Source organism: Mustela nivalis (genome assembly GCF_964662115.1).
Source record: "Mustela nivalis genome assembly, chromosome: 13".
NCBI classification, from domain to species: Eukaryota; Metazoa; Chordata; class Mammalia; order Carnivora; family Mustelidae; genus Mustela; species Mustela nivalis.
Genome location: NC_139032.1, coordinates 86688335 through 86915440, shown reverse-complemented (window position 1 = coordinate 86915440; position 227106 = coordinate 86688335). Strand labels below are relative to the sequence as shown.

General features: G+C 52.0%; 10 protein-coding genes and 3 long non-coding RNA genes across 32 annotated transcripts; 5 read left to right on the top strand and 8 right to left on the bottom strand.

Annotated features, from left to right (window-relative positions):
* Positions 1-3170: 3170 nt before the first annotated feature.
* On the bottom strand, positions 3171-29360 carry MIGA2 (mitoguardin 2). 2 transcript variants are annotated; one of them, XM_082695213.1, is made up of 16 exons: positions 29268-29360; positions 26562-26788; positions 25411-25621; positions 23760-23872; positions 22571-22688; positions 22228-22364; positions 15659-15776; positions 14013-14113; positions 13319-13434; positions 12350-12422; positions 12116-12202; positions 7333-7431; positions 6881-7015; positions 6161-6214; positions 5301-5417; positions 3171-5027 (listed from the first exon to the last, which is right to left on the bottom strand). In XM_082695213.1, exons 2-16 carry the CDS (start codon positions 26655-26657, stop codon positions 4821-4823), a joined length of 1782 nt encoding a protein of 593 aa, XP_082551339.1. In that variant the 5' UTR covers positions 26658-26788; positions 29268-29360; the 3' UTR covers positions 3171-4820. The 2 variants fall into 2 exon arrangements, with proteins under 2 accessions (XP_082551339.1, XP_082551338.1); XM_082695212.1 differs by having other exon boundaries at positions 26562-26742; positions 29268-29341.
* A 4108-nt stretch (positions 29361-33468) lies between these two features.
* Positions 33469-49610, top strand: SH3GLB2 (SH3 domain containing GRB2 like, endophilin B2). 5 transcript variants are annotated; one of them, XM_082695886.1, is made up of 12 exons: positions 33487-33672; positions 38403-38544; positions 39364-39492; positions 42847-42980; positions 43233-43325; positions 45372-45434; positions 46964-46987; positions 47455-47544; positions 47891-47991; positions 48253-48267; positions 48378-48618; positions 48919-49610. In XM_082695886.1, exons 1-12 carry the CDS (start codon positions 33610-33612, stop codon positions 49024-49026), a joined length of 1203 nt encoding a protein of 400 aa, XP_082552012.1. In that variant the 5' UTR covers positions 33487-33609; the 3' UTR covers positions 49027-49610. The 5 variants fall into 5 exon arrangements, with proteins under 5 accessions (XP_082552013.1, XP_082552012.1, XP_082552016.1 ...); XM_082695890.1 differs by lacking the exon at positions 48253-48267 and adding an exon at positions 46410-46559 and having other exon boundaries at positions 33494-33672; XM_082695887.1 differs by lacking the exon at positions 48253-48267 and having other exon boundaries at positions 33469-33672.
* A 719-nt stretch (positions 49611-50329) lies between these two features.
* On the bottom strand, positions 50330-99913 carry NUP188 (nucleoporin 188). 2 transcript variants are annotated; one of them, XM_082695870.1, is made up of 44 exons: positions 99821-99913; positions 91679-91733; positions 89943-90016; positions 87342-87426; positions 86461-86541; positions 85703-85747; positions 84854-84946; positions 84582-84701; positions 78119-78330; positions 76647-76761; positions 75818-76018; positions 74828-74917; positions 71796-71861; positions 70741-70860; positions 70133-70259; positions 69262-69414; positions 68954-69080; positions 68655-68742; positions 68481-68557; positions 67790-67904; positions 66587-66707; positions 66391-66457; positions 65163-65291; positions 64699-64838; positions 63751-63857; positions 61541-61747; positions 61277-61446; positions 60038-60107; positions 59571-59638; positions 58947-59142; positions 56962-57039; positions 56769-56854; positions 56402-56547; positions 55600-55781; positions 54318-54518; positions 54029-54121; positions 53438-53596; positions 53101-53238; positions 52239-52313; positions 51926-52159; positions 51680-51811; positions 51331-51404; positions 51066-51195; positions 50330-50930 (listed from the first exon to the last, which is right to left on the bottom strand). In XM_082695870.1, exons 1-44 carry the CDS (start codon positions 99850-99852, stop codon positions 50754-50756), a joined length of 5256 nt encoding a protein of 1751 aa, XP_082551996.1. In that variant the 5' UTR covers positions 99853-99913; the 3' UTR covers positions 50330-50753. The 2 variants fall into 2 exon arrangements, with proteins under 2 accessions (XP_082551996.1, XP_082551997.1); XM_082695871.1 differs by lacking the exon at positions 99821-99913 and adding an exon at positions 99621-99712.
* A 346-nt stretch (positions 99914-100259) lies between these two features.
* Positions 100260-102037, top strand: DOLK (dolichol kinase). Its single transcript, XM_082695875.1, has one exon. The coding sequence runs from the start codon at positions 100268-100270 to the stop codon at positions 101882-101884; it is 1617 nt and encodes a 538-aa protein (XP_082552001.1). The 5' UTR covers positions 100260-100267; the 3' UTR covers positions 101885-102037.
* Positions 102038-104778: 2741 nt separating this feature from the next.
* PHYHD1 (phytanoyl-CoA dioxygenase domain containing 1) lies at positions 104779-118264 on the bottom strand. Of its 2 annotated transcripts, XM_082695897.1 has the most exons (11): positions 118115-118264; positions 113432-113590; positions 110727-110808; positions 110537-110584; positions 109028-109083; positions 108879-108941; positions 108016-108037; positions 106443-106571; positions 106228-106344; positions 105293-105419; positions 104779-105203 (listed from the first exon to the last, which is right to left on the bottom strand). In XM_082695897.1, the coding sequence occupies exons 1-11, from the start codon at positions 118145-118147 to the stop codon at positions 105158-105160; spliced, it is 882 nt and encodes a 293-aa protein (XP_082552023.1). In that variant the 5' UTR covers positions 118148-118264; the 3' UTR covers positions 104779-105157. The 2 variants fall into 2 exon arrangements, with proteins under 2 accessions (XP_082552023.1, XP_082552024.1); XM_082695898.1 differs by lacking the exons at positions 108016-108037; positions 109028-109083 and having other exon boundaries at positions 118115-118260.
* Positions 118265-121034: 2770 nt separating this feature from the next.
* On the bottom strand, positions 121035-148797 carry LRRC8A (leucine rich repeat containing 8 VRAC subunit A). 3 transcript variants are annotated; one of them, XM_082695872.1, is made up of 4 exons: positions 148685-148797; positions 145382-145488; positions 128019-130183; positions 121035-122965 (listed from the first exon to the last, which is right to left on the bottom strand). In XM_082695872.1, exons 3-4 carry the CDS (start codon positions 130173-130175, stop codon positions 122690-122692), a joined length of 2433 nt encoding a protein of 810 aa, XP_082551998.1. In that variant the 5' UTR covers positions 130176-130183; positions 145382-145488; positions 148685-148797; the 3' UTR covers positions 121035-122689. The 3 variants fall into 3 exon arrangements, with proteins under 3 accessions (XP_082551998.1, XP_082551999.1, XP_082552000.1); XM_082695873.1 differs by lacking the exon at positions 148685-148797 and adding an exon at positions 146811-148406; XM_082695874.1 differs by lacking the exon at positions 145382-145488 and having other exon boundaries at positions 148685-148795.
* Positions 131351-143995, top strand: LOC309846627. The gene is made up of 4 exons (XR_014302016.1): positions 131351-131938; positions 138500-138754; positions 139046-139171; positions 139281-143995. It is a non-coding gene; the product is annotated as an uncharacterized lncRNA (long non-coding RNA).
* Positions 148798-148877: 80 nt separating the features above from the next.
* KYAT1 (kynurenine aminotransferase 1) lies at positions 148878-185654 on the top strand. 10 transcript variants are annotated; one of them, XM_082695879.1, is made up of 16 exons: positions 148951-149037; positions 160563-160702; positions 172271-172422; positions 172891-173104; positions 175323-175381; positions 178396-178543; positions 180905-181054; positions 181125-181211; positions 181424-181552; positions 183248-183368; positions 183685-183761; positions 183901-183990; positions 184100-184286; positions 184377-184456; positions 184967-185053; positions 185158-185654. In XM_082695879.1, the coding sequence occupies exons 4-16, from the start codon at positions 173009-173011 to the stop codon at positions 185221-185223; spliced, it is 1377 nt and encodes a 458-aa protein (XP_082552005.1). In that variant the 5' UTR covers positions 148951-149037; positions 160563-160702; positions 172271-172422; positions 172891-173008; the 3' UTR covers positions 185224-185654. The 10 variants fall into 10 exon arrangements, with proteins under 10 accessions (XP_082552002.1, XP_082552009.1, XP_082552006.1 ...); XM_082695880.1 differs by lacking the exon at positions 172271-172422 and having other exon boundaries at positions 148896-149037; XM_082695881.1 differs by lacking the exon at positions 160563-160702 and having other exon boundaries at positions 148954-149037.
* On the bottom strand, positions 150629-151290 carry LOC309846626. Its single transcript, XR_014302015.1, has 2 exons — positions 150911-151290; positions 150629-150814 (listed from the first exon to the last, which is right to left on the bottom strand). It is a non-coding gene; the product is annotated as an uncharacterized lncRNA (long non-coding RNA).
* LOC309846628 lies at positions 170355-172255 on the bottom strand. Its single transcript, XR_014302017.1, has 2 exons — positions 171853-172255; positions 170355-171646 (listed from the first exon to the last, which is right to left on the bottom strand). It is a non-coding gene; the product is annotated as an uncharacterized lncRNA (long non-coding RNA).
* A 4282-nt stretch (positions 185655-189936) lies between the features above and the next one.
* Positions 189937-197939, top strand: LOC309846622 (putative methyltransferase C9orf114). The gene is made up of 12 exons (XM_082695891.1): positions 189937-190017; positions 190573-190618; positions 190866-190991; positions 192592-192751; positions 192980-193069; positions 193189-193238; positions 193448-193578; positions 195063-195135; positions 195240-195338; positions 195863-195965; positions 196148-196295; positions 197163-197939. The coding sequence occupies exons 1-12, from the start codon at positions 189982-189984 to the stop codon at positions 197229-197231; spliced, it is 1131 nt and encodes a 376-aa protein (XP_082552017.1). The 5' UTR covers positions 189937-189981; the 3' UTR covers positions 197232-197939.
* Positions 197325-200642, bottom strand: ENDOG (endonuclease G). The gene is made up of 3 exons (XM_082695896.1): positions 199897-200642; positions 198841-198950; positions 197325-197665 (listed from the first exon to the last, which is right to left on the bottom strand). The coding sequence occupies exons 1-3, from the start codon at positions 200407-200409 to the stop codon at positions 197383-197385; spliced, it is 906 nt and encodes a 301-aa protein (XP_082552022.1). The 5' UTR covers positions 200410-200642; the 3' UTR covers positions 197325-197382.
* A 1040-nt stretch (positions 200643-201682) lies between these two features.
* Positions 201683-218402, bottom strand: TBC1D13 (TBC1 domain family member 13). 2 transcript variants are annotated; one of them, XM_082695861.1, is made up of 12 exons: positions 218251-218402; positions 217212-217285; positions 215659-215699; positions 215003-215064; positions 214766-214865; positions 213862-213944; positions 211508-211667; positions 207168-207378; positions 206442-206605; positions 205334-205494; positions 205126-205183; positions 201683-204274 (listed from the first exon to the last, which is right to left on the bottom strand). In XM_082695861.1, exons 1-12 carry the CDS (start codon positions 218271-218273, stop codon positions 204209-204211), a joined length of 1203 nt encoding a protein of 400 aa, XP_082551987.1. In that variant the 5' UTR covers positions 218274-218402; the 3' UTR covers positions 201683-204208. The 2 variants fall into 2 exon arrangements, with proteins under 2 accessions (XP_082551987.1, XP_082551988.1); XM_082695862.1 differs by lacking the exon at positions 215659-215699 and having other exon boundaries at positions 218251-218382.
* Positions 218403-227106: the final 8704 nt, after the last annotated feature.

Here is a 227106-nt window from a genome sequence, read left to right as displayed (position 1 = left end):
CCCACGCTGTCCTCCACGTGGCCTCCCAAGCAGAGGAGACCTGGTCTCCTTCACGGCAGCAGCTACTTTCCAAGAGGGCGAGCCCCAGAGCTCTTGCGCTCAAACCTCTGCCTCCATCACGTTGCTCTTGTCCCACTGGCCAAAGTAGGTCATGCAGCCGAGCCCATAGCTGATGTAGGCAAGGCCCATACAAGGACACGGATTCCTAAAGTCATGGTTGGTGGGGACCATGATTCTTAGTCTGCTGTCCACCACAGAAACGGACCAGCATTCCCCTCGGCCTTCCCAGCTCTGGTCTCTGGGATCCTCAGCTTTCTGGCACATCTTACACTGGGAAGGGAGTGCCCAAGACTGATTGGGGCAGGGGGTGTCAAAAAGACCTGGGAGCCAGTTCAAAGGTACTCCTGGTGGTCAATTTTGTGACCATTTGAGCATCTCCAGAATGACTGCAAGTGACTGTAAGTTGCCAAATACGTCGAAACTCATGAATCCATACGGGTGTGCAAAAAAGAAGGGGGAAAACTCACTGCGGAATGCTGCTGAGTAACCGAAAAATAGAATACTAAGACGTGCGGTAAAATGGATGGATCTCAAAAATGTGGTTCTATATAAAGAAGCCAGGCACAAAAGACCACACACTTGATTCCGTTTACAGAAATGCCCAGGAAAGGCAAGTGGAGAGAGAACATGAACGGGTAGGGTCCCGGAGGCCAGGGATTTCCTGCAAATGGGCACAAAGGGTCCTTTTGGGGGTGATGGGACTATTCTAAAATTATACTCTGATTACAGTTGCCCACCTCTGTAAATTTACTTTAAAAAATAATTAAATTTGGGACATCTGGGTGGCTCAGTTGGTTGAGCATCTGACTCTTATCTCAGCTCAGGTCTCGATCTCAGGTCATGAGTTCGAGCCCCACTTGGACTCCATGTGGGGGTGGAGCCTACTTAAAAAAATTCTTTTTAAATATATATAAATTTTTTTAAAAGATTTTATTTATTTGACAGAGATCACAAGTAGGCAGAGAGCTGGGGGGGGGGGGGGAGCAGGCTCCCTGCCAGAGAGCCTGATCCAGGGCTCAATCCCAGAACCCTGGGATCATGACCTGAGCCGAAGGCAGAGGCCTCAACCCACTGAGCCACCCAGGTGCCCCTGAAATATATATATATATATATATTTTTTTTTTTTTAGATTTTATTTGACAGACAGAGATCACAAGTAGGCAGAGGCAGGCAGAGAGAGAGGGGGAAGCAGGCTTCCCGCTGAGCAGAGAGCCAGATGCGGTGCTCAATCCCAGGACCCTGAGATCATGACCCAAGCCGAAGGCAGAGGCTTAACCCACTGAGCCACCCAGGTGCCCCTAATATATAAATTTTTAAAAAATGTTTTATTTATTTCACAGAGTGAAACACAGTGAAAGAAAGAACACAAGCAGGGAGAGTAGGAGAGGGAGAAGCAGGCTTCCTGCAGAGCAGGGAGCCTGATATCGGCCTGGATCCTGGGATCATGACCTGAGCCGAAGATAGACACCCAACGACTGAGCCACCCAGGTGCCCCTAAATATATACAAAAAATTTAAAAAATAAAAAATAATTAAAGCAAGTGCACTTCATAGCATATAAATTTTACCTTAATAAAACCATTGAATGCAAACTTATTTGCCAGCATTGGAGGTAAGGATCAGGTCCTCACTCAAGTCATCAACAGGAACAGTAAAAGAAAGCATCTGTCCTCTTCTTCAGGTGGAACTGAAGGCCACCTCCAGTCCATCAGGAAAAGCTCTTTTTCAGAACCCTAGCAGATAATAGTTACCAATAATATTTTCCTAGGCATGATTATGGCGTTATGGTTATGCCAGAAAGCTACCTTATTTAAGATTTGTCGGTTCAAGTGTTTAGGGGTAAAGTCCATGTCCCACACTTGGAAATGTTTTATTTTTATTTTTTTAAGTTTTTATTTATTTGACAGAGAGATCACAAGTAGGCAGAGAGGCAGGTGGAGAGGGGGAAGCAGGCTCCCCGTTGAGCAGAGAGCCCAGCGCAGAGCTTGATCCCAGGACCCTGAGATCATGACCTGAGCCAAAGGCAGCAACTTAACCCACTGAGCCACCCAGGTGCCCTGAAATGTTTTAGAGAAGTATTTACACGATGTAAATATGACAAAATGTAAATGAATGATTCAAGGTGTTGGTTTGATGGGCGTCCTTTCTAGGATTTTCCTTTTAACTTTGCTGTACATTTAAAATTTTCTAAGTGAAGGGTTTTTTTTGAGTGCCTTTCCTATAAACCTCCCGAGGTCTGACTGTGAAAACACTCGATCTAGCCAGCTTGGATGTGGTCCATTCTTACCCGTTCCAGCCTTTGGCCCCCGCTCTACAGTGACTGAACCTGGGACTGCCCCCCACGCCCCCACAGCTGGGCCAACACCTGTATCTTCTAGATATGGACTCTGGGGCCCAGAGAGAAGAGACCTTACCCAGATGCTGCCTGAACTGGATCCACACCCAGGCTGCCCCCATCTGTGCCCTTAAGCACTGTGCTGACACTCCCCCACTTGGCCCCCCAAACCTGGGGGCCCTCCCTGCCTTGGGACCCATTGACCCTGCCAGGCAGCCACGTGGCCCCAAGGGGGCTCGCAGCCCCCACCAAGCTTCCCTCCACCTTTGCCCTCTTGGAAACTCCACCCCCTGCACCCCAAAGAGCAAGTCCCCAGTGGAGGCCCAGGAAGCATGGCCACACATGCACCCATCAGCATGGCCACATGGAAGGGCATTGTTTTTAAACTTTTTTGTTGTTGTTGTTAAGATCCCCCATTTTAAGAGACACAGAGAGGGCGCCTGGGTGGCTCAGTGGGTTAAGCCGCTACCTTCAGCTCGGGTCATGATCTCGGGGTCCTGGGATCGAGTCCCGCATCGGGCTCTCTGCTCAGCGGGGAGCCTGCTTCCTCCTCTCTCTCTCTCTGCCTGTCTCTCTGCCTACTTGTAATCTCTCTCTGTCAAATAAATAAATAAATCTTTTAAAAAAAATAAATAAATAAACAGAGAGAAAACCAGCTTTAAAAAAAAAAAAAGAGACACAGAGAGAGAGAAAAGCAGACTCCCCACTGAGCAGAGAGCCCGACGCGGGACTTGATCCCAGGCCAAACTCACTGAGCCACCCAGGCGCCCCGGAACGCCACTGTTTAAATCATTTATTTGGAAGTCGATGCACACACACTCTACCATACAAAAGTTGGAAGCTGCAACAAATCCAGTGCCCAAGGCAGTGCATGGACGCGTAAACAAAGACAAAACCAAGATGCCGCTCTGAGTGATTCGGGAGCAAATCAGAGAGGCCGGGGACCCAGCCCAAGATGACACTCATAGCGCAGGGTAAGTGCAAATGAATGGAATGCAGGGCTGGAGGGGAGGAGGGCCACCCCGGGCCTCCCCACCCAGGAGGCTGCTCCTTCCTGGGCACCAACCTTGGAGAGTGGGAGCCCTGGCTCGACATAGGATCCCCCAGCCTGGGGAGCAGGAGGAGTGTGCAGAGGAGTGGGCTCAGAGCTGATGGGCTGGGCCCACACGACCCCTCTGTTTCTCCTCTCTCTCCCTGCCAGGACCCCTCTGCCATTCAGGGGCTAGGGGCCCTGGTCTGGGGAACCAGCCTCCGGAGTACAGAGATCAGGGAGGCCTCTGTGTCTCCGGGAGGCTTCTCGGCCTGATAGGGGCAGACCTCAAAATAAAGTGTTAAGGCAATAAATAAAACATCCCACCTCCGGTGAAAACACTGTGAGATAAGTCTGCAGGGCTGACAGCACCCCGCAGATGTGGGGACAATGTGGGGACAACATGGGGATGGCTGTTAAGACCAGCCACTGCCCAGCTAGAGCATTTTATGTGTCGAGCCGAAGGCAAAGCGCCTGGCTTAATGAGGGCCGGGGATTCGGTCCTGCCCTGTGTGTCCTCTGACCTTCTTGACATGGTCCCTGGGCCCCCGCCACCAACGGCAGCACAGGCGACAGGCCTGAGATAAGCCCTGGTTGGAGCCTCCGGCTCGCCCTAGCACCACCCAGGGGTTCCAGGCTCACCGAGGCAGGAGGGTGGGGCACGAGAACCAGCCCCCCCTTCCCCTGTCCGTCTTTGGTGGTGGCAAAGGGGAAAGAGAGATAACTCTTTGGCAGGACAAGGGCATGTCAGAGGACAGCATTCTGGTTTCGTGCTTAGGTTTGCCAAGGGCCCAGTCCCTGCCCAGACTTGAGCACAAGGAAAGTCGACCCGCCCTGTCCCACCCTCAGACGGTCTAGGCATGCCACCCCCCGAGGGGTGCCCCTGGCACTCTGTGGCCCCGCCCTCCCTTTCTGAAGCTGTCAACACTCTGGGTGGTGGCCGGCGGGACCGGGCAGCGTCTCGCCCAGGTTCCTTCTGTCTAGGACAGTGTGGCCTTTGCCGCAGAGCCCCGGCGCCCCATCTTCCACAGCCTCCTTCATCAGCAGCCCTGGGGTCAGGTCCCTCTCTCCCACCACCTTCCTCTCCCTCGGGCCCCACAGATCACTGGTCCCGCAGCCGCTTCCCCCAGGGATGGCTGAGGGCAGTCGGGTGGGCTCCCAGGGGCTCCAAACCCTCTCCAAGGCAGTTGGTGGGGATTCCCAAATGAGGACGAGGGACAAGGTCAGGGGCAATCGCCCTTGGCCCCCAAGGCCCAGGCTCTGCCGCTGCTGATGGCCGTGGATCTCCAGGCCCTTCCATGCCAACCCGGAGAAGAGGAAACAGCCTTCTCTCTGCGCCCGCCCTCACCGGCGAGGCCCTGGCGCCCCACCCCCAACTGCAGGCCTGCCCCCACCGCTACTGCAGCTCCCCCAGGGGCCCGTTCTCTCGCGGCAGGGCCCCGTTGAGGCCCACGCTGCTGGCCACGGGCGCCCCCAAGTAGCCCAGCAGGATTTCGCTGCGGCGCCGGGACAGCTGCAGGATGTCCTCCGCCAGCGCCGGCACAGACGTGTAGCGCACGTTGTCCAGGTCGAACATGTCCCGCAGGTACTGCACGATCTGGTGCTGGGGGGCCGGGCCGGCGTCAGCTGGGGCTTTGGGCCGCGCTCCCCCACACAGATGCCCTCCAGACCGCCCCAGGCCCCTCCCTGGCTACCGGAGCGCCAGCCCGTCCACAGGCTCCGCAGCCCACCCCGTGCTTGCTGCAAACCCACGTGGGTCAGGCTCTCCCCAGGCACCCCCGCGCTGCCGACAACGCAGGCAGACCCACATGGGCCGGGCTCCCGCCAGGCACTCCCATGCACCCAACAGCCCAGGTGGGCCACGCCCCCTGTTTACCTTGAAGAAAGCACAGACTTCTGCGAGCTGGGGCTTGGGTCCAAGGAAGCCGAAGGCTAGGACGGGGCTAACGTGCTCCGATACGGAGTAGAAATGAGAGATGAAGCCATCGGGCACCTGGAAAAGGTGGCGACACTCAGAGCTGAGACGCCGGCAGGGGGCGGCAGCTGGGCCCAGGGGGCCTGGCACAGAGCTGGCTCAGTTGTGGGCTCGCTGGGTGACCCCAGGCAAGGGATAGGGCTTTCACCTCTGCAGAACGGGGGTAACCTCGAGGCTGCTGGGAGGACTGCATGAGGAGGGGGCGGGGTGGGCTCCGCACAGGAAGTGCCCAGTGAACATGGCAGTGGCGGCTGGTGCCAGCCGAGCCTGGCTGGCAGAGGGGAGCCATGGATCGCAGCCCAGATAGAGCAGCCAGTCGCCGCCCCGGGGAGCAGATAACAGCAGCCTGGGGGTGGGGGAGGGAGGCTGCTCTGCCTGCTCCCGGGGCGCCCTGCCCCCACCAGATGCCTCGACCAAGCCAGGCGCCTCCCCTCCCTCAAGGATGCCCTTTCCCCGTGAGTCCTCCCACAGTTCCTGCTGGCCCGTGCTGTGCGGGGTCCTGGGGAGGAGAGGAAGCACAACTCTGTGCATCTCTGCGGTCCTCCTGGTCAAGGGACAGAGAACGGCCACAGGGGGCCAGTGCTGTGGCAGAGGTACAAGAGGTACAGCAGGGCCTGGGGGCTTAGCAAGATCTCCCTGCACCAGCCCCACTCCTCTGCCCAGCCCGCCCCACGCCACCCTGCCGCTAGAACAAGGGCTAGTGCACGCCCATTGGTCATCTGAGGTGGGGGCCATGCCCGGGGCCCGAGGGGGTCACTCACCATCAGCAGTCTCCTCTTGGCTTTCAAGACTGACCAGCAAGCAGTGGCCAGAGCCTAAACCAAAGATGGGACCCCAGCCAGGTTTCAGAAGGCCAGGCCATGCCTGCAGCCCCGCGCTATGTGCCCCGAGCTCCCATCACCCCAAGCAGGAAGACAGGGCTCGGCGCCTCAGCTCTGCTGCCTCCCTCCCCTCAGTCCGGAATCCTGATGCCAACCCTCGTGGCTGCAGGCCTCTGCACTCGCCACGGAACTTCCCCAGACCTCAGTTTCCTTCTCTGTAAAACGGCCACGACCCAGCACACCCACCTCACTCAGAGGTTGTGCGGACCCGCAAACTGCATAAAGACCAGCCCCAGGTCACGCCTGCCCCACGGGGCCCACACTCAACTTCTCCCGCTGTTCCTTTTTCTTTCCTGTGTCTTAACTCAGTAAGATGCATGGACACGGGGTAGAATTAACGGAGACCCCGATGCAGAAGGAAAACACCCACCCAGCGGGTTCTGAACGGGGTCCCCTGGGAAGCTGATCCAAAGCAGATACCTGGTCTGCCGAGGTTCGGGAGCTGCACATCATGCGGGGAAGGGGAAGCTGCCCAGAGGGGTGACTGCTGCCTGACGGGTGGGGGGCCCAGGCTTGGTGCTCAAAGCAGGAAGAGAACGGAGTCTGGGCCAAGGCATGGGGGATGGGAGTGCATGCTGGACGCGGAGGGCAGCCACCCACCGTCTCCTTGAAGCTGTCTGACAGCCACCGGTTCCTCAGGACAGCGAGCACCGAGGATGGGGGGTTCTCCAGGTCCTCGAAGGCGTCCATGAGGATGAAGTCCAGCACAATATCAAAGAAGCTCATACACACCACCTGTGAGAGGGCAGGGATGCTCTGAAGGCAGCAGGCCCACTGTCCGGATGGGAAGACCGAGTCCAGAGAGGCGCGGGTGCGTGGGGGCCTGGGTGGGAACACACGGGTGAGTGGGCACCTCTCCAGGCCACAGTGGGGCACAGCTGGCAGAGCCTGGGCCCGTGGCAGGGCAGGACCCGAGGGCCAGCAGCAGTGATGGGCCCATCTCAGGCCTCGGAATTAAGGTGAAGCTCCGCACAGGCACTCCCCCCCCCCCCGCCAAGGATCTCAGGTACGAGGGACCCCGCGGCCCCGGGGCTCAGCATAAACCGACTCACCCCCCGGCCCTCCAGTTCCAGCCGCGTGGTAGCCCAGGTCTCGGGCCGTAGGGCATAGCCCATCATCTCCTCGTAACTCTCCAGGAAGCCTTTGGGGCTCTGTGGGGAGAAGCAGAGCCTGCTGTGGTCATGAGAGAGGTTCCATGGCTCACCTGGACGAGATCCACAGGAACAGGCAGAACAGGCCCGTGGAGGGACGAGCCAAGGCGAGGCTGAGGTCGATGCTGGAGCGGCGGCCATCAAGAAAATCGGGCAAGAAGTGTCCTCTGACCACCGCAATGTGCCTCTCAGAGACCAGGACACGTCTGGGAGAGATTCAACAACAGCACACCCCACGACATCTCACACCAACTCACAACCGGGCACCAAACGCTGCCCGGGAGATGCAAACACTCGACAGCGTGAGCTCACTTTGCAAAGATGCATGAGGACAGGAAGCTGAGTCAAGCAGCCAAAGATGAAAATCTTCGTGCCCCAGGGTGTCCCTGATGAAGCGGGAGAAGCTACGGCCCACACTCCTGGGCCTGCTCTGGGGGAGTCAGTGAGCTCACGCACGTAACACCATCAGCCCAGCGCCTGGACCTAAGTGATGAACAGCGTCTAAGACCTGCTGCTGCTGTTGGCTCACGGGATACATCCCGCACGCTCTGGGGCTGGGAGGTGGAGCTGGGGCGTGTGACATGACGTGCACACGCAAGGATGTGCACACACAGGGGTGTGCACAGATGGACCTGGGAAGCTGGGGTGGGCCACGGTCTATCTTCACACGGACCAACATATCTAACTCGTGGTACTAAGAGGGACGGTCCACCAGCACACCCACTCTACAGAAAGGCATGCTGAGGCTTTGGGACATCAGTGATGTGGCCGAGAGCCAGGCAGGATGGAGCTGACACAGAAGAGCACAGGCGGGTTGATGCCGCTCACGCAGAACCCTGGGTAGAGGAGCCACGAGACAGGTGTTCACCAAAATGGAAATGTGGTGGAGTAGGGGACGAATTTTCTTTTTGCTTTTATGTGTCTGTTGGGTTTTGCTAAAATGAATATTTTTGTAATCATTAAAAAAAACAAACCCTATTTTCATTAAGTTTTGAAGAGAATTTGCTAGAATGACCCCAGACCATGCCTTAATCCCTGAGCCTCAGTTGCTTCACCTGTAAAGGGGGACGATGAAGATGAGGGCTTGTGGCCAAGCACGTCTGACACGCTCTCCCCACGTCCCCAGGACATGCTCACGAACACGTTAGTGAGGAGGCTCGGAGAGGGCGCAGGTCTGGCCCATGGACACGCAGCAACGACAGGGGCTGATCTAGCAAGAGCCTAGGTGCTGCCCGCCGAACGGGCACCCTCCCGGGGGGGTGGGGAGTGGGATGGGGTGAGGGTTCACCTGCCTCCACCTGCCTGCAAGGGTCTGACAGGGCATCCGTGCCCGCCGGGGTCCCAGGGCTTAGTGCAGGCCCCGCCCTCGAGAGCTGCCCCCCAGCTCTTCATGAAACCTACATCCCACACTGGGATGAGCAAGGACAGCCGCACCTCCAGGCCCCTTGGGGAGGGCCACGGAGAACGGACACCTGCTAAGCGCCTGGTACCCACTCGGCCCTCACCTGCCCTTCCTTCACATGTGCATTCCTTCCCTGTGTTGGGAGGCCACAGAGAACAGGCCAAGGGCTAGGCTGAGGTCAGGCTAATCTGGGTTCAAAGGCCAACTCTGCCCTTCCCTGGCTAAGGGCCCCGGGCAAGCCCCTGGCCCTCTCCTTATCCACCGAGTGTTTCCTTATCCACCGAGCAGAGACTGTGGTCAGGACCAAATCAGCGACCAGAGGTAAAAGACACATGATAAAGTGCTGGGCTCACTGCGGGGTAAACAGCAGCTTTTGGAAGAATAATCAGGAACACTTAGGGAGCACCTGCCCCGAGCCAGGCCCTGGGCCGGGCACACACCTGTGCTGGGGCAGCTGTGGTCCTGGCCCTCGGGGAGCTTGGCAAGTAGTGAGAGAGGGCAACCTGCCAACAGGATGACGGGTCATGGGGCGGCGCTGGCAAGGTCAGCCCGAGGACTCTTGGCAAAGCCCTCCTGGGGAGACAGATGGTTAGCAGGGACTTAAAAGATGGGGAACCCAGGGGAAGGGGAAGGAATGGGGACCAGGGAGCTTCTAGACGCTGGTACTTCCTAGCTTTGGGGCTGGGTACGCAGGGGTTCACCTTTTCACTCATTAAATCCTATAAATACATTTCATATTCCCATGTGTAGACTTACAATAAAGCAGCGGACGACAACAGCACTGGGCGGCAGTGTTCGGGGCACAGAGGGAGCAGCATAGGCGAAGGCCCAGATTGGGGAGAAAGTCTGGTAGAAGTGTACACTAAGAGCCTGAGGCCTTCGGGGCACCCAGGTGGCTTGGTCAGGTAAGCATCTGACTTTGGCTTAGGGTCCTGGGATCAAGCCCCAGAGTGGGCTCCCTGATCAGTGGGGAATCTGCCTGTCCCTCTGCGCCCCCCATTTGCTCTCCCTCTCTCAAATAAATAAAATCTTTAAACATAAATAAATAGAGTGCCTGGGTGGCTCAGTAGGTTAAGCCTCTGCCTTCAGCTTAGGCCATGATCTCAGGGTCCTGGGATCGAGCCCCCATACTGGGCTCTCTGCTCAGTGGGGAGCCTGCTTCCTCCTCTCTCTCTGCCTGCCTCTCTACTTGTGATCTCTCTCTCTGTGTCAAATAAATAAATAAAGTCTTTTTTAAAAAATAAAATAAGGGGCACCTGGGTGGCTCAGTGGGTTAAAGCCTCTGCCTTCGGTTCAGGTCATGTTCCCAGGGTCTTAGGATCGAGCCCCACATCGGGCTCTCTGCTCAGTAGGGAGCCTGCTTCCTCCTCTCTCTCTCTGCCTCTCTGCCTATTTATGATCTCTGTCTGTCAAATAAATAAATAAAATCTTTTTAAAAAATAAATAAATTAAATTAAAATAAATCAATAATGCCTGAGCCCTTTGTCTGGACAGGGCAAAGGGTGTGTGGCAGCCGGCCACGAAACAAAGTTTGGTCTTTCCCTCAACGGCGGTGGGAACAAGAGAACATTTTCAGGCAGTTGGGTGCTGCGGTCAGAGGCGTGTTTTATTTTTTATTTATTTGTTTTTAGAAGTTTATTTATTTAAGTCATCTCTGCCTCTGACGTGGGGCTTGAACTCATGATCCCGGGATCAAGAGTCTCAGGTTCCTCCGACTGAGGCGGCCGGGTGCCCCCAGAGGTGCATGTTAGAACCACTAGCTGGACGGGTGAGGTGAAAAGGACTCAGGGGAGGGGTGTTCTCAGGGGCTTCGCTCCAACAAGTGGCCTATAAACGTGAAAACTCACACAGCCTTATTAATAATCAAGGAAACATGAAAGGATGCATAACATAGATTAAAAGGGTTACTAATGTCCAATTACCGACGCCTTACATTTGATGTCACATAAGGACACACGATTATGCTGCTGGCTGGCAGGGCATTTCCAAGAGCGGACTGGCAAAACCCAGATGTGCCTGAGACATGGTACTGCCACAACTGGGCTCTGCCCCACAGAAAACCACAGGTCCCTAAAGAGGTCTCTAACAGACGGATCGTAATAGCAGTGCGACAGTGGAAAATCACAACCCAAACGGCCCTTGACCGCAGGACCAGTTGAACCACAGCGAGCCGGCCCGAGGGAGCACTACACAATCAGTAAGAGTGACTGCATCCGCCAACACAAGCCGACATTCAAGATATACTCTTACCCAACAAAACACAGCTGCAGAACAGTCTGTAGGGAACTTAGGAAATTCAATAACCACGTTCAAGGTTAGTCCGTGAACCCGGGGAGGAGAAACACAGCCGACTGGGGTGGTAGCTCCCCCTGGCAGGTTCAGGGAGACCTAAGGTTTGCATTTTGGAAGTCACTGAACTATAAAACTGAGTGACCATATCATCAGAAGTGAGAGCAACACAGAACCGTATTTTTCAGAATCAGCACAGGAAACCCCTCCTAAGCCTTTCCCAGCACCCCCTGAGCTTTCAGGATGAAGTCAAAGCTCCTCAGCTTGCTTTCAGATTGGGCTTTTTTTTTTTTTTTTTTTAAGATTAATTTCTTCAGGGGCACCTGGGTGGCTCAGCGGGTTAAAGCCTCTGCCTTCCGCTCAGGTCATGATCCCAGAAACCTGGGATTGAGCCCTGCATCGGGCTCTCTGCTCAGCGGTAAGCCTGTTTCGTCCTCTCTCTCTGCCTGCCTCTCTGCTTACTTGTGGTCTCTGTGTGTCAAATAAATAAACAAAATCTTAAAAAAAAAAAAAAAAAAAAGATTTATTTATTCATCTGAGAGAGAGACAGAAGGCATGAATGCGAGTGGGGTGGTGCAGGGCTGGAAAAGGACGCCCAGTCAACGGTTCAATCCCATGACCCGGAGATCATGACCTGAGCCAAAATCAACAGACAGACGCTTAACTGCCTGAGCCACCCAGGCGTCCTGGGCTTTTTTTTTTTTTTTTAAACAGAACCAAATAGGGGCACCTGGGTGGCTCAGTGGATTAAGCCTCTGCCTTTGGCTCAGGTCATGATCTCAGGGTCCTGGGATCGAGCCCCACATCGGGCTCTCTGGTCAGCAGGGAGCCTGCTTCCCCCCACCTCTCTCTGCCTACTCTCTCTGTCAAATAAATAAATAAAATCTTAAAAAAAATTTTTTAAAAAATAAAATAAATAAACAGAACCAAATAAAAGTTACAAAAGTTAAAATTAAAAAAGCCAAGGTAGGAAGAAAACCTGAAGAAAGCTACCTTCTCGGCTTTGGTCATCAGGCCCGTCACCATCTGCCGGCCAACCTCCCCGAAGAAAAGTTGGTTGCTCTTGTCTTCTAGAAGACCCTGAGGAATGAGGAAGGGAGGGGAGCGAGCTGGCGGCGAAGTCCGTATAATGGGCTGGGCCCATGACCCATCTGCACAGGGGAGGCAGGTGTGCCCGACGGCCCCCCAGCCCCGGCTCTGTCCTCTCCAGGTGCCCCCGACACCCACCTCGAAGGCTTGCCGCACACAATGCAGCTTGGCCAGAAAGTCCTGGTCACTGTAGCAGCCTAGCAGCTCAGTCCTGAGGAGCAGCACAGTCAGTCACGCTGGGATTGGGGGGAGCCCTGAGTGGTCCTACCTCAGCCGTGCAGTACAACCGTGGGCGAGTGCCTGCCTTCCTCTAGGTTCCTCAAAGTGCCCCCCAAACCGAAGGGAAGAGGCTGACTGGACACCCTCTGAGGGTGTCTTGTCCTCAGTGGCACTGAGCAGAGCTGGCAGGTCTGGGCCCTGGGAGCTGGGCTGTCCTCGGGCTCCTTCAGGCCCCAGCCAGCCAAGGACGCAGAGGACTGCTCCCAGCTCTCACCCCTCCGGGGGCGCCTGCAGGTCCCCCGGGCTGGCTCCTCTCATCCACACTGGGGAACCAGGACTCTCAACCTTATTTTCAGTCAATGAGCTTTAAACACACATATTTAAATCCGGAGTCATGGCCAAAAGCCGAGTTCTCCGAGTTTCACATCAAACAGCAAAATTAACTTAAGATAGATCAAAACCTAAAAATGCCACAGATGTGGACGCTGAGGCCGAGGGTGGTGAGGCAACTCGTCCAGGGCCACATGTTCTGAAGAGCCAGAACTTGGAAGGAATCAGGTGTGTCCCCGGGGCCCGGCTTCAGGGCCGTGGCAGAGACAGATTACTTCAGGGCACGGCTTTGGAAGAAAGCCCACTGCATTTCTGTGGTTAGATCCCTGTGATAACTTAGAATAAGTAGAAACAACTATTATTTCACTAATTAATTATATTAATTTGCGGTTGTTAGTTGTAGGCCTTTCTGTCTTAGAACTCCAGGCCTTTCTAGACCCTCCCTGGCTGGGCCACGAGCCGCCGCTGGGGCACTGCTGGCCTCTCTGGCCTCTGGCCGCAGGGGGACAGGGCCCGCCCCACCAGCCCCTGCTCCCCGCCTCCTCCCCACGCACTCGCCTGAGGGTCCGGCACGGCACCCTGCCCTCCTTCACCAGCTGTAGGGCCTCTTCGTAAGCCGCAGCCGGCCTGGACAGTGGGATCAGGTCATCTCCCGCCTGCAGGGACTCAAAGAGCTGGGGGAGGGCGCACAGGAAGAGGAAGGTGGGGTCACGGCCTGTGGAGTGTGGGGGCCTGCCCAGGGGACACCCTAGTGGTCAGCCTCTCAGACAGGCTGCTGGAGGGAACACTGACCCAACAGGCAGGAGGCCTCGATCTGAGCCCAGCTCTGACTCTCAGCGTCCCCACCTCCGCCAGGGGCCTGAGCCAAAGGGACCATCGACTGGACAGGTGCTCACATCTCACGCCAGGCAGGTGGCTGGGCCTGACACACGTGGCCATGGCAGGAGACTAATGCCAAGCCGTGGGCCACGCAGTGTAAGACGGGAGAGGTCGGCATGCGCCGGAGCCACGGGGTGGGGGAGACCCCGGCCCTCCCCCACAGGACCCAGGACCCCGGCTTCTCACGCCTCCCTGTCTCCAGCCAGTGCGTGGGGTCCCTGGGGAGCGGCACTTGGAAACTGCCAAATTTTGCTCCTGTCAGAGGAAATGCCTTCACTTTCCCACGACCCAGTGCTCATGGTGACGGTCCCACGGGGCCGGCTTCACTCTCCCCCCGCCCTCCCTCTCTGCCCCTTGACCCCGCCCCCCTCACCTCAGTAGCGGAGAAGAAGGAATCCTCAGAGGTCAGGCTGTCCTCATCATCCGCCCGTAGATGCAAGGAGCCCTCGGTCAGGGGCAGCATGAGGGTCCTCTCTGGCAAGAGCAGGAAGAGAAGGGCTGAGCTGAGACTCCGAAATCACTGGGTTTTTGGGAACGCAGCGCGCAAGGTGACCGACGCCTGATGATGGGCTGGCTGGGGCCGCCGATCGCACAGCTGCCGTGTACTGAACACATATGCGAGAAGATTCTGGGCTCAGTGCCTCAACAGAAGGGCTTCTTTCGATGTTCCAGTATTGCTGGAGGTGGGCACAGTCAGGTGTGGAACTGGGCTGCTGAGGGGGACTGCCCACGGCCATAGAGCCGCACCCCAAGGCCCGAGGGCTCCTGAACTCTGCTCAGACAGGCTCCGCCATACTGTGTGGCCCTGAGCGACCGGACTCCCCTCTCAAACTTAACCACTGATGACAGAGAGCTCAAGGAACGCATCGGTCGTGGACTCGGTGTTTCTAGCCTCCTCTGCTCAGGGGCTGCGGGGTTCTGGGCCTTCAGGGCATTTAGGAAAGTTCTGTTGAACAGATAACCAGAGGCCATGGCCTTAAGGGCCCCACCAGCCCCCTCTGCCGCAAGGGGAGGCCGGAGGATGCAGGGTTCCTCTCTGGGGCAAGCCACTGGGGATAGGCCGTGGGAGGATGTGTCACGGTAACAGGCCCTCGCCAGGCCTGTGTCACCACTGGCTGAACTGGAGAGCTGGACACAGGAGTCTGATGCTCTCCCTCAGAGCTGACAGCACCCAGAGAAGGGTCCTGGGGTCCACTCACTGCATGGGGTCTGGCACCCCGTGGGCACCAGCACACTGGTTGTCCAGCCAAACAGCTTCATTCTCTCTCCCTGATGTCACATGCCTTGACCTCAGTCGGGGGTTGGGGGACCAGCAGTAAGACCTGTTTTCAACTAACCTCCAGATGAGCCATCCCTTCTGCCCGCCTGGGGCCCACAGAAGAGGGCTCGAATCAAAGGCCTGGAACCCTTCAGGGGAGATGTTGAAACACATGCCTGAAGGCCTGCTCCCGAAGGGATGGGCCAAGGCACAGTGGCCGGAGACTCTGGGCCCCACCAAGCCCTGCTGCTGCCTACCACATATAGAAGAACACTCTGGAGCACCTGGTTGGCTTTGCTGGTACAGCATGTGACTCTCAATCTAGGGTTGGGGGTGTAGAGATGACTTAAAAATAAAATCTTAAGGGTGCCTGGGTGGCTCAGTAGGTTAAGCGGCCACCTTGGGCTCAGGTCATGATCTCAGGGTCCTGGGATGGAGTCCCACATTGGGCCCTCCGCTCAGCTGGGAGTTGGGTTTCTCCCTATCACTCTCCCTCTGTGCTTGCTCTCTCTCTCTCTCAAATAAAGGAATAAAATCTTTAAAAAAAAAAAATAAATAAAATCTTAAAACAAAGAAATAAACAAAACAAAGCTTCTGTCCCTTAAGGCCTGTTCCCCATCTACGTATAAGGCACCGATCGAATGAGGTCCAAAGGCTCTGAGGATTCGGAGAGAGCCACACCCCAGTTCCCTTGCCACCTGCTACCTCAACCCTGTCTCTCAAGCCCTGTCCCACCCCAGCCTACAAGCAGGCCAGCTCACCAAGGTCCAGCAGCACGCTGTCGGCCGGGAAGGTGGACCCAAACTCCTCCTGCAGGTGGTAAGCCCGGTGTAGCAGGGACTCCAGCTTCTCTGCAAACTCCCTTCGCTGGGACTCTGGCTGCAATTAAGACAATGAACATCAGCCCGAGCCCTCCACACTCCCCAGGCAAACGGTCTCCCCTCACCAATGACAGGGGCGGGAAAGGGGAACAGGATCTGGGACCCAGCAGCAGGAGCAGACGTCTGGAGTGGAGCTGCCCAATGTAGGAGCCACTAGCCACGTATGGCGAAGGAGCCCTGGGAATGTGGCCCTGGGAATGTGGCCTTCTTCTATACATGTCCCCTAAGTCTAAACACACACCGATCGCAAATACTTAGTACCAAGAAACCACAAACAAAAATACTCTAAAACATCTCGGGGTGTGTGGGTGGCACACTCAGTGAAGCGTCTGACTCTTGGTTTTGGCTCAGGCCACGATCTCGGGGCCATGGGATCGAACCCCCACATCAGGCTCTGTGCTCAGCAGGAGTCTGCTTGAGCTCGGCTCTCTCCCTCTGTCACTCCCCATTGCAAGCGTGCGCACGTGCAAACACACTCTATTTCAAGTAAATATTTAAAAAGAAATAAAATAAGGGGTGCCTGGGTATCTCAGTCAGGTAAGCATCTGCCTTCAGCTCAGGTCATGATCCCGTGGTCCTGGGATCAAGTTGTATGTTGGGCTCCCTGCTCATCAGAGAGCCTGCTTCTTCCTCTGCTCCCTGTTCATGCTCTCTCTATCTCTCTCTAATAATAAATAAATAAAATATTTCAATGAAGCTCCACGTTGATCACATGTTGATATGGTAATATTCTCCATATTACTAGATTACATAAAATGCATTATTAAGGGACGCCTAAGTGGCTCAGTCAGTTGAGCGTCTGACTCTTGATCTGAGCTCAGGAGTCAGCAGTTCAAGGCCCACATTGAGCTCCACGAGCTCCACACTGGGCATGGAGCCTACTTAAAATAAATAAACAAATAATAAAATGTATTATTAAAATTGATTTTACCAGTTTCTTTTTTGCTTGTTAGTGTGGTCTCTAAGAAATTTTAAATGAGCTATGTGACTTCCTACTGAACAATGCTGACCTAGGCTCTGACCCCAGCACCACCAGCTCCAAATGGTATGACCGCAAGTAAATTACTTCCTCATTCTAAGCCTCTGTTTCCTTACCTATCAATGAGATGAGAGTACCTACTTCCAGGATTTTGGGGGAAACAGGAAGGAGAGCAGGTATGCAAAGCTCTTCATGCAAGCCTGGCCTGTGGTGATGACCGGTGTTGATTATTGTAATCATCATTATGATATAATATATAACATATATAACACATAAACTATAATACATAATCTATAACATGTAATGTACATATATAACATAGCATGTACGGATGATAATAAGATCATTATCATAAAAGGACGGTCAGGATCCCAGAAAGAGCTGGGTTCAAATTCCACTCTTAATACAAATTGTGCGTGCTTGGGAAAGTGTTGCGCTGAAGACACAACAGCCTCCTCCTGCCCTTGGCTTCTAGGTTGGTATGTGCAAAGGAGGAGGCACCGCACCTTTGATCCCCGCAGCTTCTCGGCCAAGAGGCCAGGCATAGGTAGGCCCAACTCCATTCTCTACCAAGGCTGCCAGAGCCTGCACCTGTATGTAACCAGACCCCAGGGAGGAGCCGAAGGCCAGCTGGGGCCTGCGGCCTCTGGGGACAGAGCTGGACGGGCTCAGAGAGTACGCAATGCTGGAAATGGCTCCTACACACAAGAGCTCTTCTAGGATCAGGCACCTGCTATTCAGCCTTGCAGCACCCTTGAGGGCAGGCATGGCCGTGACCCCGATTCACAGAGAAAACGCAAGGATGTTAAGTGGCCCAGCTCACTCAGCTAGCCCCCCAGTAAGGCTCATGGAATGCTGGGACCCCGTCCGCTTTGCTCAATTCCCCGCCAGCGCAGCCGGCACAGCCCCATAGCTTTGGCGAAGGTCTGTGTACTCTTTCTCAGTCAAGTGGCCTCGGGTTAGGGACCAGTTTCTTGGATGTCACACCCAAAGTGCAAAGACAGAAGAGAAAAGATACACTGAACTCATTGAAATTAAAAACCTCTGTGCTTCAGGGGTGCTTCGCTGGCTCAGTCGGAGACACGAGCGAAAGATGAAGAAAACAACTTCTGTGCTTCAAAGGATGCCATCAAGCAAGTGAAAAGACAATCTGCAGAATGGGAGAAAGTATCTGCAGAGCCTCTCTCTGGTAAGGGACTTATATCTAGGAGATACAAAGAACCCTTACAATTTAAGAATAAAAAGACATAACTACTTGTCTGTGGATAGACACTTGGGCTGCTTCCATATATTGGCTATTGTAAATGCAAGTATCCATCCAGAGATGAATGGATAAAGAAGTGACATATATATATATGTACATACACACATATATACACACACATATATATGTATATATATATATATATCACATATATGTGTATATATACCATAAAAAAGAATATTATTATTCTTTTTTATTCAGCCATTAAAAAAGAATGAAATCTCCATTTGCAGCAACATGGATGGATCTACAGAGTTTAAAGTCCAAGTGAAATAAGCCAGAGAGACTAAACCCCATAGGATTTCACTCATTTGTGGAATTTAAGAAACAAAACAAATGAACAAACTGAAAAAAAGACAAAAAACCCCATCAGACTCTTAAATATAGAAACCAAACTGGTGGGTGCCAGATGGGGGAGCTGACTGGGGGGGATGGGTGAGACAGATAAAGGGATGAAGACGGCCCTCACCGTGATAAGCACCGAGTAATATATAAAATGGCTAGATCGGGGGCGCCTGGATGGCTCAGTGGGTTAAAGCCTCTGCCTTTGGCTCAGGTCGTGATCTCAGGATCCTGGGATCGAGCCCTGCATCAGGCTCTCTGCTCAGTGGAGAACCTGCTTCCCCCTTTCTCTGCCTGCCTCTCTGCCTACTTGTGATCTCTCTGTAACTAAATAAATAAAATCTTTAAAAAAAAATTGCTACAGGGCGCCTGGGTGGCTCAGTGGGTTAAGCCGCTGCCTTCGGCTCAGGTCATGATCTCGGGGTCCTGGGATCGAGTCCCGCGTCGGGCTCTCTGCTCAGCAGGGAGCCTGCTTCCCTCTCTCTCTCTCTGCCTGCCTCTCTGCCTACTTGTGATCTCTGTCTGTCAAATAAATAAATAAAATATTTTAAAAAAAAAAATTGCTACATCATTAAAAAAAAGATAAATAACCAAATTAAAAACTGTAAGGATCTGTACAGACATTTCTCCCAAGATGACATACAAATGGTGAACAAGCCCATGAAATGAAGCTCCAGTTAGCCCAGGGAAATGCAAATCAAAACCACGGCGACATAACCATTTCGCACCCACTAGGATGGCTAGAACCGAAAAGACAGATGAACACAAGTGCTGGCGAGGATGTGGAGAAACCAGAAGCTTCCTACACGGCTGGTGGGAGTGTAAAGCAGCGCAGCTGCCGTGGCAAATGGTCCGGTTCCTCCAAGTGTCCAACAGAGCGTTACTGGAGGACCCGGCACTTCTGCTCCTACTGGGAACTCCTAAGGGAGTTCAAAGCAATGCGTCCACGCACACACACTTGCACACACAATGGTCACAGCAGCATCACTCAGAAGAGCCACAAAGTATAAACAACCCAAATGGCCATCAGTGGACGAACAGCTAAATGAAACGTGGTCCGGCCACACCATTGAGTATTACTCAGCAATACAGAGAAATTAGGTGGTAATTCAAGTTACAAGAATGAACCTTGATGAGTGCTGTGAAGTGTGTAAACCTGATGATTCACAGACCTGTACTGCTGGGGCTAACAATACATTATATGTTTATTAAAAAATTTAAAAAAGGGCTCCTGGGTGGCTCAGTGGGTTAAGCCGCTGCCTTCGGCTCAGGTCATGATCTCAGGGTCCTGGGATCAAGGCCCGCATCGGGCTCTCTGCTCAGCGGGGAGCCTGCTTCCCTCTCTCTCTCTCTGCCTGCCTCTTTGTCTACTTGTGATCTCTGTCAAATAAATAAAATCTTTAAAAAAAAAAAATTTTTTTTTAAAATAAAAGAAGAAGAATGAACCTTGAAAACATAATGCCCCAGGAAAGGGGCCAGGCATAAAAGGCCACTAGTTGGGGTGCCTGGGTGGCTCAGTTAGTTAAGCGACTGCCTTTGGCTCAGGTCATGATCCTGGAGTCGTGGGATCGAGCCCCGCATCAGGCTCTCTGCTCAGCAAGGAGTCTGCTTCTCCTGCTGACCTCTCTCCTCTCATGCTTTCCTTCACAAATAAATACATAAAATCTTTAAAAAAAAAAAAAAAAGGCCACTAGTTATGAGTCTATTTATAGAAATGCCCAGACCAGGCCAATCTGTAGGGATGAAAAGTAGACGAAGGGTTTCCCGGGGCTGGGGCTGTGTTTGACCGAGAGCGTCTGATGAAGCGTAAGGGACTCCATGGGAACACAAGATGAGAATGTTCTAAAATTAATTGTGGTGATGAACACCCAACTCTGAATATATACTAGAAGCCAATTAATTGCACAATTCAGAATTGAGCTGAAATGAATTTTATGGTATACGAGTAATACTCCAATAAACCTGCTAAAAAATATCTTTAGGATAGAGAAACGCCCGGAAGGATACCAGGCGGTTGTGTCTGGATGAAGGGTTAGAGGCATTGATAACACCAAGAACAGAGATCAGTTATTGAGCATCTACTTTGCGCCAGGATCCTAGGGCTGGCAGTGGTGTCCCGCCAAGGGCTCCCCTCACCCAGTGCCCAGGGAGGCCGAGGGCCTTTGCCCGCATCACACAACACGAGCCACCTGATCAAAGACGGAAGACTGGGCCTTTGCCTCCCCTGCTCTTTTCTAGTTCTGTGGTTCTCACTCTGAGTTCTCACTCTTTTTTATTGCTTTCATGACACGAACAATGAAAGTTCTAGAATTTTCAGATGTAGTATTAGCAATCAATACTGTTTTGGAAACAGAGCTGCCTCTCTTCCTTCCCACGACCTGAAACCCTCCTTCAGGAACTACTATCTGCCCATAGACAGGGGAGACCTGATGCAGCTGTGCCCTTGGGCACCAAAGGCTCTGTCACCCTCCAGGGCATTTCTCCAATGTCTGTCCTGTAGCTACAATGTCCTCTGTCCTGTAGCTACTTCTCCTGCTGGGGAGACCGGCTCTGAGCTGATGTTCCCAGCTGGGGTACAGGGCACCGCACCCTCAACTTCCTACCCGCTGCGCCAGGCATGTCCTCACCCTGGTGCTGCAAGCTGTTTCCAGGCTCCCCTGCCAGCTGGCCCCTGGCCCACAAAGGCACAGGTGGAGAAAGAATGGGATGGAAACTCGGAGACCAACACCCCCTCCCAGTCCCGCCTCCCACCCTACCACTGCCCCACCCTGCCTCAGCGGCGGGACACCTGCCGGCCGGCCGGTCAGCCCCTAGCCTGGTTCTAGGTTCTGCGGCTCCTAAAGGCTGGCCACACTCCTCACCTGTGCAACCAATTCTCTGGGTTAACCTCCCATTGTAACACCTGAAGTTCACCTTGCAGACTCTCCAGATACCGTCAGAGAGCCCCGACTTTACCCTCACTCCAGCAGAGCACAGGAGCTCATAGGGCTTTTTTTTTTTTTTTAAATACATAAAAGCGTAAAGACTAAAAGAGACAGTCCACAATCCTATCACCTGTACAAACCCTGCCATTACGCCTAGCTCGAAATTAGGAACGCCACAAAGTAAAATACAGTAAAAGCCTTTTTCCACCTTTCCCTTTCAGCCCGATGTTCCGCACAGATCACTGTCAACAGTTTCCCGTGTTATCTGTCCAGAGGAAAGTAGAAATGCACAAACACCCCAGGTACCCCCAGGCACACATATGCAGGGATCTCTGTCCTGAACACGTACACACGTGGGTCCCCCACACACATTCCACGTCTTGCTTTTTTTCACTTAATGACATACTGTGGCGACAGCAGCCTATCAGCCCAGGCAGATTTCCCGCATACTGGACTCCGGACCCCTGTGGATGGACATATAGACGGTTTCTAGTTTTTTCTGGTTTCTCACTGTTAGAAGATAATGTTTCAGTAAACGTCCATCCAGCACACACATTTTTTATGTTAGCTTTTTCGCTTTATTTCTCTTTCCTGATACTGAAATAAATACTGACAGTGTCCCCAAAAATGTCTAAAGAAAGGACGGGACAAAGGCTGTGTGATCCGCTCCGCTGAACGAAGGCCATTTCCCACCAGTCCTTCGTAAAAGGCACCTTTTCCTCACACAGTTGGGACCGGAGTGTGAGGAGCCTCCGGATGACTGAGTACCAAGCGCCATGCATGTGCTAAGCCCCTTGGGTGGACTGACATCCCGGTGGAAGGGGAAGTCACAGCCCAGCAGAAGGCGGGATGCTACGCTGCCTCCCAGAGGCTGGAGGTCTCTCTGCCCCACCTCCAACCTCCTCCGTGGCTGGGAAAGACGCAGGAGAGGACCACCTACCTCAGAGAGCACCTCCGAAGCAGTCTCGGGGTTCCGCAGGCTCTCCCCTGGTGTGGGGGTGCTGCCGCTGTCCCCTCTCTGCCCCACGCTCAGCGCCTGCTCCCACTTCTGTAGAGCTTCCTCGAACAGCTCCATGCCTGAGCACGGGCGGGAAGACAAGGGAGAGAGTCTGAGAGTCGGCCCTCGGCGGACCCCACGGAATGAGGGTTTTGGGGTCAGGAGTGGGGTTGCAAACCAGCACCTGGGAAGATGTCCTGAGCCCCGCCTGGGCTCCTGGGAGGAGGCCGTTTGTCCCCCAACTCTGCCCCAGGGGAGGCCCCACGGCTGACCTCCTGGCCCGTACCTTGCATGTACAGACTCTCTGCGTTGCCGTCACTGGTGGTCACGGACTCTTCCATCCCTCTGGTGTCCCATGGTCCTGAGCACGCAGCTGTGGGGCTGGACGAGTTCACGGCTACTGTCTGGGCACCAAGCAGCACAAGGATCCAAGGGCAAGGGGTTAAGGCCCTCCCAGGTCCTTTGCAGGACCCAAGCCCCTCCCATGGCCTGGTCCTATGTCACACACCCTCTCTGAAGACCATCCTTGAAGCGAGCCCACAGCACATGGCCAAGCCCTCAGCAGGGCCCAGTCCCCAAAACTCAAAGTACTGGACAGCACTTCACAGAAGCTACAGAAGAGGGAGGAAAGAGGCCGGTGGCCAGCCCAGGAAGCAGCAGCCTCCTACAGAAGCCGCCCTGGGCCTGTTCCCTGCTCTGGCACTCTGCAGCTAGGTGGGGCCAGGAAGGCTGAGGGAGCTCCCACCACCACACGGCGGGGCAGGGCCCACTTCTCGCCCTGCTGGGATGTGGGCTCCTCTGGGCCACGAGCCCTCTCTTGCCCACCCCTGGGTTCCCGGTGCAGACCTGGGCTCAGGGATCACTGCACGAACAGGTCACTAGATGAGCGAATGAGCCCAAAGCCACTCCCCAGGAGAAAATAAGCTTCTCTTTGTCTCATTTATCTCTACCTTCAGCACAGTCCCTGGCACCAGGCAGTCACCTGCTCCGTGTCTGATGAACGAATGAATGAACTTTCATAGACAAGTATCTTCCCCGCAAGAGGCCACCCACCTCTCTTCTGCCCATCCCCCTCTCTCACCGAAGCCTGGCCCTCGGTGTGATCAGTGACAGTCTCGGAAAGCCCGTGTGGATGGATGAGAGACCAGAGGAAATCTCTCCTGTCTTCCTTCCGGTCTGTGAGCTCCCTGAGGGCAGAGACTCGAGCCTCCTCAGAACCAGGGCCTAAGCCCTGAGCCCGCTGGTGTCCTCCCTCCTCTATTTTTTTTTTTTTAAGATTTTATTTATTTATTTGACAGACAGAGATCATAAGTAGACAGAGAGGCAGAAAGAGAGAGAGGAGGAAGCAGGCTCCCTGCCGAGCAGAGAGCCCGATATGGGGCTCGATCCCAGGACCCTGGGATCATGACCTGAGCCGAAGACAGAGGCTTTAACCCACTGAGCTACCCAGGCGCCCTCCTCCCTCCGCTATTTACCGAAGCCAGGCTGTGGGAGGAGCCCGAGTGCTTGCTGGGCTCGAGAGAGGAGATGCCACTCAGCGTGTCGTTGCTCTTGCTGCTGGGACTCTGGATCCTCCGGCTGGAATAGCCTGTGAGGAACGGGAGGGCCAGGGGACGTGGCCGTGAGTTCAGCCTCTGCACAGGCTGTTCCCACCTCCAGACAACCCTCCCCCTCCTCATCTGGGAGCTTGTTCTACCTCCCCTTCGAAGGCAGGGGGATGGCAGAGCGCCCAGGGGCATGCGCCTGGCAGAGTGAGACGCCTCTGCCTGTCGGGCCTGCTCACTTCCCCATCCCTGTCCTCTGGCACAGGGCCTGGCCCAGAGGGCCCCGGACCTGCCAGATAAGCCGGAGAAGGAGGGCTGGCGACTTCTCTGCCTACTTCTCACTCCGTCTCCCCGTGTTGCTGACTGACTGATTTGGCATTCTCCTCCTTCCAGAAAGAATCTGAGACGGCGACTTCTTGAAACATACATCAAACTTTTCTTTTGAAGTGAGACAAGTAGGGAAGGGGCAAGAGGGTAGCCCCAGAGGTGATGGCGGTAGGACGGGGAAAGCAAGCGAGGGGCCGGCGCGGGGGCGACTCCAGGTGTCCCCCCGGGGGCCGTGGACACAGAAACCCAGCTACAGCTGCACTTGTCAGGTCCTGTTCTAGACTAGTCTTAAAACTTCTTTTTCCAGATGTAAAGAGAAAACTTTCCTTTTGGGACGATAATTCACAATGAAAATTCATTTTTGGGTAAGGGGATTTCTTCCTTCCTCCTCTTCGTTTTTTGCTTTTTGGTTTGTTTTTTTTTTTAAGGAGGCTCCATGCCCAGGGTGGGGCTTGAACTCATGACGCTGAGATCAAGAGTCGCAAATTCTACTGACTGAGCCAAGCAGGCACCCCAAGGGGGATTTTTCCTTCCTAAACCAGGTTTCTCCCCAGATGGGAGCCTGTGAGAACTTCCTGCCTGGGCAAGAGAGCCACGGGACGTTCAGGCCTGGCAAACACGGGGTTGCTGGGTTACAAAATGAAACGGGGTCTATTAGGGTTTTGAAAGCCGCACCAGCAGACTCAAAATGGCTTAGAGGCTACCAGGGCCGGGGGCTAGGGGGGGGAGGGAGGAGGGGCTGACTACACGGGACACAGGGACTGAGAGCATGGTCGTACGGTTTTCGATGTGGTGTAAATACAGGTCTCTGGGTGGCCCACGAAATTGTATCAGGAACTGTATGCTCAAAAGGCTGAACTGAACTTAAAAGAAAAAGGGTGCAGGGGGTGGGGGATGGGGAGAATACCATCTGGCTCAGGAACCACGTGGTCCTTCTTGCTCCTGAGCCAGGGCACTTCCCTCCCTGGGCAGAGAAGCTGCGCCTCACCAGCCCCCTCTGGACACAGCTGCTCCCAAGGGGTCTGCGGATACCAAGAATTTCCACCTCTAAGAGGACACACGCATCGGGCTGCATCACCCACCGGGACCCTGACTTGGTGAAGACTCAGGGAAAGGTCTACTGCCAACCCTGCCTCCCGGAGGAGGGGAACTTGGCTTGGAGACAGGACATCACTAGCCTAAGATCCGACCGTGACCGGGGGCCCAGCTGGGACCTGACTCCAGGTCAGGCCCTCCCTAGGTGCCTCACACCCACCTTTCTTCACCGATGGGACCTTCCTAGCCATAAGGATGGGCAGGGGCACCGTGCCCAGATGTGCACCTCCCATCTCGGGGCCGACCTGCTTCTTCCTCCGCCGTCGCCTCTTTAGCTGGTGGGCGGCCAGGGCCAGGGCCACTGTGCCCAAGGCTGTGGCAAAGAGGACCTTCCGTAGGCCTGGTGTCAACCGCAGCTGGGAGAAGGCAGACTGCAGGAAAAGAGGGAGGTGGCTGGGCTGCATCTCCCCAGAAGAGCTCTGAGGTGGGCAGAGCTGTGCTGGGGAGCACATGAGAGACACAGGAAGCCTCAGGGACTCAGGGAACATTTGCTGACCAGAAATGATCGAGAGGCAGCCACCCCCTGCCCCCACCCAAGGAGGCACCTGGCCAGCACCTCTGAAATGTGGACCACGTAGACGTAAAGAGGGGGATTGGGGACAGCAAAGCGACAATGCCGAAGAGATCACATCTGGGCTCTAATAGGTGTCCTTAACTCCCTCAGTCGTGACTCCAACAGCTGCAATGACCGAGCACCTACTACACCAGGCACAGGACTAGGATTCTACCTGCGCTGCCTGGCTGAATGCATGTCTGTCTGTCCTTTTTCAGGTGAGACTGTGAGGCTCACACAGGTTAAGACATGCACTCGAGACGACAGGGAGTCTGAAATCAAGCCTAAGTCTCCTGACCCCATTTCATAACAACTCCTTGATGTCGATAATATTCACTCCACCTAACTGCCCCCTCTGTACAATTCCCTACTCCTCATTCTCTGCCTGCTGAGCTGGGAGCCCTTCAAGGGGCGGCGGTGAGGCGGGGGAGCCTACATTGCATACAGCAAAGCTTTACGAAGTGTCAAAAGACCTGGTCAGCCACAAACATCTGAGGTTGGCAGGGAGCGCATTATTAAACCCTTTTTAGGCTGAAAAACTGAGGCCAAGAGTTCAGATAGCCCAGAGTGAAGACCAGGCTTGGGGCCCCAGACTCCTAACCTTGTCCTTCCTGCTTTGCTCAAAGAGGAGACCCCAGAAGCCTGGAGCTATAATGAGGGATAGGCTTTCCCAAATACTAGGGACCCTGGGATGAGTGGCTCAGTATTTCAGAGGCCAGAGGGATAACAGGAGGCCCACAACCCACCCCAATCTTTACCTGCCCAAAGGTCGTGTATAAGAACACAGGGATCTCAGCCACTGTCATGGCCAGCGCCTGGATCATGGACATGCCCTCAGTCCTCCGGAACGCCATGGCAGGACCAGCACCCTCGGGTCTCAGAGCGTCCAAGAAAAATGTCTTCAACTGGCAGCTGGCTGGGTCCCAGGCACCGTCCACGCTTCGAAAAGACAGGAACACACATACCAGAGTGTCCTTGCAAAGAGCTGAGAGACGGATGACCAAGTTAGACACAAGGATATGCTCATATGAGCATATGGGCATGCGAAATGCCCATAAAAGCGCCCCGGGGGATGAAGTGGGAGCACAGCCTACCTTTGGCACGCCAGCCCTGGATTCAGGCAGGAAGGCAGCCAAATGCCCCACGTACCCTCTGCCCACCCAGAGCCCTAGGAACAGGAGACAGCATCTCTGGCACATTGGCCCGATAACAGACCCAAGGCCTGGGTGATGCAGAGGTCACTCTCAGACTTGGGGCTCTACAGCACACTTGCACCATCTTCTTAAACCCATGTTCCACTAGCTACACAAAAACCCCAGGCCACGAAAGGGCCAGGCCCGTCCATCTCCCATAAAGCCAAGAATGCTTTTCTTTCCCGTGGACTGTATCATGAAAGCAGTGGGGTGCTCGCCCAGATAACGAAAACCATGACAGCCTGTGGGTCTGTTCTGCTCTGGGTTCTTTAGATACGTTATTTCGTATCATTACAATTCTGTGAAGGAGATGGTATCTGGCCCCGCACCCCATCTCTGCCAGTTTCCAAAGAGAAAAGTGAGACTCAGCGGGGTTAAGCCAGGAAGAGTCCACAGTCACACAGCTAGTATGAGGCAACCAAGGTCTTGTACCAAGGTCTCCTGGACTTTAGACTCTGTGCTCAATACAGCCCTTTAGCAAAATCTAACTTGCACCAGGAAGTGACAAGCCCCAGCAGAACTACAAACTACAAAAGCAACTTTCCCCTTGGCCTTCAAGGCCCCCCAGGGTACCCCACCTCCCCATTCCAAGGTCAGCGAATAAGTGATTTGAGCACTTGTTGCCAGTCCCCAACATCCTGCACAGCACTCCCCAACTGCCACCACAAAGACCAAGGATGCCTTCAAGGTCTCCTGGGACCTCAAGCGGAAGGAATACACAGGCCAGGACAGACCCTATCAACCTGGGACGGCGGCCAAAATCACTGGAGCAGCACAAGAAACAGCTTATCCCCAGTGAGTGGGAAGGATGGACGAGCCTACCAGTGTAGCTCCAGCACTGGGCTGCGTGCATGAGGGGGGCAAGCGGGAAGAGCAAGTCTAAGGCCAAGGAAACGATCATGCTGTCAAGATAGGAGACACCCTGCCAGGAGGCTGTGAATTAAGCTGTGACCTCCAGTGGTCAGGGCCCGGGTTCGTATCATAAGCCAGCCCTCTCATCCCCCCAGCCTGGCCCAAGCCTCAGAACGCCCGAGGATCAGCAGCCAGTATTTCCCCAGCACCTATCCTATAGGCCAGGCTTCGAAACAGGCTCTGGCTGGGAGTTTAGTCCACTGCTTATGATGGGGAAACTGAGGCCATGAGAGCTAAGCGACCTGACTGAACTCGATAACTGACCAAGCTGGGATGGAACCTCAGCTGCAAGGGATCCTGGAGCTACGGTGTTTCCCCTGAGGCACCTGCTACAGCTGCCACGGCTCCCTCCTGGGCACGTGTGGCTGGGAGGCCTGGTTACTTGCCTGCAGGAGCGTCAAGAGCAGCCTCTGCTGCTCCAGATGAGAGGAAGACTGGCAAGTCCAAGGTGACAACACTGGCCCCCAAGCCTGCTTCACTCCAGGGTTGGATCCAGACTCAGCTCAACTGTGCCCCCTTCTTTCCCACTGACGCAACCTGGGGAGAAGCCTCCTCTTCTCCATGATACCGCCTGCAGCAACATCTCCCATCCTGTGCACACACTTCCAGCACCATTTCCAGCTGGGAAAGTCACCCTATAACCTTGGGCAAGAACCCCCCTCATTGCACCCCCGCTGTGGCACTTACAACACCCTCAGCCTGGATGCCCACACTTTCCACAGGGGCACCTCCTCCCTTGCCCTGGGCAATCCTATTAATGACTCTGGCCTGAGCAGCCCATCTTTCCTCCCTGACCCCAGCAATGCCCCTGGCCCAGGCACTCCTATGAAGCACCCTCTGCCCCGTCTCTGTTCATTCTACTTTCCAAGTCTGACCAAGCTCCCTCTGGGCGCTCACTCCCTTACTGAACCTCAGCAATATCCCCTTATTCAAAATCTGCTCATCCCATCTCGGACAGCTCCCTGCGCAGCCCCAATTCAAGCCCCCTTTTCTCTTGTCCGACCCCTGGAATATCCTTGAGGGTCGTCCAGGTGCCCACTGGAGCCACCCACGACCGGCACACCTGCCCCCTCCATCTCGAGTACTTTGCTAGCCTAGGTTCAGGTACCCGCGACCCTGCAACGTTCCAGGCCCCGGGCATCTCCGCACTGACCTGGCACCTTCCGTTCCACCTCTCGCGCCGCCCACGGCCCCGGTACCTGTTTATTCCAACCCGGGCCCCTTCTAGTCCCTCTGAGCCCGGACATCTGCGCTCCCACCCAGTTCGTTGCTCAGACCTGGCACCCACCCGCCGCAAGCCTCAGTCCCGGGCCCTGCCGCATCGCCCGCCGCACAGGCTCAACCCGAGGAGCCACTCACCCAGGATCCCATCGCTGCGGAAGGGCAGCGTCTCCTTCCCCGGCACCCGCGCAACCAACCTCCGGGCCACCGCGGGGGGCGTGGCCTCATGCAGGGCCAACCCTCCTCTGCCCAATGAATGTCGCCGAAGCGTTCCTCACAGCTCCGGCCTCTGGCCAATGGGCGGTGTCACGTGACCATCCTGGCCCCACCTTCCTTGGCCCTTGCTCCGCCCCCTAAGTGCGGTTGAGGCGCGGAAGTGCTCTCTTCTCCCCTACCATTGGCCATCGGGATTCGATTGACTGCGTTGGCTGAGTGGGGCGGGGCCATCCTTAAAGAGACTGAGGCGGAGCTATCAGGTCTCTGAGGGTCTTTCTGGAAGGGACCTGTGATGGGTCTGAGTCTTATTTGGCTTCTCTGCTCCTCCCGGTCCCCACGCAAATTCTGCCCGCCCTTCCAGGGCCCATGCCCTGCCTCTGACTTCCCACATCTTCTTCTTCTTCCTTTTTGAAAAAGTTTTTATTTAGTTGACAGAAAGCGAGAGCAGGAACTCACGCCGGGGGAGTGGGAGAGGGAAGGCAGGCTTCCCGCCAAGCAGGGAACCCGGTGTGGGGCTGGATCTGAGCCGAAGCAGACGCTTAATGACTGAGCCACCCAGGCTCCCCACACAGCATCTTCTTAAACCAAACTTGGCACTCCACTTTCTTTTGGAGCTGTTTGCAAACCTCCCCTATCAGACATTGTCCCGCTGAGAGTTGAAGTCAAGTGATTACGTTCCGACGGCCCAAAGGTGCCTCGAAGGAAACACTGGGTTTGGACTAGGACTGACCTGAGTTGGAATCAAGTTCCTCCACTTACTTAAGCTCGCTGGAGTTCCCAGGGTTTGCCGAGCCCCTGTAAGTGGGCGTGACTTGCCCAAGTCACAAGGCTTTGGTGAGGCTTGCAGAAAACAGTGTGGCAAGTCCTTTCATAACGGCGAACAGCTGTTTCTGGTTGGTTGGTTTTTGGTTTTCAAGATTTTATTTCTTTACTTGAGAAAGAAGCAGAAGGGGGTGCAGAGGAAGAGGGAGAAGCAGACTCCCTGCTTAGCAAGAAGTCAGACACTAGGGCATGCTCCATCCTGGGACTCCGGGATCATGACTGGAGCTGAAGGTAGATGCTTAACTGATTGAGCCACCCAGGCGCCACTGCAAAGAGCTGTTTTTAAATATAATTATCAGCAAGGTCACATTTCTTCATTCATTGCACAACTAATATATCTGTGTGCCAGCCTTTCACAGGTGCACAGTGGTGGGGGCAAGATAGGTGGTGGCCCCAGGGAGCTCAGAGGAAGCAGATACCTAATTACAATGTTGTGTGATAGTTGCTCTGTTGCGAGAAACTCAGGAATGTGGGGAGACTAAGGAGGGGGAGATGAGAGACTCCTGAAAGAAAGGGAAGGCCAGATGCAAACCCAAAGGATGAACAAGGACTAGCTGGGTAAAAGGGAGAGGACAGAGCATTCCAGGAGCAGCATGGACTGTGACCCCAAGGCAAGAGAGAACCTGGTACCCAATGAGCCAAGGAAGAGGGAGCCAGAACAGAGAAGAGTGGTTTCCACAGTCGGACTGCCTGGATTCTGGGTTCAGTCTGCCACTCTCACTCTGTGCTCTGTAACCTTGTGCAAATCAGTTAACTTCTTGGACACCCCGGTGTCTCAGTCGGTTAAGCATCTGCCTTCAGTTCAGATCATGATCCCGGGGTCCTGGGATGGAGTCCTGCATCAGGCTCCCTGCTTGGCAGAAAGTCTGCTTCTCCCTGCACCTCTCCCCGCTGCTTGTGCTCTTGCTCTCTCTCTCAAACAAATAAAATCTTGAAAGAAAAAAAAATCACTTAACTTCTTCTTCTTTTTTTTTTTTTTAAGATTTATTTATTTGACAGAGAGAAATCACAAGTAGACAGAGAGGCAGCCAGAGAGAGAGAGAGAGGGAAGCAAGCTCCCTGCTGAGCAGAGAGCTCGATGCGGGACCCGATCCCAGGACCCTGAGATCATGACCTGAGCCGCAGGCAGCGGCTTAATCCACTGAGCCACCCAGGAGCCCCCACTTAACTTCTTTAAACCACACCTTCAGGGCACCTGGGTGGCTCAGTGGGTTAAGCCTCTGCCTTCAGTTCAGGTCATTATCTCAGGATCCTGGGATCAAGCCCCACATCGGGATCTCTGCTCAGCAGGGAGCCTGCTTCCCCCACCCCCCCAATCTCTGCCTGCCTCTCTGCCTACTTTTGATCTCTCTCTGTCCAATAAATAAATAAAATCTTTTTTAAAAAAAAAGAAAGAACAACTAAAAAAAAGGATGGATTTTAAAACAACAACAAAACAAAACACACATTCTTCACCCCTAAAATGAGGAGGAGGATGGTTTCAGAGCTGTTATGACCATTCTAGATGATTATTCACTTAAAAGTGCTCAGTGCTGGACCTGGCATAGTCTCAGGACATTTGGGCCATTGGTAGTAAGAAAACGGCAATAGGCAATTGTAAACTGAGATAAGTAGATGAAGTGTAGGTTCATTGGGACAGGTGTAAGTAATAATTACTGTCTACTGTCTCTCTCTCCTACTTATTTATTTATCTTACTTTTTTAGTAGGCTCTATGCCCAACACAGGGCTTGAACTCACAACCCTTAGAGGAAGCACTGCATGAGCTACCAACTGAGCCAACTGGGCACCCCGCTCTCTCTCCCCTTTATCCTCCTGTGTTTTTCTTCTCAGGAGTCATCACTTGACATGTTGCATATTTGTTTGCCAAAGAGGGGCGGGGCCTTGTTGTGTTATTGTTCTCTATCCCTGGAGCCTAGAACAATGCCTGGGTCACAAAGACTTTCTCCTTGACCAAACCTGAATCAGGCTCCTCTGAGCACTCTGCTCAACTAGATTGACCCTGAACTTCCATCTGTGACTTGTAGAGTCCAGTTTTAGCAAGAATCCTGCCCTTTCCCCCCACCCCCACTGGTGTCTGATCACCCTCCATATTTAAACAAATTCCTCATTTTCTACCCTCATATCTTGTCCTGCCTTCAGGGAGAATCCCGTTAGCCTTGATGTTTCCACTTAGTCATTTTCCATCCACGGACCCCAACCTGATCTTTAGCTCTAAATCTCCACTTGCCCTTGTTGTATTCGAGTCCCATTTCCCTCCCAGTGGTCCCTCTTGAATAAAGTCTTCCTTACCATCTTTAACAAGTACTGTGAATGCTTTTTAAAATATGAGTCGCCTGGGTGGCTCAATGGGTTAAAGCTTGTGCCTTCGGCTCAGGTCATGATCCCAGTGTCCTGGGATCCAGTCCCACATCGGGCTCTCTGCTCAGTGGGGAGCTTGCTTCCTCCTCTCTCTCTGTGTGCCTCTCTACCTACTTGTGATCTCTGTCTGTCAAATAAATAAATAAAATATATTTTTTTAAAAAAGCTGTGCATGCTGTCGGCTGCTGGCACACTTTAAAAAATATTTATTTATTTATTTATTTATTTATTTATTTAGGGAAAGAGAGAGAACGAGCAGGCGGAGGGTAGAGGGAGAGGAAGAGGGAGAGAAGCAGACTCCCGTTGACCTGAACTGAAATCAAGAGTCAGACATTTAACCGACGGAGCCACCCGGGCGCCCCTGAATCTTTTCTTTTTTCAAACAGTGTTCAATATGAGTTATTGGATGAGTGAACATATAAGGATAATTGATATATGCCTGTTGAAGATGATAGGGCTGGATGCTGACTCAATGAATGATATAGACCACCATAGATGGACATTGATAAATAAATGAATGATCAGTATAGATCAATAAAAGCACGTGGTGGTGGTGGTGGTGGTGGTGGTGGTGGTGGTCTGCCCAGAGAGACCCAGGGCAAAAGAGGCAGACAAATAGGAAGACAGAAGGCCTAGTAGATGAGTGGGGTGCAAATGGTCTAAGGTACACGAAGAGGCACAAATGGGCAAGGGGCTGTGGGACAAGGAATGGAGAGAGGCCCCGAGGTGGCAGACGGAGGCCTCAGGGCAAAGTAGCGGGTCTTCGCAAGACCCTGCAACCTCTGGTCCCCCGGGGTCTCTAAGACTCCTCCCCGGCCGCCCCGCCCCGCCCCGCCCCGCCCGCTTTGGCTAGCTCCTCCCACGTGCCCCTCCCTGCACGCTCTGGCTGGCTCCTCCCCCGATGCCCGCGCCCCGCCCTGCGCGCTCGGGTGAGCTCGGCGGCGGCGGCGGCTGCGGGCTGGCGAGCGGGCACGCAGAGGGAGGGCGCACCGGCAGCAGGTGGGCGGGGTACGGGCCGGCGGCGGCGGGCCGGGGGCTGCCAGGCTGCGCTCGGGCTGAGCGCTGCCGGCCGTGCGTCGCGCCATGGACTTCAACATGAAGAAGCTGGCGTCGGACGCGGGCATCTTTTTCACCCGGGCGGTGCAGGTGAGGCCGTGCGCCCTGGGCCTCGCGGCCTGGATGTGGGGCGGGCCGGGAGCACCCCTGCGGGAGAGCCGGGGGGGTGGCGCAGGAGAAGCCCCTGGAGGCTGCCGCGCCCTCCCGGCTGCGGGACACCCTGGCCCTCACATCCCCTACGGCGGCGCTGCCCAGAAGAAAGAGCCCGGGGCGGCCGGCCACTCTGGCCGCACACTCAGCATAACCCGGGCCCGGGGACTGAGCCGGGCCGCGGCCCCGTTACCTGGGGGGAAGTATCGGGGCCCACGGTTTCTGCAGGCTGGGTTACCCCGCTGCCGTAGCTCCCGCCCCAGGAGGGAGAGAGCACTGGGAGGCCCCAGCCTCCCCGCCCTTGCCCAGCAGTGACTCTGGCAGTCGTCCGGAGGCCTGAGCCCCAGGCCCAAGGACCATGCACCTGCCACGACCCCTTCTCTGAGCCTCAGTCTCTGCACCCGTGCAATGGGCTGGTGGTACTGATTCCGTCAGGTCCCCTGTACACGCTTGGATAGTCAGTCCGGAAGCCAGGAGGGCTGGGATTATTTCCTTTCTGCTCCACGGGAGGCCTGTTTCCTCTTATTTCTCCAAGCCTGGAGGATGGGGAAAGGGCTGAGTTCTGGCTGGGTGCCCTCCTTGGACAGCTGTCCAGGCTGATGGTGCCGGAATCGGAACAAGTCCTATCCACATTCTGGGCCCGGGAGAGAAACTGAGGCATCTTAATGTAACGGTGAAGACCTGGAGGCAGCTATGGGCATGGATGCTCCCTGTTGTGACCTTGAGGAAGGGGCTTCATCGCTTGGCCTCAGTTGTTCAATCTGAAAAATGGGATTAGCAATCCCTCCCTCCCAGGAAGCTTGTGAGGAGAGCTGGGTACTCTGCATGTATATGCTCCATAAAGATAAAGCTGTGGGGCGTCTGGGTGGCTCAGTCAGTAAAGCATCTGCCTTCGGCTCAGGCCGTGATCCCAGGGTGCTGGGATCGGGCCCCATGTTGGAGTCCCTGCTTAGCAGGGAGGCTGCTTCCCCCTCTCCTTCTGCCCCCCCCCCACTCATGCTTTTTTTCTCTCTCTCTCTCAAATAAAAAAAAAAAAATCTTAAAAAAAATAAAGGCACGAATACTAGTAGTGTTAACGTAGTTAGTATGGCATGTGACCTTGGGCAAGTCACTTTTCCCTCTCCTGTCAATCGGGTGTGACACCCGGTCTGCCTCCAGAGGTGGCTGCAGACTTGGGGCTTGGCCTGTCGCAGTGCTCTGGGAGCCAGTCCTATTGTTTGTCCTTGCTGTTGTCTGGAGAAGCCCAGCCCCAGACAGTCTCTGGGAAACCCATGTGCTCATGTTTACTAGAAAGCACCATGTCCCGTGTCCCGTTGAGGATTAGTGCCCCAGTGAGTACTTGCTGCCTGGTATTTCAAGCCCCGCAAGGTGATCCCAGCCCTAGTGGGTTTCCTAGGACCCTGGAGCCCCTTGGCTGTCCTCAGTTCATCTGGAAGATGGGAACCCTCCCAGTGTCGGTATGGCAACCGCTCTATCTCCCACATCTGGGAGAACCTGATCTGCCAGTTTCCTGCTATTGTGGGGTGCTGGCACCTGACCTAGCCAGGGCCTGCAGAGCCTGGGGTGTGCGGAAGCTTGAGCTCTTGTGGCCTCCCTTCTCTTGGTCGGGGCAGGCCCAGTGGGTCACCCGTACTGGAGTGGGAGCCAGCGCCCAGGCTCCAGACTCTGGGGTGGGGGAGGGAGCTGGGAGCTTTATAAATAGAGGCTTTCTCTGGCTCTGCACGCCCACCCCCTGCTGCTGCCATTGTGCAGGGAGCAGCCTTGGACTCTGCAGACATCAGCCCCTGAAGCATGGGTCCCTTCCTCTTGGTAGTGATGGGGCAGGGTGACAGGCCAGAGGAGAGAAGTCTTGAAATATCACCTGCGTAGGACCCTTGGGACCTGCTGAGGCCAGGCTGCCTGGAGATAGGCGTCAGTAGGGATGGGAGGGAGTTCTTCATTCTCAGTGTGTGGGCAGCTTCTCTGCCTAGGGGCCACCATGCCAGGCCCCAGGACATACTGGGTAAGCCGTCAGCCCCTCTGCATACCAGGGACACCTTTTAGAGCCTTGCCCCATCGCCATCCAGTAGGGAGCCTGGTGATGGGGATCCCTTTTGCATGGGTGATTCTGGGATTCTAGGTCCCTGAACGGTGCCTTGAAAGTGAGGGTGAGTTTGTGAAGTTGGTCCAGGGGCTGGGAAATGCCCAGCTAAGGGCACCGAGGTAGGAAAACCTAGGGCATATTGAGTATGATGCCAGCGTAGGTGCGAGTGGGCCGTGGAAGCCACAGTACCAAGGCTGTTAGTAGTAACTGCCGTAATAGTAAGAGTAGTGGCAGAACTAGTAGTAGTAAAGGCCGTGAGGAGGCAGTAGCTCTGTCATCGTCTGAGCCGGGCAGGCAGCACTGGACATGGGATGGAGGTCCGGAAAGCCCCGTAGGATACTGAACTTGGGTGGACCTGGGGTGTGAGGGATGGCTGCCCCGAGGCTCCGTTAACCTTGCACATTCGGGGCGCCTGGGTGGCTCAGTGGGTTAAGCCGCTGCCTTCGCTCAGGTCATGATCTCAGGGTCCTGGGATCGAGTCCCGCATCGGGCGCTCTGCTCAGCAGGAAGCCTGCTTCCTCCTCTCTCTCTCTCTGCCTGCCTCTCTGCCTACTTGTGATTTCTCTCTGTCAAATAAATAAATATAATCTTTAAAAAAAAAAAAAAACCTTGCACATTCGGGTGACATAACCACCTAAAGTAGGGTGCCTGGTCCTGCTGGGGTACGGGGGTTCCTAGGTAGCTCGGAGGAGGAACATGAAGAAGCCCTTCTGTCCGTGCTCATGATGAGAGCAGCTAAGGCTGGTTAGGTCGGTGCTGTGTGTTTCCAAATCTTCTGTGAGATAGGTCCTGTTATCCCCCTTTGCCAGGGCAGAGGAGCCCCTGGCGAAGACCAGAGAGGTGGCTTTGCCTCTCTAAGCCTTGATTTCCTTATCTGGAAAATGGAGCTAAGGCTACCCCTAAGGGGCTGGGAGAGGTGAGGCCTGCTCGGGGGCCTGGCTCTGGGAGGCCCCAGTCTAGGGAATGTGAGAAGGCCCAGGAGTAGGGAGAGGCGGGAGGAAGCGGGGAGCAGCTGCTTCCCAGGTCGGGAGCCACAGGCTGTTAGCCTGGCCCACCCGGGTCAGGCCTACAGTGAGAAACCCAAGCCCTGTTGCATAATGGATGGCTGCCCAGTGACGCTGCCCAGTGACTCTCCGTGGCTGCCGCCCCCTCCCTGCAGCTGGGCTGGAGCTGTTGTTGGCCTCTGGATGATTGATCGACGCCAAGCCATCTGGGAAGGGCCTCCAGACTCCCAGCCCAGAGTGACCCTGACTTGAGCACAGTCTGCCCCTTGCTTAGCCTCAGTGGCATCATCTGTGACATGGGAAACTTGACTCAACTGTCCTGGAGGCTCTCGGAGACGTCAATGGGTCACTGGTGTCAAATGCTTATAGCCCAGGGTTGGAGCACCCCGCGGTCAGCAGTGCTGCTGCGTTATTACTGATCTTTCTCCTGCAGGTCTATGCCCTTTTGCTATTTGACTACGACCTTGAACAGGCTCTTTCTACCAGAGCCTTCTGGATCAGAGGGGCCAGGACTTGGGCCAGTATCAGGTTGTTCTCGCGTGGCCTGCACAACCTCTGCCGGCTCTGACTGCTTGGACATCCCGGTTCTTGCCTGGCCTTGGGGCGGGGCTGCCAAGCTTTCTAGGCCTTGTGCGTGCCCAGCAGTTGGCTCTGAGGGGCTAGTGGTGTTCCCTGTCCACTGCACCAGGCGACCAGAGGCCAGCCATGTGGCTGTCCCATGCCCACACACTCCCTTTCCTTCCCGCTGCCTCGCCATCAGCTCTTTGCAGCAGTGGCACCGACTCCCTGCCAGACTTGGGCCTTCATGTCTTACCCAGACCTTTCTTTTTTTAATTATTTTATTATTTTATTTTAAGTAGACTCCACACTCCACGTGGGGCTCAAACTCATGACCCTGAGCCCCCTCAGGCGCCCTTTACCCACATCTTTCTCATTTCATCCTATTTCAGCTATGAGGGAGCTGGTATTTTTTATTATTCTCATTTTTCAGCTCAGGAAACTGACGCCAGGGAGGCAAAGCCACTTGCCCAAGGTCCCACTGCTCATCAGTGCAGACCTGAGACTCAAATCAGGTCCCTCTGACTCTGAGAGCTGGGTTCTTCCCACTCACTCCCCTGGCACCCCCTCCCCACTGGCTCCCAGTCCCCCAAGGAGCCTGTAATCACCCCAGACTTTGCTCTGTGCTCTGCACCTGTGTTACCAGGTGCTCAGGGAATAAAAGTCAAGCTAGGAGGACCCTTAGAACTAGGCCCTCAATGACTCCTTATCCCCCTAAGTAATAAGCTAGATTTTTGTACAAATGTGCATTTTTGGGGGGGTCTCTAGCTTTCTGGGTTTCCAAAAGAAGCCGTGATCCCCAACCTTTGGTCCAGTGTAATTTTACAGAGAGGCAAATTGAAGCACAGAGCAGGGTTATAACTTGGTCAGGGTCACAGAGCAGGTTAGGGGCAAAGCCAGTTCCTTGACCTTGGGCTTGGTTCTCGTTGGGTGAGTGGGGAGGAGGTATAGAAGCGTGGGGCAGGGGCAGTCTTTGCTTCCCCGCTGCCAAGCCCTCCCCATCCCTCAACGCTACCCCCCCACAGTTCACAGAGGAGAAATTCGGCCAGGCTGAGAGGACTGAGCTGGATGCACACTTTGAAAACCTTCTTGCCCGGGCAGACAGCACCAAGAACTGGACGGAGAAAATCCTACGGCAGACGGAGGTGCTGCTGCAACCCAACCCCAGTGAGTGGGCGCCGGTCCTGGGCGAGGGGCTAGAGGCCACTGGCAGGAGGCCTGGGCCGCAGGTGCGACTGGGTGGCACACGGGATTTGGATCAGGTTACTGAGGCTTCTGAGGCCTGCTTAGGGCGAGGCGAGCAGTTAAAGAGCCCAGCAGAGAGTGATGGGCTCCAGGATGCGCTCTCTGGGGCAGCAGGAGGTTTAAGAGTTTTGCAAAGGAGTTGGAGAAATGCTTGAGACTAAAACACGCTTGGGAAGAGGCAGGGAAAGCATGAGCTCAGTCTGTTGAGAGGCTGGCGGGGCCTAGAGATGGAGAAGGGCTTGCCCCGAGTCACACTGCAGCGAGCGTGAGCAGGGAGCACACAGAAGCCTCGGGCAGGAGAACCTGGGGGGTGGGGCGGGCTGTCTTGGGGTCGTGAAGCTATCTGCCTCCAAGTCTCCTGTATAAGTGGGTGTCCCTGGAGCTTTCTGGAGCCAGCGCCGGACGACTGTCCATGTGTGTATTAGGTTCTGTAAATCCATATCAGATGGAGGGAGAAGTGAGTGAGCCTTTACTTTGGGCCCGTCACCCCCAGCCGTGTGACCTGGGTAGGCATTTCATGTCTCCGAGCTGTGGCTTCCTCCTCTCTGGAGTGAGGGGTCCTCTGGGGTTGAGTGCTGGTTTCACTAGGTTGAAATGGGCTCCAAAGAGAGAGTAATCTGCCTGTTACCAGGCCAGGCACCCCCATGGGGGGCCCTGGTCTGGGTCTGCTTCTGTCCCCATGGCTGCCATCCTTGGGTTGTACTGAAGAGCCCCGTGGCTTTGGCTGCTGTCTCCCTGCAGGTGCCCGCGTGGAGGAGTTCCTGTATGAGAAGCTGGACAGGAAGGTGCCCTCGCGGGTCACCAACGGGGAGCTGCTGGCTCAGTACATGGCGGAGGCGGCCAGTGAGCTGGGGCCCACGACTCCCTATGGTGAGCCAAGCCCCCAGCCAGGGTCCGGGGTCACAGTCTCTTGCTCTCGAATTTTCCTCCATCTCTCTCTTCCTTCCTTTCTTGCTTTGTGTTTGTGAAGTACACAAATATCTCCTTGTCAACATTCATGAAATGGATGAATGAAAGTGCAGAAAATGAAAAAAAATTGAAATAAATGAAAATAAACAAGTGAGGGGCGCCTGGGTGGCTCAGTGGGTTAAAGCCTCTGCCTTCAGCTCAGGTCATGATCCCAGGGTCCTGGGATCCAGCCCCGCATCGGGCTCTCTGCTCAGCGGGGAGCCTGCTTCCCTTCCTCTCTCTCTCTCTGCCTGCCTCTCTGCCTACCTGTGATCTCTGTCTGTCAAATAAATAAATAAAATCTTCAATAAATAAATAAATAAACAAATAAACAAGTGAAAAAAATTCATTTGCCTTGCAAACACCTCAGTCAGTGCAGATGAAAACAGAGTGAGAAACGGAAGTCTCTCTTACCCAGTTCCGGTTTCTGTGCCTTTCTTAATGGGATCGTACTGTGCGTACCCTTCTGCGACCTGATTTTTCATCTGGGTATTGTGTTAGCTACCTTCTCCCGGTGGCACATACTTTTTTTTTTTTTTAAATTTTTAATGTTTTACAGAGATATAATTTACATGCCATAAAATGCACCTGTCTTAAGTATATAATTCCGTGCTTTTTCGTAAATTTACAGAGTTGTGCAAACATCCCCCCCAAGCCTATTTAAAGAACATATCTGTCCCCTGCACAAAAGGCCATGTCTGCTTAGAGTCAGTCCCTAGTCCAGTCCCCCCGCTGCTAACTACTCATGCACATTCGTGTGCCTATAAATGTGCTTTTTCTGAACCTCTCATATAAATGGAATCACATGTTGTGTTGGGTGGTTTTTAAGATTTTGTTTATTTGAGAGCGAGAGAGAGCACATATGCATTCATGAGGAGCAGAGGGAGAGGGAGGGGGAGTGTGTCCCACGCAGGCTCTGCATGGAGCCGGATGTGGGGCTCGATCCTGTGACCCCAGATCATGACCCAAGCTGAAAGCAAGAGTTGATTGCCTGAATGACTGAGCAGCCCAGGCCCCCCACGGTGTGCTGTGTTTTGCATCCGGCTCCTTTGAGCGTAGCATCTCTGACGTTTATTTGTGCCATAATGTGTTTTAGGATTTCATTCCTTGTTATTGCAGGATAGTAAGTGTCCCGTTGTATGGCTAGACATTTGGGTTGTGTCCTTCCGAGCGTTTGCACAAAGAACTTTGTGAGGGCATGTGTTTTCCCTTCTCCAGGATATGCACCTAGGAATGGACTTGCTAGGTCACACGGTAAACTTAAGTTTAGCTTTTTAGGAAATTACCAAACTGTCTCCCGAAGTGGCTGTGGGATTTTGTATTTCCACCAGCAGGATGGTGGTTAATTTCCGTATATTTGGATTTTCCAAGTTTCCTTCTATTGTTGATTTCTAATTGATTTTGCTGTGATCAGAGAGCATTTTCTGTATGATTTTAACCTTTTACGTTTATGAAGATTTGCTTATAGCCTAGTATATGGTCTGTCCTGGAGAGTGTTGTTCACTGGAGATCATATGCTGTGTTGCTGTGGAGTGGGGTAGAGACAACAGGCCAAATTGGGTGACAGGGTTGTTCTAGTCTCTGTGGGCTTGCAGATTTTGTCTGGTCCTTTGCATTACCGAGAAGTACTGAAGTCTCCCACTATTTCTGTTTCTGGCTTCAGATCGTCAGTGTTTACTTCATATGTTTTCGGAGCTCTGTTGTGAGGTCTGTGTATTTACTATTGTTATATCTTCCTGACGAATTGACTTATATCATTCTAAAATGCTGTTGTCTCTGGTCATGTTCACAGTAAAGTCCATTTTATCCGACAGCAATTCACGCACTCCTGTTCTTTTAGGAGGACAGTTCACATGGTATACCTTTCTCTGTTCTATTTTCAACCTATTTATGTCTTTAAATCCAAAGTCTTTTGTAGACAGTACATACTTGGATTTTTTTTTTTAAGATTTTACTTATTTATTTGACGGAGAGAGGGAACACAAGCCACGGAGAGGGAGGGGGAGAAGCAGGATTCTTACCGAGCAGGGAGCCCGATGCAGGGCTGGATCCCAGGACCCTGGGATCATGAACTGAGCCGAAGGCAGACGCTTAACCGACTGAGCCACCCAGGCGCCCCTGTATTTGGATTTTTTCTTAAAAATCCACTCTATCTTCACTCTTTGATTGGAATGTTTAATCCATTTGTATTTAACATAATTATTGATGTAGTTGGATGTACATATGCTATTTTATTACATTTTCAATAAACGAGATTACCGTCTTGTTTCCAGATCTCCTGTTAAATTTCTGGCAGAGCTCTTCCAACCAGTATTCCTTATTCAAGTCAGCTGTGACGTTGGTCTTCCTCAATTATTTGCCGTTGAGATCACTGCTGTTTCCAGCAGGGTCCCCTGGATTATTCTGTGCTCCCACCCAAATCAAGTCAGCCCCAATACCACTGCCTTCCCCTGCGGCCCATCCCCCACCCCTATCCGCTGCCCACCTGCGGACTTGCCCCGCCCAGGCAGAGCTACAACAACCGCAGAGCCGCAGAGCCGAAGAGCTGACCATGACCATGCCAGCCGCCCTCGACACCCCCACCCCCACCCCGCCGCCTGCCCCGCCCCAGGCTGGGAAGCCACGGGTTCCCATCTTGTTCCTACCAAGGTCCAGTAGTTCTTGAGTAAATATTCTCAGTTTCTTTGCATTTGGTCAATTTCCAGAGTCCAGAAACATTTGCTTTTTCTTTTTCTTTTTCTTTTTTTTTTTTTTAAGATTTTATTTATTTATTTGACAGAGAGAAATCACAAGTAGATGGAGAGGCAGGCAGAGAGAGAGAGAGGGAAGCAGGTTCCCTGCTGAGCAGAGAGCCCGATGCGGGACTCGATCCCAGGACCCCGAGATCATGACCTGAGTCGAAAGCAGCGGCTTAACCCACTGAGCCACCCAGGCTCCCCCAGAAACATTTGCTTTTGACAGCGATACCCATTTTTACTGTTGCTTTTTGGGAACAAGATTGGTTGAGGTGCCTTCTGTGTTCTGGAAGTCTCCCCCCCCACCGCCCCCCTCATCTTTGTCACACCGTGTCCTAGTCCGCGTTTGGGACGTCCCGCTATTTACGTCAGTCTCCTGTCGACAGACACGCAGGTCGCCCCACAGGCTTCCAGGCCAGCCGCTCCGCACTGAGCCCGCAGTGCTCGCGCCTCCACGGCCTGCCTCTCCCTGGGCGCTCCCTTAGGGTCCGAGCAGCCCGAGCCCGAGCCTCTTCCTCACCCTTAAACTCCATTTAATCAGGGAAGACACTCATCAAGGTGGCAGAAGCTGAAAAGCGCCTGGGAGCCGCCGAGAGGGATTTCATCCACACGGCCTCCATCAACTTCCTCACGCCTCTGCGCAACTTCCTGGAAGGGGACTGGAAGACCATTTCGGTGAGAGGACTGGGGCCCCCGCTTCCTGGTCACTGCTGTCCTCCTCCGCGGGGCCGCCGAGACAGGCTCTCCTCCCATCCCGGGAGCCCGGCACTCCCAGGGCTCCCCAGATGTGGCTCTTGTGGACCGAATGACACAGTGGGTGACCTCTCCCTGTCGGGGCCTCGGTTTCCCTGTATGGCCCTGACGGCCCGCTGGGCCAGTCCTGCCGCAGCCCAGGCTCTCACTCTGCCCCGCTCCCCCTCCCCGCAGAAGGAGAGGCGTCTCCTGCAAAACCGGCGTCTGGACTTGGATGCCTGCAAAGCGCGGCTGAAGAAGGCCAAGGCTGCAGAGGCCAAAGCCACGGTAGGTGTCCCTGCTGGTGTCCCGCCCCACCACCCCCAGCTCTGTTCGGAGCCAAGGGAGGGTGAAGGGACCTGACGCTTGGCATGACCTTTCTTCCCTTTCCCTGCCTGGAGAGGCTTGGCTGGGGGGCGCTGGTCCTGGCTGACCCCTTCAGGTCATGCCTCGCTGCCCCTCCCCCGCGGGAACCCTGGCCACCCAGAGCTCTGGGTCCCAGGGCAGACATTGATGGAGTGGCCTGACCAGCAGTGCCCCGACCCAGGCTCAGGGCACGCCACAGCCTCCCCAGACAGACAACCGACTGGAGTTTTTCGCATGGCCCTGCCCTGTCCTTCCTGAATGCTCGGCTCTGTCCCCCGGCTCTGCCCGGGCATGGCTCCCCCTTACTAACTACCCCACCCGCTGCTCCAGCGCTGGTCCCAGGGTGCCCTGATGGTGGGAACCCTGGAGCTGGACCGTGCACCTGCTTAGGGACGTGACCGAGGGCCCTTTCAGGTAATCCCGTGGCCCTGGGTCAGGACTTCCCTCTACTCTCAGCCCACTGAGGCCCGCTCGGCCTGGCCAGGCCAGCCGATGGAGTGTGGCACAGTTTGCCCAGGGCTTAGGCCAGGGTGGGGAGAGCAGGCCTGAGGGGGAGCACGCTCTCAGCATGTCAGGCTGCTTGGCAGTGTGGGGGCCTAGAGGCCACCTCACACCCAGGAACCAGGTCGAGGGCAGGCCGGGGGTACCGTCCCCTGTGTCTTCCCAGACTCGCAGCTGACCCAAATGCTCCTTGCGTCCCTCTCCCACAGTGTGGCCACTGGGGACCATGGAGTCTTGGCCTGTGCCACCTCTGGTGAGAGCCAAGGGCAGGGTCTCAGCACACCCGGGTGTGTGGGGTCCAGATCGGAGGCAGGGGCTCAGCCACTGGAGTCTTGCTGTGGTTGGGTGAGATGACCCAAGGCTACAGGGCTGACCTCTTGAAGTCAGCTGGACAGGATAGTCCCCTTGGAGTACCTCGGCCAGAACCGGCTTCTCCTCCACCAGGCAGGCCAGGGGAGCCTTTCCTTAGTCACCAGAGCGGCACGACCTCCTCTCCAGTTGTCTGGCCCAGACAGCCTCAAGCCCTTGAATTAGGCCCCGCGCCCTCTGCAGAGAGGCCCAGGGCAACCCAGGCGCAGCAAGCGCCCCAGAGGACCGCAGCCCGGCGGGTCACCCCTGCCCTCCCGCGTAGACCCAGGCACACGGGCAGAGCAGGACTCCTTCCGGACGGCAGGGTCGTCTGCCCACCTGCCTGCCACCCACCTCGGGGGGCCTGCTCCCGCCTGCGCTGTGGACTCACTAACCTCTTTGTTTTTGTTCCTTTCCGTTCTGCTTTGGGTAACTTGGCTCAGTGTGAGGGAGATGTGAGTATACCTTTCCTGCGTGCTGTGCTGCTTCTGGTTTGCCCGGCCCAGCCTCGGGCCCAGGGGCCTGGCCGGCCCAGGGGACGTCCTGGGCGTTTTGCAAGCAGCTGGTCTCCCCACCAGAGCCTCTGCCGTGCATAGCCTCTGGTTTAGAGAGACGCCAGGCACTGGAGCCTGTGAGTCAGCTTTTTGCAAACGTGGAAAGCCTGTCACCCTGTCCATCCATGCGTCCATCCGTCCACCTTGTTGTGGGGGAGGGGCCTGGTCCTGTGTGGAGATTCTGGGATGGAGAAAGCTGGGGTTGGGGGTGATTGGTCTGGAGAGCTGTGGCTCTAACCGGAATATCTGAGCCAGGCTCGGGTCTGGGGAGGAGGGGGGCCAGGCCCAGTCTGCGACTCACCTGAAGGCTCCCTGGCATCTGCTTTCCTGGGCTCCCAGCGTGACCACCCACCTGGTCTTTGTCTGACTCTCCATGTCCCCAAGCCCACCTTGTGTCCAGGAGGTTGGAGTGGGGAAAAGGGTCCATGTGGTATGTGTCTACAGCCTCCTGTCCCTTGGGCCGGGGCTCCTGGCCTCCCCCGACAACCCCACCCCGTGGGAGATGCTGGGGCAGCGCCTGGCCCGGGATGACCCCCCTCCCCTCCGTGACCTCTGTTCCCGCCAGACGGTGCCTGACTTTCAGGAGACTAGACCGCGTAATTACATTCTCTCGGCCAGCGCCTCCGCGGTAAGCGCCCCACCCCGGCCGCCCGGCCTCTCTCTGCCCTGGCACCAGGGGACTGCGTGGCACCAGGAACACAGGGCGCATCCCCCGAGCCAGGAAGGCACCAGCCCTGCTCCTGGCCGCCTGCCTGTGCCCTGCACGTGATCACGGGCCTCCCTCCTCTCTGGGCCACGCTGGAGCTTGGGGCCAGGTCAGCCGCCCCAGACAGCGTGGGGACAGCGCAGGCCCCATCTTCTGGGACCCAAAGGTCTGCCCCCCATCCCCCATCAAGGGCACTGCCCCCCAGTCCACGTGGGGCTTGAGGACCCCACAGCTGGACGAGGGGGGCACTCTTCATCCAGCCACCTCTCTGGCACACCTGCCCAGCATCCTGGCAGCGAGGAGGGGCCCCGAGCCCGAGCAGGGAGGGTGGGGACCGGTGGGCTGGGGGCAGGCGTGTCCGGGGGCCCAGGGCAGCCATGGGGGCTGAAGACTCCGAGTGCCGTGGGTTCTTTTCTCCTGTGTTGTTCCTGGGTATTCACCGTTCAGTGTGGGACACGGGCCAGTCACACCTGCCCCATCGTACCCGCCCCCACCACGGCTGTGCCTTCTCTGCCTTCTTCTCTGACCTTCCGTTTCCATCCGGGGGTGGCACGCACTTGCTCGGGCCGTCAGGCTCTCCGCCCCGTCATAGCATGTTGCCGTGTGCGTGTGTGTCTGTGCCCTCAGGCGGCGGCCGGGCCCTCGTCCCTCGGGGCGGCAACGCCGGAGCACTCCAGCAGCCCCTCTCTCTGCGTGTCCTCCGGCCATGCGCGCAGAGGTCACTCCCCACGTTTTGGTTTTCTAAATGGCACCGTGGTGGGACATCTCGGGACACAGGGCTGGCCCCGCTCCGCTTTCAGTCCCTCAGGTCGCCATCTTAGGACAGACTTCCCGCGCTGGGCAGGAGAAATGGGTCTCCTAAGTCGTGGCGGGGGGAGGGGGGTCTTTCTTCTTTAGACTCTGGATGACACTTCCTGCCCCCCTTCTTGGGCCGAGTGGAAGGAGGAATATCCCGGAGGGTGGAGACCGCCCTGTTTTTTTCTTTTGCCATTGAACCCCAGTGTGACTCGGGCACGAGGCTGCCTTTCTCTGCCGAAGGACAGAAAGGTTCAGTGACTGGCCTAGGGTCACACGGCCCTGCGTCCCAGCCCACCAGCCTTAGCTAATTGTCAGGGTGGGATGGGGGACACTGGGTCTCCTATCAGGGCCCGGGGGCTTCTGCTGTAGGAGAAACCCAAGCAGGACTTCCCAGCTGGCTGTCCCCTACCTCCCCTGCATGCGGCATGTTGGGCTGGATGTGGTGGATAGCGACGCTGCTCACACCAGGCGCGCCCCAGCCTCAGCTCCTGGTTGGGTTCGGGGGAGTGAGGAAGGGTATGGGGGGGCGCGGGGGGGTCTTGGGGAGCTGGGGCAGGGCGCGGGCTCTGGGGTTCAGCAGTCCTCACCCCACTCCCCCACTGACCGGTGCCCCCTCCCTCCCCTGCTGCCCGGTCCTGTTGTGGTCTCCGAAGCTCTGGAACGATGAGGTGGACAAGGTGAGTCTGGACTCGGGAGGCTGGCCGCGGGTGGGGGGCCGCGGGTGGGGTAGGGTAGGGGTCAGATTGGTTTCCGGTTCTGGGCTCTGCCGCTGTCGGGGGTATTACTTGCTCTCTCTGGGCACATTGCCCCCACAATTCCTCTGAGCACACAGGGGAATGGCGCTGTCAGATGGCTAGGGACAGTGTCACAGCAAGGTTGTGTCAGGGCACCCAGGGGTCGGTCCGTCTTTGGCTGCTTGCAATGGACTGGGTCCAGAGGGGTGCCAGCAAGGGGGCAGGGCTCCAGGCCTGAAGTCAGGGGTGAGAAGTGCACTCCTGCCACCAAGATCTCTGTCCGCGTCCCCAGGGGGATGTGTCCTCTGCACCCAGAGTAGGAGAGGAGGCTGCTCCAGGGCGGACCACAGATGGGAGGGAAGGTGGGGCCACTGTTGCTGTCAGCCACCGTCCCACTCTGCCTTTCCCAGGCCGAGCAGGAGCTCCGAGTGGCCCAGACGGAGTTTGACCGGCAGGCGGAAGTGACCCGACTCCTGCTGGAGGGGATCAGCAGCACTCACGTGAGTCCCGCCCTGTGCTGCCCCAACGTCGTCCACCATCTTCCTGGCCCCGCCCCGGGCCCCCCACTGAACTCCTCCACAAGGAGGCAGACCATGAACTTGGATCTCAGAAGCAGGTGGCGAGGGGCAGTGCTTGAGCCCAGGGTCCTCAGGGTGGAACTTCAGCTTTGGTCCAAGTGCCAAAGGCTGGGCAGCCCTCCCTGCCCTCCAGGGAGCCGGTGGCTTGGGGCCAAGGACGGAGTGCTAAAGGCCGGGGTCTGCGGTCAGGCAGGAGACAGGGAGCGTCTGGTCGGCCAGGCCGCCTCCCAAGCCAGCACCGCTCTCCCCGCACCGCCCCCCTCCGCAGGTGAATCATCTTCGCTGCCTCCATGAGTTTGTGGAGTCCCAGACAACTTACTACGCACAGTGCTACCGCCACATGCTGGACTTACAGAAGCAGCTGGGCAGGTGCCCGCCGGGGTCCCCCGGCTCCCAGGCCCCCCAAGCAGCCCATCCCCTTCTCCCCCTGGGGCAAAGACCTTCTCCCCAGGCTCAGCAAGCCCCCAGACTCGCAGGGCGGGTTAGAGGGCCCCTGACCAAGCCCTCTGTCGGGGCATCACAGGCCTGTGTGGGTGACAGGGAGGTGGCTGGCCTGGGCGGGAGGATGGCAGGGACAGGGAGGTGCGGCTCACGATTCCCCTCGCCTTGCTTTTCCCTTCATGCTGCCAGCTCCCAGGGAGCCATGTAAGTAGCTGGGGTCCCCTTGCCTCTGTGGCAGTGGGCCCAGGTGTTTGGCGGAACACGTGGGACTCCCACGGGGACACAGCTCCCAGCTGAGATGTCACCCTCTCCAGATTCCCAGGCACCTTTGTGGGCACCACGGAGCCCGCCTCCCCGCCCCTCAGCAGCACCTCGCCCACCACCGCTGCAGCCACTATGCCCGTGGGCCCCTCTGTGGCTGGCCTGGCCCCTCCAGGAGAGGCCGCTCTCCGCCTAGAGGAGGTGACCCCCCCCGCCAGCGGGACCCGGAAGGCCCGGGTCCTCTACGACTACGAGGCGGCCGACAGCAGCGAGCTGGCCCTGCTGGCTGATGAGGTGGGTCTGGTGCCGCGAGGTTGGTGGCCAAGGCCGGGCTCAGGAGCGCCAGGGAACGGGAATGGGGACCCCCCCCCCACTGCCTTCAAGTATCTGAGGGACCCTGGGGGGCGGCAGGGGCTGGGGGTGAGTGGAGGCAGCTGCAGCCCTGAGGAAGCGGTCTCTACCCGGAGCGGGTGAGGAGGCAGACGCCCGCCTCTGGAGGTGCAGATGCCCGGGTCTCATGGGGCCCTGACAGCCCTGTCCCCATGCTGTCCTGCCCCGGCTGGGCTGTGACCACCCCTCTGCCCTCCTCTTCAGCTCATCACCGTCTACAGCCTGCCCGGCATGGACCCAGACTGGCTCATCGGCGAGCGAGGCAACAAGAAGGGCAAGGTCCCGGTCACCTACTTGGAACTGCTCAGCTAAGCCGGCCCCCTCCAGGCCCCTGCCCACCCTGGCCTGGGCGGGAGAGGACAGGAGGCAGCCCTGCCACTTGTCTGCTGGTGACTCAGCTGCTCAGGGTGGGGAGACTGGCCCCATTCTGTCCGTGGTCAGCCGGTGGTCCAGCTGTGAGGGGGGCCCCTCCCCCAGCCCTGCTTCTGGAGCCCCCCACCCCGCCTGCAATCCCCCGAGCACCCCGGTTCCCCAGCCCTCCTGGCTCCGCCTAAGGAGGATGGAGGGACTGGCCGCAGTGCTGCCCTAGGCACCCTGACCCCGCGGGAAGCCTGGGGTGTGCCCTTGGCCAGAGAGCACCTGCCTTTTGGTTGCCAAAAGCAACAAGATGGGGGGGACAGGCAGGTGTGCAGCAGGGCTGGGGCCCAGGTGGCAGAGGGGCGCCGGGCGGAGTGGCGTCTCCCAGGTGCTGCCCGCCCCTCCCGCGCGGACCGCTCACGCCGAGTTCTGTGGCTCAGCCTGCACTTCTCCACACTCACTTTTTAACGGATCTTTTTACTCTGCCTGTCTGCTTGCTCTCTAGCCAGTGACAAATAATAAACTGTCCTTCACATGCATGTCGCCTCGGCTCCTGTCGGGCTGTGGGCCCCCCGGGGCTGGCCCTGAGGGTGGGCAAGGGAAACCTCCGAAGGGCAGCTTCCTGCTCCCTCCTTCCCGGGCCGCCCTTCCTCCCGCAGGATGCGCGTGGCTCGGGGGGCGGCCCTGTTCCTGCACATGAGGCTGCGGAAACCTTTTGTGCCTAAGAGAAACTTGCCTAGATGCGGGCCGAGCGGAGCGGACAGTACCGTGCGTGAGGGTTTCAGCTGCCGACCTGTGGCCGGTCTGCGTGTGCTCAGGCCGTCCTCACAGATGAGGGAAGAGAACAGAGTCACCTCCTCGAGCTTCCATAACGGGCAAGTGGCCGCGCAGGGACTCTAGCCCAGGTCAGTCTGGTTCTAGAAACTTCAGGTGAAGGCCCCTCACCAGGCCCTGCTCTCTGGTGAGGAGGTCCTGCTCCCAAGGAGGGGCGGGAGGGAGGCCCGGGCGCGGAGCTGTACACAGGACTGGGACTTCAGGAGAGGCCACAGCCATGAGCAGCTGGGCCGGCAAATGCAGTGTGGTAGGGGCGAGGGGACGAGAGCTGCGCGAGCCAGGGAGGGGAGAGCTCGTGCCCACCTGCGCAGCAAATACTCTGCTTTCCCCAAACCTCCGCTCCACTCCTGGGCACCTGGCCGAGAAGGACGTGCTTAGCGCCGAGAGCTTGATGCTCACCCCCAGGTCCTGAAGACACCACCCATTTATCTATAAAGTCTTTTAATATTTGTATAAATAGACCACAGTATTACCAAAAACTGCAAGAACAGAGCATGGAAAACATCTTCAGACCCGGGCACACAGCCTCTCCCGGCCACACGGGACGCCGGCTCCCGGCCTCCGCTGGGCGGGGCGCGGTGCAGTGGGAATGCCGGAGGGAAGGAGCATACCCCTGCGACATTTTGGACTTGAGGGCGCAAGTGCAGCCGACTCGTGGCTCCCACCTGGCTGTGGACCTCTTGATCTATTATAAAAATAATGCCAGTGGGTGGGCGGCTGGAGTCGGGGCTGCGGGCAGGAGAAAGGTGCTGCTCTCAGTCCCACGCGGGCCGTCGGTCCGGCCGGCAGCACCCCTGCTGCCCGGGGCGCCACGCAGGCTGGCGGGGGGGGGGGGGCAGGCCGCTGCCCTATCTTTGCACGTGCCGCACAAAGGCCTGCACTAGCTGGATCAGAGGCTCCTGGCTCTCCGGGCTGGCCTTGGAGAGAGAGGTGGACTTGCCCTGAGGTGAGGGGAGAACGCCTGCAGCAGGGGAGCTGGGCGCCCCCCGGCGGAAGTAGCGGGAGAGGCTGGAGAGCAGCGTGCTCTACGAGAGAAAGGTACTAGGTGAGGCCCAGAGCCCTGGGCCCTTGGCCGGCCTTGGGAGGTGGGGGGCCGGGTGGGACCCCACAGGCTCGTCCCCATCAGCCGCCCCCTGCTCGTCCGAGCCCGCTGTCCGTACCAACTCCGAGCTGAGCTCCTGCTTCATCCGCTGTTTGTCCCGGGGATGCACAGCTGGGTCCCTAAGGTAGCGCACGGCCTGGGAGATGAGCAGGTAGAAGCAGTTCTCCATGGTGAACATCAGCAGGGACCTGCGGAGAGGGCGGGGCGGCTCTGGTGCGGGGAGCCAAGCTGGCCGGCAGGAGGCACAGCACCGAGCCAACAGGAAGGCTGACCCACGGGGGCCCTGACCCCAGCTCGAATTCTAGAAGGAGGGCTTTTCTTACTTCAGCGTCCTGGTCCCTTCCGCCTGGGTGCTGAGCCCCACAGCCTGGGTGAGGGGCTCCTTTTTCTTGTCCAGCTGGAGGAAGAGAAATGGGGTAAAAAAATAAGAAGGTAACAGTAACAGGTGGGACTCCCTGTGAGCCTCCTACCCGAGGCCGTGCACGGAGCAGCTGCCCGCTACCTCACTCGGGCCTCACGATAGCCCTCCTGGGGAGGCTCTCGCACACTCAGTCGGGAAGAGGAACAGGCTCGGGAGGGCTGAGAACGTGCTCGAGGCCACAGTTAGGCGGCGGGAGACCAGGAGGAAGACGGGAATGTTGAGGGGCCTGAGTGTGACAGCCCCCAGCTTACCTCTCCAAGCATGTTGAGGGCCACATTCACCGTAGCCAGAAGGGTCCCGAAGGAGGGGGCCACTTCAGAGTCAAAGGTGGGAGTGGTAAAGCTCAGGGCAAAGAGGAAGTTGTATTCAGCAAGGTCCAGGGACTGCAAAGCAAGACAGGAGTGATGTGGAGCTCCGCGAGGGCCCCAGGGCATAGGGGAGCCTCAGTAGCTCACCGCGGGCACTCGGGGCGGCCCGGCACTTGGGCAGGCCAGTACCTGATCCAGCAGGATCTGGCAGACATCTGGGGTGAAGTGGCGCAAGGCCGCCAGGGTCCTGCTAAGGATCTTGAGGAGCCCGTACTGGACTGTGTGTAAGGCTCGCTGCTCCGATGCCTCTGTGTCCGCCGCAGGCTGCTTGGAGGAGGAGCAGGAGGGGGGCGTGGGAGCAGCAGCAGGCAGTCGCTGAACTCGGGGGGCAACAGCCGAGGGAATGCCATCCCCATTTTTGTTCTGAGGGAGACAAGAAATGGAGGTGGAGTCCCGAGACACCGGGCCGCGGCCCCGCAGGCAGCCAGGTTACCCTGCTCACCTGTAAGCAGTGCTGCAGCATCTTGCGGCTGTGCAGGAGGGACGTGCAGGCCTGGCACAGGTAGCCCAGGCTCACCTGCAGGGGATGCAGGGCCAAGGCGGGGCTTGGGGGGCGCTCAGCAGCAGCCCAACCGAGCGGGACCCCCAGAGCTCCCCCCAAGCCCCGAGTCCTCCATCCCTGAGCTCCCACGGGGCTCACCTCCCATGTTCTCGGGCTGCAGATGTTAGCGCCGCTAAGGACGCCTGCCTACGAACTAGGGCAAGAGGGGCCGGGGAGGTTTCCCTGGGACCTAGCTCAAGGCCTAGCACATACGACGGGTCCTAAGTAAAGAAGGGAGATGGGGAGGGGCTCCCGGGTGCCTGTCCGTAGGACACGTGGCTCTTGACCTTGGGGTTGTAAGCTCGAGCCCCACGTTGGGTATGGATATTGCTTAAACTCTTTTTAAAAAAGAAAGACGATAGGGATCATTTTCCCATTTTACAGACGAAAATGGCTCAGAGACCCTGAAGTGACCTAACCAAGGTCAGAAAAATGAGACACCTATCTCTATCTGACTCTGGGACCCATTCTTTCCCTACCTCCCTTACCTCCGACCCTGCTGGCCCATCCCTAAGGGATATGAACCAACATCTCCAGCTGAGCCCAAGTTCTTAAGCTACAAGGCTGTCCTTTACTACGGACAGAAAGCGTCCACCTCAGAGAAAGCTACATAAGGAAAGCAAAGCCTGTATTCGCTGGGCAAAAGGCCCACGTTCCAGGAACAGGCCTGCAGTTCACCAGAAGGGCGCCAGAAGGGCCCACCCCAACCACACACAAACACGTCCCCAGACTCCGACCCGAGGAACCCTGTCCAGGGCCCCACCTGGACATCCCGCAGCAGCTGAGGCAGGTGGAAGTGCCATTCCTTCATGAAGTTGGAGAGCTGCAGAATGAAGCCCACTGTGTGGTCGGCCTCCTCCAAGCAGGCCAGACTCTGCACGGTCCTCACTGCGCTGAGGCACTGGGAGGGAAGACCGGAGGACGGGCTCAATCAGGGACCTGACCCACCTGCTCTTCCCTTCAGGACCGCTCCTGAGCCCACAAACGCAGAGGCGATGGCACAATGGGTACCTTGGCTTAGAAGTTTCTGGATGGTCCAGAATGGCCCAGACCCCCCATTACCCTCAGCCCCCACCCGTATGACGTCGGCAGCCCCTCACCTGTAAGGTCCGCTCCTGGTGAACCCCCACGAAGTCCAGGGCCTCGGTCAGGAAGTTGTAGCGCAGAGTTTTGAGAAGCCGCTCCATCAAAGACATGGAGAGGCGGTAGACCCCCGGCCAAGAGGGGGCATCCACGGACTTCCGAGAGGTGCTCGGGGTCTAAGACACAAAGAGCAGACAAGACCAGGACACACACCGATGTATCCAGCTGAGGAGCGCAGCATGGCCTCCTCACAACACAGCAGTGAAGGCAGCCAGGCTGCTTGGAGGAAAAAAATCCGGAACGGCCACGGCCACGGCCTGGTGGCCAGCAGGGCCTGAGGGGTCCCAGGCCCATTGTTACATGGCCAGAGCACTCGGCGGAGATTTAAAAATCCTGGGTTCTAGACTCAGGTCAGCCACTAACTACCTATGTGAGCTTCTCATGCTAGGAAATGGGGCGGGGACGGGGAGGAGGCCACACCATTGGGTATCACATGAGCCTCTGAAGAGCGGTTTCCTGGGTGAGTAGGAGATCAAAGACAGGGAGGCTTTTCCGCTGCAGCCACAGTCCGGCGGCAGCCCTGGCCCCCGGCGGGTCCCGGCACTCACCTGCACCGTCCCATTTGAGCTAAGTTGGTACACGCTCAGTAAGGGCAGACAAATGCTCTGGGTGATGCCAGCTCCAGCCACTGCTGTGGCTCCCTGAGAGGGAAAGGATAGGAATGAGCTGGGACTTCCCCAGCCCCATCACTCCTGGGACCTGTCCCCTGCAGCCACCCTGCCCAGCGGCAGCTGGCACTCTCGGGCAGACCAGAGCTTCTGGGACCATCACAAGCAGGGTTGGAAGCCGCGCAGCACAAGCGAGAGGCTCCCCTCTGCCCGCGGGCTTGCGTCCTACCTGCTGAGTGCGAGCCAGCGTGAGGAGCAGGTGCAGCGAGGCCTCGGTGAAATGCAGGTTCTGCTTCATGCGCAGGCTCACCTCCAGAGTGGTCAAGAGGGTGGGCAGGATGGGGAGCCTGCGGGTCACCTGGAGCCACGAGTCACCATCCTCGTCCACCTCACACAGCTCCTTGGCCAGGTGCAGGCCCAGGACACACACCTGCCAGCGCCCAGGGGCAGAGATGGGCAAGAGTGAAAAACGCAGCGCAGGGGGAGGAGGAGGACAGGCGGCCCTCACACACGACTCCAAGTGAGCCCGACTCGAACGACCCAAGGTCTCTCCTGACCCTCTCAGGGCACAATGACTCCATCCTTGCTAATAAGCCACCTGCCAGCGACAGTTCTTGACTCTTCTGTCCAATTACCAAACTTGCTGATTCTCACCTGCTCGCTACACCCACCTCTGCCCCTCTCGCCACACTACTGCACCCACCGCCCAGGTGGTCTTCCTCCACCCTCCCAGGCCCTCCCAAGTGGAGTTTTCACACGAGTGGGTCTTTAAGCTTATTTTTCACCATAACGACCCAGTAATAAATACTTTCTACACCTCTCCCTGTATACACATGCTGGTGTATTTTCCTTCCCTTCCAACCTGCAAAGCACACTGAACTTTCTTTACGCGTTATCCTACTTCATTAAAAAAATACTAATTGTAACCAAATGAGCTCAGTTTGAGACCCACTACAGTGAATCAGGACGCGGTTTAGAAAATGTTCAATAGCGCATCCAGCGTGACCCTCCCAAAGCCCAGCTCTTCCTCGCTTAACTCAAGTCCTTTCCTCATTCACTTGGAATCCAGATTAAAGATGCTGCTAAAGCCGCTGACCATCCCGCCCCCCACACTCCAGCTTCACCCCAGCCTCTCCTCCGGGCACCAGGAGACTCAGACCATGGCTCACCAGCCCTGTTCTCGCTCCCAAATCCTCCCTGCTCCCGTGCCTGCCTGGCTCTACCAACGCTTTAAGTCATGGCTGAAAGGGTGGTTTCTTGCTGAGTCCCTAGGTTAGGTGAGAACCCCAAGGTGTGGGTTCTCCTGGCATTTCTTCCGTGCGGATTTGCCACGATTGAATCCCCATGTCTCCAAGTCGGATCTGCTTTGTCAATGTCCTCCACCAGGCTGCAAACTCCAAGGGCAGTGACTACATGTCTCGTTCACTAACCGCCCCAGGGCCTGGCACCAAGCAGGCAGTTTGCTGGATGTGCGAGGGCAGGACACACTACTCCCCAGGGCGCTCCCTCACCCCGTCACGCTGGTCCTTGTGCCGCGGCCGCGAGCAGTCATCAGTCTCCATGCTGTCCTTGTCCTCTGTGGCACCGCCTGATGCCAGACTATGGCGGGTCTGGTCAAAGAGCGCAATCACCTCTTCTTGGAGGGTCTCACAGACGTTTAGCACCAGCTGGGAGTACTGGGGGACGTCACTCACTGCAGAGCACAGGCAGGGAGGGACACGGTCATGCTCACGTCAACTCTCAGGGAACACCAAACGTTCCCTCCCCAGATGGGCAGAGAGAAGGTACAGTGCTGAGAGGAGGGAATCTGCCAGGGCTGGGGGGATAAGAAGGGAGAGGAAGAATTTTTTTATTTTTTAAAGACAAGCAGGCTCCCCGCCGAGCAGAGTGCCTGACGCAGGGCTCGATCTCAGGACCCCAAGATCATGAACCGAGCTGAAGGCAGAGGCCTAACCCACTGGGCCACCCAGACACCCCAAGAATTTTTTTTTCTATAGATTTCGTTTATTTCGAGAGAGAGAGTGCACAAGCAGGGGGAGCAGCAGAGGGAGAGGAGAAGCAGACTCCCCGCTGAGCAGGGAGCCTGATGCAGGACTCGATTCCAGGACCCCAGGAGCATAACTCGAGCGAAAGGCAAACACTTAACTGACTGAGCCACCCAGGGATCCCCCCCAAAATTTTCTTGACATGTGTTCTAAGACTGTCAGCTCAAACCACACAGCAGAAACGTCTGGCTCAAAACCGGACGAAGCCCCACCAGGCCAGCTGCCAGTGGGGTGGGAAGCCCGCTGTCCCCACTCCGCTGCCCCTCACCTCTCATCTCCTTCATCTGCAACACTGTGATGAACGCGGAGAACACCTTGGCCTTGGTCTTCTCCATGAGCTGTTGGTCTGCCTGTAGCACTCCTTCTAGAATCTCCGTCAAGGGCCCAAGGATTTCATCCACAGACCCTAACTCTCTAGAAACAGTAAGGGGCGGAGAGGGTAGGACAACACACCCCACATGAGACCACAAAATGCCCCCGCTTCATCTCAGGAGGCACACCGGGCCCCCTGCCTTGCCCCCATCTGCTTGCTAGGTCAGTCCCATTCCCGGTGATGGGAAGCGAGCCCGTTCCACACCCATGTTCTCCCCCTCGGGAAAGTGAAGGCTCAGTGGAGAGGAGCGGGCAGGGCTCACCTCTTCCACTGCCGGAGGAGGATGAGCAGCAGGGTGCACAGCATGGAGCCCAGGCGGAGGCAGTTCACGGAGGCCGGGACCAGGAGCTGGGGGCGGGGAAAGGGGGCGGACAGCAGATGCGTCAGAAGTTGGGCTTCCTGCAAGCTGACACCTTTTCCCTGGAAGAAATGTGGAATCTCCCAGACACACTTACTAAGGCTTTGGTCCCATCGAGCACGTCAAGAAAGAGCTGGCGGCGTACCGCCGAGTCTGTCAGGTGCATGACCTCCGCCTACAAAGGAACAGGAGAAACAGGGCACTGGGGAAAATATTCCAGACTCTAGGAGCCAGGAAACGTAGGGTCTTCCATCAGGCAATTAGTCACTGTTAAGTGACAGTCTTCCTAATTAATTGTCTCCCTGCTGTCAACCCTGAGATGTGGTCAAAACCGGGTCAGCTTCGCCTCCTCCTCCTCCTGACAATGTCTTCTGCTCAGACCCTTCAAAGGCTCCCTTCCCAGTGCTCTGGAAATACAAGAGGCCAAGAGGCCCCTGGGAATCTGGTCCAGAGGATTCTGGTAGCACTGCCGCTTGTGCTTGCCCCCTTTCAGCCCCCCTGACCCCCTCCTGCCATTTGAACACAGCACACCAGGCTCTTTTCCGCTCAGGCCCCTTGCACATGTGGTACCATCTGCCGAGACGACTACTCCCCACGTGCTCTCTGCCCGGAGAGCGCCTTTGTACATTCAGGCCTCGGACTGGACATGGCCTCCTTGGAGAGGGACTCTCTCACGGCTCCTTTCCTGCTCCAGTGCTCACAACCCTAGCATCCTGATGATCTGCTTCTTCGTGTCACAACCTCAACACAGATTTCTTTGGGAATTAGTTTACAATTTGCCTCCCTCGTGGGCCACTCTCCCCTAGATCAAAAACCTTATCTGCCTTCTTCACTGCTGTATCCCCGGATGCCTGACACATGGTGACCATTCCATTTATATCTGTTAAATGAGTAAGGGGATGGTCCATATCCCAGACTCAATCAGACTGTTCTCCTAAGAAGAAAGAGGGTGGGAGGATTTTTGGAGCTACAGTTCAGGACCTGTTGCCTATCCTGTCCTGCCTGGGAACACAGGTAAGAAAACTGTCACAACTTCTGGTGGTAATGATGATCACTGGACTTATTGTGGGAATCCTTTCATGGTGTATAAAAATACTGAATCATTCTGATGTCCGCTTGAACCTAACAGAATATTATTTGTCACTTACGCTTCAATTAAAAAAAAAAAAAAAAAAGAGCTGCTGTCCAGCTAGGGCCTTAAGGCAGGTGACATACAGGCTCCCCACGTGGGACTCGAGCATTCCCCAAAGACCACCTTGCCCTCTGCTGTGTCTGCAATCTCTGGGGCTGCAACCACAGTGACACAGCAATGTCCCCAGGTCATGGGCAGTCTGGCACAGGGAACAAGTCACTCAGGGAAGATGTATGGTTAAGAGTATGCTTGGAACAAGGGACATGCATCAAGCCCAAATTATTCATGAAGTCAAGATATCTATCTGGATTCCCCAGAGAAGAACAGTTCAACACTAAGTCCCCACTGCACAACACGACCAGGTGAAACCACATACACGCGCGCGCGCGTGCGCGCGCACAAAGAAAAAACACAGACTCTTCTCAAAAGCTAGCTCTCTCTCTCTAAAAACCAACTCTCAGACATAGAACATAGACAATGTCTCTGTTCTTTTTCTGAGACCAAGAAATGCAGTTTCTAGAAGCAATGAAAACAAACTGCTCCCTAGAGAGGGTGCTGCGGCAGCTGTCCCAGCTGCCTGCTGACCAGTCCACGAATATTTACCCAGCTCAGGGCACACACCCGAACAGGTGACGCGACACGTGCAGGAGAAGCAGATGCAGGAAGGGAGCCCCTGAGACCCATCCAGGGCCTCAATGGCAGCTCCCGGAGGCTTTTATGAGTGTTGCAAGAGATTTTAAAACACTTCTCTTTCTCTTCCAGGTCCCTAGTTGTCTCCAACACCCTGAAGAGCCCACAGAAGGCCCGGTCTGCGGGCCCACAACTGTTAGGTTTCAGCTCTCAGGGAAGATCCCTGGTTCATCCTCCATCCCCGGGGGCTGTCTCTGTCAGGCATCCTGGCACACGGTTGCTAGGATACCCAGGCGAAAACCACTCCGAGAGGCTCTTACGTGGCTGGTGGCAATGATGAGCAGCATTCTCCAGGCGGAGACCAGCATCTGATACTCCACCAGGGAGGTGCAGCCGCTGCCCTCCGTGTCAGCTGTGTGAGCCGCTAGTGACTTGACGTATCCCGACCAGTAGGCAAAGCGCTTCTCGCTGGAAAATTTCTTAAGCGTATCTTTTAATGACTGATCTAATGAGCCCCTAGGTGTCAAGAAAAAACAAAGCCTACAGTTAGGCGTTGAAAGCGGACGGAAATGTGACGGGCACAGACCCTTGTCGAGGCAGAGAAAGCAACCTCACTTGGGCTTAAAGGCAGACGGCTCCGGTCACCTCCACTGTGTGGGGCTCCTACTTCGTGCTCAACATAATGGGTTAGGTTGAGGCCTTTTCCAGGATTCCTCCTCCATAAAATCCCAGGCACATGGAGTTTGCTTCACAATAACTCTCTCTGACAATCATAAATGCCATCAATAGACTGGCCAGGGACACAACTCAGCGGCCCTCCACCAATGGCTCCAAACCAGCTCTCTCCTCTGCCTTGGCTCAAAAAGCCATGCCCCCTTGGCAGGCCACTGCGCAACCCCTCACCCAAACCTTAAATTAAAATCTTGAAAGGGGAAAGGACTCACTTAACTACATAGTATATCTCCAGGCAAATTATCTTCATGATGAGGGCACAGGTTTCCAGGACACTGGGCTGTGGAGTGAAGACCAGATTAGACACCAATCATGAGGAGAACCTCTGCCCTGGTGTCCCCTTCAATGGAACAGAACAGGGACCTGACACTTGGGAAACAAGGAAGCCCAATCTCTATCAGATATGAACGGCACCCACGATGGCAGGTCTGCAGGGTCTCCAAGCAAGTGGAGAAGACCACGGACGGAGCCATCACCGCAGGGCCGGGCATGCCACGTTCCTTCCCAGCAGATGGCAAAGGGAGAGGAAGCAAGCACGTCTCTGAGAAAGAAGCCTCCAGTGAAGACAACACTCCCGTTGCTTACTGAGGGGATGTATCGTTTCCTAGCCCGCGGTCTCGCCGCCCAGCCTGCCCTCCCGCGGACTCTCCACCCTGTCCCACCCTTCACCCTGGCTTACCTCAGAGGTTTCTGAGGGAGGAGAAAGCGTTCCAAACAGCGGACTGGTTAAATTCTCCCAAAACTTGGGTCTGAAAAGAAAACACATTTGGAAATCTTACTTTCTCTGACGCAAGCCTTCCTGAAGTTCTGTCCCCCGCCCCAGCTGGTTCCTTGTCCATCCTGTACCCTGTACCCGTCTCAGTCCTAACATGTGTTTCATGGGTCAGCTGCTCCTACATAAATGAAACAGGTTCCAAAGATAAAAATTATGTTTTCCTGTTAAAAACACAATTGTGGGGCGCCTGGGTGGCTCAGTGGGTTAAGCCACTGCCTTCGGCTCAGGTCATGATCTCAGGGTCCTGGGATTGAGTCCCGCATCGGGCTCTCTGCTCGGCAGGGAGCCTGCTTCCTTCTCTCTCTCTCTGCCTGCCTCTCAGTGTACTTGTAATTTCTCTCTGTCAAATAAATAAATACAATCTTAAAAAAATAAAAAAATAAAATAAAAACACAATTGTATGCATATTCTAGAGTTGACCAATAAAAATTCTCATGGGGCACTGGGTGGCTCAGTCATTAAGCATCTGCCTTCAGCTCAGGTCATGATCCAAGCGTCCTGGGATCGAGCCCCGCATCAGGCTTCCTGCTCAGCGGGAAGCCTGCTTCTCCCTCTCCCACTCCCCTGCTTGTGTTCCCTCTCTTGCTGTCTCTCTCTCTATGAAATAAATAAATAAAACCTTTCAAATAAATAAATACATACATAAAAGTAAATAAAAACTCTCGTGATTTGTGCCACCATACATTTTCCTCAGTCCCACAAAGAGTGGGGAGGGAATAAGGACATGGGACTCCTGCGGTCAGCCTTCTGAACGTCCCTTCCCTTTCTGCAAATAGGGTCCTGGAGAACAGGGGTTTCATTCAGTTCAAGGGCCCAAGGAAGCCACTCTCATCTGCAGCTACTGGTACCAAGAACAAGGGATTGTGACGGGGTTAGCAAAAGGGAAGAACATACAAGGCAGGAAAAGGAAGGTGCCCTAAGACAACCCCATCTCTGCCTTCGGGTGAACAGGACACCTGCTGGCAGCGGCAACAGCAGAGAACGGCGCCGAGTCAGGCTCCCGCACACCAAACCAGGCTCTGAGCACAGACTATGCGTCTGCCAAGTGAGCTGTCACAACAAACCTCAAAAGTATAAACCACTGTTATTCCCATTTTGCAGACATAAGCCTTGGAAGGCAATCCCCCCCAGAGTCAGACTCACTTGGTTCTGAGGACCAGCATGGCACTGTCCCGCCGGTCCTGCCACAGGGCGTGCAGGAAGGCAATGGCTGCCCGATGCAGTAGGGGCGGACACCAGTAGCGGTCCTGCTGCTGGGAATCAATCAGATCCAGCACCGCGTGGAGGCAGCTCCACGTGCCAAGGCTGAATTCCTGCAAGAGGGCCAAGCCACAGTTCAGCCCCTCAGCCGCCACCCAGCAGCGCACCCACCCCCTCCCCCAGCTTCCTCCCAGGCACCCGGCTCACCTTGGAGCCGTCACTGCCATCCTTCACCTCCAGGTTCAGAAATAGTTCAATGAGGCCTGGCTGAGTCTCTACCGCAACCGTGAGGAACTCCAGAATCATGACTTTGATGCGCATGTCCTCAATCTTGCTCTGCAGCCGGGTCAGGAAGGCATCTCGAATGGCAGCTGCATCGTTGCCCAGGCAGGCGTATACGGACATCGGGGCCACCTGGCGGACACCAAACACACAAACGTAGGGCTCTACATTCAGAAAAACCTCCACGGGCTCCTGCAAAACGTACTGGAGAACTTGTAGAAAATGTGTGGAAAGGGAAACACCCAGATGTATAGCTCTAGGTTAGAAGGGACGTTGCGTCAAACTACAGTACAAAAGGCCCACCAATTGGGACGCCTGGGTGGCTCAGTTGGTTAAGCGGCTGCCTTTGGCTCGGGTCATGATCCCAGCGTCCTGGGATCGAGTCCCACATCAGGTTCCTTGCTCGGCGGGGAGCCTGCTTCTCCCTCTGCCTCTGCTACCACTCTGCCTGCCTGTGCTCGCGCGCATGCGCTCTCTCTCTCTGGCAAATAAATTAAAAAAAAAAAAAAAAATCTTAAAAAAAAAAAAGGCCCACCAATTCATGGAAGAAAAAGTAATCAACATAAAAATATGCATGACCTCTCTCATGGTTAAAAATATGCAAGGTATAAAAATGAGATGTTACCAATTTGCCTATTCAATTAGCAAAGATTGAAAAAACTCATGGGGCCATTGTGGCAGGGATACAGGACTTAGCATTAGTACAAACTGTTGGAGCACCAGGCTGGCTCAGCAGGTAGAGTGTGAGACTCCTGATCTTGGTGCGGTGGGTTCAAGCCCCATGATGGGTGTGGAGATAAGGTTTAAAAAAAAAAAAAAAAAAAAAAAAAAAGGCATAAACTGTTACCATCCTTTTTGGAGGATAATTCAGAAATACCTAAAAAAGTTAAAATGTTCACTAATACCTAATTTTAAGGAACTGAAAACAGAAGTTAATGGAACTCTAGGGATAAAAGTCCTGCAGCACTGCCTGTAATAGTGAAAGACAAAAAAATAGCCCCAATCAGTTAGGGTGCATCCATGCTGGGGCACGCCACGCAAGCATCAGAGACAATGAAGCAGCCTAAATGTGCCCACACGGAAAGACTGCAAGATCTGGTGTTCCGTGAAGAAAGCTAGGCATACAACAGCATGAATGGGGCCCTTCTACTTTTGTAAAGAATAAAAGAACACACCAAACGTCCTTTAAACACAGATAAAAAGAACTGTGCCAGGGTGGCTCAGTCCGTTGAGCAACTTGACTCTTGGTTTCGGCTCAGGTCAGGGTTATGAGACTGAACCCCGCATTGGGGTCCCCACTTGGGCATGAAACCTGCTTAAGATTCTCTCTCTGCCTCTTCTCCCTCTCTCTCTTTTTTTTTAAAGATTTTATTTATTTATTCGACAGAGAGAGATCACAAGTAGGCAGAGAGGCAGGCAGAAAGAGAGGAAGGGAAGCAGACTCCCCGCTGAGCAGAGAGCCCGATGCGGGACTCAGTCCGAGGACCCTGAGATCATGACCCGAGCCGAAGGCAGCGGCCCAACCCACCGAGCCACCCAGGCGCCCCCCTCTCTCTCCTCTCTTAAGGGAAAAAAAGAAATCAGACCAATGAATACCAATCTGCTCCTAGGGATTCGTGGAACAAAGGGATCAAGTGCACCTTAATTTTCTATGTCACGTTTATAGGTTAAGGTTTCATTATTTTAAAATAAGTCTGTCTTTTGTAATCAGGAAAAAAATACCATCATAAAACAACATTTACGTGTGGTGTGTATGGCAACACAATATGTGTGCTGTGTGTATGACGCGTCACTTTAAAAGTCAGAGAAGTCTTGGGGCGCCTGGGTGGCTCAGTCAGTTGAGTGCCCAGCTCTTGATTTCGGCTCAGGTCATGATCTCAGGGGCATGGGATCGAGCCTCTCATCGGGCTCCATGCTGGGCATGGAGTCTTTGAAATTTTCCCTCTCCCTCTGCACATCAGGTTCCCCACCCCCAGCTCATGCACACGTGGGTGACCTCACTGTCTCAAATAGATAAACAAAATCTTTCAAAGTCAGAAAAGTCCAAGTTAGGTGTTTCCCTTGAAAGAAGGCAGGAGCCGTCTCAAACACCAAGTGAGCTTTCTGGGGCTTTAGCTGATTGAGTGGGAACCTACTGTGGCCAGACGTTTCAGCAGCTGGATGGCCAGACGTGGTAAAGCAGGATCGTGTTTGTGGTAGATGTACTTGGCAAGAACAGCAATGAGGTTGTTCCCATGGGCACCTGAAGCAGCACAGGAAATAGGTTAGACAGCAAGTGTGCCGAGTCAAGCCCCTAAGAGAGGCTGTTGGTCACAAAGGCTCACACACAAGGGAGGTTACTGGCCTCAAGTCCTGGGAAGGCCAGAGAAAATCCAGGGGACCATCCGTTCTTTTTTTTTAGTAGCCAAGGGCATACCCAAGATTTGGAGGTAAACACCCCAATCCAATTCATTAAGAACAGAAAGAGAGACATTTTGAAAAAAAAACAGGTAGTCTCTTACCAGGTTAGAAAAATATATCACACTGAAAAACTACACTGAAATGCACATATTACCAAATCCCAAAATGATACAAGTAGAATACATCTTAGACAGTACCTAACCACCTACTTAAAAATGAGGAAACACAGTCCCAGAGGGATTAAATGAATAGTGTAAGGCCAAAGAGTCAAACTGTCAATATTTACCAGGTACGACCAACCTCTCTCCATGACTGACAAGGAGCAATCTTACCTCCACTATAATCTTATAAAGTAGGCACTACTATTATCCTAATTTTATTGACGAGAAAGCTGAGGCAGAGCTGCTTAATAATAAGCCAAGGTAACACGGCTGATTAGAGCCAAAATCTGAAGTCAGGCGGCCTGACTGTGAACACGGGTCCTTAACTATTATTCTGTCATCAACAGGAGGCAGAAGCAAAGGACGTTCCCACCCTCTTGTTTCTAAGTCCATGATGGGAGCTGGTGATCATTCCCAAATTCTCTCCAGGAGTTAGTGAGAAAATACTGCTGGTCTCCAACAACACAGCCTGAAGTATGCCCTTGTGGGCAGAAGCCCTGCTGGTCAAAGAGCGATACATACCATGCTGTGTGAGAGCCTGCTCCAGGGGGGACACCACATTAGAAGGCGGTTTCAGCCGAATAACATTGTTGGTGACGGAGAATGCCAGTTTCACTGTCTTGATCAGCAGCTGGCCCTGCCCCTGGCCCTCTGCCCCATCGCTAGGGTGCCAAATGGAAACCAAAGTTGATTCAGACAACATGACTTCATTCACAACATATGTGCTCTCATGAATTAAATTCCAACAATAATCCCAGAGGTCAACAGCTTCTGTTAGAGGCCCCAGTCCAAGCTAGGAGCGAGGAGGAGCAATCAGCTCCCTTCGCTGTGTGCCAGTCTACACAGCAGCCACCAGGGTACATAAAGTCTACGTCCTAGGGGAAACAAGACTGTCTTAAAAAGCTACCACACATTAGCTTACACTGGAATTCTTAGAACACGCAGGCTCAGTAAAGACAAACGGGGAAGGGGGCTGGGAGCCCTACCTGCGGGGCTGAGCAGCCATCACCATGTCGATGGTGTCCACCCCGACGCCCATGATATTGATGACCGTCTGCCCAGCTTCAGTGTAGGCCAGGCTGCAAATGCAGAGAGACTGCAGGCTGGGGCTGTGACTGCAAGACAGACACGTTCCAAGTTACCAGGGAGCCACCAAGTTTATGACTGGAAGGGAAGAGCACTCTCCAAACCGAACCAAGGGGACATCAGTAATACAAAGCAGCTCTCTGCCAGATGAACACACTCTGATCACTCTGCTTAAACAGACTTGCTCTTAGGGCCGCCTGGGTGGCTCAGTGGGTTAAAGCCTCTGCCTTAGGCTCAGGTCGTGATCCCAGGATCCTGGGATCAAGCCCTGCATCGGGCTCTCTGCTCAGCGGGGACCCTGCTTCCTCCTCTCTCTCTGCCTGCCTCTCTGCCAATTGTGATCTCTGTCTGTCAAATAAATAAATAAAATCTTAAAAAAAAAAAAAAGTTTGCCTTCAGCTCGGGTCATAATCTCAGGCTCCTGGAATCGAGCTCCATGTAGGGCTCCCTGCTCAGTGGGGAGTCTGCTTTTCCCTATTCCTCTGCCCTCACCACCCCCCAACTTGTACACGAACATGAGTGCTTCTCTCTCTTGAATAAAAGTCCTAAAAAAAAAAAAAAAAGATTTGATCTTAGAAACTACCCTGCAAAGCTATCTTACTGTCTTATCAATTAATGGACAGATTTACTGAAATGAGTAATTATTAATCCACAGAAGAGACTGCACGGAGCCACTCAAACGAGACAGGTCTGTATGAAGTGGCATGGAAATGAAATTCCAGAGCAGTCAGTATAAGCAGAGGAAATCACGTAGCAGAAAACATACTAACTTCGTAGTAATCTCCCAGAGGTAGGTTCAGGAAGGGCACTTTCTACTTCACAATGAACACGTGTTACTTTTGTAAGGATCATAAAAAACAATTTGTGTGTGTGTGTGTGTGCATGCCCACGTGCGCAGTCTCACTGGGGACAAGCTCGTTTCCCCTTCACTTCTCTTCTCGACTCACAGGTAGAAAGGATGCCCTCCAGTGGAAAGCAAATCAGAACCTCAAGAGTACTGAGCTCTGGGCTCAAGCAAGGGGAGTTCTCTGGAAGAACAAGGGGGCTCCGCACAGAAGGCCCTGTCTTCCCATGAGGAGTGGTGGCATCTGGGCACAGCCAGCTCAAGCAGTCACCTCCCCCTTATACCTGCCATGTAAGTCGGCCTCATGGCACAAGTTCAGGATCGCATGAATCAGCTCCAGGATTAGGCAACCTAGACTCCAGAAAAGACACAGGAATGCTGTGGCATTCTGTGCTGACCCGCACCCCGAGAAAGGGGAAGACAAGATCTCCAGGGAGCCTGGAGTTGCTTGGTCTTCCCTGGACACACCGCCTTCCTTACCGATCTGTTCTCTCACACCATGGGAGTTGTACCGCCACTTGTGATAGCCGGGAAGCATCTCCTTCAGCACAAACATGACGCAGGGCACCAGCCCTTGGCTCTGGGTACTGCCCAGCTGCCCCTACAAGAAACCATACTGTGAGGACTTCTGCTATTTAAGGAAGGGTTTTAGCTATCAGAAATTGAATTCGAAACCCACAGGTCCACAAGAAATCTTGGCAAACCCTGGCAAACATTAGTATTCAACAGGGTCCAAGCTGTGGGTTTCTCTGACACAGAGAAAAAGACTAACAAAACGATGTCACCATGTCCCAAAAGGCAGCTATGTGAAGGGGATGGAGGAAGGTTAAATTGGTGTAGGGGAGAGGTACCATAAACATGAAGGACATGGGACCGTCAGGGACAAGGAATGCCGGTTTCATGGTCACGATGCCAGCCACATCCTTTGCCCCTAGAATACCAGAAAGGAGCTCTACTACTCACAGTTCTTTGTCCAATGTTACTCGGTAACAACAGCTTCCTCACCTGTAAATGGGGATTCTTCACTTCTGCATAAACAGATCTTCATCCCTATCTCTACAAAGGGCTATTTCTACCTTTGTAAGCACCTGTTCACTGACCCTCACAGGCAGGAAGTAGGCTGAGTGCTTCTCACATGCGGCCCTCTCCACAACTCTGTGGAGTAGAGACCGTTCAACGACTCCTATTTCACAGAGGTTGTAAAAAGTTCTTTACCCGCCCGAGGCTGATGGAGCAGGCAAAAAGTCAACCTGAAATGTAAACCTAATTCCATCAGACTGCAACATCTATTTTTTAAACTGAGCTGGGATCCATTAATGGATTGCGGAACCAGCTTATGAGAAAATATCCAAATGCCTTTTGCATCGTCAGAGTAGTGCTGAATTGTGACCCTCTGCCTCGGGGGTCCACACACGCGTACGTGTATACGGAGTCGTGACAGAAAACGTACGTACCACCCCGGGCTCCAGTGAAAACAGCTTGACAGTCACCCCATCATATCACCTGCCTCCGAGGGTTACATTACATAAATTAACTCAGGAAAAGTGCCCATCACAGAATGGGTACAGAGTCAATACATAGAAACTGTTAATGCCGTAACTTCAGGACAACTGATGGGCCTGAAGACCTGAGGACCACAGCAGGAGAGACTTTCTCGGATGATTCCAACTGACTCACTCTTACCTTGACAAGAGTGGTGATCAAGCGCAGAAAGGCAATTGTGACCGCGTACTCGCCCTGGGGCTGCTCGCTGTTCATCAGGAGGTTTCCATACCCTCCGGCATTCATCCCCTCCGCACTGAGAGAGAACAGAGGCAGGGGAATCAGGGTGGGGCAATCTCAGGGTTTCCAGAAACTAATCACAGAGCACTCTTGTTATTACATAGATGGCTTGGGCCTCCAACAGGAAATCTCCGCAAAAGAATTCATCAAATCTCAGCTACTTCCTACCCAGAGTGAACATTAAGAAGGTGTTTTAGTGATATACAACCTCAAGAAATCAAGTAAACATCCAAAAAACATCCTTTTGTCTTATAAGTTAAGAGCAGGCAAGGAGAGAATGCTCAGATAGGAAAATGGAGCCTGTGTATTAATAACTGCCCAGCAGGTGAGCTCCAGCAGCCACGAAACAAGGAAAGGTACAGAGTGACTACGGCCTAAGAAAGGGAAGCCAAGTCTCCGGATCTAGTCACTTCCAGATTCTTCAGGTGGGAGAGTTAACTCCCACACACCTAGGGGGGTTGCCACTGGATGAGAAATATATCCAGAAACTTCCAGCGAAGTTTCTTGAAAAGGAACGAAGCTAGCCTGGACCTGAAACGTGTATGGCGCTCCCAGGGAGTACACGCTGCCCAATGAAGAAGACCTGGCTCACCTAATCATCTGACTCATGCTGGAGACCTGGTGCGCCACGAATGGTAAAAAGCCTGTGTGACGAAGATCAGTCCACACCTGACAAGGGAAAAGAAGAGCCCAATGTCCACGTGTCTTCAGGTAGCCACCAGGTGCACCCTTTTTTTGGCTCTTAGGAAGCCTTGGCATCTCTCACCTTTGCTGGGTTCCGGGCAGCCAAAACAGTCAAGCAATTGACACAAGAAGCAATGACATCCACTGGCGGGGAGATCACTGTCGTTAGCCTGGAGAACAGCGTACTCTACTCGGTAAAGTGAATAACACAACTTGTTCCTCCACAAACATTTTCCATTTCTCTCTGCCCAAGTCCCTCCTCTCAGCAAAGACAGAAACACAGAAAGGCCCTCAGATGGGGACAGTATCACACCAGGGCTTCCCACAGAGGAACAAGTATGGATGCTAACCCAGCAGGTGTGCGACCAGATAGAGGCTTACCGCTGCAGCAGCATGTAGATGCGGGACGTGATGGGCAACAGACAGTCTGCTATGGACAGATCCGTGCTGATGACCTTATGCACCAGATCGATGATGGGTCTGACCCGCTGGCAGTGCTGGATTACATCTGTGGGGAAAGAAAGCAAACAATTCCTTCAAGAACATGGAATAGTCTCTGAGACCCAGAAAAACACTACACTCATCCCAGTCCGGATGGTTTTCAATTTTATCTTGAGAGTCTCTGTCCTCCGAATCTAAGCACAGCCATGTTCCGTCCCCACAGTCCTGTCTCCCTCAGCGGACCTGACCTGCAGTGGAAACGACGTGCAGCAGCATTTCGATCTCGCACGTGAAGAGGGTCCAGCTGCTGTAGGAGTACTCCCAGCGTACCAGGTAAGCCCTGTCGTCCAGCACTACTTGGCCCACGGTGCCCTGAGGTATGCGAAGGTTGGTCTGGCCCCCTGTGGGAGAGAGGAAAGGAAATGAGTCTAATATCTGGGGATACGATAGGAAAAAGTGCCTCCTACACCAGACACCAGTATTTAGTCACACAGAGATGTACACACTCTCTTGCTAGTAGCTAACACTGATGGACCAGTTTAAAAACAATTTAAAATTGTTTTTAAATACGCCCTTTTACCCAACAACCCCACTGTGGGGACGCTATGTACTAAAAATAAAGGCACCAGTGTGTGAGGGACACGTACCCAAGGCAGCACTGTGTGTAGTGGCAGAAACCTGACATGGCCTACATGTCCTTTAGAATGAAAAAGATACAAGACTCTGGAATATCCAGAATAATTCTGTAGTTACTAAAAAGAATGGGTCAGATCTGTATATAAGGAAAGCAGCTTGCAGAATGAGTCTAGAAGAGCATACACAGTATGTAAAAGGACACACCAACTCTCAGCACCTACTACCCAACAGCTAAGTCCCAAGAGGCAAACTCAGTGAGGTATAGACTGGTGCCGTGTCTCTCATTACAACGAACATGCATTATTTTTGAAATAAAACAATCCAATGACGTAAAAAAGGGATAAATGCACTCAGTTATCAACAAGCATAGTGAGAGAAGAACTGCTTTAAAGGCAGCTTGCATGAAAAAGTTGAAGCAGCAAAGACGAAGCCTCAAGAGAGGCCAAGGAAAAGAGCTACTGAACCAAGGTCTCTCCATCTTACCAAGAGGATAAAGGAGTTTGGACGTTTGCCTCCGCCAGAGAGTTCCATCTTCGTGGGAGATCACATCATGGGGCTTGTGCTTATAAAGTTCATTGTAGAAAGACATCTTATCCAAGAAACTATACACCTGCCAACATGCAGAAAAAAACACACCTACACGTTTACCTGGGGGACATGCAAGGGGTCCCATGTCCACGTCTCTGCCCTTTAGCCAGACCATGCACGTGGGGACTCCCTAATTCTTGAACCCGCCTCCGCACTCCTTGCCAGCCCTCACCATCCTCTAACGCTGAGCTCAAGGAGCCCTCACTCACAGACAGCTGACTCTCCTGAATGGTGGGTCTTCACTACTCAAATGACGCTGACTGTGTGGCTTTATTAGTTACTCCCTTTTTATGTTTACTGTTAGTCTCTGCCAATGAGATAGTAAGGAACTTTATATTTTGTCCTCTCCCACAGCATCTACAATAGGTACTTTAAATTTAATAGACTTGAGACACTACCTCTGGCAGTGTTCATTCAACTTCAGACTAATTCTTGCTGTGGCAGTGGCACCCACAAACATACCTCCCACACTCTGAATTCAGGCATCTAACCGAACCGCCTACCTTTTTGGCAGTGGACTTCCCTGATACGAGGGCTCGTAGCAATTGCAGAAGTGGGGAGAGGAGATGGGGGAACATCCCACAGACACTGTCCAGAATGATCCCAAGCCCGGAGGTTGGCTCCTATCGTAGAAGGAGAGAAGTCACTGACCACATAATCCACGAATTATAGATCTCTGAACTGCCCAGCAATCATAAGAAAGCCTAAAACCAATCATTTCCTTTAGGCAGACATCACTCCTTTCTAATAATTTAAGACTTCCATATTTCCACTGAAAATGGCTATCAGGACCTGAAAAGAGAACATCACTGCCTCGGGTGACCTCTTCTGGCCATCCTCCCTATAGGAAGACAATAGCATTCACCTCCGCATGACGTGTTTCCAATAAAGTGAAAAGCACCAAACACATACCAGCATTTGGCTACCACACAAAAGCAACAGATCTTCAATCTATACATTGTTTCACGCCACCTTCTCCCAGGAACAGCTTGAGGCCGGATAGCAACTCAGGAAGAAGATAAGACATACAGGCCACAGTACAAAGGAGAATAGATTTACTCATCAGCTGGACCCTGGGGATTCAGGCTGCTGTCAATGCTAACCCTGAGGACTGGTGAGAAACTGTTCTCTCTAAAGCCAAATTCCTATCTAACCAGTTACAATACTCTGACTACTCAGAGTCACAATCTCCCAATACCATGTTCAAGAGTCACAGTAACAATGATGCTTCAGCCTGTCAATGTGAACAAAGACTCGGTGGGTCGGCTAGCGAATATGCTAGTTAATAATACAGGCTACGGATTCAGTCAGCTGAAACTGCTTCCTGATCCTGTTTGTCTAGCTGTGTGACCTTGGGCAAGTCACTCCACATCTCTGAGCATCACCTTTCCTCATATGCGAAATGGTGATGACAATAATTGTATTTACTTCATACATTTTTCTAAAGATTAATGTGAAAAGACATAAATGCTTAATATCAGACCTATCACAAAGTAAGTGCTTGATAAATTCTTTCACTACAAGAGTATCTTAGCATAATTCCCTCTGACACACTTACTGTTCCCCAGAATAGTTCTGGAAGAGAAGGGTCTGCCAGGACTTCACATGCTGTATCAATTACATCCTGTTGGGGGAGGGGGAAGAAAATAGCTTATTTTCCCTCTTTGAACCACTATTTTTTTTTTTTTTTACTGCATTCTATTCAAATAAAAATATCAACAATACTTTCACATACTATGTCAGAAAGAACCGTAGGTTTTAAAAGTAAGATTATAGGGGCGCTTGGTGGCTCAGTGGGTTAAGCCTCTGCCTTCAGCTCAGGTCATGATCTCAGGGTCCTGGGATCAAGCCCCACATCGGGCTCTCTGCTCAGCAGGGAGCCTGCTTCCTCCTCTCTCTCTGCCTGCCTCTCTGCCTACTTGTGATCTCTGTCAAATAAATAAATAAAATCTTAAAAAAAAAAAAAGTAAAATTATACTCTGTCTAGGGTGTATGTTGTATCTGTTATATGCAGTTTGGCAAATTAACCTCTCTGAACTTCAAAATCTTTACCTATAAAATGGTGATAATGTTATCGCTTCATAGTACTGTTGTAAGGACTAAATGAGGTAACAAATGGAGAGGTGGACTATAAATTTTAAGATGCCATGTAAATGTGAGGTATTATCAGGCTCGGCTAAACTGCTCTCCTAGAGGACAAGAATAATGCCTTTTTAAGTTTTTTAATCCTCAGCACCTAGTACGGTGCTTGGCATACGCTGGGAATGATTTTTTTTTAAACAACCCAACTACAAGGACTCTAGCAGCCCAGATATTTTAATACCGTCCCTCCAGATATATGATGAGGTCCAAATATGACCACTAGAATTTTGGCAAAGGATGCAAAGCTTACTCTGTGCCCCTAGAGCTTTGGGAATTGAGTTTTCTGGTTAACACCAATTTCTTTAATAATGGTAAGAAATTTTAATTTTTATCAACTTCACCAATTTCTCCAATTTCCAAAACAAGTCATTAAAAATGAATATAACGACTCAGTTATAAAGAACTCCTCAAACAGCACTTTCTGCTGCAAAGAACCAGGGTTCCTTGGAGAAACAGCATATCCCAGGTCTGGGGCCAGAATCCTGTAAGATAACCCCATGACGGTGGGTCATACCAGAAACAACGGAGCTATCAAAGCACAGAAGCTTTGTTTCAGACACATCCAGAAGCTCATCAAAAAGTTCTTACTGGGGGCGCCTGGGTGGCTCAGTGGGTTAAGCTGCTGCCTTCGGCTCAGGTCATGATCTCAGGGTCCTGGGATCGAGTCCCGCATCGGGCTCTCTGCTCGGCAGGGAGCCTGCTTCCTCCTCTCTCTCTCTCTGCTTGCCTCTCTACCTACTTGTGATCTCTATCTGTCAAATAAATAAATAAAATCTTTAAAAAAAAAAAAGTTCTTACTGGCCAAAGGTGGGGGAGTCTGAACATAAGAATAGTAACTGCAGTGGATTAAAACACAGCTAATGGGGCACCTGGGTGGCTCAGTGGGTGAAAGCCTCTGCTTTCGGCTCAGGTCATGATCCTGGGGTCCTGGGATCGAGCCCAGCATTGGGCTCTCTGCTCGGTGGGGAGCCTGCTTCCCTTTCTATCTCTGCCTGCCTCTCTGCCTACTTGTGATTTATGTGTGTCAAATAAATAAAATCTTAAAAAAAAAAAAAAAAACCCATAGCTAACATGTTTATTTATACCCAGGAGTTCACAATGACATGTAAAAATTTAAAGACCTTACTGGAGTGTTAACCACCTCTGCAGGACGGTAGGGAAAACTAGTAAATATAGGAAAACAAGCATGTATAGTATTCTATACCAGAGTATCAGATACCTAATAGCTAATGAGAGCAAAAAGATTTTTTTTAAGTATAACTGACATACGTTACATTGATGGTAGGTGTACAACATAATCTAATATTTGTATATACCATGAAACAAACTTCTATAGCAACGTTCGAACCAACAAACAAAAAAGGAAACAGAATAGTGTCATTCTGTGACTCCCAAGGAACTAATGGATCTAGACAACCATCATCTAGACAATGATACAGCTTATGTCCACCGCAGTGCAAAGCGTGGGTGCAGATCAAAACTCGACAGAGTTATCGACCAATAATGTACGGACCCTATCATTATTAAAACAAGCTTATAACAAACTTACAACACTTATTAGATAATTAGAAATTTAAATCCTGACTTGTTATTTGAAGATAGTATTTGTTTAGATGTGCTAATGGTTGTAAAGTTTTATTAGCTCCTCTTCTGGTTCATCGAATATTCATAGATGACACTAAATGATGTCAGGGGTTTGCTTCAAAATAGTCACAATAGTCATAGGACAGAAAGAGCACCAACATTTGCTCTCAGTTGATAATCTGGAAGCTGGTGATAGGACCATTTAAGAGCTTGTTACATAATTTTGTCTTCTTTGATATAAGTTTGAAATGTTTCACATTTTTAAAATATTACAGAAGGATATTTATTACACCCACTGATGTTTGGGACAGTGCTCTATCCAAAATGAGATTAAAAAACAGTATATAGGGGCACCTGGGTGGCTCAGTGGGTTAAACTGCTGCCTTCGGCTCAGGTCATGACCTCAGGGTCCTGGGATCGAGTCCCACATCTGGGCTTTCTACTCGGCAGGGGGCCTGCTTCCCTTCCTCTCTCTCTGCCTGCCTCTCTGCCTACTTGTAATTTCTGTCAAATAAATAAATAAAATCTTAAAAAAAAAAAAAAACAAAAACAGTATATACATTGTGATTCTGTTTTAGAGAAGAATCATTGTATTTTTAATATATATATATGGAAGGGAACACAAAAATATTAAGAGCTTGGCCTGTGTGGTGCAATTACACTTTTTTCTTTTTATCAGCACTTTCTGATTTTTTTGTCATTAATATGTATTTTGTATAATACAATAAATGAAAAGAAACAGCAATAAACAAATTAATACCTGGGGTATGTGGGTGTGTGTGATAACGGGTCCAAAGGGATATCTTAGGGATATGACTGCAAAGCCAGGCAGTGTAGACAGTCTCACCAAAGCCAGATACTGACCTGCTGATTGCCCAGTGTGTGCAGCTCCAGCGAGGTCAGAACGAAAGAAAGGAGTCCGTAGACACACATGCCTGCGGTGCTGGTGGTACACTGTATGGGCAAAGGAGTCAGTAACTAATTTGAAAAACAAAACTCTGTCCCCAGATTTAGCATAATCCTACACATTAATACAGTCTCTGTAGACAAATGGGAAGGGAATCCAAGGCTTTGTAATTTTTCTAATTTAGTCCCAAGATCAGGAAGATAAGGGATTTCTCCCTTGAGAAAGCAGGAACCAAAAATATCACCATATCCCCAAGAATAAAATCAAAAGGGCACCATTTTCAAAATGACTAGTTTTCATGGGGAAGAAAAGCAGAACCAGTCCAGAGAAAGGATCAAGAGTCTCTATGTGCTGACACAAACGACGCAGCTGTCTGCATGGTCACCATGATAAATGACCCAGTGGCAGCCAGCAGGGCCTGCTGGCGGAGGTTTCCTGCTCGCATGTCAAAACAAACTCAGTCAACAGTGCCTCTGAAATTAAACCCCAACACGAGACTCAAGAGAATGGCTAATTTATCCCTCTATGGCTGAATAAGTAAGCTCCCAAAAAAGATTTTTCCAGTCAGGGTGGTCAAAGCTGTCCTCCAGATTACTGTGGTGGCACAGTACAGGCCAAGGGTTCAGACTGCACCTCCCACTGCCTGGCAGTATTATTCCGCCAGTAATTCGAGGGCAAATTACATCTCCCTAAGTCTCAATCTCCTAATATGTAAAATAGGATAACAATTCCTAGCGCAAAGTGCTGTAAGGACGAAGCACAAGAATGCGCAGAAAGCGCTGATAACAGTGTCTACTCATACTACATGAGCTACAAAGTCAGAAACAACTGTCATCATCATGCACGTCACTATTACAATTCTCATGACTACTCTCAGGATTCATTCACGGGCTTCTGCCCCGCTCTCCGGCTCTCTCACGCTCCAACACCAACAGCCCGAGCCTCACGTCATTGCCCCCGCCGGCCAGTGAGCGGAGCAGTCGGGTCAGGTACTGAAATACGTTCAGCTGGATGGCTGTGCCACCTATCTTCCGGACAACACTGCTTGTCTCTTCTGGATGCAGGGTGTGGCGGAGGAGAGCCCAGGCCAAGAGCACTGGGGCGTGATGTGGAATGTCCCCAAAAGTCAACATCAAACGGTCCATATCCTGATTAAAAACAAAAAACAAAAAACCACCAAACTAAAAAACAAAACCTGTGTCACTGAAAAGAAAGGGTGAGAGCAAATGTCCTCCATTTGCCCACAGTAGCCCCTTGTCCCACTCTGATAAGTCTACTCTTCCCCAACCCCCATCACACCTCACTAATAAACTCCTCCATTACTCTTCCCTTTCCCCACAATTTTTTTCTTCTAATTTTAAGTAATCTTAATAAATACATGTTCAAATGGAATTTCCTTTAGAAAATTTCCCAATCCTTCTTGAACTTTCTCTGCTCTTTCCCCACTGTCTCTCTAACCACCATGCCATCTGAATATGTTTCCCCTTTGCTCTTCTTGCACAAGGTCCGTAAACAAAGACAATCCCCAGCGGTCCGTCCTTGGGCCTCTTCTGTCCTGGTGCCAACTCTCTGAGTGACTCTATTCATTCTCACAGACTCGACTACGACCAATGTGCAGAAAACTGAAATCTGAGATTTCTTCCAATTAACTTAACACTGTAGAATCTTAAATTCCACCACAAGAAAAATTTTACGTGGCAGTCTAGCTGAGTGGTGAAACACATACTCCTAACTATAAATTGTTTAAAAAGAGAAAGGAAGCCATTCCAAGTTTACCTGACAAATAAGCCCATCCTGGGCAAACTGGTGCAGTTCCCTTCTGTCATCTAAAGCACACTTATGCAAGGATTCAATATCCATGCCTTCCACCAGGATAAGGGCACTGAAGTAGCTGGGAAGAAAAATGGTATCATGGTGTCACATGTGCAACTCTGAACCTTGTGGAGAACAAGATGAAATGGAAGACACTTCAATATCAAAAAATTACTAATGGTTTTTTCTGCATTTTTTTCATACTAAGTCTTCTAAACCCTGTATGTATTTTATACTTCCAACACACCTCAAGTCATCCAGCCACATTTAAACTGCCTGACTGTACTTGACAGGGGCTCGCGCAGGCCAGAGCATAGATCCGGTGTGGAAAGCTTCCATGGCCACCAATGAGACATGACCCAGATAAACCATCTCACCACTCTAGTGGGTATCTTTGTTCACAGAGGAAATAGCCCTCACAACGTGGATCTATTTGAACCACTGTAACATCATCCTTTTTGTTAAATGCAGCTGAATCTTCTCCTCAGACACAGATGCAAATAGGCAGTTCACTCCAGAGGATATACCAAGAGCAGGTACGAAAATGCTCACCATCACAGATAACCAGGGAAAGGCAAATCAGGGCAGCAAAAGGGAAAAAAATGAGGGGATGATAGATAAGAACACGGGTTTGCAAGACTGTAGGGAAACTGGTTCTGTCCTCCTACAATCAGTGAAGTGTACGTTGGTACAGCCTCTGTGAGGACAACTTGGCAATATTTTAGAACACAAACACATACACCATTCACCCCAAAAAAGCCACTTCCAGTTCCTTCACAGTCATACTCACCCAGATGTACAGAAAGGCTTGTAGAGAATGTTCTTACAGCATTGTTTGAAATATCCAAACAAGCTAACTGCCTACCATTAGTGAAATTGTTAAATAAACATCCAACCCATGTACTAATGCAGCAGCTAAAGAACATCCTGAGGTAAAAAGAGTTCCAGGACATCTAGTTACGTGAAAAGTTAAGTTGTAAAAAAGTACACCATTTACATCAAAAAACAAAAACACACAAACAATGTATTTTTGTATATATGGGGGAAAAAAAAAAAATGGATCTACCCACTGCCATAAAATTCAAAGTCCACAGATGATGACCTCAAAAAGGGCAGGGGACACACTCACCGTATCACCGTCTTAGCATTTGCAAAGGCTTACCATAGATGCTCACCAAATTTTTTGTTGAATGGATGAACCTCTTAGATGAAGACAGTCAAATACCAGAATGCAATACTTATTTTGAGAAAACATGGCCCTCTAATCCCAGTCTTTACTCCCTGTAAGACCTGGAACATGGTAGTGCATCAATCTGTTTCCCTACCAGCAAGTGAAAAGTACATCTAGACCATCCTTTCACCCATTAACAGGATCTATTAATACCAACGTTCTAAACCTTGTACAAGTTTTGTAGCCTCAATTCATTCAGACTTACCCAATCCGATCTACGAAAGGATCCATGGTCTCATCCACCAGGTGCCTGTTGGTCTGCCTACTACCAAATCCTTGTTCTTTAAACAACTTGGTTAATGCCAACAGGTCACTAGGTGCCATCTCAAAGTAGGCATAATAAAGGAAAATAATTTCTAGCAGCATGGACTGTTCCCGAAGGCACTGAACAAACCAGCGAGACACCTGGCGCTCAGTCTGCACAACCAATGGAGAAAAAAATGGGAGAAATAAAGTCAGATTTAAAAGCCTATCTAAAATTTTTAAGTTATTTTTTATTAGATAATATATGTATAAGGAGAGAGTAAAAAAAGTCTCCCTCTTTGCCATATATTAAGGAATCTGTTAAATGCTTAAAGCAAAAGGGTTTGGGAGAGATACCAAAAATAAGCTTCCCTCTGTACAATTCCCACTGCCCAGTCATACTAACCTGTCCCCAGAGGCAACTGCTGTAGAGGTTCTTGTTTCCCCTTCCAGTCTTTTGCCATATACACTCATTCATTCCTTCACTCATCCTAAGCTCTGTCTACCTACTGACCTACCCATCCAGCCATCTCTACATCAAATATACTATACAAACTATTCCATACTTCTCTCAACTAACAGTGTATCTTACAAATCATTTCTTCTAACAGTACATTAATAATTTCCTTATTTTCTTCTTTTTTAAAAGGATTTTATTTATTTATTTGACAGAGAGAGGGAGTGAAAGAAGAAATACAAGCAGGGGCAGAGGGAGAGGGAGAAGTAGACTCCCCGCAGAGCTGGGAGCCAGATGTGGGGCTCGATCCCAGAACCCCGGGATCACGACTTAAGCTGAAAGCAGACACTTCACTGACTGAGCCACCCAGGCGCCCCTTATTTTTCATTACCAGTCCCCTCATTACTTTTAATGAAATGCCCTATTTTTATTTATATATTCTCCATAATTTAATCAGCTTCCTTGGATGTACAAACAAGTGTTGGTGAAGATGTGGAGAAAAATGACCCCTCGTGCACTGCTGGCCGGAATCTAAATTGGTGCAGCCACTGTGGGAAACGGTACGGAGGCTCCTCAAACAATTAAAGAACAGAGGGGCGCCCAAGTGGCTCAGGCAGTTAGGCACCCGACTCTTGGTTTCAGTTCAGGCCACGATTACAGGATTTTGAGATGGAGCCCTGCATCAGGCCCTGCGATGAGCATGGAGCCTGCTCTCCCTCTGCCCTCTGCCCCTCCGCCCCCTGCTCATGATCTCTTTCTCTCTCTAAAAAGCAAAAATTAAAAAACAGAAATGCCATATGATCCAATAATTTAACTACTGGGTATTTACCCAAAGGAAATGAAAACACTAATTCAAAAAGATATGTGCAGGGGGCCTGGGGGGCTCAGTCGGTTAAGCGTCTGCCGTCGGCTCAGGCTCCACGTTAGGCTCCCTGCTTAGCAGGGAGTCTGCTTCTCCCTCTCCCTCTGCCTCTGTCCCTCCTGCTGCTTGTGTTCTCTCTCCCATTCACTCTTTCAAAGAAATAAAATCTTAAAAAAGAAAAAAAAAGATACATGCACCCTATGTTTACTAAAGCATTATTTACAATAGCCAAGCTATGGAAGCAATCTTAGTGTCCACTGACAGATGAATAAGGCACACACAAAGACGCACGGGCAGGCAGCAATGGGATACTACGCCGCTGCGGAAAGGATGAGATCGTGCCATCTACGACAACATGGACGGACCTAGATCTTATGCTCAATGAAATAAGTTAGACTGAAAAAGACAAATACCATATGATGTTACTCATATCTGGAATCTAAAAAACAACACGAATGAAGAAACAAGCAAAAACCAGAACCAGGCCTATAAATACAGAGAACAAACTGATGGTTGCCAGAAGGAAAGGAGGCGGACAGGCCAAATGGGTGAAGGGGAGTGGGAGACTTCCAGCTGTGGAATGAGTAAGTCATGAGAATAAAAGCCACAGAATAGAAAACACAGTCAATGGCACTACACTAACCCCGCCTGGTGACAGATGGTAAATCACTGTGCTGTACACCCGAAATGTGTCAACCGCACACTAAAACCTTAAATAAATACAATGTATACCTGATAGAACAAATATACAAAAAAATTGGCAAAACCACAGATCTAAACAGTCTCAATCCGCCTGGTATGTCTCACCAGCACAACAAACTACTTTCGAATACATGTTTTTTTTTTTTTTTAAAGATTTTATTTATTTATTTGACAGAGAGAAATCACAAGTAGTCGGAGAGGCAGGCAGAGAGAGAGAGAGAAAAGCAGGCTCCCTGCTGAGCAGAGAGCCCGATGTGGGACTCGATCCCAGGACCCTGAGATCATGACCTGAGCCGAAGGCAGCGGCTTAACCCACTGAGCCACCCAGGCGCCCCGAATACATGTTTTTTTTGCAAGATCTTTTAAAATTTGTTTATTCGTGAGAGGCAGAGAAACAGCACTACACAAATTCTTTCAGAAAACGGAGGAAGAAGGAAAATTTCCCAACTTGATTTATGAGGCTAACATTACACTAATACCAAAACCAGACAAAGATATCACAAGAAAACTACAGACTAGGGCGCCTGGGTGGTTCAGTGGGTTAAGCCTCTGCCTTCTGCTCGGGTCATGTTCTCAGGGTCCTGAGATCGAGCCCTGCATCGGGCTCTCTGCTCAGCAGGGAGCCTGCTTCCCCCCTCTCTCTCTGCCTGTCTCTCTGCCTACTTGTGATCTGTGTCAAATAAATAAATAAAATCTTAAAAAAAAAACCTATAGACTAATATCCTTTATGAACATAGGCAATTTATAAAATTCCTTAACAAAATCTTAGCAACTCAAATCTCACAATATATAAAAAGCAAAATATATAACTAAGTGGAGTTTATGCCAGGATTTCAAGATCCATCTGACATCCAAAGACTCAATGTAATTCACAACAAAGTAAAAAGAGGAAAGTCATAGTGTTATTTCAAAAAATCCAAAACAAAATGGGACAGGATTCCTAATAAAAGCTAAATCCCTCAGCAAACTTAGGAGGTAATTTCCTCATTTTGATAAAGAACACTACAAAAATAATTTACAACTAATAACACATTCAGGGGTAAAGATGTGAATGCTTTTTATCTAAGATTACAAACAAGGCAAGAATGCTGGCTCTCCTACCACTTCTATTCACCATTGTACCAGAGGTCCTGATCCGTTAATAAGGCAAGAAAAAGAAATAAAAGGCATAGAGATTTGAAAGTAAGTTAAAGTGCCCTTATTTACAGACAACGTGATCATGTGTATTAGAAAATCCTGTTAGAAAAAACCTACTAGAGGGGCACCTGGTGGGTCTGCTGGATGATCATCCAGCTCTTGATTTAAGCTCAGGTCATGATTCAGGGTCATGGAATCAAGCCTTGCATCAGACTTCATGCACAGCAGAGTCTGCTTGACCCTCTTTCTTCCTCTTGCTCTACCCCTATTCCATTCCCTCTCTCTCTCCCAAATAAATAGGTAAAATCTTTAAAAATAATAAAATTAAATAAATGGTTAAAATAATGAAATTTAATTACATATTATTTTACCAGAATTTAAAAGTCAGAGTTCAAAAAAAAAAAACAAGGGCGCCTGGGTGGCTCAGTGGGTTAAAGCCTCTGCCTTCAGCTCAGGTCATGATCTCAGGGTCCTGGGATCGAGCTCCGCATTGGGCTCTCTGCTCAGCAGAGAGCCTGCTTCCTCCTTTCTCTCTCTGCCTGCCTCTCTGCCTGCTTGTGCCCTCTGTCAAATAAATAAACAAAATATTTAAAAATTAATTAATTAATTAATTTTAAAAAAAAAAAACCTATAGTGACAGAAAGCAAATTATTGGTCATCTGAGGCCAAAGATCACAGATTGACTACAAACTTTCTAGGGGATATAGAAATGTTCTATGTACTGATTGTGCATATAACTACTTACAACTGTCAAAGCTGTATGTTTAAAATCAGTGAGTTTTGGGCACCTGGGTGGCTCACTGGGTTAAGCCTCTGCCTTCGGCTCAGGTCATGATCCCAGGTCCTGGGATCGAGCCCTGCATCGGGCTCTCTGCTTGGCAAGGAGCCTGCTTCCTCCTCTCTCTCTGCCCGCCTCTCTGCCTATTTGTGATCTCTGTCAAATAAATAAAATCTTTAGAAAAAAAAATTTTCTAAGTAAAATCTACACCCAACATGGAGCTTGAACTCAAGACCCTGACATCAAGGGTTGCTTGCTCTATTGACGGAGCTAGCCAGGTCCCCCTACACTTAAATTTTTAAAATTTTAATCATTGCTCTATCTGATTTTCTTCTAATAGAAGGTAAGAGATAGAGGTAACAGTTCAATTTCTCTCCCCATGGTTATTTATCCAGTATTTCAACACCATTCATTGAAAAATACAGTACTTCCCACTGACTGAAATACCACCTTTATCATATACTAACTCAGTCTGGGGTCTATAACTAGACCTTCTATTATGCTCTATTTATAAGTCTATTTACTTACATGCCAATGCCAATGCCATGCTTTAAATTATTGTAGTATTAATTATCTAATAAAACTAATTTTCCTTTTTCAAAAATTTCCTGGCTATTGTTTATTTTTTTTTTTTTAAAGATTTTATTTATTTGTCAAAGAGAGAGCGAGTGAGAGCGAGCACAGGCAGACAGAGTGGAAGGCAGAGTCAGAGGGAGAAGCAGGCTCCCCGCGGAGCAAGAAGCCCGATGTGGGACTCGATCCCAGGACGCTGGGATCATGACCTGAGCCGAAGGCAGCTGCTTAACCAACTGAGCCACCCAGGCGTCCCTATTGTTTCTTATTTTTCATGGGAATTTGAGAATCAGCTTATCCAGTTCCGAAATAAAAGGTGAAACAAACACTTCTTAGTATCTTTTTGGTATTGCACTAAATCCATAGGTTAACGTAAGAAGTACTGACACTTTTATGGTGCTGTCTTTATATTCAAGAACATGCTGTGTCTTTCCATTCAGTTATGACTTTTTTTATACCCATACAGCATTGGGACATCTGGGTGGCTCAGTTGGTTAAGCATCCAACTTTTGATTTCAGGTCAGGTCAAGATCTCGGGGTGGTGCGATGAGCCCCATGTTGGGCTTCATGCTGAGCATGGAGCCTGCTTAAGATTTTCTTGCTCCCTCTCCCTCTGCTCCTCTCTGCCCCCAACTCATGTACATTTTCTATGAATGAATAAACAAATAAACAAACAAATAAATAAATAAATAAATGTATGTCTATTCTCTCATTTTAAAGTTCTCTTCATTCAGATTTTGGAGAGTTGCAAGCTTATTCCTGAGAAATTTATGCTTTTATTGCTATTTATAAATGGGCCCTTTTCTTCTACTAAATATTTTCTGGGCCCTTTTCTTCTACTAAATATTTTTTTTTTTTTCTTCTACTAAATATTTTCAATAGTTACTGTCCATGTTTTAGCTGACAATTCAGGGTTTTTTTGTTTCTTTTTAAGATTTTATTTATCTGAGAGAGAGCAAGTGAGCACAAGCAAGGGTAACAGCAGAGGGAAAGGGAGAAGCAGGGTTCCCCACTGAGCAGAGAGCCCAACTTGGGGCTTGATCCCAGGATATTGAGATCATGACCTAAGCCAAAAGCAGATGCTTAACCTACTGAGCTACTTAGGCGCCCTCGGCTGAATTGTTTTAAAAAACACATATTATTTTCAAAAGGGGGGGGGGGCACATTTTAATCTATAAATACAGGCTCCTTTATAATTTAGGGTAAAATAATCAGGCTAATGTCACATATTTAGTAGACTGTGATAATAGGGGTGCCTGGGTGGCTCAGTTGGTTAAGCATCTGCCTTTGGCTCAGGTCATGGGACTGAGCCCCACGCCAGGCTCCCTGCTCGGAGAGGGTGCCTGCTTCTCCCTTTCCATCTGCCTCTCCTCCCTGCTTATGCTCTCTCCCTCTCAAATGAATAAATAAACTCTTAAAAAAAAAAGGATAATGATAATAAAGTAGAAGAAATCTTTTTTTCTTTTTAAAGATTTTATTTATTTATTTGACAGACAGAGATCACAAGTAGGCAGAGAGGCAGGCAGAGAGAGAGGAGGAAGCAGGCTCCCCACAGAGCAGAGAGCCCGATGTGGGGCTCGATCCCAGGACCCTGGGATCATGACCCGAGCCGAAGGCAGAAGCTTTAACCCACTGAGCCACCCAGGCGCCCCAAGTAGAAGAAATCTTGAGTTTAGAGTTCTATTAACCACTTAAAGAAAATTTTAAGTAAGAACAGAAAGTAAATTAAGTCGATAGACAAAGTCAAGTGAAAATGTCCAGAATGAAGTACTATTACTTAAAGTCACACTTAAACTTTTCTGAAGATCATCTATAAATACTGCAAGTTAATAAATCAATAAATAATGTAACTGAGAGCTATATGCACAAGGCTTACAACTCTCCTCAGAGTTACAGGAGGCCCAGTAACCACATACCATGAGGTTTCCATGTGTCTCCCAGGTTGGTGCTTCCGTTTTATAAAGCTCTTCAAACTGCTTTCTATATTTTGTGACTAGTTCCTTCTCCAACTTATCAACACAGTCTGCATATTCAACCTTAAAAAAAAAAAAAAAACCCAAAACAGAGTAACTTATACCTACGATAAAAGGTAAATATTCAAATGAAAGTGAAAAGGAGTAATATAAAATTATTAAACTGTGTTGAATTTTATAGGATACAGAGAACCACGAGGACTAAATGGGCTTACCCTATAGGGATGTCTTTCATCTTGAAAATAAGTGAGAAGGTGTAAGACACAACGAAGAATACAGGTTCTTTCTTCATAGTAATAATCCGCAATCTGGGAAGAACCCAAAGACGCAAAATCAGTTACTAACCTTTGCACAAAAGACACTCAATTTTAAATTTATTGATAAAGAGATCACTTCAAGATAAGAATGGAAAAGGCTGGTTTCTACTAGCAATCCTAGACACAGAAAGATTGTGTTAGGCCAAAGAAAGCAAAAGACCTTCATGAAATAGTATACAAGTAAAGCCATGCAAAGTTAAAGGAATTATTTAAAAATATAAACAAGTTGTCTTACATGATTTCTCAAAGCTTTCAAATAACACACAACACAGCTATGGCTGAAAGGCCAAATACATGAAGGCAAATATAAAAACACCACTTGTATATATATCATGCTTATAACTAAGGTACTTGGTTCTCGCTAAATACCAAATAGGAAACTACTTCTGAAGTCACAGTCAAGCTCCATTCTATATGAGATCCTAAATGAGAAGGCTGCTTTGGAGGGTAGGGGAAGACAAAGGAATAAAGAAATATACATTAACCTTCCTGCATTTAGACGTAGAGAAAAAAGACACATGAAGTAGTTTTCATCCCCAGTAGCTGGACAGTATCCTTTGGAAAAGGTCTCAGCTGGGGTCAGTGGATAAAAAGCCTCTTGTTTCACAAGTATGTTACTAACCTACTTCACTGACACTTTCCATGCTTACCCAGTAAGAGTCCAAAGCCAGCAATGCCCAGGAGAACAAGTCAGGAACCCATCACCCAATTTCACAACAAAGAATGAAAACAGTAACTCCCACTCACCTTCAGGATTAAGGCCTGGCTCTGCCTCTCATCTTGCAGTACCGTCTGAAGGAAAGAATAGTCACGCAGTCATCTTATAAGCAAAGCTCAATTAACAAAGAAAAAGGTAAATATCTTCACCTCACCTTTTAAGATTTTAAGTGCCTATTCATTTCTGGAAGTATTTTTTTACCTAAATGTATTCAAATCTGTGCTCAAATCTCAGCCCACTCCTTTGGACTCAATTTCCCTATATGCAAAATTCCCTTCCCTCTAAGGCCAGACAAGCTCCATACAGTCCCAAGTTGTTTTCAGCTCTGATGTCCTGAGATTCTATCATTAACACGTCAATCTTTGACCTCTTCAGCCTGTGAAGTCTGAGGACAGACTTCAGTCTAAGTACATATTTTTTAAGCCTTTAGAAAATCTCTCCTGGGGAGCCTGGGTGGCTCAGTCGTTAAGCATCTGCTTTTGGCACAGGTCATAATCCCAGGGTCCTGGGATTGAACCCCGCATCAGACTTCCTGCTCAGCAAGAAGCCTGTTTCTCCCTCTCCGCTCCCGCTGCTTATGTTCCCTCTATTGCGGTCTCTCTCTGTCAAATATATAAATACAATCTTTAAGGAAAAAAAAAAAAAAAAAAGAAAGTGTCTCCTGAGAATCACTGTATCTGATCACCTACCTGTGTTGCAAAGAACTGGTACCAAAACCCTTAAACATCTAAAACCCACAAAGAAAAATGGAGAAGGAAGGAGAAAGGAGCCGGACATAACTACAAACCTTTAGTGAGTCCCGAGTACCTCTATAATCTTCTTGAAGGTAACACTGGATTAACTGCACACTCTGTTCTTCGTCAAGACCCTGAAATACAGGGGTCGTTAAGAGAGGCACAGCCACCTCAGCTCAGAAAACACACATGGGAAGTAAAGCATTCTAAAGATTTGTCCTCTGGAATGAACACAGACTTGAATAAATAAAAATGCTTTTAAAAGATTAAAAGACACAACACAAGTTTGCCCCAAACAGGAGAAAAAGGAGCCGGTCATAGACATGTAATTTACATGACAATTAAATTTACAACTGTGCTTATTTACCAAGCCATTGATACAGTCACAGGCATGATCTGGGTTTCCAAAATTAAAAAGAAATAGCTATATATTTAAATATAATCTAGGCAATTTAAAGAACACTATAGGGTGCCTGGGTGGCTCTGTTGGTTGAGCGACTGCCTTCGGCTCAGGTCATGATCCAGGAATCCCAGGATCGAGTCCCGCATTGGGCTCCCAGCTCCATGGAGGGGTTCTGTTTCTCCCTCTGACCTTCTCCCCTCTCACACGCTCTCTCACTTTCTCTCTCTCAAATGGATTAAAGGGGGAAAAAAACCAAAAAAAACTTTAAAATAAATAAATAATAAAATAAAACAAAGTACACTACACGCATGAAGAAGAAAACTCCATGCTATATATAGTAAACAGATGTGGCAACTTATTTTGTGGCTTTTAATAAGAAGAGTTACCACATGGATATTTTTGAAACCCAATATGTTCAATTTAATCTCCAAAACTGAAATAAACTGAATTTTCACTGAAAACCAGTAACAACGAAACAATGCACATCCACAATGCAGGTAGTAAACTGAGACCATGTTAATTTTTACTCACCAAAAACTTGCTGATTCTTAAACCCAGTTCCTTCAGCGGTGAAGCCACATCTTTATTAGCTTTCACTTTTTCAGCTGAATTTGGACTATAAAAAGAACAGTGAATCATTTCCTCATTCTCAATGACCCTCTAAGGATTTTAAATAAACATACTTAAAGATATTTTTACCACAGACCTTTTTCTGCCCTGTAGGTGCCTATGAAAATACACACATATACAACAAGTTCATCTCTATAGACTTTATGACACAGAACTACTTATGCCTAAATAACAAATATGGTATCTATCTGTTACAAACTGTCATTATAATAATATTATATATGGATGTATTAGGTTACATTATTTTTGATCCTTACAACTATGAAAGGGAAATATTACTAATCCCATTTTACAAATGGAATTACTAATACTCAGAATCAATAAATAACTTACCAAAAACCCCACAGCTAGTAAAAAGTTAAGATGAAATTTAAAACCAGGTCTGTTAGTATACATACATACATTACCTAGCTCTACCTATTGAGAAGGCCGAGAAGCTAAAAACCCCCATAGCAGTGAGCACACCCAGCCCCCAGATCTTGGTTTCTAACAGCATTATCTAATAAAAGTTACCAGGACTCCTTAGAGAAATAGCTAATTCTAGAGCTGCAGCAGAGAAACTACTGAGCCTGGAGCATCTCAGAATGCCAGAAAGAAAATATTCAGAAAACAAAAAGATGGGGTAATGTCGAGAGGACGTAGATGACAACCCAAAAGAACTCCCAGTGAGCAAAGCTACAACAAGGTATAAGCAAAGTAAAAAATAAATATACGTGAGCCCATATGATAGAAATAAATATGGAGAAGGGAAAAATCTTCCTTACACAGGAAGTCCAAATAATATATACAGATTCCACTCCTTCAGGAAGTACAGTTTAATTTCACTATACCCCCACCCAGAGAATGGGCTATATGCCAGTGACCCACTTTTACGACACAGAGTAGGGGAAAGGGAAAAAATGACTTTACAGAAGAGAAACCTGGCAAATGCCACCTTACCCAAGTGAGCAAGGTTAAGGTCACCAGCAATTTCATGTGGAAAACCACATCCTCTCTTATGGTAAGGATGGTACTTCACTTTTCTGCATTCTTCCCAAAACCCACAACCCCAATCTAATAATAAGAAAAACATGAGACAAATCCAGATTGAAGGCATTCTACAGAATACTTGACCAGTCCTCTTCAAAACTGTTCAAGATCATGAAAATTAAGGGAAGACTGAAATGCCATCACAGTTACAAGCTAAGGAGACATGACAACTGAATGCAATGTGGGATCCTGAGTGGATCCTGGGCTAGAAAGAGGACATTAAAGGGGGGAAAAAAAAAGGTTAAATTCAAATAAAGCCTGAAGTTACAAAAAAAGGTCTGTCGGACTTTAAATATCATGCTGCTTATAAAAGAAACCTTCATCTTTAAAAAAAGAAAGTAATGCCACAAATGTCTGTTCTGCGAACTACAAGCATGTTGTTGTTGGATTTTTTTTAATAGAGACTCTCACATTTCACAGGAAATCCACAACACAAAGGCTAGATAAAGTGAAACAGTCAGTTCTGAAAGAGGCAACACAGAATGATGATTAAAAACACAAACACTAGAGTAAGACTGCCAGGTTCACATCCTGGTTCTACACTTACTAGCTGAGTGACCTTGGGCAAGTTACTTAACCTCTTTGTGCCTCAGTTTCCCCATCTGTAAAATGGAAATGATAATAATCAAAGTACCTATATGTGATAATACAGTGATTATCTTCTTTTTCTTAAGTCCGTTTTTTAGATACATGGTAGTTACACATACAACACCACCATGTCCGGGAGTTACTTCTAAACAGGTATGGGGGGAGGGTTAGTGAACAACGAAAAAAAGAAAGTTCTTCATTAACCTAAGAAAATGATGATGGAAGGTGAAGATGTAAAAAAAAAAATCAAATATTCCCAAGTAGAAAGGAAACGAGGGTGGCTTGGCAACTACAATGCACTACAGAATGAGATCTAGACTAGGAGTTAACATAAAAGAGTCTAATCCTACAAGATGTATTCTTTTCATTTTTAAACTACTTTATATGATGTTATTGTTGTTTTCCACTACCCCATAAAAAAATCTATTCTAGTACAGAATGAAATTAGTGGGCTTTCATGAGGACTGAATGACTTGCTACGCATGCTCAGAAGAACACCGGGAACACAGTAAATCCTCCGTAAGCGGGCAGCTGCTCTCATCACTGCTCACCGCCTTGTCCCAGCACCGGCTGCTGGCGGCACCTCACACAGACACAGAGGACGGAAATAAACACTAGAACTATTAACTGAAGAAGTTAATGACTCCTCATCCCCAGACACTAGGGTTATATAACTGGATTCAATAACACTATATTTCTAAAAGGAATTTCCCCCTCGTTCAACAGGCAGAAATAATGTGCCCAACTCTCTTCCACTGGTAACCAAATTGTATTCTCTGCTATCTCCCTAATCCAGTGGTATCACAAAATCCTACACAAAGACAGTCTTGCTATGCCAGCTTCCTCAGGGGAGTTACTCTAACCAGACACATGGATTAGCCATACCTGGGTGGTTTATAGTAGGACAGCCCTTCCAAGAGTCGCTGCCAGTGTTTATTCAGTTCTGCCTCAATCTGATTCTGGAAAAGAACAAAGAAATTATATAAGGATTTACATAATCCTGAGCCTTTAATGTTTTTCTCCATAATTGAAGTCATTTTGAAAAGAGAATTCTGGGGGCACCTGGGTGACTCAGTGGGTTGAGCAACTGACTTCAGCTCAGGTCATGATCTTGGAGTCCTGGGATCGAGCCCCATTTGGGGCTCCCTGCTCAGTGGGGAGTCTGCTTCTCCCTCTCTTTCTGCCCTTCCTTCCACTTATGTTGTCTCTCAAATAAATAAATAAAATCTTTAAGAAAAAGAGAATTCTGTAGCCTCCTTTTCCTTGCTTAACATTCTGACAATGATTTAACCTTATGATTTTTTAAAAGCTTTTATTTATTTATTTGTGAGAGAGACCATGCATGCGCACAACTAGGAGGAGCAGCAGGCAGACAGAGAAGCAGGGTCCCCACCGAGCAAAGAGCCCAATGTGGGACTCAACCCCAGAAACCTGGGATCATGACCCGAGCTGAAGGCAGACATTTAACTGACTGAGCCACCCAGGCGTCCCTTAATCTTACTATGAAAATCTTGATAAACATCCTTTCTAGCAGTTGCATAATATTTTATCAAGTGTCTAGATAATAATTTATTTACCATGCCTCTAATGTTAGATATACTTAAACTGTGATTCCTTATTATATAAATAACATGATTGTAAGGAGCTGTGTGCACAAAACTTTTCAAGATTTCATTCTTGTAAAATACATTCCTAGAAGCAGAATTATCAGATGAAAGCATATCAAAAATGTTAAGGCTCTAGGGCCTCCTGGCTAGCTCAGATGGTGTAGCATGTGACTCTTGATCTTAGGGTCATGAGCTCAGGCCCCATGTTGGATGTGGAGCCTACTTAAAAAAAAAAAAAAAAGGGGCGCCTGGTTGGCTCAATGTAAGGCCTCTGCCTTCAGTTCAGGTCATGATCTCAGGGTCCTGGGACTGAGTCCCACATCAGGGCTCTCTGCTCAGCAGGGAGCCAGCTTCCCCTCTCTCTCTGCCTGCCTTGCTGCCTACTTATGCTCTCTCTCTCTGTCAAATAAAATCTTTTAAAAAATAATAATAACTTTAAAAAGGCTCTAAAAAAGGTATAATACTCATTATGTTGATTACCATAATAACAATAGTAAAAATTGAACGTCATCTTAACGCTCTACCCTCACAGGGTCAAAATGAAGAAGCATCAAGGATCAACATGAAAAACTGTCCTTTACTATACTTGGAAATGTCCTAGAAACCACAGTCCCTATGACCTAAGAAGCTGACAACATGGAAACAAAAGAAAAGGCAAGTAAAGAAGGACACAGAGAAAAGAACTTAGAACTTTCCGTAGCCGGAGGCAGCAAAGTGGTATTTGTCCGCAACCCTGAGCAGCCAGTCGAGCAGCACAGGTATCTTTTTAGATACGAAATCTCCCAAAAAAAAAAAAAAAAAAAAGAGGTAGAAGTTTGGAAACTTCAGCAGCTGAGCTAGAAGACACACTATGTTTCAGCAGAGAGAAGCAGGGAATGCATAACGTTTATAAAGTTTTAGAAATAAAAAAAGTGTGTTTAGTTACTCCTTCAAAGACAAGGCAATATGGGAGGTTTATTGTAACACGAACTACATAAGAACCATAGAATCCACTCAAGACCACCACCCACTTACCAGTTCTCGCAGAGCTGACCTTCCCAGCAGAATTGTCCACAGTTCCCTGCTGCTCCTGAAAAATGATGGAAAGCAGGGGTAATTTTGAACTTTCAGATTATACAAATTTGACTAAGTTGCCTTCCAGTATTTTGTTTATTCTCTGAAACCAGGAAACTCAATGTACAAAACAATTTGTTAAAATTCTGGACATTATTCCCATTATATTGTTCTTAGAAGTCTGATTTCAAAATAAAAATTAAGAATTTGACATATAACCTAAACTAAGCAGATGCTTGTTAAAAAGGAGGATGGCTACTGTATTTTAATGCATTTAAGATGCCGTTAATTGCAGGATACATGATTATTTATGTCCTACCAGCCATCAATAATAAAATGCATGCAACATCAGGGGCATTAAAATATGAAAAAATGTACATTTTAGAATGTAATAAATAATTAATGAATTATCTTACATCTCCTATGCTAAGGCACATCAGTGTATCAATTTCTCTCCTCTCTTTACATTAAAATGTAGGGACTAAAAAGGAGAATGTAGAAAAGGACTGTGTATATTTCAACCCCCCTCATCACCTTCAGAAACTTCTTTTAAGATTTATTTATTGGGGCGCCTGGGTAGCTCAGTGGGTTAAAGCCTCTGCCTTCAGCTTGGGTCATGATCCCAGGGTTCTGGGATAGAGCCCTGCATTGGGCTCTCTGCTCAGTGGGGAGTCGGCTTCCCCTCTCTCTGTTTCTTCCTGCCTCTCTGCCTACTTATAATCTCTGTCAAATAAATTAATAAAATCTTTAAAAAAAAAAGAAAAGGACTTATTTATTTAAGTTATCTTTATACCCAATGTGGGGCCCAAACTCATGACCATAAGATCAAGAATTAAATGCTCTACTGACTGAGCCAGACAGGTGTCTCCAGAAAATTTTCTAAATGCATGATATGATTCACTTTCTCAATCAAAAAAAGTCTAATGGTCATTATAAGTGGTACTATATTTGTTCATTTATTAATTGCCACTAGGTGCCAAACACTGTGTAAGACACATAAAAACACATTATAGTCCCTGCCCCTGTGAGCTCTTCAAATATACTCTCCACTACATGCTTACCCACGTTCCTTCCGTCATCCATGCCTTTCAATTTCAGGAAACATGTTATAGGGTTTTTTAAAGTCTAGAACTGAATTTCAAAATGTAGCCATTAAGAAATTCTCCCAAGAAGGGCACCTGGGTGGCTCAGTGAGTTAACACTCTGCTTCGGCTCAGTCATGATCTCAGGGTCCTGGGATTGAGCCCCGCATCAGGCTCTCCGCTCAGCGGGGAGACTGCTTCCGACCCCCACCACTCCCCTTCCCGTGCCTGCCTCTCTGCCTACTTGTGATTTGTTTGTCAAATAAATAAATAAAATCTTAAAAAAAAAAAAAATTCTCCCAAGATGTACCTGGGTGGCTCAGTCAGGTAAATATTTGACTCTTGATTTTGGCTCAAGTTGTGATCTCAGGGTTGTGGGATGGAGCCCTGAGTCAGGCTCCAAGTTCAGCATGGAGGCACTTTGAGATTTTCTCCCTCTCCCTCTGCCCCCCACCCACTCTCTCTCCCCATCTCTCCAAAAATAAATAAATAAATAAATAAATAAATAAAGATTTCTAAAAAATTAAAACTGCTTAGAAAGCCTGCCTGCAGAGAAAACGAAAAGGTCTAAGAAGATATACTAAACATTTAACAAAAAGGACACAAGCTCTCTTAACTATGAGGATAAACTGAAAAATGTTTTTCCCGTTAAAAACTAACACCAAGCACTGGCTCTACTTAAAATTTTTGGGGTGCATAGGTGGCTCAGTGGGTTGAGCCTCTGCCTTCAGCACAGGTCATGATCTCAGGGTCCTCGGATCAAGCCCCAGGCCGAGCTCTCTGTTCAGCAGGGAGCCTGCTTCCCCCCTCCCCACCTCTCTACCTACTTGTGATCTCTCTGTCAAATAAATTAAATCTTTAAAAAAATTTTTTTTTCTTTCAGGGGGCATCTGGCTGGCTCAGTAGGTGGAGCATACAACTCTTAATGTCAGGGTTGCTAACTCAAAGCACACCTTGGGTGTAGATTACTCAAAAATAAAAATCTTTACCACCCTCCCCAAAAAGAGTCCAGATTTTCCCCTCAAAAGAAATTTAAACACACTTAAAATTATAAATCTCTTTTCTCAGCATTAATGCTTTTAAGAAAACACTTGAGTCCTGCTACATCAATAGACACCAGCTCCCACAATGGCTCTGTGTGATCGCTAATCATTTTTCTGATGACAAAACAGCATTCACTCTTCAAAAATCTGGATATTAGACCTAGTAAATGAACAAATAGGACTCTTTATTGAAAATGTATATTAAAACATCTGAGTAAACCAAGCCCTAAGTAATTAAAAACAGAGGTAAGCTCACCATTTAAAGAAATTTATAGTAAAATTTTAAAGTAAGACTGCCTTTTGTAAAGAGAAAAATTGTCATCTAACTTACTTGTTTGATAAATCTGAATTAACAAAAAATTAAGGAAGGGCTTTATTTAAAATGGCATATACTTGAATTTGACCAAGGACAGCTTCTGACTTGCACAGAATGTATTAGATTCCTACTATATAACACATAGCTAATAATGGGGCTAAGAGTACACTCATATTAATGGAAAGAAATTTATCATTAACTGAAGGTATTTGTATGCCTGAGCAAATAAATCACTCTTGGTCATCCATCTTCCAATTTCAAAAAGCCTGGACATCACTTAGCTTTAATTTATCCACATTTGCTTTCAGAACTTAGACCTCTAGTGAGCGAAGTAGCAGTGATTCCCAGAAGAAACCACGAAGACCACAGCCCACACTCAAGGACCTGCTGCCAGGGCCCAGAATTTCTTGTTTTGTCAAATTCAAGCTGTAGGTGTTGATTATACCAAAATCTATAGAATTTTGCCTTTTTTTTTTTTTTAAGATTTTGTTTTTAAGTAATCTTTACACCCAAAGTGGAACTCAAACTCACAACCCTGAGATCAAGAGTCGCATGCTCTATCGACTGAGCCAGTCAGGTGCCCCATGCTTCTTCTTCTTTTTTTAGTAAAATATCCTGAAAGAGTGTTTCTCAAATATGTGAAATCACCCAAGAACAACACAGCAACACCATGGAATCCTAGATTCCATGGTCACAGCCTAGAGTACTATTTCTCAAAGTTTGGGCATGGGAAGGAAATATACATTTTATTTTTTAAGAGTTTTATTTATTTGAGAGAGAATATGTATGTATGTGAACACAGAGGGAAGGGCAGAGGGAGAGGGAGAAGCAGACTCCCCACTGGGCAGGGAACCCGAAGCAAGACTCGATCCCAGGACCTGCTCCCAGGACCCAGAGATCACAACCTGAGCCAAAGGCAGACCCTTAACCCACTGAGCCACCAAGGCACCTGGCAATCTTCATTTTAAAACGACTACACCAATGAATTCCTAAATCACCACTGCTCCAGGGTATCAATTTGTTTCAGAGCAGCAGGTAAAGGTCAGTATAGACCCTCTCTCTTTTATGTTTGCAATATTAGCCTCTTTTTGGGAGGAGAGAAGGGAAGAGAAAGATTCTGCTACTAAACAAGATTTACACTTACTACTCAAAAAAAAAAAAAAAAGGGAAAAAAAAGTTTTCTTTAAAAATTAAAATTTTTGTTGGCAAGAACAAGAAATTTTTTTATTGGCAAAACCGTGTCCTGTTAAACTCCTTTTGTTATAAGATGTCAAAAACAAGGGCACCTGGGCAGCTCAGTCGTTAAAGCGTCTGCCTTCAGCTCAGGTAACAATCCCAGTGTCCTGGGAGTCCTGGAATCAAGGGGCTCTCTGCTCAGTGCAGAGCCTGCTTCTTCCGTGCTTGCGCTCCCCGGTGCTTGTGTTCCCTCTCTCGCTACCTCTCTGTCATAAATAAATAAAATCTTAAAAAAAAAAAAAAAGTCAAAAACAATAATCTCTATTGAAAAGGAGCTTTTAATAATAAAAAGAGCTAACACTGAGAATTTATAATATGCAAGCACTGTTAGCATTACCATTAATTGACCATTTATAACATGCAGGCACTGTGTTCTGCATTTTACACTCTGACTTTTTGAAAACAAACTGCAAACTCACTTGTGAAGCTGACCCTCTTATTAGCCCCATTACTTCATCAGGAAATTAAGGTTTAAAAGTAGTTAGATAATTTGTGTAGGGTCACAAAGCTAACATATAATAGAGCCAGTGCTTGAACCCGGGTTTGCACGACTCCAGAGTGCAAGCTGCATCAAGCTGCACTCACGAATTCATCCTACAAGCGAGCAAAGGTGGAGCTGAGGCTTTCTGTTCTCCAGTGGCAAACATCTACCCCTAACACAGTGGCCGGCACAGAGGGGCTCAAGGAGTACACGCGGATGAAGTATCAAAGGAGATTGACAGGAGTCCCTTTTAGACCTGCAATGCCAGCAATCCGAGTGGAACAGAAAAATTAGGAAACCCGTATGATATGCACAATTGCCAAGAGAAGGCAGAATAAGGGAGAAAACAGTAGGGGTCACCTGGCTGGCTCAGTCAGTTGAGCATCGAACTCTTGATTTCAGCTCTGGTCATGATCTCAGGGTCACAGGATCAAGACCCGTGTCAGACTGTGCTCAGCAGGGAGTCGGCTTAAGATTCTCTCTCCCTGGGGGGCGCCTGGGTGGCTCAGTGGGTTAAGGCCTCTGCCTTCGGCTCAGGTCATGGTCTCAGGGTCCTGGGATCGAGCCCCGCATCCGGCTCTCTGCTCAGCAGGGAGCCTGCTTCCCCATCTCCCTCTGCCTGCCTCTCTGCCTACTTGTGATCTCTCTCTGTCAAATAAATAAATAAAATCTTAAAAAAAAAAAAAAAGATTCTCTCTCCCTGCGACTCCTGGGTGGCTCAGTTGGTTGGACGACTGCCTTCGGCTCAGGTCATGATCCCGGAGTCCCAGGATCGAGTCCCGTATTGGGCTCCCAGCTGCATGGGGAGTCTGCTTCTCCCTCTGACCTTCTCCTCGCTCATGCTCTCTCTCACTGTCTCTCTCTCTCAAATAAATAAATAAAATCTTTAAAAAAAAAAAAATTCTCTCTCCCTCTCCCCCTACCCCCAACTCCTCCCCCGCAAATAAATAAATAAATAGATCTTTTTTTTAAAAAAAGGAGAAAATGGTAATTTATCAGGAAGGAAATCCTTGCGGAAACAAATGTCACTGGTTCTTTGATTCCTAGACATTTTCTGGTCTAGGAATAAGGGGGATACAAATAAAGCTAAGAGCCTCCTGATCCTCATCTAGTGTTGGGAATGACCAAGGATGTTAATTAAGCACACATTACATAAAATCAGCAAGAAACCAGAAAGTAATAAAAAGCATGATCCTAAGAATTAGACACTACAAAGGAATACAACCACGTTAAACAGAAAATAGAGAGAGAGACCACTGGGAACTGACCCAGGGGGTGACAGAAGACTTCACCTCAAATCCGAACCTGAAGGTTTAGCAGGCGAATCTCAAAACACAACAACCACAGCCGGAACTGTGATGCCCAACCCAAAGCCTCAGGGAAACATCTTCTATGTATTTCTTCAAGAAACAAAATATGTACTATAGTATGCCTCATTTATTTGCACAATAAATCTGAACTAAGTATCTGGAGGAGAAACAAAACCACAGAAACTAAATACCTTGCCTCAAAGGTAAAGTTGTAAAAAGTTATTGACTTTCAGCCCAATGTTCTACGAGACAACATGGAACTCCATTCCTAAAAGAACTGGACTCAATGAAAACTGGAAATCACCTTCCCTAGGGAGATCCACATGGTTGTAAATCTTTGAGGTGAGGAAGAAGAGCCTCTAGGATGGGAGTCCTTTTGGTAGAAAGCTGCAACACAGCCAACCTACTCTGAAACAGTTCTTTTGAGAAACACAATTAAAATCCACAGGGAGATAATAAAAGTGGCCACTGTCCATGGATGCCCTAACTCCACAGATTAGGTACAAGCCTCTTGTGTGAACTGAGATTTAAGCTTAACGACAAGCTTTTGGAACTGCTGTTGTTGGTTTTGTTTTTCATTCACATACACCACTCAAACGTCTACAAACCCACATTAACTGAAGAACACAAGAGATACCTAAAAATGCCAATATTCTAACTGACTGCCAAACCCTGAGGGACATTCCCCAAACTCTGAGTGATTAACGTATATTATTCTATTTTTGACTAGTGCCAGCCCCTATCAACATACACAAGGACTCTCCTACATGCTTCAGAGCCACCACAACACTACTTTAAAAAGGACTCGTTTGGAGAAACAGTTTCCAGGGGTAAAGTGCACTGTCTGAGGTCACTTGCATACCAGCAGGCACCAGGAATAAATTTTAAGTTTTCTCTTAGTCCAGACCTCCAAGCATTTCAAACAGAAGGCTGCTGTTGGGTGTCGTCCAGCTGTTGTAATGTGCCTTCCAACACAAAAAGAAAGATCACTGTAATATATGCTCTGAGCAAAGCAGCCAGTGCCTAGAAACCCTAGTGTCATTTTTTTCCAACTTCACATGTGTGTTTGGTAGGTTCCCAAAGATGTCAAGGCATCTTTCAAGCAAACTAGCCCCCTGCCTTGTTCTTGTTCATTGAAGAGGGTGCCTTTCCCTGCAGGAGCTAAACCTACCCAACCTCCAGAACGACGATGAAATAAATGTTAAGAAAAAGGAGGGCACAGTGGGGTGCCTGGGTGGCTCAGTGGGTTAAACTGCTGCCTTCAGCTCAGGTCATGATCTCAGGGTCCTGGGGATGGAGCCCCGCATCGGGCTCTCTGCTCAGCAAGGAACCTGCTTCCTCCTCTCTCTCTGCCTGCCTCTCTGCCTACTTGTGATCTCTCTCTGTCAAATAGATAAATAAAATCTTTAAAAAAAAAAAAAAAAAAGACAGACAGAAAGAAAAGGAGGGCACAGTGACCACAATGCTGCCAGATGAAACAGCTACGGAGGAAAAAGCAAACGTCCCCTGCAAAGTTCAGAAGCAATCCAGTGGAAACCCCAAAGCAGAAAATCTCACCAGAGCCCAGAGGTGAAGTAAGCGATTACAGAGAAGATGGACAATGTTTGCAATAAGTATTTACTGAGCGCCTATTACATGCTCCTCTGGGTGTTGAGGATACAGCAGCGCATCACACAGAAACGTGGGGGAAAGAGTCCTGGCACAGTAAGTGACAGAGATGTGGAATTTTAGGATGGAGGACAGTAGAGCCAAGGGGAGACACTTCAAGCGGGAAGGTGGAAGATAGAGACGTAGCGATCATGTCAAAGCTTCGGAGCCAGGGGGACCTCGGTTTGAATCCTCTCGCCTCACCACCTGGCTGGTTCTGAGCTGGATTTGTGAGTCATCTGTAAAAGAGAAGGTGCCTCACGGACTTGAGAGAATTCAATGAGCGAATGCACAGCAAGCGTGTCTGGCAGGGTCTGGTGCTCGTAAGCGCTCTATAAAGTAAGGACTGTCTCGGTCTTTTTAACGTTTCATCATCTCATCCCCAAAAACCGGTCCGGGGCCCACGATCTCCTAAAGCATTCGGGCACGTCCGCGGATGGAACCAATACAGGAGGACACGAATAGACGGATGAATGGAAGGCAGCGCGCAGAGAGCAGCAACTGCAGGGAGGAGGCTCGGCGACACACGAACAGACTCCTAACATGAAGAACCTGGGAACGTCGCCGGGGCAGGGCAACCGGGCTACGGCGGAGACCGAGATGGGGGCTCCCCCGGGCGACCGCGAAGCGTCCCGTCGCGCCTCGAGGGAGCGTCACGCCAGACGAGGAAGCGCGGGGAGAGGGGGGCGGAGCGCCGAGAAACGCGCCCGTGGGAAGGAGGGAGGAAGGGAAAGCGACTGGGTGAGGAGACGGGAGGCCGGCGCTGAGGGAAGGGGTGAGGCACCGACCCCGTCTTGGAGAAGTCGCCCGAGATCCCCGCGCGCGGGGACCGTTTGGACGTAACCGCCTCCCGTCTCGGCGCCGGTCCACCTAGCCAGGTTTCGCCCGGCTACGGCCGCCACATCTCGCCCGCAAGTCCCGCCCGGCTTCCGCTCGACTTCGACCCCGCGCCTCACAGCCACCCCCGCGGACTCGGCCCGCTCCTCACCTCACACACGGTTCGCCGGCGGCCGCCGCCATCTTCGCGCGCGCGCGCCCCAGCCCCGCCCCCAGACGCCGCACCCACGTGACCCTTCGCCTCCGGCCGGGCTGTGAGGGGAGGGCTTTTCGTCACGTGACGGCGGGCGAGGCCAAGATGGCGACGCCCAGAGAGGTGGGGACCGCGCGGCGAGAGCTGCCGGGGCTGTGAAGGGAGCAGCGGAGTGGCAACGTCTACGTCCTAGGTGCGAGGCGGCGGAGCATATCTGAGCGCCAGTTCCGAAGCCTCAGAAAGTGGCTTGCCTACAGTGGAGCTTCCCTCCTCCCAGCTGGAGAACGATAAGAGAAGGTGCTGGCTGTGTGAAACTGCCGCTGTCGGCTTGGCAGAGCTCGAGGGACCCAGAGGCCAAGGCATCGCTAGTCACCCCGGTTTCTCCGGGGCTCCAGGTCAAGAGACATGACTCGAGTGCACGCTCCCCCGACGTCGGCGACCGGGGCTCCGCTGAGCGGGTCGGTGCTGGCGGAGTCAGCAGTAGTGTTCGCAGTGGTGCTAAGCATCCACGCAACCGTGTGGGACCGATACTCGTGGTGCGCCGTGGCTCTCGCAGTGCAGGCTTTCTACGTCCAGTACAAGTGGGACCGGCTGCTACAGCAGGGAAGCGCTGTCTTCCAGTTCCGCATGTCCGCCAACAGTGGTCTGCTGCCGGCATCAATGGTCATGCCTTTGCTGGGACTGGTCATGAAGGAGCGTTGCCAGTCTGTGGGGAACCCATACTTTGAGCGCTTTGGAATTGTGGTGGCAGCTACTGGCATGGCAGTGGCCCTCTTCTCTTCGGTGTTGGCCCTGGGCATCACTCGCCCAGTGCCCACCAACACTTGTGTCATCTCAGGCTTGGCTGGAGGTGTCATCATTTATATCATGAAGCACTCACTCAGTGTGGGCGAGGTGATCGAGGTCCTGGAGGTCCTGCTGATCTTCGTCTACCTCAACATGATCCTGCTGTACTTGCTGCCCCGCTGCTTTACCCCTGGGGAGGCACTGCTTGTTTTGGGTGGCATCAGCTTTATGCTCAACCAGCTCATCAAGCGCTCTCTGACTGTGGTGGAAAGCCAGGGAGACCCAGTGGATTTCTTCCTGCTGGTGGTAGTGGTCGGGATGGTGCTGGTGGGCATCTTCTTCAGCACCCTCTTTGTCTTCATGGACTCAGGTACCTGGGCTTCCTCCATCTTCTTCCACCTCATGACCTGTGTGCTGGGCCTTGGCGTGGTCCTCCCCTGGCTGCACCGGCTCATCCGCAAGAACCCCCTGCTCTGGCTTCTACAGTTCCTCTTCCAGACAGAGACCCGGGTCTACCTCCTAGTCTACTGGTCTCTGCTGGCCATTTTAGCCTGCCTGGTGGTACTTTACCAGAATGCCAAGCGGTCATCTTCTGAGTCCAAGAAGCACCAGGCCCCCACCATTACCCGAAAGTATTTCCACTTCATTGTGGTGGCCACCTACATCCCGGGTATCATCTTTGACCGGACACTGCTCTATGTAGCTGCCACCATATGTCTGGCAGTCTTCATCTTCCTGGAGTACGTGCGCTATTTCCGCATCAAGCCCCTGGGCCACACTCTGAGGAGCCTCCTGTCCCTTTTCCTAGATGAACGAGACAGTGGACCACTCATCCTGACACACATTTACCTGCTCCTGGGCATGTCTCTTCCAATCTGGCTAGTGCCCAGACCCTGCACACAGAAGGGTAGCTTGGGGGGAGCAAGGGCCCTAGTACCCTATGCAGGGGTCCTGGCTGTGGGTGTGGGCGACACTGTGGCCTCCATCTTTGGCAGCACCATGGGGGAAATCCACTGGCCTGGAACCAAAAAGACTTTTGAGGGGACCATGACCTCTATATTTGCCCAGATCATTTCTGTAGCTCTGATTTTAATCTTTGACAGTGGAGTGGACCTAAACTACAGTTATGCTTGGATTTTGGGCTCTATCAGCATCGTGTCCCTCCTAGAAGCATACACTACACAGATAGACAATCTCCTCTTGCCTCTCTACCTCCTGATATTGCTGATGGCCTAGCTGCTGAGCTGTAGTGATGGAGGAAACGGACATGGGGAGGATGAATGGTCCCCACAGCAGCCAGCCCCTTGGGCATGAAGCACCAAGGGGTGAGAAGCAGATTTGATTTTTCAGTTGATTCAGATTCAAAATAAAAATCAAAGCTCTCCTGGTTTTAGTTTTTGCTGATATATAAAAAGAAAAAAAGGGAGCACAACAACACAAAGAACCTGAGTGTGATGTAGGATTCCCCCCTTCCATCTTGCAATCCTCGGGGGTGTAGGGGGGACCCTGGAGGCAGTGGAGTGTAATGATCACCACCTCAGGTTCTGGAGTCACTATTTAACTGTGTGAGTTGCTTACCCACTCTGGGCCTCAATTCTGCTGTCTGCAAGACGGGAGTAGTAAGAGGCTGCACCTCACAGGTGAGGAGCCAGGGAGGTGAGGTGTGTGAAGGGTCTGGCCCACAGCCCGTGCATAAGGAACAAATAATAAGGAAAAGGGTCATTACTAGCCAAGGCCAGCCCTCATGTCAGCAAAAAGCCAGGTAAGCCAAGAGTTTTTATGGGTTGTGCTTGGAGACCAGCATGACCTTACTCTCTTGACTACATTTGGAAGAGAACCCAAGAGGAAAGTGCATGTGCTTTCTCCCTGTTGGGCTGAAGGGGAGAGGTGAGATCGTCTTTTGCACATGTGGAAAGACTGGAGGAAGGGTATCTGGCCTGGGCTGACTTCCTGTTTCAGCCAACTCCACTCCTGGCCTCAAGACCTCTGCTGTCTAGCTGAGCGGTGCTGTTGAAGGCCAGGCTGGATGGCACAGGGCCCTTAGCAAGGGGTTCCTCCTGAGAGCCTCCCACACTCCAGTTATGCCCAAATCTGTGTTTCTTCTCTTGGTAAGAAATTAGAGACCAGGGACTGGCGGGGTTTACTGAGAATGGCTCTACTGTGGGGCCCAGGCTCTATCCTTGCTCTCTGTGAGGGCAGAGTCCAGGGCTGTCCCATTCTCCACCGTATCCCCCAATGCCAGCAGAGCCCTACATTGTGGCGAGAGCCCAGTGGACATTTGCCGAGTGCATGGAACATTTCACATCAGTGGGAAGATAGCATAGTGAGTTGCCTGACAAGGTTCTCCCCTTCTTACACAACCTAACAGGAAGGAGCCTAGATGGAAGACATGAGAACTTTGGCTCACCAAGGCCAGAAGCCAGGAGCAGAGCTCTAGGGATCACTGCCAAGCCCTGTCCCTCAGAAGAACCTATTAAGATATTCCTTTGGGGTTTACAGAAGACTTAAGAAACCCTTCCCTTCTCTCTGGCTGCTTTCTCCTTGCTAAAAGAGGCAGCAAAATGCCAAGGGAGAGCTTTGCCTCACTGATTCCCTGGGTGGGCTGTGGGGAAGGGCTCTGTCCTCTGGGCCTCAGTTTACCCACAAACAGAGCGGGGACTGAAAATCAAGGTCACAAATTCATATGACTGCTGAGGCCAGGCAGGCAATGCAGAGGATTGGGGACGTGGGAAGCGAGGAGCATAAGAGCCTCCAAGGAGGCTGCTCTGGCCGGGCAACACCACGCTCAGCCGTAGGCCCAGAGTTGCTAACCTGCTCATTCAGGGAAGCTTAGAAACGTGCGTTGTCGGGACGCCTGGGTGGCTCAGTTGGTTGAGCAGCTGCCTTCGGCTCAGGTCATGATCCCAGCATCCTGGGATCGAGTCCCACATCGGGCTCCTTGCTCAGCGGGGAGCCTGCTTCTCCCTCTGTCTCTGCCTGCCATTCTGTCTGCCTGTGCTCGCTCTCTCCCCCTCTCTCTCTGATAAATAAATAAAATCTTTAAAAAAAAAAAAAAAAAGAAACGTTCGTTGTCATGTGAAACCTCCCAACTTAAAATGTTTTTTGTTTTTTTCGTTTGTTTTTTTTTTTTTTTAAATATGGGCCCCAGACAAAACACATCTGCAGCCCCAGTTTGCTTGTTTGTTTCTGAAGATTTTATTTATTTATTTGAGAGAGAGTGAGCGAGAAGGAGCACGAGCAGGGGGAGAGGGAGAGGAAGAAGCAGAATGCCTGCTGAATAGGGAGCCCGATGGGGGATTCGATCCCAGAACCATGGGATCATGACTTGAGCCGAAGGCAGACACTTAACCAACTGAGCCACCCGGGCACCCCTGCAGTCCCATTTTGTAACCTTTGGGCCAAACCCCGGCTGTGCAGATCTTGAATGTCAACCACGTTGCCCCTACAGAAGGTCTGGGCCATGGAGGCCTTCTCTGGCCCCTTGTTGGTACAGGTGGCAAAGCGGGCCCAGAGAGAAGAGTCACTCAGTCAGTTAAGCATCTGCCTTAGGCTTGGGTCATGATCCCAGGATCCTGGGATCGAGTCCCACATCGGGCTCTGCTCCTCGGGGAGTCCGCTTCTCCTCTCCCTCTGCCTCTGGCTCTGCCTGTTTGTGGTCTATCTATCAAATGGATAAATAAAAATCTTTAAAAAAAAAATAGAAAAAGAAAAAAAAAAGGTCCTGGCCTGGGACCAGAAAACAAGTCTGTCACAAAGCCAGGGCCAGAATCTGGGACTCTATTTCCAGCCCTGGTTTTTTCTCCTCCCTGAGCAAGGAGTACTGGGGAGCAAAGGTTAGAAGCGCTAGCTGAGTCGCTAATCTGAACAGCCCCAGGACAGGAACAGGTCACTGAGACTTCCCACACCATGTGTCACCTTCTCCGTCTGTAAACCCAGATGATAAGATCCTCACCGGGAGGTGTGAGGATGCAGTGTGACAACACACTTAAAGCTCTTGGCACAGCAAACGCCCACTGTGTTATTAAAATCGTGCAGACCTCACCAGGCAGGGCTAGGACACCGGGGAAAAGTTTCAGCAGGGCTCTCATCTCGAAAGCAAGGCAGCTTGGGAAAAAGAAGGGTCAAGAAGCTGAATCCAGAAGTTGGTTTTATTGTATGTCTTGTACCATATTAATCTGAATTGCATCTGAGAGGAGAGAACAGTGGGAAGCTAGCAGAGAAGTGGCCAGAATGCTTTCATGGTGAAAGGCTGCCTCCCCTGGGGGAGGCTGGGGTGGGGCAGGAGAGAGGCAGAGAGAGGGAGGTCTCCCGAAAGCCCGGGGGCTCCTGCTGCCCGCTGGCTACCTCCCGCCCTTCTGTCTGCAGGGCTGAGGGGCACAGACCCTGGCAGGAAGAAAGCGCAGGGGGACAGATTCGACTTCCCCTTGGCAGCTGGGCAGCTGGCGAGGCGCTGGTACGTGGGGCCCACAGCTTCCCCTAGAGGGGCCAGGCCCAGCCCGGAAAGGGCGCTCAGGTGTACAGTGGGGGAAAAGGCAGCTCAGCTGAGGGCTGGAGCCTGCGGAGAGAGAGATGACCTTGCTCCCAGCCTCCAGGACCTCTTCAGGAGCCTGTCCAGGGCATGCGCACACACCCCCTGCCACCTACCAGTTCTCCGGGCTCCAGACAGTGCCCAAGCTCTCCATGAGGTGGAAAGTATAGGCGTGGCGTGAGCGGTCGGAGAGGTTCTTCTCACTCTTGTGTACCACTTCCCCGTGAATTAGGACGAGGTCCCCTGGCAGGAATGCAGCAGGTCAGGAGAACACTTGGCAGGGAGGGACAAAGGACCCTCCCCCCTCCCATTCCCATCCTGGAGAGCTCAGGGGCCTGCCCCAGTGTCAGAGGCTGTGCTGCTGGCCGGAGGTCCCCCTGGGACCAAGTCCCTTCTGCTGTGACCTGTGCCCTTGGCAAGCCTTGGCAAGGGCATTCCCCTTCTGCGGTGTTTGTGGAACCAGGCCCAAGTGTCTATATTGTGTCCGGCAGCTGGGACTTCGCTATCAAAAGCTGGGCCGGAGGGCAATTGGGCGGCTCCGTGGTTAAGCATCTGCCTTCAGCTCGTCATGATCCCAGGGTCCTGGGGCTTCCCACATTGGGCTCCCTGCTCAGCCAGGAGTTGCTTCTCCCTCTGTCTCACTCTCTCTCAAAAATAAATAAAATCTTTAAAAAAAAAAAAAAAAAAAAAGGCCAACTGGACATCAGGTTGCCCTGTTCGAAAAGGAACGGCCAGCATTGGTTCCGCATCCACGTTGTGCCCCATCTTCTGTACATCGTCTATCTCACTGACTTCCCCGCTTTACGTTCGGGAAGACTGAGGCTCAGAAAGTTTCAGTCATTTGACCGAAGAGACAGCAGAGTCTGGATTCTAGCCTGATCCGGGAGGCCTTCCAGGTAATGGTGCGGCCTTCAGCCTTCCCAGAGCCCATCCAGCCCCACCTCCCAGTCTGTGACTTCACGGCCCTCCCGGGAGCTGGGCGTTCCGAGCAAGCACAGAGCCACAGGCACAGCCTTGGGGCCCGCCTCCCTGCCCTCTGCATCCCACCTACCTCTCCGCGCTGGGGTGGGCACAAAGAGGCTGGCATCCCGGACAGGCTCTGACCCGAGGAAGCTGACGTCAGGCTTCGAGCCATCACTGGTCCGTACCAGCCTTCTTGACACCCCACCTGCAAGCCAAGGTGGAGTCTTCAGCCTCTCTTTTACCCGGGTCTCTCTGCCAGGGAGGGTAGGATACAAGTGGGCAGGGCGAGACAGGTGTCCTTACCGGTATGGGAGCCTGGGATGAACCAGAGGCAGCCGTTCTCCAGAGTGGCATTCTCCAGCGCTATCCACAGGCCCAGCAGCCGGCCCAGCGGCTCCGTGTGCAGGAAGGTGGAGTCCTGGTGAGGGTCGACTGCAACAGGACTGGGCATGAGGAACTTAGCCCACCTCACCTTGGCCTTGTTCCCCACTCCCTGGAGTTCTCAGAGCCTTCCGGGGTCAGTAGGAAACACACCGCTTCCCGGCCTGGAGACTCGGGGCACGAGATGTAACCTCTCAAAACTTCCTAAACGGTGAAGTGGCCTCGGCAGTAACCTACCTCCTAGGGTGGCTGGAGGCCCCCACAACACAGCGCGTGAAGAGTGTTCAGTACGGGGCCCAACACTGTAATCACTAAAAAGTGGCTGCTGTGGTTTGATTCCAGCCAGGCGACTAAAGGCACCGTCCTGAACCAGAACAAGCACCTCCAGCCACCAGAGGGTCCACCGGGTGGCATAAGACTGGGTAGTACGGACGGAGACGAGGGTGTGTGACTGCCCCATCCACATCTCAACCCCCTCCCCGTGATGCTGGGGCCCAGCCAGGACAGAAGACCACTGAACAAGGGACTTCAGGCCACGGATGCTAGCCTCCTTTCCCTCCTTCCCAGGAAACTGTGTTTTCCAAGCCCCAAACTTGACTTGAACGATCCAGACAGTGTCCAGAGGAAGGTGTCCTAACAGCGGGCACTCCGCAGCATTTGGAGGAAGACCAAAGGAGGTGGGGTTGCTAAACTCAGGGAGGGGCTGCTCATCCCTTCGGGAGACTGTCCTTGGGCTGAACGGTAGGAAGAAGTGGGCAGTCCCAAGGAGGCCAACTTGGGCTCATGCAATGAAGGAAAGGTCTGGCTCTGAGGGGCTGAGCCTGTGTCATGGGAGGTATTTAAGCAGAAGTAGATAATCACCCACGAGGGAGGCTATAAAAGTAATCTGTGCATCCAGGGGGTTTGAAATTACAACAGCAATTTCTCTGTTAAATCAGTCCTCCAGGGAACTTGTTAAAAATACAGGTTCATGGGGCACCTGGGTAGCTCAGTCAGTTGAGCATTTGACTCTTAATTTCAGCTCATGATCTTGGGGGCCAGAGATCCGGCGCTAAGTGGGACTCCACAATCAGCAGGAATCTGTTTCTCTGCCTCTCCTCTCTCTCTCTCTCTCCCTTTGCTCATCCTTCCACTCATGTGTGTTTTTTTTTCTCTCCCTCTCAAATAAATAAATCTTTAAAAAAGAAAAATACATGTTTACAGGTTCTTGCAACCCTACTGACTCAAGAGCTCAGGGACTGGGGCCCTAGAATCTATTTTAACCAGCTAGGAGGTGCTGCCAGATTCGAGAACCACTATGCCAAGGACTCCAGAACACCCTCCCAATAGACAGTTCCAAAAAGGAACAAAAGGTAACTTCTCCTTCCTGGCCCAAGCTCTTGTCCATGGACATCTCAGCAAGTGCCATCCCTCCCTCCAGAGACCTGACAACCCCTGATGCCCCAGATGTCCCACCGTGACCCTTGCTGGACCCCATGGCCTGTTCTCAGCTCACCTTCGCCACCAAAGTGAGGTTGCTGCAAGAAAGAAGAAGGGCCGGTGAGGCCAGAGGAGAGTGGGTTGGAGCAGGGACCACTCTAAGTCCTGGATGCGTTTGCCTCTAAGGATTCCACGCCAGCACCCAGCTATGGAGTCCCACCGTGTGCCAGGCCCAGGAGGGCGGCAGAGAGAAAAACCACCCTGCCCACAGGGTGCTCCGAGTCCGAACACATGCACGCCTCCTGAGAGCAAAGGCAGAAGTGAGGGGTGGCAAGAGAGGCCGGGGCCCAGGCTTGAAGTTAAGCCACTCAGCCCCAGGATCAGAGATGGGTCCCTTTCTTCCCAAGGCAAAACTGGAAGTCGGCTTAGAGCAGGTGGCAGTGAGCTAGGCCTTGAAGCTGGGAGCAGAGCATTTCAACAGCAAAAGAAGGGAGAAGGGAGGAATGCCTGGGTGGCTCAGTCGGTTAAGTGTCTGCCTTCAGCAGGTCATGATCCCAGGGTCCTAGGATTGAGTCCTGCATTGGGTTCCCTGCTCAACAGGGAGCCTGCTTCTCCCTCTCCCTCAGCCTGCCAATCCTCCTGCTTGTTCTCCCTCTGTCTCTGTCAAATAAATACATAAAATCTAAAAAAAAAAAAAAAAAAAAAAAAGGCGGGGGAGAGTCCTGGGGGGCCCCCTCCTTCCTGCCACCAAATTTTAACTGAGCACCTACTAAGTGCAAGGCGCCTTACCCCCAGGAGACAGATTTCCCATGTTCTCCTTGCAACTTAGGAATTCCTCAGGGAGGCAGCTTTTGGCCCATGGTAAGGAGGGGCTTATTATGAGTACTCTGCCCATATTACAGAGGATAAACTGAGGCCTGGGGACGACAGGGAGCTCACCTTGAAGATGTACATGCTCTGCACGACGACCGGCATCTGTAAGCCCAGACTTTTGGCCAAGGCCTGGAAACGGGACAGAGGTCAGACTTCCAGCCTGCCCACACTCACACCTGGGCCACCCCCCCACCCTCGCCCACACCCTCACTCACCTGCACCTTGGGGGAGTGTGTGACACTCCTGAAGACAGGGTCATAGGCATGCAGAGCTGCAGGACAGAGGCAGGCTGACGGGCCAGCCCCTCTGCCCTCATGCGTCCCCCTGAGCCTGGCCCTGAGCACCCAGACAGGGGCCTTACTATGGCTTCTCACCTGTTTGTACTCATGGAGCTTTCTGCCGGCTCATAACGGAGAGATGGGGCCCCAGCCTGATTCTCGGCCTTGCAGCCATCTGGAAACCTCAATCCAGACCCGATTCAAAGGGATCTGTAACTTGGTAGCGGTCTTGGTCCTGCCACTTACTCTGTGATGCTTCAAGTGACCATTTTCATCTCCTATGAGCCTCAGTTTCTCCTCTGTACCGCAGAACCGGAAGACCAGTCCCGCCTCTCAGGCTGCCCCAAGACTCGAAGGGCTAACACATGCCTGGTCTGGTCGTCTCTTAATTATTGTTGTTGTTACAAAAAGCAAGGGATAGGGGGCACCTGGGGGGCTCAATCGGTTAAACATCTGCCTCCAGCTCGGATCACGATCCCAGAGTCCTGGGATGGAGCCCTGCCTTGGGCTCCCTGCTCAGCAGGGAGCCTGCTTCTCCCTCTCCCACTCCCCCTGCTTGTGTTCCCTCTCTCGCGGTGTCTCTCTCTGTCAAATAAATAAAATAAAATATTTTTTAAAAATAGTAAAATAAATAAATAAAACTTTAGAAATGATGGTTGGATATACTTATTGCCACTGAATTTATACTTCAAAATGGTTAGGATGGCAAATTTTATATGATATATATTTTACCACAATTCTTTTTACAAAGATTTAACAAAGAATTTTTTACAAAAATTCTTTCTACTAGTATGATGTAACTTCAAGTTTAAAAACGAGTGGGGGTGCCTGGTGGCTCAGTGGATGGAGTGCCTGACTCTTGATTTTGACTCAGGTTGTGATCTCAGGGTCTTGGGATTGAAGTCTCCCACTCTGCGCCCCCCCCCACAGCCATGATGCCCTTCACGCTCAATGGGAAGTCTGCTTGAGATTCTCTCTCTCCCTCTCCCCCTCCTCCTTCTCACACACTCTCTCTTTCTCTCTCTCTCTAAATAAATAAAATCTTTAAAAAAAAAAAAGCGGTCTGCAAAATAAATTATAATATATGATCCTGGGGGAACAAAAAAAAAAGAAGACATCCTAGCTTCATCTGGGGTCTCAGAATAGGGACCATGCCAACATGTTAGGTACTCCTGAAGGAGGCTCCAGAAAGCAGTAAGGGCCAGGAGCGCCCCAGGCCTGAGGTTTGGATCATCTGCACGGGGATTCAGCTGGCTCCTCTCCCAGGGCTATGTTGGTAGCATCTAGGGTTAGCATCATAAGGCCAGAGCAGCAGGCCCAAAGTGTGAGCTGAAGCCAGAAGTGCCATTTGCTGGGCCACTAACTCTTACAGTGGGCCTTGGGTTAGGCCCCAGGGCTCTTCGGGCCTCAGCTTCCCTGTTTTCTTGCCCCCAGGCACCTGCTTACCGTGGCCAATTTTATTGATGGATTTCTCCGGAGGGACCAGGAAATTTCCTGTAGCACAAGGAACAGGTAAAGACAAAAGAGCTGGAGTCCACCTTCCGCTGGGCAACTGGCCTCGGTGGGGAGCCCTCAGCCCTGGGGGGAGATACCCCAGTCTAGCCCTTCCCACACCCCAGGGGCCCCAGCTCCGAACCTTTCTCGTCGAAAACATCTTTCTCAAAGAAGTAGCGAATCTTGTCACCACTGCTCAAGAAATAGTCTTTGTCACCCTGGCCCTGGGAAGAGGGGATATCAGAGGGACTGAGAGAGCATCACAGGGTCAGAGCTGGGGCTGGCCAAGAGGCAAGAGGATTCTCATGCTTCCCAACCCCCCAGAAGTAAGTTCTCAAACTCATCTACTGAGGCACAGTGAACAGGAACCCCCAGTGCCTGTGCCTGGAAGCATACTAGGAAGCCCCAGCATAAAATTTCTTGGAAACCACTTAGTAAGTCACATGATTCTTATGCTCAATACAGTGTGATCCTGAGTCTAGGCACCGTAGTCCAACAGGCACAGTTCCCAGGTAGCCTTGGGTCACCTGTTATCACTCCACGCCTGTTTCCTCATCTGTAAAGGGAAATAATCATTGAACTGACCTCGTCAGGATTGATGGAGGCTTCGGACAGAGGCTGAATCTTACAGTAGTTGAGAGCACAGACCGTGGAGCTAGAATACTTGGGTTCAAATCCCAGCCCTGCCAAGGAGTTGCTGTGTGACCACAACTCAACTTGCTGAACCTCTCTGGGCTTAGTTTCCTCGTAAAGTATAGATATGACTAAAGGTATCCTGTCGGGTGTTGCAGCGATTATGAATTAGTGTACATGAAGTGCTAGTACAGTCCTTGGAACGTGGTGAGTGCTACATGAATATCTGCTTTTATCATCATCGTACTGCTACTGCTGTGGCAAAACAGAAAACACTCAGCCAGAGCCTGGCTAAATGATGGATATTAACTATTACTCATCGCTGTGTCTCTCTCTGTCAAATAAATAAATAAATAAAATCTTTTAAAATTTTGTCATTTATTTGAAAGAGGGAGAGTGTGTACACATGCCCATGGGTGGGGGGTGAACAGAAGGACAAGCAGGGAGCCTGATACAAGGCTCAATCCAGGACCCTGAAGTCAGGACCCTAAGATCAGGATCTGAGCCAAGGTCAGATGCTTAACTGGCTGAGCCACCCAGACACCTCTGATCTTTTTCCTCCTAATGCCTATTTCAAAGTCTTTTTTTTTTTTTTTTTTAGATTTTATTTATGTGATAAAGACACAGCGAGGGACGCCTGGGTGGCTCAGTTGGTTGGACGACTGCCTTCGGCTCAGGTCATGATCCCGGAGTCCCGGGATCGAGTCCCGCATCGGGCTCCCAGCTCCATGGGGAGTCTGCTTCTCCCTCTGACCTTCTCCTCGCTCATGCTCTCTCTCACTGTCTCTCTCTCTCAAGTAAATAAATAAAATCTTAAAAAAAAAAAAAAAAAGACACAGCAAGAGAGGGGAACACAAGCAGGGGGAGTGGGCAAGGGAGAAGCAGGCTTCCTGCCAATCAGGGAGCACAATGCCAGGCTTGATCCCAGGACCCCAGGACCAGGACCTGAGCCAAAAGCAGACGCTCAACAACTGAGTCAAGCAGCCCCCCCCCCCATTTCTAAGTCTTAATATCAGTGGTGAATATTGAGGGTTTACTGAATACAGCACTGTGCTGAGCTCTTTGCAAACATTATAAACCAAGATACATACATTTTATTCTCCCATCCTCCCTCCAACCCTTCACTGGTCTCTGGAATATTCTCAGAAGGTAGCTAGGAGGGCACAAGATTGGCACCCTCACTCCATGGGGCCTTGAGTGACCTGTCTCTAGGCACTGGACCCCCATTTCTGTTGTCCCCACCTAAAAGGCGGGGGTGAGGCCAGAGGAAATTACTCTGTAACCCTTAGTCCTGCTGAACAGTGCCCCCCACTCAGGTTCTTTGGGTTCCCAGTCTTCAGGCCATTGTAATTCCCTTTACGCCCACCAGATGGCAGGAGCTCCTCAGCGTGAAGGAGCCGTGTTGCGCAGCTAGGACCACAGTTTTGGCTCCGGGGCCACACCACAAACAGGATCCTTTTTTCTTTTCTTTTCTTTATGTTTATGATTGTATTTATTTGAGAGAGTGAGAGGGAGGAAGCAGGCTCCTTGCTGAGCAGAGAGCCCGATGCGGGGCTCGATCCGGGAGCCCTGGGATCATGACCTGAGCCCAAGGCAGACGCGCAATGACTGAGCCACCCAGGCGCCCCCACAGACAGGCTCCCGAAGGGTTAAGTGAACTGTGTGGGAGAACCCCCGAGTCTCAACTTACCCTTCTCAAACTATATTGAGTCCTATTAAGTCACGAGGGGTGGGGGTGGAGAAGCTGGGTTTCTAGCCTCCCTGAGGGGTAAGGCTGGGGGAGGGGCGGTGGTGTTCATCAGAGTCACTTGGCTCATTCCGGGCTGCTGGCCACAGAAGAGGCCCTTGTAGCAGGAGAACCACTGAGGAAGTTCCGCAGAGCAGCGAACAGACGATCGGGGTTCAAATCCTCATTCTATCAATTTACTGACCACGCGGTGTGGGGCCAGTGAGCCAGGCCTCCTTTGCCCCAGCTGTCAAACAGGGGTAATAATACTGACCTTATAAATCCACAGTGAGGAGCGAGGAAATACGCAGACAAGGCACTGAGCCTGGCTCAGGGAGGGCTCAGGGCTCCATCTCTTATCAGAATGAGCCCATGGGCTTTGGGGGCCTCCGTCCCAGGCTGCTTCTCTGCCTGGGGCCTGAGCCCCCTCCCCTCCCCTTCAAAGACCAGATCCCTGCCACAGATTCTCACCTGCAGCAGACACTTACTTTGGTTCTCAGCTGCCCCTCTTCCCGGGTAGAAAATTCTATGCGGCAGTGGACAGGGACATCCATGTCAGCCACTAGCTTGCCAATCCTCTGTTGCATGACGGCACATTCATCGGCAGAGAAAAATCCTTCCAGCACCAGGAATCCATCCTCCTGAAACTGAAGGTGAGAAAACTCAGGCTTCCCCCTCTCCAATGCTCTCTGTGAGGACTGACCTGACCCGTCCCTGAAACCCAAGTGTGCCGGAGGACAGGACCAAGTGTCCTGTTCATTGCTTGGTCTCCCCCCACAACACACACCTACCCGAGGCACGGCATCTGGGACCCAGTGGGGAGCAACCAATAGTAGTTGCTTGAATGAAGCAAGGCGGAAGGGGAAGTGTCACCATCCCTCCGCTCCAGTGGGCTTTGAGGCACAGGGGAATACAACCTTATTCATTTAGTCAGCTAAAATTTATTGAGCATCTACTGTGTACCAGCACAGGTTTAGGAGCTGGAGCTACAGTAATGAGGAAGCCTGGCATCCTGGAGCTTACAGTCTAGCAAAGGAGGCTGACATCAAACAAAGGGCGCCTGGGTGGCTCAGGGGGTTAAGCCACTGCCTTTGGCTTGGGTCATGATCTCAGGGTCCTGAGATTGAGCCCTGCATCGGGTTCTCTGCTCAGCAGGGAGACAGAGGAGTCTCAGGGGAGCAGCTCTGAGAAGGTGACATTTAAAGGGGACCAGCAGAGGCGCCTGGGTGGCTCAGTGGGTTAAGTCCTCTGCCTTTGGCTCAGGTCATGATCCCAGGGTCCTGGGATCCAGCCCCACATTGGGCTCTCTGCTCAGCGGGCAGCCTGCTTCCCTTCCTCTCTCTGCCTGCCTCTCTGCCTACTTGTGATCTCTGTCTGTCAAATAAATAAATAAAATTTCAAAAGAAAAGAAAAAAAGTGACTCAAATTAAAAAATAAATAAATAAAGGGGGGCACCTGGGGGGCTCAGTGGGTTAAAGTCTCTGCCTTCGGCTCAGGTCATGATCCCAGGGTCCTGAGATCGAGTCCCGTGTCGGGCTCTCTGTTCAGCAGGGAGCCTGCTTCCCCTCTCCTCTCTCTCTGCTCTGTCTCTCTATCTGCTTGTGATCTCTCTATCTCTGTCAAATAAATAAATAAAGTCTTTTATTAAATCAATCAATCAATCAATCAATCAATAAAGGGACCAGCAGGGTAATGGGAGTGGGAGAGACAAGGATGAACTTTCCAGACTAAGGGAGCAGGACCGGTGAAGTACATGAGCATGGGAAGGCCAGATGGAGCAAAGTGACGGTGGAGGCAGAAGGGGGGACAGGGGGTGAGTGGAGTGGGGTGCGGGGGGGCAGGCCAGGCAAGGAAATGGGCTTTGTACTAAATGCAGCCGCAGACAGCCAGGGTTGGGGGCGGGGGAGGTTAAAGCAGTGAGCTTATTCTCATTTGCCTCCAGACCTCTTACTCTGCAGCTGTTGAGAGGTGGGTCTGCTTGCCGGCAGACCCTCGTAAGATCTCAGAGTTGGACGTCACCTCCTGACCCCCCTGTGAAGTACCCGGTTTCCAACTGCTGACAGCCCTCCCCCACCCCTTCCCTTTCTCCCCCATGATGCCCAGCTCTGGCTGCCACATGTGGGAATCTGGGACATTCCTACCCACCCACTGTGGGCCCTTTGGTCTCTGGACAGCTGTGTGTGATAGAGCCTTAATCCTCGGGGCGCCTGGATGGCTCAGTGGGTTGGGCGTCTGCCTTTGGCTCAAGTCATGATCTCGGGGTCCTGGGATTGAGCCCTGCTGTCAGGCTCCCTGCTCCGTGGGGAGTCTGCTTCTCCCTTCTCCCTTCTGCCCCTCCCCCTGCTTATGCTTGCTCTCTTTCTAATAAATAAATTAAATCCTTATTTATTTATTTTTTAAAGATTTTATTTATTTGACAGAGACAGTGACAGCAGGAACACAAGCAGGGGGAGTGGGAGAGGAAGAAGCAGCCTGATGCGGGGCTCCATCCCAGGATCCTGGGATCATGACCTGAGCTGAAGGCAGACGCTTAATGACTGAGGCACCCAGGTGCCCCCCAAAATCTTTTTTTTTTTTTTAAGATACTTAATCTTCACATCAGTATCGAGTTGAACACTTCCTCGTTGGGAACTGGGTCACCCGCAGCCAACTCTGACCCAGCAGACACGCTCGGGTGAGAACTTTCCGAAATAAGAAGTTGGGAGCTCAGCAAATAGGGCGGCAAAGTTGTACTGATGGGGTCTCCACTGAGGCTGGTTGAACGAGAGCAATAATCAGAAACAACCTAAGAGCTCAGCACGAGGAGAGTCATTCAACAAAGTATGTTCTATGTGGAACTCAGCACAGCCGACAAGAATCATGTGGCAGAAAAATATTTACCGACGTGGACATGTGTGCTTGATACACTGGGGGATGGAAAAAAAGGGGGGGGGCGCCTGGGTGGCTCAGGTGGTTAAATGTCTGCCGTCGGCTCAAGTCATGATACCAGGGTCCTGGGATCCAGTCCCGCATCAAGCTGCCTGCTCAGCGGGAAGCCTGCTTCTCCCTCTGCCTGCTCTGCCTGCTGCTCCCCCTGCTTGTGCTCTCTCTCTCTCTCTCTCTGACAAAGTCTTAAAAGGAAAAGAAAAAAGCAGCTTAAAAAAAAAAAAAACAAAACGAAGTATGGGCGCCTGCGTGGCTCAGTGGGTTAAGGCCTCTGCCTTCGGCTCAGGTCATGATTCCAGGGTCCTGGGATTGAGCCCCGCATCAGGCTCTCTGCACAGTGACCGTATGTTTCTTCCTCTCTTTCTGCCCTTTCTGCTCACTCTCTCTTTCTCTCTCAAATAAATAAGTAAATAATCTTTGTAAATATAAAATAGTGGTGCCTGGGTGGTTCAGTGGGTTAAAGCCTCTGCCTTCGGCTCAGGTCATGATCCCAGGGTCCTGGGATCCAGCCCCGAATTGGCTCTCTGCTCAGCGGGGAGCCTGCTTCCCTTCCTCCCTCTCTGCCTGCCTCTCTGCCTACTTGTGATCTCTGTCAAATAAATAAATAAAATATTTTTTTTAAAAAAAGAAAAAAACATAAAATTAAAAAAAAGGTGGGCAAGCTCTCATAAGAAGTAGCTATTATGATCGACTTTTAAAATTTCTAGGGCTGTCAATCGCACTACTGGGTAGTTACCCCAAAGATCCAAATGTAGGGATCCAAAGGGGCACATGTGCCCGAATGTTTATAGCAGCAATGTCCACAATAGCCAAACTATGGAAAGAGCCCAGATGTCCATCAACAGATGAATGGATAAAGAAGATGTGGTGCGTACACACACACACACACACACACACACTCACAGGATTACTATGCAGCCATCAAAAATGAAATCTTGCCCTTTGCAACAGTGTGGGTGGAACTAGAGGGTATTATGCTAGCAAAATAAGTCAATCAGAAAAAGGCAATTATCATATAATCTCACTGATATGAGGGATTTGAGAAACAAGAAAGAAGATCCTAGGGGAGGGGAGGGGAAAATGAAACCAGAGAGGAGACTAGCATAAGAGACTCTGAATCCCAGGAAACAAACTTCGGGTTGCTGGAGGCAAGGGAGGTGGTAGGGATGGGGTGGCTGGGTTCTGGAGATTGGGGAGGGTATGTGCTATGGGGAGTGCTGTGAATTGTGTAAGACTGATGAATCACAGACCTGTACTCTGAAAGTTTTAAAGTTTTAAAGTTGTTCAGTCCCCTGAAACAAATAATACATTATATGGGAACTTAAAAAAAAAGGTTAATAATTTTTTTAAAAAGATGTCTACCAAAATACTAAGTCTTGGGGTTGGAAATTATGAGTGGTTTTTCATTTTCTTCTTTGAGACTTTCTGTATTTTTCAGCATTTTCCTCTCGTCGTCAGGAATAAAGGAGCGACACGTTTTTTAAGTCTGCGTCACTCTAATTCCCAAGCATTAGCTTTTCGTGTTTGACCGCAGGTGGGACTTTGCGGCCCTCCAAGGGCTCAGGGCGGGGCGGGGCCTTCCGCCTTCTCCTCACCCCGCCCCCACTCCGGGCCCTCCCCCCCCCCCCCCCCCCCCGCCTCCGCCCCAGCTTCGCCTGCCTTCCTCCCGCTTCTCTCCTCGCAATCAGGAACCACTCCTAGGCTGCCTGATCTTTTAAGATTTTATTTATGTATTTGAGAGAGAGAGTTGCGCGAGTGTGCCAGATCAAGAGCAGGGCGGGGAACCCGACGGAGAAGCAGACTCCCCGCTGAGCAGGGAGCCTGAGGCAGGGCTGGATTCCAGAACACCGAGATCATGAGCAGAGCCAAAGGCTGAGCCACCCAGATGCCCCTGATCTTTACTCTTTATTACAGTTTCCGTCACTCGGTGGTTGGACACTGACTACTCTGGGTTTGTTTCATCTTTTGAAAAATGGCAGGGGCGCCTGGGTGGCTCAGTGGGGTAAAGCCTCTGCCTTCAGCTCAGGTCATGATCCCAGGGTCCTGGGATCAAGCCCCGCATCGGGCTCTCTGCTTGTCAGGGAGCCTGCTTCCCCTCCTCTCTCTCTGCCTGCCTCTCTGCCTACTTGTGATCTCTGTCACATACATACATACATAAATAAATTAAAAAAAAAATGGCAGAGGGTGGGGTTGAGTTTCCAGGGTCTACTAGAAGTCGGAGAGACCCCCACCCCACATGGCCCTACCTTCTGGAGCTGCGAGGGACTCAGGCAGGACATGAGGCTGAGGCTCTGGGTGCTGCTGCTGTTGCCTGTTGCCGGAGGCCCGAGAGGAGAAAGTACAAATTAAGCAGTTTGGAAGTGCCTAATAGGGGTGAAGGGTGCAAAGTGCTGGAGCCTGGGAGACAGAGGAGGACTTAACCCTTTCCCACCCAGAGGAAGCCCAATCCCAACCCCCAATCCTTCCCCCAAGCACACACTGTCCCCCCCCCCCACCCCAAGTCACTTCTGTACCTGGATGGGGCCCTTGCCTCTGGCCCAGCCCAATACCCTGGGTCCATCCCCCTAGTTAATCTAGGATTAGCCCTTTCCAATCTCCTTCGTGGTTTTTAATGGCTCCCTCCCAGTTGCTTTGCAGAAACCGCCCCCTTCTGGCTGCTTACCAGGTGCCTAGAAATTGTATTCGAGGGGTGTCAGCGCGAAGAAGCTGGGGAGGCCGAAGGATCCCTGATCCTAGGCACCATGACTCACTGTGACCTCTGACAAATGTCAGCCCCTGTCTGTTTCTTAGCATATGTACTGCTGAAGCAAGCAGGAATGTCAGCCTCTCTCTGGACTTCATGTGTGGATTAGAAAATTCCCAGGCCACCAGCATCAGTGTGGGGTGGGGGGGACACAGGGTGGGCCTGGGGGGCTTAAACATCAGACAGGTCGGACTGGGGCAAGTGGCTTTGCGTTCCAGAGGTGTAAAAGGTCCTCAGAGAATTGTCTGGGCCCCTCCCAGCTCTGATCCCCGGAAACTCTGTCCGTCTTGGGAGGATTAGGGAAAGATGGAAGGGTCAGCTTACAGCTCAGAGGAAGACAGCAGATAAAGGGAAAACTTAGAGAAGGGAAGGGGCTGGGGGCACCTAGTTGGCTCAATTGGAAAGCCTGTGACTCTTGCCTCTGGGCCCTGAGTTCAGTCCCCACAAAGGGTGCAGAGATTACTTAGGTAAATAAGCCTAAACAAAAACAAAAACAAAGAAAGGAAGAAAGAGGAAGGGGATACAACCGGGAACCTGGGTCTCCAGAATGAGGGCAAAACCATGTTCCTGTTCCCCGGCCCAAGATGTTGGGTGTCTCAAATCCACCAGCCAGGACTACAGCCGCCAAGGCCTGCCCAGCAGGGCCATTCTGGCTGTAGCTCCTGAAAACTGGCCATTGGCCCTCCCCGAAATGACATTTTTCTGAATGGCGAAGGGACAGAATGTCTTGGGAGTGAGTGTGGGGACATGAGCTCAGCCTTTAGGAGCCTTGGCCCCAAGTCAAGTCCTGTTTTCTGGGCCACCACACTGGGAGTGACTGCTCAGTCCCAATTCCCAAAGGCTAGGGAGAGGGGTGGCCAGGTTCCTGAGAATGGGGAAGAGGTTCTGAAGAGTGCGGCTGGGTGAGGAAGGCAGGCAGTTTGTCTTCTATGAGACTCAGCTCACTTGAGGCAAGGCCCATTCCCAGCTGTCCTGGCCTCATCTGACGCAGCTGTCCACTACAGGGACCCCCGCCATGTGTCAGGGGCACAGCAAGGGTCCCCATCCCACGGGCCAGCAGCTCCCCTGGGAGTCCCCACCGACAGCTTATAGTGGAGGCTTCATGAGGCAGACTGGGTTTGAGTCCAGACCTGGGCCTTGTTTTCCCCATCTGTAGTTTGGGGATAACCTCTCGTAAGGAGGAAGAGGAATACTTACCTGCCGATAAAGAGATTTGGCACAGGGCCCGGGACTCACTGAAAGTGCCCATCAGCTAGCTGTTCACCAGAAGTTAGCTGGGGGGACTGTTCTGGGCGAAATATGAGGGTAGTTCTTATTTTGAGCTTCCCCGTTGTCCAAACTGCTGTTGTCATCTGTGGAATGACTACACTATTGAAGTTTGGAGGGGACGCCCGCAGGGGGGCTCAGACGGGAGGAGGAGGGGCTGGGCCTCCAAGATTTGCTCATACATCCAGGTCAGGCTTTGGGAGGTGGGTTTGCATTGTTTTGTTTGTTTGTTTGTTTGTTTTTTCCAAGAGCTAACCAGCTCCAGGTCCAACACGACTGCTCCTGGTGGCGCAGGGTGGCCCCAAGACTGGGTGGGGGAGTGGGAGTCGGTAAGGGGGTACCAGACCGGACAGGAGGGTCTCAGAGGGGATTGGCCTTTCTTCTTCGCCAAAAGCCCCCTGCCCCTGGGTCCCCAGGTCAGCCCACCGCAAACCTCACTGGTCCAGGTGGAAGATTGACCAGTTACTGGGCACTGAAAGCCAGCCCCACTACCAAGTCATCATCAGGTAAGCCTCAGAACAGTCCTGCAAGGTTGCATATACTAGCCTGATGTTACAAACGAGGAAATTGTGGCCGAGCTATGATTTGAAGGCAGCTCCACCCATCTCCCTGAGCCTCTGTCCTTGACCCCAGCACATTCAGCAGGCTCCCAAAGGGGCCAGGAGCTGGCTCTCCCACAGTGACTCTCGGCGGGCCCACCTCTGCGGAACCCAGGGGAATGGCTGTTGGGAATTACAAGGGACCTATGAGAGCACAGAGTGGAAATGCCCATTGCACAGATGGGGTTCTGGAGGCTGTGGGAGGGAAGGGGTTGCCCCAACTTCATGCAGGGAATAACAGAGCAGGGACAAGACTGGAGACTACTGGCTCCCACCCCAGTGTCCCCCTCCCCTCGCGGCCTCCCCACCCATCAAAGCTCACGAAGGCCCAAACTCCAGGTGACCAGGCTGGAGGCAAGACCCCAGGCCCAGGCCTCACCTGACCTGTATCAGGCTCTGTCCAGCCCACACCCAGGAGCGGCCTCCAAGGGACAGGGAGAGGGGCACCTGCTTCTAGGTGCCTGGCAGCAGCCACTCAACAAACTAGTCCTCAGAGTCCAGTGGGACCCAAAGAGCTGAGGGAAGGTTCCCCCCCATGACACGGAGACCTCCAAAGGCTACTTTCTGTTATAGATTTATTTGATATTTGAATGGAGTCTGCAAGTTCAGACCCTCATGTAACGGATTGCTTCATGGTCATCAAAGGCTAGTGTGCATTATTTCTGAGGATTACATCTGCTGACATGACACAGAAACACAAATGGACAGACAAAGGGACATAATCATGAAGACAAGAGACGCTAAAACGTGCCTTAGTGTCCAAGTGATTGATCTAAGGCGGGGCACCCTTCTAATGCAGGGACCCCCGTGGCTTATCTAAAGTGAAGAGGCTTCTTGCCACCAGGCGCCGAGAGGGCGGCGTGTGTATGCCTGGCACCTGGGACAGAAACCGGAACCCAAACCTGGGGAGCCTGCCCCTCCGAGCAGTGACCTACCCCGCCTGCCCCCAACAACCCCGCCTCCCAGGGTCTCTTCTGAAGGACCAGGAGGTGACGGGGCTGACGTTGGCAGCTGAGGCTACGGATGGCACTGGGCAAACTCCTGACACAGCAGGTGGGAAGCAGAGTCCGGGCGGGGCAGCTCCTCCTGGCTCCTTAACACTGACAGGGGACGACGGGGAGCATGGAGCATGGAGCATGGAGCACCGTTCATCCGGGGATTAGCCGACCCGAGTCTCCTCCTTTCTTGGCAGCTCCAGAACATTCCCTTTGGCCAACAGCCACAGACATGAGTGCCTGCCAAGACACATGGAGGAAAAAGAAAACAAGACACCAAAAACAAAACAAAACAAAACAAAATCCCCGCCCTGGGAGAGGAGAGGAACAAACAGAACTCCTGGACCAAGGTCACACCAGACTCAAATACATCCTGTAGCCTGCAGGCCCCCGCAGGGGCCGGGGGGGGGGCACAGGGGGGAAACAGTTCAGTGTCTTGCTGCTCTGCTCAAGAGAAGCTGCCGTCCTGCCCTGAGACCCCAACTCACTGGCCTTCACTGTTTTTTTTTTTTCAGTTGTTTTTTTTTTTTAGTTTTTTTTTTCTTTTTAATACCCAAACCATCAATTTTCAAAGCTTTAAAAAAAAAAGTTCTTTTTTTTTTTCCTTTTTACTTAAAAAAAAAATCTAAAATTTATGAGACAAGCCCCAGGCCTGGCCTTTCCACCTGGTGGCCTGCTGTCCCCTGGGCCACACCGCCAGAACCCAGCCCAGCACCGCTGGGGTGACTATCGCGGCTGGTTCTCCCTGGACCCCTCTGCTCAAGTCTGGGAGGTCCTACCGGTGGCATCACGAAAACAGGAAAAGGGAAACTGCCCACCCTTCCTTACATACTCCCGATCCGAGCTGAACTTTGTCGGGAATGTAGAAGTTACCCGGAGGGAGGGGAGGGGAAGTGCAGAAAAATAAATACCAGAGCTAAGTGGACAGCCCCGGGGATCCGCCTCCCGCAGAGGCGGCCTCCAGAGGGGCGGCCCTGATTGTCCAAATACTGCGCTCGAAGACATAGGTCTCTGATCTCCCCGACAGGCGCCTGCCCTGGGGGACACGAGTCTCAGAAGGAGAGAAGGGGCCAGCCCCTCGGGTCCAGTCCCGGTCCTGGGGCCGCAGCCCGGCCAACGTCCAGCCCCAGGCTCCGGCCCTGACTGAGGCCCGGCTGGTCGTCCCTGGGTCCTGGGCCCTCGCGAACTCCGCGGCTGGTGCTCAGCCGTGTGCGGCGCTCAGGCCTGCTCCTTGTCCGCCCTCCAGAGCCTCTCCTTCACCTCGGGGGGCAGCGTGTTGAACAAGTCCTCCTCCACCACCAGGCCGCTGCGCTTGAGCAGCGGGCACTCGCCCAGCTCCACGGGCAGGCACTCGAGCCGGTTGCCCCGCAGCTCGATCTGGGTCAGGTTGGTCAGCTCGCCCACCCGCGAGGGCAGCGACTGCAGCACGTTGTTGCCCAGGTGCAGGGCCCTCAGCTTCCGGCACTGGAAGAGTTCTGGGGGCAGCGCCTCGATCTGCAAGGGCGGAAGCAGAGAGCCAAAGTGAGGGGTGCAGCTCAGACCTGGGGCCCTGGCTGAGGCGTCTCCCCAGCCCCTCACCCCAGGCACCAGCCACTCCTCTGAAACCCATTTCAGCTCTATGGGCCCCCAGCCGCAGCACCATCTGGCCTAAAGCCCGCCTGACCTCCACCTGGTTCGGAAGTCTTAGCTCTTGTGCTCACTTCCTCCGGGAAGCCTTCCCTGACCTCCTGGGTCACCTAGGGCACTCATGGCCCCCAGTGTCACCGATCCCTCTGCAGCAAAGCTGCTTAATCACCTGTCACTCCTGGCCAGGCTCTGAGAGGGCAGGGCTGGAGCTCCCTAGTTCCCTGCTGTCTCCCAGCGCTTGGCACCCTAAGAAGCAGGTCACGCTGGCCAGCTACTGTCAATCCTGCCCCCTCCTCCACTGCCCAGGGCTCCTTAGGAGCCAGGCTGTGGGGCCTGCTTGGTTTAAGAACGATTTATGAAAGAGAGCAGCACGCTGAAAAAAGTCACATACCCCAGGTGCTGAGAAGTGCGGGGAGCACTCTGATAGGGGTGGGGACCCCAGCCTTGTCACACCTCCCTGTCCTGGGCCTCAGTCCCCTCATGTGTCAAGTCACACCCTGATCATGAGAGCAGGGGGTCCAGTATGGATCATTACGCCCCATGCAGCTTCCTCCCCAGTGGGCTCGCCCTGAGCACTGATACTACTACCTCATCTGCCCATCAGAACCCCCGGTAAATACCACATCAACACTTCCTCTGCTTTCCAGGTCGGGTACCATTTCACCAAGGAGGCCCTAAAGAAGCTAACCTGCCCAGAGGTTCACAGCTGGAACAGGGGGGAGCCAAGCTGGAACCAGGTTCAACAGCTTGGGCTCGTCTATCTGTCCACACTGCTGGCAAAGCAAGGAACAAACAGTCAGGCCCAAGTGGGCCCCTGCTGAGTCTCTGGCACATAGGAAAAGGTCCATAAATGCTGCCTTCTCCCCTGCCCTCTGTGAGGAGTCGGCTATAAACCCGGGTTCTCATTGAACCTATTTGCCAGAACAGTCTCCTTCAGAAGGGCTGGGCAGAACGGATCCCACTCGATCCCGCGTGAGGATGATGGAGAGACTGTTTAATAAGCCCTGGGAGGTGGCTCTGTCACGGTCCCCATTGTCCCGCTGAGGCCTGCAGAGGCGGGGTGTCCAAGAATGCACCGCCACAAAGGTCAGGAGAGGGTGTAAGCAAGCCTTGCTTCCTCTGATTCAGAGCCCGCGCCATGCTCCCATTCTTCCAAATATGGCACTCATTGGCAAGGCCCTTTCCCTCTCTGGACCTTGGTTTCGCCCCTGTAGAACGAGAGGTAGGACGGGCAATGCCTCTCGCCTTCAGTGTTCTGTGGCTGAGGGCCTTTGGGCAGACTTGGATCTTGGGTGACTTATTGTCTGAAAAGAGACCCCGACCTGGGCCTCCAAAAACAGCCATCGTTGTACTGGTCAAGGATGGAGCCAAGGTGGCCTCCAGGTGAGCAGGGCTAAAGGTCAGGGACACGAAGGTGAGAGGGCGTGACAGGAAGTGGGCTCTCGAAGGACAGAGAGGCCTGAGCCTCCCAGAGAGTCCACTCCCCCTCACACACACACAGGGACCCCCGACCCCTGTCTGGTGGCTCAGACAGGGGTCAGGGCAGCATGAAAGGCCTGGCCCATTGAGTGCCACAGCTGGGGTTCACGTGCAAAGCTCCCTCCCTAAAACGCCCCTTCCCCAGCACCCCTGCCCCAACCAGTGAGCTGCCTCCAGGTCCCCCAGAGAAAAGAGAAGGTGCCCCAGTGGCTCAGTGCCTCGCCATAGTCACCCCATCCTTTGGACCTGTCCTTTCCCAAAGGTGTCACTCGGCTGCGGAAGGCTTGGGGTCCTGTCCTCTCCTCCCTCCCAGGGACCTTGATGGCTCCCCCCTCAGCACTAAGTAGCCCCAGATTCCCCTAGTCTTTGAAAAAAGAGACAATATTCTCCTCCCCCATCCCGAGGAACCACGTGGAAGAAAACGCTGTCTCTCTTCAGCTGATCCAGCTTCTGCCCCTGTCCACCCCTGAAACCACATGGCCAGAGTCACCAACAGTCCCTCCTAATCCACTGGACCCAAATCCGTCCCTCAGCCGACCGCCCCACGTGCTGGAAGCCCACGCGCTTGAGCCAGACTCCTCTCTCCTGCCATCCTCTCCCCGCAGTGAGCTCGACAAGGACACCTCTTCCTCCAGGAGCCCCGGCAGGGACAGAGAGGACTCCCTGAGCTGCAAGCTGACCCAACATGGTCCCTTGGATGTCCCAGGGGCCCCAGACCCCCAACATGGGACATACACTCTCCTCTCGGAAAACCAGTGGTGACCCCTCCTGCATCCTGTTTCAACGACCCATCTTCCCAGGCAGCCAAGTGAGAAACCCCTAGTCCCTCAGACCTCTCCCTGTCTCCCTCGTCCAATCCAGCCCTATCCTGCGGATTCTCCCACCAAAATCTCTCCACCCAGGGCAGCCTCTGTCAGTCAAGGCCTCACCCCCCTACCCTGCCCACCAATGGCACCACCAGGGTTCTCTGCCAGCTCGACTTCTCCGTCGTGCCCTTCAAACCCAACGCCTCCCACTGCAGCAAGAACAATCTCTCCCAATTATCAGTCAGCTCGTTTCTTCATCTACTTGGAGAATTTGGTGAACATTTGCTCTGTGTCAGGCACTGAATGAAAGAGCCAAGATCCACGTCACCAGACGAGGGCAACAAAGATCGCATGGAAACAAGAGGGAAGAACAGGACGCCTTCCGGCCCTGACCTCAGGGGAAAGTCCAGATTCCAGGGGCTGCTAGCTCACCGAGCCCCACCCCCCAACCCCCGCCCCGCACTGTCAGGACCTACTGGACTCTCCCTTTCCCCTTCATCTGGCTAACTTCCCCTCGTCCTCGGGGCCACGGGAGATGTCCCTTCCTCCAGGACGTCTGCCTGCCCTAAATCTGGGCTGACACCACCCCTGTGTTTGACCAGGAGCCTCCAGATGGGCAGCCTCCCATACGGCTGGCCTGAAATGGTCACCTTCCTCTACCCTACAAATGCTCGAAAAACATCTGCCAAATCAATGAAAGAATGAATAAATGAATCTGAAGACCACGAGCATCTTTCACGCCTATTCATTGAGTTTAAACCTGGGGAAAGAGTGGCTGAGGCCCGAGCTGGGTCCTGCCTCCCCTCCTGGTCTACCTGAAGCCCCAGGTAGCTCACAAGGGAGGAGGAGAGGGGCTCCAATTTAAAAGGATGGGCCTGACAAGCACCAGCCCAAGTGAACTTTTCCCCTACTAAGGCCTCTGGCATTCCAGGAGCGGGACAGGATGTGATTAAGCAGTGAGCAGGGGATCTCCTTCCTCGGGACAGCGTGCCTGTCTCTAGCTCCTTTCCTGAGGGGTGACCTCAGCCGAAAGGCCTGATGTGACCTCAAGGTCCTGCTAGGGGTGAAGAGCCAGGGGTAGGGGACGGAACTGCGAGCCAGGCTGGACGCCTGATGGGTCCTCCACCTGGAAGGGGGGCCCAGCAAGCCCCGGGGGGGCCACACAGAGCCAGTGCAGGGCCCGTGGGCCACCAGGACATAGGAGGCAGGTTACAAAGGGTCCTGAGGTGCCTTAGTCGGGCCCAACTCCAGGGGCAATCCGGCCCCCACAGTATGCTCTGGGAAGCCCTTAAAGAAGGGGCTGGGATCTGTCTGGTGCTCCCCACATGTGGCTTCCCTCCAGGAGTCCAATTTTTCTGATTCACGGCCTGTCCCAGGCCCTGGGGGCAGATGCTCCCACGTGAAGCAATCTGGGATCTGACCTCGGTCCTTGGACACTCACTAAGTCAGAATCTGGGGGAGGAAGAGAGAGTTTGTGACTCTTTCTCGGATACATGGACAAGTCAGGGTGGTTAGCAGTAAGGGAGGCTTAGGGAAGAGGGGAGGGAGGCCCAGACCCTCCAATCTGAGGGACACTGGAGGAAGTGCGTCCTTTCCTGGGGCCGGGTGGGCGGGGATTTCAGGTCCCACCTGCCCCTGCTGCTTGAGGCTGCTGGAGAGAGGTGCTGCCCAGAGCACGGTGCCCCTGGCTGCGAGGGAAGGAGGCGCAGAGGCGGTATCGGAACCAGGTCTCCACAGTCCCCACCCCGGGCTTTGGAATCCCACCACCACTTGCCTCACCATGTCCCACCCTGAAAGTAGAAAACGGGAACAGGTCACTCTTCACACAGATCCCCAGGACGGGTGGGCAGGCGGTGATCCCTCCTTGGCTGCGGCTTTATTAGCCCCACAGGGGCCAGGCCACAAAGCCACAGGAGCACCCAGCCCTCAACCCCACCCGCCTGCCTCTGAGAAGGGGCCCGTGGGTGTGGGGGCTTCCCTGGCCAGGCAAGGGGCTGGAACACACAGTTTCCTGGGCGTCTCCAGGGCGTGGCCTCCCATACGGCTGGCCTGAAATGGTTTGCACAATTTCCTCTCCAGAAAGGCGGGTGGTGACAAGCAGAGGGAGAAGGGTGTGTCGGTGGGGGGGTGGCGAGAGCTGCAGAGACCACCCGGCTCCGCCTCAGTGAGCACCAGGGACCCACGGTTCCTGTGCCCCACGGGCCCAGGGCGGCCCCTCAGCTCCCGATGTGGTCTAGAACAGGCTCCAGGCTAAGCCTCACCTCCCACAACCCAACCCTTGGATCTCTTGTCCCTGCACATCCCTGCCTACGAGAAATCTGCCCCAGGTCACCTCGGCAGGGACAGACCACCATCCCTCCCAGCAAAAGGATTCTGCAACATCCTGTGGCAGAGACAGCCCCCTGGCAGCCCAGTGATCCCGAGTCAGGAGATCCAGGGGAGGAGTAGGGGATGGCCCTGGAATCTGTCAACCAGCCCCTCCCGGGTGGTTCTGGGAACCACATGTGAGGACCTGCCCCAGCGAGGAGCATCTGACCATCCCGACCAGTCGGAGATTCCCAGCTTCGGGAGCAAACGCCTCCCCACCACACGCCCCCACCAGCCCGGGGCGCTGCAGCCGGTGGGCCCGCACTCACCCGGTTGGCCGTGACGGCCAGGTTCTGGAGGTTCTGCAGGAGGCCGATGTCAGCGGGGAGGAAGGTCAGGTTGTTGTGGCTGAGGTCCAGGTAGCGCAGCTTGCGGCAGTAGAAGAGCTGGGTGGGGATCTTCTCGATCTTGTTGCGGTTCAGGTAGAGGCGCTCGAGGTTGGTGAGGTTGCCGATCTGGATGGGGATGTAGGCGATGTGGTTGTACCAGAGCTTAAGGCAGGTGAGGCGGTGCAGGTGCTGGAAGCTGATGATCTCCTCGATGGTCTTGAGGTTGTTGTCCTTGAGGTCGATCTCCTGCAGGTTGTGGAGGCTGAAGATGGAGTGCGGGATCCGCTCCAGGTCGCAGCGGATCAGCTCGAGCTCGGTCAGGTTGACCATCTTCTTGAGGCTGTTGAGCACGATGAGCTTGGTGCCCTCGTTGCTGACGGACAGCTTCTGCAGGTGCGCGCCCACGTCGGTGACCACCTGCGGCAGTTTGCTCAGGTTGCTCTTGAGCCGCAGCACCTTCAGGCGCTTGAGCTCGCGCAGCCCGTCGATGACGATGTAGCGGTTGTTCTCGGCGCTGAGGTTGCCCGTCAGGTGCAGCTCCTCCAGGGTCTTCAGGCTGTAGATCCACAGCGGGATCTCCTTGATGTCCGTGAACTTGATGTGCAGGGCCCGCAGGTTCTCGCGCAGGAAGGCCAGGGCGGGCGCCTCGATCTTGGCCGCCGTGTGGTACAGCCAGAGCTCCTGGAGCCCCGTGAGCTGCGCGATGCTAGGCGGGATGGTCACGTCCGGGATCAGCTCCAGCTTCAGCACCTCCAGCTCCACCAGGTCGAACACGGTGTCGGGGATGCCGCTGAGCATGAACAGGTGCAGCTCCAGCTTGTCCTGCGCGTTCTTGGTGAGCCGCTGGCGCAGCTTCTCCAGAGTCCACTCGTTGTTGAGGTTCAGCTGGCGCAGCTTGTTCTCGCTCACCTCCGACAGGAAGACGGCGAAGCGCTTCGAGTAGAGCGGGTCGTACTGATCGATGAGGTGCAGCATGAAGGCGAAGTCGTTCTTGACGTCAGGGATGTCGCTGTAGCTGCTCTCCTCACGGATGGACTCGAACGAGTACTTCTTGAGGGAGCGCCGCAGCATCCACCCGAGCGTGTACATGCAGACGAGGCCGTAGAAGATGACCAGGCTGATGTAGAAGGACGCCAGGATCTTGAAGAGCGTGGCCAGGGGGTGGGCGCAGCGGTAGGTGCGGTAGCCCGTCAGGCTCTCGAGGTCCACGGTGCAGTCCACGTCGAACTTGATGTTGTGCACGTAGTAGACGGTGTAGCAGATGATGAGGACGAACTTGATCACCTTGATGATGGTCTGCCGCATGTACAGGCGGTACACGATGTCCCCCTCCTCCACATGGGTACGGAACTTCTTCACCTTCTCGAAGAGCGCCTTGGCCTGCTCCCCCTCCTTCTTGTCCAGCACGCCTGTCTCCGAGCGGTCCACGATGCCCTGCTCGATCCGGGACTTGGTCCGCTGCAGCATGGGCACGGTGGCCTCCACGTCCTCGCTGACCGTCGACGACTTCTTGTCCATGGAGCCGTTCATCTTGCTGAAGGCCGGCTTCGGGTCACTCTCTTCCACCACCGTCTCGGACAGGGCCCGCGTGGTCCAGGGCGAGTCGAAGCACTTGAGCAGGATGGACACGAAGTGCTCCAGCTTCGAGCTGGTGCGCGGGAACTTGAACCAGAAGTTACTACAGGCCAGGAAGATGAGCGTGTGCAGAAGCACCAGGTAGGGGAAGTACTTGGCGAACCAGTGCAGGCGGTTCTCGTAGCAGACGGCGTCCACGTAGTTGTACTGGTGCCGGTCCAAGTCGTACCTGATGCCTGTGGGGCCCGTGCCGGGGGTCGGCAGCACGGTGGCGTTGGGGTAGCTGGGCTCCGGGCCCGGGGCTGCCCAGCCCCGGAATGAGTCATTGCAGGAGTCCTTGGTGACCCACTTACAAGGCAGGCAGATCATCTTGTCCTGGGTGACCTGGAGCGTGCCCCCGAAGACCGCAATCATCAGCATGACGATGGAGATGTAGTCAGTGAACACGTCCCACCACGGCTTCAGGATCCGGTATGCTGGCTGCGTGTCCGCAAAATAGCGGAGCTCTGTCACTGGAATCATGGTTCAATCTGAAAAGGACCCATAGGAGGGGGTTAACCAGGGTGGCCCGGCCGTCTGGGACCCTGGAGTTGACACACCCACTGTCCAAAATTTCACCTGGTGTCTAGCTGGGAGACGTCACAGCCTTGCCACTCACATGGGGGCGCACCGATCGGCCTCTCTCCAGAAGCCATCTGGTCACCAGGTAGCTGGGAAACCACCACCAGAGAAGGCAGGCCGCTTCCCCATTTAACAGACATGAAGATTGAGCACTGACACAGGAGCTGTGCCGACAGATTGCTAATGTGGCCTCCCCAGGGTTCCAGCGGGAGCCATCGGGAATTCCTGTCCAGAGTCCATCCTATTAATGATCAGACTGACCAGAGGGGCTTGTTGAACTCTCTCAGTTTGCTTGGAACCCGGTGCCATGATGCTGCCCCAGTGACCGGAAGAGGTTCCCTCTAAGTGTTGGAAATCTAAACGTACAAGAGGGGACTTGATGTGAACTCACTTTTGTAAAACAAATGGGGATGTTTAAAAAACTCTGCAAGGGTTCATGTAATTATGTCCATATAGGATCTGAGGGGAGAGACACAGACACACAGACACACACAGAGACACACACACACACACACGCACACACAGGCACACTCACACATGCGCATGCATGATAGGGGGTGGGGCCAAGCAGAGAAAGGACAAGAAAACAAGACTGGTCTCCGCCCCACACTAGATGACGTCACATGCATGATTATTACCTCGGCTCTGTGCATCTACATGTATATAAGGAACTAAGCTCAGGGAAGTAAAGTCACCTGCCCAACATCATTGTACTGCTCCTGGCAGAGGTAAGACCAAGCCCAGGGCTGTCCCTCCACCTCCCCACCTGGGTCTTCATTGCTTCACAGGCCCCCTGTCCACCTGCCTATGCCAAGAGCACCAAGAGATCACGCCCCAGAGTCCAGCTTCCCTGTCCCCTGGGATTCCTAGAGAACTCAGGTCACGACTGGGCCAGCAGACACCACCACCCGCCCTGGGCCACCAGCTCCAGCCCAGAGGTCAGCCTTCCCAGGGAGGCCAGGATTCCCAGGCCAGGGTGAATGGCCACCCCACAGGAAGGCCCAGGCCGCTAATGACCGGCTGGCTCCTCGTCCCACCTACACTCCTGGGAAGGGGGCACTCCAGGGGCGGGCCCGCTGAGTCATACAGCTGGCCTTCAGCTGAAAGACACTTGGACACTTGTCCCTCCCTTCCCAGTTCCCCAAGTCCACATCCAAGCAGGCACCCAAAGGCTGGGGACAGGAAAGGAGGAGGGGCCAAGGCAGAAGGCCTGAGGGCATGTAACAGCCTGCCCCTGGAGTGTCCAGAAAGAGACTACCCACCCCGGCAGGACGCCAGACGCTGGGGGCGGTGCAGGTTATGACCAGGCAGGATGTGGCTGCCGCCTCGCCGTTAGGGAGAATGGGTGTGCCAGCCTCCCAGCGAGGATACCCAGCCTCCCCGTGAGGAGTTGCCTCTGGGCCCCTGCTGTCCCGGGGCTTTCCTTGCATAGGTCATCTCTTGACTTCCAAGGTAGACACTGTTCACTGTTCCGTTTAAGGTGAGGGAATGGGAGGCTGAGAGAGAGGAAGCCGCCCCATTGGTTCCCTTCTGGCATGCCTGGCTCTTCCCCTCCTCTAGCCCCAAACACCCAAGCACACCCTGAACTGGCCACCGGCCCTTGGCTCAGCCCTCCGGGGACAAAAGAAGTGACCAAGGTGTGTCCACGCCTCAGGGACCTCTTGGTGAGCGTGTGGGCAGCAGTGGGAGAGGCAGGGGAGTGTCCACACTGAACCTGCGAGCCTGCAACAGGGCAAGGGGCCGTCGTGGCTACAGCCACCTCCCGCAGAGAAAGGCTTCCTAGAGGGTCAGGGGAGCAGAGCCAGGGGCCCTGGCTTGGAAAGCAGAGCCGGGGGTCCAGTGCAGGACCAGCCTCATGGGGGTGGGGGGTGGGGGTGGCCTGTTCAGAGGGTGGGGTCACCCTCTGGCTCTGCTGTGCTTCCTTGCCACCAACTCACTGTGGAATTCTGGACAAGTCACAGTACTCGGCTCCCCTCCCCCACTACCCCACAGGGTTTTGGGAGAACACTGGAAAGAAGATACAGGAGCCAAACCCCAGGCCTTAGTCCCCAGGGATGCCAGGGAAGGGGCTCCTGCTCCAAGACCAGGCCCCCAAGAAGAAACAGCTAGGAGGCTGGGCAGCCTGCTCTCCAGTAGCCCTTGCTGAGGGCGTGGGGGAAGTCGGGGCCAACAAGGCTGACCTGGGATCTGCCGGCCTTGGCCTTGCTGCAGGGCCTGGGGAGGCCCTGGCTGGCTCCTGCCCTCAGGTTCTGCACAGACACCTCCAGCGCTGCTGAGTAGCGCCCCTGGAATGTCACACTCGGCTGTGCTTAGCGCAGACTGGGGCAGGTGGGCCAAGGTGCCCACCGTCATGCTCCTCTGGGGCAGAAGTCCTTGGGAGAAAGCGGGCGCTCAGCAAAATCAGCCCATCTCAAGAGAGGGCCACAAGGGCGTCGGGACAGGGCAGGGTCTGGGTGTGGCGGGGAGGCAGGGCAGCAGTGAGTTTCAGGGGGATGTGGGCAGGGCTATGCATCCGGCAGGCAGGAAGCCGAGGCAGGGGCTTCTGGCTCTACCAGCTCCACCCAGCCCAGAGGGCCCTGGGGAAGGAAATAGATCCCCTAGGCAGGGATCTCCCTGCAGGGACCGGCCCCAGGAGCCAGTGACTCAAGGGCACTAAACACCCAATGGGAGGGGTGGGATTGCGGGTGGGGCAGCTGCCATTCCCAGACTGAAGACTCCCCGCCAAGTCTAGGGCGTGCTCTGGCACCTTTTTTTTTTTTTTTTTTAAAGTCAGCTCTACACCCAACCTGCTGAATTCACAATCCGGAGATCGAGGGGAAAGTGGTGCTCTACGGACAAAGCCAGCCAGGCACCCCCGCCCATTTTTTTCTCAAGATTGTTTTATTCTGAAATATATACATAGGATAAAATTTATCCCTTTAACCTTTTTTTAGGTCTATGATTTAGTGTCGCTGAATACACTTCCACGGTGCAGCCGTTGCCACCACGGGTCTCCCGAATGCTTCCACCTGGCTGAACTAAAATCCTGTCCCCAACTAAACTCTAGCTCCACAGTTCTCCTTCCCCAATCCGTGGCCACCACCATTCTACTTGTTTTTTGTCTTTTTTTTTTTTTTTTTTTCCTTGAGAATGAGAGAGAGAAATGCGGTGGGGGACAGAGGGAGCTGGGTAGAGACAGAGTCTTAAGCAGGCTCCACGCCTGGTGTGGAGCCAGATGCAGGACTTGATCTCATGACCCTGAAATCAGGACCTGAGCCGAAATCAAGAGGCAGATGCTTAACCCACTAAGCCACCCAGGCACCCCTCTACTTTCTGTCTCTATAAAATTGACTGGCCTGGGTACTTCATAGAGGTAGAATCGTAACAGTGTTTGTCTCGTGATGTCTGGCTTATCTTGGGTAATAGAACACCCTCAACATTCATCCATGTTTTGGCATGGACGTCGGAATTCCCTTTCTCTTCTTTTTTTAAAAAATATTTTATTTACTTATTTGACAGAGAGATAGAGAGAACACAAGTAAGCAGACTGGCAGGCAGAGGGAGAAGGAGAAGCAGGCTCTCCGTTGAGCAAGGAGCCTGATGTGGGGCTCGATCCCAGGACCCTGGAATCATGACCTGAGCGGAAGGCAGCTGCTTAACCAACTGAGCCACCCTGGCGCCCCTTCCCTTCCTTTTCAAGGCTGAAATATTCTCTATAACCATTTTACAGACAGGGAAAAACTGAGGCTGAGAGAAAAGCCATGTCCCCAACTTCACCCCACCTGTAAGTGACAGAGGCCACCTTCAAAGACAGATCCACAGGGGAGCCCGGGCATGCAGGGCCTCCAGGGGGCCACAGTGGCAGGGCAGCTCCCACATAGCAGCTGCCCTGGAACAGGGCTGGTCTGGTCGGGAGAGTACCACAGGGAAATGGGGCAGATCCAAGAAGTGGGGATTTTCCTTCCCAGTTACAGAAAGAACCCTTTCCAGGCCACTTCAGGCAGCTAGTGTGTTCACCCCCTCCCCGCACTGAGCCCTCCCTAAACGGTATTATGGCGTCCTAGCAGGGGTGTGGAACAGCTTCCCTCCCAGGGCCTCTTTCCCGGCCCTGAAGGGAGCAGAGACTCTGTTGTGGATGTGACCACATGACCACATTTTGTAAAAGGTGGTCAAGGTACACAGAGGCATGTGATCCCAGACCTGGGCCCATCGTGGACGCCTTCCTTCCAACTGCATCCCACCCTGAGGTCTGCCCGCGAGACTTGGTTCCAGAGCTGCCGATGCCAGCAGACACCCCCTTGTCCTGGTCACTCCTGCCTCTCACTGGCATGGAGGGAATGACGTGTCCAGGAGTCAGGACTCCTTCCCTAGAAGGTGGCACACTGGTCTCCCTGTCCATAAACTGGGGGGTGGGAACAGATGCCCCACCAAGTTCTCAGGACTATCAGAAGTCACAGAAATGAGGATTTCCAAACTGCCTGTGTGTGGCCCCCGGGTCAGGAGGAGAGCAAGCCCCGAGCTACGTGGTGTGAGCTCAGTGCTAGAGGGACAGCAGGGCCAGCTGGGGCTCCGGCCTGGATATTGGAGTGACCCTGGGCAGGTGTCTTCATGTCTCTGAGCCTTAGCAACCCCTGATTTGAGGAAGGGGGCTGAATCACATGCGGGCCTGACCCCCCAGACCAACCCTAACTTCAACAGACAGTCAGGGGTAATTGAAAAGTGCCCAGAACAGAAGCAGAAAGGAAGGAACCGGAAGAAGGAGAGCCGCCCGCAGGCCTCGCAGACGCCAGGCAGACACGCGGGTAGGCGGGGCCTGGCCCGAGAAGGGCAGTGAGCACCTCCTGCCACTAGAACGCAATGTGGCCTTTTCAATGGACCAAGGAGCTCTGTCTGTAAGGCTACTGAGGAAACAAGTGAGATCTACAAATATAAATAAATATAGTCCCATAAGCCCTTGACCAAAGTCCCTGCACTGTGGGGAGGACTGCCCTCTCAGAGTGGGAATAAGAAACAGAATGGAAGGCTGGGGTGCCCGGGTGGCTCAGTGGGTGAAAACCTCTGCCTTCAGCTCAGGTCGTGATCCCAGGGTTCTGGGATTGAGCCTCGCATTGCATAGGGCTCTCTGCTCAGCAGGGAGCCTGCCTCCCCCCCCCCCCCCCCCCCCCGCCACACTCCTGCCTGCCTCTCTGCCTATTTGTGAACTCTGTTTGTCAAATAAATAAATAAAATCTTTTTAAAAAAAGGAAATAGGGGGGGCGCCTGGGTGGCTCAGCAGGTTAAGCCTCTGCCTTCGGCTCCGGTCATGGTCCCAGGATCCTGGGATCGAGCCCCGCACTGGGCTCCTTGCTCAGCAGGCAGTCTGCTTCTCCCTTTCCCACCTCCCTTGCTTGTGATCTCTCTCTCTCTCAAAGTTCTCTTTCTCTCTCAAATAAATAAATAAGATCTTGGAAGGAAGGAAAGCAGAGAGAGGGAGAAAGAAAGAAAAAAGAGGAAGGAAGGAAGGAAAGAAAAGAGAGAGAGGCTGGCCCTCAAGTATGGTGATCAGGTGTTCTTTTAAAGCCCTGAGAGGGCAGTTCAGGGAGGACAATGGGGAATTGGGTCAGATCAGGTCAGGTCTCTGCCATAAGAGGAGGGGGGTGTGGAAAGGATCCTGAAGAGAGGACAAAGACGAACAAGTTAAACTCAGGTGGCTGAGAAAAGACAAAAAGGCAATTTGCCTTGCTGTCCTCTGAGTTCTGGTCCGGCTACTTCTCCTTCTTCCAGAACAGAGGCCTCACTCTGAGCCAGAGACTGGGCCCTCCTAGAAGTCGGGGATCAACATCACCACTGAGATGGGAGACCTCTGGCTGCACCCAGGAAAAGCTCAGGAGGCAGTGGCCAAGAGGCCACCGAGAGGGACTGGGGAGGATAGGAGTCCCGCAGGGCAGCGGCCACTCCCGATTCATCTGGGTCCCTTAGGTAGAGCCCAGAATACTGTGGAGAGATCTGCTGAATTGGGCAGAGCCCGGGAAGGAGGCAGTGGGAGGGAGGCGGCCATTGTCTGGGACAGCTTCTAGCACAAGAATCAGTTACGGGAATGTTCATCCCGGCATTATTCATGCCCTAGGAAAACTGGAAACCACTCAGATGCCCATTATGAGCTGACTGGTTAAATACTTATTAAGTGATCAGACGATAGAAAACTATGAAATAATGAAAACACGTTAGAGCAAGACACCTGATGGTGAGAGGAAAACTGTCTGGAGTATGTTAATGCTGACGTAGGTAACAGGGGAGCCTGGGTGGCTCAGTCGGTTGAGTATCTGACTCTTGATTTCGGTTCAGGTCATGATCTCCGAGTAGTGAGATCGAGCCCCATGTTGGGCTCTGCAGTCAGCACTGAATCTGCTTGAGATTCTCTGTCTCTCTCTCCCTGTCCCTCCCTCTGCTCATGCGTTCTCTCTCTCTCTCACAAATAAAATCTTAAAAAAAAAAAAAAGAATACAACAATTTGGAAGAACAAGGTGGGAGAACACTTTCTACAAAGCTACAGGCATTCAGCCAGTGGGGTGCTGACGAAGGGATAGATGGGCGGACCACAGGAACAGAAGAGCAAGCCTAGAAACAGACCCCGAAATGTCGGGAAACTGATTTGACAGTGTTGGCTTTGTGGATCGGGGTTAAGAGCGGGCATCCAGGAACGGATCCGGCTCTCAGCTACTCGTGTGCAAAAGGCATAGCCTCATCCACTTCCTTATATGAAAATGAATTCCAATGAACTGAAGACCTAAGCCAAAACCTGAAAATGTTTAAAGAAAGAGCTAAAAGATCAACTTAGGACGGGAAAGGTTTTCCCATCACAAAGAGGCATCCTTCATCCTTATAGGAGAAGGCTGATATCTTGGTTACATTAAGTTAAAACGTATGCACACTGAAGAACGTTATAAGTAAAAAGAACCCACAGACTTGTTAGAGATCTTTGCAATGTGCATAACTTCAAAGGATTACTATCACGGATAAATACAGAACTCCTACAAACCCAAGAAAGAGACAATCCGATAGAAAGAAACGGCAAAATACAGAAATAGGGCATCTGGGCAGCTCAGTCAGTTAAGCATCTGACTCTTGATTTCGGCTCAGGTCATGATCTCCGGGGCGTGAGATCCGGCCTGGAGTCGGGCTCCGCACTCAGCAGGGAATCGGCTTGAGGTTCTCTCCCTCCCTCCCTCCCCCTCCCCCCCACAACCTACCGTGAGTTCATGCACACACACGCGTGCACGTGCACGCTCTCTCTCTCTCTAAAGTAAATAAATCTTGAAAAAAAATGAATAGACAACTCATAAGAAAAAATGCAAATGGCAATTAATATATGAAATTAATTCCTAACCTCGTTACTAATCAGGGAATGCAATCAGAGGCCATTTCACTACCCTGTGACTGGCAAAAATGCTGAATTCCCCCCTGAGATTAGGAAGCACACATCCTACAATGTAGCCACTTCTCTCCTAGTTCGAGATCTCAGAGAATCAGGGAACCGCTTTACACACACATGGAGTCATGGACAAAAATGCTCACTGAGGTGTTGTTCCTAACGGCCGCAAGTCAGCAGCCACCTATCCATCAACAGGAGGAAGGATAAATCATCATCCTCATACACTGGAATGCTAAAGCAGTGAATTAATAATCTATACCTGCACGTACCAACAAGAACAGACCTCAAAAACAAACCTCAGCCAAAAAACACGCTACAGACTAATTCCTTACGGGTTACACAAGAGTTTCTATACCGTATGTACCCTAGTACATCTACAGAAGCGTGCACAGAGAGGCCCCGGATCAAGATAATGATTTCAGGGGCACCTGGGTGGCTTGGTCGTTAGGCGTCTGCCTTGATCTCAGGGCCCTGGGATTGAGCCCCACATCAGCTCCCTGCTCGGCGGGAAGCCTGATTCTTCTTCTCCCCCTCCCCCTGCTTGTGTTCTCTCTCTCTCTCTGTCCAATAAATAAATAAAATCTTAAAAAAAAAAAAAAGATAATAATTTCATCCAGAGAGGGAAGAGAAAGGGATTGGGGAAGATGCTTCATTTGTGTCCCAAATATTTTGAGAAAGAGAGACTATATCTGAAGCAATTCATGAAAAACATGAAGGTCTGACAAAGCTGAGTCCTGGATATGATATTTGCTCTGGTTTCAACCTTTCCTGTGTACTTAGACTACTTCATACAAAATTTACCAAAATAATCACCCGTTTCTACCCCTCCTGGCAGGCCTCCTCTCTGGTCCTCGCACCTGCCAGGCTCAGCGGGAGGCAGCGGGTCTGGACCCATTCAGTGCCAGGGCAGCAAATTCAGCTCCTCCTTCCAACCAGCCTGCTGCTGACCAGAGCGGCAGCACCTGTGGTCTCCGACGATCCTGACCCTGCAGAAGGCAGTCCCACCCCTGCCTGGTGCTGCCCTGCCCCTAGGGAGCTGCCCAAGTCGGGAGGAGGCAGCCAGACCCCTTCCACAGAGCTCACAGCACAGGTGGGGAGACGCTGGGCTGGATCCCTCTGGCGAGGCTGGAGGATTCCTGCCCCGGGGAGGTAGGACGGAGGTCAGAGATGCAACCGGGGGAGTCCCTATCTTTCCCTTGATGACAGGCAGATCTCAGGGAGTGCAAAGAGCATAAGCTTTGGAGCTGCAGAAGACACAGGTTCAAAGCCAGCTCTCGTCTGAAATCCTTCCAAGACCCAGGACCAATTACTAGCCCCAGGCTCCGTTTTCACAACTTTAAAAAAGAGAATAGTGCTCCCTGTCTCATCTCTCTGGATACAGGGACCCAAAATATGTCCAAAGGGATATTACACACAAAAAAAGATGCTATCCAGTAGAGGAAAACATAGATTCCGTGAAAGAAGCCAGTCGCAAAGGACAAATCCTGCAGGAATCCACTTGTATGAGGTAAGCAGGCAAATTCATAAACACCGAAAGTAGCAGGGTACGGCCAGCGGCTGGGGGAGGGGAGGGTGCGGAGCGAGTGTTTACTGGTAGGGCGTTTCCGGTTTGCAAGATGAACACAAATTCTGGAGATCGGTCGGCGGTGGCTGCCCCTGGACATGACGGTGTTAATGCTGCTGAAGGGACACTTAAAAATGGTGAGGACGGTAATGTTCCAGTCACGTGCATCTGACCGCAATTTCATGAAGTTAGGAAAAGAGCAGCATGATCTCATTCTTCTTCGAAAAAAAATTCTATCAGTAACTTATGGCTGTACGCATGGAAAAATCTGGAAAGCTATACATAGAATTGTATATCCTTAAGTCTGTGGGTGGGCAAGATTGGAGAGGGTTGTCTATACGACACACTCTCTTCTATCATTTAAAACTGGAGCTTTTAGGAGTAGGAAAAATATCTGGGGAGAAGAGACCTTCCTCACTGTGTGGTTTCAGAGACTGTAAAAGTTAGTTGACAAGAAGTACCTGCCTTCTACCGTGTTAGGAGAAGGTGAACCCACCCAGCCCGCCCCACCCAGGTGACAGACACGCCACAGGGCACCGTCCTCCCAGTAGAGAAGGAGAGCCCAGGCTGGGTAAGCTCAGACCCTGGGGACAAAAGACCCTTGCTCTGAGCCTCAGTTTCCTTGACTGCAAAATGGGAATATTGCCGAACCGACCTCAGGGGCTTACTGTGACTACTTCAGTGACATAATGTATCCTGCCTGTCGCCCAGAGGAAGGTGCGCTCTGGTCACAGCTCGCCTGCCATCGCAGAAAACCCTCCTGGAGCTCAGTGGGGGAAGACACCCAGGTCGGGGCTGAGCCACAAGGACAGGCACAGGAGCCCTCCAGGACCTGCTCCATCACACAGGCCACATTCAAGAGCCTTGCCAGGCTCAGGGCCCCAGGAAAGGATGGAGGTTGAGAGCTTTCAGACCGCCCCTTAGGGACCCCTCGACATTGTTGATTTCCCTTGAACGCTTCTTCCGGACGGGGAAGAGAGTCAGAGACATGCCCTGCAGCCCACTCCGGCCCAGAGGCAGACCACCCAAGCATGCCCTAGCCCCTGTGTCAGCCTGCAGGCCTTCGGCTTTCACACTCGAGCCAGGGCCAGCGGGCTGGGCTGCGGGGAAACAGGGCACAGAAAGCCTTTTGTTCAAGACCAAACAGAGATGCTGGGCAAGCTTCCCGGGCAAGAGGGGAGGCAGGAGGCCGGCGCTCCTCCTCATACCACACTCGGGAAGGCCGTCTGTCCCTCCGCCGCGCTCCCAGGGAAGGGGGAAGGGCCATTCCCCAGAGGCCTGAGAAGACAGTGGGTCAGCGGCCCTGTCCCGGAAGGGCTCCGGGCCTGTGATTCTCCTCCTCGGTCAGCCCCCCTGGGCCGCCTCTGGTCCCAGAGCCAGGAGTGGGAGGAAAGGTCTCCCCTCGTCATCAGTTGCGCCCAGCCCCCACCCACTCAGGAGCGGGGCACTGCCCTCGAGGCCCCCACACCCACTTGGGGTGAGTCAGCCACGGGCTGGGGGCACTGCCTGGCTTGGCACTCAGCCCGCAGAGAAAGGCACACCCTCACTTCCCGGGAAAGGAAGAGGGGACACAGTCAGGGCAGGAGGCGGAAGGCACAAGTTGTTTCCAAACTGCTCTCACATTTGGGCTGCGCCTCCCCGGCAGGTGTGTCCTCCTGCGATCCTGCCAGGCTGCGGCCTCCCTTTCGGGGCGAAGGGTGACCAGTGAGGGACACCCACCGGGGGCTCCCAAGCCAAGCCCACGGAGCAGCAGGCCAGCTGGAGGCCCGAGCTGCCCCCTCACCCCACCAGGCTGGCTTTAGAGCCCCCAGCTACGGAGACGGGTGACGTGCCAACACTGTGCCCACTGCTTCCTGGCCATAGCTCCCTGTCACTTCACTTGCGGCTGACCTTGGGAAAGTCACCAACTTTCCCTCCCAGGGCTCTGGTTTCCTCATCTGTAAAATGGTTCATAACTTTATAGCGAGGACTGAATGACAGAGTCCGTGGAAAGCTCTGGCCCAGCGCCCGCCGCATATTTAAGACTGCGGTGTTAGCTGCCCTCACTGTCCTGCCAGCTTTCACCGGCGCCTTTACTGAGGAGAGATTAAATGACCCGCCCAAGGCCACAGAGCCAGGAGGTGGTGGGACAGAGCCCCACGGGGCTGACTTTCTATGATACCAATCGGCCTCAAAGGCAAGCAGGCGTCCTGAGCCCTCCCTGAGCATCCAGAAATCCAGAAATGCTTCCTAGAACAAGACCCCCTTTTCCTGAGGAACCAAGCGGTCTGCAGGGAACCCCAGTGGAACACACGCAGATGCCTCTGGTGTCTCAGGGATAGCTCGAAGGAAACTCTAGAAGGGAGCCCCACTCTGCCAAGTCTGGGCCCAGGGGGACAGAGGGGCCTCAGTCGGCTACGAGCACCAGCACCGCATGCCAGGACCGGCTACGGAATGGCGGGCTAGAGCACCCACGGGAGGCTGCAGACACATGTGTGAGACCCCGGGGGACCGGGACCGAGGCCAACCAGTTGCCTGTGGCCCAGCTCTCCGGGCTGGAGGGGGGCCGCTCCCCAGAGATCGAGAAGCAGGGGGCGGAGAGAGGGGGAAAGGCAGGATCCCTGCGTGCCCAGGCGCTGCTCAGCACACCTGTCCACAGTCGACCCTGTCAGAGGGCGTGAGTTTGGCCGCGGCGCCTCTGAGGGCGTCTGGGAATTCTAGAGCCACTTTCCCTCCGGAGAAACATCGCTCCCGGCAGGCTGTACGGCAGCAGTCCATTTAATTTTGAGGTTTTCGGCCCTCAAGAGACAGTTAAACTTAGAACTTGCTACGGGATGCAGTAGGAACGCACTGGGAAAGACAGCAAGGGATGTTGTGGCTGGGAGTAAAAGCCATTCTGGAAACCTCAGTCCCACACAACCTTGAAGAGGGATGGTGAACCCCCCTGCACATATTGGGGAGTCACTAGAACCCCCGGTCCTGAGGGGAGCTTGGCCCTGCTTCTACACCAAGGGCTGATCAGAGGCCGGGACCAGGGCTGAATGCGTCGCCCTCCTTGGCATCTGTAGCCCGCCAGCTTCATGCCCGCCTGGCAGTGTCCTCAAAAGAAAGATTCCTGCCCCCCATCCCATCCCGAGGTCAGACTCTGCAGGTGTTTGCTGAGGGGGCAGGGCAGTCCCGGGGAACCCAGCACTGAAAGCAAGCCCCTGGGCAGCTCGGAAGTGCCCCGGAGCCTGAGAACCTGGAGAAGAAAACCGGAAGGTGGGGTACAAAGAGCCCAGGCTGCCAAGGCAAACATCCGGGTTCAAGTCCCAGCTTTGCCACCCATGCAAGAGCCCTCGTCCCTCCAAGCCTTGGCCTTGAACCTGCAAAAGTGGTGGAACCACATCACAGGGGAGGGCTGCTATGTGTATGCGGTGACCCGGCACAGTGCCCGCCCGGTGCTCAGACCTCGGCCTCGGAGGACGACCGGGAGCACGAAGGCCCTGCTACTAGGAGGAGGGAGGAGGCGGAGAGGCCAGCTCCTGGGGTCAGAAGTGTCTCCAACAAGAAGAAAAAGAGACTGTAGGGAAAGAACAGGAAGAAACACAGGTGAGGAAGACAGGCCAGTGAGCCTGACGAGCCCACCAGGGTCGGACCCTGCCAGACCACAAAGCAGGCGGCCAGACCTGAAACCCCTCCTGTCCCTACAGAGTGTCTTTAGACCCAGGTCACAGGGCAGCCCTCTCCTCACCTGCCCACCCTCCAGATTACAACCCAAAAGGAGGAGCACCTGGGTGGCTCAGTCGGTGAAGCTTCTGCCTTCAGCTCAGGTCATGATCCCGGGGTCCTGGGATCGAGCCCCATGTTAGGCTCCCTGCTTATCTAGGAATCAGCTTCTCCCTCTCTCTCAGCCTCTCCCTCCTCCTGCTCATGCTCTCACTGTCTCTCTCAATGAATAAATTAAAAAACAAAACAAAACAAAAAAAAACAACCTAACCTGAAAGGAGAGGGGTGCACCTGGCTGGCTTAGTTGGTGGTGTGACGCCTGATCTTGGGGTTGTGAGTCCGAGACCCATGCTGGGTGTAGGGATTACTTAAAAATGATATCTTAAGGGGTGCCTGGGTGGCTCAGTAGTTGAGCATCTGCCTTCGGCTCAGGTCACGATCTCAGGGTCCTGGGATTGAGCCCCGCAGGGAGCCCGCTTCTCCCTCTCCCACTACCCCTGCCTCACGTTCCCTCTCCCACTCTCTCTCTCTCTGTCAAATAAATAAAATCTTTAAAGAAAAAACCCACAAAAATCCAAAACCTGAAAAGAGCACTCTGAAGGGACCGAGACGTCCCCAGGGCACTGCCGGAGTAAATGAGCCCAGGCCACACTCAGACAACAGGGCAACTCGTGCGTGTCCCTCCCAACCCCCAACCTAGCCACTGCCCCAGGCGACAGCAGAGACTGAAACCTCCCAGGCCTGCCCATGCTGTTGTCTCCACACTGTCCCTGGCACGGAGGAGGAATTCTGATCTCAGATAAGTAGGACCTGCTGCTTCCTGCTCATCCCTCGCCAGAGAGACCTCGGCTCAGGCCTCCCCTCTCCTCTCCAGGAGGCAGAGTTCCTTAAAACCAACAGGAAACTCCAGCAGGGCAGGGCTGGGGTTTGCTGACCTTGTCCCAATAAACAGGAGAGTCAACAAAATCACACACCAGGCGTTTCCTAACCCCCCCTGTGCTGCTGCTGTAAATGCCCTCACGCGTGGCTCTGAAGCCCAGGGTGGCAAAGAGGGGAGCAGCAGCGCCGTGCGGACGGGACTCACACACAGATCCCCCCTTGCCTGGGAAAGAGGTCCTGGTGGGGGGCCAGGGGGTGGCGGGGGAATGAAATGGAGGCAAACTGCGAAGCAACAGCCCTACGGACACTTGGCGCGGGAAAGGTGAGCGAACGGTAATAGCACACGTGGAACCGCGCGCTCCTCCCCGTCCGTATCTCTGGAGATGGGGATCACGGGAGACTTTCGCTTTCCATGACATCGAAATCAAAACATTATAAAAACATAACAGCAAACGCGCAACTAGGTTGGTAATTACCCCCCCCCCCAAAAGATTCTTATTTCTCTTAAAATCCACGCTAGGGAGGGCCAGGTCTTCCTTAACCAAAACCCAAGGGGACAGGTGGCTGCAGGGAGGTCTCAGGCGCGCAGCAAAGGACTCTGACCTGATTCTGGGATCTGGCTCCAGCCCCACATCCCTCCTTCCTTCCTGAACTCTTGGGCAAGCGGCTCCCCCCCCACCGAACCTCAGTTTCCACAACTGTAAACAAGGGACAAAGGCCGCTGCCTGCACGTCCTCAAATGGCCAGAGAAAATCACCGATAATGGTGGTTTTATAAATTATAAAATGGGCCACCCAATGCCGCTCAGCTTACGGAACGGTCCCGGGACATACTCTGCTAAGTGCCATCCCTCTATCAACACACTGAATCTTGAAAATACCCTACGGCAAGGTAAGGTGCTAAAATTATGGCTGCTTTACAGCTCAGGAAACTGAAGCTCAGAGAGGCAGGGTGACTGGCCCCCCATCACTCACTGAACACTTGACAGAGAAGATTCAAACCCATGTCTGACCACGAAGTCTGGGTCTTTAACCAAGGCACTCTCCTGCCTCTGGGAACTGGTTTCCAAAGTGCAGGCCCAGGAACCCTGGTCCCCAAAGGGGTCCACATGATCAAACAAGTGTGGGGACACACAGTGCGCTGGCTCCCTCTCTGAGGATGTCAAGCTCACTCCACGCGGTCAAGGCTAAGTCCTGCAGCGGGGACAACCTGTTACCCAGGGTTATCAAACCACCACGACCGCAGAAGCTGGTGTTCCATGGAACACACTTCGGGAGACGTGGTCACAAGACGGTCTGGGTAACAGCCCAGACTGACAAGATCTGCGCCGAGAGAGAAAAGAACTGAGGTTCACAACGAGACCTAACAAGGGCATCTCAAGTCCAGCAGCCGTATCTTCCCCCGCCAGCCGCTGAGTGGGGAGAAGGAAGAAGAAGCGTGCTGTCTCCTGCCGCCTTTGCCCTGGATGCCCTGGGTGTACGGTAAGAGCAAAGGACCGCAGAGATGGAGAGAGCGCCCTTTGCCCTCTAAGCTGGGGAAGACGCCTGACTCGGGGCTGGCCTGGAGGGAGAGGGGCCCCATCCTTACCCCGTGGACGACTCTGCTATCTGCGTGCTGGCTGCCGGTGCTGGGGCTGGCCCACGTCTGTCTGGGCAGGGTCTTGGCATTCCTCTCGCTCCATGGAAGCAGCCTCCCTACGAGAAGTAAGAGCTTCCGTCAGCGTTCCCTGCTGGGCTGCCAACGCTCTCTGCGCGCTTGCTCGGTGCCAGGCCCACAGCTGGGCACCCGGGGTGACAAGAGGGAACCAGACAGGCTGCTGGGAGATGCCAAGTTACAGTTACAGTTGGCTTTGGGGAGCTCAGGGCTCTGCTGGGGGCACCAGGCAGCGAGGAGAACGTGGAGGAAGCCCTAGACCGAGACCGGGGAGTGCGGGGGGCGCTCCCTGGACAAGGTGTTGCCCGAACTGACTTCTGAGGAAGAGCAGAAGCGGGAGAAAGAACATCCCAGGCAGAAGCAACAGCACAAGTTTGCCCGGAAGGGAGAGAACATGACATCTAGACAGCGCGGAGTGGTTCAGTCTGAGTAGATCTCAGACCGGAGGAGAAAGGTGGCGAGACAGGAGCCATGGGGGGCGGGGGCTGAATTCAGGCGAAGGCACAGCCTCAGCCCAGACAGATGAGTTCAACTCAAACACAAATTCCAGCTGGCACCTATGAGTCAGGGCGCATTTAGTGAGCACCTACTACACCCCAGGCACTGCTCAGAACCATTCACAAAACTGAAAAGGACAAGTCAGCAGGGTAAGGAGGGAAGTTATGATCAGACCACAGTAGGGGTTGGGGGGCGGGGAGTGTCTAAACATAGCCGGGATGGCGGCTCAGCCACCAGGAAAGGCCAAAGGATAAGCAGGAGTTGAGAGGAAGGAGGGAGTGCAGGTGGGGAGTGCACCAGCGGACACAGGGAACTGAATGGCTCTGGGAGGGACTGTGGAGCCTTTTAACCATGGGTACCAGTGAGCACTTCACGCACCCACTCCATGCCAGGCATCATGCGGGGAGGAAAGAAGCAGAAGACAGTCCTCAGCCTGGAGGAGAGATAGGTCATGTTAACCAGCAAACCCACACAGGGTGACGGCAACCAGCAGAAAAGTACCTAGAATTGTAAAGGCACAGAGGCCTCTGAGCCAGACTCTACCCCCACCCTGTGCTCCTCAAGGATGGGGTCCCCGCTGAGGCTGGACAACCCAGTCACCTGCCCATGGCACAGCCTGAACCAGAACTCAGGCCTTGGGATTCCCGGTCACTGATTGTTCTAGTCCTCCCTCTTCCGGGAAATACACGCTGACCACCGCCAACATATTCACCCAGAGCTAATGCCTCCTTCCTCTGTAATATTTCTATTATTATGCTGGCCACTGTGGCAGTGCTTTCCTGCCTGCCTCTCCTCCCAGACCGCAGCTCAGGAGGCCAGGAACTGTGTTCTCTAGCATCATTCTTGGTCCGGGCCAGGTACTTACTAAAGAATGGCTAAATGGATGAATGAACGAATGAATGATTGAATGACTGAAGGATCCAGGATGGAGAGACGGTGTGCTGGGCTCTAGGACCCTACACCCATCCCATGAGGTCTTAGACCATCAACCTGTGCCTCAGTGTCCTCATGTGAAAATCTGGGATCGCCTCCACTCTCAGGAGAGGGAGTCAGGAACCCGGGTGATCTCTTCCCTCCAGCTCCTGCAGATGAGGTCCGGCCCACGCCAGGCAACAACCCAAGTCCCAGCCACTTCCCCAAGTTCTGACCCAACGGGGCAATTCTCAGGAGTCCCCTCTGTCCAGAAAGGCCACTTGAAGTTTGCAAAGAAAACTGCTTTCTAGTGGGTGTGCCCACAGAATGGAGTACAAAAACACAGCATTGAGTTGGGAGGGGAAGGGGAGTCACAAACATTTCTTGGGCCCCTGCTCTGTATCCTGGAAGGCAGAGAGACATCAGACCAGACCCCAAAGCACCTCTAAGACTGGGAAGACAGGAAGGCAGAGGCCCACCATTCATGCCCCAGCATCTCTCCAGTCCTCCAGCACAAGCCATCTGTCCTTGCCTCCCCTCACAAGCCAGAGGAAGACTTGACCTTCATGAAGGCAATGCCAGTGTGACTGAACCACGGGCACTGCCCAGCCCTCTGAACGAACTCCCACTCCCCCATCCGCTCTGCAGGAAATATGACCAGCAACAGACCACCTCCTCCTCCTCCTGCCCACAGTCTGTCTGTCTGCTGGTCTGTCTTCTCAAAGAGGTTAAAGAAACTCCTAATGGAAAAGATGGGTGAGGCCCATGGGGACCTTTCAGCTCCACCAAATCCCTCCTCCACAATTTAGGCCCAAATTCCCTTTCCCTCACAAGCTCTCTCTCTCCTCACCCTCACACCTCATCCTCCAAAGGCTTCCTGGGACAGAGCCGGGGAAGAAGCATCAGAAGAGCGGGCTCGGCCCCACCCTTCCAGTCAAGTCCTAATCAGAAGAGTGTCGGACACCCCCCAACCATCTCTCCTCCTTTCCAAAAAAGGCAGTCCATAGTTGCATCAGCTGAGCACCAGCCCAGTCTTGGTTCACTCCAGTCCAGACCAAGGGGAAAAAGCAGAAAACAAAAGAAGCAGAATCATCGTGAACCCCAAACATCCTGGCTACGCTTCTTCAGCCTGGGAACCAACTTTGCTGGATCTCCAGTCCGGACCTCATCGGATCCGGCTCTCGGGCCCATACGGATGCACAGAACACGGGCAGGGCCTCAGACCCTGAACCGGTTCCCCCCCCCCCCCGCGAACCCCCGGTGCTGACGAGCCCCAAGATCTTAGCTAGGGATCCGGCCCCCAAGTCAGGGCACGGTTCCCGCCGGATCAAGAGGAGGGAGGGGTCCGAGGGAAGTGGAGGGGGCCAGGAGCCCAGGAGAAGAGAACAGGGGAAACCTTCGAAAACGGAAAAAAAAAAAAAAAAAAAAAGCTGCCAAGGAAAGGTTTCAAGGTGGAACCTCTACGAAGTGGGGAGGGTGTGCGTGTAGGAGTTAGGATCTGGGGGAACCCAAGGGATGACAAGGGGACCTGGGGGAGCCCAGGCGGAAACTCCCGGTATGTAGAGCGCAGGGAGGCACTGGGGTGCCTGGGAGGGGGCTCGCGCGCCGCGGCGCCGGGGAGAGGGTGGGGCCCCGAAGACCCGGAGTACTGGGGAGCCAGGAGGTAGGCCGAACTGAGCTGCCGCGGGAGGCCCCCAGGGAGCCAGCCGCGGCGGGCAGAGCCCCAGCTGCCCGAAGCGCCCGGAGCCGGGCAGCTGGCCGGGGGCGTGCAGGAGTGGGTTTCGAGAAGTGACAGCTCGTGCCCCTTTCCCCGCCCCACCCACTCACCTGGTCCCGCCCGGTCCGGCCGCCGAGTAGGCAGCCCCGCGCCCCCGCCGCTCCGTCCCGCCGCCGGCCGCTGCGCCCCTCCGGCGCCTCCTTTTGTTTGTCCCTCACTGCACCACTCAGCCTCCTCCGCCCCGGAAGTGACGTCACCACAGGCGCGAGCGCGGCTGCTAGGGCGTCGCCATCTTTTTGATGGGAATTCTCTTCGCGCCTTCACACCCTGGGCGCCCAGGTGGCGTCATGTTTGTTTGGGGCGGAAGTAGCGGAGACCGGGCTCGGCCCCCTTAAAGGCACATGGACACCTGTAACCTTCGGGGCGCGCTGGGGGACGAAGCGGTGAAGCCGCCGAGGCGAGGGTGAGTAGCTGGTGCCTGCGCTTTGCTGCCCCGAGGCCGGGTGCCGAGGCCGGAGGACCTGGTAACCGGTTCCGAGCTCGTTTGTGCCAGAATACTCGCTGCGTTTGATGCTGCTGGTACGGCGGAGTGGCGGCGAACCGTCCCTGGGGATAAATTGCGCGCGCTTGACGCTGACCCGCCCTGGGACGCTGGGACCCGCCAGGCTGTCCTCTCTGCACCCACCTCCCGCATCCCCCGCGGTGATGTCTGTGGGGAGGAAGAAGCCCAAGGTAGCTAGGCCATTTATGGGCAGAGCCGGGGCTGGCACGGGGACACCGCTCCGTGGGGCCGGAGTCCTCGCGGCTCCCACACTGACAATAGTAACGCCCGCCACGTTAGGAAATAATCCATACCACGGAATGCTGTGCAGCCATTAAAACGAAAAATGTTCCGTATGCACTAACATGGAACGACTTCCAAGATACCTTAGATGAAAAAAAAAAAAAAAAAAAAGGAAGGGGCAAAAAGACCTGCGTTGATCGGCGCTACAGTTTGTGGGAAAGAACGTGTGTGTGAGAGTGTGCGCGTCTGGGGGGTGCGCACCAGCCGTCTGGTAAGATGCACAAGAAAGGGTTAACTGTGGTAGCCTCGGACAGGGGAACTGGAGTCCTGGGTACCCGGGCAAGGGGGGAGAATTTATTTTTTAAATAAGATGAAGATATAAGGGGTCACATCCATCAAGCCTTGAGCCAGTGCCTGAGTTCAGCCCTCCTGCTGGAAGGTCTGATTTTCCCCTGTCGTTAGAGGCGGGAATATGGCTGCGAGATTAGGGACTTACTACCTCCCTGCCTGGAAGCTGAGAAACTGGAATTTGAGCCCCTGAGGGTTTTAGGCTAATGGCTAGGATCTCCTTATCCCACTTCCCACTGAGAATCATTTTCTGTTAACAACCACGTGACAGCCAGCGTGGGGTCCGGCAGGCAGCTCTATCCAAGTAACTGTTGATGGCTGTTTTTACCTGTGACCGAACAGGTACAACGGACTGGAGATAGTGGCGAGTGAAGAATGAAGAGAGGGACATTAGAGGCAAGAGCACAGACTAGAGTTCAAGGCCTGCCCCCTTTGCTGCCTGGAGACTGTGAACATGGCACATCCCTCCCCCCTTGTCCCCACCTTTACAACTAACCAGTGCGACCACAAGGCCACCAGTGCCCCACCTGTCGTACCTAGGGCTTTACGTGCAGATGAGCTGCTCCATTTTACAGATCGGTAAGGGAAGCACAGAGAAATTAAGAGAGTTGCCCAAAGAGGGAACACCCCCACTAACTGAGAGAGATTGCTGGGCTTCTGGGTCCCCCTGAGCCTCCAGGGATGATCCACACGAATGTTTTGGGGAGACCGCCAGTCCTAGTTGAGCTGCCAGAGGCTGAGGATCTGGTGGAGAACAGGACAGACACACAGCTCCTGTTCTGAAGTCTAGTGAGGGTGACAGACAACCCAGTACTTAGCATCTGTGAGGAGCCCTATGGTGGGCCGCAGCTCAGGCCTTGGGAGCACAATGCCAGGAACATCTGACTCAGCCTGGGTGGAGGAGAGAGCTTCTCAAAGTAGGTAACCTTAAAAAAGCAAAAAAGAAAGAATTTATTTATTTGAGAAAGAGACAGAGAGAGAGAGAACACAAGTTGGGCAGGTGGGGAGTGGAGGGGGAGGGGCAGATGCAGAGGGAGAAGCCGACTCCCTGTGAACCAGGAGCCCTCGATGCGATGCGGGACTCCATGCAGGATTCCAGGATCATGACCTGAGCCAAAGGCAGATGCCCAACCGACTGAGCCGACCCAGGTGCCCCTCAAAATAGGTAACTTTTAATCTGTGTCTTAAAAAACGTGTAGGGTACCTGGAAGGCGGAATGATGAGGCTGGAGATCCGAGCAGAGGCGTGCCCATACCTGAAGGTAACTGACATGATCAGAGACCATGCAGGTTAGAAAAATTCAGTCAAACACCTGCATGAGTCCATCTTTCCTCCTGGAGAATGCCTTCCCATGCCAACCTCTGTGGCTTTCCACCCTCCATCCACACTTCACTTCTGTGCATAAGCCAGAGTAGGACTTCCCGATTTTAGAATCCAGGTGGGGGCGACAAAGGAACACAGGAGAGTTAGTAACAAGGAAGAGCTTCCCTAGGGACACGCCCACCTCCCACCTGGACTCCCCCACCCCTAAATTCCTCCCCACCTCCTGATTGGCCGCCAGCTGGCTAAAGCAGGAACTCTGCCCTTGCAAATCCAGGTGTGAGTACTGGAAGTTCCTGTCTTTCCGGCTGTTTACGGTTACTCGGGTTCTCAGGTTGCCAGTGCCCTGGGACATCCAGTTGGACACTGCCCCTCCCCGCCCCAGTTCTGTGGCCAGCAGGTCAAAGTCGTTCCAGCTACAGTGGAAGAGAAATCACTGCCAGTCCTGTGCCAACACACGGTGGGGCCACAATCCACTCCCAGACTGCACTGTCAGCTCCTTGAAAAATACAGGCAAACGCTCATCCTACTTCCTCATTCCTGGGTCATGGTATAAGCTTTGGAATTGCAGCTAAGGTCTTTCGGTGCTTTTCCGGGACTTTGACTTTGGGTAAGTCATTTCCCTACTCTGAGCCTTAGTTTCTGAAAAACTGATGTGACTCTATTTAATGTTCTTGCCAGGCATTAAGTATGTAAATGTAGATCTGTTTTTCCCCCAGGTGTAAAACTGCCTTAGCATGAGATCTCAATTTTGGATCTCGATCCTGTGCCAGGAGGAATAAAGAGGGGGCTACCTACTGCGTGTCTCACTCAGGGTCTCCACTCACCACCCCCTCCCCCGGCAGCCCAGAAACCTGCAGTATGGGCTCCAGAAGTGGTTTCTCTCTGCTTTGCCTTTGACTTTGATTCCAAAGTTAGAGGAAACGAGGTGTAGGTCACTGTGCTTTACTAGATCCCTCCAAACAAGTTGTCGCCTTCCCTTGGGGCAGAACCATGAGCTCAGCAGGTTTTTGTGGGTTTTTTTTTAAGATTCCATTTATTTATTTGAAGGACAGAGATCACAAGTAGGCAGAGAGGCAGGCGGGGGTGGGGGCGGGGAAGCAGGCTCCCCGCTGAGCAGAGAGCCCCATGATGCAGGGCTCGATCCCAGGACCCTGGGATCTGACCTGAGCTGAAGGCAAAGGCTTAACCCACTGAGCCACCCTGGTGCCCCAACTCAACAGGTTTTCACAAAATCTTTGGCTTGTAGGAACTCTGGTTTTAGACTGAGAACTAAGAAGGAAAGGGAAAAAGAAGAGAAAAGAAAAATCAGGATTCATTATCTGGCAAGAAACTTTCCTGTATAGGTTTAAATCTTAGCAGCTTTTTTTTTTTTTTTTAAGATTATTTGTTTATTTATTTGAGAGAGAGAACAAGCATAAACAGAGGGGAGAGGTGGAGGGAGAGGGAAAAGCAGACTCCCGGATGAGCAGAGACCGAGGCTGATCCCAGAACCCTGGGATCATAGCCTGAGCGGAAGGCAGCCGCTCACTTGAGCTGCCCGGGCACCCTGGTTTTTTTTGTTTTTTGTTTTTTTTAAGATTTTATTTATTTGTCAGAGAGTGAGCGAGAGCGAGCACAGGCAGACAGAGTGGAAGGCAGAGTCAGACGGAGAAGCAGGCTCCCTGCGGAGCAAGGAGCTCGATATGGGACTCGATCCCAGGACTCTGGGATCATGACCTGAGCCGAAGGCAGCTGCCCAACCGACTGAGCCACCCAGGCGTCCCCCGGGCACCCTGTTTTAACAGCTTCTTCTGGACAGGTTCCCACGGGCCAGGACCTGTGCTGAGCGCTTTCTGTGAATGGCTGCTTTATTTGTTATCCCCTCGGACAGACAAGAAAGCTGAGCCTAGAGAACTTGCGGTGTGGCGTGACCAAGGCCCCATAGCTGGTTCAGAGTGGAGCTTCTATCCACGCCCAGGCTTTCATTTTCTGGGATTGTTCGTGTAACAAGCTGCCCCTCCCTGGGCCCCATCTCCAGAGCACTGTGGCTTGTGTCTTCTCAGTAACTGGGGCACCTCACATTTTGAGCCCAGGGGATGCTAAACATCCTTCCAGACACCGGAGAGATCTGCCTCCTGGAGGACTGACTCACCCCAAATACCAGGTGTGCCCCTTTTGCAAAACACGGAAACCAGATCTCCATATTGCATGGAATTGGCTTAGGGGGGCTTGGGGCTAGGCATCACAGCCGGCACATGGGCCGGAAGAGGCAAGGCTCCAGCCCCCAAGGGCTGCTGGTCTGTAGACAGGGGAGCTAATGGAGGCAACAGCTTCCACCTCCTAAAAGAGGGGTGTTTGGGGAAAGCCTTTGGACGACTGAAAACAGCAAACCAGGATTCGAATCGCAGCTCAGGCTCTCGGCTCAGTGGTCTTTGTTCTCTGAGCAAAATAGGGATAATAATGTCTTCCTAGGAGGTTGTTTTGAAGATTAGGGAATTTAGCACAGGCGTCAGATGTTTAGTGGCTCCCTCGGAGTTCAGAGGAAGGCCCAGGTGGACACAGGCAGAGAGGAGGCAGAGCTGGGACTGGGCCCTGCTAGGGAGATAGGACTGGGGGTTAGGGGTATGCCAGGCAGGGGCACAGATGTCTATCCAAAAGCAAGCAAGGGGTACCTGTCTGGCTCAGCCGGTAGAATGTCCAACTCCTGATCTCAGGGTGATGAGTTCAAGCCCTACATTTGGCGTGGAGCCTACTTAAAAAATAAGGAAAGGAGGGGCGCCTGGGTGACTCAGTGGGTTAAAGACTCTGCCTTCGGCTCAGGTCATGATCTCGAGGTCCTGGGATTGAGCCCCACATCAGGCTCTCTGCTCAGCAGGGAGCCTGCTTCCCCTTCTCTCTCTGCCTGCCTCTGCCTACTTGTGATCTCTCTCTCTGTCAAATAAATAAAATATTTTTTAAAAAAATAAGGAAAGGGTTGAGGGGTGCAGCTGCCTTCATCTCAGATCATGATCTCAGCATCCTGAGATCAAGCCCCACATCAGGTTGTCCGCTGATCAGGGAGCCTGCTTCTCCCTCTCCTTCTGCTACTCCCCCTGCTTGTGCTCTCTCTCTGTCAAATAAATAAATAAAATCTTAAAAAATAAGGAAAAGGGACACTTGCATGGCTCAGTCAATTAACTCTTGATTTCGGCTCAGGTCATGATGTCAGGGTTGTGAGATGGAGCCCCTTGCTGCCCGCACTGTGGTACTTTGCTCCAATGAATACTGGAGGGGGAACAGTAACAGTGATGATATTTGTGGAACACTGACTCTTCGCGGGGCGCCACGCTAAGTGACTTTCACATGGCCTCTCACTGACGTCTCACGACAGCTCTATGAGGCAGGTGCTATTATCATTCCGATTCAGACATGGTTCTCAGAAAGCTTGCATAATTTTGGGCACCTGAGTGGCTCAATCGGTTGAGCATCTGCCTTCGGCTTGGGTCATGATCCGGGGGTCCTGGGATCGAGCCCCCACAGCAGGCTCCTTGCTCAGCGGGGAGTCTGCTTCCCCCGTCTCTCTGCCCCTCCCCTCGCCCCTCTCATGCTCTCTTTTCTTGCTCTCTCAAATAAGTAAAATAAAGTCTTTAAAAAACTTTAAAATTTGCCAAAAGTCACACCGCTATTAAATGGCTTCAGTCCAAGGTCTGTCTGATTCCAGAGCCTCACAGCCTGAAACAAAACAAAACAGTGTTGAGGGGCACCTGGGTGGCTCAGTTGTAGAGCATCTGCCTTCAGCTGAGGTCATGATCCCAGCGGGAAGCCACCTTCAGCCTCTCCCACTCCCCCTTCTTGTGCTCCCTCTCTCGCTCGCTCTCTCTCTGTGTCAGATAAATATATAAAATTTTGGGGGGAAGTATTGAAGTGTGTAAGACCCTAACCCCATCCCAGAGAAAACCACTATTAATTATTTAGCCGTGTCCCTGGAGACAGCCTTGTACATAACCAAGCGGCCCTTGCTTTGCACAACAGAATGAGTTTCAGGCACAAAGGTTCAGTTAAATAACACTGGTCCCTCAGCCACACTGTTCCAACTTCCCTTGCGATGTCCCATTAACTACAAGTCAAGGTCCAGAGTGCGAACTTTGCTCCTTTTTAGCCCACGGATCCCTGTGGTGATCGAAGATGCGCTTTGACTAATCACATCACTTCTTTGAAAGCCTATCCGGGACTGGCCCCAGGCATGCTCTACAGTTCACACACACACACACACACAAAAGCTCCGTAGTTGCGTTGCCTCCTGCCTCCCCGTGGTGAACCCACAGGAGAGACTACACAAGTGATCATCAGAAGAGCGAATTGGCCAACCAAGATGAAAGTGCTGCAGAGAAATGCAGAGCGATGAGACAGCAGGAAATGCACATAGAGGGGCACATGGGTGACCCAGTCCTTGCAAGTCTGCCTTCGACTCAGGTCATGATCCCAGGGACGTGGGATCGAACCCCGCATCGGGCTCCCTGCTCAGCGGGAAGCCTGCTTCTCCCTCTCCCACTCCCCCTGCTTGTGTTCCCTCTCTTGCTGTGTTTCTCTCTGTCAAATAAATAAATAAATAAATAAAATATATAAATAATAAATAAATAAAATCTTTAAAAATAAATCTAAATCTTTAAAATAAATAAAATATATAATAAATATTATAAATAAATAAATAAAAATAAATCTTTAAATCTTTAAAAACCTTTAAAAAAATAAATAAAATCTTTAAACAATGTGCATTGAACCTAAGTGGAATGATGAAAGAAAGCGCTGGCTGTAGGGATGTTGACAGCACAGCCCTTCGCTGTTCTAGAAACCAGCAAGTAGAGAAACTTAGTGAAGGCAGGTTGACCATTGTACCTGATGCACGTGGTTGTAACCAGAAGGATGAAGATGTCCCAGAGGAAGGGCTGCCAGGCAAAGAGGTCATATCAAAGGAATGCCCAGATACATTTCACAACAGTGAAAATACAAGGGAGGAAATGTTTGAAGTTGATGTCAACTCAGAAAGAAGGAAGTAAACTCATCAGGGCTGAAAAAAGATGCTGTTCCCTCTCCCAAGTTAGGGAACTAGAAAGCAAGCAATGTTCGCACTGCTCTGGAAAATTTCCCCGCAGATTTATTGAGATATAATTGACAAATAAAATTGTCATACATGGAGTCCCTGGGTGGCTCAGTCGGTGAAGCGTCCAACTCTTGGTTTTGGCTCAGCTCATGATCTCAGGGTTGTGAGATCGAGCCCGAGTCAGCCTCTGCCCTGGGCCTGGAGGCTGCTTAAGATTCTCTCTCCCTCTGCCTCCTACCTCTCTCTCCCTCCCTAAAAAAAAAACAAAGTGCGTAAGGTGATGATTTGATATATATGTAGACATTGTGAAGTGACTCCCACTGTCAAGTTCATTAACACATCCATCACCTTACAGAGCTACCTTCTGTGTGTGTGAGAGAGCAAGAGAGTGAACGTTTAAGAACTACTCTCCTAGCTGGGGCGTCTGGGTGGCTCAGTGGGTTAAAGTCTCTGCCTGTGTCGTCTCGGGTCACGATCCCAGAGTCTTGGGATCCGGCCCAATTGGGCTCTCTGCCCAGCAGGGAGCCTGCTTGCCCCCCCCCCTCTTTCTCTCTGCCTGCCTCTCGGCCTACTTGAGATCTCTGTCTGTCAAATAAATAAATAAAATATTTAAAAAGAAAAAGAACTACTCTCCAGCAAATTTAAATTCTAGTATACAGGATGATCAAGTAGAGTCACCATCTCTATGTCAGGTCCTCAGAACGCTGTTAAAGGCAGAGGCTTTAACCCACTGAGCCACCCAGGCACCCACGTCTTCATCTTATTAAAAAAGTGTGTACTTTTTTTTTTTTTTTAACCAGAGAGAGAGAGGGAGAGAGAGCGAGCAAGCACAGGCAGACAGAGTGGCAGGCAGATGCAGAGGGAAGAAGCAGGCTCCCTGCTAAGCAAGGAGCCTGATGTGAGACTCGATCCCAGGACCCTGGGATTATGACCTGAGCAGAAGGCAGCTGCCCAACCAGCGGAGCCACCCAGGCATCCCAAGTGTGTACCTTTTTATAAACCTCTCCTTCCCCTTGCCCTGTGGCCCCAGCACCTGCCAGTCTACTATTTCTAGGAATTCCAACTTTTTTTTTTTTTTTAAAGATCCCACTTATAAATGACACCGCACAGTATTTGTCTTTGGCTGATTTCACAGGGCATTACACACTCCAGGTTCATTCCTGCTGTAGCGAATGGCAGGCTTTCCTTCCTTTTTAAGGCTGAATAACTTTCCACTGTACATGTACGCAGACCACGTTTTTTATCCATCCATCCACTGAGGAACGTGTAGGATGTTTCCATATCTTGGCTATTATGACTAATGCAAAAATGAACACGGGGGACACCTGGGTGGCTCAGTGGGTTAAAGCCTCTGCATTTACTTTGGCTATCTACCCAAAAGATCTTCCTTGATACTTTTTTTTTTTTTAAGTACGCTCCATGCCCAATATGAGGCTCAAACTCGTGACCCCAAGATCAAGAGTCACATGTTCTACCGACTGAGCCAGCCAGGCACCCCATTGATGTATATATAATTCTGGAGATTTATTTATTCATCTGAGAGTGAGTAAGGTTACCCCTGCATGTGCGAACAGGGGGTAGGGAGAAAGAATCTGAAGCAGACGGTCTGCCGTGTGCAGAGCAAGCCCCACAACCCTGAGATCATGACCTGAGCTGAAATCAAGAGTCAGACGCTTTAAAAGATTTTTATTTTTACTTATTTTTTATTTATTTGACAGACAGAGATCACAAGTAGGCAGAGAGAGAGGGGGAAGCAGGCTCCCTGCTGAGCAGAGAGCTCAATGTAGGGCTCAACCCCAGGACCCTGAGATCATGACCTGGGCCGAAGAGCAGAGGCTTTAACCCACTGAGCCACCCAGGCGCCCCCCTCCACTAATTTATTATTATTTTTTAAGATTTTATTTATTTATTTAACAGAGAGAGACCAGCCAGAGAGGCAACACAGGCAGGGGGAGTGGGAGAGGGAGAAGCAGCTTCCTCCCACTCCAGCAGGGAGCCTGATGTGGGGCTCCATCCCAGGACCCTGTGATCACCACCTGAGCTGAAGGCAGATGCTTAACGACTGAGCCACCCAGGTGCCCCTCCACTGACATATTTTTTTTTTTAAAGATTTTATTTATTTATTTATTTGACAGAGAGAGATCATAAGCAGCCAGAGAGAGAAAGAGAGGAGGAAGCAGGCTCCCTGCTGAGCAGAGAGCCTGATGCGGGACTCGATCCCAGAACCCTGGGATCGTGACCTGAGCCGAAGGCAGAGGCTTAACCCACTGAGCCACCCAGGTGCCCCCATTGGAGAGTTTTTAATGTTTGACAGCAACTTCCAAAGATCACAGAACAATCATAATTTTTCCCACTAATTATTAACTTCTCTTTGAATGATTTCAGGTCACCTGGCCATTTTTACAGTCTTGCATTATAGTGGGGAGTGCGGAGTGAGGATTTCTTGTATGCGTACATTTGCACACCATCTCATAACGTACCTGTCACTCTGTAATTTAAAAAAGGCAACTGGGATTATATTGTTCTTCAACCAATGTTTTTTTTTTTTTTATTACCATACAATTTAAAGATTTGAGGTGAAATTCACATAACATACAACCCACTGTTCTGAAACATACAGGTCTGTGGCTTTTACAATGGTCACGACATTGTGCAACGCCCACCTCTAGTTTTCAGAATTTTCTCATTACCACAGAGAAACACCCTTACCATTAAATAATTACTCCTCGTTTTCCCTTCTGTCTCCTGGTAACTGACCTTCTGACCGTAAGGATTCACCTATTCTGGAACTGCATACTATGTGACTATGTCTGGCTTCTGTCCCTCAGTGTAATGTTTTCAAAGTGCAGCCAAGTTGTAGCATGGATTGTTATGTCCCTGTTCCTTTTAATGGCTGGGTAATATTCCATGGTATGGATATGCCACAATTTACTCACTCACCCATTAGTGGACACGATTATTTCCACCTCTTGGCAATTAGGAATAACGGTGCTTATAAACATCGGTGCATGAGTTTCTATGTACATATGCATTTTCATTTCTTTTCAGTATATACCTAGGAGTGAAGTTGCCAGGCTGTAAGGTCATTCTATGTTTGGACTTCATAAAAATTAAAATTTGTACATCAAAGGACATTAGCAATGAAAGTTGCTGGGGGGAGGGGGGGGAGGGAGAGGGTGACGCGGTTATGAACATTGGGGAAGGTATGTGCTATGGTGAGTGCTGTGAAGTGTGTAAACCTGGTGATTCGCAGACCTGCACCCTTGGTGCTAATAATACATTATATGTTAATAAATAGATAAATAAATAAATATTTTTAAAAAACACAAAGGACAGTAGCAAGAATGTGATCAAGGTCATTGATTCTTTTGAGTCAGTTTTTGTGGATTCAGTGAGGTAGAGATCTGACTCCATTCTTTTTTTTTTTTTATAATTAACAGCATTTTTTAAAATATTTTATTTATTTGACAGAGAGAGAGAGCACAAGCAGGGGCAGTGGCAGGCAGAGGCAGAGGAAGGAGCAGGCTCCCCGCTGAGCAGGAAGCCTGATGTGGGGCCCCATCCCAGGACCCTGGGATCATGACCCAAGCCAAAGGCAGACACTTAACAGAATGAGCCACCCGGGCACCCCCCAACTCCATTCTTTCGATTGTGGCCACCCAGCGGTCCTAGCACATTTGTTGAAAAGACTGTTTCTTCCACCATTGAATTATTGGCACCCTTGTCAAAATCAATTGACCGGGGGCACCTGGCTGGCTCAATCAGTGGAGCACGGGACTCTTGATCTCAGGGTCGTGAGTTCAAACCACATGCCAGGTGTGGAGATTACTTTTATTTTATTTTATTTATTTATTTATTTTTAAAGATTTTATTTATTTATTTGATAGAAATCACAAGTAGATGGAGAGGCAGGCAGAGAGAGAGAGAGGGAAGCAGGCTCCCTGCTGAGCAAAGAACCTGATGCGGGGCTCGATCCCAGGACCCTGAGACCATGACCTGAGCCCAAGGCAGAGGCCCAACCCACTGAGCCACCCAGGCACCCCTGGAGATTACTTTTAAAGAAAAGACATATGGGGGCACCTAGGTGGCTCAGTCAGTTAAGTGACTGCCTTTGGCTCAGATCTCAGGGCCCTGGGATTAAACCCCTCAGCAGACTCTGCTCAGTGGGGAGCCTGCTTCTCCCTCTCCTTCTGCCTACCGCTCTGCCTGCTTGTGCTCTCCTTCTACCTCTCTGTCAAATAAATAAATAAAATCTTTTTTTTAAAAAAAGACTTAAAAAAATTAGTTGACCATATGTTTGGGTTTATTTCTGAGCTCTCTATTCAAAAGTGGTCTGTGTGTCTGTGCCAGTACCACACTGTTTTGCTTGCTGAAGCTTTGTAGTAATCTTTGATATCAACCTGCCTTTTTCATGTAACCTATATTTCTTTTCATGTTAGAACGCTAAGGGCAATCTTAATCTTACTCCATTTAGTGGCTGCACCATTTCTCATTGTATGGATAAGTCAGAATATATTAAACCAGCCCCCACCTGATGGACATAGGATTGTCTCCAGCTTTTTCTGTCCCATACACAACACTGCATTGATCATCGAGAGCTCTTTATGAGTATGTGTGAGTATCCCTGTAAGATAAATTTCTAAAGAGGAAGTCTTTCCAACGTCAAAGAGTAATGTGTATTGTTACTGTGAAGTTGCCCTCCAAAAGTTACCCCGGTGAACATTCTAACTTGGTGTTTACTAGATCATCATGGCTTATAACCTCATAGTGTCTGGTAGTATCAGTTTGGTGAGTCTCAGTCTTCTTATCCTCTGCCACCTTGAGAGGCAGAGAATAATGTTTCATTTTAATTTGCATTTTGTTAATTATGAGTAAGGCTTGGCACCTTTTCAAGTTTATCAACTATTTTCTTTTTTTGTGTGAATTTATATCTCGCCCACTTTTTATTTCCTTTGGAGATGTTAGTTTTTTGTCATTGATTTATAAGTGCTGCTTGTATATTGAGGTTCATACTAAATTAAAATGGCCTCATTACTTGTCTCCCTCATTAGACTGTGCGCTCCTTGAAGAAAAGGAAGGTATCCTGTTCACTGTTAATAGACGTGGGGGCGTAGGGCACAGGCATAGCATGTAATAGAAATTCAATAAAAATTTGCTGGGGCAATGAAAAGATATGCACCTATCGTGTGTGGCAGGCCCTGAGCCAAGTGGTGATGATAAAAAGATAAACAGAGGAGAGTCCTTGTCTGACCGAGCTCACTGTCTGGTGAGAGTAATAGACATTCATTCTGTCATTCGGCGAAAGTTTATATAGCAGCTTACTCTCTGCCTAGTGCATAATGTCTTTTGGATCAGCCAGCATGCAGAGATGAGAAAAATGCCAGAACCATGACTCAGATGACCATGTCCTGGTAGAATCTGGCCTGGTCATTTCCCCTCCCTGGTCATTAGTATCTCCATCCATAAAATATGAGTGACTTTACCAAAATCCCTTATTTCTCATTGAGTATCTGCCCCTGAGTATCCATTTGTCTGTGCTGCTTTTTTTTTTTTTTAAGATTTTATTTTATTTATTTGAGATGGAGAGAGAGCATAAGCAGGTGGGGGGTGGTCAGAAGGAGAGAAAGAGGGAGAAGCAGACTCCCCAACTGACTCTCCAGGTGAGCAGGGAGCCTGACTTGGGGCTCGGCTGGATTCCAGGACCCTGGGCTCATGACCTGAGCCAAAGGCAGAGGCTCAACCCACCAAGCCACCCAGGCGCCCCGAAGTCTATGTTCTAATCATCTCTCCAGGGAATTATTCAGGGCCCAGTCGTGGGCAGGCACGGAGTTTGGCGACAGTAGGACAGAACTGCCCACGGATGGTGCAGTGTGATGCTCACTCCCATGGCCTGAGACTTGCCCCAGCCCACACACACCAGCCACCCCCTGCCCGGGCAGGAGAAGCGGCTGCTGGTGTCCAGCTTCAGCCCTGAGGCAGCGCCAGTGCTTCAGCACATCCTCGTCCAGCACGGGCTCTCTTTGCCCTCGGTGGAGCCAGGTTACTCCAAGGCACCTCCTTTGCCCAGAGTCAGGCGGTGCCCAGAGGGGGTGAGGGTCTGTGGTGGTGGCAGAGGACAGGTGAGAGCCATGAGCTGGGATCTTTTCCCTTGGGGGTGTGACCCTCTGCCCTGTGCTAGGCATTGGGTGTTGCAGACCCCTCTCCAATCTCTGGGAGCTCAGTATGAGTGTTCATTGTTATTTTATCATTATTACCAGTGTCTTGGCCTGTTTATGGAGGTGAGGAAAGCACCTGCTTTCCAGGGCTGTTAAAAGGGTCCGATGACATACGGAGTCACTAGTTAGCGCAGTGCCTGGTACAAAGCAAGCGCTCGGGAGATGAGAGCTGATTGCTGATTGTGTTAATATTAGTCCCACCACTGGAATCCAGGGAGATGATAGAGGTATAATTTAGGGCAGAGGAAGTACTGTCACTTTAGGAGAAAGGACAGAATTCATAGATGTGGAATGATGTGGGTAAGGGTGTCAGAGAGAAGACTGTTCTGCTGGACATGTGGAGATTTTAGTCAGGAGACAGAAGAGGGTCCCTTTGGAGGAATCAGCAGGACATTGGGCCCAGAACAGGGCAGCCATCCCTGTATTGGGCAGGGAGACCAACCCTCCCCATGTGCCCAGGATGGTCGCGGTCCTGAGAAACCCCTTAATTCTGAGCAAGCAGGACAGCTGGTCCCCCTAGAACATTGCAACAGGCACAAGGTGCTTCCTGTGACCAGCACTACACTCAGACTTGACCATGGACTTCATGTCCCCTGGCTGATTGAGGCCGAGGCACCCAGATGCCGCCCCCCCCCAGATGACACTGTGGAATGTCCTTCCTCAGATAATAATTACACTACCTCTTGTTGCTCCAAGCTCTGGTTTTTAGCTATAGCCACCAGGGAGTACTTCCTGCAGGGTTCCCCTGGGAAGTGACTCAGTTTGAGAAACTAGAGCATCAACTCTGGCCCGAGGACTTCTCAGCCCCTGACATCTCTCAGCCCTCCTCCACTCCTGGGCCTTTGCACCGCCCTCTCCACCAGGGTCACTTTCCCTGCTTTGGGGCTTTGTGCTAATGCCGCTTCCTCCACGGAGCCCTCCCAAACGCCCACGTTCCCCCAGCCCGTTCCTGGAGCGCCCTCTGGTGTCCCATTGCGTTAGTTTCCAGGAGCTGCCAGCCCGAAGTCCCGCCAAGCTGGGTGGTTTTACACAAAAGTTTTTCTTTCACTGCTCTGGAGACTAGAGGTCCCAAATCAAGGTGTCCGCAGGGTTGCTTTCTCGAAGCCTCTAGAGGTCAATCTGTCGCATGGTTTTCTCTTAGCTTGTGGTGTTGCTGGCAATCCGTGGAGCTCCCTGGCCTGCAGACACCTCCCCAACCCCCATTTCTGCTCTCTTCTCCCTTCCTCGAAGGACACCAGTCATCCTGGAGTAAGGTCCACTCGAATCCAGTATGACCTTATTCTACATAGATCACATCTACAAAGACCCTATTTCCACTCATGGATGCCCGGGGTCTTCAAATTCACTTTTGGAGGACACAGTTTAAACTTATGAGGAACTACTTGCAGGACGGAATGAAGGAGACAGTGCTTGGGGGCATCTCTTCTCCTCCCGCCTACCCGGCCGACAGCTCCTGGTCCCTACTGTAGTCTCAGCCCCAGGCCAGGGCTGGGCCCCAGAAGATGCTCTGGAGGAGAAGGTGATGACTGAAGAACGGAGGGAGGCAGTGCCCCTCCTTTGGACAGAATGGATGACTGTCAGTGCTCTGAGATGCTTTGAAAGACCCCAGGGGAAGAGGCTGGGCTGCGTCGGGGTTAAGGAGGGACTAGCTGGGTAGCTGCCCTGGTCAGGCTGAACTTACTTCTTATAAGCAGGTGCAAGCCGCTATCAACTTCATGGAATCTTCTAGAGTGGGCAAGCCTGACTATTGCGTTATGAATTATTTTTGTTTATTTCTCTTTTGTAATGAAGTTAGAGCATTCCACGGGTAGTGATGAAATTCCGTGAACAGGCGGGTTTCATTGGACTTCTGGTTTCCAGTCCTGTGCATAAGGACCTTGGAAGTCATCCCACCATCCTCGCAAGCAGAAAGCTGGCCAAATCGAAAAATCAACACCTTAGGCCCATTTGAGAAAGGAGCTCACGGGGCAAAAATTAGACAAACCAGCAGATACAGACAATCGTGACTTAGAGGAACAGAGACTTCCACGTGGCCCAATTCTGGGGGACGAAAACTTAAACATAATGGACAAATTGCTGGAGGCCCAGCATGGACATGTCTGAGAATTCAAGACACTAGGAGGGTCCACAGTCCAACCCTGGTCTGCCACCAGGGTTTGTTAATACAGTTTTATTTTTTGTTAAGTTTTTTTTTGTTTGTTTGTTTGTTTTTTTAAGGAAGGAGAGCAAGAGGAAGCATGAGCGGGGAAGTGGGGCAGAGGGAAAGGGAGTAGCAGACTGCCCCTGCCACAGCTGAGGAGCTGTGACAGACACTGTAGGTCCTGCAAAGCCCACAGTATATACTGTGGCCCAGTACAGAAAAAGTTTGCAGACGCTGCTCTGGAAGGAGAGTGGATATAGGGCCACAACTAACAGGTAGACGGGAGTGGCAAGTGTGGCCGGGGCTGGACGGCAAGCGAAAGGGACAGTGGCAGGAAATGGCTGGGACAGGTGGCCTCACAGCTGATTTCACGGGGCCCTCTAGAACATGGTCAAGATTTTGGATTTTATTCTTAGTAGGAGGATTTAGGAAGAGAAAAGCAGCCTCTAGAATCCAGGAGCTGGCCTGACACCCACAGATAGGACTTGTGTTGTGTTGAACACAACTGCGCGGTACACCAGTATCAGACAAGGCCACATGGCCACCATGAGAAATCCAGAAGAAAAAAAACCACAACGCTCTGCAATCATGTCTGAACACAAACGGACATGAACGTTGTCGAAGCCATTGGATACCCAGTGCCCCCCTCTCCTGGCACACCTGGGCTGGTTCTCTAAGTATAGCCAGCCTCACTTGAACCTGCCTCTGTATAGAGATGATTATTGGGGGGGCGCCTGGGTGGCTCAGTCAGTTAAGCGTCCAACTCTTTGTTGTTTTTTTTTTAAAGATTTTATTTATTTATTTGACAGAGATCACAAGCAGGCAGAGAAGCAGGCAGAGAGAGAGGGGGAAGAAGGCTTCCCGCTGAGCAGAGAGCCCGACGCGGGACTCGATCCCAGGACCCTGAGATCATGACATGAGCCAAAGGCAGAGGCTTTAACCCACTGAGCCTCCCAGCGCCCCTTCTCTACCTACTTGTGATCTCTGTCTGTCAAATAAATAAATAAATAAAATCTTTAAAAACAAAAACAAGTAGGTAGAGAAGCAGGCAGAGAGAGAGAAGGAAGCAGGCTCCCCACTGAGCAGAGAGCCCGATGCGGGGCTCGATCCCAGAACCCTGGGATTATGACCTGAGCTGAAGGCAGAATCTTTAACCCGCTGAGCCACCCAGGCGCCCCAACCAAGCATCCAACTCTTGATTTAGGTTTAGGTCACAATCTCCGGGTCCTAAGATTGAGCCCTGCCTGTGGCTCTGCGGTCAGCGGGGAGTCTGCTTGTCCCTCTCCCTCTGCCCCTCCCCTCGCTCATGCAGACTCTCTCTCAAATAAATTAATAAATAAAACCTTTAAAAAAAAGATTATTGTGATATCGAACCATAAAGTGATCTAGCTTCCCTGAACCCTCCCCCAAATTACTTTGCCAAAGTCCAAATACCATAATAAGTTCCAACAGCCTCTCACTGAGACCCCCCGGCCGCTGGCATGCATTCCCTCACCGCAACTTCTCAGTCTCTCCTGATCTCTTGCGACTGAGGGCACTGATGAGGGTTTATCCATGAGACCTAATTTCCTGTTAATGAAAAAGAAAACAAAATCACAGCATCTTGAACAAGATCCATCCCCTACCCCTAAGTCCAGAGATCACCGATGGTTCCCCGATTATCACAGGCCCAGGCTCCTTCCATGTTGTGGCTGTGACTTCCACCTCAGACGTGTGGAACCTTCGAAATGCATACAAAAGTAGAGTAGAGTGTGCTGACCTGCCCAGTCTCACCCATGGCCTGGCTTACTCCCTCTGTTCTCCTATCCGCTTCCTACTTCCACCATCTGGATCATTTTGGATTATTTTGAAGCAAATCCCAGATATTATGTTGTCAGTATTTCAAGAGACATCTCTAAAGTGCCTGGGTGGCTCAGTCGGTTAAGCATCTGCCTTCGGTTCAGGTCATGATCCCAGGTTCCTGGGATCGAGTCCCCCATCGGGCTCTCTGCTCCGCAGGAAGACTGAACACACCCTGCTTGTGTTTCGTCTCTCGCTGTGTCTCTGTCAAACAAATAAATAAAATCTTTTTTAAAAAAGATAAAATCTTTTAAAAAAGAGACATTTCTAAAATATAAGGACTGTTACAAGGAAAGAAAGATATTCCCGATACCATTAGCACAGCCAATAAATTACTGATTTCTTCGTATCGTACGTTACCCAGTCAATGCTCACATTCGTCCCTCAGACTCACCCCTAACATCTGGGGACCCTCAATGGAGCCCACACAGCGGATGTCTAGATATTTGCAAGTCTAATGAAGCTTTGCTGGGGGGCGCTCCCCCGCCCCGGGCCCCATAGCCCTCTCCCCAAGGACCACCCTCGAGTGACAGTGCCTAAGGATGGTATGATCTACCCAGCCTTTCCTGCCTGGCACAGTTTCGAACCTGAAATGAGAACTAACAAGTCCTAAGTAGTCAAGCTTGGAGGGGGCGGGGTGTGGGGCGGTGTAGGGTCTCAAGGAGGCTGGCGCCCCATTACCTGGGGAACCTAAAGTGACTAGGTCAAAACCAAGCAGACTCTTTCTCTCTGGTTCACCACCCTCCACACCCACCCCCCAAACAGAGGTGGGGTCTTCTCCACATGCAACTCCCAGGGTGAGCCTTCTGTCTGTCTCTCTCTGTCTCTATCTCTGGCTCTGAGCCCTGCATCCTCAGGTCAAAGAGGTCCAGTTCAGCCCGTTCTTCCTTTTCCCGTAACCCCGCTTGCTCAATCAGTTACCAGATTTTCCAGACATTCCCTAAGAGATTGATAAGGAATAAACACCTTGGTGTGTTTTTCTTGAGTGCTTGCCCTGTGGGGGAGGGGTCCTGGATGGCAGGGGCACCATTTATAGCCCGGGGTTTTGTGGATCACAATCCCAGGTGCCCATGTGATGTGGTTCTAGAATGAGCATAGATGAGGTTCAGCAGGGTGGAGTCTGGAACCGCCGACGGGGAAAGAATTCTTGCGATGTCTTTGGTGCAAAACGGTCATTTTATTAAAGCACGGGGACAGGACCTGTGAGCAGGAAAAGCTGCTGCCCCAGGTTGTGAGGGGCAGCTGATTATAGACTATGCGACTTGGGGGAGGTAAGGAAAAAGGGAGGTTTCGAGAAAGAACTTTCATGTATCAAAGAAGACTTACAGGATCCCGGAGGCTTTGCTATTTGTCAAAGTTGGTTTTCCTTCTAGTAAGGCATTAAGAGTAAGACAGTTGGGAGCTTCCTCCTATCACACATCCTTGTTAATGAGCTGCAGGTTTAAAAGAAATTCTATTTTATTGACCTGTCCTCCTGCCTCAGCCTCCCTCAATTTTATGGTGATGTTAGGGCTTCGGGAAACTGAGTTACAGGTCTCTGGAAGTCAGGCTATTGATAGGAAAGCTTCTTCCTTGTAAATCACCAGGACATTTGTAAACAGAAGGAGATTCAGGTCCTGCAGGATTGTGATCTCCTGAGTTAACTGTTTTGCCTTTAGGGCAGCCCAGAGCGTCTGAGCCATGTCCCATGTATCCCGCGGGTCGTGGGAGGGGGTGTTGTGGGGTGTCAGCTTCTGCTTTGTCCTCTGCTTGCCTTCTGTTCCCTCATCACATGCACTGCATGCGGGGGTCTCCTCTGCCTCTCAGCCCTCTGTTTTGACCAAGTCGGACCTACAGAAAAGGAGAAAGAACCGTGCAGTGGCCACACGTCTGCCTAGCACCCACATTCAGCCCTCGCTCCCGTGGACCACCGGCACTTGCAAACGCCTCTCTCTGCCCTACCCTTGTTTCTGAATGTCTTTGCTGAATCTTTTCTTTTTTAGTAGATATGTTCTGGCCAAAGCAACTTTAAGATGATAAGTGCTTATTGCTATTTTTTTTCCAAGATTTTATTTATTCATTTGAGAGAGAGAGAGAGAGAGAGAGCACAAGCAGGGGCAGGGGGAGAGGCAGAGGAAGAAGCAGATTCCGCGATGAGATTCCCTACGTGGGGCTCCATCCCAGCACCGGGAGATCACAATCTGAGCCAAAGGCAGAAGCTTAACCATCTGAGCCACCCAGGCTCCCCTCTGAATCTTTTGAAAGCAAGTTGCAGACATCCCTACCCTTCACTCCTAAATACTTCACGTGCCTCCTAAGAATGCCATCCCCCCATGGGAACGCCCCGCGTTATCGCCCTCAAAGAAATTGACCAGCCGTGCCCTCCGATGGACAGGCCATATTCAGATATGCCACAGCTGTGCCACAGATACCCTTTAGGAACTTTCACTGTTCTTGTCACCCATCCCGGATCCAGTTAAGGGTCATATGTTGCATTTGCTTGCTGGGTCTCTTTGACAGCAAACCCCCGCCCCCGCCCCTGAGGTCCCCAAACCCTCACCTCTTTGTCAGTGCGGTGTTCTGACCCCCCTGGAAGAGAGATGGAAGGAAAGAAGGCTGGAAGGAAAAGTCTCAGACGGTGGTGCAGTTCTCAGAAAATTTCAGCAAGGGCGCCTGGGTGGCTCAGTCAGTTAAGCATCTACCTTCAGCTCAGGTCATGATCCCAAGGTCCTGAGATCGAGCCCTGCATCGGGCTCCCTGCTCAGTGAGGAGCCTGCTTCTCCCTCTGCCTCTGCCTACCTCGCCCCCCCACACCGTCTCATGAATAAGTACAGAAAATCTTTGAAAATAAATAAAATTTTTTTAAAAAGAAAATTTCAGCGAAACCAGTGGGAGTCCTTGGAAGTGCCCCGTCTCCCAATGACAGTCGGCCTCGCTGTCTTCCAGACACTGGAAGGAACAGCCAGGGAAGCACATGGAGGTACAGACCCAGCACTGGGGACTCGGGATGGAGCCCTCACCGTTTCCTCAGTCAGTTAGGCTCCTGGCAGAGGCACATATTGTTGTGGCCATCACAGGGACACTGCCTTTAAAAAAAAAAACCTTAGTGATTTTTACTTTACTTTACTTTATTTTTATTTTTTACAAGGTTATTTATTTATTTTATTTATTATTGTTATTTTTATTTTTTTAAGTAGGCTCTGCACTGGGCATGAGCTCACAACCCTGAGATGAAGACCTGAGCTGAGATCAAGAGTCAGACACCTGAAAAAAGTGGGGGGTTGGGTGTCTGCCTTTGGCTCGTGTCATGTCCTCCAGGTTCTGGGATCGAACCCCGTGTCGGGCTCTCTCTCTTTCTCAAATGAATCAATAAAATCTTAAGAAAAAAAAAAAAAAGAGTTAGACACCTATCTGACTGAGTCATGCAGGCATCCCTAAAGATTTTGTATTTTTAAGTAATCTCTACACCCAACGTGGGGCTCAAACCTATGACCCAAAGATCAAGAGTTGCACGGTCTATCAACTGAGCCAACCAGGCACCCCTAACCTTGGTGATTTAAAAAAAAAATTTTTTATTGAGATATAATGATATGCACATAGCGTATAATTCAACCGTTCCAGGTGTACCATTCACTGGTTTTTAGCATGGCCACACCACCGTCTAACTTCAGAACATTTCATTAGGGCGAAAAGATACCCAATAACTGTAGCAGTCTGTCCACATTCCCCAACCCACCCTCCCACCCCCAGCCCAAGGCAATCCACAATCTACTCTCTATCTCGAGAGTCTTGCCCGCTTAGTGTAAATGAAATCATATAATGTGTGGTCTTTTGTGAGTGGCTTCTTTTACTCAGCACCATGCTGTCAAAACTCACCTGTGTTGCAGCAGGTGTCAGAACCTCCTCCCCTGTTGTTGCCAAATGATTTTCCATCCCATGGATCTACCACATTTTATTACCATCCTGTAGCGGACACTCAGGTTGCTACCACCTTATAATGCTGGCATAAACATGCACATACAAGTCTTTGTATGAGCACATGTTTTCACTCCTCTGGGTTACATACCTAGGAATGGAGTTGCTGGGTCATATCTTTTTTTTTTTTTTTTAAGATTTTATTTATTTATTTGAGAGAGAGAGAGAGCACGAGAAGGGGGAGGGTCAGAAGGAGAAGCAGATTCTCCACTGAGCAGGGAGCCCAATATGGGACTCAATCCCGGGACTCCAAGATCATGACCTGAGCCAAAGGCAATCGCCCAGCCAACTGAGCCACCCACGTGTCCCGCTGGGTCATATCTTAAGTAGTTCTGTGTTTATTATTTGGAGGGCCTGCCAGACCATTTTGCGTAACAGCCACGCCACTTACATTCCCAGAAGCAATGTACCAGGCTTTCAGTTTCTCAACATCCTTGAAGCATCGTTAGACATTTGTAATCCTCTGATTTGTGTGTTTGTCTTTTGGGTGTGTGTTTTCCTGGTGCCCAAGGGTATTTAATGTACCTGCAGGCCGTAGGGCCAAAGAAAGAGAAAGGCAGCATTTTGAGGAAGGGGTGGCAATGCCATTTATTTTCCCATTTTGATCTTAAAGGCAGCTACCTTGCTGAGCGTTCGTTAATTTTACCGGTTTGTATATTTGAATTACTGTGTGTAGTTAACTGTATCCCCTTGCAAATAGTGGGATATTATTTCTTTCGGGTCTTATACATGTAATTTCCTTTTCTTGCCGCACCAGCTGGGACTTCCAACACAGTGGTGAAAGGAAGTGGTGATAGAGATTTCTTTGAATTTTGTTCCTACTTTCCAGAGAATTTGCGGGGCTCCTGGGTGGCTTGGTCGGTTAAGCATCTGACTTCAGCTCAGGTCATGATCTCCAGGTCCGGGGGTCAGGCTCGAGGCTCCATGAGGAGCCTGCTTGTCCCTCTCCCTCTGCCCCTCCTACCTGTCACTCATGCTCTTTCTCCCTCTCTCAAATAAATAAGTAAAATCTCTAAAGAATAAAAATAAAGAGAATGTGTTTTGCCATGTAAGTCTCTAGCTGGTAAGCTTCATATATCCTTGAAACACTTGTAATTACCCCCGATATTTGCTGTGGCCATTCTAGCAAGTACGAAGTGGCATTTGCCCAGTGACTAAGGATGCTGAACACCTTTTCATGTGCCTATATTAGCCCTTTGTGTAGTCTTCCTTGGAGAAATTCAGATTCATGATTTGCAAATACTTACCCCCATACTTTTATCTTTTCACTCTGTTGATGGTATCCTTTGAGGCACAGAAGTTTTTGATTCGGGTAAAGTCCCTTGTATCTGTTTTTTTCTTTTGTTGCCCACGCTTTTGGTGTCGTACCTACAAAACCGTCTTCTAACTCAAGATCACAAAGACAGGCTCCTGTTTTCTTCTGGGAGTTTTATAGCTTTTTTTTTTTTTTTAATTTATTTATTTGACAGACAGAGATCACAAGTAGGCAGAGAGGCAGAGAGAGAGAGAGGAGGAAGCAGGCTCCCTGCTGAGCAGAGAGCCCGATGCGGGACTCGATCCCGGGACCTCAAGATCATGACCTGAGCCGAAGGCAGTGGCCCAACCCACTGAGCCACCCAGGTGCCCCTGGGAGTTTTATAGCTTTAGCTCTTGTGTTTAGATCCATGATCTACAATGTGTTCGTTTTGTGTATGGTGTGAGGTAGGGGTACACATTCACTCTTCTGCCTGTGAATATCCTTGTCCAAGCACCATTTGTTGAAAGACTGTTCTTTCCACATTGAATTTTCTTTGCACTCTTGTCATATGGCAAGTGACCATATGACCACTGACCATGGGAGAGTCTTATTTCTGGACTCTATGATTCCATTGACTTATATGTCTGTCCTTATGCTAATACCATCCTTTCTTGGTTCTTGTAAGCTTTGAAATTGTGCATCAAGCCCTCCAACATTTTTCTTCCTTTTCAAGGCATTCTTTTTTTTTTTTTTTTTTGCATTCATTTTTTTAAAGATTTTATTTATTTATTTGACAGAGAGAGATCATTAGAGAGAGAGGGGGAAGCAGGCTCCCTGCTGAGCAGAGAGCCCGATGTGGGACTCAATCCCAGGACCCTGAGATCATGACCTTGAGGCAGCAGCTCAACCCACTGAGCCACCCAGGCACCCCTGCATTCATTTTTTAAATGTAAGTTTCTTTTCATCTATCCTGCCCTGGACTTTTTCCCCCTTAACTTTATTTGTTGAAGAAACAAAGTCATTTGTGGATCACCTCTCCATGGTATCATTTAACATATTCTTCTGTCCCTTGTGTTTTAGTAACCCAGTGGCAGGATCTGATCTAGATTTGGTTTTAGCACGGAGGTGATTTGCAGGAGGTGTGTGTGTTTCCAGACTCAGAACATAATGTGGGATCAACTCTCCCTGTGGTGTTAGGGGTCATCCATGATCTTCACCTGGATCTTTTTTTTTTTTTTCTTTTGTTAGAGGTAATTTATATTTTGAAAGGGTCCCTCTGGTTTCTGGGGGTCAGGGGGTTGTAGGTGTGAGGGATAATCATGCAAGAAAGCACTTGTTGCCATGCCTGGCACACAGTGACCAGTCAATAAATATTAGCTCTTATTGTTGCTGCTGCTGTTGTTGTTGTTATTGTTAGAGCTGTGTGTGTGGGATCCATACCCTGGCCTCGGAGCCATTTTTTGGCCAGAGCGTTCTCCTCCCTCTTCTCTGCCTCTGGAGGAGAAGTCACCAGTGTCCCAAGGCCCAAGGGAGGCATGTTCAGGAATGTGGCTGCCATCTATTTGCACCTGGCTGGGCTCTTCCAGAGAAAGAAGGCTGGAACTTCTCTCACTCGGTGCATGCACCAGACTGTAAGTGCTCTAGTCCCACGTGTTTTGCTGTCCAGCTCAGAGCCCCGATGACCTGGCATGGTCCCAGCTTCAAAGCTGTGCATGATGCCCCTCTTTCAGGACGCCTTCCTTGACTCTAGCCTGGAGGGAACCCCTCCCTTGCTCTTTCCTCTAACCTTGAACTTGTAGCTCTGCATCTGAATGGTCTGCATGGAGCTGTGCTGCCTGCCCTTCATCCCCTAAGCCCAGCCTAGTGTTCAGTACACAGTAGTTGCTCAGTAGACATTGGCTGAGGAATACATTATACATAAGTCCAAGAACAGGCACTGTTTCCTCACTTAATGCAGTTACTGTGTGTCATACTTGAGGGTCACTCCTTTGAGTTCCCCCAGGTTTCTGTGCTTGCATGATATTTATCTCCTTCCTATTCTCATTCACCTCCATTCACCTACTTTGTTCTCTCTCTCTCTATGCCTTTGTAGCCCGGGACCCCTTACCCCACCCCAACCTTCTCAAACTTCCCTCGCCCCAACATGCACCCTCACCTCCCCACCAACTTCATCTTCATTGTATGTATTTTTAAGATTTTATTTTTAAGTAACCTCTACACCCAACATGGGGCTTGAACTCACAACCCTGAGGTTAGAGTCACATGTTCTGTTGACTGGGCCAGCCAGGCGCCCCTCTATCTTCTTAAAAATGATGTATCCCCAATTCAACAGTAATTCCTTATAGCATTGAAACCACGATCCCATCAATGATATGCTGTTATTGTATGGGCTAGTAAGGGGGGCGGGAAGTGCCAGTCAGATTCATGCTGGAGATTCTGAGATACGTTTGAATTCAGAGAACATGCAAGGGAAAAAAACAAAACAAAACATATATCAGAATCAATCCCATCTGGTGTGATCTCCATACCAAGAAAAAATGGAACCATAGAAAAATATACACATGAGGTACCTGGCTGGCTCAGTTGGAAGAGCATGCAACTCTTTTTTTTTTTTTTAATTTCTTTTATTTATTTGACAGATCACAAGCAGGCAGAGAGGCAGAGAGAAGCAGGCTCCCCGCTGAGCAGAGAGCTGGACGTGGGGCTCAATCCCAGGACTCTGAGATCATGACCTGAGCCAAAGGCAGTGGCTTAACCCACTGAGCCACCCAGGCACCCCGAGCATGCAACTCTTGATCTCAGGGTTATGAGTTTAAGCCTCACCTTGGGTGTATACATTACTTAAATATATAAACTTGAAAAAAAGAAAGAAGGGAAAAGCACACACATGTAGTTAAATCACCTATAATTCCACCACTCAGAATCTTTGTTAACATTTTGATGTATTTATCTTCCAAACTTTTTTTCGCCTACTCCTATATGGTTATAGAAAACTGTACGCGTATACAAATACGTAGTAGGGTATTTTTTTTACAAAACATAATCATACTGTATGTACTGTTTCGTAGCCCGTTTTATTGATGTCAGCACATCCAATTGATAAATATTCTCGAAAAGCATGATTTTTCTTGGGCACCTGGCCGGTTCGGGCACCTGGCCGGTTCAGTCGGAGGACCATGAGACTCTTGATCTCAGGGTCGTGAGTTGGAGCCCCATGTGGGGCATAACGTTTACTTTTAAAAAATTATTTTTTTTAAGATTTTATTTATTTATTTGACAGAGAGAAAGATGGCGAGAGAGGGTACACAAGCAGGGGGAGTGGGGGGAGGTAGGAGCAGGCTTCCTGCCAAGCAGGGAGCCCGATGAGGGGCTCGATCCCAAGACCCTGGGATCATGACCCAAGCCAAAGGCAGACACTTAACTGAGCCACCCAGGCGCCCCAAAACATTTTTGTTTTTTTTTAATGTGATTTTTCTCATCTATAAAATGGGCCCAGCCAGGTTGTTCTGAGTTTAGCATGGCCGTCCTAAAGGGAAGCGGCCGTCCTAAACGCAGGCTGCATGTTGGCCAAGGTGTGGCCTTCCTCCCCCTCCTGCTGCCCCTCCACCTCCTCAACCTGCCTGTCGGGTCCGAATCTAGTCTGAATCTGGTCGGAGTCTCAGGACCCGCGGAGCCGAGGCTAGTGGGTGGGGCATGTGGGGGCGGGGCCGCCGGCATGGGGCGGAGCCAGACCCACAGGCGGGCTCCCTGGGAGAGCCGATCTGCAGCGCTGCTTCAAGGGGGCGGGGGCTGTGGTGGGAAAAAAAGCCCGACTCCACCACTCTGACCTTCTGCTCGCTCTGTCTCCAGTTCGCCATGTCCAAGCGGCTCCAGGCTCGTCGGCTGGACGGGATTGACCACAACCCATGGTGAGCTCCGCAGGGCTGGGGAAGCGTGTGGGGTCCCCTCTCGGGCGTGAGGGTGGGACAGGGCTGGGGGGGGGGTCTGGGTCTGCATTAACTCGGGGGTACCCAGGACGGCCACCGTGCTGGGACTGAGGTTTGCAGCCACAGCCTGGGAGAGGTGAGACTGGGAGCCGCGGGCTTGGGTTCCAATCTCAGCTTCACCTCGCTCTTGGCTGGGGCGCGGGGTGGGGTGGGGGGGTGGGCAGTGACACCTGCTCTGAACCTCAGCTCCCCAATGGCAAAATGGAGCTAATTACATCTACCTTGAAGGGCCTTGGGGGGATAAGGCAAAACGCTGTATTAAATGCTGTATCAACGTATGAAATGAAATGAATGATATGCTGTATGAAGGCATCAGGCTTGGGGCTTTCCAGGGATTTTATTTCCCACTTAGTACAGAGTAAAATAAAGTAAGTAAGATAATGTAAAATACAGGCAGCTCTGCACTGGACATGAGCTGAGGTTAATTTCTTTTCTCTGTTGACTTGTTCTAAATTTGAAAGACACGTGTGCCCGTGGTTACTAGTAATACAATGGATAAAGTAAAAAGGTGTGTAAGAAAAATGCAGGGATTTTTCCTAATCGCCCCACCCCGCCTCACCTTTGGCCAGCAGCACAGAGGCGCAGACTCAGAAGATCCACAGTCACATGCTCTACCTACCCCCCTGAGCCAGCCACGCCCCCGACATCCCTGTACTTTCAAAAAAAAGTTGTTGGGTGTCGTTTTCATAAAACATGGGAGCACTTTTATCTTTCTTTCTTTCTTTTTAAAGATTTTATTTATTTATTTGACAGAGAGGGGTCGCAAGTAGGCAGAGAGGCAGGCAGAGAGAGAGAGAGAAGGAAACAGGCTCCCCGCTGAGCAAAGAGCCCGATGCGGGGCTTGATCCCAGGACCCCAGGATCATGACCTGAGCCAAAGGCAGAGGCTTTAACCCACTGAGTCACCCAGGCGCCCCATCTTTCTTTCTTTCTTTCTTTGAGAGAGAGCAGGTGTGCTCCTGCCAGAGGGATGGAAGGCAGGGGGAGGGGCAGAGGGAGAGAGACTCCTAGGCAGGCTCCTTGTCCAGCCCAGAGCATGGCTCAGGGCTCAATCTCACGACCCAGGGAGCAGAACCTGAGCCAAATTCAGGAGTTGGGCCCTCAATCGATTGAGCCACCCAGGAGCACCCCCCACAACCATTTTTTTCTTTCAAGACCCCCCCTGAACCCCCCACCTCCATGTACAGCATTTTGTGATTTGCAAAGATCCTCTGCCTGATACTCCATGGTGTTGGGGACAGAGGAGCCAGACCCAAAACCCCTCTAGTATCTGACTGCCCCCCTCCGTAATGCCACCTTCTGTCCTGTCTGTGAGGGAGGCTGGGCAGCCTCGTGGGCCTTTGCAGATAAGATAGAGTCCAACTCAGTCTACGGCCATACCCTGAACGCGCCCGATCTCGTCTGATCTCGGAAGCTAAGCAGGGTCGGGCCTGGTTAGTACTTGGATGGAAGATAGAGTCCAACTCAGACTAGGAGACAGGCTGGGAGAGTCAGCAAGACACTTTCCTGACTCAGAGACCCAGCAGTCTCTTGAACCCAACACCACCATTATACAGAAGGGGAGGCTGAGGCCGTAGGAAGCCAAGTCTCATGGGCAAAGGCAGGGCGGAGCAGAAGCAGGCCTGGGGAGAATGTACAGGACAGGAGTGGGGGTGCGAGAGGGATGAGGGCCATGCGAGTCTGGATAAAAAAGGGCCTGAGGTTCTGCTAACCCCAAAGTGCTGGCCTGAGAGGTTCAAAACCCAACCTAGAGAGCAGCTGGTCTCTGCAGGGCTTAGTGGAGCTTAGTTTCCTTGTCTCGGTTACCACGGAACATCTGCCACCCAATTTTGCATCTCAGCTCTGCCCTCAGGTGCTGTGTGACTCTGGGCAGGTCACTAGCCTCTCTGAGCGTCAGCAACTTCAGAAGTATTATGAGGCTCTGGGGAGAAAATGACAGTTTTAGATGGAACAATATTTATTGTCATGCAAATTCAGCGCAGCCAAGGCTGACTGCTCTGCCCGCCAGCCAGTCTGCAACCACACAACGGCCTCTCATGCAGCCTCTTAGCCTCTCTCTGTTTCCCTGAGGAGCTGACCACCAGCGGGGGCCAGAAATGGCAGATGGTGGGGGCTGGTGGGACCCCAGTCTGTCCAGGCAAATGGTCTAGAGCATAAACTTTGCTTGGAGCCAATGTAGAAACAAAGGCTGGCTGGGCCCTGCACAAACAGGGAGTCCTCGGGCAAATCACTACGAGCCTCAGCGTCTCCATCCCCACTGTGACTTGGGAATAGGACAAATGCATACGTATGGGAAAGTTTTTATTGAGCACATTATTTTTTTTTTAAGATTTTATTTATTTGACAGAAAGAGACAGCAAGGGGAATGGGAGAGGGAGGAGCAGGCTTCCCGCTGAGCAGGAAACCTAATATGGGGCTTGATCCCAGGACCCTGGGATCATGATCTGAGCCTAAGCAGATGCTTAACTGAGCCACCCAGGCGCCCCTTGAGCACATATTTCAAACTGTAGTTCGTGAAATCCACTTAGAAAGTCTCAACAGATATTTCTTTTTTTTTTTTTTTCAACAGATATTTCTAAAGAATGTGTAGGATAGGGCCACCTTGGGGGCTCGGTCAGGGGAGCGTCGGGCTCCCTATCTCCGCTCAGGTCTTGATCTCAGGGTTGTGACTCCATGCAGGGCATGGAGTCTACTTTAAAAAAAAACAGGACCCCGGCCTGTTAAGTGGCCCACTGTTAAGTGGCCCAGTGCTTGGCCCACTTAATCCCAAAGCAGGGACCAGTTTTGACCCTCACACTGACCTCAGGCTGGGGCAGACGCGTTTAACTGCCCAGTTTTTCTGGAATGAGCCCAGTGCATTGTTCATCCTGTCCTGGAGAGAGCTTCTCACCTCCAGGTTCCAGGTGGCCTGGTGTCAACTCTCTGTTTGTTGCTCAGGGTGGAGTTTGGTAAAATGGCCAGTGAGTATGATGTCGTGAACTTGGGCCAAGGCTTCCCCGACTTCCCACCCCCAGACTTCGCCATTCAAGCCTTTCAGCTCGCCCTCAACAGTGACTTCATGCTCAACCAGTACACCAAGGCATTTGTGAGTCTCAGCTTCGCCCAGGGCCCTGGGATGCAGGCCTCAAGGAGGCCCTGGGGGAGGAAGGGTCAGGCCTTTCTGAACATCAGGCCCACGTGGGTATCAGCGTTCTGGAGCAGAGCCCAGAGAATTCAGTGTGGCTGTAGTTCATTGTTCACTGAGTGTCTACTCTGTTCCAGGCCCTGGGACCGCTCATGGTCTGGGGAGAGACAGACAAAAAAAATGAGCTGGGAGCTCAGGGTCTAGTAGGAAAAGCAGACAAAAAAAAAAAAAGAAAGAAAGAAAGAAAACAAAGCAGAAAATAAAGGTATTTGATATGCTGTAATAGGGGAAGATGGGGTGCTGTGGGAGCAAGAAGAAGGGAATGAAATCTGGGGAGACCAGAGAAGGCTTCCTGGAGGAGGTGGCGTGTAAGCTGCGTCTCAAAAGACAAGCTGCTGACCCATCTGACTCCAAATCCAGACTCTTTCTGTAAAGGTCATAGGGTAAATATTTGTCAGTCCTTGGTTTAGTAAAGCAGTAAATGCTTCTTAAACTTTGGTATGCATCAGAATTACCTGGAGGGAGTTTTGTCCAGTTCCGCCACCCAGAGGTAACTATGACCAAGAGTTTTCTACTTCACTGAGCATTTAGACTTTAAACTTTTAACGTTTTAAAGTGCTTATATAAACACACATGCTCACACATACCCATATACCTAACATATGAGATTTGAGGGTTTTGGCACAAACAGACTCGTACTATAATGCTCTGTAACCTGTTTATTTCACTAAACAGCTTGTCATGGGCAACTTTCCATGTCAGAATAGCCTCATTCTCTTTAAGGGCCACGTGGTATTCCCCTGCTTAGCTGTGCTATAAATTCTTGAACCTGCCCTGCTCTGATGGGCTGGTTTGACTATCTCACGTTTTTTTTTTTTTTTTAAGATTTTATTTATTTATTTGACAGAGAGAGACCACGAGTAGGCAGAGAGGCAGGCAGAGAGAGAGAGAGGAGGAAGCAGGCTCCTGCTGAGCCGAGAGCCCGATGCGGGACTCGATCCCAGGACCCCGAGATCATGACCCGAGCTGAAGGCAGCGGCCCAACCCACTGAGCCACCCAGGCGCCCCTGACTATCTCACTTTTATAAGCAATGACACAGTGAATATTTCTGTGTGTATATCTTTACACATGTGTGAGCCTTTCTCTCAGATAAAACCCTGGAAGCCAAACTAGAGAGTCAAAGGGTGTAAGCATTTAAAGATGTGATGGATATCTTTTTTTTTTTTTTAAGATTTTATTTGTTTATTTGACAGACAGAGATCACAATTAGGCAGAGAGGCAGGCAGAGAGAGAGGAGGAAGCAGGCTCCCTGCTGAGCAGAGAGCCCGATGCGGGACTCAATCCCAGGACCCTGAGATCATGACCTGAGCCGAAGGCAGCGGCTTAACCCCACTGAGCCACCCAGGCGCCCATGATGTGATGGATATCTTGCTGTCCAAAAAGGTTTACTCACATCCCCACCAACACACTGGTCTCCTACTATTGCCAGACATGAGCCTTTCTGATCTTTTTAATACTGACATATTCTTAGAGCAATATTTCATTGTTGCTTTTATTTTTCTTCAATTATTATCCTTTTCATATGTGCACTGGGCATCAGTCCTTTTTCTTTCGTGACCAACTCCATTTCTTCATTTGGGTCTCTATCTTTGTCTTGTTGTTTTGCAAGAGCTCTTTATATATTAAATATCTGACCTCTTTCTCCTAGTCTGCAATGTTTTGTCTTTTAACTTGGCTCCTGGTATATTTTGCTGGACAGAAATTTTTAATTTTTACATGGTCCAGACTGGTTGAGTGAATTAGTTGGTGAAGTTCTAGACCTTGGGGTTTCAGGCCTTTGGCTTAGCCTCAAGACAAGCATATGAATCCAACCTTCCTCTCATAGTGGGGTGCTTCCATAAAGTCCCCCTTCCTGCTCCTCAACTGTGCATGACCTTGAGCACGTCATTTCCTACCTCTGGGTCTCCGTTTCTCTACCTAGCAAATTGTGGGGATCAAATAATACGTGTCTTCCAAGGCTTTTGGGATGAGCCGATGGCACAGATGTGCTTCTTAAACTGAGAAGGAAGGGGTTCACCACCATGGGGCTCCGTTGGACGGTTCTCCACAAAATACACACTCTGTCCGGTTCTCCACCAAATTCTAGCCCTGGGCATTGGGCCTGCACAGAACAGGCTCGATGGCCAGCGCTGGTGGAGGACATGAAAGGCCAAATTTGCCTCAGGCTTGCGGCTGGAAAGTGCTAGAACTCCCTGGATGCAGCTGAGCAGGAGGGTGGGCCCAGGCTGAGCCAGGCGGGCTGACGGCTGCTGTTCTGCCAGGGTTACCCACCCCTGACAAAGATCTTGGCAAGTTTCTTTGGGAAGCTCCTGGGACAGGAGATAGACCCGCTCAAGAACGTGCTGGTGACTGTGGGTGCCTATGGAGCCCTGTTCACAGCCTTCCAGGCCCTGGTGGACGAAGGAGATGAGGTGAGTGAGCAGGGCTCGGGCTGGGTCGGGATGAGGGCCAAGGGGCCAGCTAATCTGATCCTTTTGCTAGGTCATCATCGTGGAGCCCTTCTTTGACTGTTACGAACCCATGACATTGATGGCAGGGGGTCGCCCTGTGTTTGTGACCTTGAAGCCGGTGAGGATGCTGGGGAGGGTGTGGGTAGGCAGAGGGGTCCAAGGAGTGTGTCGTGTTGGCCCTGGGAGGGGGGAAAGAAGGAAGGATGGGGGGCTGTCCAGGGTCCCAGAGGAGAGAGGGCGGAAACAGATGCCCATGGAGGAGGGCCAAGTCCCAGGAGCTGAAGGTCGGCCAGGGAATTAATTGCTGCCCCCTTTCTTCTCCTCTCACAGAGCCCCACCCAGGACGGGGAACTGGATTCCGCCAGCAACTGGCAGCTGGACCCCACAGAGCTGGCCAGCAAGTTTACCTCTCGTACCAAAGCCCTAATCCTCAACACACCCAACAACCCCGTGGGAAAGGTACCCGAGACACCGCCCTCCAGGAACCCCTCCCGACTGCGTTCCGGTCCCTGCTGTGTTACTGATTTGCTGCATTGGGCCTCAGTTTCTTCATCTGTGAAATGGGAAGGCAACTTGTAATGAGCTCTGAGGACCGAGACTCCCCAAGGTCCCAGGGACAGGGGTGGGAATCCCCTTGGAAGGCAGAAGTGCTAGTTGCTGGAGCAGACTGGGTACCTCTGTGAACCCCGAGACCCTGGGAATGGTGACCTCACCTCTCGAAGTATTTTCTCATATGTCCAATGGGAACATGACAGAATTGACGCAGAGGAAAATCTAGCTGTCCAACTGGGTGTCTCTCCCTCATACGACCATTGCCCTTACAACACTCTGACCTCAGGTGTGGGGGGACCCCACACCCAGCAGTTCTACAACACCAGCTGGGGTAGCATCAGATCCCATAGGTTAGGGCTAAGCCCCACGAGGCTGCCCGCCCTTCAGATGCCAGCCTGGCTATAAATTTGAAGTTCCCACCATACCCTCTTCGGTTCCTATTAATTTGCTGGCGCAGCTCTCAGAACTCAGGGAGATGCCACCTTCCACCTACTAGTTTATTAAGGAGTTGAGAAAGATACAGATGACAAAGGAGAAAACAGCCAGATGAAGAAATACACAGAACGAGGTCTGGGAGGGCCCCGAGGCCTGGGTGTGTTGCGCTCTCAGTAGATGGATGTGTTTACCAGTCTGGAAGCCCTCGGAACCCTGTACTATTGGGATTTTATGGAGGCTTCCTCACATAGACATCATTAGTCCTTATAATTTTTTAAAGATTTTATTTATTTAAGAGAGCAAGTGCAGGGGCGCGCCTGGGTGGCTCAGTGGGTTAAGCTGCTGCCTTCGGCTCAGGTCATGATCTCAGGGTCCTGGGGATGGAGCCCCGCATCGGGCTCTCTGCTCAGCAGGAAGCCTGCTTCCCTCTCTCTCTCTCTGCCTGCCTCTCCATCTACTTATAATTTCTCTCTGTCAAATAAATAAATAAAATCTTTAAAAAAAAAAAAAAAGAGAGAGAGAGAGCAAGTGCATGAGCCGGGGGAGGGGCAGAGGGGGAAGAAGAAAAGCAGACTTCCCACTGACCAGGGAGTGGGAGCCCGATACTGGGCTCGATCCCAGGACCCCGGCGTCATGACCTGAACTGAAGGCAGATGCTTAACCCACTGAGCCACCCAGGCGCCCCATGATTAATTATTATCAACTCCATTTCCAACCCCTCTGCTCTCTGTAGGATACAGGCAGGGCTGAAATTCCAATTTCAGTTTCTAATCATCGCTTGGTCATTCTGGTGACCAGCCCCGATGCCGGAGCTACGCAGGTGCCCGCCCAACGTCACCTCGTTAGAACAAAAAAACACTTCTAGTGCTCTTTTCACTAAGGAATTTACGAGGGCTTTAGGAGCCCTGTTGTCAGGGGTCAAAGACCCAATATTAGTGCTCCTGTCAGTAAGACATTTACAAGGGTTGTAGGAGCTCTGTGCCTGGAGCCCCGGGGGCTGGGGGCAGAGACCAATGTGTTTATTTTCTATTAACTCGCAACAGACCTCCCAGGGTCAGTGTTGCAAGGGATTCGATAGAATGGGATGGAAAAGCCCTTAGCAGCCAACTCGGTGGTATCCGTTCATCTCCCTGAGCAGGTGTCTCTGTTTGGGGGTGGTCTCCACAGGTGTTCTCCAAGGCCGAGCTGGAGCTGGTGGCCAGCCTGTGCCAGCAGCATGACGTGATCTGCATCAGTGATGAGGTCTACCAGTGGCTGGTCTACGATGGTCACCAGCACATCAGCATCGGTGAGCCCTGCCCGCCTGGGGCCCATTCTTGCCCCTGGACATTGGAGGCAGGGCCCTGAGCCCAGTCTGGGAGTCCACACGGGCCCTCGTGGTTAGGGCCTGTGTGACCTGGGGCAGTGACTTAGCCTCTCAGAGAGCAGGAGGATGCAATGGCACTGCCCCCAGGGGTGGTCATGAACATGAGCCCAGGTGAGCCCCATAAATAGTTTAGCACCTAGCGGGGGCCAGGGTGCCCACAGCCCGAGTGCGCGCCTGGGGCTTAGTCACCCCCCCCACCACCCCCGTCTGAGCAGTGTCTCTCTTTGGCCTTGGGCAGCCAGTCTCCCTGGCATGTGGGAGCGTACCCTGACCATTGGCAGCGCTGGTAAGAGCTTCAGCGCCACCGGCTGGAAGGTGAGTCGACGAGGGTCGGGGTACCATCGGGGTACCGCCTCCCCCCATGATCCGGGCCAGGCAAGGCTGCACTGGGAATTAGGAAAGGGGGTGGCCAGGCCCCAGAGGGCCTCACCCCCTCCCTGTATTCCCGGTCCAGGTGGGCTGGGCCCTGGGCCCGGACAGTCTCATGAAGCACCTGCGTACCGTCCACCAGAACAGTATCTATCACTGTCCCACGCAGGGCCAGGTGAGGAGAGGCAGGGGACCCGGCCACGGGGGGAGAGGCACCACAGAGCCCGGGCCAACCTCCCTCCCCTGTCCGATCAGCCCGCCCCATACTTGCCCACCCTCCGCAGGCTGCCGTGGCCCAGAGCTTCCAGCACGAGCAACTGCACTTTGGCCAACCCAGCAGCTACTTCGTGCAGCTGCCGCAAGCCGTGCAGCGCTACCGGGACCACATGATTCGCAGTCTGCAGTCTGTGGGCCTGCGGCCCGTGGTCCCCCAGGGCAGCTACTTCCTCATCGCAGACATCTCAGACTTCAGTGAGCAGGACTGGCCAGGCCGGGCAGAGGCAGGGCGGGAGGGGGGTGGCTGGAGGCAGCTGGGGCTCAGCGTGGCTTCTGTCCTTCCAGAGACCCAGATGCCGGACTTGCCAGGCGATGCAGATGAGCCCTACGACAGACGCTTCGTCAAGTGGATGATCAGGAACAAGGTGGGCTGGGCTCGGCCAGGGTCCTGTGGGCGTTATTAGAAGCGAGGCCAGGCCCCCAGTCCAGCCCAGCCTCTGCTATCAACGCTAGGACCAGTGTGCATCTCTGTCTGGAATTTGCAGAAAGATGCTGTGCGACTGGCAGGCATCCCTGGGTTCTCCGGGCCTTGGCCGGCTTGTCTGTAGGGTGTGGGGTTGGCGCATTGGTGCCCAACTGGGTGGGCTCTGGGCTCTCACGTTGAGGTTGATTTCTCCTCTGTGTCTGCCCTGATCTAACACATGGCACGCCCCCGCCGCCTCCACCGCCCCCCCAGCCTTCGCCTCCCCTCTGTACACAGGGAGGGACTGGGAACCATGCTCTGCCCTTCTTTTCCTCTGACCTTGACCCTGGGAGGTGTTGCACCCAAGCTAACTGTCCCTGCCCCGGGCCACGACAGGAAGCTCTCTGTCCCCCAGAGCCAGGGCCTGCCGTACCGTGGGGAGGCTCTCAGACGTGCGCTTCCTCCTCCCTAGGGCTTGGCGGCCATCCCGGTCTCCGTCTTCTACAGCACCCCACATCGGAAGCAATTTGACCACTATGTCCGCTTCTGTTTTGTGAAGGTAAAGGACGGGGGTTTGGAGGGGAGAGAGGACCTCCGCCAGCTCCCCGTGGCCCACTGGTGCTGTGGGGGAGGGCGGGGTAGGACTGACCTGTGTTGGTGCAGGACGAGTCCACGCTCCAGGCCATGGACGAGAAGCTGCAGAAGTGGAAGGATGAGCTCAGGCCCTGACGTGGCCCCCCCTGGTTCCGGCTTGCTCAGTGCCTGCGTGTCAGCCCCTCCCAGGCTGGGCGTAGATAGTGCTCGGGGCTGCCTACTCTGCGACACAGGATGTCCCCCAGGGAAGAGCCCTCCTTCGTGGTCTTGGTGGGTTCTGGAGCGCTTCCCACAGGACCTATATGGGAAGGTGGACCTGACCCGGGCCTCTCCCTGCTCCTCCCTAGATCGGGTCACAGAGTCTTAGGTCCCCTCCTTGTGTGGGACTCAAGGGAACAGAGTCCAGCAGTGTCCTGGCCTTGAGTCCCAGCCCTGCTCTGGCCCCAGCCCAGGCTCCGGCATCCCTGCCTTTCCTTATCTGCTTAGATAACCTCGGGAAGTGGCCTTTAGGCTCGAGTTCTCAAGCGAGTACTTTTCATCCATAATAAAGTTATAAGTTATTTACACTCTTATTAGTGGCTTCTCTGCTTCACACGGTGGTGCTGATGGCTGATGGGAACAGGGGCAGAGCGGAAGGCACCTCAGTGAAACTTAGATCCCAGCCCCTGTTTGCACAAATGTGTTTTGTGGAGTAAAACCAAGGCCCGAAGCAGGGCCGGGACGGGGATCTTGTCCGAAGTCACGGTTAGTGGTAAAACCCGGCCTAGAACCCAGGGCTCAGATGGGGGTTGTGACTGTGGCACGTTGTGCGTGTGTGCAGGAGGTGAGGGCCTCCACTTTGTGTCTGAAAAGGAAGACACGAACAGTCTCCTGTCTCACAGGGGGTCAGAGCGCAGGCCAGGAGGGTCAGGAAGTTTAGGCAGAAGGGGGAAGAAGTAGTTCATGCAATTGTGTACCTCCCTGTGTCCAGGGCCAAGATGCCCACCGCCTTGTTAAACAGACTTTTGAGAGGGGAGTTACTGTCTGCATTTACAGGTGGGCAAGCCACTTTGGAGGTGATGTGACTTGCCCAAAGCCATCTGGCTCACCTAGAAGCAGGTTTGTTCCCGGGGGTGGGCGTCTCTCTGGAAAGCAACAGTAACCCTGAATTCATTTGGAAGGTGGTGCTCGGGGCTTGAAGTCGTCCTTACGTTGCAGACCCATGTGTTTGCTCCTGTGAGCCTTTTAATTGGGGGAGCTGATGGCAACATGCAACATAATAGGGTGTATTTAGCGTTTGTCCCTGGTTGCTGGCACAGAGCTCCTAAAACCCTCGGAATTCGCTGAGAGATAGGACTGTCTTTTGTTTTTGTCTCTTTTTTTCCTTTTTAAAAATTTTATTTATTTACTTGAGAGAGAGAGAGAGATGAACAGGGGGTGGGGAGAGGGAGAAACAGGCTCCCTGTGGAGCAGGGAGCCAATCCGGGGCTCGATCCCAGTACCCTGTGATCATGAGCTGAGCCCCTGGCAGACGCTTAACCGACTGAGCCACCCAGGCGCCCCTGGGACTGTCTTTTGGGCCCCTATGTCAGTAGAGGGTCAGAGCTTTCGGTCCCAACTGCAGGCCCCAATGGAGGGGAAAGGGACTGAACATTGAGTTGTCACTTCCTTGGCCAATGATTTAAGCAATCGTACATATGGAATAAAACCCCACCTAAAAAACCCTGAATCAGTGAGGCTCGGGGAGCTTCTGGGTTGTCAAACACAGCAATGTGTGGGGAGGGTGATGCATCGGGAGAGGGCACAGAAGTTCGTGGACCTTCCTCCCCCAAAACCTCATTCTGTGCATCTCTCCCGTTGGGCTGTTCCTGCGTTGTATCCTTTATAATGAAAATGTGAGTACAGTACCTTCCTGAGTGCTGTGAATCATTTCATGGAATTACTGAGCTCCAGGGGAATGCTGGAAATGCCCCAATCTGGAAATGTCCCAATCTATCCTGGCATTTGAAATGGCGGGGGTGGGGAGGATGGTCTGGTGGGACTGAGCCCTTAACCTCTAGGATCTGCACCAATGGTCAGAATTGAACTGAAGTGTAGGACACCCACCTGGGGTCAGAGATTTACTGTTGGAGGGCACTCTGCGCTATGAACCCTCCCTTCCCTTCTAAACCAGGACTTGCTCCCACAGTTAACTCAAATTTATTTATTCTTTTTATTATATATATATATATTTTCTAAGATTTCATTTATTTGAGAGAGAGAAAGCATGCAAGTGTGAGTGTGGGCGTGCCTGAGCCAGGGGGAGGGCAGAGGGGGAGAGAGAAGCAGACTCCACTCTGAGCAGGGAGCCTGACCTGGGGGACCGAGGCTCAACTCCAAGACCTTGAGATCATGACCTGAGCCAAAGGAAGATGCTTAACCGACTGAGCCACCCAGGTGCCCCTCAGATTTACTAACATAAGAGAGAGCTTAGTTCATTCATGGCAGGCAGTAGTGCAAATGGTCTAGTCACTTCCAAAGCTAGTTTGGCAGTGTTTTACAAAGCTCATCACAGTCTTAACACCCCAATCCAGCAATCAGGCTCGCAGCTATTGACCCAAGTGAGCTGAAAATTCCTGTCCATGCAAAACCCTGCACATGAGTGTTTTTCCGTTTTTTGTTTTTTGTTTTTAAAGATTTTATTTATTTATCGGGGTGGGGGGAGAGCGAGTGAGCACAGGCAGACAGAATGGCAGGCAGAGGCAGAGGGAGAAGCAGGCTCCTTGCCGAGCAAGGAGCCCGATGTGGGACTCGATCCCAGGACGCTGGGATCATGACCTGAGCCGAAGGCAGATGCTTAACCAACTGAGCCACCCAGGCGTCCCTGCACATGAGTGTTTATAGAAGCTTTATTCATAACTGGGATCAATCAGATATCCTTCAAATGGTGACTGGATAAACAAGCTTTGGCATATCCCTACAATGGAATAGTATTGAGCAATGGGAAGAAATGAACTATCAAGCCATGAAAAATCATGGGAGAAACTGAAATGCAAATTGCTTAATGAAAGGGTGTGTGAAGGGACGCCTGGGTGGCTCAGTTGGTTAAGCAGCTGCCTTCGGCTCAGGTCATGATCCCAGCGTCCTGGGATCGAGTCCCACATCGGGCTCCTTGCTCCGCAGGGAGCCTGCTTCTGACTCTGCCTTCCACTCTGTCTGCCTGTGCTCACTCTCGCTCGCTCTCTCTCGGACAAATAAATAAATAAAATCTTTAAAAAAAAAAAAAAAAAAAAAGAAAGGGTGTGTGAAAAGGCTACATGCTTTCTGGGGGCGCCTTTCTAGGGCTCCATTGGTAGAGCTGGTAACTCTTGATTTCAGGATTGTGGGTTGAGCCCCATCATGGGTGTAGAGCTTATTTAAAATAAGTAATTAAAAATGAATAAATGGGGGCACCTGTGTGGCTCAGTGGGTTAGGCCTCTGCCTTCGGCTTAGGTCATGATCCCAGGGTCATGGGATTGAGCCCCCCATTAGGCTCTCTGCTCATCAGGGAGCCTGCTTCCCCCTCTCTCTCTGCCTGCCTTTCTGCCTACTTGTGATCTCTCTCTCTGTAAATAAATAAATACAATCTTGAAAAAATAAATAAAAAATAAAAATGAATAAATAAAAAGGCTACATACTTAGATTCCAACTATATGCCATTATGGGAAAGACAAAACTAAAGAGATGGTAAAAAAAGATTAGTGATTGCCAGGGGCTTGGAAGAGGGTAGGAGGAACACAGGATTTTTAGGGTAGTGGACTTATTTTGTACCGTACTGTGACGGTAGACACCTGATACTATGTCTTTGCCAAAACCTGCAGAATATACAACACAAAGAAAGAACCCTAATGTCAATTATGGACTTTAGTTAATAACACTGTATCAACATTGGTTCATCAACTACAGTAAACCTACACAGTAAGGCAAAATGTTGAGGGTGGGGGGAAATGAGTAGGGGAGAAGGGGTATATGGGAACTCTGTACTATGTGCTCAATTTTTGATAAACCTAAATCTGCTCTAAAAAAATGAAGTCTAAGGGCACCTGGGTGGCTCAATGGATTAAAGCCTCTGCTTTCAGCTCAGGTCATGATTCCAGGGTCCTGGGATGGAGCCCCGCATTGGGCTCTCTGCTCAGCAGGGAGCCTGCTTCCACCTCTCTCTGTCTGCCTGCCTCTCTGCCTACTTGTGATCTCTGCCTGTCAAATAAATAAATAAAATCTTTAAAAAATAATAAAGTCTATTAATTAACAGAGAGCAAATGAATGCATCTATTAAAAAAAATGGATTTGGGGCGCCTGGGTGGCTCAGTGGATTAAGCCTTTGCCTTGGGCTCAGGTCATGATCTCAGGGTCCTGGAATCAAGCCCCACATCCGGCTCTCTGCTCGGCAGGGAGCCTGCTTCCTCCCTCTCTCTGCCTGTCTGTCTGCCTACTTGTGATCTCTGTCAAATAAATGAATAAAATCTTTAAAAAAAAATAAAATTTAAATTTAAAAACTCGATTAAATTCTAAGATCGTTTCCAGCTCTGAATCACACTTCAGCTCTGGGCCTCAGGGTCCCCACGTAAAATAAAATCGATTTGAGTTTTAAGTGTCGCGCTCGTGTGGAATCGTTGGGCGGCTCTCCGGTCGTCCAAGGATCCGGGACAGTACTGCACAAGTTGCCCTTTGGACCCCCGAAGCCTGCGACAAGACCCCTCCCCGGCTCGACCCCCACTGCCTGCGCGCACTCTGCTCTACTAGCCTGCGAGTCCCAGGCCACGCGCTCGCAAAGCCTCCGGACGCCTAGCCACGCCCCCGCACGGCATTGGCTCTCCGATTGGACGGCTCGGAGGCGGTGTGGCCGGAAGGGGTGAGTCTGATTGGCAGGGCGTGGCCGACGGTGTGCGACGAACATGGCGGAGCGCGTGAAGAAGCGACCCTGCGGCCCGGTAAGTGGCTGGAGCTGGGGTCTCGGGCAGGACAGGGGGGTGGGGGCGCGAGAACGGAACGTGTTGGGGCCCGTGGCGGGGCCAGGCCGAGCCTCCCGCTCCCTGCTAGTCGCTGATCCGAGGCCGGGAGCCCCGAGGTGCCGCATGCTGGTGGCCGCGTGCGCTCCTGCCGGGGTAGGAACCGGGGGTAGGTGCCAGGGTCCGAGCCAGGGCTGGGACAGCGTCAGGTAACCCTTGCGGCTACTCCGACCGAGGCTTGGATTCAGGGGGTGGGACCCTGCCCGCCCTCTCGAGCCCTTCCGTGGCGCATCTCCTCTGACAACCAGGGCGGCAGTAGGCAGGTCTCCCCCTGAGCTTCAGTTTCCTCTTCTCTCCTGTCAGACGCGATTCAACAACTTGAGGGCCTGCAGAGTGTCAGACTCAGTCCTACTCTGCCAGCCGCGGCAGTGTGGGGGCGTTCCGTGGTTTCCTCACTACCCCCGTTGATAGGCAGGACCCCCTCCCAGCCATGATCATTCAGCCTCAATCCTATACCTCTTCCGAGTCCTGCTCTAGGGTGAACATGGCCAAAGAGTCGAGTGGCGAAAATGGAAGCAGCAGAGTAAGTAAGGGGCTGGAGGGGAGGGGATCTGTTTAGCCTTGGCCGAGGGCGCTGCCGAACCTGGGGAGAGCCTTCGGGTTTGTCCCTCTGGGTCGCCCAGCACCCAAAGCGGGAAAGGAAGGGCTCACTAAGCAACGCTGGAGAGCCCAGGCTGACCTTCCCGGGAGGGCACCATCTCCAGGACTGCTCCATGTCCTTCTCCCTCCAAGTCCCTCCCCTCCACCAATCCAAGTGTCCTCTTCTCCAGAGAAAGAGGAGAAAAAGAAGTGGAAGGATCTCAAGCTGATGAAAAAACTGGAGCGGCAGCGGGCACAGGAGGAACAGGCAAAGCTCCAGCGGGAAGAAGAGGCAGCTGCACAGAGGGAGGACCAGGGTGAGCAGGCTGGGTCGTGGGCAGGGAAGAGAATGTCATATCTGGAAGAGTTGTTAGAGACCAGTGGGTCCCGAGGGAGAAACTGAGGCCCAGAGAATGGGAAAACCTGAGTCCTAACCTCATACTTAGTTAGATTTCAGTCTTTTGGAGCCTAAACATCACATATCATAACTTTACACCTCCAGAAATCATCATCATAATGACAGATATATATTTTTTTTCTTTTTTAAAAAGATTTTATTTATTTATTTGACAGGCAGCGATCACAAGTAGGCAGAGAGAGAGAGGTGGAAGCAAGGCCCCTGCTGAGCAGAGAGCCTGATTCGGTGGTTGATCCCGAGACCCCAGGATCATGACCTGAGCTGAAGGCAGAGGATTTAACCCACTGAGCCACCCAGGCAACCCCTATTTTTTTTTACCCCTATTTTTTTTTTTTTTTTTACTTTTTATTGAGCATTTTCTGTGTGCTTTAATTGAGTTTTTTATTTACTTATTTTGATTCTCTTTTTTAAGGAAGCTCTACACCCAACATGAGGCTTGAATTCACAACCCTGAGATCAAGAGTTTCATGCTCTATCAACTAAGCCAGCCAGGCACCCCTTATTTTGATTATAATAAGAGTTTGCCTTTTTTTTTTCTCTTGTTAAATAATACCTGTTCAAAACAGCCCCCCTCCCGAAAATGCAGAATACTGTAAAAAAGAAAAATCCCAGCAAACCTGGCAGTGTAAGTTTTTCCAGATGTTATGTTATATCCACTCATGGATACGTATGCAGAGAATATATAGATACAGTTTTACAGAAGTGAGACCACTTTATCCATTAGCTTCTGGACGTGGTTTTTCTCATTCCACATTGTGCCCTATGTGTTCTTCCACATCAGTACATCTGGATCTACCCTAACAGATTGTATCTTTTCTCCTTGTCTAGACTCAAACCTCAGGACGGTTAGGGTGTCATAATGTGCCTTCTAAGCCCATTGGTTACCAGTGATGATGGTGACAGTGGGGACAGAAACAGCATGTGAGCTGTTTCAGACACCAAGGAAATGCTTCCTGAGTGTTCCCTTATGTGGCTCCCTTTGGGCGACTCTGGGAAGGAGAATATGGTGATCTCCCTGGAGTTAAACAGCCTAAACCCAGATCTCAGCTCTCTTGCCTTTTGTATGACCTTGGGCCACATGTTTGATCTCTCTGGGTCCCACCTCTCGATGGGGATCATAGTAATAGTTCTTAGGGTTATGGGGTGAAAGCATACAGAAAAGGTCTAATAATATTAGTTCTTTTTATTATCCCCATTTGCCAGCTGGAGAACCAAGGGAATAACGGGCAGAGCTCGCATATGAACTTGGCCAGTGCCTCTAACCACTCTCCAGCCTTGCCCAGTGGTGTGCCCTGCTCACAGGAGCCTTGGGGACCACGAGGTCCATTTTCCTCCTGGGTAGATTGAGGCCTGGAAAGAGGAGTTGGATCTATTTTGCTGGCCTCAAAATTCCTCCCAGGGGGAAAGTTCTCTAACTCTGGGCTCTGGGATTAGAGGGAGGGAGGGAAAGCTCAGCCCTAGCCTCTCAGACTGACCATGAATGCCCTTCCACTTCCCAGGTCGGCCCTACACCCTGAGCGTGGCCCTGCCCGGCTCTATCCTGGACAATGCCCAGTCACCAGAACTTCGCACCTACCTGGCTGGCCAGATCGCCAGGGCCTGCACCATCTTCTGTGTGGATGAGATTGTAGTGTTCGATGAAGAAGGCCAGGATGCCAAGTGAGGGGCCATCCAACAGTGCATGGGTCCTCAGCAAGGAGGGAGGGACTGCTAGGATTGACTGTGCTTGGTCCTTGTTGCTGCCTACCTGCCTGGGCTGAGAACACTGTCCCTGGTGAATCTGGTGGGAAAAGTCACAAAGCAGGGGCACTGCAAGGGTCAGATTGGGTAGAGGGACTCTCGAAGGGACCACAGTAGGCTCTGGAAACCCTGTCTTTCTCTTTCCAGGACCGTGGAGGGAGAATTCAGGGGAGTCGGCAAGAAAGGGCAGGCGTGCGTGCAGCTTGCTCGGATCCTGCAGTACCTGGAGTGTCCACAGTGAGGGCGTGAAGGGCGGACTTCCCTGAACTTGACAGGGACGGGCGGGGTGGTCGAGGTGCAGGTCAGGCAGGGGCAGCCTCCCCCACAAACTTCCTGAGGTCCATGTTCTTTACTAGGTACCTAAGAAAGGCGTTCTTCCCCAAGCATCAGGATCTCCAGTTTGCAGGTAAGGCTGCAAGGGGGTACTGACCCCCATTTCTCAGGGTTCATCTCCCAGCCCCTGAGAAATGGCTGCGCAGTTGAGAAAACTGGCCCAGGCAGGGCAAGGCCTGTGCCTGGTGGAGAGTGGCAGGTCTGTGGCAGGCCTGAAACTTGGACCAGGCCTCCAGTGTTCCTGCCATACCACTAGGTGCCTTTGCGTCTCCCAACACACAGGGCTTCTGAACCCCTTGGACAGCCCTCACCACATGCGTCAGGATGAGGAGTCCGAGTTCAGAGAAGGCGTCGTGGTGGACCGGCCCACCCGGCCAGGCCATGGGTCCTTTGTCAACTGTGGCATGAAGAAGGTAGGGATGGGGAGAGCAGGCTGGGACATACGTTCTGGACACGCGGCGGCCACAGAGGGCAGGCAGGGTCTAGGGAGCCCTGGACCCAGGCATCTGTGCCTGCAGTTCGCCCATGATGTAGATTTGGGCCAAAGAAGTGCTCCCAAACAGGGGTTGATAGCTAAAGCCTAGAGCAAATGTACTGTTTCTTTTCTTTTCTTTTCTTTTTTTTAAGATTTTATTTATTTATTTGACAGAGAGAGATCACAGTAGACAGAGAGGCAGGCAGAGAGAGAGAGAGGAGGAAGCAGGCTCCCTGCTGAGCAGAGAGCCTGATGCGGGACTCGATCCCAGGACCCTGAGATCATGACCCGAGCCGAAGGCAGTGGCTCAATCCACTGAGCCACCCAGGCGCCCCCCAAATGTACTGTTTCTTAAAAAGTAAATGAACAGAAGGTAGTCCTCATGCTTAGACCCAAAACAACCCAACCAAAACCCTATAGAAATAAGTTCAGAATTCCTCTGGGGCAGCCCTGTCAGGACGCAGAGCCACACTGGGATTGGCGCCTTCGTCTGCCACCTGCTTACTCTCAAATCTTCTGGAGTCGAGACAGAAACCCTTCCAGGTGGACGGTCCCCTCCCCTCAAAAAGCAGACCAGCAATGACAGGCTAAATGCAGACCAGGATGACCTAGACCAAGACCCAGACGAAAGGAGAAAACAGGAGAGAGAAACCTCAGAAGGGAAAGAAAGTGCCCTATCCTGAATTCAGAGTTGGCACGAAACACAGACATTGGTTGTCATTCGTCACAGACAATTGACCCCACACCGGGCCTGGGGCTGTGTCACAGGGGCTGTTTATGGAGGGTTTGCTCTTTGACGGAGGAGAGAACCGAGGCTCGCAGAGGTTAAGTGGCTGCGCAAACTGCTGTAGCTAGGAAGTGGCATAGCCACATGTGTTCAAAACAGAAGACTGGGATTTCATCTCGCGAACTATTTCCTGCTCTGTGCCAGGCCCAGAGCATTTATCTTTGTGGTAGTGTGTGTGGTAGTGTGGTAGTGTGTCTTGTGGTAGTTGTTTTGCAAGAATGGTCTCTTTTTTTAAAGATTTATTTATTTGAAAGAGAGAGAGAGAGAGCCTACTCCTGACCATGTGGGGGGTGGGCAGGGCAGAGGGAGAGGGAGAGAGTCTTGAAGCAGACTCAATCCACACTAAGTGCTGAGTCCCACTTGGGACTCGATCCCAGGACTCTGAGATCTTGCGCTTGAGTGGAAATCCAGAGTTGGCCCCTTAACCGACTGAGCCACCCAGGCACACCACAGATGGTCTCTTGAGAGCAGGCCTGGCCCAGGTGTCAGAGAAAGGGGACAAAGGACCCCTTTGACCTGGACCCCTCGGGTACCTTGCCAGCTGCCCAGATCCCCCTGCCCCCAGCATCTGGGAGAACAGGGACACCTGCTGGCCCTCTGGGGAATAGCACCCATTTCTCCTGGCTTCTCCCCAGGAGGTGAAGATTGACAAGAACTTGGAGCCTGGACTTCGGGTGACGGTCCAGCTGAACCAGAAACAGCTCCCAGGTATCTGGAAACCTCCCAGCCTGGCCAGCCGGAGGGCTCAGAGCCGCCTCCTGCTACGCCTTGTCCCTTGCCTCATCTTCACAGCCTCTCCACTTCCTCTTCAGAAAGCAAGACCTACCGGGGAAAAGTCGTGTCGTCGCAGGACCCTCGCACCAAAGCCGGTCTGTACTGGGGCTACACAGTCCGACTGGCCTCCTGCCTCAGTAAGTGCAGCGCTTCCTCCTTTGAAGAGCTGACCCTCTCTGGGAGGCCACAGAGAACCTTGCCTGACACAAAAGGCAGACCAGGGTCCTTGTCCTTCTACATTACTGTGTGTCCTTAGGCAAATGCCTTCCCTTTTCTGGGCCTTGATCTTCCTGACTGTGCTGCTTGGAATACCGTAAAGGACTCCTGAGAAAAAGGGTCGTGATCACTAGAAATGTCTGCCGTGGGGTTGGGAATGGAACAAAAGGACCAGATGGGTATAGGGTGTAATACGTGGGCTCAGATCTCCTGCCCACCCATCTTCTGCTTTGTGTCCCCGGTCTAGCACAGGTATGGTTTCTCCCTCCTGAGTCGCAGACGTCTCAGGAATGGTGGATGTGTGTTGTATGGCTGGGTGTGGCTCCCTTACCTGAGTCCCCTTCTCCGGCCCAAACCCTCCCACACTCCCCAAGTACGTAGATACACGTAGCCCAGCGGCTGTGGCATTGGAGCAGGACCCCCAGTGGCCTGGTTTCTTCCCTAGGTGCTGTGTTTGCTGAGGCCCCCTTCCAAGACGGGTATGACCTGACCATTGGGACGTCAGAGAGAGGCTCGGATGTGACCTCTGCCCAGCTTCCCAGCTTCAGGTGGGTACAGCCTGGGGCAAGGACCAGGGTAGCGGGAGTGGAGCCGGAAACAAGTCTGGTGGGGGGCAGAGCTGTACAGACAGGGCCCCTACTGTGTCCCAGGAGTTGGGGGCTGAAGGCCCTCGTTAGCTAGATTCGGTGTGGCCCGGTGAGCAGTGACCGATTCCCTCCTGTGGTGCCAGGCATGCTCTCGTGGTGTTTGGGGGCCTCCAGGGGCTGGAAGCTGGAGTGGAGGCTGACCCCAACCTAGAGGTGGCTGAACCCAGCGTCCTCTTCGATCTGTATGTCAACACCTGTCCTAGCCAGGGCAGCCGCACCATCCGCACTGAGGTGAGCCTGCCTGCCTCCCGCTCCTGCCCCAGGCTGCTCTCAGGGTTCTGCTGCCAGCCAGGGTCTGTCCCAGCAGGGGTGGTCTCGAGCCAGCCTTCCCTGGAGATGGTTTCCTGACAGCCTCAGCCTCGCACCATTGTGAATTCCAGCAGGGATAGTGTAGGGGTGAGCTGGGCGTCCAGAATCCTGAGTGCGGTTGCCCACCCAGCTGACCCAGGAGACCCTGGCCGTCCCGGCTCTGGGCCTGTTTCCCTAGCTGTATGCTCAGTGTTCCACTTCCTCACACGTGACCATGGTGGGCAGGGCAGCCCTCCACACTGGGCCTCACTGGCCCCTCAGTGCTGTGGGGGGCAGTATGCAGCCAGCTCTGGGAGACTCAGTCCTGGGAGGTCTGCATGCTAGAGGCCCTTGGCTTCCAGTAGTCTCCAAGGGGGGACTACACAGGTGGGCTGCTCCAGTCTGTCCCTGAGGGCACACCCTACCAGCAGGAACCCCTAAACCCACCCTGTCCTGTGGGCTGAGAACTTCCCTAATCCTGACCCTGACCTTGACTGTGAAAGGTAGGTATTATCATATCAGGAGCACATTATACAGAGGGGAAGAGTGAGAAGCAGAGAGGCAAGGCCCTTCTGGCGGGGGGGTGGGGGGGAGTGGGGTGGGGGTAAGGCATGCAGCCAGCCCGCAGCAGATGGGCAGGATGGGGGGGAGCTTGTTCTTAACTTCTCTGGGGCCATGCAGAGGGCAGCGAGCCCCTGGCGGTGGGTCCCGGACAGTCGAGCCCTGCGAGGTTGGCAGGGTGGGTGAGGCTGGCAGCCAGGCACCTGGCAGCCTCCCGACCCCAGCCCGTGGCCGCACTTCCCCCTCCAGGAGGCCATCCTCATCTCTCTGGCCGCCCTGCAGCCTGGCCTCACCCAGGCGGGCGCCCGGCCCAGCTGAAGGTGCCATCAGGCAGAAGACAGCAAAGCAAGCAGGAGGGAAGCTAAAGGCTCCTGAGGGTCCCCTGGGACAGACACAGCCAGGACTTCTGTCTCCAAAAATCACCACCTTTAATGCGACCCAGCCCCCCCAGTCCGGCGGGGTACGGCCTTCACTTGCAGCCTGCAGTGATGGCCTTGACACTGCCTGCCCGCGCCAGAATATTTGGCACAAAGAGCAGCCCCGAAGCCCGTTCGATGCTCTCAATGGGCACCAGGAAGCGTTCTAGCGGGACCGCCTCGTCCACGGGGGCGTTGGGCATCACGTAGGAGCGCAGTTCGATTTGCCCGCCTGCTGCCTCCAGGATCAGTACCTTGAAGAAGTGGGTGGGCACCGCCACGTGGTTCTTGCCGATGACCTGGTACTTCACATAGGACTTCCCATCAGCCTCCGTCCTGCGGGCAGAGCGGGGCACACGTGGCCTTTCTGAGCTCCCAAGGGGTCTGGTCGGACCAGAGGCTGCACCTCCAGGAAGCCTTCCCTGACCTGACTTGCACCTTGTGGCAGCCCGAAGCACTGCCCCCCTCAGCAGGAGGCGTCCATGCCCTTCCTGGCTCCTCCAGGAGGCAGGAGGTGCTCCCTGCTGGGTAGACACACCCTTCCCCTGTTTTCCTCAGGCCCAGCACCAGGTCAGCAGGGTAGGGGTGGCAATAAATGCTGTTAAGAGAACCAGGCCTCGTGGGCATTCACCTTCATTCGTGCAGACCCGGAGTTCCCGTCTGCCTCCCCTGTGGAGGGTGGGCGCCAAGTGGGCTAGACCCTGAATTCCCGGTGCACTGGGCCTGGGGCCCAGATCACGGGACGGAGGACTTCCCATCTTCCCCCTTAGCAGAGCCTACTCCTTCCAGCAGGCCGCAGGAGGCACTTGCTAATGATCGGTGCCTCGGTCAGCCCGTGCCAAGCGCCTACTGCAATGACCCCCCCATCCCCCTTTTGACCCCTAAGCAGCCACGAGGGAGGGAATGGCTATTATGCCCACTTTCCATGGTCCTTTGCCCATGGCACCCAGAGACCAGGTGTCAGGGCCTGGGTTCCATCTGAAGCCTGTGGACTCCAGGGCTGATGGCTTCCCTTTGCCTCCCCAGTCTGTCTTCAGTGGGCAGAAAACTCACGGAGCATGCCCAGGGGAGCTCGATCCCTTCTACCTGGGAGGTGGGGCTGCAGAGGGACAAGAGTGAAGACTCGGGATCAGGGAGATGGAGGTCAAACCCTGGCTTCAGGAGAAGGGTGAGGAGGGTTGTTCCAAGTAGAGGAGACTGAAAGCAAGAGCCTGGTGCAAGGCTTTCTATCTGGACAGAAGGGGAGTCAGGAGCACATGGCAAGAGGTGAGGAGAGAGGAACAGAGGCAGGTTTGGGGCCTGCTGCCAGGGGCAGAAGAGACCATCTTGGCGGGTATCCCACAGGCCTCTAGCTATAGAAGTGCAGGGGACGGACACCCTTGGCAAGAAACCAGATGATGTGACTTGGGACTGCAGGTGGACCCAGAAGCTGAGGTGAGTGGCAGGAGGAGGCCTCTAGTGAATGGTAGGCCCTGGCATCCCCAGTGCCCCGACCCAAGTTCTAGCCTTACCTGGGCAGGAAGAGCGGCCCTGTGCATACGTAGACATTTTGGTAGGTGCGGGTCAGGCTGCGGCTATACTTCTCCAGGTTGTTCCAGGCATTCTGGTTGAGATGGGGCACCTGGTTGAAGAAGTGGGGCTCAGACTGTCAGATGTTAAGGCAATGGGTTCAAGGAAGGAGAGACCCCTTTAGGCCACCTGGCCATGAGGGTGGAGCCGAACAGAGCTCAGGAGGTGCTAGCCTGCTCCCAGACGGAATGGGAGGACTAACATCCCAGGCCTCAAAACAGCTTCTCGGATCCAAAAAGCCACACCAAGGAAAGAGGCACTTCTCCCTCTTCAGAGAGAGTAACAAGCTCCCCGTGCCCATCCCCAGGGGCCCATGGGAAGGCACCTTGCCAGCCCTACCCTCTCCTTTTTGAACCTTATGCAGATCCCAGCTGAACTCCTGGGTCTGCTCTTGAGCTCTCCTGTTGTGTCAAGTCAAATGGGCAGGGAACTGTGACACTGGGAGAGCAAAAGTCAGATGGCAGACTCAGACCCCCTGGGCCTTATCCAGAGCCCAAGTCAAGTCTCCAGGCCCTACTTGAACAGGGCCTGAAAGAGGGCACACAGTGACTGCTAACAGCTGGCTTTGCAAATGAACTTCCTCTGACTCCTGGGAGGCAAGGCAGGGTAGTAGGGACAATGGCTCAGGGTCCTCTAGACAGACGGCCCGAGTTTTCTGCTGTGTGACAATGGGCCAGTCCCTTTGCCTCTCTGTGCCTCAGTTCCCTGCTGAATGCCTGCCAAGGGCCGGGAAGTGTGCTCAGTACACTGTACGCATTGTCTTCGGTTCCTTGGCGCTGCAAGGAAACTGAAGCTCAGGGAGGTGCCCAGAGGCCCACAGTTAAGGTCGGACTGCGGAGCGGGTGCTGGGTGGCCCGGTGTTCAGTGCCTCCCGCCAGGGGCGCGCGGACTGAGCAGCCAAGCGCCTGAGCCGCAGCGCGCGCTCGGCAGCTTCCCCGCTCCGCGCAGCGCAAGCCGAGGCTCCGAGAGTCTTTGAGGGGCCGGGGCGCGGCCGCTACCTGGGGCGCGACGTTGCTCAGGTAGAAGGTGTCCTCCATGGCCTTCTGGCTCCAGCGGTGGTTGGCGGCGGCGGCGAGGTGGCCGCGGTCGAAGCCACTGCCGCGGTAGTCGGCGTTGGTGGCGCGGTGGTACGCGTGCACCGAATCGTCCTCGCGGAAGTCGCACGAGCTGCGGTCGCCGTCGCCACGGAGCCGCTCGGGCCGCAGCTGCTCGACCACCCAGAGCGCGCAGCGGGTGCGCGGGTCGTAGCACAGCACGTACGACTCGCGGCTCTTGAGCTGCGCCAGCCCCGGCAGCCCGTACTTGGCCAGCTCGCCGGTGCCCACCGGGGCCCCGGGCTTCGCGGGCACGGCGGGCAGCTCGGCTGCCGCGGCCACGGGCAGCACGGGCAGCCGGCCCAGCAGCCCCGGCGCCTCCCGCGCGTCCGGCCGCCGTCGGCGCCTCCAGCTCTCGGCGGCCGCGCCCAGCCCCGCGCCCAGCGCCAGGGTCAGGCCTGCCCGCAGCGCTTGCATGGCGGAGAGCGCGGCCGGAGCGGAGGCTGAGAGCGGCCCGCTGCGCCGGGGGAACGCCGCGACCTCCGGCGGCCGACCGCCAGGCTCTTAAAGGGGCCGCGCCGGTCTACGGGGCCCACCGCGGGAAGGAGGCCGGATAGGGGCGCGAGAGGGTGGGATCCTCGTCGTTTCCATTCACGGACGCTTTGAAAATCTAGGGAACCCCAAGAGAGTGGGTCAGGACTGGCGCCGAGCGAATGTCCCGGAGCCCTTTCTTTGCCCTTTTAAGACGTGCGCCGCGAGAGAGGGGGCGGGACCGTGCGGGCGTATCACCTCGCTCCTGGTTCTTGACTGGCTGCCACCGCCCCGCCCCGCCCGCCCCTCACCAGACAGAACCCCGACCTCCGCGCGGCCGTAGGAGTTCTGACTTAGGCGCGCTGAGAAGTCTCAGGCACTGATCTAATCCGCTTCCACTACTTGACTTAACCTTCAGAAGAACCTCGAGAGGAAGTTCCTACTTGGCAAAACAAGCGAACAAGGGACAAGACCCCAGGTCTGTCTGACACCAAAATCTACCCTCCTACCCACTACACCGTACATCAAAAGTTCTAGGACATAGGCAAATCCGAGCAACAGGACAAGGATGCAGGCGGCTGGGGAATGGCTGGTTGGGTGGGAAACCGGCGATTCTAGAACACAGCCTTGCAGTATGTTTAACAGCCCTAAAAGGTTCATACCTTTCAACCTACTTAGAGAGCTGCGCCTGGGAAAATGAATCCGGAACGCTAGGATTTTAAACGCGGCAGTATTACTCCTAATGGAGGGTGAACTAAGCAAAATACCCCAAGTAGAGGCTGGACTCATTCTTTAGTCTTTGAGAATACTATATAGCCCGCAAATATCAGCAACTTGCTTACCACCTAACCTCAGGGATGAGACAGTACGCAAAATTTTATCAAGAAAACGACAATGATAAAGCAAAGACTAACATGTTCTCAGTGATTTTCTCTAGATTGTGGGCAGTCCGGATTGTATTTACTTGAATTCCAAAATTCTGTCAATCTCAAAAATAACTTGCTGTGTGATCGAGTGCGAAGTACCTCCTTCCCTAACCCACTGGCTCTTCGTCTGCAGGTGCAAATTGCAATTGTTGAATGAGAAGACTTGAATGGGCTCTTCAACAAGAATTTCCCCGCCTTTTTCTTTGCCCACTCTCAGTCTCCGGACTCTACCCCTACTCAGATTTGTCCTTCTCTGAGGTCTCAAAGGTTTCAGCCCATCACAACACCAAAGCTCATTGCAAAGAACACATGATTTATTAAAGACAACTTGTCATCAACAGCATTGATTCAAGAAATAAAACTGATGAAAAGAACAAAAGCAGACTCACATTCTGAGCCCGCAGCGAGACCTGCTGAGCTCATACAGCCCAATCTCTAAGTGTCCAAAGTCCTGGGGGCAGCTTCCCAATGGGGAAGCCTCAGGCACTCTGGCTCTCAGGTGCCTCCCTGGAGAATCTGGAGAGCTCAGCCCAATCTGGACACGATCCCTCTGCTCTTGACCTTCATCCCAAGGTCAAGGAGAGAGCACTGGACCTAAACCTGCCAATGAGGCGAATCAGACGCAATGATTCAAGTAGTATGGCCCCAGGAGGGAAAGTAGAGGGACAGGCAAGAGGGAATGCATCAGGTGTCCTGGGCAGAGTCTGCTGCATCCCAGGCTGGGGCCCAAGCCTCAGACTGGGAAGGGGTCAAAGTCGGGACTGAACCACCAGCTGACAAGTTCTGGGAAGAGGTCAAGCCAGGCTGGTGGGAAGTGTGTCTCTGTGCCATGCTGGGGTCTTGCAGTCCGGAGGCCACAACAGCCCTCTCAACACCGGCCCTCCGGTATCCCTTACTCCAGTTCCAGTACAGAGCTCACAGCCCTCCCAGCCAGGACCTGCTGGGAAATCAGGAAGGTCCCAGAGGCAGGGGGAGAGAATGCAGACTCTGACTTGGAAAGTCAGAAGACTCTCTCCAACGGCTTTTTACCCTCCTGGCCCCACCCTTCACCTCCGAGTCAAGCACTAGCCAGTCGGCAATAAATAACCAGGGGTCTGAATAAATAGTAAAAAATCTCCCAAACACTGTATGTTGGGAGAGGAGGAGGCAAAAAGGCATGTGCACAACGTCCCAAGGTACAGCCTGGTATAGGAGCCACTTGGGGACAGCTCTTCCTGGCCCACAGCCAGGCCTGGGTGGGCAGCATGAAGTCCTGGATGCCAGACTCGGGAAGGCTCTGGGGACAAAAGACCGCTGGCCAGTCTGAGAGCCTGAGGACCCCTGCTACATTGCCCAGCCTTCCAGACACAAGCCACCTGCTTCCTCACAGGAGGAGGAGGGGTTTGGTCAAAATAAGCCCACTCCTCCCACGGCCCAGGGGCAAGAGAAGCCGGCTGCTCCTGCTCAGGGGCAGCCCACGCAGGTGCCCAGGGAAGAAGGGCCAGCAGCTCCTTCACCCTGCTTGGGGGAAACATGCCTTTCCTGGCACTGGCAGGATCCAGGGCTGTTAAGCTCAGCTACCACTGGCCCAGGGAGGCTCCCGTCACCCGCCGCCCGGCCTTTATGGGACTCACCGCCCTGGGCGGGACCTGGAAGCCATGGGAATGACTAGTCTTCTGAAGCACTTGGATCCCAACCCCTGGCACAGTACCATTTGTGCATCCTTTTCCTTTGGGAAACAAGGGCCTTTGCGGGGAACCTCTGGAAGATGCGGTTCTCCCTCATCTTCCTCCAGCCCTGGGCAGAAAGGAGGGCAAGGGGCCTTGTGGGCCACCATTTCTCAGCAGCTCTTGGTGTCCAAGGTTGTTGTTGGGAGCAGTATGTACGCAGGGCCCTCTAGCGAGGCACTGACTCCCTCCCAGTCTGTGGGACCCAGGGGCCTAGGGCTGGGGATGGGAACATACCAAAGCTGACCCCAGGGGCTCTGCTCAGCCAGACTCTTCATTCTGTCTCTGGGGTTCATGGAATGGAGGGGAGGGGGTAAAGTGGCTGGGGATAAGGCACCCCAAGAGAGAAGGGCAGAGGGAAATGGAGAGAGGGGCAGACAGAGCCAGAGAGTCACACATACTCTGTGAAGGGAGGGAGACCAAGAAGAAAGACCTCGAGGGACCAAAGATACCCCCACCCCCCTCACACACAGTGACAGACGCACACACAGGAGCAGCAGACACCTGGGGGATGAAGACACACACACACACACACACACACACACACACACACACACCCATGACTACAGACAGAAACACACACTCGGTGGGAGAGGGACAGAGGGTGTGACCTGGGCCTGGCAGCTTCTTAGCTCCTTCACAGTGTCACCTTCCCCACGGAGAAGCCTAAGCACCAAGAACCAGAAGCGGTTTCTGGCTCATTTGCCCAGCACCTCCTGCAACCAGAGCCCAGAAGATCTGAGCAGGAGAGGAGGAAGGGAGCGGCCGAGCACAGGCGGGGCAGGACCCCTGCCAGCCCCCAGTGCCCCCAGTGTGCCCTAGCCCCAAGAAACCACCTCATGAGCTCCAGCCTTGCTCGGCAGCCTGGGCCAAAGGTCCCCCGGGTCGAAGAGAAGGAGAGAGCCAGGGCTGGGTGGTTAGAAAGGAGCATGGCACAGTGTGCCCCCAGAGGGGCGCGGCCTAGGGTGAGGGCCAAATGAGGAGGCCCGGAGTGGGCCGGTCCTGCAGCTTCCCCTCGGGGTGGCTGGGATCCCAGAGGCTCCTGTGTGTCCCAGAAGCCACGGTACAGGGGTCGGTGTCTTCTCTCCCAAACCTGGGCCTCTTGCCAGCGGGCTACTTTGAGTCTTGGAGTTCCTTGGCTTTCTGGAGGATCTGGCAGACATCGGTGATGGGATAATCCTAGATATGGGAAAGGTCAACAATGTGCCTCTGAAGTCAGTCACCCTTCACCACCTCTGCCACAGCCACGCCCCTCCCATGGGCCCTGTCACCGCCCTGGGCCCCCAGCCTCAGGGACAAGGACCACAGGCTACCAAAGGCGGCATTCTGCCCAAACCCCCCGCGTAGAGTGAACACCACCTGCTGCAGCCCTCACCAGCCCAACCCGATCAGCACCAGCTAGGATCACAGCGTCTTCCTTAGCACCAGGACCAACCCCCACCCCCCATCTCTCTCCTAACCTCAAACCCAAGCGCATTCGTAACGAGTCGCCTGAGAGCGGACCAGACATTGCTGGCACACTAGTTCACGGGTCACCTCCTCTCTTACAGACCTGGCCAGTCCAGTTACTGCACACCAACCCCAGGCCAGGTGTTGAAGAACGCGAGGCCTGGAGAGGTGGTCACTTGGCTCAGGCATGGCAGCACGAAGACATGGACCCAGAGCTGTCTGCTTTGGCACCCAGGTTCTTAACCCATATGTGCCCCGTCCTCCCCCAGGCCCAAGCACTCGCACCAACAGGTACTGCGATGGACCCGGGGCCACTGTGTCCCAGTTACAACAAAGCTCCGTAGAGCGTCTGGTCCAGGGATGCCGAGTCATTCACTCAAGGCAACACCACACTCAAGTGGCAGAAGTGGGACTCAAACCTAGATCCAGCCCAGATCCGCCCAAGGGTTTGGACGCTTATGTCCCAGGTTCCTGACCCCAGCCTGTCACAGCAGCTTGTCACCCACGGGCGTGGGTGGGTGCTTGGTAAGCACATGCCTCTCTCGGCTAAAGACAGAGCTCACCACACCACATCCTATTACCTGCAGGAGCCGCATGTTTATGGTAAAGTCCCCTTCCAGCAATTGCTCCCGGATCAGTCTGAGGGAAACAAGCGGAGAAGTTGCTGGAACCCCAGGCCGTGGAATGCAGGCCCAGCGCGCCCCTTCCCACTCCCTCCTCCCAGCCCATGGTAGCTCGCTCCTCCTGAGGACAGGCCCCGCCAACCCCTCTGCTGGCGGTCACACTCACATGAGCATGGCACAGCAGACCAGGAGGAGGAAGTCGAAACGGTTGTCGTCAGCGAACAGGGAATCCCAGATACGGATGACGTCGGGCAGCAAGAACTCCTGGGACAGCAGCAGTGTCAGCCAGCGGAAGGCGAAGAACTGGGGCTTGATGTTCTGCTCTTGCTGGGGAGACACGGGCATGGGATGGGGTGCTCGGTTACCATGCGGTACCAGGCGGCCTATCACACCAGCCACATGTGCCTGGGCCAGGCACACTGAGTGGGCAAAGGCACTGGGGTGCCTGGAGAGCCTCAGCCAGCTGAGGGGCAGCCGCTGCTTGCCGCCAGCCAGTGCTGTCAGATCTTCCAATTTGTCAAGAGAAGCCAGAAATCCAAGCTTTGGTGTAAGCTCTCTAGATTTACAAGTGATTGCTCTAATTATTTTTAAGATACAGTATGGGATTTAGCAGCAGACAGACCCATTATCGGGCACTTACTAAAAAGCCTGGGCTTGTGTTTATTAGCATGTGAAACAGATCATTTCACTTATTTCCGCTACACTACAGCCTTATGGGCCATCATTCCCCAGAAAGATGAGCCTCTGGTCAGCCCCAGGGAATATTAACAGTAAAATTGTTAGGGAAAGCAAAAACATAATTCCATTTCTGTTTAAAAAGACCTGTTTATATGTATTTTTCTGTTCAAATGATTTTTGTTTATATAGAATGTCTCTTCACAAAACTGTTTTCTGAAATAAACAGGGAATGCCAGTCCAGTAACTTTTTAGATTATTTTTGATTTTTAAGAATGACATTCCTACGTTTTTCTCAGAGGACTACCACCAAGCTAAAGGCATCCAGCACACTGTAAACAGCCTATGCCGTGCCTGCCCCATGACGGGTCCCCTGCCCACTTCCTCTTCACACCCAGCCTGCTAGTCTCCACATCAACTGCTGCCTCTGTCTCCCAGTCGTGCCACAGCACTTGGGCCAGCGGTCCCCAGTGGAGTGGCCACTTTTCATCTCCAGACTCAAGCCAGACCTTGCCCGGGGCCTGGGGTGCTCAGGAGGCCCGCTATCTGTGCCACTTCCCATCTGTCTGCCTTGGCCCAGGGGTCCTGGTGCCCCTCACCAGTTTCAGGTAGAGTTCCATATCCTTGTCCTTCAAGGTGGAGTACACCTTTTCCATCTTGTAGGTGATGCCACACTGTGAGTCGTCCAGGCTTTTGATGAAGTTGTCCCGGATCTCAGCCATGAGGTTGGTGAAGCAGAAAAAGGTGTCTGCCTCGGCGTGCTCTGGTGACAGGGGCAGGGGGAGGACAGCTGCAAGGGAACTGATGCTCTCCCGAGTCCCACCCCAACTCTCACTCATAGGACAGCTTCCCCCGTTACCTCTGAGCCTCTCCGGGCCACCCACCCTCCCGGCTGGACTCGGGCCCTCCTCTCTCCTTGACCATGCTCCACCCCCACACTAAGGACATCATGGCTTCTCATGTCTTCTGGCAACACTGTACTTTCGCTTAGCAACTATCACATGCTCTTCTGATGACATCTTCCCAATCGTTATTTAATTCCTTGTCAATCATTCAGCTTCCTGTATATTAATCTCATCTCCTCTACCAGGATTTCAGTGATAAATAGAGAGGGATCAGTATGCCTCCAACATTCTAGAAAACCTGAGCTGCAAAGGAACCCGGAGACCATCCAGGTGAACCCCTCCCATCTGAAGGAGGGCAGATGGAGGCCCAGAGAAGGGAAGAGAGTTGCACAGCCTGATAAGGCCCATCAGCCTGGCTTTCCTTGGTCCACTTTTCTAGGGAGACGCCGGGGGGATGGGGGCAGCCATGAGTCCTTTTACCTTTCCATTCGCTGTTGGGGTCAGTGGCAAAGGTATAGTAGAGGGGTCCCACGATCTCATTCATGCCCTGCACGTAAGCGATGCCAGGGTTGAGCTTGGCATAGATGAACAGGATGCGCTCCACCACCTCCCAGTGGGCCTCACAGCCGTTGGGCAGCACCTCATACTCATTCAGGGAGGACGGCGCGGAGTTCTTGTGCGGGGAGCTCATCTGTGGGAGGAGAGGACCCGGGAAGGCAGGCGGCATTACAGATAATGTGTTCAGATATGTTCACCCTTCAGCCTAGACCCAACTTCCAGCTTATGGGGAATACAGAGCAAAGCAGATGTGTCCAATACCATGAGGAGAAACAAGCAGACAAATCCAGAATGTGGGACATTGTACAAGACAGCTGGACTAAAGTCTAATTTATGGTGATAAAAGGTACAACACTTGCCTCTGAGGTGAGAGTGTACTGACTGGCAAGGGACACTAAGGAACAGTCTAGATGATGGAAATGTTCAGTGTCTTGACTGGGTTGGCAGCACAAGATACGGACATAAAAGTTCACCCAGCTGTACACTTCAGATCTGGCATTTTATTGCATGTAAGTTATACTTTACTTTTTTTTTTTCTTTTAAGATTTTATTTATTTGAGAGAGAGTGAAAGCAATCACAGAGGGAGAGGAATTTCAGAGGAGAAGGAGAAGCCGACTCACTGCTGAGCAGGGAGCCCAATGCCCAGCTCGATCCCAGGACCTGGAGATCAGGACCTGAGCCAAAGGCAGACGCTTCACCGACTGAGCCACCCAGGTGCCCCATATTTTACTTTTTTAAAAAATCTTTAGGGGCGCCTGGGTGGCTCAGAGGGGTTAAGCCGCTGCCTTCGGCTCAGGTCATGATCTCAGGGTCCTGGGATCGAGTCCTGCTTCCTCCTCTCTCGCTGCCTGCCTCTCTGCCTACTTGTGATCTCTCTCTGTCAAATAAATAAAAAAAAAAATCTTTAAAAAAAAAAAATCTTTAAACAGGAGCGCTTGGGTGGCTCAGTCAGTTAAGCATACAGCTCTGGATTTCAGCGCAGGTCATGATCTCAGGGTCCTAAAGCTGAGCCCTCTATCAGCTGTGAGTCAGACTCCCTGCATAGTGGGGAGTCTACTTGTCTCCATCTCCCGTGCTTCTCTTCCCCCTGGCTCACGTGCATGCACACACTCTCTCTCTAAAATAAATTAAAAATAACAACAACAACAACAACAACAAGAACCAACCTTTAAATAACAGACAACTGGCCCAGATTCTTCAGAAAGTCAAATACTACACCTGGGGGGACAGTGGAGGCCGCCCTAGATCACAAGACTACAGAAATGTAACATCTCCATGCAACATATACACCTTGACTGGGTCCTGGCTGGGAGTCAAACAATAAAAATATTCTCAGCACCATGGAGGACACCTGACCATGGCCTGGATACTGGATGGTAGTGTGGAATTATTAATTTTCATAGATGTGATGGTGGTTAAGGAGGAGGAGTGCTCGCTCCCAGGAGATGCCTGCTGACATACCTGGGGAGCGAGGGTCAGGCCACGTGCAACTCACTCCATACAGAATATACCCACAAGTTCAGCAGGAAGTTAACAACTGTTGAATTCAGGTGCAAAGTATATAGTTGAGTACTGTACTCTTCTTTCAACTTCTCTGCAAGTTTCAGATTTTCTCTCTCTCTCTCTTTTTTTTTTTTTTGAAGTTTGATTCATTTAAATCATCTCTACATCCAAGGAGGGACTCGAATTCACAACCCTGAGATTGAGAGTCCCATGTTCTACCTGCTGAGCCAGCCAGGCGCTCCTCAGATTCTCCATTAAGAAAAAGTTAGAGGAGAGCCTGGGTGGCTCAGGATGTCAAGCATCCAACTCTTGGTTTCAGCTCAGGTCATGATCTCAGGGTGGTGGGCTCCGGCCCCACACCAGGCTCCACACTAAGCAGGGAGTCGGCTTAAGATTCTCTTCCTCTTCCTCTGCACGTCCCCTGAGTGCACACATACACTCCCTCTCTCTCACTCTCTCTAAAATAAATCTTAAACAAAAAAGAAAAGAAAGGAAAAGAAAAAGTTGGCAGTAAATAGAAGAAGATCCCTGCTCCAGGGGGCCGTTCGTAAAGCAGGGCAGAGGTCTCCAACAGCAGGTGCCAACAGGAGCCTCAGGGGCTCTGCAAGGAGTCAGGTGCCGGGGTTCCCAGGGTGAGAGAGCTACAGGCCAGTGCGGGCAGGGACAGCGTATGGAGCCGTCCCCGAAGCACAGGGTCCCGAAGACCAAGTCCCTCTCCCTCCTATGCACATGCATCCACGAGCGCTCATACACACATCGTTAACATTTCCTGAGAGTTTGCCGAATGCAAGACGGCGCTCTACAAGCCATCAAATCCTCTGTACAATCGACGGTATCTGCTCGATGTTATTTTCACAATGAGGAAACTGAGGCTCAGAAATGTTAGGTCACTCGGGACGCCTGGGTGGCTCCATCAGCAAAGCATCTGCCTTCGGCTTGGGTCATGATCTCTGGGTCCTGGATTAAGTCCCAAGTCAGGCTCCCTGCTCAGTGAGGAGTCCGCTTCTCCCTCTCTCTCTGCCCTTCCCCCCTGCTCGTGCTCTCTAATAAATAAATAAAATATTAAACAAACAAACATGCTGGGTTACTCATCAACTGCTCGCATTATGTAGCAGCACCCAGAGTGGCTGACCACAGGGCCCAGAGCCAAGACCTCAGAGAAGCGCTTTCCAGCCTTCCCAAAATCTACAGAGCCACAAGCTCATTTCAACCTCTGGCCAGTTTAAAAGCCAGGAGGTTGGAAATGATTATGTCCAGTTTATAGAAGAGGAGACGGAAGCCCAGGAAGGTCACCAGGTATTACTGTCCCAAAGTTAGATGGATGCTCAACTAAACTGTCCAACCACAGGCTCCGAGGTCCAAGGATGAAGCTTCTGGTCAGGTTCTCTGCCATGAGGACCAGACTGGAACCTAAAGTGGGTAAGACCTTGGCTCTCAAACCCCCAATTACTATAGTGAAATGAATGAAGTCAGATCCCCACCTTGCCCTATAGCCAAGACATCAGCAGTAAGTAAGAGGGTCACCCACAAAACCAAGCATTCTGTCCCAGAATGGGGGACCCTGGGATCAGTTGTAACTGCCCTTGTCACCTCTGAAGTAGAAAATGGCTGCTCTCCTAGAGACACAGAGACCTCATCAGTCATTCTACTTGGGAGGCCAAAAGCTTCTGAAATGATCTGTCATTAGTTTGTTGGGTGATTCCAGAGAAGGGTTTTTCCACTGTTGGAGGACAATGAAACATTTTGAGGAACAATTTGGGAGTTCCACATAACAAAGCACAGGTGCAAATCAAAGAACAAGGCAATATGCTTCATCTGGCTACAAGCAACTTCTCAGAGTTACAGAATCTGCTAGAACGGGATTCAAACACTCAGCATGACTTGGCCAGTACAAGTCCTATTAATTCTAGCTCCTGGAACAGCTGGCTGGCTCAGTGAGCAGAGCACACGATTCTTGATCTCAGGGACGTAAATCTGAACACCACACTGGGTACAGAGACGACTTAAAAAAATAAGATCTTAAAAAAAAAAAATTCTAGTTCCTAAGTCTCTCAGCTCTACCCCAGTCCCCCATTCTACCCTGGCCCTCACATGCCTTTGCCTGGAGAATGCAGCTGCTTCCCAACCTTCATTCCTACCCCTCCGATCAATACCCTCATGGGGCCCACAGCAGTCCTTTCCAGAAGCAGACCCGAATCATGTCACTGGCCTGCCAGGAATGCTGCAAGGCTCCGCAGCCCTCAGGACCAAGGCCCCAGCCAGCCTCGACACCACTGATCTTGCCAGCATCTAGCCAGGCTGGACACCCCCAGTCCCCGAACACACCACGGCTCTCTCCTGCCTGAAGCCTCCACGTATGCCCTCCTCTCCTCCTGGAATGAGCTTTCCTCCTAGTTCTTGGGGGCTCAGCTTAAATGTCATCTCCTCAGAGAAGTCGTGGCCAGGTGGGCAGCTCCCCACCGCCATCACTGCTCCCACCATACTTTCCCCATCAACAGGTAGTTACTTTCTCAAGAGCCATCTCCTCTGCTGCTCCTACACTGCACAGCAGGGCCCTCCCCTGGAATCCCTGACACCCAGCTTTTGGAGACCTGACTTGTACAAGGAACCCCAGAGGTGGACCTGGCAGGACCAAATTACCCAAAGTCGCTCTGGGTAACTGTCAGGGCAGATGGTCGGAGGCCTGATGGCCAGTGGCCAGGGTTCCAAGGGAGGCATGGAGGAAAAGGTCCCTTGGGGCCCCCAGGCTGGCTCTCACATTTGTGACTCCACTCCGGTTCCGGGCCACTGTCTGGGATTTCAGCGTTGTCTGCTCCACCCGCTTTCGAAGGGTCTCAAACTCATTCTGGGGGTCCAGGATAAGGAGGCAGGGGTACTCGGTGGCTCTCTGGAAGAAAGATATGTCTGGGCACAACCTCCTGTCAAGAGGAAACAGGAGAGAGTTCTGTTACTCAGGGTGGAGGTTTGGGGCATTCTATCAGCGCCCCACTGCCGGGTACACCAGTATCCCAAAAGGCATTTTTTATGTGTTTTTAAAAAACAACATTTTATTTTTAAAAGGTTAGTTTTTAAAGAGCAAGACACGTATTTTATATATATATCCACACACAAATATACCCATATTCTTATGTGTTATTTGTAAATAGATACACACACATATAAACTTTTCGGGGTCTTTATGGTCTTCTAATCCAAATCTTTTTTTTTTTCTTTTCCTTTTTTTGGTGGGCAGCAAAGCAAGATTTATTGAGCAACAGCAAAGTGATAGTACAAAGCTCCCGAGAAGGGAAGGGACACAAGAGGGCTGCCCTCCAACTCTTCTCTTAAACCACAAACATCTCTCCATGTCAAAAATATTTATCTAGGGAGCCTCGGTGGCTCAAGCAGTTAAGCATCTGCCTTCAGCTCAGGTCACGACCCTAGGGTCCTGGGGTCAAGGTCCACATTGGACTCCCTGCTCATCACGGAGCCTTGCTTTTCCCTTGGCCTGCCACTCCCCCTGCTTGTGTGCAGGTAGCCATGTGCACGCACACACTCGCTCTCCCTCTCTCTCTGACAAAAAATAAAATCTTTAAAAATATACATTTATCCAATATGCCAGGGTGTTAGGTGTAGCGTGGTTTAAAATAGTGACGTTGCACGTGGTATAAAAGGACCACATATACAGCTGACACAGGAAGATGTCCAAGATGGAGGGAGAGAACAAATCAAGGTGGGAGATAGCTTCTAGAATGTGACAGAGTTGCTTTTGTTTTGCTTCCGGTCTGACTGAGGAATCACCGACACACAGCACCATGTGAGTTTAAGGCACCAGGTTTTTCTCGTGTCCGTGAGACAGCAGAAGCACGTTTTCCAGACTTCTCACATACAGCACATTGCAAACCTGCTCTCCAGAAACACTGCGCGACGTGCTACAGTCGCTACCAGCGTGAGACTGAACCAATTTCTCTAGAACCGGGTTCAAGATGTGGTTGGTTAAGACACCTTCTGGACAGAGGATGCCCCAACACCAGCCCAAGAATGCAGGAGACGAGCCCCAGGCATCCTGGCAGAGCCACGCTGGGCCAGGTATCCAGCTGGGGCCTTCTGAAGACAGGCCTGGGCCAAATGAGCAGAGACAGAGGAGCAGCACCCAGGGTGGCAAGGGCCTGGAGACTCAGCTGACACCCGCTGAAGGCGGAACTGAAACCAGCCAAACAGCCTCCAGAACTCTAGTTCCAACCACTCAGCCCCACTGCAGATAAGGCTCCCTTCCCGCTCCTCACGCAGCCTTGTGGGAGATCCCGCCCACGGCCAGACCCGCCAACCCCACAGGACAGCACAAGTGTGTTTCCACATTTCTCTGCCTAGTGGAAAAGCACACCCACGTACACACTGTAGCTCACCACTTTTCATAAAACACCCACCTGACCCTGTCACTCCTGTGCTTAAGACCTTTGCACAATTGCCCCATGTCTTCCGGATCAAGTCCGAGGTCCAACCCCCACCCCCCCTCTAGGGTGGCTTCAAGCACGCTGGCCTTCACACTGCTCCTCGAATGTGCTTCTGTGCGCTTTCCAGGGCCTTCCTGCAGGCAGCTCTCCCCAGCCACGACCTTTCTCTTCCTCATCCCCCAAGGTCTACCACTCCCGAGACCTCAGCCAAGGCTTCCCTCAAACTGTAAAAAGCGCCCTGAACTCTCCTCTCAGAACATTTACCACAAATGCTAGTTACTTGGAAGATGTCTTGCTGAACGACTACCTTCCCGTCCTCCCCACCAGGTACTAAGCTCCCAAGAAGGGCTATGTCTGTCGACTCCATGCTCAACCCAGAGCTTGGCACGAGCCTGCCATAAAGCAGGGCCTCAGTACCTGCTGCCGGAACCATCGGATGAACCATCCGTACACGCCTGGGGCACCAATGCCACTAAGGCAGGGCAAGAGGAGCGTCAAGCACTCACCTCGCTTGCCAGCCCCATTCACAGGCCGACATCGCTGGGGCCTGGACCCACCTACTGGATGACCCACTAGTTCCTCAAACACCCACCTGTGGGCATGGGCTGGAAAGCACAGGACTGGGAAACTCCCCAACAGTCCCATGGGCCAGCTCCTGACCCCCCAGGGCCCCACTTACCGGACGTCTTTGTCGATCTGCAGCAGCACCTCGTTGTCTTTGAAGTAAGTGTTCCACCGGCTGTCAGGATTGGGGTTGAGCGGCTGTGTGGAGAGAATCAACGGCTCTGTTCTAGGACCGACAAGGATGTCAGCCGACAAGACTCCAGTCTGGGGGCCGGAGCAGAGGCCCCGAACCAACAATCCCACAGGGGCCCTGCTGAGCCTCTGAGACAGCCCGTGAGCCAGACGGGGAGCCTCCCACATCACGTTCTAACTCCAAGCAGAGCCCCGCAGTCTGTCCTGACGACATCCCTGCTAGCCAGGGAGCGTCCCTTCTGTCTGTGGCTGCCGTTCTCGAACGCTGCCTACACCAGGCGCTGCTGAACGCTTGAATGAATGCACGTGGTATCATTAGGTCTCTTGAAATGTGACTCATCAACACTCTGAATCGCCCCTCCTAATCCTCGGAGCCTGGGTCCATCTATCCTCACTTCCTGCACATGGGGAGGGGCTCAGTATTTGAGGAGAGAATGAGGCTTCCTCTTGGCCACAGGAACATAGTCTATCCTCACTCCTGTCTGCTCTGACTTTCTTCAACTCTAAAATCAAAACCTTCCCCACGGAACAGAGGTGGGGTAGAAAGGAGACCGTGCCGACACGAGGACCCGGCTCAGAGCTACGCACGCCTCGGAGCCCAAGATATGACTTAACATTCTCTACTGGGTCCGGAGCCCGGGAAGTAGAAACAAGAGACAAAAGCTTTCATGGGCCAAGGGGCCCCATGCAGAAAGGAGGTACTGGGTAGGCCAAGAGGGGACCCAGATTGGCTCCTCCTGTCCTCCGGGGCTGGGGAACTTGCCAGCTCCAAAGCCTGCATCCCTCCCTACTCTGTAGCCTTGGTCCCTGCTGTCATCCTTACTCACGTGGTCCTCAAAGGTCACATCCTCCCTGGACACACCCATGTTGGCCTTGGCAATGCCAGGCTGAATAATCATTTCTCTCAGGAACTGAGAATATAGCTCCCTGTGGAAGAGAAGAGGAGACACGGATGATCCCAAAGGTCCCATCCCAGGAGCGTGGACCAGAGAAGCAGCAAAAGGAGGCAGGACCTGCGATCTGACACAAAGGCCTCCCATCATCCCCCTCGCTCATGGTCTCACCTCTGCTTGGCCAGGATGGAGGTCCATGAGGCTCTTTCCAAGGGGAGGTAGTTCAGGAGAATCTGCACAAGGGAGAGGAATAAAGCTCTGGCGACTCTCCAGCTCAATCCCAGACAGTACATGGAGGTGGACTGGCCTCACGGAAAATGCCTAATAAAGCCCAGAGCAGACCAGACGGGCTGAAACCCACGAACGGAGGTGTGGACTAGGGTAGCCTTCCCTTTTCCCTCCACTGACTCCCTCCTCCTTGACCCCAAACCAGCCCTTTCCGCTGCTTTTCTTCACACAGACTTCCAAATGATAATAAAATGTGGTGCTCAAAGAGGCTGGAAACCCAGGCACTGGGCTTTGGCTCCCACCTCAGCTAAGAGCCGTGGGCAAAGCATGGCCTTTTTTTTGTCCCATGAAGCATCACTTCCGTTTCTCTGTATGAACCAGGAAGGAGAGGGCTTCTCTGGCAATACAAAGCGTTCCATCCCCAAGGGGATCCTGGAGGGGATGCCAAGAAGAACAGAAAACCCCCAACTTCCCAGAAAAGTTTCCTCGAACAAGCAAGGAAAGGCGCAGAACAAGAAGAAGGGGCTGGGGTGGGGATAGCCCATGCAGGAACCCAAGGACTCTCGGCAGAGCAGACACCCCAGCCCAGGCACACCCACCTTCCAGCAGAGGCACCGCAGTCCGCCCTCACAGGGGATGCCTGTGGACACAGCAGGCAAGAGTCACGCCCCAGGCCAGAGTCCCCAGACCCCCAGCCCTCCACCTCAGAGCTAGCTGGCAGGAAATGGAATGCGCAAGAAGTACTTCTTCCAGGTTCATTTTCTGTCAGAAAGATGACTGGACTGGATGCTAATCCTGCGTATTTCTCTCCGTGACCCCTGTCCCCAGCCCCGCACTCCCTCTGTGTGGAATGTTCTTTTGAGGATAACACCTTCTCATTCTCGGTATTTCTTCCTCGGAGCAGCGTTTACCCACCACCATCTCTTCCCAATTAAAGTCAGATCTCTTGTTACAAGCGATACTGGTTCTGTGACTTCTCCTTCACAGTGTCCATCACAATCAGGACTGTAACACAGTTTGTGTATTTATTTAACATCTGTAACCCCAAGCACTGGGAAAAGCCCCAGAAAGAGAAGAGCCAAATGCGTCTTATAGTCCCTTTCTCTAGCATGGGACACAGCACACAGAAGGCAAACCATAAATACTTGTGGAACATAAATTAAGCTATAAATGGTAAGTGCTTTGTGCCTTATGCCCACTGCTTCACTTAACCCTCATTATAACTCTAGTAAATAGGCAAGATTAGCATCGGTGTCCTCATCTTCCAAATAAGGAAACCAATGCTTAGCACAGAGCAATCAGGGACTCAAACATGGGTGTGTGTGAATCCTACAGTCCCAACTCCACAGCTCCCGCAGAATGGCTCCCCCAGGGTCTGGAAGAGTCTCCAGCTCAGTACACACCCCGGGACCCCCTCAAGGTCTTCAGGGTCTAAATATCACCCGTGAACAAAAAACAAACTACTGCGGCAAGACTGTGAGGAAGTTTGCTAAAGCAGCTATTGCTCCCAGACCCCCAACACCACGAACAGGAGCTAATGCCTCCACCTCAGAATCCGCACGGGGAGAACAGCAACTCAAGAATTCCTTGCTGACCAAGTCACAAGGGCCAAGCAGTAACAAGAACCTGCACAGAACACCTTAGGGTATTTTAAAAGATAAGCAAAAATCTCTGTGTTAGCAGGGTAACCAGGCCCGGGAGGGCAAAGTCAAACATTGCTGAAGTTCGGCTCCTAGAGTCAGGGTCTCAAGGCCTTAACCAAAGTTCACGATCGCCTGAGTCGGCTTTGATCCCCGAGCCTGGGAGAGAACCAGAAACCACTCTGCAGCTAACCAAATTCTACAACACAGGAAGTTGTCTGAGGAGTGAGGAAGACACTGCAGCACTCCAGCCTCCCAGACCCGCTCTCCAGTTACTCCCGGCAAGCAGCAAGCACCATTTAAACACCAGAAAACATCCAGGCCCACAGACATGTCTTTGGTGGTCAGGGTTGTCAAGGGCTGTTTCAGAGTCACAGAATCTGGCGAAGTCCCTGGAGGCATCCTGGCCTCCAAGAACTGCCCAGGTGTGGCCTTGTGGGCTGTCTCCTCCATTCCAACCACACACAGCGTTGCTCTAGGAAAACTCTGATCCCGGAGGAACCGCCGCTTACCACTAAAACTGAGTTCCCGAAGCTTTTCCAAGGCGATGGTGGGCTCCTTCAGGACATCATGGAAATCTGCAATCCTAGAAGGCGGGATGGGGAGGCAGGTGAAGCACACACCCAAACCCCACAGTGACAGACTTAGTAATCACTCCTGAAGCCCAGAGCTCTCATATCACCCGTCTTCAACCCGTTCCTCCTGTCCCTTCAGGACAGAAAGACAGCAAAGCTGTCAAGGTCCTGGCCAAAGGCATCTTTGGGGAACGACAGAACTAAAGATCACTCCTTCCTTCAAACCCAGAAACATAGAGGTATTCTTGTCTAGAGGTTCTCAAGCAAACATCATGAAATCAGACACATTTCTAATATTTAGTGAGCGAGCATTTATTGGGCACTTCCTGCTGGCCCAGCCCAGCCCACAGGGCCACTATCTGAACTCAAGGAACCTTAGGAACCAGGAGTAACATGATCCCTAGACAACGGGCCTGTGTAATCTGCACGCAGCTCTCCAGGCTCAAATATATAACCATTAGAAGACTTCTGGGCTAACCCGCAGGCAAGGACAAAGGGTTTAAAGAACAAGTGGCGGAGGAGAATTGAAGAGTGAGCAAAATTTGGCCGGTGCCGAGGGATTTGGCCTGGGGGAGGGGAGCCTGGAGAATCCAGGTTCTCCAGCACGTCTAGTTAGAAACGGGCCAGCGGGGGACAGGGAGCATCAGAGGGGAGGGTGCTGGGGCAGAGGGGGAGACAAACACGGGGGTGGGGTTGGGGGAGCTGGGGAACCGAGCTTCGAGGCCTTGGATGGGGAAGACACGAGGGGAAGAGGGAAACCCGGGGTCCAGGATGAGGGAGAGAAATGGGGTGACAGCGGGGAGCAGAAGTGCCTCCGCTCCGTGCCCTCTCAGGCCCGCAGGCAATGAGGTTGGAAAGTGGGCGCGCGAGACCCTCTACCGCGAGGGGGGCTCCCGGGTTCCTGGCCGCGCCTGCAAAGCAGAGGGGCGGCCTGACCGGGAGTGGTGTGCCTGGGTCGGCTCCCCGTGGCCCTTACCTGCTCTTGTGCAGACTCGACATGGCGTTGACTTCCGGATCCCCCCGCTGCCTCCGCCGCCGCCGCCGCCGCCGCCACCGCCGCCGCCGCCCCCTGGGGCCGCGGGGCCGTCTGCAAAGGCCTCCGACCGGAAACGCAGCGGCGGGCGCGTGCGTTCCGTCTCGTCTCGCCCCGCCCCCCTCGGCCCGGCCCCGCCCCGCTCACGTGCCGCCTCTGCCCCCGCCCCTACCCGTCTCGCGGGCCCCGCAGCCCAAGTTAAGGACGCGCGGGTGACCACCCGAACTGTGTTCCCGAGGCCTATTCTTTGCGCTTTCCTGGGCCTCCGTTTCCATCTCTGCAGTGCACTTGTCACCCTGTCCTCTTCCTTACCCGGCCCTCGGCGGCCATACACTGGCGTCCTTGTTTCGGGAATGGGGACCTTCCCTGCTGAACGACACAGGCCTCCAGGCTGGTCTTTTCACGGCTGAGTCCTGCACGCCTGTGACAGCAGTGCCCGCGCCGAGCGGAGGGCTCCATGGCTGTGGTTCGGTGACTGCGGGAGGGATGAGCACGCCGCTAGTTCAGTGTTTCCTTGGCTTTCGGAGTTGAACGTGAAACTCACCATACCAGAACACGAGAAAAAGCCAAGATTTCAGGATCCTTCCCGAGGACAGATAGTTGGCAGCCTTACCAAGATTTTCTCTACACCTAGGGGCTCATATGTGCTTATGTCCTTTTTTTTTTTTTTTTTTTTTTAAATTTATCCACTGATGGGTGAAAACTTTGTCACAGGGCTGGGAAACCTCAAACCCGCCCTCCAGCTCTGAGGACTTTTACCGCTCCCGTGAAGCCCGCACACAGGTATCTGTCCCTTTATTTGTCAACCCCACAGTTCTGCACCCACTTGTGTGGTAGATACAGAGCTAAATGTTTCTGTGGAATACGAGGATTAAGTTCTTGTAGGAAATACAAGAAATAAATAAATGTCATAATTGCACAACAGTAAAAGAATTGTTCCCAGATTTAAAAAAAAAAGGGGGGGGGGGCGCCTGGGTGCCTCAGTGGGTTAAGCCACTGCCTTCGGCTCAGGTTATGATCTCAGGGTCCTGGGATCGAGTCCCGCATCGGGCTCTCTGCTCAGCAGGGAGCCTGCTTCCCTCTCTCTCTCTCTCTGCCTGCCTCTCCATCTATTTGTGATCTCTCTCTGTCAAATGAATAAATAAAATCTTTAAAAAAAAGAAAGAAAAAGAAAAAGAGTATCAGTCAGCCCTTTAAAATGTTAGTTAGGAAGACAGGGAAAAACACAAACGGTATGTTAAGAGAATTACCGACAGTTGGCTATCATTTAAAAAAAATAAATAAATAAAGTCCTATTTCTATCTCACATCTGACAGAAAAATAAATTCTAGATGAATTACAGTTCTACAAGGAAAAAATCTATGGGATTAGAAGAAATATATAGAAAAATGTTCATAATCTTAGGGAATGAAGGCACAAGATCCAGAAGCCATGAAAGATAAGACATAAATAACCACATAAAATTTAAAATTTCTGTGTGACAAAGTAAAAGATAAACATCCAAGGGGGAAAATATGCACCCTTTGTGATAAAAATGTGAATCTTCCTAACATATATGGAATTTGCTTTTTAAAGACTTTATTTATTTATTTGACAGAGAGAGAGTACATACAATCAAGGGGAGTGGCAGGCTGAGGGGGAAGGGAGCCTGATGCAGAGGCTTTAACCCACTGAGCCACCCAGGCGCCCCCTAAATAAATAAAATCTTTAAAAAAAATGAGTTGGGGCGCCTGGGTGGCTCAGTGGGTTAAAGCCTCTGTCTTCAGCTCAGGTCATGTTCCCAGGGTCCTGGGGTCAAGCCCCACATTGGGCTCTCAGCTCAAGAGGGAGCCTGCTTCCCCCTCTCTCTGCCTGCTTCTCTGCCTACTTGTGATCTCCGTCTGTCAAATAAATAAATAAAATCTTTAAAAAAAAAATGAGTTAGACCAGGGCACCTGTGTGTGGTTCAGCTGGTTAAGCGTCTGCCTTTGGCTCTGGTCCCAGAGTCCTGGGATCGAGTCCCACATTGGGCTCTCTGCTTAGTGGAAGCCTTCCCCTTCTCTCTCTGCCTGCTGCTGGGCCTACTTGTGATCTCTCTTTCTCTGTGTCAGGTAAGTAAATAAAATCTTAAAAAATATATATAGCTTTTTTTCCCAGAGAAATTTAACAAGTACTAATACAATTTTTTAAATCTCCCTTTAACTTTCTGTATTGAAATACTATAGGTTTGCAGGAAGCTCCAAAGATAGTACAGAAAGATCCTTTGTACTCCTCACCCAGTTCCCCCACTGGTTTCATTTTTATACAGTTTTACCAGCTGCAAGATATATTTGATGTTCCATAAGCTGCCCATGTTTAAAGTGTACACTTACATAAGTTTAGACATATATATATATATATATATATATATATATATAGTGACTGTGAAACTGTTACCACAATTAAAATAATAAGAATATCCTTTGCCCTCAAAAGATTCTTCCCACCCTTCCTATCTCCTGCCTTTTTTCCTCTTTTTGTACACCCTCACCTGCCCCATCCAGGCAACCATTCATCTGCTTTCCGTCACTATAGATTAGTTTGCATTTTCTAGAATTGTATATAAAAGGGAATACGCTGTGTGCTCCTTTTTATCTGGCTTCTGTCAGTCAGCATAATTATTTTGAGATTTTGCACGCTGTAGCATGTATCAGCCCTTCACTACTTTTAATAATTTTATTTAATTATTTGCTTATTTTCAAAGGATTTTATTTTTATTTTATTTTAAAGGCCTTATTTATTTATTTGACAGAGATAGACACAGCGAGAGAGGGAGCACAAGCAAGGGGAGAAGCAGGTTTTCCGCCGAGCAGGGAACCTGAAGCTGGGCTTGATCCCAGGACTCTGGGATCATGACCTGAGCAAAAGGCAGACGCCTGACAACTGAGCCACCCAAGCACCCCAAGATTTTATTTTTAAATAATCTCTACTCCCAGCGTAGGGCTTGAACTCACAACTCTGAGATCGGGAGCTGCGTGTTCTGTGGCCGGAGCCAGCTGGTGCCCTGCTTCATTCCTTTTTACTGCTGTGTAAATTCCATTATGTGAATACACCATTGTCCATCGGTTCATCTGTGGATGAGCATTTGTGTGTTTCCATTTGTTACTATTACAACTAAAGCTGCTATGAATATTCATGCACAAGTCTTTATAGGGACATATGCTTTCTTTTTTCTTGGACTGGAAAGGCTGGATGAATTTTTAAATTTTAAGAAACTGCCAAACCATTTTCCAATATGGATCTACCATTTTTTACCCATACCAGCAGCGTATGAGAGTCTCTGTTACACCACATCCTCCCCAACACTTAGTATAGTTGGTCTTTTTATTTTACTTTTATTTCTTTTTTAAGATTTTATTTATTTATTTATTATTTGACAGAGAGAGAGAAAGAGAGAGAGATCACAAGTAGGCAGAGAGACAGGCCGAGAGCGAGAGGGGGAAGCAGACTCCCTGCTGAGCAGAGAGCCCGATGCCGGGCTCCATCCCAGGACCCTGAGATCATGACCTGAACCAAAGGCAGAGGCTTAACCCACTGGGCCACCCAGGCGTCCCTGTTTTCCTTTTCAAAGTTGTTCCAGCCTTTGCTTTTCATACGAACTTTAAAATCAGCTTGTGAATTTCTGGGAGAAAAAAAAGTTGCTGGGATTCTTATTGGGACTGCACTGAATCTATAGATTAATTTTCAAATAACTGATACCTGAACATTACCGAATCACCTGCTCCATGAGCATAAAATCCCTCTCCGTTTATTTAGGTCTCTGATTTCTCTCAGCAGTGCTTTGTAGTTTCCAGTGGAGAGGTCGTATGCATAATTAGTCATATTTATCCCCAACTATCTCGTATTTTTTGATGATATCACAAATGGTATTTTTAAATTCTATTTCCAACTGTTTATTACTGGAATACAGAGATACCATTGTTCTAAATTTTATTTTATTATCGTTCATAATAACAAGACTAATTAATTTTTTTTTAAAGTTTTGTTTAGGTCACCTCTGCACCCAACATGGGGCTTGAACTCACAAACCCCAGAGTCACATGTACTACTGACTGAGTGAGCCAGGTGCCTATAATAAAATTAATTCATAATAAATTATTATTTATTACTTACTTTTAATTGCTTTTATTGATCTTGTTTCCTGAAATCTTGCTATACTCACTCACTAGTTTGAGAAGCTTTTTTGTAGATTCCCTAGAACTTTCTATATAGGCTACTGTTTTCATTTCCACGGACTTCTATAACAAATTACTACAGACTGTGCAGCAGGATATTCTACTGAGAATTCAGTTTATTTTGTTAAGTTTTTATTCTGCTAAAAATTCCTAACAGGGAATGCCTGGGTGGCTCAGGGGGTTAAAGCCTCTAACTTCAGCTCAGATCATAATCCCAGGTTCCTGGGATGGAGCCCCGAATCAGGCTCTCTGCTAAGTGGGGAGCCTGCTTCCCTTCCTCGCTCTCTGCCTGCCTCTCTGCCTACTTGTGATCTCTGTCTGTCAAATAAAAAAATAAAATATTTTTAAAAAATTTACTAACAGAATGTTTGTATCTCCATTCACAAGGGATTGGGGCACCTGGGTGGCTCAGTGGGTTAAAGCCTCTGCCTTCGGCTCAGGTCATGATCCCAGGGTCCTGGGATCGAGCCCCGCATCGGGCTATCTGCTCCGCGGAGAGCCTGCTTCCTCCTCTCTCTCTTTCTGCCTGCCTCTCTGCCTACTTGTGATCTCTGTCTGTCAAATAAATAAATAAATAAATAAAATCTTAAAAAAAAACAAGGGATAGAGGCACCTGATTGGCTCAACCGGTTAAGAATCTGACTGTTTATTTTGGCCTCAGGTCATGATCTCAGGGTCGTGAGGTAGAGCCGCAGAGGAGCCCTGCATTGAGGTCTGCGCAGGGCATGGAACCTGCTTAAGATTCTCTTTCTCTCTCTCTCTGCTTCTCCTCCTCCCCCCACCGCTTATGCCCACAAACTCTCTCTCTAAAATAAAAATAAATAAATAAAATTAAAAATAAATCCATTTTGGGGCACCTGGGTGGCTCAGTGGGTAAAGCCTCTGCATTAGGCTCGGGTCATGATCCCAGGGTTCTGGGATCAATCGAGCCCCGCCTCGGGCTCTCTGCTCAGTGAGGAGCCTGCTTCCCCTTTATCCCTCTGCCTGCCTCTTTGCCTACTTGTGATCTCTGTCTGTCAATAAATAAATAAAATCTTTTTAAAAAAATAAGTCCAGGGGCGCCTGGGTGGCTCAGTGGGTTAAAGCCTCTGCCTTCGGCTCAGGTCATGGTCCCAAGGTCCTGGGATGGAGCCCCACATCGGGCTCTCTGCTCAGCAGGGAGCCTGCTTCCTCTCTCTCTGCCTGCCTCTCTGCCTGCTTGTGATCTCTGTCTGTCAAATAAATAAATAAAATCTTTAAAAAAAAAATAAGTCCATTTTAACAACTTGATTGGGATATAATTCATATGCTGCACATTCAGAGTGTATGTTTAAAGTGAACAATTCAAGGGCACCTGACTGTATCGGAGACACTACTCGGGGAGGAGAAAGACTGGTCTGCAAGTTCATCAGGACTGAGAGACAGAAACCAGAGCTGAGAGAAATGCAGGGGCCAAGGACTGTCACTACTGCCCGGCAAAATTTTTGGATTTTTTTTTCTTTTGCACGGATACTTCTGCTGTATACTCACGGTATAATATAGTTATCTATGGTGATAGCTCTCTTCCTGGAGCAGGTTCTCTATCAATTTTTTTAAGGCAGTTCTGGCAGGGGATTGTGGGGGGCAAGTCAGGCAGGGGGAGTAAAGAGCTTTTCCTGCATCTGCTAGGCTTTTTTCTTTCTTTTTTAAAAGATTTTATTGATTTATTTGAGAGAGAGACACAACAAGAAAGGGAACACAAGCAGGGGAGTGGGAGAGGGAGAAACCGCTTCTCGACGGGCAGGGAGCCCGATGGGGGACTCTATCCCAGGACTCTGGGACGATGACCCGAGCTGAAGGCAGCCGCTCAATGACTGAGCCACCCAGGTGCCCCGTCTGCTAGGCTTTGATTGCATAAATAACCCTCATGCCAATGTGGACCATCTCAGGACCGCCTATCCTTAACCTCTACAAGTGATTTTCAGAATATTCAGAGTCATACATATAGAACTATCATCCACCAACCATGCAATCATCATCCCTCTCTGACTTTATTTTTTTTTAAGATTTTATTTATTTATTTGACAGAGAGAGAGACAGCGAGAGAGGGAACACAAGCAGGGGGAGTGGGAGAGGGAGAAGCAGGCCTCCTGTGGAGCAGACTGAGTCACTCAGACACCCCCTATCCAACTTTAACCCATTTTTGCCAACCCCAAAAGAAGCTCTGTACCCACTGGCAATCATTCCCATTTTCCCCACTCCTCGGACCTAGGCAACCACTAATCTACTTTTTGTCTCTATAGATCTGTCTATTCTGAACATATGAATAGACTCATACAATGTATGGCCTTTGGGGACTGGTTTCTTTTATTTAGCACATTTCCAAGTTCCATCCATGGTGCAGCCTGTCAGTACTTCTTCCCTTTTTATTGCCAAATAATATTCCATTGTATGAACATATCATGCCATCTCATTCCCATCTGCCAGTTGATAAACATCTGGGTTGTTTCCTCTTCTGGAGGAAATAATTCATAATAGTTATGAATAATGCTGCTGGGAACATTGCCTAGGGATATATACCTAGGAGTTTAATTGCTGGGTCATATGGTAACTGTAACTTTTTGAGGAACTACCAAACTATTTTCTAAGGCAGCTGCACCTTTTGAAATTTCCACCAGCAATATATGAGGGTTCCCATCTCCCTACATCTTCAGAAATACGTCATTGTCTGTCTCTTTTTTTTTTTTTTAAAGATTTTATTTATTTATTTGACAGGCAGAGATTACAAGTAGGCTGAGAGGAAGGTAGAGAGAGAGAAGGAGGAAGCAGGCTCCCTGCCGAGCAGAGAGCCCGATGCGGGGCTCGATCCCAGGACCCTGGGATCATGACCTGAGCCGAAGGCAGAGGCTTTAACCCACTGAGCCACCCAGGCACCCCATTGTCTGTCTCTTTGATCAGATCCATCCTAAGAATAGGAAGTTGTATCTCATTGTTGTTGTTATTGTTGTTTTAACTTACTTTAGAGAGAGAGGTCAGGGGAGGAGCAGAAGGGAGGGGGAAGAACCCTAAGCCAACTCTTAGGTTAACACAGAGCCCAACACACACAGCTTGACTGCAGGATCCTGAGATCATGTCTGAGCCGAAACTACGAGTACGATGCTTAACCAACTGAGCCACCCAGGCACCCCTCTCATCGTAGTTTTGATTTGCTTTTCCATGATGGCTAATAATGTTGAGCATCTTTTCATGCTTGTTGGTCCTTTATACAACTTTTAAAATTTAAATTTAATTAGCCAACATAGAGTACATCATCAGTTCAGAATGACTGAACGTCATAGAGTTTAGTAATTCATCATTTGCATAAAACACCCAGTGTTCATCACGTCATGTGTCCTCTCTAATGCCTGTCGCCCAGTTACTCCATCCCCCACCCACCTCCCCTCCAACAACCCTCAGTTTGTTTCCTATAGTAAAGAAGCTCTCATGATTTGTCTCCCTCTCTGGTTTCTTCCCACTCAGCTTTCCCTCCCTTCCTCTATGATTCTCTGCACTATTTCTTATATTCCACATATGAGTGAAACCATATGTTACTTGTCTTTCTCTGACTGACTTTTATTTGTGTAACTTTTTTGGAGAAATGTCTATTTAGCTCTTTGCCTATTGTAAATTGGGTTATTTGCCCTTTTGTTATTTTGTTGCAAATTCTTTACATATTTTGGATTACTAGTTGTTTATCATATATATGACTTGCAAGTATTTTCTCCCATTCTGAGTTATCTTGTCACCTTTTTTTTTTTTAAGATTTTATTTATTTATTTGACAGAGAGAGATCACAAGTAGGCAGAGAGGCAGGCGGAGAGAGAGGAAGGAAAGCAGGCTCCCCGCTGAGCAGAGAGCCTGATGTGGGGCTTGATCCCAGAACCCTGGGAGTGGAAGGCAGAGGCTTTAACCCACTGAGCCACCCAGGCGCCCCATAAGTTAAAAAAAATTTTTTTTTGAAAGATTTTATTTATTTGACAGAGACACAGTGAGAGAGGGAGGGAACACAAGTAGGGGGAGTGGGAGAGGGATAAGGAGTCTTCCAGTCAGCAGGGAGCCTGACGCAGGGCTCAATACCTGGACCCTGGGATCATGACCTGAGCGGAAAGCGGATGCTTAATGGCTGAGCCACCCAGGTGCCCCAAAAGTTTTTAATTTTTATGAAATCCTATTTGTTTACATTTTGTCACTGATACTTCTGCTGTCATGTAAGAAACCATTGCCTAACCCAGGCACCAAGACTTACTCCTATATTTTGTCCTCAAAGTTTTAGTTTTAGCTCTTAGCTACACATGCATATTATATACATATACATGTATAATAAAGGACTAAAGGTTATAAAGGACTATAAATATATTATAATACATATGTATCTATATATGTATCTATATGCGTGTTGCATCCAGATAGCAAGAAGTGTGTTGGGTATGGATATAGCAAGAAGAGCGTTCAGTTGGGAACGCTACAGGAGAGAAGGGGATCATTCCAAGAACCAAAAATGCTTTAAGCTGCGTTGATTGGAGAATGGAAGGGAGGCCAAGAGAGAGGACGACAAGAGGCTGGAGAGGTGATCCCAGTCGTCTATGTTAAGGGCTGTAAGCAGGGGAGT

What these genes read in the sequence shown, in the direction of transcription:
- DOLK (XM_082695875.1), top strand. Translation starts at nt 100,268, where the DNA reads ATGACTCGAGTGCACGCTCCCCCGACGTCGGCGACCGGGGCTCCGCTG.
- LRRC8A (XM_082695872.1), bottom strand. Translation starts at nt 130,175, where the DNA reads ATGATTCCAGTGACAGAGCTCCGCTATTTTGCGGACACGCAGCCAGCA. An exon ending in TGGCCGTCACGGCCAACCGG is followed by an intron (nt 122,966 to 128,018) that starts GTGAGTGCGGGC and finishes CCGCCCTTGCAG; the next exon opens with ATCGAGGCGCTGCCCCCAGA.
- NUP188 (XM_082695870.1), bottom strand. Translation starts at nt 99,852, where the DNA reads ATGGCGGCGGCCGCCGGCGAACCGTGTGTGAG. An exon ending in TGGTGTGAGAGAACAGATCG is followed by an intron (nt 66,458 to 66,586) that starts GTAAGGAAGGCG and finishes TCTGGAGTCTAG; the next exon opens with GTTGCCTAATCCTGGAGCTG. An exon ending in ATGGCAGTGACGGCTCCAAG is followed by an intron (nt 61,447 to 61,540) that starts GTGAGCCGGGTG and finishes GCCCTCTTGCAG; the next exon opens with GAATTCAGCCTTGGCACGTG.
- TBC1D13 (XM_082695861.1), bottom strand. Translation starts at nt 218,273, where the DNA reads ATGTCGAGTCTGCACAAGAGCAG. An exon ending in TGCGGTGCCTCTGCTGGAAG is followed by an intron (nt 215,065 to 215,658) that starts GTGGGTGTGCCT and finishes TCCCTTGTGCAG; the next exon opens with ATTCTCCTGAACTACCTCCC. An exon ending in GTCTGCTGTGCCATGCTCAT is followed by an intron (nt 205,184 to 205,333) that starts GTGAGTGTGACC and finishes TGTTTCCCTCAG; the next exon opens with ACTGATCCGGGAGCAATTGC.
- MIGA2 (XM_082695213.1), bottom strand. Translation starts at nt 26,657, where the DNA reads ATGGCGTTCCGGAGGACTGAGGGCATGTCCATGATCCAGGCGCTGGCC. An exon ending in CCTCCCACAGCCTGGCTTCG is followed by an intron (nt 22,689 to 23,759) that starts GTAAATAGCGGA and finishes CTTGGTGCCCAG; the next exon opens with ACAGTAGCCGTGAACTCGTC. An exon ending in CCAAGAGGAGACTGCTGATG is followed by an intron (nt 5,418 to 6,160) that starts GTGAGTGACCCC and finishes CACCTTTTCCAG; the next exon opens with GTGCCCGATGGCTTCATCTC.
- KYAT1 (XM_082695876.1), top strand. Translation starts at nt 148,976, where the DNA reads ATGGACACCTGTAACCTTCGGGGCGCGCTGGGGGACGAAGCGGTGAAG. An exon ending in GTGAAGCCGCCGAGGCGAGG is followed by an intron (nt 149,038 to 172,890) that starts GTGAGTAGCTGG and finishes TGTTATTGTTAG; the next exon opens with AGCTGTGTGTGTGGGATCCA. An exon ending in TCCGCTTCTGTTTTGTGAAG is followed by an intron (nt 185,054 to 185,157) that starts GTAAAGGACGGG and finishes GTGTTGGTGCAG; the next exon opens with GACGAGTCCACGCTCCAGGC.
- ENDOG (XM_082695896.1), bottom strand. Translation starts at nt 200,409, where the DNA reads ATGCAAGCGCTGCGGGCAGGCCTGACCCTGGCGCTGGGCGCGGGGCTG. An exon ending in TGAGCAACGTCGCGCCCCAG is followed by an intron (nt 198,951 to 199,896) that starts GTAGCGGCCGCG and finishes TTCTTCAACCAG; the next exon opens with GTGCCCCATCTCAACCAGAA. An exon ending in GGGCCGCTCTTCCTGCCCAG is followed by an intron (nt 197,666 to 198,840) that starts GTAAGGCTAGAA and finishes CTCTGCCCGCAG; the next exon opens with GACGGAGGCTGATGGGAAGT.
- SH3GLB2 (XM_082695890.1), top strand. Translation starts at nt 33,610, where the DNA reads ATGGACTTCAACATGAAGAAGCTGGCGTCGGACGCGGGCATCTTTTTC. An exon ending in CTGCAGAGGCCAAAGCCACG is followed by an intron (nt 43,326 to 45,371) that starts GTAGGTGTCCCT and finishes TGTTCCCGCCAG; the next exon opens with ACGGTGCCTGACTTTCAGGA. An exon ending in TTACAGAAGCAGCTGGGCAG is followed by an intron (nt 47,992 to 48,377) that starts GTGCCCGCCGGG and finishes CACCCTCTCCAG; the next exon opens with ATTCCCAGGCACCTTTGTGG.
- PHYHD1 (XM_082695897.1), bottom strand. Translation starts at nt 118,147, where the DNA reads ATGTCCTGCCTGAGTCCCTCGCAGCTCCAGAAG. An exon ending in AGAGCATGTACATCTTCAAG is followed by an intron (nt 108,038 to 108,878) that starts GTGAGCTCCCTG and finishes TCTTTCTTGCAG; the next exon opens with CAACCTCACTTTGGTGGCGA. An exon ending in GCCCACCCCAGCGCGGAGAG is followed by an intron (nt 105,420 to 106,227) that starts GTAGGTGGGATG and finishes CATTCCTGCCAG; the next exon opens with GGGACCTCGTCCTAATTCAC.
- LOC309846622 (XM_082695891.1), top strand. Translation starts at nt 189,982, where the DNA reads ATGGCGGAGCGCGTGAAGAAGCGACCCTGCGGCCCG. An exon ending in GAAGAAGGCCAGGATGCCAA is followed by an intron (nt 192,752 to 192,979) that starts GTGAGGGGCCAT and finishes TTCTCTTTCCAG; the next exon opens with GACCGTGGAGGGAGAATTCA. An exon ending in GCCGCACCATCCGCACTGAG is followed by an intron (nt 196,296 to 197,162) that starts GTGAGCCTGCCT and finishes TTCCCCCTCCAG; the next exon opens with GAGGCCATCCTCATCTCTCT.